This window comes from Odocoileus virginianus, chromosome 22, assembly GCF_023699985.2.
Source record: "Odocoileus virginianus isolate 20LAN1187 ecotype Illinois chromosome 22, Ovbor_1.2, whole genome shotgun sequence".
Classification (NCBI taxonomy): domain Eukaryota; kingdom Metazoa; phylum Chordata; class Mammalia; order Artiodactyla; family Cervidae; genus Odocoileus; species Odocoileus virginianus.
Window position 1 is genome coordinate 27,459,377 of NC_069695.1, and position 288,358 is coordinate 27,747,734.

The window sequence follows — 288,358 nt, forward strand, 5'->3', positions numbered from 1 at the left end:
ACACAAGAGGATCCCAGGATCCGGAAAGAGAATAAAACGGTGCTGTCGGCTGCTACGTTTCGGCACGATTTGCTCTGGGAGTTGACTGGAATGGGTAAACTCACAAGAAAGGTTCATCTTGCTCACCAATGCAGAAGCACGGGACCCAAACCTTACTAATGGGAACAGAACCATTCAGAACAAGTGTCAACATCCTTATTCTTGAATGGGCTTTGATCTCGACACTGGCTTCAGTTTTTAGGTCTCTTTTTGACACTCCACACAGAAAATTTTAAAATAGAAAAATTTCATTTGACTACAGCCTCACCCCAACACGTGTGTCTCACACAGACCTTATTTTTTAAACAGAGTTTATTGTATTTAATACATTATAAAATTTGAAAAATTGTAGGAAAGCAGCAGACTCAAACTGGAGCAACTCTAACAAGGAATAATTCTGGCCCCTTTGCAAAACTGATCAGTTTAAAAACAAAGTAATGTTCACATCGGTGAGGCGGACAAAAAAGTGTGACTTCTGTACAAACTACATTTAAAATTTCATGTCTCGCGTCTTTCAAATGCGGTGTGCTCATGAGAGTTTTTTGTTTTTTTTTTGAAGTTCTGCTCGGTCCCCCATCTAAAGAGAGACATGAAACTTCCATATGCAAAGAAATGCGATTCTAGGTGTTTTTCTTTTCAAAGGAAAAAGAAAGACAAAGGAAAAAGAAACAATGGATGGCTGTTGGCAATGGAAACCGTAAGGAGATTCATCCTCATTGCTCATGGCTTGTTTATTGGTCAGAGGCCTTGGGAGGCCCAGGACACTTCACGCCCATCACAGCACCAACTGTAGCTACCACCTTTTTTCTTTTTTTTTGCGTTTCCTACCTTTTGACATATATATATATATATTTATATATTTTTTACACCTTGAGGATATCACTATTCCAATTGTTCCCATATGAATACAGGTGTGGTCTCTATTGGATATAAATGTGTCTTTTATTCAACTTTAGGTCCAGGACTCGGTTTGCTGTCCCAACTGCACATAAATGTCCCTTTTTGTGTTTGCGTTATTTGTGGTGTATGTTTTTCTCCTTTTGGCAGAAGAAATATGTCCATCTAGTCCAGAGGCTCTTGCTTTATCCGGATGACAGAGGGTCCACGGGGCGTCCGCCTCAGTTCCCGCCGCAGGACGTATTCGCTGAACTGAGATGAATCCACGCCTCCCCCACAGGAGCCCACGACTTCAAATCCTCTTTGCTGCAACCTTTCGAGGACCTGTGAGGGGCCGAGACAAGCATCTGGTTAGAGGCCAGCTAGGTCCTTTGGCCACGTAAACAGCCCAAAGACTGTCCCACAGTTTGACATCATGTACAGCTTGAATCCATCTTATCCAAGCCCTAAGTCTCTCTGAGATTCTGTTTTCGAAGACTCTGGATTCAAAGGCAGGAGGGAGCGAGCAAATGTTTCTAATACCTACAATGTGCCTTCATAAGCTAGCTCCACATGTGCCAGGTTATTCACTCATTACAACCAGCTGGCGTAACGGGTGGAGTTGGTCCACTTGACAGATGAGAAAACTGAGGCTTACACCTAGTAAGTGATGGAACTGGGTTTCCAACTCAGTTGGCCTCAAATCTCATGTTTTTTGTAATGCCATTTGTCTGCAGAAAGAGAGGGTTCACATTTCAAAGCTCATTTACCACTAACATAATTGATGAGATGATAAAGACTATGGAGAGACAGTGATATTATCTAAATTTACTTCATCGGTGATTCAGCCTCAACTCATTCACTCTTGATTCAGCCACTGTTCTGATTGCCTGATACTGAGCTAATATATTTCAGCCTGGAAGACTGATGCAATTTCAACAGCAGAAGAAATGGACTATTAAAAGACAGTCAAGGTTTATTTACAGCGTTTCAAGTTGTGGCATTTGAAATTTATTGCCTACTGTGCATCCAGAGAGGCAAGAATAAATGCAATGGTTATTTATATATGCCCTATATTAGAAAATATCTAAAAATTTCTCATATAATTAATAGATATTTATAATGTAATCTATTTTTGAAACCAAATACCTAACGCCAGAAAGGTCCCTGGTCATTACTTGCCTGACACTCTTGAATGCAGGGAAGAGTTTTTGCAACTCTTACATACACAAAAATACAGGAAACTGATCTACCGCAGTATGTTTCTTTAGGAATCCAACAAGTATTAGACTTGCAAATGTTCCCTGCCAGAATTCTGGATATAGTTAAATTATTTCTACACTACTCTAAAAGCAAGATGGTTCAATCATAACTTTTAAAAATGCCTGGCTCAATTTTTTTTTTTTTTAATTTTTGGAGTTAAGTGAAATACTATCAAATAACTTACAAAATGTGATATACAGTGGATCCCTTACTATGTCTTTTTTTTTTTAAACTATTATTTTTGGGGTGCCTACTTTTACATGGAATATAATCTGCTGTTTTGCAAAACAGCTAATTAGATGAGATTGGAAAGTAAGAATATACTTTCTAAAAATTAAAACTTCAAATGCTGGCAAATTTAAAAAAACCCAAGCAAGTCCTTATGAGAACAAAATGAACACTTCTCTGCATCATCTACTTCTGTACATAAATCTACAATGCATATGCACATCAGGCAGCCATAGGGCACAGTAAAGAAAACAATCTCTAAAAAAAAAAAAAGAAAGAAAAGAAAACAATCTCTAAGTTGAAAAGTAAGCACATTAAGATGTGTTTTGGTGGCAGGTGAATAAAAAGGTGAGGAACAGCTCACTCTAAGATCTCCCCAGTAAAGGCAGGAATGTAGTTTGTCAGCAAGAAACACACTAGTTTGCTCGGCCAAACCACCGCCCTGGAGAGGATTCACCTTGATAAGGAGAGGAATTACGAAAGTAGAGGAAGCTGCGCAATAAAGAACTTAACTCTGATATCATTTGTCTCTCAGTGTTGTTAGGTTGTTGAATTGCTCTTATAAGCACATCCCTAAGCTGCCTCCCCAGAGGATCTAATATGCATAATATGATAATTATTCAGTATGATTGATCCAAGGTTACCTTGAAGGTGGTAAAACTTATTCCCATGTCATGCAGACAGTTTATGCTTCTTGGCCATTCTTCAAGTATCAACTTGTTAATAGCAAAGTTCCTTAAAGTCAGTGATCATTTGGGAATACTGAAATCACTCCAGTAGATACACTGCTCCTGTGCCTTAGCCCGAAGCCTCTGAACACCTAGCGGACCGGGCCTGTCCTCTAGACGGGGCAGGAGCTAGTATGGTCATGTCGTATGATGATGTTATCCCAGATGAAAACCCACCTCTGATCAGACTCGAATGACAGGGCAACATGGCAGGCTTGTGAATGTCTGATAGTTATTCAGGGGCGGGGCCCTAGAGAAGTGATGAAACGCTGCCCGGAGAGAGCCGGGGGCAGGGCGTGGGTGGGGGAGATTTCCGGGCTCTGAGGCCCGCTCGGAGCTGCAGAGGGCGGCTCAGGTGTGCCTCTGCACCTGTGCAGCCCAGGGCTGCCCCTCTGGGGGGCGTGTCTTCCTCCAGCACACCCGGGCTCAGTGTCAGCCAGTTTCCTGCTGCCCTGCTCTCAGCCATCTATTCACAAAATTCAACAATTACAAACAGCTGGGAAACCATCCTCAAGAGGCAGAATGGTAGAGTGGGTGCTTCTAGTCTTGGAGTCTGGGGGGGGGTTTGTTGGCTCAATACTGAATAAAGTCACGGGTCCATTCTAATGAAATCACTCCATGGATTTCCACTGAGTCACACAGACAAGCTTTGGCCCACGGCTGGCACACATCAGTTACGATGGTGATCACACCCACCAGCGTCTAAGGCACGTGGTCCCTCACATCGTGTAAGCCCAGCTTCTGAATTCTGCCCTTAAGTCTTCTTCTCCCATAAACATCTCTACCTCAAAAGATGCTAATTCCATTCATCCCGTTTCTCCATCAAAAATCTTAGTCATCCTTGGCTTCGATCCTGTAGCTCACAGCCATTATCAGAAAACCTTGCCAGCTCTACGTTCAAGACATTCAGGGCAGTCCAGTGCTCAGGACTGCGCTCTCTCAGTGCTGAGGGCTTGGGTTCAAGTCCTAGTCAGGGAACTAAGATCCCCCTAAGCCGTGGGGCAAGGCCAAAACAAAACAAATAAACAAAAACTATTTTGGGAATTCCCTGTCAGTCCAGTGGTTAAGACTCTGGGCTTACATTGAATGGGGGCAGGGTTCAGTCCCAGGTTGGGACACAGATCCCACAAGCCTACAGCGAGGCCAAAAACATTTTAAAAATAAAAATGAAAACAGAAGCTGAAATTTGTTCAAGGCCATGAGACAATTTTTTAAAAAATATTTATTCATTGATTTGGCTGCATCTCGTCTTAGTTGCCCTGCCACATGTGGGATCTTAGTTTCCTGACCAGAGATCGAACCTGAGTCCCCCACATTGCAAAGCAAATTCCTAAATGCTGGACCATCAGGAAAGCCCCCCCCACACAACAATTTTAAGACGTCATTCAGTACTCTGTTCATCAAGCCATAATGGCATTCGTGAACATGTACGTGGTATGACAAATGTGTGCCTGCTTGATTTTGTTAAAGAGTGGACTAGTTTGAGAATGGGCATTGGAACACCTGCATGGCACAGCTAAAGAAAAAAAAAAGATATTCAGAGTCGGACACTGCTCGGTTATTGCTCGGATCCACTTTCTAACTGGTCCTATTGTTCACCCTGGTTTCTACCTGCTGCTGGAGTGTTCACCTTCAAATACAAGTTATAACATGTCGACCTGCTCAAATCCTCAAATGGCTTTCCATTTGACTCACACACGCGAGGGAATCAAGCCCCAAAGAAACCAACACGAAGAATCCCAGAGCGCTTCCCACCTTCTGTGAGGCCCTCCACCGTCTGTACTGGGGGGTCTCGGCACTCCCCACCCACCTTCACTGCCTTCAAGCCTCACTGGCTTTCCCGATGTTCCTCAATACATCAAGCAAGTGCTCCTCCCTGGGAAGCCTCAGGACTAGATTCCCCCCAACCCCTCCAGGACACTCAACCCCAGGCATCCTCTTCTCACTACCAGTCAACACTTAGGTGGGTGACTGTTTGCCCGGCCACCCCACTCCATTCTCGTAATGTAAGCTCCATGGAAAGCCCGCTGTGGTCTGTTTTCTTCCTTCTGTATCTCCAGTGCTCACTCCAGCCCCCGGCACATAGCAGGCGCTCAGTAAATGTTTGTGGAATAACAGATTGAATGCCGTAGGGCAGCGGTCCCCAACCTTTTCGGCACCAGGGACTGCTTTTGCGGGAGAGAGTTTTCCCCCACACCGGGGGAGCCGATGGTTTCGGGAGGATTCAAGTGCATTACGTTTCCTGGGCACTTTATTTCTACTATTATTACACCTGCTCCGCCTCAGATCATCAGGCGTTAGATCCTGGAGGTTGGGGACCCCTGCTGTAGAGGGGTGAAGGGCTTTTACCCGCCCAGCAGGTATGTTACCACGTGAGGGCTCTCCAGCACCTTGGAGGGAAGGCACCCATGAGGACAAGGGTGAGGACACCTCGTCCCTAACAGGGACACTGGCAGCCCCAGCGCGTGACGACGCTGTACCTGGACTGAGTTGAGGTGACAGTAGCCATTCAGTGGGAACCTGATGACGTGCGTCGAGTCGTGATTCCAGCCCGCGTTGACGGAGTTGCACATCACGTCGCCGATCTCTGGGAACACTTCTTCTATCAAGGATTTGTCTCCGCTGAGCGTGATCCTCTCTCCGAGGTCTGGGGCCACACGCACCACGAGGCACTCGCAGGGCCTTGAAAAGCGACCACTTTCTCTGTCCTGCTTCCATCTTTCCATCTCCAACAGCATGGGCTGAAGCTGAAAATATTTTGCCTCTTCATATAACAAAGTGTAGTCCTTAAAAGAAAAAAAAAAAGGTATTTCATACTTAAAAATGCAAACATAAGGTACTGAATATGTCCACATAGAGGAGGGTGAATTTCTTACCTTTGTTACTTTGATATTCAAATCTGGGTGTAAATTTTTTATTTGTAGAGACAATTTGCATTCACTCATTCTTTCAGTGATTATAATAGGAGCTAAGAGTAATAACTGGGCTTCCTAGGTGGCACCAGTGGTAAAGAACCCGCCTGCCAACGCAGGAGACATAAGAGACAGGGGTTCGATCCCGGTGTGTTGGAGGAGGGAATAGCAACCCACTCCAGTAGTCATGACAGGAGAATCCCATGGACAGAGGAGCCTGGTGGGCTGCAGTCCATAGGGTCGCAAAGAGCTGGACACGACTGAGTGACTTAGCATGCAACAGTAATAAGGGGTAGGTGGGACACTTCCCATGAATTAAGTCCTACCATCCCCGTAGTTACCCAGTGATTTGGGAATCATTTTTATTCCCATTGTGCAGATGAGAAAACTAGTGTGTGAAAGGAATCACCAAGACTATTGTCTTTTTGTAGGAAAATGCCTTTGAATATTTAAAGCTTGACTGTGTTGTTGAGAACCCATGTTATAACCTCTGGATGGAACACGTGTATGCGGCGAGGTGACAGAGGCACAGCTGTGCCCTATTCACCCTGGGTCTACGCTCCTGGTCACCTGCCGTGGCAGCTCTAGAACTTCTCCAGGAGGGGAGGAGGGGGCCTCCTCCAGGGGGCTCCCCCCTCCAGGAGGGCCACAGTGGAAGCGGGGGTGGAGAGCCAGGGAACGGGCGCCTGGAGGGCACGCATGCTGCTTTAACTTATGGATGGGTGAGGGTTTGAGAGAGGCTGACGGGGGATGCACTGACCCCTGCCAGCTCTCGGTGTCCCCATCGCAAAGTGAGAGAGAAAAACCACCTCAGGCCCGGGCTCCTGCAAGGCAGTGGTGCAGGCCCCAGTGTTCGCTGCAGCGCTGTTTACAACAGCCGAGACATGAAAGCAACCTCAACGTCCATCGACAGGGAACGGATAAAGGAGATGTGGTACATATATGCAACGGAGCATTACTCAGCCATAAAAAGAATGAAGTAATGCCATCTGCAGCAATGTGGATGGACCTAGAGAGTGGCATACTGAGTGAAGTTAAGTCAGACCGAGAAATATCAAAGGACATCCGTTATGGGAGGAAATCTAAAAAAGAAATGACACAAATGAACTTATTTATAAAATAGACTCACAGACTTAAGAGAATGAACTTACAGTTGCTGGGGGGGGAGAATGGGGTGCAGGGATAGTTAGAGAGTTTGGGATGGACATGTACACACTGCTATGTTTAAAACAGATAACCAACAAGGACCAACTGTATAGCACAGGGAACTCTGCTTAGTGTTATGTTGCAGCCTGAATGGGAGGGGCGTTTGGGGGAGAATGTGCATGCTCATTCGTGTCCAACTCTTTGCAACCCCATGGACTGTAACCCACCAGGCTCCTCTCTCTGGGATTCACCAGGCAAGAATACTGGAGTGGGTTGCCATTCCCTTCTCAAGGGGATCTTCCTGACCCAGGGATCGAACCTGAGTCTCTTAAGTCTCCTGCACTGGCGGGTGGCTTCTTTACCACTAAGGCCACCTGGGAAGCCCTGGGGGGAGAAGGGATACATGTCTGGGCATGGCTGAATCCCTTTGCTCTCCACCTGACACTACGACAGTGCCGTTAATAGACTATACTCCAGAATAAAGTAAAAAGTTTAAAAAAAGAAAAAAGATAGCAGTGCGGGAAAGGAAACTAATCTACTTCTGAAAGCACAGGCACCCAGTCTTTGGGAGTGGTTTCTTTTTCTCTTGTTTTAAAAAACTCTATTAAAACACACACAAGCCATGGAACGGGAGGAAAGGAGAGGCGGAGCGGGAGGCAGAAGCTTAGGAACAATGTTATCAAGCAGGTCAATATTATGTCTAAACGTAACTATGGCCACAATCATTTCTGGCTGTGAGATACGTGGATGCTTGTCCAGACACGCTGGCTGAGAACATTTTAATCACTGACAGGCATGCTGCCTTCCTTCCAACAGGCTGGAGCTGGCAGGCGGTGCCCGGGGCCCGCAGGAGGGCCAATGCCTGAGCCCAAGGCCCAAGTGCCACCAGAGGCCTCGAGACGGGACGGGGCAGGAGGGAGGGTAACCACAGGGGACTGCTTTATTTGGCACTTAACTCTTTTTTTTTGCAAATAGACAGCAGCGGTGACATTATTCAAGCCTTCCAGAGAAAACAGTTTGGAGGGGCAGGGAAAGAACAAGTGAGCCTCTGCTGGATCACTGCCTTCCGAACAGAGAAACTCGGGCCGGGTAGAAGACACGACCGTGGACGCAGGTCAGCAGAAGGGGCTGCTGCTCTACTCCGTCGTCTCCTAGCAACCCCATCACTACGGGAGCCACCGTTTTCTCCCATCATCTCATTGCACCTGCTCTGCCTCCTGACTCATAGGAGATGCTGTTTAGTTTGGTGTTGAGAACCAAGCTGAGGCGTGGCTACTCTTAGGGCAGAACCGAGCCCCTCAGCCCAGCGCAGCCTGAGGGTAGGGGTGGGGTCTGCAGGTTCCTTCCAGTCCACCCCAGGTTTCCACTCCTGTGCCCTGGCCGTCTTTCAAGGCCACCAACTGTGAGATACCGACCTTAGTACTTTACTTACTCATCAAGATGACGGCTCTCAAGGAAATTTAAGAACATTATTGAGAGTTAGTTACACAAGCGATAGAAGCGAGAACTTCTGCTACTGCTTTTTATTTCCCTGTGAGATTTAATTACAAATTTTAACACAAGAAAGAATCTGGACTTCTGTGAAAGGATGCCATCAAGTCTTCAAATCTTTTTTTTTTTTTCTTTAAATACTTCTATTTATTTTTGGCTGTGGTGGGTCTTCACTGCTGCGTGGGCTTTCCTGTAGTTGGTGGTGAGCAGGGGGGCTTACTCTAGTTGCGGTGCACGGGCTTCTCATTGCAGTGGCTTCTCTTGTTGCAGAGCATGGGCTCTAGGGTACAAAGGCTTCAGCAATCATGGTGCATGGGCTTATTAGCTGTGGGTCTCGGACTCTAGAGTACAGACTCAATAGCTGTGGTGCACAGACACATAACTTGTTGCTCTGTGGCAAGTGAGAGCTTCCCGGATCAAAGATCGAACCCATGTCTCCTGAACTGGAAGGCGGATTCTTTACCACTGAACCACCAGGGAAGGCCAAGTCTTCAAATCTTAAAGGTGCTCACAGCAGTCTTCTTGAGCAGCCTTGACCCTGTGCAGGAATCCTTTGTAATATCACTGAGTCATGACCACTCAACCCCTGGTTGAATGTTTGATGCTTATCACCTAATAAGGCACAGTATATACTTTGTTTGCAGCTCTGATTGTTGTAAATGTCTTTGTTAGAATGACCTGAATTGCCTGTTAACTTCAACTTACTTGTTCTTAATTCCACCCTCTGGAGTTTCAGCCATCTTCATCTTTGACAAGTTAACCCTTCAAACATTCGAAGACAACTGTTATGTCTTAATATTATTCAGGCTGAAAATACCCAATTGTTTCAGCTCCTAATCATTTGTTAGGAATTCAAAGTTCTTCAACATCTGGTAGCTACAACTGGCCCTTCAACAACACAGCTTTGAACTACATGGGGCCCACTTATAGATGGGATTGTCCCACTAAGTACATACCGTGATGCTACATGATCTGCAGTTTGGTTGAATTTGTGGATGCGAAATTACAAACACAGAGGGCCAGCTGCATGTAGGGTTGGCGCTCCTAATCCCCACATTGTTCAAGGCTCAATTGTACCTGAACTTGTCAACAGCCTTCCTAAAACCCAAACCAGAAGGGAATTTAACATTTCAGACATGCTTTAATGAGTGCGTCACACAACCTTGGTACAACCTGGCTGGTTGGACACTGAAGCCACCTTGAATTCAGTCTGCGTTAGTTCCTGGTTGCTGCGGTAATAATCACCACCTGTTTCGCAGCTTAAAGCAGCGCTTGTTTATTCTCCTACCGTGCCGGAAGTCAAAAGTCCAAGTTGGGTCCCCACAGCTGTGTTTATCCTGGAGGCTCTAGAGGAGAATCCATTTCCTTGGCTTTTCCGGCTTCCAGAGGCGGCCTGCACCCCTCGGCTTCTGGTCCCGCACCACCGCCCCCTCTGCTTCCACTGTCCCATCTCCTCCTCTTACTCTGACCCTTCACCTCCTCTTTCACTTGTCAGGACCTTTGAGAACGTTGACTTCACCTGGATTATCCAAGATAATCTTCCCGTCTCAAGGTCCTTAATCTAATCACACCTGCATAGGCTCTATTACCATGTGACGTGACATCCTCATAGCTTCCAGGAATTGGGACATGGATGTCTTTTTTAAAAAAAAATCTTTTTAAAAGATTTTTTTGATGTGCGCCATTTAAAAAGTCTTTACTGAATTTGTTACAGTACTGCTTCTGTTTTATGTTTTGGTTTCTTGGCCCCGGGGCATGTGGAATCTTAGCTTCCCGACCAATCTTAGCTTCCCATACCCCCTGCATTGGAAGGTGAAGTTGGTTAAGACTGGACCACTGGGAGGTCCCCATGGATGCCTCTGGGAGGCATTGTTCTGCCCTCCACACAGCATGAGGTCCTATTAGCTTTCCTGGCAGCCCCAAAGTCCCATTACTCTATTCACATTCCCTCAGAGTGAAATTCCTACACCTTTTTCACCCAGCTGTTATGGAGCTAGGCCTCCCTCATTCACCATTTGTGAACAATTTTAAATCCTCTATTACTTATCTCTCTTTAAATTACATACTGGAGGTTCTGGACTTGTTCCAATGTAACGAGAAAATTCAGATTCTTTTGCCCAGCGTTCTTGGTCTCCTCATTTTTTGGTGTCATTTGGAACTGGGTGTTCTGTTTCTGTGTGTGAATCATTTTTGAAAGTACTGAGAGGACAGGGCTACTGACAGGCCTTTGATCAGGCTGACTCTTGGGTCATAAATTTAGTCTCTGGATTTGGAATGCCAAGTGGTTATACAACCTGTAATCCAGCTCATAACTGTGGCGTCTGTTAGACATCTTGTTGAAATACTGTGCATTTGGGTGGGACTTCGTGGGAAGGCTGGAGGTGTGCAAGGGGCTCCAAGCCACCATGTTGCCAGAGACTCTCCATAATTGTTTAGGGCTCCCCCAAATGAGGGGGATCAATTGCATTCAAGTTGCTTCTGGCCCTGCTAATCTATGAGTCTGTGTCTGTGACAAAGCCCAGACCTACAAGTTTGTCTACCATAACCCCAAAGTAATGAGACTAAAGGACTTGGGTTACAAATCCCCCCACACTGATGCAGACCGCCTCTTTTTTTTTCCTCTCTCTCTCTGAGTTCACAAGCCAGGTGTGTAATAGTCCATTCTGAAATCTGCCCATGGACTGACAGCCCCTTCCTACCTAAGCTGCGCACAGTTCTCATTATCTGCTCTGGGAAAATTAAGGAAACACTGGCCTTTATCAGGTTTTTGGCCCTGCTCAGTGATGTCTCAAGGATCCTGCTTGGGTCATTCAAGTGAAGGATTAAAAGCGTTCCTCTGGAGGTCAAACGGCAGACGGGACGTCATCTCACGGACCTCGCCTTGAACCACCTCAAGCTGCCGGGTGTTCTTTTAGTCTCTCGACTACCTTGAATCCATGTCTTCCCTTTCCGCTGGTCTGCAGGGCGGAGCACCTTTCTTGCTGGGGGAGCGAAGGCTGGAGAAGGGCCGAGCACATGCCCTTGGTGCAGCCATCGGCTTCCCATGCCAGCTCGCCTCCCAAAATGGTCCTCCGTCAGCCCTAGGACCAAAAAGGTGGCTCCTGTTGTTACCATCTCCCGCTCGGCTAAGCTCACGCTGGCCATCCTTTTCTAGGCAGGCTCCTTTGTATCAGTCCTTCTCTGCTTCCTGGGTTTCCCTTGTGGCTCAGCTGGTAAAGAATCCGCCTGCAGTGTGGGAGACCTGGGTTCAAAAGATCCCCTGGAAAAGGGAAAAGCCACCCATTCTAGTATTCTGGCCTGGAGAATTCCATGAACGCTACAGTCCATGGGGTTGCAAACGTACACAGCTGAGCGACTTTCACTTTCACTTTTCTTTGCTTCCTAACACCGCCTCCCCTCTCATCGGAGAACTCCCTGCAGAACAGCCTGCCTCCACCACCTCTTTCCTTTCTTTCCTCAATAGTGATCACACAATTATACTGTCTCAATTTCACATTTTTTAGAGATTATCCTGTTTCCTTTTAGGCTTTCTGGCCTTGTGGCTATCTCTTTGGTCTCTCAGTCTCTTTTGAAGTAATTTTCCCTGAAGCCTCAGTTCCTATCTGATGATGCCTGCCTTCCTTTTGTCAATTTTTGCAAACTCTGGACGACTCAGCCTCCTGGAGACGGGCAGGTGTTTATGGAACCACCTGCCCCAGTTTGGCCCCAGTTCCTCTTATGAAGGAAGCAAATCCAAAGCATCACCTCTGCTTTCAGCAAAGTGAGTCCAGAATGTTCTAGATGCCGTCACCTTCTCCACTCCCAGGCCGATGTTACCTTCTCTCATTAAGACAGCATCAACCACATCTCTCAGCCTCATAACCAGTAAAGGAGAGGTTATTCACAGAACTTTTCATGCTGAAATAATTTTAAGGTCCTAGAACACATATTTTTAAAATTAAAATTCTGAGATTTGCAATAGTTTTGAGAGGCAGAAAGATCAAGGTCTCATTTTACAGGTGAATCCACTGAGCTTCCCTGAGACCCTGGAGAGAGGTACACAGAACAGGAAAGTAAACGTGAGCAGACTCTAAGAGGCATATGGGCCATGTTTCAAAAGTTTACTTCTTGATTAAATATTTTAATTCAGAAGACATTTTCCCTACAGGGAGGAAAGTGACAGACGTAGCGTACTGCTTTCCTACTGCTGTTGTCAGAGATTACCACAAATCTGGTGGTTGAAAACAGCACAGATTTATTCTCTTAAGAGTTCTGGAGGTCACAAGTCTGAAATGGGTCTCCTGGGGCTAAAGTCGGGGTGTTGGCAGGGCCACCTTCCTTCCAGAGGCGAGGGGAGAATATTTTCCAGCTTCCAGAGGCGGCCCCGTCCCCCTGGCTCCTGTCCAGCCATCACACCACTTCCTTCCTCACATCTTCTCTGACTCTGACCTCCTGCCTTCCTCATTCACTTCTGGAAACTCCTGTGGTTCCACTGGGCCCGCCTGGATTATCATGGATAATCTCCCCAGCTCACGGCTCTTACACTTAATCACATCTGCATGGTCTCTTTATGCCAGTAAGGTGACACTGGCAGGTTCTGGGGATTAGAATGCAGACGCCTTTGGGGGCCATTACTCAGCCTCAACACGCAGCTTCCAAGTTCACAAAAAAGTTCAAAGGCTTATTTCACTCCTAAGGCACCTGAAGTTATACAGGTCCTTCCACTCAAAAAGCAACTCGGCCCCTCATTCATGCATTTTAAGACTTGTTTATGTGCAGCTGCCAAGCCAGGCACCATGGGCACAGAGAAGGCTTTTTGGTGGCAAATGTGCCCAGCTCCCCCGACAGAGATCTAGAAGCCCTCCTCCTACACACGCTCGGGACATAGGATCCTGCTACTGGGCCATGGGATCCTGCTCCTGGGCCATGGGATCCCTTGGCTTGCTCCCCAAGATGGCAGGCCACGTATGTATCATGGACTTGCCACGAGAAGGTGCCAAGAAAATGAGGGGAAATGAAAGTATTTTTTATATATTACATTTCATCAAGAGCATTCATGTAGTAATTATCATAAACAAAAACAGATCCCCATAAAACTTTCCTTAAAAAAAAGTTTTTTTGAGAGGGTGGGCCACCACAGTTTTTTCAGTGTTGGAGGTTTGGGACTTCTAAAATTCTTAATTTCCCTGGCTCTGCAACCCTGCTCCCCTTCCTTCCCATAGTAATTTTTTAGAGCAGTTTTGTTCAGGGCAAAATTGAGCACAAAGTATAGAGGTTCCCTGTATGTCCCCTTAACCCTACACATGAACAGCCTCCCCCAACTTCAACATCCCTCACGGAGGGACCATGTATCACAATCTATGAACCTACACTGACCCACCATACCCACTCCAAGTCATTAGGGTTCACTCTTGCTGTTGGCCATTGTGTGAGTTTGAACACATGTCTGATGACATGTATTCACCATTATAATATCATACAAGGTGCTTTCACTGCCCTAAACACCCCTCTGTGCCTCGCCTATTCCCCTCCCCACCCCCACACGCCTTTCTTTTCCTCCAAGCCTGGAAAGGCTGGTCCACTTACTCCATTTCCCTTGCTACCACTTGGGACTTCTCGATAGGAGGCTTCCTCCCTGTTCAGTGCCACTGGCTTCTGGCTCCTCCTGACCACTCTTGTTTTCCTGGGGCAAGGATGCCCAGCCTACGATTTAAATGGTGGCCACTATAGGAAACACAGGCAGTGGCAAAGTCCCTTCTCTCCCAGCCACTGTCTCCACTCTCAACTCTAACTTTCCAAGAGAAAGCCTAAAGTATACACTTAAACCTATCAAGTCTTTAGATATAGTTGCAGTTTATGAGAAATGAGAGGCTAGAGTAATGAGCTCCCATAATCAGGGAACCAGGCAAATTCAGAAGGTGGGACATTCCGTAGGGCAACTGGCCGGTCTCTTTAGCTAAAAATGGAACTATATGTGTGCATGCTCAATAGCTTATCTGTGTCCGACTCGGCAACCCGTGGACTGTAGCCCACCAGGCTCCTCTGTCCACGGGATTCTCCAGGCAAGAATACTGCAGTGGGTTGCCATTTCCTCCTTAGGGGATCTTCCCGACCCAGGGACTGAACCCGTGTATCCTGCTTGGCAGGTGGATTCTTTACTGCTGAGCCACCTGGGAAGCCCCCCAAATGGTGTTATACGAGAAAATAAAAAGGTACGGACATAACTAGATTTAGTGAAGTCTTGGATGAGATATCAACTCAGGAAAACCAAATAGAAAGGACATTTTGGGGTCTACCATGGAAATGTGAATATGGTTGCAAACTGAGAGGAAATAAAATTTATTAAAATGGAAAGATAGAGATATTGTCTGAAATAAGCATAGAAAAAGACCCAGAAGTCTATGCACTCAGGTTTTATCAGTAACATCAGCAATCTCGGAGTGGGATATACTGTTTAAACTTTTTTTTTTGCTTATCTATATTTTCAAATTGTCTACAATGTACATTTTTTTTTTTACAATATTAAAAAGCTATTAGAAAGAACTAATAGACTTTTGAACTTAAGCCAGGAAGAGGCAAGTTGGGGACTATCTGCAGGCAAATTTTTCTTTATCTAAGAAGGCTAGACATTCATCAGATACCACAAGAGATGTCAGGAACGTGGCAGACACTTACCAAAGATGTTCGAAATAGAAGCCGAGAAGAGGGGTAATTTTGTGGTTTTCCATTAAAAAAAGGAACTAAAGCTCTGGACTCCCGATGAAGTGGGAATCACAAGTGTCTGCTTATGCACATGCATGCATGTGTGCACCCACACACACCTATGTATGCATGGGTGTGAGCAGAAAAGAGAGCAACGATGAATGAGTCAATGTAATGGAGGTGGGGAGGGAAATGAAGGGAAGACGAACACACAGTCTTCTCCACAATAAAACCCAGCAGAGAGTTCTACAATCACTTATCTAGAGGAGAGATTCCAACATCTTTCAGTGGGAGCAGGGCACAAACAGCTGCCACTTAAGTGGTGTTCTGAAGTATGAAATTATCTAAATTGTTAAATGGGTATCTGGCTCAGACAGCACATTTGCAGAATGAGATTTTCAAGGGCGGAGGATCCTAAGATTGCGAGATCGCAGGCATGTGCTCAACCCAGCATCAAACAGCTGGAGACGGAGGGCAGGTAATCAAGGAATGTGTTCCCTGCAAAACCAGGAAGAGAGATGCTCTCCACATGCCGGATGCCGTGCCCCTTTCCCAAGGTCAGGAAATAAACTCTGCCGAGGAAGAAAGCACTATTGTACTGCTCAGGAAGAGGCAGGCTGAGCCCGGCTGCATGCTCCCGCGCTTGTGATTCACACAATCTGTGGTACACACGCTCCCATCATCAGCCAGTACAGCTCCCAATCTCCCGCTGCTCCACCAGGTTCCCAGCTCCCTGTATTTTACAGCCTGTCAGCCAGAGGTTCCACGGGAAACATTTCAGAGCTCTGGGACACATGAGGTTCATCTGAAGTACTTTTTGTCTTCCCCCAAGCATGGGCTACAATTGAATCCGTAGGCAATTAAAGGGTGTGTTCTGTGCTTAGCCTTGATGAACGGCAGGTCTTCTAAGGCTCTGGAATCCCCAGGGAGCACCAAGGTGCAGAGAAGCACCCATCCCATCCTCACCAGGGGGATGACTGGTTGAGTCCTCACAGGACTGTCCTCTGGAATAGGTCATAGCTTAACTCCCATGCAGTCTTTCTGTCCATCAAACTTGAATGTTCTTGGATGAAAAATAATGCCTGCAACATTTAAATGTGTTTAAAATGCCTAGCTCTGTTTCTGGAACAGAGCAACTAGAAACTAATGGCTATTACCAGGTTCTCACTGTAATTCACCATAAATTGCTTTATATTCCCTGGCATCTGTATCTCTTTTAATCATGGAAATTATAAATTAATATATTAGCCACACAAGTAGCTTAGGATGATGTTATATATGTATATGCTTTATGTTTTCCATTTAGTCCTATAAGGTTTTAAAATAATTTTATTTATTTTATTTTTGGCTGCATTGGGTCTTAATTGCAGCACACAGGATCTCTGGTTGAGGTGACTGGGCTCAGAAGTTGTGGCATGAGGGCCTAGCCAACCCGAGGCACACTGGCTTGCCTGGGAAATCCCATGGACAGAGGAGCCTGGTGGGCTGCAGCCCATAGGGTCACAAAGAGTCACAAAGAGTCGAACACGACTGAAGTGACTGAGCATGCACGCATGCACACAACTGTCATGTTAAATATCAGCCACAAGTGTTGAAACAGCCAGCCAACAGCACCTCAAACTAATGGAGATTTGTCTTTCTCACAGGAGAAGTCAGAGGTCCCTGGCTATTGCCTAGTGATGTCACCAAGGACAGGACGCTTCTTTTCGTTTTGTCATCTTCAGTGTTGACGTTCTGGCCTCCTGCTTGTCACCTCAGGGTCACAAGGGACTGCTACAGCACTCACATCTCTTTAAGTCTCCTGCATTGGTAAGTGAGTTCTTTACCACTAGCACCGCCTGGAAAGCCCACACAGCTGGGTACGTAGTGCTAAACAAGAGAGAAAAATAATTACAAATACACTGTGCGTGACCATGGAAAATCAGGATACAGGCAAATCAAAGCTAGACTAAGCACAGGATGGCTTACTCAGACAGTAAATGCCTCTGCCTACAGTGCAGGAGACCTGGGTTCAATCCCTGGGTCGGGAAAATCCCCTGGAGAAGGAAATGGCAACCCACTCCAGTACTCTTGCCTGAAAAATCTCATGGACGGAGGAGCCTGATAGGGTCTCAAAGAGTCAGACACGACTAAGCGACTTCACTTCAAGTGATAAATAGGGCTTCCTAGGTGGCTCACTGATAAAGAGATGGTTACAAAATATTATAGAATATTCATACTATGAATTAGTTGATGTGTGGGGAAAAAAAAATCTCTTGCCAAGCAAGAGATGTGGGTTTGATCCCTGGGTCGGGAAAATCCCCTGGAGAAGGAAATGTTAAGCCCGCTCCAGTATTCTTGCCTGGGAAATCCCATGGACAGAGGCGCCTGGCGGGCTGCAGTCAATGGGGTCGCAAGACTCAGACAAGACTTAGGGACTAAAGAATCAGAAGTGATACATCAAGGTCAGGGAAGACGCATCAGACAGATGGAGCGGTCTGCTCTGAAGGGGACAAGAAGATGGTGGGGCACAGGTCTAAGAGCCAAATGGACAGGGGCCTCGTCGGCTCTGGCAGGGATGTGCTGCTTTGCTCCATTAACAATGAACGGGAAGCCCCTGCAGAATGAGTCTGAAGCAGGAGCAAGTCACAGTCCGGTTGGTTTTTTCTAAGTGTCCCTAGGTGAGAGATGGGGCTGGAGATACAGGGAAGGAACAGGGATGAAGGCATGGCTATAGAAGGGCAACAACAGGAGGGGACCTGGCCACGATGGAAGTGTTTTGACCTCGACCAAATCAGGGTCAACATCCCATTGTGAGGCTGTGGTATGATTCAGCAAGGAGTTACGCCAGGGGGAACTGGAATCCCTCTACTGTTTCTGACAACTGCATGAGAATCTATAATGACCCCAGAAAGTTTAATGAAAAGAAGTGTCTCCTGGTTTCAACACAGAGAGTGGAGGAGAAGGAGTAAGGGTGGAAGAGACCAATGATGAGTCATTTGAGAGCTTCCGGGCCTTGGACCAGGGAGTGGGGATAAGAGGTGTGGATTGATTCCCGAAGTATCTAGAGCGTTGTATGGGCCAATGGATGGATGGATGGTGGGAGGGGCAAGACCGGAGCAGATAGGCGGATTCTGGCATTTTCCTGAGATAGGACACAAAGGAAGAGGAGCTGATTTGGTAGTGGGGATAAGGAGGTGGGCATGGCCAGCTCCTGGGTGGGCTGCTCAGGTTAAGGAGGCCATGAACGATCCAGGTAAAGGTTCTGAGTGGAGTGACATTTCTCCTCCACCCCATTCCCAAGTCCCAGGGCCTTCCTTCTAGGAAAACATCAGAGAGTAAGGCACCTTTGGTCCGATGGATGCTCGGGTATCCCACTTGACGCCCTTTCTCTACTGGCCTAACCTGCTCTCCCAGCCCTAACGACTGCCACCCGGGGCTCTGGGTCTGCAGAGAGGCTGGGGTCACACCCAAAGCCCCCCGCCCTTGCGCAGCAGCCTCTCCCCTCCCTTCGCTTCTGTGCGTCTCCACGGGGGGCCTCTGCTTGCTTTCTAGCAGCAGCCCTCACCTTCTTCCTCTTTCTTTCACCTTCTTCCAGGGCATCTGGTGTGGGAAGCAGGTGGCGATGCTCAACTCTGCAGCCGGTGGGCCCGGAAGCGTGGGGCCTGCTGTCTACCATCCACCGGCTGGCTCTGCTCGATCTGAGCAGAGGTGTCCCCAGCTCTAGGCTGAGGGCTGGAGACAGGAGACTTGCCCTCTGGGGACCTCCCTGGTGGTCCAGTGGTTAAGACTTCACCTTCCAATGCAGGGGCTGTGGGTTCGATCTCTGGTTGGGGAGGTAAGATCCCACAGGACTCATGGCCAACTCTCCCCCACCCCCCCCGAAAAAAAAAAGAAGACTCACGGGCTGGGAGGAAAGGGCAGGCGGAGAGAAGCATGTATACAGTGAAGAGCACCCTTGAAAAACGCCTAGGAAGGCACCATATTAGAGACCTGCAATACAGTTTCCTTTCTGAGTTGAAAGAGACCATCACTGATAAAGCTGCCAACTTTCATTTAGGAGCAACGTTGCACAAACCAACTTCCCACATCTGTAAATGCTGGAATTGGGCTCAGCACCAAGAGAGGCCGGCTCTGGAAGGTTCCCCAGGAACGGCCACTGCCTGAGGAGCAGCAGGGCCAGGAGAATGCCTCCAATTCATTCCAGGGCTGCAAAGAGCTCCACATGCTCACTGCAGTTATTACTCTTAGTTTTCTGCCAAGTGTATATTGTTCTCATGGAAGCGACATGTGTACATGACACGACTCTTCTATACTCTTCTCCATATGGCTAATCATGCTTGGCACAGGCCCCACTGTTCAAAGTCCTGAAGCAGAGGGTGGATGAGAGGCCCTTCGGATCCCTGTTAGTTTTAAGATCTATTCTTCTCTCGGTGCAGTGGTAAAGAACTCCTGCCAGTGCAGGAGATGAAAGAGACCCAGGTTCGATCCCTGGATCAGAAAGATGCCCTGAGGAGGAAATGGCAACCCACTCCAGTATTCTTGCCTGAAGAATCCCATGAACAGAGGAGCCTGGAGGGCTACAGTCCATGGGGATGCAGAGAGTTGGACATGACTTGGCACTTCTAGATATTTCTCTAGCTATTTATACATATATATGCATAATTTTTACATGAATAGAAACATACTATACATATTCTACTACTTAATATTTTCATTGAATAAAATCTTGTTTTTTCCCCCACACATCAACTAATTCATAGTATGAATATTCTATAATATTTTGTAACCATCTGCCATTGTTAAACATTTTTAATTGTGTCCACTTTTGCTATAACAAGTATAACTACAGTAAACATTCTATGTACATGTATCTTTGAATATTTATATGTTATTTCTAGAAATAAATGAATAGACATGGAATTATTAAACATTCTAAGTACATATATCTGAATATTTATGTTACTTCTAGAAATGAATAGACATGAAATTTCTATAATTTAAAAAATTTGAAACTAGCACTAAATTGTCCTCCAAAAATATTTAATAGTTTTCACTCCCAACCACACTGTTCCTCAATACTTTATCTTGGGCTTCCCTGGATTGCAAGAATCCACCTGCAATGAGATAGACCTGGGTTTGATCTCTGCATTGGGAATATTCCCCTGGAAGAGGGCATGGCAACCCCCTCCAGTATTCTTGCCTGGAGAATCACCATGAACAGAGGAGCTTGGCAGGCTACAGTCCATGGGGTTGTAAAGAGTCAGATACGACTGAGTGACTAAGCACACAGCACTACCACTAAATAGTCTTCCAAAAATATTGAACAGTTTTCACTCCCAACCACACTGTTCCTCAATACTACATATTATCAACGTTTTAAATTTTGCCAACCTGATATAAAGTTTTTCCAGATTTGCCAATCTGATATATATTCAAGTTCTGCTTCTTTGATACTAAAGAGATTGAATATATTTTCAAACATTTAGTGGCAATTTCTATTCTTTTGAGAAACTTGTTTATATTTTTAAATGTTTTCCATTGGGTTGTTTCCATGTTTCTTGCAGATGTTTCGGTTCAGTTCACTTGCTCAGTCGTGTCTGACTCTTTGTGACCCCATGGACTACAGGACTCCCTGTCCATCACCAACTCCCAGAGTTGGCTCAAACTCATGTCTTTCGAGTTGGTGATGCCATCCAACCATCCCATCCTCTGTTGTCCCCTTCTCCTGCCTTCAATCTTTCCCAGCATCAGGGTCTTCTCCAATGAGTCAGTTCTTCACATCAGGTGGCCAGAATGATGTTTAGGAGCTCTTTTATGATGGATATTAATTTTTCATTGTAAATATTTCTCCTCATCTGACACTTGTGTTTTATTTGTATATAGTGTCTTTAATTTAGCAATTTTTTTTCTTTTGTTAAGGATGCCTTCTGGGTAGTTAAGTTTTGCTCAAGTAGGTCTTCTCTGCCTAACAATTATATTTTTGTGGAATTTCTTCTTATTTTCTTCTAATACTTCTATAGCTTTACTTTTTATGTTTATCCCTGGAATTTTTATGAACTTATGATACAGACAGGGCTCTGGCTTTGCATTTTTTCCAAAGGTCTTGGTTTTAGCTGTCTCAGTGCCAATTACTGACTATTCTTTTCTTTTCCTACTAATTTGAAATACCACATTGATAATATATCAAATTCCAACATACACACACATCTCTCTCCTAATCCTGTTTTTCTCCATTGATCTACGTGTGTATTTTACCATCTATTAGCATCATACTTTCTTCTCACTGTAGAACTGTAGTATGTTGTGATGGCTGATAGGACACATCCACCATTGCTCACCATTTCTATCTATCAAATATTTTTTAGCTATTCTTTTTTTTAAATTGGAGGATAACTGCTTTAAAATGTTGTGTTGGTTTCTGCTGTATAATATCACTTTTAAAGCTATTCTTAAGCCTTTTTTGTCTTCTATACAAATTTTATAAATGGGTCAAATTTCATTGAAAAAATCTGACTTAAGTGGGTTTGCACTGAATGTATAAAGTAGTCTGAGCATAGCTGACATCTCAACAATACTGAGGCTCCCCATCCAAGAACACGAATGTCCCTTCATTTATTCAGTTCTTGTTTTAAACTTGCATGTAGTGATTTATAGTTTTCTTAATGAGATTTTGCATATTTCTTAAGTTTATTCCTGGGTGTTATAATTTTTGTTGTTATTGTAAGTGTTATATTTTCCTATTATGTTTTATGATTGGCTTTGGTATTCTATCAGTAAGCTATTAATTGCAGTATATTGGGACCTTGAATATGGATGCTTTAACGAGTTCTATATTAGTTTTAATGATATTTAGTTGATTCTTTAGAATCTTCTATTCAGAGAAGTATTAAGGAGCTGCAAAGATAACATTTTTATATATTCCCTTCTAATATTAACCCTTTCTATTTCTTTTTGTTGTCTAATTTCACTGCTTAGAGTTTCCAGCACCTTGTAGGACTAAGTCTAACACTTGTTAGTAATTTTGAAAGGGAACGACTCTAAAATTTTACTGGCAAGCAGAATGCTTGCTTTAAATTTCCGAGAGAAAAACTCTTTATTAAGCTAGAGAGGTTTCCTTTTATTCTCTACCTAAGACTTATCATAGATAAGCTTTGAATATAATCAATTCATTTTCAATGTATTAAAATGAATTGTAATTCTATTCTTCACATAAAAGCCACCCTCTTTTGGCCGTAAACGTCAATGATCATATACTTTATTTCACAAAGACAGTATAACCATGTCAGAAACCTCTGATGCCATTAAAGTTGGTGTATGTTAAAAATGTAGAGCTAGAAATATTTTTGGGAGCACATTTTTTAAAAAAAGCACATATTTACGCTGTTGTTAATTTAATATGAATCCCTCACCTTGAAATCATCAGGAATGAGGAGTTTTGATGTTCGTAGAAAATTCAAGATATATCTGAACATCTGTCCATCTCTGTCAATGAAATAGTGCTGTTTGAGACTGTCCAAAACAATGGGCTCTGTACCATCAAAAAGTCTTCCGATTCTGTGATAGGAAAGAGGGAACAGTGAAGACAATTAGAATCAATCGTTCGGCCACTAAGACTGAAAGCTACTGTTCTGTGTCACCGTCAAAGGCAGCACTTCTGAAGATGGCAGTCAGGGAAAATCACCCACTAAGTAGGCATGGTTCCCTGAGAAGTACTGGCCCCTGCTTGATAGATATCTCAAGACCAGACAATTCAAAATAGTCGCAGGCTTTCTCAAGTAAATTCTATTATTCAATGTCTTTTACCTGTAAAGAAGATGTTCCTGACATGGTGATTATGGCTAAGTGCTGTCACTGTAATGGAAGATCATGTCTTTCCCTCTGTGTTACTTAAAACAACCTTCTCTGCCATTAAAAAAAAAAAAGCGTGATTGCTCCCAAGTGTCTTTTAAAGAGTCTACCAAAAAAAAGCATCTTTGTTTTTAAGAAATCTGTTTTCTGAGCTTGCCCTACCCATAAGTCCCATATTTTCTAAAAGTAAAGCAATGTCTATATGCTAACATCCAGATTTAATTATAAAAATGAATCACTGAGAATATCACTCATCTAGGAGAATATGTTTTTCATTAACAATATGCAGTCCAGTTTCCTAGGTCTCAGCAAAAATCATTTGTAACAGCCAGGAATCATTATAAAATATAAACATCTGACCACCCAAAAAATATGACCTAGTTCTGGAACATAAGTGGCAGTGGGTAATTTTTAAAAACAGGAATCCATAATATGTGTTTCCTGTTTACAGTTAACATTTGAAAAGTGTGTTATAGTTAAAGCCTTTTGTATCCACTATCATTCACCTCTTTAAGGCAGGCTAAACCTATATACTTTAGTATACATCCAGTTAATAGAAAGTGGCCACAGCTATACTATGAACAACTAGAGGGTTGGCTAATGAAAAATAAATATCCTGTATCAGAAAACAGAATTTACACACTTGAAATCTCTTCCTTTGCCAAGAGGTACATTTGACTTTCATTAAAAGTGTAGGTAGGAGAATGGTTCCATTTTTAAAGAAAAGATTTTTGTGGAACTCATGACTAGTCTCTCTCTGATGAACACCATTTTATTGCTCTGATGATGATTTTGAAATCATACATTTCCTAGTCTTATTTTTGAAATGTGACAGATGTAATGCTAAATTGATAATTCCATCTCTCTTAAAATACAGCAAACAAACCAACAAACAGGAAAGCTGCCCCCCTCTCTCCCAAGAATGACTTGTGAATGTGCTTCAATAACAACCTTTTAAAGATAATTAGAGAACTCCTGTCCTACCTGAAGGTAGTAGGTGCAAAGAAGAAAGCAACTAATTAGTCAGATCGTATCTTTAAAACTCAATATATTTTTCTCAAGTACTGTTTTCATCCAACTTTCCATGAATTGAGGGTGATCATGTAGGGTGTAAATTACAATCATCCAAGGATTCTACCTTGCATGCTACCTTGTCATTCATTTCTCATTAACATATCAATCAAATGGTAGACTATGTAAAGAAGAGGCAGTAAAACTAAAACACCCTTAGTCACTTATTTATAGTGTTTCCAGGACAGTTTGGTGCACGATGGGAAAGAATGAGACTTGTTTGCCTGTTATTCAAACATTCTACTCTTTACTGCTACTGATAAATTTACAGTTGATAGTGGAAGAAAAGGGAGCTATATTTATTAACTGCTTTCTATATACCTTGCACTCATCTAAGCACTTTATGTAACAAATCCATTATCCTCCTTTTAAAGATGAAGAAAGAGGCTCAAAATGATGAGTAACTTGCCCAACTAGTTAAGTAGCACTGGGGGAGTTGGGTACAGTCTGTTTGATCTTGAAGGGGCCTCCCTACAATGATTGGAATGAAAAGAATTACCACTACTGAATGAACACTTTAGGTCTAGAGATTTCGTGTCTATCTTAGATTTGTTTGGCAAGAGTTTTATAATGAAATCCAAACGTGTACACTGATTATTTTCGTGGCCTGAGATAAATTAACATCGATGATTACAAGTCACTTTACTAATGAGATGAAAAGTAAATATTTTATTCTTAAATAAACCCCAAGCTTTTAATTTTTAAAAGCTCATTTTCAAAATCTAGGCTTGGAAGTGAGCCAGCACAGAAAGTGATCAAATAAATCTTCACGAAGTGAATGAGTAAAGGATGACTGAACGAGGAGAGGAATGAGGCTTGGCCAGTTATTAGCTGTAATCTGAGCGAATCAACTTTTCTACATCTCTATTCTTTTATAAAATTACCCCTTTTCTCCGGGTTGATGAAAAAATCAAAAGGGGTCATGGCATGCTCAAAAAGACAGCAAAAGAAGGTACCCCAAAATAGCAAATAAAAATTTCTAGGAAAACAGCTCTTTGAAGCCTGAGGGCAGTTTAGGGTGCAGGGTTTAAAGGAGTAGAAGGAACAATCATGGCTGAGGTGTATTGTTACAGACCTTTCCGAGAAAGGAGAAAAGTGTCATGTTAAGCAGTTTTTAGGATACTGTCAAAACAAAAACCCCACCACCAGCAGATAACAAGAAACTGCACAGCCGCAGTAAGAAGCACCTTTACATCTGATTTAGCTGAAATAGCAAAAGATGCAAAGGCAAGAGGAGGGAAGTCTGAAAGAAGACTCAGCAAGGGGACAGGAAGGTGGCTGTGGCCCCTGGGCGAGGCAGTGGGAGAAGAGAAGCTGGGAGGAAGGACAGGATTCTACTCGGCAGAGTAGAAACCCCACCATGGAGCTGTCTCGAGTGTGGGTCAGCAAGGCCTGGAACCTGCACGGCCCGGAACCTTCGCTTCCAGCTTGCTCCAGGCGAGGGAGGGCGCACTCTGCGGACCGAAGGCGGGGAGGGCGTGGCCTGAAATTGGTGGGAAAACCCTCCCGGCCTCCAACACCAAGGCGGAAGCAGCGTGGTTGACGCGGGAGCCGAGAGGCGGGAGAGGGGAGGCTCGGAAGGAAGAGCCCGTGGCCGCGTCAATGCATGCATATTCCTGGCTGCAGTGAAAGGCCCCTCGGAAAAGAAAGAGTCCCTGCGTTTGAGTCAACAAATGTTACAAGTAATACAAGGAGACACTGGGCTGATTTTTGCTACCTTTAAAAGGAGGAAGGTTTTGAATTTGTGAAAACAATGCGGAAGGGCAGGGTGGTGACAGCGATCGTAAACTGGGGTCCTGGGTCGGGTTCGAGGTTGAATGTGCTGTGGAAAAGCACTGTTTGGCTAAGCAAATAAAGGGGGACATCGACACAGGCTGTATTTCTTGTGGACACATGAATGGAGTTACAAATCAACTGTTGTGACTTGTAAACTCTGGTGCCTGAAAACTATGTGGGCCTGATTACAGTTTACTAACCTTGGAGAACATTCCTGTTTTTCAACTGACCAAGACCTGGCTGACTCCAGATGATGTATGACTGCCTTTAAAAAAAAAAAACCACCACTCACTGAACCAAGTGGCAGTACTGAGAAAAACTTCCTCCCACAATTTTATTCTTTTGACATTTATTTTTTAACATTCTATTTTGGACAGTTTCAAGTTGTATGCCAAAGCAGGGAAAATAGGATAATGAACTCCCATGTGTCCATCCAGCTTCTAAAGCTATCAACGCTTGTTCAGTCTTACTTCACCTGTACCTCTCTGCGTCCCTCTCCCCGCTCTGGGATTTTTAAAATAAATTGTAAGCATCCTATCATTTTTATGTGCAAATAATTCATTAACTAGAGGACTGGGCTTCCCTGGTGGCTCAGATGGTAAAGAATCTGCCCGCAATGCGGGAGGCCCCGGTTCGATTCCTGGATCAGGAAGATCCCCTGGAGGAGGAAATAGCAACCCACTCCAGTATACTGGTCTGGAGAATTCCATGGACAGAGGTTACAGGTTGCAAGGAGTAGAGGATTAATATCAATCAATAAAATATGCATTAATAGACATTCAAATGTGCTCCTCTTTATTAGAGTTAGAAGTCTGTTGATTACTCTATGCAGCAAATAATGCAGCCCAACCACTAAGGAAATTAAGTTCCTCTTGGTGAAAAGTTAGTCTGCTTCCTCACTGTGGCTCCCCCTCTCCCTGGCATTAAAGAATGCTCTTAAATGAAAGAGACCTGGCTTAGTGTGAATATTAGTCATTAAGAATTTATTTTTTCTTGTATATTCAATCATTTATAGGACTTAGGTTCTCTAATTTAACTGTGACTCAGTTCCTTAAGAATTTTGCTTTCCTGGGAATTCCCTGGAGGTACAGTAAGTTAAGACTTCCCACTTCCACTGTAGGCAGCATGGGTTCAATCCTTGGTTAAGAAACTATATATCCCACATGCCATACCACACAGTAAAAAAAAAAAAGAGAGAGAATTTCTCTTCCTTTTTTTTTTTAAATTGTATAGTCACTCAGTTATTTGTTCATTCTTTCCACCAATACTCACTCAACCTGATCATGTGAACTATAGGGAATGCAGTGGTGAATAAACCACACTCTTGACTTTCATGGAATTTAACAGTCTGTGGGGCTGGAAATGCAGATCAAGTGGTGTGACTGAGTGTGCAGTGGGTATGCAGAGTGAGCTGTGGGAGTACTCAGGGAAGAAAAAGAAAGTTCACAGGAGAGCCTGAATGATAAGCAGAAGTTGGTATAGAGGTGGGAGCTAAGGTTAGATAAGAAAAGACAGGTGTAGGGAAGATACAAAGGCTTGAAGCTGGGAAAAAAAAAAAAACAACCCACTGCCATATGATTACTCTCCACTAGGGCATAGAGACAGGCCAACTGAAAAATGAGACAGGCAGCAGAAGTCAGACCACGAAGAGCTGTGTAAGCAGGTCAAGGAGTTTGGGTTTGGTTTGGAGGGCGATGGGGACTGATGTCAGGCTATGCTCTCAGCGATGTTTAGGAAAAGAGCAAATTTAGAAGTGAGAAAATCAAAACACTACCTCTGAGATCACATCTCCTCACAGAGGCAGCTTGCAGCTTATCCAGGTCCTATCTCCCTTCCCTTGTTTTTGACTATGTCATGTGTATAGAGCAATGCTTCTTAACCCTGGTTGCACAGTGGAATCACCTAGGGACCTTTTAAAAAATACAGATGCCCAGTGCCAGATATTCTGATGTAATTATTGCTCAGGGTTTAGACCCCAAGCATCTGCAGCTCTTAAAATGCTCCCTGAGGAAGTTTAATGAACTGCTGAGTTGGGAACCAGTGCAAAAGCAGATGAGCAGAGAGACTAAAGAGGAGCAAGTCAATGTTGTTAATTTGAAATAATCTCAAGTTGGTCATTCTGTCACCCTGAACCATCACAGCATGTTTTCTTAAATAGCCAGCCACATTTTTAGAGGTGAAGAATCACCAGTATGACCTAGATCAACCTCCCATTTTACAAATGGAGAAATGACTCAAGGATGCACAGTTGGCTAGACAGTAAGTTGGCAGTAAACCCACCACGCTGCCCCTGGGGTGGGGGGGAGGAATGGGCAGAGGATGGTCACATTCAAGCCTATGAGGACACCTGCTCTAATACTGGTTACTGTTGATTGAATATTATTACATGCCAAAGAAAGCTGCCTGCTTTGGGCTTTATTTCATTTCATTCTTATAATGATCCTATAAGGTGACCATATTATTCCCATTTCACAGATGAGAACACTGAGCCCAGAATGGCCATCACTTGGCTCAGGCTCCAGCCTAGGTCTCATTCTAAAGCCCATGTACTTGACCACTAAATAGTACCTCCTTTTCATTTCTAATTAAAAAAAAAAAAAAAAACACCCTAAAACAAGAAGACAACAAATGAACAACATCCCTTGGGAAATGCACAGTTTTTATATAGTTCAATAAGACTTTGCTAGTGTTGCATGTTATCTCAAGAAAGCTTGATTATTACCCAGCTTTGTGGGGGAGCTATCATTTACTTAACAGTTGAGAAAAAGTTGAAGCTCAGGGAAACTGAACCAAACCAAACCGAACCGAACCGAACCAAAACACCCTAAGACTTCAGAGGTTACTTTCAAACTGTTGGTACAACTATGACATAATAGGGGCATAAGAATAGATGGGAAAGTCAAGATTCTTAGGACAAAAACTTCTTCTGGGTTGAGGCGTATACCTGAAATGGCGTGTTTCAACTCCATTTACCTTGAGTTCTTGTGTCCCATTAGGTGCGGTGCCCCTACATTTAATTCTGCCAATCTCCCTGTGGAAACGGTCACTTTACAGCTAAGGAAATTTAGCTTGGAGATGCTTCCAACTCTTCTGAGCTCCATCCACCCAGTGGTCCTTGTGCTGTCTGGTGAACCCCATGCCACATGAAGCACCATGGCAGGCAACACAGCACCTGGCCCGACTTTACCAGAGGCAAGCAGGTTAATCCTTTCAACTCTTGGAGGAGCTAGTGCACACATGTTAATTACAGGGGAGGGAGGCTAGGACAAGGGCCTGTGGGCAGTGCCCATGCTAGGATTAACTTGCTCAGGGAGGGTGGAGAAGACCCTGCCCAGGGGTGGGGTTGAGAGCTAAGTGCCAAAGACACACGGAGGGATAAAGATGGTGAGAAAAGGCAGGACTTGGGTTGTGGAACCTTTCACCCACTCAGCTCTCCTTTGCCAAGAAAAGCCCTTTCTTCTCCACCTCTGGGCTTCCAAGCCATGGAATATATGGTTTGAACTTTAGGAAAAGGTTTTCTTTAGTTTTCGCTCCAGATTTATTTTGCTGGTGAGCCATTTCAGAGGCAATATCCAAATGACCTCTTGAGCATTACTTTGAGCATTACTTTGGTGGATATTTTTAAAGTATAAAAGCAATAACTACTCATTGTTAAAAACTAGAAAAGCACAGAGGATGAAGCAGCAAAAAAGAAAAACAATCTGTGACGAGTCCACCAATCAGTAGGATATTACTTTTTAAAAAAAATCTGACTTACAGCCTTTTTCTATTGAATAAGTTTGTTTTCAGAAGCACTGTGGCTTCATACTTTTTCGAGCCTACTAACCCAAGGTCCCTGATAGCTCATTTGGTAAGGAATCTGCCTGCAATGCAGGAGACCGTGTTTCGATACCTGGGTCAGGAAGATCTGCTGGAGAAGGGATAGGCTACCCACTTCAGTATTCCTGGGCTTCCCTTGTGGCTCAGCTGGTAAAGAATCGACCAGGAGTGCAGGAGACCTGGGTTCAACCAAATTTCTGTCCTAATATTTGATACCTAAGGAAGACAGCAAATGAGATAGAGGGCTGGGGGAAGGTGTGTGTTTGTGCAGATGTGTAAATGTGTGGGTGGGAGTGAGTGTGTTTGTAGGTGTGGGTACATGAACGAGAGGTATATAGGAAGCTATCCCTGCAGTGGAACCAAGATTTGGAACAGCAGGGAAGGAAAGAAAAGCAGAGAGAAAAATTAGCACTGGGACTTCCCTGGTGGTCCAGTGGTTAAGTCTCTGAGCTCCCAGTGCAGGGGGCCCAGGTTCAATCCCTGGTCAGAGAACTAGATCCCACATATAGCAACTAAAAGTTCCCATTCCACAGCAAATATTGAAGATCCTGCATGCCAAAACTTAAGACCCTGCGGAGCCAAATAAACTTTAAAAGTTTTCTTGTTTTTTTTTTTTAAAGAAAAATCAGCACTGCAACCAAAGGGTCCCGTTCCCTCTTGTCCACTGGGATGGGAGAGGAGGGAAACAGAACAGGTGGAGGGGAAGAGAAATGCTGGGTTGATACTGGAAACCTTTTGAAATGCAGGGGTCTTCATTTTATATTCTATTTTTGCATATTTTAAAAATTAGTTTTTATTGTAGTATAGTTGCTTTGCATATATTTTTAAATGTCCATAATAGGGAATTTCCTGGCAATCCAGTGGACTCTGCTGTCTCACTACCAAGGACCTCGATTCAATCCTTGGTTGGGGAATTAAAGTCCCACAAGTCATGTGGCCAAAAAAAAGAATAATATCTATAATAAAAAATTTTTCTTAGAAAGGGGAGAGGCAACGCTATGCTAGGTATTATTATAATGTAAAAAATCCTAAAAAACAAAAAACACCAGTCAACTCACTGTTAGAGAATCCTTACTTTCGAACAGCATTTAATTTGCATATAATTGTTTACAAAATTTGAGAAATAGCTGTGTAGAGTTTCCACACTTGGGAAGTTTCATCGATATTTCAGGAACACAGATAAAAATGAATTCAGATCTTGTTACAGAAATGGACAGAAAAGTAATTTAAGAGAAGAGAAAAAATACCTTCTAAGGAAAAGCAAACAAAACAAATTATATCTACTTATGAGGAAGTAATGTTTTCAGTACCTGTTCCCTGTGGCAGCATCATTTTCTTAAATGATTCACAGAACTGAAGAAAGCAAGCAAGAGAGAAAAGAAAGGCAAGTTTAAAATTTAAAAAAATGTATGAGAGCGCCAGCAATTCTGGCACTCGTCATTTTGGAGAATTGCTCAGTTCAGTTCAGTTTAGTCGCTCAGTCGTGTCCGACTCTTTGTGACCCCATGAATCGCAGCACGCCAGGCCTCCCTGTCCATCACAGACTCCCAGAGTTTACTCAAACTCATGTCCATCGAGTCGGTGATGCCATCCAGCCTTCTCACCCTCTGTCATGCCCTTTTCCTCCTGCCCCCCAATCCCTCCCAGCAGCAGGGTCTTTTCCAATGAGTCAACTCTTCACATGAGGTGGCCAAAGTATTGGAGTTTCAGCTTCAGCATCAGTCCTTCCAATGAACACCCAGGACTGATCTCCTTCAGGATGGACTGGTTGGATCTCCTTGCAGTCCAAGGGACTCTCAAGAGTCTTCTCCAACACCACAGTTCAAAAGCATCAATTTTTTGGTGCTCAGCTTTCTTCACAGTCCAACTCTCACATCCATACATGACCACTGGAAAAACCATAGCCTTGACCAGACAGACCTTTGTTGGCAAAGTAATGTCTCTGCTTTTTAATATGCTATCTAGGTTGGTCATAACTTTCCTTCCAAGCAGTAAGCGTCTTTTAATTTCATGGCTGTAGTCACCATCCACAGTGATTTTGGAGCCCCCAAAAATAAAGTCTGACACTGTTTCCACTGTCTCCCCATCTATTTACCATGAGGTGATGGGACCAGATGCCATGACCTTAGTTTTCTGAATGTTAAGCTTTAAGCCAACTTTTTCACTCTCCTCTTTCACTTTCATCAAGAGGCTTTTTAGTTCCTCTTCACTTTCTGCCATAAGGGTGGTGTCATCTGCATATCTGAGGTTATTGATTTTTCTCCTGGCAATCTTGATTCCAGCTTGTGCTTCCTCCAGCCAGCGTTTCTCATGATGTACTCTGCATATAAGTTAAATAAGCAGGGTGACAATATACAGCCTTGACGTACTCCTTTTCCTATTTGGAACCAGTCTGTTGTTCCATGTTCAGTTCTAACTGTTGCTTCCTGACCTGCATACAGGTTTCTCAAGAGGCACGTCAGGTGGTCTGGTATTCCCATCTCTTTCAGAATTTTCCACAGTTTATTGTGATTCACACAGTCGAAGGCTTTGGCGTAGTCAATAAAGCAGAAATAGATGTTTTTCTGGAACTCTCTTGCTTTTTCGATGATCCAGCGGATGTTGGCAATTTGATCTCTGGTTCCTCTGCCTTTTCTAAAACCAGCTTGAACATCTGGAAGTTCTCGGTTCATGTATTGCTGAAGCCTGGCTTGGAGAATTTTGAGCATTACTTTACTGGCATGTGAGATGAGTGCAATTGAGCGGTAGTTTGAGCTAGTTGACAGCAATACTGATGGCTTCGGGGGACCCCATGGCCACCGGGGTTGGAGGGAACCAGTCCTTCTCATGACGCATAGGGAAAATTTTTTAAATTAGAGAGTTACTTTAATTGCTTACTATAAAAAATGTATTATAATTAACTTGATTGTTTTGAAAAAACACCACCGGAATTTACCAAAGTAGGCTTTCTATTCCTATATTTATTGAATGCTTGTCATGTTCCTGGGTACTCTGCCAGACCTCGTATTTTTTAATTTATTTTTTTTTAAAGTGGAACCCTTTTAAAGTCTTTATTGGATTTGTTATAAGACTGCTTCTGTTTTGTGTTTTGGTTTTTTGGCCCCTAGACATTCAGGATCTTAGCTCCCCGACCAGGGATGGAACCTACACCCCTTGCATTGGAGGGTGAAGTCTTACCCCTGGACCACCAGGGAAGTCCTAGGGCCTACTCAGATGAGCATGATTTGGGCCAGCGGGGTGCTACAGAAGGACAGAGGACAGGGACTGGCCAGCCTGGGGCAGGCAGGGAAGGCTTCCTGTACGAAGCAATGCTAGTACTGGGTCTTCAGGACCGCCAGGCATAAGGAGAAGGGCACAAGGGCTTGGAGGAGGGGTTTAAGGAGAGAAAGAGCGTGATGGGTGAGGTGGAGACTCAACAAATGAACAGCACCTCTCTCAGTGTCGGCCTGAGTGGAACAAGTGAGGGCACGAGAGCTTGGGCGCTGTGCTTTCAGTCATCTCTCAGGAGCCCCTGGAAGTTCAGCTCTGACTCAGCAGACCTGCTGGAATCCTGGCTTTACCATCTTCAAGACCAAATTGGTTTGAGTTTCAATTTCTTCATCTGAGGAAGGGGATAAGAGCCCATCCAAATAATTCTTATGAGGAAGAAACGGATGTCTGACATGAGCTACATTTACTGAGTGTCCACTACCTGCAGGCCTGCAGGCTCTGAGTCTTGACAACAGCTCTGCTAGGTAGATACCATCACTTGCATCTTACAAGTGAGGACACTGCAGTCAGTTAACCAGTGTGGAGGCAGCAGGACCGCAGAGCCTCGCTCAGGGCAGCTCTCTTACTTGCCCAGTGATTCCTCTGCTCCTCTGTCAAGGCTGGGCTCAGTCAATGCTGACAGATTTTCATACCTTGGAGAAGATGTGCAATGCCTAAACAGAATCCAGCTGCACAGACAATCCTGTTGAACGTCTTGATTTGGAAGGCAATGTTTTAGATCACCTGCTCTTTGGTTTGAACAAGTGTCTGTTTTCAAATGGTTTCTGGGGTTTACCACTACTTTTTAAGACTAGGCCTGGATTAGAGCATCACTGTGTCTCATGGGAGCCCACTTTGGTATTTTCGGCTCCAGCGGTTTCTGCTTCGCCTTCCTCTTGCTTTCTCTGGGGGGTGCAGGCAAGCCGGCACGTGTGCAGAGGTCTCTCCCCAGCCCACCCCCACCCTCCTCCCCACCGGCTAGTCTATATTTGGAGGCATTTCTGACACACTCCTCTTTCTCTTGATTTAAGACTAGAATATGTTTTTCAGTTTATAATATAATTACTATTGAGAGAAAAAAATGTTATAATAGCTAACATTATTTGAGTTTCTGTTAAATGTGAAAGTGTCAGCCACTCTGTCATGTCCGACTCTTTGCAACACCATGGACCAGATTATAACCCACCAGGCTCCTCTGTCCATGGAATTCTCCAGACAAGAATACTGGAGTGGGTTGCCATTCCCTTCTCCAGGGGATCTTCCTGACCCAGAGATCAAATCTGGGTGCCTCCTGCATCGCAGGCAGATTCTTTACTCTCTGAGCCACCGGGGAAGCCCAAATTTGTGTTAGGACCACTGCCAACAACTCTGTGGATTAGCTGATTTAATCCTCACCACAACTCGAGAGTGTGTACAGGGGATACTGTGACGTGAGTGGTGGAGACGCTGAGGCATGGAGCCACCAGATCGCTCGCTGAGGCCGGCTGAGCTGTGCAGCCTCCCATCTCAGAAGATGGGAGCCAGCCCACGCTCGTCGCTGTCCCCAGCTCTCAGGGTCCGACTGTCCCAGAACTCTAGCTCCGGCACCTGCCAACGTGCCTGCATCTTGCTTCACTCCAGTTTTCCCATTTCTGGTTTCTCATCACATAAGCAAATCCTTGCATATGTTCCTGCTGAACTTAACCTACTTTTTAAACATTTATTTTTAAATAATAATAATTATTATCATTTTTGGCTGTGCCAAACAGCATGCAGGATCTTAGTTCCCCGACCAGGGATCCCCCCCCGCATGCTCTGCAGTGGAAGCATGGAGTCTTAACCACTGGACCATCATGGACATTCCTAACCTATTTTTGAGTGATCTTATCCCCAGGATTCTGAGTATTGGCAGCCCCAACTATTGAAGGAGTGCCTTCCTCTGTGATGAAATGTTCCCGACTCCTCCATCTGTGTCATCAGTCTCCCTCATATGGGGAAGGGACCCAGCCTAGCTCCCTGTGACTGTGGTCCCCCAGTGGCCCCCCACTCTCTCCACCATACTTGGAGACTATCAGCAACAAGAGGATGTGGACTGGAGCCTCTTCCCATTTCCTCTGCTGTCTTACTAGCCCAGCCTGTTGGAATTGGCTCACAGTACACCACAGCAGTCCTTTCAAATAAAAGCATCCTATTAATTATAGACACTATGAGAGGGCTATGGTGAAGCCAGCTGTTTCTTTTTTCAATTTAACAGTGTTTTCCTACTTGTAGTGGGGCCAGCAAAACAGCAGTTTACAACAAAGTACTTACATATTTTGCATAGTACCTGAACGTGAAAAACCAGAGGCTTCACACAGTGCTTGATAAAACAAAAAAGAAAGAAGAAAAATACAATTTACCTAAAGACTATGTAAATGCTTTGTGACAACTTAAAAGAAGATGTATGGAAGAAAGTAAGTGAATCTATACTGACTCCTTTTTATCCCGTTCCTGCTCACACACACACACACACACACACATGCGCGCGCGTACACACATAGAGCCATTACTGACACTGTTAAAGGTCTTGTTACAGAGTATCATTCAAAAACTCAGGAGGATTGAAAGGTGGTTAGATGAATGAAAATGAATTATTCTGTCACTGTATGACTTCAGAGTGACTAGGAGGCTAAAAACACTTTCACAAACTAGGCTTCGAGCTGACAAAGCCAGAAGGGAGGAGATTTAGCCCCAGGACTGTGAGTTATACCACCTCAGAAGCTAAGAAGGAAAGAAAGCTGCTAATCGGACAAGAGTCATATTTACACAGCTTCAAAAGCATCTAAACGTTTTAAAGAATATATAAAATATCCATACCACCCCTTTGTTGAAAACACCGTTCAATTATCTCTTCAAATCGTGAAGGATGATGTGCCTGGTTAGCTTTGTACTCTGAGAGGCTTAAGATTTTGAATATATGTCGCAAGATTATTTACACAGTCACCAAATCAAAAGTGACATGTGAAAAATATGAAGTTTTTTATCAGCTCATGATTCAAAGACAACATTCTCGGGTGTGGGGGGTTGAGAAATAAGGAGGGTGCTTACTGACAGCTCCTGCCTTTGGCTGCACCAGGATCAACAATGCGTTGTTATAGGTGTGTGTGTCTTGTGCAACCATCCACACCCTTCTGGGACTCAGGCTTGGTTTATCACGGTTTAAGAATTTACCCAAAGGCACCAAGCCGGTCCATAGACTCGCTGGGCAGTGGGTGTATCTACCGATGTTTCTCCTCATCCCTTCCAACAAAAACCAGAACCAAGCCCTGACCTACAACACATTTAAAGAAAAAAGTCTCCCTGCTAATGACAAGATTTTCTCATGTTTCCTCTTCCTTACGGTGATCATATAAATGGGACAAACTGCAGAAGTCACTTGATACCACTGTTTCCCATATCTGTTGCTCCCATAACTTTTTACTTTCCAGTCTTGAGGGAAAGTGCACTAAAACCAAAGCTTCTTTTTACAAATAACGACTTTCTTGAAGTTTTAAAAATCTACATGAAGTGTTACAAATGTGTTCTTTAAGAGCCTGGCAGGATGTGTACTTGGAAATACAAACTGTATCATGACTGCTGGGTTTTTGTAATCATCATAGATTGGCTGAAAGAGTAGAGACCAGAGCGCCAGTAGCACTGCTCACGGCTCCCTAAATTCACTAGGCTGTTATAACCTTATTCTAGTCCATTTTAACATGGATTAGACAGTAAAGAATCTGCCTGTCATGCAGTAGACCTGGGTTCCATCCCTGAATGGGGAAGATCCCCTGGAGAAGGAAATGGCTATCCATTCCAGTATTCTTGCCTGGGAAAGTACATGGGCAGAGGAGCCTGGTGGGCTACACTTCATGGGGTCTCAAAGAGTCAGATATGACTGAGTGACTAACACTTTCACTAAACATGTCCAGCAATCTTCTTCAAATTCCATCCTTCATGCCACCTTATTCCTTTTGCAGTGTATCATCAAAATGATTATGTTGTGATGAAGTACCTTCCTCAGGGTCCCTAAGATTATGGGTTAGCAAGATACACTTAAATGTATATCCTTCCTTTTCTTTTCCCCCCTAGGAGGTTAAAAAAAGAGAAAATGAGAAAAGGAAAAAATCTGAAGGTGAAGAGAATCTGTAGAAGTTTTATAGAAAAAAAAAACCCTTGATAAAGGAGGTTTATATGTGGTCAGAACTGGTTAAGAGTGGAACGCATTTTAATATGTAAGGTGGTACAAAGTTAGAATTTGGTTTTCTCTCTGTCAAGAGGACAAACTTTTCTTGGACTATTGATCTGAATTTTTCCCCTTTTTACTGAAGTATAGTTGATTTACAATGTCGTATTAGTGATCTGCTTTTTATAACAGATTATAAAATTTCTTTACCTTTTAAGTAGTCTGCATTTGCCTTTGAAATCTTTTATTGTCACTAGACTAAATGAATAAGTATTATTTCACAGTGAATAGAAAAAAAAAAAATCCTTCTTTTTTTCTTTGACTTTGACTGCTTTGTACCACTTCGAGACTGTAAGTTTCATTTCTGAGGCAAGGTCTGAAGCCCTTAGGGCCTCCTAAGCTGTGTTTTTTTAAAGTCAATTTTCAGAGGGGTGGCTGGGGCCTAGCCAAGCCCTCACGAGGCCAGGTGGGGGCTCTGAAGCACGTTTGGTTCAAAGCGTCGAGACAGGTTTGGACGAGTTGAGATTCACCTCTCAGTTACAGAGCCCTATGAGCCGGGCGAGGTAGGCCACTGTTTGAAAGTGGCGGTTAGCTGATGTGCACAGTTGTCATTTACCTTCTGAATATGGGGAACACAATAAGAGAAGCTGCACAGGAGTAAAAATAATCATTACCACAGAAAAAGATAAACAGTGAGGTCATTACTAAGCAAACCGACACAGGGCGTTTATGTGGTAGCAGGAGAACGTCCATCACCATCCGAGTGATGGTGTCATTTCCACTGATGCTGTGTCTTGATTAGATTCAGACAGTCCAGCAAAAACCTGTTACATCTGTGGGATCAAATTTTTTTTTTTTTGGCAAACGGAATTGCCGCCCAGTTGGAACTTCTGGGTGTGTGCCTTGGGAATAAGACTACATGAAAAGCATAGGCCCATAAGAGCACAGCTGACTTCTCATCCCCCGCCACCTCTCACATCCTTCATCCTCCCACCAGGACCACCCTGGGCACATTCGGAAGCCACAGGTAAAGACTTATGTACCCGCTCAGCTTGCTGCTTTGGAGACAGACTGTCACCACCTTCTGTCTCCAGGCACCTCGAGAGTTATCATTTGGAAGCAGAATATTGATAATTCATCAATTTGAGACAATGAATCCTGCATTTCTAATGAAAAGAAATGGCATTTTAATATCGGTTATTTATATACCAATAATAGAATTGCCAGACATGGAAACGGACACATCTAGCACCACAGCTCAGGCTTCGGCCGAGGGCATGTGGGTGTCCAGTAGACCCATAAGGGATCCTACAGTGTGACTTTCAAATTTTATTTTTAAGTCCTCAGAGTTTACATGCAAATTGTAACACCATGTGTTCTTGCTTTGAATAAATGCTTCTCTTTGGAAGGGGGGAGAAGTTTAGTTTCTGCATTGGCTTCATAAAAAAAGATCCTTCAACTTTAGAATGACTTATACATTGTTTATTCCTGCTAAGAATACACATAGCATACACATCTTGCTGTGTTCTGATACACGGAGATACAGAGAGGTTTCAACTCTCTGTAGACCACAGCAATTTGGGAAGATGGTATCAAGACCGATATGGTAGACACAAGCTGTGGGGTGTAATATTCTACTCACAAAGCTCTCTATGGAGCCAAAATGTAGTCTGTCTTTTGGAAATTCACCTAAAATTAATGTTGGTTCTCCTCTGCCATGAAAAAGGTCTCAAAGCACTGAACCAGAATCAGAATTATGTAACCAACAGAAACTACGGGGTTTGGGGAACCAAAGTCGTGGAAGATTTGTGAGATGGGTTGTATAAAATAACATTGGTAATTTAAAGCCCTTTTAATGGAATTGTTCTCAAGAACACCGTAAAGTGGAGCATGTTTTTCACGTTAGCCTTGGACAAGATGACTGGACTCTCTGTGAAATACCTACTAATTAACTGTTTCAAATAAGTAAATAGAATATATAGTTTATTATAAAAGTACTTTCTTCAGGAAATATGAAAATATGATTATAAACAGAGTAAAAATGACATTGGTGTTGCTTAACGACACTATTCACTGTGACCGATCAAAGTGAGCCCAGTCCGTATTATAATCCAAAGCGCTGAGAATCAAGAACGAATCAATAAGAAAAGCCTCGCACTAACAATGTGTCCCTGGCCATGTCACCACCATTTCCACGGGGCTGCAGGTGGATGCATTCATGTTTTATAGTCCTTCTCTGCAGATCTGGGGCTCAAACTCTGAGATGTAGGTGGATCACCTGGATGTCAATGGAAACTGCTCATTTCCCTCACATCCTGGGATACAGATGGGCGGAGCTGAGGAAACTGCACCATTTTTTTTTCCAAGCATCTGGAGATGACCCTGATCTGAGAGGGTCAGGGAGGAAGTTATCAGTTGGAGGGAAACATTCTGAAGGTAGGTGTCACCCTTCTGTTCATCTGGTTCACAGGTGTCTGGGTTATGACCAGACTGATGGATTCCCTTCTCCTTCCTTTTTTGATTCAGGGTAATTAGACTAGAAAATCCCTTTCTAGGCTCTGCTTTGAAAAGAATGGGATGTTAATTTTTGCTACCCAGGTTGAACTAGGCCTGCCGCTAAGATCTGACATCACTGTAGCATCTGATGATTCAAAATGTGGTTGAGCTGAAGCAGCCCTGAGATGGTTAAGCTGCTCCAGGTCAGAGCAAAACTCATGCCACTCAACAAAGCAAAACTCATTCAACAAACATTTACCCAGCATTGCCAGGCACAGTGCAAGTTGCTGAAGACTACTGGTAGACCTGGCTTAAAACCTGAACTGTAAGCTTAGGGGGCATGTTTTAGAAACACATTTTAAAAATCTTTAAAATGATGTTTCTGATGGGTGCATGCACGTGTGTTTTGCACAGGGGTATGAACGTGAGATAGTCTGTAGCTTTTTGCACTCGGGTTCACTGCTTTATCAGCAACAGAAAAGGAGGAACGCAGCAGAGAGGTGGTGAGTAATGCATCAGTGGGCTTAGAGACCCCTAACCTGATGAGCAGCCTTACCTGTCCGGGCATCCCCTAGACCATTCCTCCCCCTGAGCACAGCATGCTGGGGCCAAAGCTGATCCCTGAAAGTTTTGCTAATGAATTTATCTTCACAGGTGCAACCCAGCAGCCATCAGCAGGTGGCAAGGTCACTGGTCCAAGGCCAACTTTGTCCCTTGCTGTGGGAGGGTGTGTGTGCTGAACATGGGGCATGGAAAAAAAGAACCTCCTGAAACCCAGCGGCAAAGAAGAACAAGACTCATTTATCCCTCTATCCCATCTAAGGTGGTGCTTTTCAGACTTTTTCAAGTCATGACACACAGAAATGGATGGCACGGTATTTGGACAACCCTGGGCCACATGCTCAGGGCAGGAGACCCAATGGGAGCTCCGGCACCCAGGGGTCCCACATGCCCCAGGACTGACCCAGCTAATGCTGGGTGAAGGCCACTTGAGAATAAAGGAGCTTGAGATATTGTAGACGACCTGCTCCCTTGGCCAAAGCCCACCTTTAGAACACAGTCTCAGAAGGTGGAAAGATGCACTGCATGGCTGAAGGTGGGAAATATTAGCAAATCCCAAGCCCAGGCCCTGCTCAAGGCCAATGCAATCAGAATCTTTGTGGGCAGGACGAGGTTTTCTTTTTCAAGTCTCAGTTGATTCTAACATGCCACCAAGGTTGAGAAGCATGGCTCTGTTGTGTGTTATTGTTATTCAGTCGCTAAGTCGTGTCCAACTCTTTGTGACCCCATGGCCTACAGCACTCCAGGCTTATTCAGCCTGGGTCTTGGGTCTTTTCCAGAGAGTCAGCTCTTCGCATCAGGTGGCCAAAGTATTGGAGCTTCAGCATCAGTCCTTCTAATGAACATTCAGGGCAGATTTCCTTTAGGATTGTCTGGTTTGAACTCCTTGCAGTCCAAGGGACTCTCAAGAGTCTTCTCCAGCACCGCAATTCAAAATCATCAATTCTTCAGCGCATGACTTTAAAAGAATAAAAAACCAAGGTCCTGGAGCCAGAGGGAGCTGGAATCCTGGTCCTTCCGCCATTTGCTGAATAAGGGTGAACACACTGCTGAGCCTTGTGGAGCTGCGTGTTCTTATCTGTTAAATGAAGTCAATAACAGGCCCTCCTATAATGTTATGGCGGCACATGGAATGGTGGAGGTAACGAACCCAGGCCAGCTTTAAATGTAATTTTCTATTTTGAAAAGCTTCACTTGATTATTCGACCTTCATTGTTTTGAAGCTCTGGCCTCTGGGTACAGTTTTTTACCCAATAATTAATTCACATATTAAGCAAAGTCTTGAATGTCCACTGTGGCTGGCCTGATACTAGCGAGGCACCAAGGATTCAAGGGTGAGAACCAAGTTAGAAGGAGCTTTCCGAGGAGCTTTTTATCTAAGTCGAGGCTGAGTGCTTGGCAAGTGAGAAGTTAATAAAAACTGAGATGGGGCTTATAGCCCTGTCCTGAGTTGTTTCACTCTAAATACGCAGTGTTACTCCCCGCCCATTGTCACTGCTCTGCCATCAAGGGCTCTGGCTCCATCTGCGGGGGCGAGGCAGTGTGCCCCTTCTTCTGTGTCTAAGGATCAGGCTAAGGGAGCCTTGTTATTATTTGCCTCCAAGGGCCTTCTGCCCACGTTTATTTTGAACATCTGTTAACTCTCTACTTCGGTTAACACCAAATAAAACTTCAGTCACCACCAGATGCAAAAATATAGAAAATGTACCAGAAACAGCATTATGGTTAATATAACTAGCAAGGTAATCTGGACATGATGGACGGGGCTGGAGCTGTTCCGTACCCATGGCCCTGACAACAGACATGACCCTGAGCTTCCCCGACTGAGATGAAGCGTGAACGTGTGTATCTGCCACACATTAGATAATAGGAGGTGAATCACAGGATGCAGAACAGGCCACTAGGACTTCCCCGGTTGTCCAGTGGTAAAGAATCTGCCTGCTAATGCAGGGGACAGGGCTTCAATCCCTGGTCCGGGGAGATTCCACATGCCACGGGGCAGCTAAGCCCGAGTGCCACAACTACTGAAGTCCTGGAGCTCTAGAGCTGGTGCTTCACAGCAAGAGAAGACACCACAGTGAGATGCCCGTGCACCACAACTAGAGCGTAGGCCCTGCTCGCTGCAACTAGAGAAAGCTTGTGTGCAACAGTGAGGACTTAGTGCAGCCAAACAAATTAATAAATAGACAATAAAATTACTTAAACTTAAAAAAAAAAAAAAGGACAGGCTGTTGATCACAGATCAAGGGTGATCTGTGATACCAAAGTCACAACAATCTGCTTCTTCATCAACCCTGAAATGTAACCTAGATTTTCTCTTGAAAAATGTAGATGAACAAATGAAGATTTATCCTGAAGAAAGAGACCACAGGATAAAATTATCTGCAGACTTAGCATAGGAAGCAAACTATATCCCAAGGCTATTTACCCTGTTTTATTTTTCGTCCTACTTCATTATTACCATCTCAAACATTATTTGATTGTGTACGTGTTTACTGTCTGTCTTCCACCCCACTCCCATGTAAACGACAAGAGGGCAAGGACTTTTGCTGGCTAGTGTATGCCACAGTTGACAGAGAACACAGAATAAATCTGTGGAATGAATAAAAGAATATGACAGGGAAAACTACAGGCCAGTGCCTGTAATTTGGCTGCACTTTTCTTCGAATAATGCTCTAAGGTAAGACTTGATGAGCTAGATTACTTTAAAACTCGGGCCTATGTTGCTCCCAGTGGCAAAGCAACTTGGCTGAATCTGCTAGCCTAAGTTACTGAAGCTGGCTTTTCAGCCCTAAACATAAAATCCAGCTTCATTGTTTTTGAAAAACAAAAAACAAACAGTCTTTTGAAGCTGGTTTTATTTACTCTTTGCCTATATAACTGAGGAGCAGTTTTGGAAAAGCAATATTGAAAGATGAAAAAAAGAAACAGAGAAGAGAAAAATTTCCCTTATTATCCTGGAGAGACTTTCCATTGTTCATTGGCCAGGTGCTTTTCCTCCTTTTGAGTCACCCCATAAACTAAGCTCCTTTTCTTTTTTTTTTAAAGTATGTTTATTTATTTTTGACTGTATCAGGTCTTAGTTGCTGCACGTGGTCTCAGCAGTTGCCTAAGTATGAGGGTTTTTTCTCCATGGCAGGCAGGATCCTAGTTCCCCAACCAGGGATCAGACTCAAGTCGGCTGCATTGCAAGAAGGATTCTCAACCTCTGGACCACCGGGGAAGTCTCTTCTTTAAGATTTTTGGAAAGACCAACCAATCTTGCCAATCAGAAGTGCTCACCATTAGACTGTCCTCACTGTGTGAAGGTCCACAGGCATTTCCCCAGCAGCTGTCTCTTTCCATTTGAAGTGAAGTGAAGTGAGAGTCACTCAGTCGTGTCCGACTCTTTGCGACCAGTATTCTCCAGGCCAGAATACTGGAGTGGGTATCCTTTCCCTTCTCCAGGGGATCTTCCCCACCCAGGGATTGACTCTGGGTCTCCCACATTGCAGGAAGATTCTTTACCATCTGAGTTATATTCAGTGCCATGCAGTAATTCCAAATGAACGTTTAGGGAACAGTTTGTGAAACAGGGTGCATTAATTTGGGGGCATTTTTGTTGAGATCCTGAAGCGTGAGCCTGTGAGAAACTGGGAAGTGGGCTGATAGAACTGATTAACCAAACCTATCAGTTGGCAGTGAGGCAAGGCCTAGCTAGAAGAGCTGCTAACCTGGAAGTGAAAGACGAGATCTCATGTTACAATCCCCTGAGCTATCCTATCTGTGTGCTTCACAGAGCTTTTGTATCTTTTAAACCAAGTATATGAGTTAACTGGGGACCCACTGTGTGTCTAGGGACCGCAGTATGAACTGGGACTGTTGACGTCACGGGCAGAGCACAGAACCCCCAGCCCTGACACAGGATTACAGAAAACTCCCGAGGCTGGCACACAGAAGGTACTGGGAAATCCACACACGAGAATTCAGTTGTCCTGAAACTGCGGACCAAGCTCTTAATGACGCATGTGCCCAACTTTCCCTTCAGGGCTGCTGCTGTTGTTTCAGCCTCTCAGTCATGTCTGACTCTTTGCCACCCATGGACCATAGCCCGTCAGGCTCCTCTGGTCCATGGGATTCTCCAGGCAAGAATATTGGAGTGGGTAGCCACTTCCCTCTCTAGGGGATCTTCCCGACCAAGGGACTGAACCCAAGTCACCGGGAAGCCCTCCCGTCAGTGCAGCTCCAGGTGAAGTGCCTGGGAATGGCCAGCACGTTGAGGGTGAAGCCTGCCAGAGCCAGCTCTCTGCTGGCAAGGCACACACGCCTGGCACTGCCGTCCTAAAGCACCAGATACATACACCCCTTGGGTGGCCATGGGTGTCAACCGCAAGGCTGAAAGCTGAGTCTCTTGGGTTTTGCAATTAGCTACATACGCCAGTATGCTTAGTAACTGCGGCTATTCAGAAGAGACTGATTCAGCATAATCTCCTTATGTGGGAGTTAACTCATATACTTGGTTTAAAAGATACAAAAGCTCTGTGAAGCACACAGATAGGATAGCTCAGGGGATTGTAACATGAGATCTCGTCTTTCACTTCCAGGTTAGCAGCTCTTCTAGCTAGGCCTTGCCTCACTGCCAACTGATAGGTTTGGTTAATCAGTTCTATCAGCCCACTTCCCGGTTTTAAGAAGTCCACATCAGAATAGTCATCAATGTAACTGCTGTTAATATTATTTTTGTTCGAGGTGACCATTAAGGCTGAGATAGACCTAACTCTGAACTCAGATTTATGTGTTCATTTAAAGCAGGGATTCCAGCCTCCAGGATCTAATATCTGATGATCTGAGATGGAGCTGATGTAATAATAGAAATAAAGTGCACAATAAATGTAATGCATTTGAATCGTCCTGAAACCATCGTCCCCCATCCCTGGCCTGGTTCGTGGAAAAATTGTCTTCCATAAAATTGGTCCTTGGTGACAAAAAGATTGAGGATGACTGTTTTAAAGCATGGGCTTCTCTGGTGGCTCAGATGGTAAAGAATCTGCCTGCAATGCGGGAGACCTGGGTTTGATCCCTGGGCCAGGAAGATCCCCTGGGAAAGGAAATGGCAACCCACTCCACTATTCTTGCCTAGAACATTCATTTAGTTTCACAGACATGTGTGGCTAGGCAGATGTTTCAGTGTCAACATTAGGAGGTTTTAAAAAGGACATGTAATTTGTTACCAATATTACTTACTTAGGACAAATCAGATACCTAGATTTTTGTTACCAGTGATGTTAGTGGGGACCTTGGATTTTTGAGTTAGATATAATCAGGTCTGTTCTTAAACTGTGCAGGGCACAAGGCAAGAGTATAAGTGAGGTCCACCTCCCATATGTCTAGATATTTAAAACTTAGAAATCAAGCTAACAAACTGTTAAATGTGTTCTATCTCCTTTGTATATCTATTTAAAATATTTTCATGCTGATAATATTTTTTTTTGACTCTAAAGTTTTGGTTTCACTTATTTGATGTAAAATTCTTACAGATCCGAACTGAGTGGTTTTCCTGGCGATTCCAATTCCAAAAAGCAGCACAGAATTGGAGACTTGGAGGCTCCCACGAGGCTTTAGGTGGCTCAGACAATAAAGAATCCACCTGCAGTGCAGGAATCGCAGGGGATTCAGGTTCAATACCTGGGGTGGGAAGGTCCCTGGAGGAAGGCATAGGCAACCCATGCCAGTATTCTTGCCTGGAGAATCCCATGGACAGAGGAGCCTGGTGGGCTACAGTCCATAGAGTCCCAAAGAGTCAGACACAACTGAAATGACACACGCAAGGTGTCCCTGAAAGGGAACAGTGTTCGTCACTGAGGTGGTATGGATCAGCCTCTGTCTCATAAACACCTCCAAAGACCTGTTTTGCATCTTACATGAAACACTGGTAAAGACAGACCACATCACAGATATATGCAGCACTACAGTTAATTTGAACCCTTATGTCCAGTCCTGTTAGCTAAAAACCACCCAATAATAAAAGTGAATGACAATGTGAATAATTAACCTTGTTGTAAAATGTAAAAGTCAACTCTATTACTGAATCCTTACTTAGGGTTTGTAAGCCAAAAAAAAAAAAAAAAAATAGGACACATCAGTGCATACAGCGGAACCAGGGAACCTTGCTAATTAAAGAAATGAAGATGAAGGTGTATTTTCAATGGTGGAATGGCCATTATGATATAGCACCAAGTATCAAAATATTCATTGAGTAAGAGACCTATATTCACTTGGAAGGACCATATAGAGCCATATGGTGAAAAATCAGGATCTGTTAGGAAAATTGCAGAGATCCTTGTTTCACTGGTCTGGGGTCTTGGACGGTCTTTTAATGCTTTCCAGGTGCTTCTAATGTTTACCTGTGTCCAATTTACCACTTTCTGGGGACAATGTTCTAAAGAACGGGTCCTCAACCTCTGGGATCTAATGCCCGATGATCTGAGGTGGAGCAGATGTAATAACAATAGAAATAAAGTGCAGAATAAATGTAATGTGCTTGAATCACCCCAAAACCTCCCCACCTCGGTCTGTGTTTAAATTATTTTCCCTGATACCTGTCCTTGGTGCCAAAAAGGTTAGGGACCATGGTTCTAAAGGTAATCTTTAGTCCATAAGACAGTAAATAGAAATAGAATAAAAAATCACCTACAATATTTCAAAATGAAGTAAAGACTCTTGCAGGACCTTTGAATTTATAAAAAGCCATCATATCTTTTAAGATCACTTGTTACAAACAGCTTTCTAACACTCTGTAACACAAACAGCTTTTTACACTACAGGTCTCCTCCTGAAATCCTTGAAAAGAAAACCAAGGAAAAACCCCTTCCCCTCTGGGCTACACCAAGGAAAAAATGGATAAGAGAGGAACCAGGGGGCTGGGAATGGTCCCAAAGGCTGAGAAGGGGTCAAGACACCCTAGAATCTAGAGAACTTGGCTTGGAATTATTGTCATTCCATGGCCACGGCCAACCTAATATCCTAAAATGTATCCCCCAAACACTGACGATACAGATGAGATTTTCCTAGAATTTGGAAGGAGCATCTGACATCTATGGAAAAAAGCATGAAGAACTATTTCTTCCCTATATCTTTGGCTACTGAAGTTGTGGTCCTGTGTTCAGAAGTTCAGTCATGTATGACTCTTTCCAACCCCATGGACTGTAACTCTCCAGGCTCCTCTGTCCATGGGATTTCCCAGGCAGGAATACTGGAGTGGGTTGCCATTTCCTCTTCTAGGGGATCTTCCCAACCCAGGGACTGAACCAGAGTCTTTTACATCTCTTGCATTGTCAGGCGGATTCTTTACCACTAGCACCTCCTGGGATCAGTCCCATTAAACTGACTGCTGCTTTGAAATGACCATTTAATTGCTTTCCAAGCCCCTCTGCCCCAAATCCAAGAGGAAGGAAAGCAATACACAGTGACCAATTCAACATCCACACCATTGTCTTCTAACCAGTGTCATCTGGTTTAGGTGTATGCAACAGAAACAGAAGTTACTTGTAAGGCTTGTTTCCAAAAGTCTGGACATATGGTTAAAAATATCTCCTTGGAATGGCTCAGCAGTTCTGCAACAGGTGGGGACATTAAAGATGAAGGACCAGAAGATGCAGGCAAGGATGCCTTTGAGCCTGTAGGAATCCAGGCAAGAATCCAGAAGTGAGGCTGTTACTGTGGTCTAGGAAATGAAGGAATGGGATATATTTGGAATTTGGAAGGCAGTTTGAAAAGAAACAATTGCTGGGTTTGGCAGAGGATTAAGTATAAAGGCAATACTATGTGTTGGGCACAGGGCCATCGCATGCTTTCTGTAATCACATATAATCCTCCCAATAACCTTGGAAGAATATATATTTGTGTCTATTTCACAAGACAGAAGATAGGCGTTTAGAAATTGAACCTACCCATGGCCAAATAACTATTAAATGGGAGCGTCAACTTTCGAACCTGGGAATAATGAACCACAAATTGTTTTTGATGTTGCTCCCAGGATACTGTGGCTCACTGTATGGGACAAGGAAGAACAGAGAAAGAATGAGAAAAAAAGATGATCACTGTATCTTCTCTAATTAAGTTGGAGAAAGAGATATTCAATTTATGATAGATGTTAAGTATCAGGAGGTTTGGGGAGGGAGAGGTTTAATTATGTACATGCTTTTTGAATCTCTGAATATATAGTTCAGTGCTGTCCAACAGTAATAAAGAGCGAGACACATGTGTAATTTTGTATTTTCTGGTAGCCACATTAAGAGTAAAAAGGAACAGGTGAAATCAATTTTGATATATTTTATTTAACTCAATTATTAACTTTTGACTCAATATATTATCCTACTGGGGCTTCTCTGGTGACTCAGTGGTAATCCACCTACAATGCAGGAGACACAGGATACACAGGTTCGATCCCTGGGTCGGAAAGATCCCCTGGAGGAGGGCATGGCAACCCACTCCAGGATTCTTGCCTGGAGAATCCCATGGACAGAGGAGCCTGGTGGGCTGCAGTTCATAAGGTCACAAAGAGGCAGACACGACTGAAGCGACTTGGCACACACGCACATTCCTTCATAAAATATCAGACAGTGAAGTGAGATGAACAAAAAACAAAAGAGCCGTCTTCGTGCAGTTATGACGGTGATTTCATCAGTGCTCTCTCCTTAGGCTGTAAGTTGCCTGATCCCTGTCACACTGTAGGAGGTGCTCAAACCCTGCAATGAGTGCTCTTCTGAAGCCCAAGTGCTCTGTTTCCATTTCATCTGAGCAGAAACAGGGAGGGGAAGCTCTTTTTCCCAACATCAGCCCACATGAGCTCATGCCTCTTTCTCTACTCAACAGCCTAACCGCCTAAGATAAACTCCCTAAGAGGTTCTGCCACAGCCCCCAGATCCAGATGGGCTGAGGTGGAGGCGGGAGCACTGGGGTCCGGGGGTGCAAAGTACATTGTTGCCTTGGAACTCCTTTAGAAATGGGTGGACGGGGACTTAGGAGGGGAGCTGTCCTCAGAGTGGTGTACAGTGCCTGTCTGTACGACAGCCGCCCCCCTTCACATCCTTTTTATATTTGCTTATCTGCCTTGCGCTCTTAGTTCCACTGCCCTTCATTTTTTTTTCAAGCAAGATTATCTTTCTGGACTTTTGCCAGCTGTTCTAAATATACTGCCCTACTGATAAGAGTCTCGATTTTTTTTCCAGTTCACAAGTTGGTGGGCCAAATGATCCCTTATAAAATTCTAAGACTTGATAAGAAAGTGTGTTTTAGCAGAAGAGAACAGAAGAAAGGTCAGGGGGAGCAATCACCATCCTTTGTTTACTATGCTAAGAAAGGTGGAGATCTCAGAGGACTGAACTATCGCAGAACTCCATCCTCGGTGACACTCTCACGCGCACTCGGCTAAGCTCTGGATCAAACCCTGACTCACAGATTTACGTTCGTGTCCCAGGGCAGTGTTTGGGGCGGGGGGGGGGTGGGGTGGGGGGGTGGGTACATCCTACTCCTGGCCACGGTGAGGCCACGCTGCAAAGCTGGTCAAAGGAAGAACGGTTAGCTCATCAAACACATGCACTTTCGGATTACCTTGACTCGGGGTATTTGGTGAGGGTGGCCAGGCTGCTGGTGTACATGTGGCCGCCCACGTCGATGTGGACGGGTGCGTTGGATTTTGTGAGCTGTGCTGGAGTAGGAATGCCTTGATTGTTCAGTGGAGATGCAGGAGATCTAGTGATCAGAGGTCTTGACATATTGGGCCGACTGTCCTACAGAGAGAGAAGCAAGTTTAGACATGTTTGCTTTATTTAGTGGAGAGAAAGGAAATGCATACCTCCTACAGAATAAGCCAGTGACTAGCGCTGATATTCGTTCGCTAATAAAATCTGGAAAATCAGCAAGCTCTAGCTTTTACTGTCATGCATATAAAAAAACCTCGAGATATGTGACAAACAAAAGGAAAACTTCCCATGCTCAGAATCAAGGAGCTGAACTAATATTTATTTCACATCGAACCACGCACTGTGATGGCTTATTTTACTAATGAATTCTTACATTTAACAATTGGTTAATGGCTTGTGGAGAAGTACTATTCACTACAAATGAAAAGATAATCAATACTTGAAATGGTCTCCCCATCCAGATAAATTACATATGCGCTAGCCTTCTCTTGGAAAACTACCTTATCGCTACGGGCTGGGGATAAATACAGACCGTCGGCCCTTTGGTTCTGCAGAATGGTCTCTTTAATTTCTATTTTCCAAATCAGGAGAAAGGGGGCATGGGGCATGACTGGTCTAACCATCAGTTCACACACTCAAGGCAACCTTGTAAACAGGTACCAGAACTTCATCAGTCAACAGATGAAACAAACAAAAAAATAACCCACATCTACCCACTGGGCTCCTGCTTCTCTCACTAGAAGACTATGGAACTGGGGACACCTTGAAAAGCGTGTCCCCCCCCAGTGATTAGGTCTGTGCTTGGGAGCCACGAGCCAGCTGCTCTCATGCATGCTGAGCTCACAGAAGAGATACTTTTCCAAGGGGGGGCTGAGGCACATGGGGTGCAGTGTGCTGCCCCACAGGCAAAGGTACCCTGGAAACAAACGAAGCAGAAGGAGGACGTCACATGATGGCACGAGAACGTGCTGAAGAAACTGTACTCTTGAGAAAATAAAATCTGCCATCCTTTCCATGGATACAATACATATATTTCAAATACCATCCAAACATGGTTGATCGCTTTCAAATTCGAGCCCAAACCACAGACAAGTCAAGTCAGGTCTCTGGCACTCAAAGTAGGGGGTCAAATATTTAGAATCTACAATTAGGAAAAAGCTCAAACAGCACTTATGTCTGACTTCTGCCAGGCGATCGCCACGAGGGTGCTTGTAGATGTACAATTTAGCCAGAGATTGTTTGCAAACAATGTGCGGCAGAGTCAGTGATAAGGCATAATAAAGGGATTTTGAGAAATGCCTTTGATGGAGATTACAAATGGGAAGTCATCTAGTTTTTGTGCATAAAGCCCAGCATGATGAAATATAAATTTGCAAAACATCCGAGATTTTATGATCCAAAACAGCTTCAGGATTTACCTGGGGCACAACTGTTGGACTAGATAGCATTAACCACATGTCCAGGCAAGACTGGGAATGCACGTCCTTCTGAAACTCCACATCTACTGTGAATGGGGTGGTGATTGAGCTTTTACGCAAAATGTTGACCATCTGTGTGGTGCTTTTCTCCGTGCCGAATTAAACAGAGCCCTGGAACAGTCATAGAAAGAGTTCATGCTTTATTTCTTAAACTGGGGGAAGTGGGTTTGTAGATGGTCACTGTGTCATTCTTTGTATGTTCCGGTGTATTTTTAACAACTCAATATAGACATTAAAAAGCACAACGGATGATTGCAACACAGAGAGAAAAGTCAAAGAGGTACGGGATGGGGAAAAGAACTAAAAAAACAAGGATACACATCAGTAGGAAATGTAAAGCAGTGAAGGCTGGGAAATATTCAACAGCATTTTAAAATCTGGGTGTCAGAAAATGCATTTTTTCCTTTAAGAGTACAATCATGTAACCTCCACCTTTAAGAGCTACGTACTACCCGACTTCCTTTTAGATCTCTTGGCTAAAGACACACACACACACACACACACACACACCCAGTCTCCGTTACAATTCAGCCCATCACAGCACTGCAGCGTCTGTAATAGTTTTTCAATTGGACACATTCCATACCCTGCCTCAGGGTGCTGGGGTAAAAATGAACAGATTTGCAGGGTTAATACTGTAGTTAGACTGTGACCTCACTCAGCACAGCTCTAACACTGCCAGGTCTACGGAGGAGGAAAAAAGAAAGCATAACTGATCGGTTGAAGGAATCCAGATTTCTCAGAATATATACCATGTACACTGAAAATCATATATGTATGGACATTGCTAAATTTAAAATGAAACCAGTGTTTCCTTGTGGGAGGGGAGGATGGAAAGTGGGGGATTAACACTTTAGGACAAGGAGGAAGTTTCCTAATGGGTGGGCTCAGGCAGACTAGTAAGACTTATTTCTTTTTTTAAATTGATTTGTCTCTGCCAGATCTGGCAGCACATGGGATCTTCTATCTCTGTGGCGGCTTCAGCATCTAGTTCCCTGCTGTTGTTAGTCACTCGGTTGTGTCCCACTCTTTGCAACCCCGTGACTTTGTGACTGCAGCATACCAGGCTTCACTGTCCTTCACCACCTCCCAGATATGCTCAAACTCATGTCCATTGAGTGGTGATGCCATTCAACCATCTCGTCCTCAGTCATCCTCTTCTCCTAGTTTCCTGACCTAGGATCAAACCTGTGTCCCTGCATTGGGAGCACAGACTCTCAGCCACTGGACCATCAGAGAAGTCCCCCCCTTTTTTTAAATTGAAATATAGTGGATGTAACAATGTTGTGTTAAGTTTCAGGTTCCCAGCAAAAGGATTCAGCTATCCATAAATATATCTATATTTATACAGCTTCCCTGGTGGCTCCGAGAGTAAGGAATCTCTCTGCAACGCTGGAGACCGAGGTTCTATCCCTGGGTCTGGAAGATCCCCTAGAGAAGGGAATGGATACCCACTCCAGTGTTCCTGCCTGAAGAATCCCCTGGCGGGTTATAGTCCATGGGGTCACAAAAAGTTGGACACGACTGAGCAACTAACACTTTCATTTCACATATGCACACACACATACACATATACATGTATATGTGTATATATCTGGTCTTCTCAGGCGCCACAGTGATAAAGAATCTGCCTGCCAATGCACGAGACGCAGGAGACACCAGTTCGGTTCCTGGGTCTGGAAGATTCCCTTGGAGAAGGAGATGGCAACCGGTTCCAGTATTCTTGCCTAGAAAATTTCATGGACAGAGGCGCCTGGCAGGCTACAGTTCATGGGGTCACAAAGAGTGGGACAGGACTGGGCACACAAGCGTGCACACACACACACACACACACACACACCTATCTTTTCAGATCCTTTTTCCTTATAGGCTATTGTAAAATATTGAGTCTAATTTCCTGTGCTATACAGTAGGTTCCCGTTGCTTCCAGTAAGACTTGAAGCATTACAAGTAGTCTTTGGTGAGCTCTTCTCTGAGGCTCTCTTCTCATCCTGGGAGTTTTCTGTGTTCTGTGTTTATCCCCTTAGATCATTTCTAAGGTATAAACTGCTATTAGCTAATGGAATAGAGGGTTTTCACTCAGTACTTTCCACATTGGTGCAGGCTGAAAGGACTTTTTAAATTCATAGGCTGGGGGTAGGGGAGGGCGTGTTTGGGGCTGGGTGGTCTGAGCGCTTGTAGGAGACACTCAGATCTGTTGCACTGATTCCAGGTGCTTCGGCTGACTCAGTCGTGGCCACCTCCTCCCCTCGCCAGTGACCAGAACTGGCACTCTCTCTTCTTTAACTGGACACTGAGGTCTCAGATACGATGTCTACACCTGCCTGCAGCAGCCACTTCCCTACCAGCCTAAGAATGAAGCCAACATCCAGGCTGGCTGAGCTGGATCCTCCCTGGCACTGTTGAGACACCGAATCCACCAACTCTAAGTCTCCAATCTCTATGTTTCCTGATACTCGGGAAGATAAATTTATCTTTAAAGCTAGACTGAGCTCGGACTTCTGTTACTTACCCTGCTTCCTACCTTTCCTGGATACAGCCACCTTCCCATAGGTCATTTGGGTTGGTGAGATTTGGCCTGTGATACCCAGAACAGCTGCCTGCAGACAGACACAGCAAAAACTTTCTATCCTATTATCACCATGCTTCAGCTCCACTTTCCCATCTTTAATCACTTTCCCAGCATCATCTCATTAGTTTGTATGTGTCTTTCAACATCACTTCCGATGAGATGAAAACCATGAACTTTAACCAGAAGAGAGCACAAGTGTTTGGAATGTGCCAACATCACTGCTGGAGAAACAGCTCAGGGCACTGAGGGGTATTTGGAAAAGTGGCCAGACAAAAGGGTGGTGTTTCTGATAATTCCCCCTCTGGAACAGACTCCTTGCCTGGGCGGTGGGCTGGCGGAAGGAACCCCATCCTAATGTTAAGTTACTTGGTTACGGTCCCCTCCTCCTGTAGCCACTGTTCCTTCCTTCCACAGCCTCAGACAGTGTCCCTAAGGATGCACATACCCCGGGGAACAGGACAGGCTGGTCCCTGGCCTCAGCAAGCTGGTTCAATGGGAGAGAGGAGACAGGAAACAATCAACTACAATAAGCAGGCGGAAGCCAGGTTACTGTGGCCATTTTAACTACAAGGACCTGTAATCCAGGCTTGGGGGCTGGGAGGAGGGGTGGGGAAGACTCCCTGGAGACAGTCTAAACTGAAATCTGATGGATGAGAAGTCAGCTCACTGTGGGATGCAGGAAGGAGACCACGTGATACCTTCTAGAAATTAAAATTTCTAGTAAAATTGCAGTACGCTGTGAGAATTCTCCTACTTGTTTTCTTTCCAAGTATGGAGGGAAAGTGCAGGAAACGGAAGCTTGAAGATGATGGTCTGAGGACCACAGAATTACATGGCAATTTACAATGAAAATATAAATAAACCCACCATAATATTACTATAATGGGAAAAGGGGGAAGAAGAAGAGGAAGGAAACTCACAGCCAGTTTTCTAAGCAGCTGTCCAACAGAACTTTCTGCAAGAATGGAGACAATGTTCCATATCTTCACCATTTAGTAGGGTGGCCACGAGCCACATGTGGCCATTTGAGGACCTGAAATGTGGCTAGTGTGACTGAGGAACCGAATTTGTAATTTTAATGCATTTTAACTAGTTTAAATGTAATGTAGGTAGGTCAAGTGTTGCAGGCAACACTGGACGCAACCCACATCAGCATTCTTGTCTGGAGAATTCCACGGACAGAGGAGCCTGATGGGCTGCAGTCCATGGGGTCACAAAAGTAGGACACAACTGAGCAACTAACACTAGGTCAAGTGTGGCTAGTGGCTGTCATGTTGGACAGGACAGCGCAGTAAACCTTGTTTGAATTTTTCTTGATATATGGAGGGCCACATCATGATAAACTTGAACTTTAATCACTCGGGAGAAGCAGGGGCATTTTAAAGTGAATACAAATGGTTTATGACCCCATCCCCTCCAACACATTCATTTCCCTCTCTCCTTCTGACTGTACTTCTGCCTTCTTTACTGATTTTATGAAAATAAAAGAGATGAGTAACCACGCAGTGAGGATGCTCCACACACTACATCTCTGGGTTTCAGAGAAGCAGCTGAGACATAAAAGCACATCCCAAACGACTCCATTCCCAAGAGGTTACAGGCAGCAAAAGGAATCTGTGATGACAGTGCTCAGAATACTGGCCACCTTTTTTTTTTGGCAAGGCGGGTAGCTGGCTAGGAGGGGATAAGAATGAATCTTCTGGAGAGCTAGAAAAGTCCTGAATCTTGATCTGGGAAGTTAAACAGTTGCATACATACGTATGTGCATGTGTGTGTGCTCAGTCGTATCCGACTCTTTGAGACCCCATGGACTGTAGCCCGCCAAGCTCCTCTGTCCATGAGGATTCTCCAGGCAAGAATACTAGTGTGGGTTGCCATTTCCTTCTCCAGGGGATCTTCTCAACCCAGCGACTGAACCCCAATCTCCTGCACTGGCAGGTGGATTCTTTAACTGCTGGCTGAGCTACCTTGGAAGCCCTACGTGCACCTAAGATTTATTCACTTAACTTTTAAGTTCTACTTAAAAAGAAACCAAAAAATAATCTTGGAAGAAACTCCTCCAATCCAAACACTTTTCTGTTCAGATACTCATTTAAATTTCTGTGAAATACTTCTTTTAAAAGCCAAAAAGACATTTATTATTTTCTCCCATCCGATTCACCAAATCTGACTCTAATACCCAGACGTGAAACGGCAGCTGAAATTCTATTTCTAGTTCTCTATCCCCTCATTTCTATCCTGTATAGATTTTTCAGGCATGTTCATCGCTTTATCTTTAAAATTTCCATTTTTCAGCTGCTTTCAGTCTGTGGCTTCCTTGTACCTTAATCATCCATCTCACCTACCCAACAGAGCAGCAGTGATTCTGGGAGAGGAGAGTCCTTCAAGGGATTTGACTTCAGGCATTTTTTAAAAGAAGCTAAAGAAAAATGTGCCTCCTAAATCTAACCTTGCTATGTGCTGTTCAAACAGGAGCCCCAGGGGCACCGCCTGGAACAAATGAGCTGAAGTTTAAACTGAAAGTTTTAATGACTTTATTTGTTAAGAACGTATGCCCCTGTCTCATGTCACGTTCCACTATCAGGTTGGACTATGTTATCTCTTTCACTGGGAAAAGAAACAGGTTTCTCGGGGATACTTCCAGAAAAGCATGTCAATATAGTAAAGCATTTACCTGTATTATTTGATACTGTCATTCATAACACGCAATGGAGCAATGAAGGAACTTAACACAAACCTTAACTTTTCCACAAATTTCAGCCTGGGTTTAAAATACATGTATTTATATCACCTGCACTCTCACACACGTACCCAAGTATATCACACACACATATCCAGAAAATGAAAGTGTTCGTGGCTCAGTCATGTCCGACTCTTTGCGACCCCATGGATTCTAGTCTCTGTCCATGGAATTCTTCAAGGAAGAATACTGAGCGGGCAGTCATTCCCTTCTCCAGGGGCACCTTCCCAACCCAGAGATGGAACCCAGGTTTCCTGCACTGCAGGCAGCTTCTTTACTGTCTGGGATACTTCCAGGAAAGTATGTCAATAGTAAAATATTTACCTATATTATTTGATACATGCAATACAGCAGTGATGGACTTTAACACAAACCCTAACTTTTCCACAAAATTCAGCCTGGGTTTAAAATGCATGCATTTATATCACCCGCACTCTCACACGTACCCAAGTAGCACCTCAATCATATGGAATGCATGGAGAGTGGGGAGTTCTGATTAATTCTGTTTTCTGATACTGGGCCAACCATTTTGGCCATGTAGCTTGTAATCAAAGTGACTTAGACAAGGATCTTGCTTCTGAGGGTAGAAACCTGGCATTGCCTTGGGAAGGTTAGTTTAAAGCTGACACCATCTTGCTGGACTCACAGTAAAGGTTCTTATAGAGAAACATCCCCTAAGTTGTGTGCTGAGACTCTCAACCGTAAAACCAGCATATTTTGTAAGGGCCCTCATTGTTTCTTCATTCAAGTAATACTGACTGGGTTCTTGAGTGGGTAGCCAGGGCCTTCTTCTGAGGATCTTCCCCACCCAGGGATTGAACTCTGGTCTCTTACAGTGCAGGCAGAGTCTTTACCATCTGAGCCGCCAGGGAAGCCTGATTGAGCTCCTACCATGTGTCAAACGTTACTTTAATAGCAGAGTGACACTGGGCAGAGAGAGCAATAAATCGCTTCTTATAACTTCACATAGGTTAAACAAAAAACAAACAAAAAAACAAGTCCGAGCAATATTTCAAAATTGAAGACTGTTTTTGTCAATCTCTGAAGTCAGCGGAGAAGTAGGCTAAAAAGTCTTCTGAGCATCCAAATTTGTTATCAGATCTTCCATTCATTTTATTCACAGGCACTCCCTTCAAACTCACAGAACCTGCTTGCTCCTGACTCAGAGATTCATAACAAGTTGTGGTCATTGGTTTTCTAGCCTATACAAGAATCACTCCAAATTAATTCATCCCCAGATCAAGCCCCACATTAACTTAGATTGTTAAATATATAATAAAATGAAGAAAAACTTCTGCACAAATATGATTAAAAGAAAACTTCTTTTTAAGGTAAAACAATTTTGAAAACTTTATGGAGCTGGAAAAAATAAACCAAAAGAGAACACCTCAAGTGTGCAGGAGAAAGTACCCTGGTTTTTGGAATCTGAAGACCTGGTTTGAGTTCAGGCTCAGTCTTTGGGTCATCTTGGAGAAGTTACCAAACCTATGGGGCTCCAGCTTTCTCATCTCTAAGACAGGATGAATCTTCCCACTCTACAGAGAAGTAAAGCTGGCAGCCGGTGAGATGTTGGTAATGGCTTACAATATAGGATGTTGCACAGAGAAAAGACAAAGGAATTTCTGCAGAAGGAATTCTTTCCTTCTGCATATGAAAAGTGAAATTTAATACATCCGTACACTCCTTGTACAGAGGAGATGTCTATGGATCCAGCAAGACAAACAGAGAACGTTTAAAGCAGCTGAGGAGTAAAGACTCATAGATGAGAAAGACAGCATTTTACACCGATAAAATATTACATAATGGGGTATAGATAAAGAAAAACAGAATAAGACAGGGATCTCCCTGGTGGTCTAGTGGTTAGGACTTTGCCTTCCAATGCAGGGGCTGTAGGTTCTATCCCTGGTCCATGAGCTAAGATCCCACAGGGCTCACAGCAGAAACACCAAAACATAAAGCAGAAGCAAAATTGTAACAGAGTCAATAAAGATTTTAAAAATAACCATCTACATCAAGAAAAAAGATTTTAATTAAAAACAATAGGATGGAAAACCACAAGATGAGAGTCGGACAAAGCCTATGAAAAGAAGTAGAGAATGAGATCATCACAGTAGGTTCATAAAATGAAATCGCACGTGAGCTGTATTGATTTTGTTTTCAGATCAAATCTTAATTTCACAGATTAAAAAAAAGGAAATAAAAAACAAGAGGCTTCAAAGTTGTTTCAAAATGACTACCAACTGTGTTAAATTAATCTGTAATTACTTCCTAATCTGAAATAGCAAAATGTTACTCTTCTTGCCTTGGGCCAGGAGGATGGCTTATACTGTTTATCTATTTTAACGCACAATATTTACCAGATATGGAGTGTCCTCAATGTGCTGTCTTCCCTCCAATAGTGAAATATGTATCCAAGAAGTTCCCTTATTAGATTATCAAGCTGGGGCCATGAAAAGAAAACTATTTGCCAAGATTTCTCTGCCTTTTTTTCCCCTCAAAAATCAAAGTGAATTTATAAAAAGATAACATTTTGATAGAATTTTGCTGTGTTTGTTATAGCTGGATTAATTTTTAAATTAAATTTCTTGGGCAGTTTCAAATATACTTAAAAAATCACAGATTAGTATTTTTAAATAGACATTATAGCTCAACTATGGATATTACTGTTTTCTTAAAAATTAAAACATAGCTTTAAAGTGAAAGCAGGCTCTGTCACAGTTCTATAGGGAAAGGTAATTTTTTTTTTTGCAGAAATAGGTGTAAGTACAATGAAAATACCTGAAATTAAATGCACCCACATGTCAGTAGGGTGTAGGACTGGGTAATGATGTTACAGGCAAATTTTGTTTTTATTTTTTCTCTTGTACTTTATGATGTTGAACGCTGAATTTAAAAAAAAAAATTCTATTAAAAAAAAGAACAGGAAAAAAACACCCAGCACTATATTGCCCAATTGAATCAATTAGTACATAGTCTTGGCATGCTGTTATATTTTACTTTCATCATCAGTATTTTGTGGACATTTTAAAATGAAGAACAGAATGAAGAAATACAGAAATGGAACAGAACTTAGAAGTGAAGCTTCCTTTCATTTTCTTGCCAGGGAGGAAATGTGCGGAACAAAAAATTAAATGGGCCTCAGGTCATAGTAAGCTCATATTTAGCTGACACGGAAGTCTATTTAGTTTGATCCTGAAAGAAAGGGGCAGAAGCCTATGGTTTCTACACTCCTGGGAACTATCTGGTCATCCGTCCCTGCCTTGGGGTCCCCTTGATTCCCAGATCTAAAACCCAGCAAGAGCAAGCTGATAAAAGCCACAAGTGAATACGGCCTGCTTTTCCAGAAGTCAGTCTGGCACCTGCTTTCTTGCAAGAAGATGCAGGTGGCAGCAAAAAGGTTGGCAGTGAAACACTCTGTCATGCTCAGAGAGGGCCTTCGAGTCTGAAACTAGAACCTCCTGCACAATGTTAAGTATTATCACCATTTCACACAGAAGGAAGTTGACTCTGAGGTCAAGTGGCTTAGGCTATAATTATCTAGTAATGAATTTACTGTGATATTTTACACATTCGCCATTGTGTACCAGTGTAAGGTTACCACTCTCCACTACTAGGTGATCCATAGCCTGGCTTTCACAAGAGAAAGGACAGATTTGCCTTGCTCCATCTATCTTCTTTCTCTCAGTCTGTTTTGGGATGAAGACAACAGGCTTGAGAGTTTGAAGGATGGATGGTCAGTGGTCATGCAGAAGAAAAGAGACAGCTGGTCCAGGAAGCAGACACCTCTCTCCAGTCCCCATCCCTTTGTTCCCCAAAATGAAACAAATGAACTGGCGTTTCATTTACTCCTCTAACTATTAGTCCTTGACACTAACTACAGGGCACATCTGCCTCTAAATAAACAATAAACTTGACTCACTGTTTTCTTGGATGTGGTCATAAAAACTCCTTGTCCAACAGTGTCAAAAGCTAAATAGGTTCCTTTCAAGGACTTAATTTTGAGTCCCTTGGAAGCTCCTCTTAAGATTCTTAGATGTCTTTCTGCTTACCTTTATGCACTTAAAAAAAATAAAAAATTAATATACACAAGTTTTTAAGTATACTGACTTACTCTCATTTACATAATAGGGGTGTTCAAAAGTTCATTCAGTGAGAAACAATGGCTCACTTCCCTGATAGTTCAGTTGGTAAAGAGGCCACCTGCAGTGCAGGAGACCCCGGTTCAATTCCTGGATTGGGAAGATCGCCTGGAGAAGCGATAGGCTACCCACTCCAGTATTCTGGCCTGAAGAATTCCATGGGGTCACAAAGAGTCAGACTGAGCAACTTTCACTTTTGCTTGGGGCACTGTGGATGTGAACAATTCAAAGAGAGTCTGCCTTGGGAAGAAGCCGTATACAGCGCAGGGAATTCCTGACGACAAGAGGGCCCCGTGGAAACAAAGAAAATGAATCAAATTATGCTTTACACGTCCTGAGAACTAGTTATGGACAATCTTAAGCAAACAATAATTTGGCACAGCCAGAAAACAATCACTCTTGGTTTTATGACTCGGGAGTACATTATTTTTAAATAAGACACGTCTGTATTCAGTAATTTCACATTACCAGGATCATACTCCTAATTTTTCCATTTACCTTTGCAGAGAATACCAGCAAGCAGTGTTTCTAACAGTGTCGACATCGATTTCAGTTTCTAAATTCAGAGACTTTTCCTGAGGATGTGACAGAGTGGAGGCCCAAGTTTCAGTCTGAGCCATGTCACTGATGAGTCATGTGGCCTTGGCAAACTATGTCATTTCTCACTTCATTTTTCCCATTTATAATAGATGCAGCTGACCCAGCTGATCTATAATGCTTTTCTCGGTCCTCATTTTTAAAAATAATTATGTGATTGTTTAAAAACATAAACCGTAAGAGATTCAAATGCTTTAAGACAGTTAGCATTTTAGAAGGTCAGAATTCAAAATTATTTCAAAAGAAAGAAGAACTGGTCATGAAATGAAAGGCATTTCATGCAAATCAAAACCACAATGAGGTACCATTATACGCCAGTCAGGATGGCCGCTATCCAAAAGTCTACAAGCAATAAATGCTAGAGAGGGTGTGGAGAAAAGGGAACCCCCTTACACTGTTGGTGGGAATGCAAATTAGTACAGCCACTATGGAAAACAGTGTGAAGATTTCTTAAAAAGCTGGAAATAGAACTGCCATATGACCCAGCAATCCCACTTCTGGGCATACACATCAAGGAAACCAGATCTGAAAGAGACACGTGCACCCGGATGTTCATCGCAGCACTGTGTATAATAGCCAGGACATGGAAGCAACCTAGATGTCCATCAGCAGACGAATGGATAAGGAAGCTGTGGTACATATACACCATGGAATATTACTCAGCCATTAAAAAGAATTCATTTGAATCAGTTCTAATGAGATGGATGAAACTGGAGCCCATTATACAGAGTGAAGTAAGCCAGAAAGATAAAGACCATTACAGTATACTAACACATATATATGGAATTTAGAAAGATGGTAATGATAACCCTATATGCAAAACAGAAAAAGAGACTCAGATGTATAGAACAGACTTGTGGACTCTGGGAGAAGGCGAGGGTGGGATGTTTCAAGGGAACAGCATCGAAAAAATGTATATTATCTAGGGTGAAACAGATCACCAGCCCAGGTTGGGTGCATGAGACAAGTGCTCGGGCCTGGTGCACTGGGAAGACCCAGATGGATCGGGTGGAGAGGGAGGTGGGGGGGGGACCGGGACGGGGAATACATGTAAATCCATGGCTAATTCATTTCAATGTATGACAAAAACCACTGCAATGATGTAAAGTAATTAGCCTCCAACTAATAAAAATAAATGAAAAAAAAAAAAAAAGAAAGGCATTTCAGAACGATGAACGCAAAAGCAGAAAAAAAAAAAAAAGAAGAAGAAGCCAACACAGAGAGATTTCTTAATAATCACAGCATTTTCTCTAGCTGATTAGGGAAGATTAAATTTTAATCGCTACTGCTTTTTATTTGCCTTCACAGACAGGGTGAAACAGCCAACAAAATATGGTGCTTAATGACGAGAATGCCTGCTTCAGAGATTTTTTTCCGTAGTGCTATTCCACTTGCACTATTCTACCATATAGAGTGGTCTGAAAGCAGCTTACTTGAGATTCCCTTACAGAATAGAGAACATTCATTCTGGTGATAGAAAACAAATGCTTTTTAATAAAGTAGGAATCTCTTGTAAGCCACATCAGTGTCATCTTTTCAGAAAGAAATATTGAGTAATAAAGAAGAAAAAAATCAGGGCAACTGAGAGTAACAATGTTTCCGCATTGAGACTGAGAGTCTCAGTGTTTCCACACCAGAACCAATGGGTGGTGGGCCGCATTGACAGGCATGCCAGAGGGCGAACGGCTTGCCAAAAATGCTTCTCCTAGGGGACATCCCTGATAGCTCAGTTGCTAAAGAATCCGCCTGCAAGGCAGGAGACCCCGATTTGGTTCCTGGGTCCGGAAGATACACTGGAGAAGGGATAGGCTACCCACTCCAGTATTCTTGGGCTTCCCTTGTGGCTCAGCTGGTAAAGAATCTGCCTGCAATGTGAGAGACCTGGGTTCGATCCCTGGGTTGGGAAGATTCCCCTGGAGAAGGGAAAGGCTACCCACTCCAGTATTCTGGCCTGGAGAATTCCATGGACTGTATAGTCCATGGGGTCGCAAAGATTCGGACACGACTGAGCGACTTTCACGCACTCACTCGCTCAGGGGACATCTCCCGCCAGGCAGAATCTTTGTTCTCAGAATATGGAGGCTGATTCTGGCTGTTTGGGTCATCCTGGTTTTTAGTTATGACATGGGTCCCATCTGAGCCGCTGGTGGTATGAAGCAAGAGTGGAGGTGAGTTTATGCTCTGGGTCGGCTTCCAATGATGTGGTGGAAGTCAGATCTGGCAGCAGCCAGTGAGCCCTGGAGAATGTATGTGACACTGCTTGTAGCTGAACTATTGGTCCCGGTATGAGACATGTTTCTTGGTAAATTTTAGAAGGGACATTGACTGATGAAACCTCCTGCTTAGGAGCAGATGGATGAGGAGGTAACACTGAAAGCACAGCTTAAAAAGAAAGCGAATGAGCAGTAAAGGCAGCATCGAGGCCGTCTCCCTCCTCCGGTTTTATTGCAACCAGCCATTCCTTACAGTCTTCATGCTGTAAAGGAGGAGACATCTGTGTTCTTGGAGAAGTATCTTAAAATAAATACCAACAAGAGTTTAAAAAAAAACAACAAACTAACTTTTTAAAGATCAACCTGACTGGCCAGAAAACTATGGTACAAAAAAGGAAACAAATTAGAAAAAAAAAAAAAAATCGTACCTGGAATTTACATAGTGCCTTATGTATATGAAGCAGTTAGTCTATGAAATCCCAGATCTTGTGAGTAATAACAACCCATAAGCCTTCTAAAAGGTCCAGAGAAGGAGGAGGGTAAGGGCAATACTGTCTTTTGCAAAGAAGGGAAACTGAAGCAGGAATATTCAAATTGTTCAATGGTAGCCCAAAGTCATCGAAAGTTAGTTGATTAAAAAAATCAGAAGCAAAATATCTTGGGATCTAAGCCTTCATTTTTCCTCCTGATATGTGCTGCCTTGGCCTGGGGCAATCTGGTAGCATCTAACCCACCAGGACTTAAGACTCTGAAAGCAGTCATTTGGTTTGCCTGCAACAGCAGACAGGACTTCACCGAGCATTTTCATTTAAGGCAGTGAACCGTGCAGGAAAGTGTCTTTGGTAGTCTTAAAAGTCCCGGTTTAATCTTACTAGATGGTTATTTAACCACTAGATTCAGTATATAACGCCACAACAAGGGCAGTGGTGGTATAGTGAGGAGGTGGATCGCAAAATTCCATCTAAGAGGAAAAATAGTTGCTGTCAGAACAGCGGCAGCAGAACAGAAAATAGCCCAAGAGCTGGGACTAAGAAGAAACGCGACAAGAAGGGATGCAAGAGAGGTTTAGGAAGGGAGAAAAGGCCAGTGATGTGGGAGGGAGACAGGAAGAGAAAGTGATGGAGAGGGAAAAGCAGAAGAGACAGGAAGAAACGCAGATGTGTTGGGAAAGTGGGGAGGATCAGGCTAGTCTCATCTTGTTTCCCAACCAACTTGTCTGCTCTTTTATTCAGGAAGTCAGTTTCTAATGCCTGGCTGCTGGCCCCCAGGTCCTCCTTTTATTCCAGGGTAGATCTCACTTGATCCCTCTGAGTCAGGGGTCCCCAACACCTGCTCCGTGAAATGTTAGGAACCGGGCCACACAGCAGGAGGTGCACACTGGTAGAAGCTTCATCTGTATTTACAGCCAATAAATGGAATGCACTTGAATCACCCCGAAACCATCCCCCTCCCTTCCATGATCTTTGGAAAAATCATCTTCCACAAAATCAGTCCCCGATGCCAAAAAATTGGGGGACCACTACTCTAAGTGGACAGTCAAGACAGGTTTGTGCGGAGTGTCTGAAGGGTTCTCTAGGTCCTACAATTTGCAAGGGTCTCCTTTATAACCAATCTGAAAGATCCCTCTAGGTACGGCTTCCTTCTGAAGATTATCAGGAGGAAGCCTAATTTTCAGAGAACCAGGTAGATAGATCCGTGACCCTCATGCAAAGCTGGCCCCATAAATGAGCTCACGGATCAATGACACCAGCCAGCAGGATGGAAGATCACAGGCATCCAGTGAAAGCTTACAGCCATCATCAGAGTGAAACCAGGGTGTGGCGAGCACTGCGGGGTTATTTTTCCTACCAGTTCCCCACAGTACTTAATGAAATACATTTTTATTTTTGCACACAGTGGAAAATGAATACACAGTACTGATGATGATAAAGCAAGTCTATAAGGCTCCATAATTGAGGGCTCTGATCGCCTTCCAGTAAACGACTTCAGCGATTTCTTCCTTCAGGCAATGGCCCTCAAACGCTTTTTGATTGTTATCTACCCATTCCATCCGTCAAGTGAAAAAGACAAGACAAAACCCACCAACTCCGGGTGTTAATAGGCACGAATGTCAATTAAGGAAAAATCAAATACTAATGAGGCAAAAGGGATTTTGTGGAAATAAAGAAAACACATACTTCCCATGACAATAGAAGCCTAATGCTGTCGGACTGCACAACAAAAAGACCAGCACTTGGGGGTTAGCAGTCCACATGCTGAGAAGCAGGGTGTGGGGCATCTTGGCACTGCTGAGGTTTTCCAGAAAATGACAAGGAGCCGGCTTGGTGGGGCTGACTCTCGGTCCCTGTAGATCTGAGGTGCAGACTCAGGGTGAGTGCTGGACAAGGGAGGAGAGTCTAACGCCACTTTACCCCAGGCTGGGGTGAAGTGTTTCATAAACGAGAGGTACTCAGAGTCACCCCAGTATTCTTGGCTGGAGAATCCCCATGGACAAAGGAGCCTGGCAAGCTACAGTCAATGGGGTCGCAACCACAGTCTAAGAGTCGGACACGACTGAGAGATTAAGTTCCCACACACACAGAGTCACTCCCGGAAATCAAGTCAGTGGCGCCTCTACAGGGACAGCAGCAATGCTTTGTTCAGTATCCAGCACAGAGCCTGGCACTTACCAGGCACTCATAACCAACTGAAAGTCAAAGTGTTAGTCACTCAGTTGTGTCCGACTCTTTGCCCCCCCATGGACTGTAGACTTTCAGGCTCCTCTGTCCATGGAATTCTCCAGGCAAGAATACTGGAATGGGTTGCCATTCCTTTCTCCAGGGGATCTTCCCCATCCAGGGATTGAACCCCGCTCTCCTGTATTGCAGGTGGATTCTTTACAACTGAGCCTCCAGGGAAGCCTAATAACCAGTTGATTGAATAACTTGATATTGAACTCAAGGAGGGGCTGTGAAAGGTGGGTGTACCACTAGCTGCTTTCTCGTCTCTGCACTAACCGCAGAAGGTGCTCAAAACCGCTTCAGTAGAGAGAGAGGAACAGAAGGGGAAACAAAAAAATGAACCTGAGGCTGGAACAGGCAGAATACTTCCAGCAACACAACAGAGCAACAGAGAGCAGCGTGTGACTTAAACACAGACACTATGAGAAACGTTAGGAATAACTTAGGTGGACATTTATTCGGTAATGAAAGTAATAACATTTTCAAATGAAGTAAAAGATTTTATGGTATAATCTGATGAATTGACAACTATTCTTTCTAAATTCTATTTGGAAAAATATCACTAACACATCAGCAGCGGTGCAGAGGCAGAATCGAACTGAGGGCTCCAGGGCCAGAGTGCTGGGCTTCCATATACTGGTTTCATCACAACCTTGCTGGGCTTGATTTAACAGCTCTCTGCCTCAGTTTCCCCATCTCTGCATGCTGCTGTGTGCTAAGTCACTTCAGTCATGTCCAACTCTTTGCAACCCCATGGACTGTAGCCCACCAGGCTCCTCTGTCCATGGGATTCTCCAGGCAAGAATACCAGAGTGGGTTGCCATGCCCTCCTCCAGCGGATCTTTCCAGCCCAGGGATCAAACCCTGGTCTCCTGCATTGCAGGCATATTCTTTATCATCTGAGCCACAAAGGAAGCCCATTCTTTAAACAAGGTCGAAATACTGCTTTTTTGTGATTATGGAGAAAAAGCAACAGTTCATGTTATGGAGTAGATAGTTATGAAAAGCAATAGATTACCTATAATCTTTAATAATAAGCTATTTTTTTCCTTCTTTTTTGGGCAGCACCTTGCAGCATGTGGGATCTTAGTTCCCCGACCAGGGATTGAACCCATGCCCCCTGCTGTGGAAGCTCGGAGTCTTAACTGCTGAACCACCAGGGAAGTCCCCAAATAAAGCTATTATTTTTAATGATGGTCTTAATTTTACAAATTATTATTTTATTTCTAAAGGACTTAATGATTATTTTAAGAGATACTTACAAAATACCTGTCTACACATATGTCACTCACACAACCTTTCTCATTCCCTCTGTTTTCCAGTGGTTCTGAACTTGTTGTGAAGTCCTAGCTTACATTATACTACACAAATACCCAGAAACTTAAACTTTACAAGTATTATTATTATTTTTTTGCTGACAAAAGACAATATATACTATCTGATACATATAGTATATATTGATGAACTTTTGATATTATACTGCCAAGAATAATAAGCAGTACATTAATTTTTTTCATGTTTTTAGTTTATTTTATTACTTTGGTCTCAAAAGTTTAAGGACAGTTTAAGGAAAGTTTTTAAGTCCTTAAAAGTTTAAGGACTGTTTAAGGACAACTTTTAGCTCAGTGAAGACATTTGGTGAATGAAAACTTGCCCGACTTTCACAATTATGTTAAATCCCACAAGGATTGCTTTTCAAGTGTCTTCAGAAACTGCTACTTCTGATGAGGGCTTCAGCCACTGCCTAGAGAATTCCCCTGAGACTAGAAGTGCCCACAGAAATAGAGAACATGTCTCCTTCTGTAACTCTTATGTCTGACAAATAAGCAAGATATGCAAGCTTGGTATGATATTAATGCACATATATGGAATCTAGAAAAATGGTACTGATAAACCAATTTGCAGGGCAGGCATAGAGACACAGACATAGGGAACAGACTTGTGGACATCGCAGGGGAATAAGAGGGTGGACAAACTGAGAAAGTGGCCTGACACACACACATTGCCGTATGTAAAACGGCCAGCCGGCAGGAAGCAGCTCCAGGGCACAGGGAGCTAGCCCAGTGCTCTGTGATGAAGAAGAGGGATGGGGTGGAAAGCGGGGCAGATGGGAGGCCCAGGAGGGACAGGATACGTGTATCCTTATGGCCGGTTTGAGTTGTTGTACAGCAAAAATCAACACAACACTGTAAAGCAATTATCCTCCAACTAAAAGTTAAAAAAATTTTTAAAAAACAGAGTGATGCTAAAATAGTGACTGCTTGTTTGTAAGTCAGTTTAGTTTTGTATGGGAAAGTGTTTTGTTGAAACAAATAAATATTCTAAATCTTTACATAAGATGTGCTGCCCTTCTAATAGAAATCTTAAACTAAAAGGTAATCAAATGAAGTTAGTAGTAATGGGGAGGGTGTCAGTATTAATCTCAGTATTAATATTCAGCCAAACATTTACATAAACTAAAGACTCGAAATAAATTTCATCACTGGAATTACTTTACCTGCTAATAATGTACTTGTTTCATGTAGTTGGGACTACGGAAATAAGAATGTTAAATTAAGCAGTGATTACCACATCTCTCTCTAAATCTATATTCAGTTGTGCTAATACATTTAGTTGGATAATAATAAAGAAGGATGTAGGAGGAGGTAAGAAATTAGCATACGGTACTTAAAAGGGAAAAGAATAACCATCGTGGAGACAGAATATGGCTGTTTTAGGTAAAAGTCTATACACTTAGAGCCAATCGCTGCCACTTGTTACTGTTAATTTAAAAATCTGTAAAAAAGCATCAAAATCAATTCAATTCAGTCTTAATGAGACAGCTCAAGTAGGAGCCTATTCACTGTACCTGTTCTAATTAGCATGAATATATCCTCACTGTCAACTCTGACAATACACTTAACTAAATTACTGTTAGTCCCATAACGTGGGCTCAAATTTGAGGTAGCAGGTCTAAAACAGAATTTGCACATTACTGTTTTGATAATAAATACCGAATGAACTCAGGGCTGGAAAAGAGCTGGCATATTTTGAGTGTTCTCCAAAAAGGGAAACTGAGACTCGAGGAGTCTTGCTCCCGGCCCACCGCTGAGAGGCGCCTGGTAAGCAGGCTCTAAGGCTAGCTCCTTTCACTCTGCCATCTCCCCAGAGAGAACTAGAGACCTTGGTAACCCTGTAAAACTAAATGGAAGTCACGTGCTATCCCACCTAAATTATTGATGACGAATAGTATTTGTTCAGATGCCACAACAGAAGATCTTGGGTATGCTGGTGGAGGTTATTAAGTGTAATTCTTTGCTTTTTAATTGCCACTTAAGCTGAAATTACTACCTCTTCAAGATGGATAGGAAGATAATTCGAAAATTTAGTTGGAGGTGGATGTCAACACACATGCTAATTGACCTTAATTCACACGTATTTCAAAAGTGATATGAAGGGATGACGAAGATATGACAAATTAGAGTTTAAAAAAAAAACAGGAAAATGACAACTAAAAAGATAGTGTCAGCCAATTCCACATTTTAGCTCTAAAAATGTCCCAAACTAATATGTCCCAAACTAGAAGCTGTAGGGTAACTTACAATGTCAGGTAACTTACAATTTCTATGCTTATCAATGTTTCTTCCAGCCTGACTGGCCCAGGAAATGCTGAGATGGGTAAGAACAGTCCCCATTATGAACCGGCACAGTTCCAATGTCGATGTGAGGCTGACATCGCCCCTGTTTTAATTTTCTAAAGGCTGGAAATTTGGAGAGCTGAGCTCCAGTGCTCCTGAGAAGGTGATAAACCTTCTCCTGCCATTAAACGAGGAGGCTGAACTTCAGGAGAGCGCCCACGTTTGTTCATGGGGAACCCTTACTTTTCAGAAGAAAATTTTTTTTTTAAGTTTTTTTTTCTTTTTTAATGTGGACCATTTTAAAAGTCTTTATTGAATGTGTTATAATAATGCTTCTGTTTCATGTTCTTGGCTTTTTGGCCATGAAGCATGTGGGATCTTAGCTCTCAGACCCATGGTGGAACCCACACCCCCATGCATTGGAAGGTGAAGTCTTAACCACTGGACAGCCAGGGAAGTCCCAGAAAGCTTATACTTGAGTCACCGTTGAAAAGCAAAATAAGGCTGCGCTGCTGGAAGGGGGTGGTGGGGGTGGGGGGGAGGAGGGGGCAGGGGAGACAGGCCCACCCTCCCTCCGCCACACCCATCCCTCCCCTCCAGGTCCCTGAAGGGCGAGAAGCTTGGGCCTGGATTATCACAGAGGGGCTCCAGCTGTGACCCCCGAGCCCACCAGTGACCGCAGTGACAAGGAGCACCTGGGGGCCCTCGCTGTGTGTGAGGCAACTATACACAACACTTGACACACACTATCTCATTTAATCTTTGGATCAACCTTGTGATACTTCACTCAAAATACCATTACAGCTATATTCTGATATTCTGATGTTCCACTTCCCTCAACTAAACACATTTACCAGTAGCAGTAATCAAAGACCGCGTCCCCTGCCCACCCCCCACCAAGTGTGCTAAGAAAACGCCTCTTTTATAAATGAAGAAAAGAACACTAACCTCACGAAGTTGATCTGAGGATTTAATGAGGGTATAAAGTATCTAATATGGAACCACTTTGATTAGGAAGTAATCAATTTTTAAAAAGATCTATCAAAATTGGGGTCCATCTAGCTATAGAATTCTAAGAGCTGGATCTATAGTTATTAAAAAATTCTGCACTAGATTCTTGTAGATCAATGGTTCACTTGAAAAGCAAACACACACAAAAAAGCCAGCAAGAAGGATATACACACTGTAAATTTTCATTTATATGAAAAGCTAGAAAAGATACAACTATAACTAAGTCACAGTGGCAGGGAGCAGATCAGTGATGGATTGCCAGCAGGCTGGGCAAGGGCAGGGGGCTGACTGAAGAAGGACCAGAGGAAACTTTCTAGAACGATGAAAATGATCTTTATGTTGACTGGGATGGTAGTCACATAGGTATATATGCTTGTCAAAACTCACTGAACTCACTGAACTGGACACATTTTGTTCTATGTAATCCCACCTTAGGGCTTCCCTCATGACTCAGTAGTAAAGAATCAGCCTGCCAATGCAGGAGATATGAGTTCGATCCCTGGATTCAGAAGATCGCCCTGGAGGAGGAAATGGCCACCTACTCCAGTATTCTTGCCTGGTAAATCCCATGGACAGAGGAGCCTGGCGGGCTATAGTCCATGGGGTTGCAAAGAGTCAGATTCGACTTGACGACTAAACAACAATCCCACCTTAATAAAAGTGATTGAAAAAAAGTAGTTCTAAGGGGGGGAAAAAAAGTAAGTACAAAATTTCACAACTAAATATGTAACCAGATCTCTCTCTCTCTTTAAATATTTATTTGGCTGTGCCAGGTCTTTGTTGCGACATTCGGGATCTAGTTTCCCGACCAGCGATCAAACCCGGGTCCCCTGCATTGGGAGCACAGAATCTTAACCACCAAGGAAGCCCCTGAACACATGATTTTAACTTTTCCCTTAGCAATGATTTGTTTTACTTATGTGAACCCCCAAATTCACTCATGCTCAGGAATCAGTATCCCAATGACATTATTCCACCTTCTTTCTATACTGTATGATTTTTTTCCCCAGACCTTGGAGTAGCTGCCTTACAGCCAAGTATTTAAGAAAACACTACCTTTCAAAACTCACAGGGGATGCAGACAATATTTTGAGTATGCATATTAAATGGCTGAATCCTAACAATTTGTAAGAAAATGTAACAGTGGCTATCTTTACTGGGGAACCAGAGGTCAGGAGAGGGCGGCAAAGTCATTTTTCATCGCATATTTTAAAAATTTACATGCATGTGTTAAATTACAAAACACTTTTTAAATTAACAAAAGGCTCTAAAGGCACAAAGCCACATATGTCCTTCCGGAGTTATTTGTTAGAGCCATGACTTTTACTCTTCGCCTAATAAAATGCCTTGATCTCCCTGTTTATATGTACTGCCTGAATAAATTCTGCCCAAAAAGGCTCACTGGAAAGAATGCTGAATATCAAAAGAGTTCATTTTCCTAAAAAAAAAAAAAAAAAAAACCCTCTCCTGAAAACACAGCCAATAGCAGCCACTAGTCTCAACAGTCTTCCTTTGATGAGGCTGGCAAAAAGCAGAATTACCCAAACAACTTTGCAAATCTTGGTTTATTTCTCACAATGCATCTCTTTCTATCAATAAAGACTTTCCAGAAGGCCTCAGGGGTTAACAGGAAGATTCGGCTAGCAAAACCTTCATCAGGTGCTTTAGCGTGCCAGGTCTTTTGCCAAATGATACCCCTGCAGGAGACAGAGACGCTAGTAAGGCTCCGTGACACATCAGATGTAGTTAAGAGGTGCAGTAACCTGATTTCCTGGTGGCTCAGTCAGTAAAGACTCTGCCTGAAATGCAGGAGATGGGGTTCTGATCCCTGGGTCAGGAAGATCTCCTGGAGGAGGAAATGGCAAACCACTCTAGTATTCTTGCCTAGGAAACTCCATGGACAGAGGAGCCTGGTGGGCTACGGTACATGAACGGTGTCGGACACAACTTAACAACTAAACCACCATGACGAACCTGCTTCAAGCTTCAGACAAACTACACTAACATGCACGCGCTGCGTTTAGCAATCTGCTTCTTGTTCAGTGTTCAATTCTAGGACATGATAACTGGGGTCCCTATCTCCCCATCGCCTCCAGGAAGATCCAACCAGCTGTTCCACTTCATTGCTTTTTTTTTGCAGCCCAGCATTAAACTGAACTAACTTGGCATTTCCCAAAGATTTTCCAAAACTTTTACACATATTGTTTCCTCTGCCTGAAACACTCTTCCCAGGGTGGGCCTCTTGGTGTCCCTTCTAAGCCGCCCCACATCCCCATAACCACCTGTCACATCCCTGGGATTTTCTCTTCCGTAGAACACAGCCTACTATATAGTATGGTGCTACTTTCTTGCTGTCACCGATTCCCCCTTTTGTCCCTTTAGAATATATAAGCTCAGGGGAGGCCCTTGTCATTCTGACAACAGTTGTCCTTTCCAGACCCCACACAGCACCTGCTGACAGGTGTTTAATAGTAACTGAGCGTGTTAGTCACTCAGTTGTGTCCGACTCACTGCCACTCCGTGGACTGTAACTCACCAGGCTCCTCTATCCATGGAATTCTCCAGGCAAGAATACTGGAGTTGGTAGCCCTTCCCTTCTCCAGGGGATCTTCCCGACCCAAGGATTGAACCCAGGTCTTCGCACTGCAGGCTGATTATTTACCATCTTAGCCACCAGGGAACCCCAACTGAGAAATATGGAAAGGATTTAAGTATCTCTAAGCTCCACACCCTTGGGTGGAGGCTACACAGTCACACAATCCTGGAGGCCCCAGACCAGTTTTTCCTTTTTTTTTTTAAGTGGACCATTTTTAAAGTCTGAAATGAATTTGTTACAATACTGCTTCTGTTTTGCACTTTGTTTTTCTGGCCGGGAGGGATGTGGGATCTTCGCTCCCAGACCAGGGGATCGAACCTACACGCCCTGCATTGGAAGACAAACAGCTCATCACTGGACTGCCCAGCAAGTCCCAAGAGACTGGTCTTTAAGAGCATTTTCCTCTGGGTGCGAAGAAAAAAAAAAAATCCAAGAATGTACAAAACTGTGAGTTAGCCGAGTGTGAGGAGAGATCAGCAAGGAAGCAGTCCTTCCTCGACACTTCTGGGGACCAGGGAGCAACTGGAGGAGAGAGACCGACCATGCCTCGTGTGCACGGAGAACCTCCTGGGGCCTTGATTCATGGGTTTCTGGCTATCAGGGGTCCTCCTCCTCTGGGAGACAATGGTCTAGACGGACATTCCCACACAGGGGACCAGAGCATCTTCTTGCTTTAATAAATTAATAAATAAATTAATAGTTCTCATTAATAAATAAATAGTTCTGTATGTTTTAGTAAGTAGTAGAAAATACAGCCAGGATATCAAAGCTACAATTTCCTGGCTACTGTCACTTGGGATGAGTGTGAAATAGTCACTGGAAAAATACTAGGCAAATATGAACCCCGGTGAAACGAGAAACATCAAAAATCACGACATCCTTGCAAAGTGACATCGGAGAAGTGATTCCCACTTTACCCCGTCTCCTCCGAGGCATCCACAGGGATGCTGGAAACCCAGGTGACCTGGGTAAAGCCTTGGTCATGGAAACACAACCCATAATCAAGAAGCTTGAACCCCCCCCCCCCCAAAAAAAAAGAAGCTTGAACCCTTGGAGGCTCTTCTCTGAACTGGTATTTGCAGTCCAATTCTCCCTGCATGTTTTGGGATTTTTTTTTCCCCAATGATTTTCAAGCCACAGAATTTACAATGACCAGTTTCCACAGGCTTTAAGGCAGCATCCTTTCTGTACAAAGTAGCTAGTAAAAAGCAGAGCCTTGAGCACTGATGCTTTAACCCCTTAAGCCCCAAATGACCATTCATCTTTTAAGGCCCCTGCAGTCAACACTGTTGCCTGTACCTTTAAGAAGCTTCTTTGATTCTCTGCTGGCCCTTTAGGAACAGAACTCTAGACTTTGGAGAGGCTCAGGATACTACCTTAGCGAGTAGCCCTGTGGTGGTTTAAGAGGGTCAAGAGCAAATCTCTCTGCCCTTCCGGCCACCCCCTCCCCAAAGGAGGAGGGGGAAAAGTCCTTCCTTGAAATGTTAATTGTTGTTGATTAGTTGCTCAGTCCTGTCTGACTCTTTTAGGACCCCAAGGACTTAGCCCGATAGGCTCCTCTGTCCATGGGATTTTCCAGGCAAGGTTATTGGAGTGGGTTGCCATTTCCTTCTCCAGGGGATCCTCCCGGCCTAGGGACTGGACCCGGGTCTTCTGCACTGCAGGCGCATTTCTTTACTGTTGCGCCACCATGGAAGCCCTGAAATGTTAAGTACAGGGGGCTTACAAAGCGGGGCAGGGAGACAAGGATAAAGACGGAATAATTACTATTATTGCTTTAAAGTCATAATTCCAGACCAGGGACTGGGTTTTTCTGTTACGTACCAAAGTACTCAAAACTCAAACAAAGCTGTTATTAAGGTTCTATCAAGATCTTCCAAAGGAGATACTGAAAAACTAATTTTTATGTTTACATAGAAGAAGATAACTGCCAAAAAAGCGAAGACACCCATAGAAGGAAACAGAGGGGAGGGAGGGGTGAACAGGCAGAGCACAGAGGACATTTCAGGGCAGTGAAAGTACTCTGGATGATGCTCCATCAGTGGATGCATATCACTGGTAATTTGTCAAATCCTACAGAACGTACGACATCAGGGATGAGCCCTAATGTACACTATGGAGTTTGGGTGCTTGGATATGTCAGTGGAGGGTGACCAACTGTAACAATGGACCACCGATAGTGGAGCAGGCTGTACTGTGTGTGTGCTAAGTCGCTTCAGTCATGTCTGACTCTTCGATCCTGTGGACTGTAGCCCCCAAAGCTCCTCTGTCCATCCATGGGATTCCCCAGGCAAGAATAGAGTGGGTTACCATGCTCTACTTTAGGGAATCTTCCTGACCCAGGGATTGAACCCACATCTGCATTGGCAGGCAGGTTCTTTACCACTGGTGCCACCTGGGAAGCCCCTACTGTTTGGGGACATGGTATCTATGGGCACTCTGAATTTTCTGCTCCGTTTTCCTGGGAACCTAAAACTGCTCTAAAATATAAAGTTTATCAATTGAGGAAAAAAATTTTAAAATCATACTTTTTACAAATTACAGCAATTTTTTTTTCCTCCCAGAAAAAGCCAGAAGCCTGAAAGTGAGAAACTGCTTCTCCGCACACCTGCACGATACTCAGCATCAGTTAAAGTGATGCCAACAAGCGTCCATCTTCATTCTAAGAAACTTGAGACCCAGCAGTTCTATAACTCGCTCATTTCCTTCCTGAGAAACAGTTTCAGACAGTGTTTCCCATTTTACTTAGCTTCCCTTTGGATTAAATGGGCCCCTACCTCGAAAGGGATCCTCCCCTGTCACTGACTCAATTAAAACACAATGGATGTTCTCCGGTTGAAAGAGGAAGGCACTGGAAGTGGGGATCTTTTACCAGCCGGATCCCAGCCTCCCTGGGGAGCACTGATGGAGGGGGATGGGATACTGAGGGCTGGCAGAGGAGGGGAGGTCTCTGTGACATCTGAGTCTAACCAGGGTCAGTGTTTTCCTTCCGCAATTTTTGAAAAGTACATCAAATGTGAACAAGACCGCCCCAAGCCAGCCACCCCATCTGTCCTTGGTATGCCCCCACTCTCACCCCCATTCCTTCCATCCTGCTGTCCATCAACTCCTGCCCATCAGCATGTAAACATGTTCATGTGTCTCCCATGTTAAAAATACATGAAATCCCCTGCCAACTCGTCTTGGCCCCAGCTCCCTCTAGCTCCTTCTCTCCTGGATGGTCAAACCTGGGAGTAGCTCAGCTGTTCCCGGGCCTTCATCTCTCTTCCCTCCATCGGCTCCCTCCCTAAGTCCCTGCCAGTTGCCTGCCAGTGCTCCGTGGAGAAGCCAGAGGGCATACCTCAAGGTCTTATCTTGCGGCAACCTCAGGCCCATTAAAAAAACCCACCACTCCCTCTGGTCCCGATACATTACACCCCCACCCCCCACTGCCCTCAGCATCCCCCACCCTGGCTGTATGCCAGGCCACCCTCTTCTCGGTCCTTCCACCCAATATTCAAGTTTCTTCAGCCTCTCTTTTATTCTCCAGCTAGGATTTCTTTCTAAGCAAAACAATCCACCCCAAGTGGCTTCCATTATCATTCACAAACTGTGAACTTCCAAGTTTTATCCTCCAGACAACTTCTGCCAGACCTGTTTATCTGCCTGCTTATCTGACATGCCCCTCCGGTGTCCCTGAGCCTCTCAAATCCCTAAGCAGAGTTCAACATCTGCCGCCAACATCTGTCCCCAGGGCTTTTCCCTGCCCCACCCCCCCGACCCCACCCCCAACCCCGGTGAGGGGCCGGGTTTCAATAACTAGCCTCACCCTTCATCTGTCTGTCCATCACCTGAACTCATGTCCCCACAACACCGACCTCCGTGCCCTGAGGAGTCCACCTCCCCAATATCTCTGGGAGCCATCTGCTACTATCTTAGTCCTTGAACACCATCACCTTTCCCTTGCTCCAATTCCTCTGCAATCCAAGGTCCACATCTCTCAACAAAACAGCACTTGTTAACAACAACAAAAGCACACACACACAAAGGCAAACAAGTTGAATCCTGTCCTCCTCTGCTTAGAGCCCATCCACAACAGACCAGACCAACAGTCATGTCCGACTCTTTGTGACCCCACGGACTATAGCCTGCCAGGCTCCTCTGTCTATGGATTTCTCCAGGCAAGAACACTGGAGTGGACAGCCACTCCCTTCTCCAGGGTATCTTCCCAACACCGGGATCCAACTCAGGTCTCCTGCATTGTAGGTGGATTCTCTACTGTCTGAGCTACCAGGGAAGCCCAAGAATACTGGAGTGGGCAGCCATACTCTTCTCCAGGGGATCTTCCCAACCTGGGGATGGGACTGGGGTCTCCTGCATTGCAGGCAGATTCTTTACCAGGCAGATTCTTTATCAGCTGAGCTGCCAGGGCTACCAGACGCCTCTTTGATTGTTGGCAGATAAAGATTTATCTATCTATCCAAAGATTAATCTGCCGACAATCAAAGAGGTGTCTGGAGTCTATGGTCAAACTTCATAAAAGAGAAATGGGAATAGTGACAACAGTCATTGATATACTAATACAGTATGCTACGTCCTAACTGATATACTAATACAGTATGCTACGTCCTAATATTGATAAAATTGACACAGGAGAGAAACAAGAGGCCAAATTACCACAAAAGTCCAATGCAGATACCTGGAGAGACAGACACAGACAGACAGACAAGCAAAAGGAACTCTTTCCCCTAAACCCACGTTATCTAACACTGACTTCTCTAAAGCTGGAGTTTCCTCCCTAAGAAATTCGTAGTTGTGCACTGACAACTCTGTAATTGGAGCAAACACTACATTCTGGATGATTCTATGAAATCAAACGGATTTCTTTGCAAAAGGGTTTCTCTTTGTTGTTATGAGGTTGGAGGTGGAGCCAGGAAAAGGAGAAGAAATGAGGGCTCTGGGGAAGGGAAAAAAGAAAGGAAAATCTGAGTAGGCTGGAGGTGGAGAGGTGAACACTGTCCAGATAGGAAGCACAGAACGGGCCGAAGTCCAGGTGTGGCGACCTTGAGGCAAGGCCACCCTCGTCCTGCCCACCTCATCCCTCATCCCTGGAGGGCACCACCACAGACCTGCATCTCTACTAGGCCAGCACGGCTACCATCACCATATTTAACCTGGCAGCTGGTTTATCTGAGTGTATGTGATCTCTGTCATGTGCTAGGAAATCAGCAGAAGAGAACAAATTACATTTGCAACATACGCAGGACAGAACTAGATTTAGTCTTCAGGGCACTGTCTTAATCGTCTGACCCTTTGGAGCAATGAATGGTGCCAGGTACACCATAGGTGTGCCACAGATATTTATGGAAAGGTGTGTTTTATTTTTTTCCCTTATATGCTGCTGCAGGAGCATTTTATTTCCAACCCTCAGAGCGAAAGAATTCATTTTCATTTTTTCAAATGAGAGTAAAATATTTAGATCCATTCTGCTCAAGGCTAGGAGGGCAGAGATTATACATTAACCTTTACTGTTATTACAAAATATTTTTATTTTCTTCTACAAATACTTTCGTGCACCTAAAATGTGCCCAATCACTGTGCCAGGCGCTGGGGATACAGAGGTGAGAAAAGGAAGCAACATTCCAGGAATGATCCTTATACAAAGGGGTCTGATGAAAATATCAACTGACTTTAAGAAACATTCAACCATTAGTTCTTGAAGGGCTACCCACTCGGCATACCGCAAATAAAGGAGAAAACAACCCTACATCAGTTAGAAATTTTCAACTACAGGTTGAGATCATTAAGTCAGACACACTGCTTTATACATCATATTAACTCAAATATTATGGGGGGAAAAAAAAGACATACATCCTTGAAACACAAACCCAACCCAAAATGGCAACAGACACTAGAAAGTATAGCAAGGTATCTTTAACATTAAATAGTCTGACCAGATACTGGAGTTCACATCAAGAAAAAAATGAGGATTCCAAACCAGAATTCCTTCATGTCTTTCAACTGTGATCTAATTTACAAACTTTTGTACAATTCTGATCTGTAGACATTTTTTTTTTGGTCCAGGATGAAATCATAGGTTCTTACGGCAGAAGGGATTCTCGAGGTCACCTGACCAGGTATTCCGGTAATGCCTGTCTCATCAAGAGTTTCTCATAAATTGGTTTAGGTGACTTGGCCTGATTAACACCCAGAGAGGTGAGGGCAGTAACCAGCAGCCATGCCGGGTGACCTCACTCTTAAACACTAATCCCACGATCCTCAGCATCACAAGTACGGAGGAACCAGTGCCCACCCATGTTGACAATTTTCTCTTGCTTCCAGCAATAATATCTTAATTGCTTTCTTGTACAGGAGTGGGAAGAAAAGCACAGATTTTCTGACAAATGTCCTCAGTGACACAGTTTGGGGAAGTGTGTCCCTGAGAGAAAGAAGACCCCAGTCCTTTGAAGGCATGGGAGGACCTTGCCCAGAATCAACTGGATAAACTCTGAAGTTATCACATCATAAGGGTTACACATAACCTAGCGAGAGAAGGCTTCTCTGGAGGCTCAGACAGTAAAAAATTCTGCCTGCAATGCAGGAGACCTGGGTTCAATCCCTGGGTTGGGAAGATCCTCTGCAGAAGGGAATGGCTACCCACTCCAGTATTCTTGCCTGGAGAATCCCACGGACAGAGGAGCCTGGCAGGCTGCAGTCCACAGGGTTGCAAGAATAGGACACGACTGAGACACTATCACTTTAGCAAATGAGGAGGTGGGGCTTTGTCACCCAGGAAGTAGATTCTGAGCCCTGAATCCAGATCATTTCCTGGGCTTCTGTATCTTCAATCTGCCCTCAAGCAGAGGTGGTCATATGTGTTGTCCACCCTGAGTTCTTAAGAAAGGAACAATGCTAACACCTGTTCTATGCAGGTTATGGTCCTTCCCCTAATATTTTTAAAAAATATTTATTTGGCTGTGCTGGGTCTTTGTTGCAGCATATGGGATCTTTGGTTACTTTATGTGGAATCTAGTGCCTGGACCAGGGATTGAACCCGGGCCCCCATCATAGGGAACACAGAGTTGGACCCACTGGAGTACCAGGGAAGTCCCCCCTATTAATTTAATTGGGGAAACTAAGTCCGATTTCAAAGCGCCCACGTGTACCTAGGGGAGTGGACGAGGCCAGTCACAGGTCCCTCTGCTCTGGGCTCACACAGAGCCTCCTCTGGGGCGAGATGAGCACACATGCTTAGTGGGGACCTGCTCCGGGGTGGGGGGACCCAAGTGATGGGGAGGCAGTAGTTGCCCGGTCACTTCGGTCTATTTGAGTGACCGTTTTGTTAGTTCTAATGTCTGTCTCTCCTATTTGAATGTCAAGTTTATGAGAAATGAGACCTTCCACCTCAGTCGTTACTGGATCATCAGTGACTGGCACACAGTAGGTGCTCAATTAATATTTGCTGAATGAAAGCTCAAGTGAGAGCCTTGGTTTTGCCATTTACTAACTGAACTTCCTGGGGCAGGCTACTTCATCTCTCTGGGCTACAAGATGGTTATGTGGATTGGAATCATGGAATCAAGACTGTTACGCAGATGGAATCACATAGGCTGAGTATTTACCATAACGTGTTACACACATATGTGTCAGCTACTGGATGGATCATGGGGATGAATATTTTAGGAATGAGATGTGCATCCTTGCTACCAGGCAGTGCACTGAAGACTAATAATCCAACGATAATTCATACCTCATGATACAGATAATATTACTGACTTCACTTCTAAACATGTTGGTATAAACTAAATTACAACTAAAATGTGAAATATTTGATGATTTATCTCAGTTAAGCGAGTACTTCATTTGGAAAAGAGTTAAAAGCATGACATAATCTCCCTCAAATTAGCACTTTGACACAAAGAGTGCCATTGTTCTATGAAATACATTGCCAAAAAGTTTCATATTCTTTAGTATTTGGATGAGATCTTTTCTGGTTGTAAAGTGGCTGTGAGACTGTTTTCAAAACTATTATTTAAAAAAAATGAAACTAATCATCTGGTCACTTGTACTGTTTTTAATGATAAAAGTTTAAAAGACCTTAATTCCATATTCTATATGATTAAGATATTTTATTTAGTCAAATAAATTTAGAATATATTTTACCAGACTCGCCACATTCTAATGAAAATTAGAGGTCAATTTCCATAAATTTATTGTTTATAATTAAAAGAAATCAAATTATTTTTAATGAAATGGATAATTGTATTGAACACTGTAGACATGTTGTCAATACTTGTAAGTCATTTCAACTTTTTAAAGATCTACTTAAAAGACAGTCCAAAATTAATCCTTTAATTATTAAATTATCCTCTTCGTGGTATAAAGGAGAGAATAAAAGCTTGTGGGTTTAATTTTCTTTTTATATTTTAATGAGTTACACACTGGCTCAACAGGGATATCTAGAATTTAACATGCACTTTTCTATATAAACTTTAAAGTTATTATTTGCCTTTTGTTTTTCATTATTTTGTCGTTACCACTGATGGGGGTTCTCCAGCTGGTTTATTTGCATATTTCCATTCTTTCACCTGTGTTTATAAATATTTTGTGGGTTTTTTAAGGGGGGGGGTATCCTCTGTTTTAGCTCGAAAAGAGAATACTGAGGATCAACTGGAAATTGTATACTGCCCCTCTACTTTTCCTGTACCCTGTCAGTAATCTCTCATCAACTGAAATTTTAAAAAGCTATTAGTTACTGAGCACTTACTATGGGCTTTTACCACTGGCAGCAGGAGTGCAGTCAACCCTCTGTATCTATGGGCACCCAGAGTTTCAATCAACTGCAGATCAAAAGTATTTAAAAATATTGCAAAAATCACTCCAGAAACTTCCAAATTAAAAACTTTTGAATTTGCTATGTATCAGCAACTGTTTAAGAACATTTACCTTGTATTTATAACTACTTACATGGCATTTACATGGCATCAGACATTGTAAGTAATCTAAAGATGATGTAATGTTTAGGGAGGACATTTACCAGTTATATGCAAATATTACACCACTTTATATAAGGGACCTGAGCATTCCAGGGGGTCCTGGAACCCATTCTCTGAGGATACCGAGAACAACTGGACTGACACCTAAGAGATGGGAAACTAAGTAACGTGTCCAGTGACAATTCAGGGTTATTATTGGCTTAACTTTAATTTGGTCTCTCCTTTGAGAGGTCTAATTAGAACTGATGGAGAATGTTGGTTTTGCTCCAAATGTCCAGTAAGATCAGAGGCACTTTAGCTGCTTGCGTTCCCTTAACTTTTCTGCTACTGTGCCTTTTCCCTTCTCACTAAAGTGTGCTGTAAACCTCGTGTTACCCACTGTCACAATTAAAAGGGCTACACGTCTGCAGTGGTCACTTCCCAGCGAGGTTCCTGCAGGAAGAAGCTGGGTGACTCCAGGACGGCAGTGCCCGGGCACTTCGCCTGTACCGTCTGGGCGGGAGCTGGCGGCCAAGGGCAGCGGCCAGGAAAAGCCTCCGTGGGAAGCCTGTCATCCCATGCCAAGAGGTAAAGCCTGGCCCCATAAAGTACCTCGGTATTATTAAACATTTTCTATTTGTCAGGCGCTTTATTGTCATTTTTATTGGCTCTTTTTACTAGTCGTAACTGCATCAGAACTGTGTACACTTTTTCTTTTAATTAAGTGCTCTGGCTCAAGTGGGAAAAGACAGAACTGTACAGCTCTCCGTGGGGGTCAGCCCTCAACCACTGCAGCGGGGTGGGGGGCTCCAGGAGCTGGGCTTCGCCGTGAGGAAAGACTCCTCCCCAGTCAGTCTGGCTGGAGCTGTCAGCCACTGACGTCTGGGGCACTGCTGAACCATTCTTCACCCTGATCCAGAATGTTCTCTTGGACTGTCCTAAAACACCAAAAGCACGAAAATCACATTAAGACTCCTTCAGTTTTTAAAAGGCACATCCATCCACATACTTGTGCTTCAGCGTACTTTTTTTTTTTTCCTTTCTTCAGTGCCTGACAGCAATGCTTTTATAACTTCAGCTAGGGGAATTCCCTGGTGGTCCAGTGCTTAGGACTCTGTGCTCTCACTGCCAAAGGCACAGGTTCAATCCCTGGTTGGGGGACTAAGATCCTGCAAGCCATGAGGTGTGGCCAAAAACCAAAACAACCTTCAGCTATACATGACAGCTGAAAAAAAAAAGAGCACTGTAAAGGGGCCTAAACCTAGACTTGGAACTTAATTCCTCGGGACCGAGGTGAACCTCTCTGAGGGTCAGTTTTCCTCATCTGGAAGATGGGTATAATTCCAGTTCCTACCCTTCCCCTTCAGCAGTATCACAGGAGTTACCACACGTCGGGTCACTTGTCTGCCTCCTCCACACAGCTGAGTCCTCCCAGGACAAGGAGTTTATCTGTGTCCCCAGAGTCTATCCAACCCAGTAACTGACACTAGGAAGGGCCCTGCAAAGCTTCCTTAGAATGAAATCACGTATAAAAAAGCCCTTTGCAACCTGTAAAGCACTACTCTCATGTACCTCAGACGTGGCAGCCTACTTCATGCTGGGAGAGCAGTGAACTAAGGCTTTCCCACAAAAGGTCACAGTAGTGAGAAGGCTTCCATTTTGACAAGGCAAGACTTTATTTCTTCTGAGATTTTACATTTTCTCCTCACATACTTTTAAGGTTTAAATGTTTAAGTCTTTCAGTTTGGTTAGGCCACCTTCAGTCCCATTTCTTAGAAAGTAATACACACACAGTTTACTCCCCAGGCTTTACTGGTGAACAGTCAATAGCTGGGGCAAGACCCTCACCCCCTGCATCACATCCTCCTCCTGACTTGCCCACCGTCGTTTACACTGTAGATATGCCCACTGTAGCTTCGCCTGCGTCTTCCTTAAACTATTTCTAAGCTATTTTTTACCTCCAAATTCCTGCCCTTACATACAGTAAGGGCTCAGTAAATGAATCCTACTTTCAGAGTTTTTTTGTACAACATCTTGACTTTTCCTAGATCACCATTCACATCCCAAGGGGGGGGGGGGGGGTTCTAAAATCTGTCACTCAAGATAGTAGTTAAGTGCACAAAAAGGATCTAGGATTCCACGATCCTCTTCATAAGTTAAAAAAAAAAACAAAACCAAACTTGAGAGACATACCTGGAAATTCACCAACCCTCCTCCTTAAAAAATAATCCTGAAACTACTGAAATCACCAGCACTATGAACATCCTACCATTAGTTTAAAAAAGGCAATGGGTGAGGGAACATCACGTCGAGAAGAAAAGAAAATGAAGCTAGCATAATCCATTTTCTAATATTCTTGTTACACTTCTATTTAGGTCCCCGTGTTTCTGCAGCAACATGTTTTCCACTGAAAAATAAATATACTGCCAGTTTCTCTTTTTTTTTCTGGAGTAAAAAACAGTGAAATATTTGTTCAAGATGGAAAGAAAATAGCTAAAGTCTATTTATATATAATTTTGTCAGGAAAAAGTCACACAAGATAGAAACCAACACTCCAGATGAGCTGGCTTAATGAAATTAATGGAATTATTAAAGCTATTAATAATTAATGTAATCCTAAAACCCACAAACTTATACTGTTGGGACTACAATACTGTGATGATTTGGAGAGTAAACTAGAGGTAACAGATCCCATGTCATCACAGCGATCCTTTCTATTTTATAACAGCGCTCACTCTGTCAAATTAAAACAAGGCAGAAGAGGTCACTAATTGGTCAGAAGTGCTGCATCCGAACACCAACCAATTACCCTGATTCTGCAGTCTCTTCAAAACATGTATTAGTGCTAGTACACATCAACTTTAAGTAAAATTTCTGTTGATTTTATATAGTCTCCAAGACCAAAATCAAGAATTAGAAAATGATAATCCAATTAGACCCGGAGAGAAACACAACTATAACAGAAGATGTAGGCAAATACAGGCCCTACTTCTAAAATACTGGAATTAAAATTTATTAAAGCTATTGCCAAAACAACCTTCATAATGTTTTAAGACTATGTATTATGACTGCTTCCCCTAATCCCAAACCATTCCAAATAAAATCTACCCTCTTGTGAAAAGCTGTCGATCTCCATCTAAGACAACTTTTGTGAATCCCCTGGAATCTGGGCGACAATTACACCTCCAGAGGGTGCCTCCTTCCCTCTCCAGCAATGGGAAGGGTCTGCAGAACAAACTCAGAAGAAAAGTGTAGAGTCTCAAAGAAAAATAGAAGGGAGAAAAAAAACCGGCTTTGGTGTAAAGTAGACCTGGATGGACAGCTGGAGGTGAGCGAGAGCGGGGGGGTCTGGGAGAGCCACAGCGCCAGAAGCCTCCAGGGACTGCCCACCTCCTAGGAGAGCAGAGGGTGTGCTACTGGCCCAGGGCAACAGACGCCTCGGAAGGAGGCAGAAGGGCCTGTGCGGCATCTGGATGAGCTATTCACAAGAGAAACTTGAAGACTGAGATTGGGACTTCATCAGCAAGATCAGCCATTTTTCATGTGTTCATCAAATGCTCCAGAGTTAAGCAATTTTCAAATAATAATTCCTTTAACACTGATGACCCAGGAGGTGAGGATGACCACTGTCCCCACGTGATTCAGTAGGGAACCAAAGCGCAGGTTGGTCCTGGGCAGAGCTGAGATTTACCACTGGCAGTCTGGCCCCAGAGTCTGCTCTTAACATGCTCCGTGATGGGGCGTCTCAAAGAGTCAGTCTGGCTGATACTGTCCCCAGATTTGGCAGAGGCTGGGACCACATGCAGCCAAATGGAAGCCTGGTAAGTACTGGAAATAGTCTGTGTTCCCACTTTTTTTTTTGCTGTATTTTAATAAGTTCTTATGTTGCTCTAGCAAAGCACCTAAGGCAGTGATATGAATCTAATGTTACATCATCTTCTCTTTACTGGATTCTTTTATATGAACAGCTAAGAGTTGTGGAATCAACAGCCCATGGATTTTAAAAGTAGACTCCGGAATCTGACAGTCCTGGATTCAAATCCCAGCATAGTCACTAATCAGTTTTTAGACCTTCAGGGATTCCTCCTTTGTTACGAGTAAACAATAACCACAGCTCCTTGAAGGACTGTGTGAGGATTAAATTAGACCAAGTAGCCCACTGCTCCCAAGTGACGCAGAGGCTGCAGGGAGGCCAGTTTGAAGCCCTGGGTTTATCTTGGTTCTTACTAATACTAATGATCACATTCCACCTCCTGACTACAGTCAGTCAGAGGTTGAGACAGTTGATATCAGACTCTGCAAGGAGGGAATCACATTTGTGTCTGGACTGCGGCCCAGTGACATGACAGCCTTGCCTCCTCAAGCCCCCTCGCTTCACTCCTGCCTGGATCTGGTTCAACTGTCCACCCAGAAGGGCAAAGAAGCCAGGATGGTGCACCAGTTCAATGTCCTTAACTTCCTTAAACGTTGTAACTTCCTTAAAAACTACATGGCAAAAAACCACAGCGAGCTTAGGCATCAGACGTAATCCACAAGCTCAAGAGCCCACGTGGGACCCAGCGCTATAAATCAAGAGTTTCCTTTGTCTTGTGTTAAGAGAGGAGGGATGGGGATGTATGGTGAGAGCCTGGACTGAACTAGGTAAGTTAAGCTGGACAGGGGACACGTAATAAAACTAGAAATCGATAATTATAAGCTTCCAAACTAGTCTTGACATTCAGGAACTGAATTATTCACAAAGGAAGCAATACTTATCTCTGCCATTCTCCCACATTCCTTTCCGAATTCCTCTCCTTTGCTCCCAGAAGCCTACAGCTGGATGGTCTCATGAATCTGTCAGCCCTTTGCAGGTGGCATATTTTTGCGTCCTTCCGTATGTGCCTAGAGCTTCCTTGGTGGCTCAGGTGGTAAAGAATGCAATGGGGAAGAACTGGGTTAGATCCCTGGGTTGGGAAGATCCCCTGGAGAAGGGAATGGCCACCCACTCCAGTATTCTTGCCTGGACAATTCCATGGACAGAAGAGCATGGAGGGCTGCAGTCCATGGGGTCATAAGGAACTGGACACAACTGAGTGACTAACACTTTCACGTCCACTTTCTTTCCTTACAGACTAGATTAAACCACCCGTCTGCCAGGGTTCACGGCCAGGTGATCAGGGGAAAGCGGTAATTCAGGGAGTGAAGGAGTCTAGATATTCCCCGGAAGGCTTGCCTTACCAAGATGATTTTCAAAGTCTATACTTGGGTGGAGATGGGCTTGTTGATGGGGAAAACTGAGAGGGCCTGGCAGGTGTCCAGGGCTCCCCTCAAGGTCTCCCCAGTTTTTGAGGATTCCAGAAATGGACTAGACATAGGAGATACTTACACCACCCCTGCCTTCACACCTTTGGGACCTCACTATACCCCCTCCCCCATATTACCAGACTCATTGCCTGGAAGGCCCACGGGAGCTGAACTGCTTCCAGCTGCTAAACACAAATCACAAATCTCAGAAAGCAGTGGGTTTCCAGAAAAAGGAAGTTCCCACTGGGGTTTGCAAAGCAGCACAAGAGCAAACTGCTGTGGCAAAACCTCCAATTAAAGCTCAGACACTCTGGCCTTCCAATACTGGAAGATGTTCCCCTCTCCCATTTGTTTCTGTGACCCGACTTGGACAAATTTAGGATATAATAGAAAAAAAATTATGATAAAAAAATTAATCAGTCTCTAAGAAAGAGTTTACTGTCAGATACAAATAGATCTTTTTTTAGGGGAAAAAGAAAAAAGGTTTCATCAGATTGTTAACACATAAGCCAAAAGGAATAAAGTCCGACTGTAAAGAAAGTCAAGCAGAATTACTGAAAACCTAAAACACACATAATTAGTAGTCCAAGGGGATTCAATGGGGTCTACTGTCTAGTTCATACAGTCATGGGTGCTAGGTAAACCCCCCTACATGCAGGCTCAGTTTCAGCCCATAGCCCCCTGCTCTAGTGGGGTATCTCAGAAAGTTAAAACGCCCACTTATTTTTAGACCACAAGCAGCTCATTCTCTTCTCGAAGGAGACCATCCTCTCTAGAAGGAGAATAGCCAAAGAGAAACTTTTTGCAACTCTGAAAACCCAAAGGGCCTACAACTTCACAAGTTCATCTGTTTCTCCTGCAACATTCGCGCATCAAGCAGAGAATCACTTCAGCTTGGAAGCTCGTCCCCTGCAACGCCCTCTGAATCCAGCTCCTCTTGGCAACCCTTAGCAGGTAGCAAGAGGTTCAGGTAACAGTGGCTGAGTGGAAGTCAGCATCTTTAGAAATAAAAACGTCTATCGGCACAATGTTTTAAATTCTAAAGCTATGTTTTCTTTCATTTCCCTTTATCAAAGGCAATCGATTTCCCTTCTTAGACCAATCACTTCCCACCTCTCTATCCCACATCTAAATTCTCCAAAGGATGACTTCCCTGGTGGTCCAGTGGTTAAGACTCTGAGTTTCCAATGCAGGGAGTGCAGGTTTGCTCCCTGGTCAGAGAACTAAGATCCCAGATCCCTCAGGGTAGGGGGTAGGGGTGAGGGCAGCAAAAAAATTCTCCAGAGAAGTCTTTCAAATGGCATCCTAACTAATTGGTACAATGCAGTGAATGACTGAATGATCAAAGAGAAGTCAAAAAAAAGAAAAGTTCTAGATACCTAGTCTATACGTCTGGTCCTAAGATTTTCAACATAGGTAACCACAAAGCAACTCTGTATTAGCTTTGCTTTTGAAATGGCAATGCAGAAACCAAATGATAACTTGAAAGTGAACTTTTCATAAATCACTGAAGTGGAGCTTTGGCCTAAATCAAGGTGAAAATGTAAGAGGTCTCATATACAACATGCAGTCCCATTTGAAGAAACTCTTCTTGCTCGAAATCTGTCTACAATGACGAGAGGATGGCCTTTTATGTAACATTTGTCAGGGGAGCCAGATTTTAAATCAAGGTGGTCCAAAGATTTACATTTAAATGACTGGCATCCACTTTCCCCTTTGGCAGCAAATACTTTTTTCTCCCTTTTCTGGATTAGATTTGATAGTGAGCTGACCCTCGGTCACTTGTCGTGTCTGACTCTTTGTGGCCCCATGGACTGTAGCCTGCCAGGATCCTCTGTCCTTATGATTGAGGTGCCCATGACATATATGTGAGTTTGCATCAATTTAAAATAATACAGCTGAGTACTCATGGCAATATTAATACGAAAGAGTAAAATTACAGATTTCTTTCCCAAACGACTTGCAAAAACAGTTTCAAAACATTGAGTGCTTTACCTTTTAACTGTCTTTATTTTAATCTCCTTTAATATTTAATGAGGCCAAAATCTTGCCAGTAAGACTACTTGCCAAGTGGAAAATGATTAATTTATAAATATTTCTGGTACCAAAGCCAAAATAGTAGGTGCTCAGCAATTGTTTCCTGAAAGAATGAAGAACTTCCATACTTAGGCTAATGCCACTTAGTTCCTTTACCAATCTGAACTTTCTATAAAGGAGAGCAAATGTTCCTGCATGAGAAAAGAATACAGCCACAAAGTATTATTAAAAATCAGGAAAACATCCATTTTACACAAGGTGGTTAATCCTAACTGCTCCAGATAACCTGCAGTTGACAGAACTGTTAAACGTACCCTTCTGTCTCAACTGAGGGGCTTCCCAGGTGGCTCAGTGGTCAAGAACATGCTTTGCAATTCAGGAGACGTGGGTTCGATCCCTGGGTCAGGAAGATCCTCTCCTGGAAGAGGAAATGACAACCCACTCCAGAATTCTTACCGGGATAATCCCACAGACAGAGGAACCTGGCAGGCTACAGTCCGTGGGGTTGCAAAGAGTTGGACATGACTGAGCATGAACGCAGCTGTCACATTTACAGAAGTTTGATTCCATCTTTAAGAAGAAAAAAAAAAAAAGAAAAGAGTATCCCGCCTGCCTAGTCTCCAAACTCAAAGTAAGACTTTGGTGATTATTTCAATGACACATAAAATGCATGTTTTTTTTTTCAAGTAAGTAGTTAGAACGAATATTCTTTCTCTCTTCCTGCATGACAGCACCTGAATGAAGACTGGATTTCCAAGTGCTGTCAGCATCCAGCTTCTTCAAAGGCAAGGTCATGAACCCCTGGGTGTGCCCCATGAGGAAGCTGCTCTAATTTGCAGCTTGGAGATTCGAAGGACAGACGCTGGTCCCCTAGTGAAGTCAATGAAACAGAAAACACTGGACGTGTACCACCAACCCCAGAATCTCGCCACTGACAGGTTTCCTACTTACAGAATTCCTTAAAAGTATTTCTGGAGGTAATCTGGGTTAGGGTCAAGTAACTTCAACTGAGGACACATTTCTCACAAGTTTACAAATGCTGCCAAGTATTGATGAGGCAAGCAAAATGCCACATTTTCATGCAAAGAGAACAGCTATGAAGAGGTCGAATAGGAGACATGCTAAGCCTTTAAGTATGTACCATGTAATCTCCACCTGGGAGTTAGGAAGTTGTACCAGTAAGGAAATCATCTTAGATACAACAGCCTTGGGGTGGAGGAGGGGAGGGAACTAAGACTATCTCTTACTTTGAACACAGACATTCAAGAGATTAAAGAGTGAATCAGTTAAGGTAAATCATCACAACCACCAACCCTCCCACCCCCTTCAAAATTAAATAAAGCCAGGAACTTCACATGAATGAAAGAATCACAAATTCCATAATCTTCATTAATCCCTAAGTGCATTCATTTGTCAACCAGTCCCATAAGTGATACACTTACAAACACCCTGAAGAAGTAAAAGAGTTATCGTTATAGGGTATGCAAAACAGAAAAAGAGACACAGATGTACAGAACAGACTTTTGGACTCTGTGGGAGAAGGTGAGGGTGGGATGTTTAGAGAGAACAGCATCGAAACATGTATATTATCAAGAGTGAAACAGATCACCAGCCCAGGCTGCATGCATGAGACAAGTGCTCGGGGCTGGTGCACTGGGAAGACCCAGAGGGATGGGATGGAGAGGGAGGTGGGAGGGGGGATCGGGATGGGGAATACATGTAACTCCATGGCTGATTCATGTCAATGTATAGCAAAAACCACTACAATATTGTAAAGTAATTAGCCTCCAGCTAATAAAAATAAATGGAAAAAAAAAAGTAAAAGTACATGCATTTACAGGAACAGGCTCTTCATTTGCTGAGAAACTTCTAATACAATTAAAGACTCAAACAGGGTATCAGTGTCATCAAGTAGTCCTTAGTGGAATTCAGTGTGACTCCACTTGATAAGGTCTAGCCTGTACTAAGGTTAGACAGCCTATGTTTATAATTAAGTAATAATGACTGAAGCTCGAGGTACACAGGGTATTTCCTGCAGATTAATGACCAGGCAGAGGAGGTGCCAACCTAAAGTGATGCCTTGGGCCAGTAACCCCAGCCAGTCATTAAACCCCAAGAAATGCCCTGAACCTCAATACTGATTTTAGTAAATACAGGAGGAAAAAGTTTAATATCAGCTTTGTACTTACATTGAACATGCGTTTCATACTTAGAATGCTCAGACTTCTGAAGGGAAGTCAACAGAAGTTACTAAATAGTTCCCTTAAACTTCTTAATGCTGATGAAAAAAATTTTTACTCTAACATTAGCGAAAGCAAAGAAACTTTTTGTAGTGTTTTAACTGCAAAGGACTTAGCTAAGATACTGTTTGAAAGGCATAGTGATAACATAACCAACATATGGACACTCAAACCTATATTTAACTTGGGAGTTACCTAACAAGAACTCAAGAATAAAAGCATCAGTGTCCAGGTTTGTAGAAATGACTGATCTCACTCAGTTAAAATAAAAGACTGTGACAGAGTGCTGTAATTCTTAGAACAAAACCAAACCAAGGAGACAAAGGTCCCTAATCTTTTGTGGATCTTAAGTCAGGATTCCACGTGACGCTAGAGTCAAAAAATCAGTAGACAGATGCCAGGGACCAACTGCTTCATTGTTATTTCAAGCAGATAGGTACTTTAATAAACTCTCTTAGGCTTTTAACTCTTAATTAATCAGGTGCTACTTGAAATCAGGACATTTTAAGGGTTTTACTTTATCAGAAGAATGTGATCATTTATTTCTGCTTTCAAAGAAAAAGCAAATCCAAATTCTCCATATAGGAGAAAGAACTCTCCACGCCATCCTTCCAACTCCCTAAACCACCTCGTGGTCTGTCAGAAACTACTGTGCACTACAAGCACAGAAAGACACATAGCCTCTGGGTCTTGTGTATTTTAGAGAACTCTGGTGTTTATAGTACCATTCACAAACCCTTTCTCAGTTGGCCTTGAGGCTTGCTGATTAGCCAGTAAACGTCTGAAAGGGTCAGTTTATCCAGAACAGGAATTTCCACTTTGGAAAAAGCACAGAGGGTACCTGACATCTGTGCCTTGAAAGGCCTGCCCTACACCCCTGAACTCAGGGCTGAAATTCCTACTTCTGCTTGATGGCAGGGAGGGCCAAGCTGTAAAATCCCAGGGGCTACTCCAGTCTGAAGAAGAGAGGAGGGTCCCCAAGGACCTCTGCTTTTTGGCTCCTACAGCACAGTATCCAAAAGATGAACCTAGCTTTAAAAGAATATGAATATATTCTTCTAGGAAAAACAGTTGACAAATATCCAATTGAACCTCTAATCTCAACCCAGAATTCTAACCACTTAGAATTAAATAACTTTAATGTTCAAACAGCCCCTTATCTTTGTTGAGGATCCTGGAGCCCAGAGAGATGAACTGATTTACTGGAGGTGGCTCAGCTTCTGAGCTAGCTTACTTCAGAGTTCTTTCCACTCTAATCTGCTGTTATCTCAACTGTCTATCTTGCCATCACTTAACTGCGCCCTAGATCAACAGCTCCATGGCGCTAGGAAAGACAGCAAAGTTCCAGTGCCCACACAGCCCAGCACATAAAGCATGCTCCAACTGGGAGGCTGACTGGCAGTACAGATACTATCTTTCCAAACCATCAAGTGACTTAGTTGATGAAAACGACATCCCAAACGGTTGCTTTACATTCAACTACACCTCACAGTATAAACTGGCAGTCACCCACCACTCTCCAAAACCCGCCCCTTACAGGAAGTGGGAATGGCATGTCTGAGTTATAAATAATCATTTATAACTGCGTTTCTACCTTCTTAAGTTAGTGTGAATATGTACTAGAGTATTTTAATGGTTGCTTTATTCAAAGATACTTTAAGTAACTGCTTCATTTAGAGGCACAGTATTCCTGCACGCTTTGCCGTCTAAAACCCACACATTCAACGGAGGGTTGAGCCGACTCTTTTGTTCTGCGAACTCTGAAGTTTTCAGCGTTAACTGCGCAGCAGGGAGTGTTAGGTAGCTGGCCCTGTCACAGGCTTTACGGTTAGGTGGAAACTTTCCTGAAAAGCGTCAAGAAAGTTAAGCTTCTAACAGTGAAATCAAATCCGATTCAGCTTATCTGCTACTTTGAAAAACTCCCCCCTGCCCCAACCCAGACCTGCGTGAGCCCAAGTTAGTCTCCAAGTGGTACCAGAGAAACACTTCATGCATAGACTTTGGTTTGGTTACCTGGGTGGGGGAAACAATAGCAGGTGAAACTATTGTGGGAGAATTGCTGCTTCTGTGCCCATTGGCTTCAGGAAGAAGAGGCAGGGGGTCGTGTTTCACCGAAACCACCACCACCGCGTCCACAGGCTCCGAGGGGCGAATACAAAGTCTTTTAGGGGAAGAGGGGCCGCACATCTCCCCCGACCCGAACACCGACTCGTACAGGGCGCGCTTGGGCGCAGCCTCCGATTTCACGTCGGGCCCGACCTGGCTGTCTCTGGGGAGGATATAGGTGTTCCCCAGCGAGGGCGGCTGGGGGCGGTGGTGGTGGGAGGGATGGGTGGGGGGATGGTGGGAGTGGTGGCGAGCCGCCCCGTTCAGAGCCTCGGCGTAGCAGCCCTGCGGGGCGGACGAGCCCAGTTTGGTACCGATGCCGGCGATGCTGTTGAGCGTGGCGATGGAGACGGCGCCGATGCAGTGGTTGGTGTAGGTCTTGGAGAGTTTGGCCGCCTTGGAGAGCATCTGCATCCTGGTGCCCAGCAAGTTCTTGCCGATGGCTTTGTTCTCGTACCAGGTCACATCGCCCTCGCTGCAGTGGTCCCGGGGCCGCTGGAAGAACGCCTTGCACAGAGGGTTGCGCTTCGACAGGTACTTGACGAAGCTGGCGTAGGGGCAGAACTCGGTGCCCGTCTCGTACATGCGCGGCAAGTTCTCCTCGTCGCTGCTCTCGGCGCGCTTCTTGCTCCACGACGACGAGCGCGACTTGTGGTAGGGCCCGAGGGACTTGAAGTAGACGAACTTGCGGCCGTCCTCGTCCATAGCCAGCCCGAAGGAGTCCTCCTCCAGCTCGCGCTGGTTCTCGCGGCCGCGCGTGCAGAAGTACATGCACGTCTCGAACCAGACCTTGTTGAGCAGCCCGAAGGGCGTGTTGGTGCTGAAGACGCTGGAAGTGTAGAGCTTGCGCAGGTCTGCACGCGTGATGGCTTGCTTCTGCACCACCGGCCCCGCGCCCTGCTCCTCGAGCTTGCGGATGACCGCGGCCAGCGTCAGGTTGGCGCTGCGCAGCTCCGGGTCCTTGGTGAGGTCGAGCGTACGGCAGTACGGGGGCTCGTTGAGGTAGCGGTTGAGGGAGCTGCGGATGCTGATGAGCGACGACTTGCTGTAGAGCTGGCCGCTCTTGGAGCGGGCCTCGGCGTAGAAGGAGCGCAGCACGCGGCACAGCGCCCCCTTGTCCATGGTCTCGAAGTCCGGGCTCTGCGCCTTCTCGCTCAGGTATTCCCGGAAGATGCGCACGGCGTAGCGGGTGGCCAGCCGGGTGTTCTCGCTCAGCCGGGCCCGCTCGGGGCGCTGCAGCACGTCGGGGTCCAGCTCGGCGCCGGCCCCGGGCGGCCCGCCGCGGGCCCGGGGCGCCAACAGTCGCGGCGGCGCCTCGGGCTCCAGCGCGGCGCTCTGGTCCATATTGATCCTATGGACCGGCTCGGGCTCCAGCTCCTCCCCGGCCGAGTCCTCGGGCTCCAGGGGCTCGTCCCAGTCCAGCCCCATCTCCTCCTCCTCCTCCTCGTCCTCCTCCAGCCCCCCACCTCCGTCCTCCTCCTCCTCGTCCCCCGTTATCTGCACCTCCTGGATCTCGTCCTCCTCCTCGTCCTCCTCCTCCTCCTCGCCCGCGCTGCAGTAGTGCGGGCGGCCGTGGCGGCGGCCGCGGCCCCCCACCCCGCGCTCGCCCTCGCCCCGCTCCCCATTGTTCTCGGCGGCGGCGGCGGCGGCGCTGCCGCCCGCGCTGGTGTTACAGTCCCCGCTGCCAGGCATTCTCGCCATATTGCCGTCTCTCTGCCAGTCCTCGGGCAGGGCGCATGCGCTATATTGGACCGCAGCGCTGAGAGCTTTTGTGTTTAATGACCTTCAGCTACCGGGAGGCAAAGCCGGGCTCTTAAAGGAGCCGCGCGCCAATTGTCAGTTCGGAGCGCGGCTCCGGAGGGGCAGCGGCGCGCGGGGGATGGAGGGGTAGGGAGGCGGGGGTACGTTAGACAGGCAGAGCGTAAGGACCGAGACTGGCTGGACCCTCTTCCTCCCCCACCCCTCTACCCACTCCGAAGAAAACTTCGGAGGGGGAAAAAAAAAAAAAGGAAGGGGAGGGAGAGCTGTCGGTGGGGGTGAAACACTCCCAACTTACCCTCTGGCTGAGTGGCGCTCGGGCCCGGGCGGGAGCGAGGGAGGGCCGGCTGGGAGGGCGGGGCGGTCTCGCTTCTCTAAGTAATGCCCGAGGAGCGGCGCCCCTTCCACCGCCCCCTCATTGCCCCCCGGAGCCGGGGGTTCGGGGAGGCGGCTGCACCGGGCGGGCCGCGGATGCTGCTTCGAGAAGCCCGTGTCTGGGGCCGCCTGGAGCGGAGCGGAGCAGGCAGGTTAATGAGCAGGGTGGAGGAGGCACGACGAGGCCCCGCACCCTCTCTGCGCCCGCGGCCAGGGCGCAGCGGGCGAGGCTTGGGAGCGGGATGGGGCTGGCGGCAGCGGCGGCTCCCCCACCTACTTGCTGGGGGCGAGGCGCGGGGGCCTGGGGCCAGCCGCAAGGCTCCCAGCTCTCTTTCCGACTCTTGCAAAGGAGCGAAACACGCCCCACGTCAGCCTCATCGCTTTCGACTTTTCCAACAGCCACTTTTAAGCTGTCATTAAAGACCTGGGGCGCTCCCCGTAGGTCTGGGGCAAGTCCGCGCCGGTCCAGCCAGCCTGGGGAAGGAGCGAAGGCAGAAAGACTGGGAGGGGCGGGTGGGAGGGGAGACGCGGGGGAGAGGCGCTCGGGACCCCAGGCACCCCTCCCCACCCGCCCAGGCCACCGCCTTCCTGCCTCGAAGCAAACTGACACAACTCCCGCCGGCGAGGCGCTCCACCAGGTCGGAGCGGGCAAGGCCGGTCCCTAAGACCCTGGGGGCAGGTAGGCGGGAAAAAAGTGAACTTGGGTCTCGGCCGCCCCCGCCGCCGCCACGATTCCGGCAATTCGGATCCTGGGCGCGCTCTGGTTCCAAGTTTGCCAACCGCCATTCGTTCGCCCTCGGGGCTGTGCTGCCTTCGGCGCGCGGGGGCGGGCACCTCCGAAACTGGAAAGGCGGCCAGAGAGCTCGCCGGGTCCCGCTTTCCCATCGGAGATACTGTCCCATTTCCAGCCAAACGCCCGCCCACGGCGCGCCCAGGCTCCGGGCACGTCCTTGTCACAGCCTCCAGGACTCCGGGCCCAGGGGCAGCACCCCCAGACCCACCGAGACCTCGGCTCATTTCTTTGGAGGCACAGCCCCGGCCGTCTCCAGATTTTGGAATGCCTTCTAACTTTCTCCTCTTCGGGGAGCCCGAGTGTGTCCCCCTAGCGCGCTGGTCAACTCCGAGTCCCAGGCCGGCCCGCGGGTGAGGCTGCCTCTCCAGCCCTTCGTGTGCGTCCTCGGATCTCAGTCCGAATTCTCAGCACTTGGGCTGCGAGGGTCTACTCAATTGCTAGTCCCCTGCGACAGCCCCCCCAACCCCCACACCAGGCCCTCTGTCTTGCTTTCAGGGCAGTGTATAATCTTGCGCATCAAAAGTAACCCATGCGTCAATTTGTAATTTTTTAAAAAAAGAAGAAAAGAGAAAGGAAGGAAGACTAGGTCTCTGGGCCGCATGGGCGTCTAAACTGGGAGTTGACAGTGTCTCCCCAGCGACCAGCCTCTCCCTCCGCGCGCCTCCTCGGCCCTGGACGCGGCCGCCGAGCTTTGGGGAAACCGCGCCAGGTGTGAACAAGTTAGAGCAAGTCACTGCCTCACGGGCCCCCTCCCGCTCCTCGGGGAAACACACACACACACACACACACACACACCCCACTCTCCGCTTCTCGGCGAAACACATACACACCACACTCTCATCAGCCCTCCTCTCCGCAGAGAACCGTCTGGGGAGTGGGGGGAGCGCTGGAATCCGGAGGTGGCACTCCTCGGGAATCTTCCCCGAGGTGCGGCCGGCTGTGTCCAAACCCCACTGTGCTGGGGATGTGTAGAAAGGAACTAAGGCAGCAGGCCGCGAAGCTAGTCGCACCCGCGGACCCGCGCACACGACCTGGCACACATCAGCCGCACCGGCTACTTCCGGAGGGCTGGCCCTTTGTCCCGGGATGCTCCCAGGTTTTGAGGCATCCGGAGCCCTCCGGCCGGGCATTTCAACCCTGCGGAGAATTCTGGTGGGCCCCGGGCAGGCTCCCCGCCAGGGGCTGCTCCCCGCCCGGCGGCCCTCACCGCCGTCTCAGTGAACCCAGGGGCCGCGTTGGCTCGGGGCTGCGCTCCGGGCTCGGCCCGGGGACTCGGACCCACACTCCAGGAGCCGAGCAGCTTCCCAAGGTCTCCCCACTTCTGCGGGCGGCAGGGGTGCCCCCCGCTCCCTCCGCCTCGGCTCCCCTCCCCGCTGGGCGAGCTGCTTTGAATTGCTCGCAGTTTGCCGAAGGCGGTGTGCTGAGTTGGACGCTCCGGGAAACAAAGCAACCAAAAACAGCTCCCAGTTGACGTCAACTTATTTCCAGAAAAGAAAATAGTTTTGTGCTCCCAGGACAAAATCCCCCCCAGGGCAGGTCTCTACTGGCAAAAGCCAGGGGGCGGGGGTGGGGAAGAGCAGAACTAAAAAAACCCCAAGCGCAAATAACTTTTTAACGGAGTTGGAAAAACAGCAGCTTTCGAGGCTGCCTGGATATTTTGCAAACAACGGGCAGGACCCCCGCTAATATTAGATACGAAAAAACGCACCTTGAAAAGTACGCCTTGGCCTGATTATCGGGCGACTGGGAATCGGCTTCGTGGCATCGGCTCCTGAAACGCTACCAAAATTCTTTGCCCATAGAGATACTTCAAATATTGAAAAAGACCTCTTCAGGATAATACTTAGAGTATTTCCCAGGACGAGCACCCAGGAAAACCACGCAGTTATAAACCTGTTCGCCAAGGACACCCTCCCCTGCCCACCCCAAACACATAAACACGGACACCTTCCCCAAATGTTGCTTAATTTTTAAAACCCAATAACACAGAATTACAGCTGAGTTCATAAAGGAGTTCAATTCTAGCTTTAATAAATGATTCCTTAAAAACATCCTGTGGTTCACACACACTCAATTCCAAATTGAGAGGATCAAAAGACCTTTCTTCTTATTATTTTGGTAGCGAAGCAATATTGGTTATCTTCTGCCTATGAGCCCAGCCTCCCTTCCTCCCCTTTGATTTTGCCCTACCATGAAGTCCATTTAGCTCACCACTTGAAACTGACAGCTGCCTCTCCTTCCTTGTAAAGATGGTTATTTCTTGTGCAGGATAGCTTCTACACATAGAAAACATACAACTTCTTCATGTAAAAGACAGTTCCAGCACTGTATAGAGCATTTATTGCAATTATTTAACTGTCAGCTACCCTAAGAGGTTTACAACTTCAACAGGATACTCCACATTTTCTGTCTCTTCATTATCATTATAAAGTATCACATATATATTTGTGCTTCTCCATTTCTTAGATTACTTGAAAGTAGTGGCATGGTTATTTTTGAAGGAAAAATTCCAAACGTTTTCCCTTCATTTTCTAACCCACCTACTTACTCCCATTCAGTCCATACTTTGTGAGTTTGTGCCATAAAGAAACATATTTAACTCTTTGATTGCAGTCTTCTGACCTTATCTGTTATATAATAATGTAGTTGGTTTTTACATGTTTTCTCTCCTATATCTATATACCTTTGTCATTTAGGCTGGTGCTCGGGACACAGTCAGCACTCCAGTTGTTTACAGTGAATGAATGAATAGGATCTGTGTTTAGTTAGCCTCTGTGTTAAGGAATAAACATTTTGGGGAAAAATCTGAAATATCATGAGTCTGAATTTCTATATTAAAAATTTTTTGTAGGATGAAAAATTACTATAAGACATCATTACTGTTTGCAGTAATATTTACAAGTTAAAGTGAACATAATGACTGCTTTGGTTTAATATTTCCTTGCAATTAATTCCCGCTCTAGTGGACCACATTATAGGAAGTTATTGCAGGAGTAAGGGACTGGGGAATGCAGGTAGCTATTTGTCAAGAGACATGAGCTGGGGAGGATTTAAATGGATAAATTCAAGAAATGTTGTGTTTTCTTGAGGGTGGAGGTCATAAAAAGAAATCAGTTCATCATCGATGGGAAAGATTGAAGGCAGGAGAAGAAGGGGACAACAGAGGATGAGATGGTTGGATGGCATCACCGACTCGATGGACTTGAGTTTGAGCAAGCTCCAGGAGTTGGTGATGGACAGGGAAGCCTGGCGGGCTACAGTCCATGGGGTTGCAAAGAGTTAGTGACTACTGAGCGACTGAACAGTCATTTTTTATTTCATCACTGTTTTTAGTTCCTCGTTTTAAAGTCATGCTTTCTTGATTTGATTACTAAAAGATTTATAAAGCAGTCTGGAGGTTAAATGTGAATTCAAATCAAAACTATTTTGACATATCTTTGTTTCAGAGTTTTACTACTGAATTCTGCTGAATTTAATTGAAGATCATCTTGAGTAATGTTTTTTCAAACTCAGATGAAAATAGAGTCCATGTAATCTAACTCTGTGAGGTGGAAGAAAACTCTGTAAGAGCAGAAACTGCGTCCTTTATCACCTCATCTCTGGTTCATTTCCAGTATAGTTCCTTAGTGTACTTTAGCAGAGTGGCTGGTACATAGTAGACACTCAATAAACATACAAACGTTTATGTGTGGGGTGAGAACTAACCACCACAAAAGTTCACAGAGCAGTTGTTTAATTGCTAAGCCATATCTGATTCTTTGTGACCCCATAGACTACGGCACACCAGGCTTCTCTGTCCTTCACCATCTCCCACAGTTTGCTCAAACTCAGGTCCATTGAGTCGGTGATGCCATCCAACCATCTCATCCTTTGTTGTCCCCTTCTCCTCCTGCCCTCAATCTTTCCCAGCATCAGGGTCTTTTCTGATGAGTTGGCCCTTCACATCAGGTGGCCAAAGTATTAGAACTTCAACATCAGTCCTTCCAATGAATATTCAGAGTTGATTTCCTTTAGGATTGTCTGGTGTGATCTCCTTGCAGTCCAAGGGACTCTCAAGAGTCTTCTCCAGCACCACAGTTCGAAAGCATCAGCTCTTTGGTGCTGAGCCTTCTTAATGGTCCAACTCTCACATCTGTACATGACTACTGGAAACACTATAGCTTTGATTATACAGACCATTGTCAGAAAAGTGATTCATTTTGAAATGAAAACATTCAACTGTTAGCTCTTAGATACTAAGACTCTAGTATTTCCAGGCTTGAATATAAACAAGAAAACCAGGGCCAGAAGGGCTCCCAAAGATTAAGCCACTTGCCCAAGCTCTCTGAGACCTCTGTAGGTCAGGAAACTTTGGCTCTGTAGCCCAATCTTAAGTGGCTTGCCACAATCAGCTTCTAGGAACCAAAGAATGAAAATACAAAATAAGTCTTCAAGGGAACAATTCCCTATCACTAAAATACTTCTCTGTGTCATCCGATTTGGGAATCTTGGAGAGTTAGAATAGGACTACACCAAGACATTGGACTGTGAGCACAGCAGAAATAGCCTAAAAAGCTGTTACCTTTATCACTTGGCACCTAAAACACTGGAATTATTTTCCAGGGCTGTTGGAAGTAGAGACCCATTTGTGTCTTAGAAGAAATAATGGTGAAGATTTTAGAGACAAAAGGAATGCCCACAAACCCAATCAGACTAGGATTAGGTGTTTTCTGTTGAAATCCTAGGTTGTCCTGCATTAATCTCTTAAGGAGTAAAAAGGATTTTACCTATTTTTATCTTTGATGTTTTGTCAAAAAAAGAAAAAAAAAATAGGTCAGAGTGAACTTACTACAGTGACTCACAGGAGTAGAATTTTTCGTTTCTAATTGCCACCTGGTAACTATAATTCTTGATCTTTCTACCTAATAATCACCTACCAGTCTCCTAGGCTGTTTGTAAAACAAGAATATCTTAAAGGAATGTAGCTTTCCATAAAAGAATTGTGTTTTTGTAGAGCCTGAAAGTGTGCTATTTCTCTGTTATAATATTCTGATAATGAAACTCCTCCTGGCTAATAATGAAGTCAAATGTAAAGGCTGTCAAAGTCAAACATAAAATTAATAATGATAGTAATTTCTTTTCTAGTCATTTATATTTAAAGAGCTTGTAGGATTGAAGTGGATGTTAGTCCTATTATTAAATAACATTTATTTCAATACCATTACAATACTAATTAAAGTGGAAAAGGAGATTAAGATATGTGTTAATGTCACATAACTAATATATATATCTTACATGTGCTAAGTCACTTCAGTTGCGTCGCGGTCTTTGTGACCTCATGGACTGTAGCCTGCCAGGCTCCTCTGTCTATGGGATTCTCCATGCAAGAATACTGGATTGCCATGGATTTCCATGCCTTCCTCCATGTCTTAGATAATGGAAAAGCTATTATAGTTGTCTCAGAAGATAAAATATTCATGAAACTATTAGCTATATGCCCAAAAAAGTAACTTATTAAATTAGTAAAAGCAAAACAAAACAAACAACAAAAATGTCATCACTTTATCCCCAAATGTTGCTATGAAAATGTTATTCTCGTATATTTTATTGTCAATATCAATTAAGATAGCCTTTTAAGAAAGCAAGTAGGCAACCTCTCAAATGCCACGAAAATGTTCATATTCTATGACCCAGAAATTGCTTCCAGAAATTCATCTTCATAAGAAATATCTAATTGTATTTGTGTTTTGGTAAAGTTTGGTTTATTTCATCTGAACCATTTGGAAAAATGAGTTTTGCAAGATATGTCATCAAGTGTGCTCTGGAACTACATTTCATTGTGTCTTGGATGCTTGAACTTTGTTTGCAGACATTTAGAGAATATTAGTTGAATGAAAGAAGGAAGAAGTTCAGTTAGGCTAGAATCCTGTCTTCTCATGTTCTACAGCAATGCCAAGCACCCTTTGACAAATATCAGTAATTTGTCAGAAGGTGAAGATAAAGTATATGAACTAACACGGCAAAGCAAGATACATTTTAAAACTGGTATTGCAATATCTTCAGGACTTGGAGAAAGTTTAAGGACCAGATTTTGAAGTTCTAGATAGTCTAGTATCTAGGTATGTGGTGGCAATTCACAGGACGTGCAGAGGAGTAGGTATGTGCCTGCCCCGTGGCTGTTTCTAAATGAACTAAAAAAGAAAGAAAAAAAAATCCCCTTTTAAATACCCAGAAGCACTAACCCACATTTTGAACTAATTGACTTACTTTTTCTTAGGAAAGCTTAATTTAACCGATAGGGGCACATGGGTTTATCTGAATATTTAAAGAAGCCCTGGGATGGGCTTGTTCTATTTCTTTAATTTGTTGCTGGAGATCCAGGCTTTTGCACTTGATGAAGAAGACTGCCTTGGAGAGGGGTGGGAAAGCTGGAAACAGTGTGACCTAACTCCTCTATTTTGGGATCTAAGTTTGTAGAGTCAGGGTACCTGGAGATACCAGTACAGAACTCATCATTCTACGTGTTTACTGTTCCTACAGTCTGTGGTTAGATTAGGGTACCCCAGGGGTTACACGTTGTTGTTACTTCAAATAAAAACAGGCTCCTCTAAAAACAGATGGCATCTGTTTGTTTCGCTATCTTTTCAAGTCATTTTTACTGTAAAGTAAAAAACAGCAACAAACCAAAACTGGTTTATCATTCTTTTCTGATTATAAAAGCAGTGTTTTTTCAGATTAAGAAAGTGTAGAAATCTGGAAAAACATATATGCACCATATTTCGTTCTTATTAAGGTTTAGAGAGTGCTTGCTGTGAGTCTTGTTTTTTATATTAACACTCTTAAGTCATTCTCACATAAAATATATGTGAGCATTGTTCCTAATTTCCAGATGAGTAGAAACTCAGAGAGCTTAAATAACTTGTCAACATCACCCAGTTAATGGGGGTGGAACTTGGGCACACACACACTTAATCCACCAAAACAGGTCCTTCGGTTCTGTTTTCCACAGCACCCCCCCCCCCCAAAAAAAAACCCACTCTTTGATTTGAGTATATTTCCATGAATTTGATCTCAGGTGATTTGCTATTTAAATACTATATATTTCAAAATCTATAATTCAAAATATGTAGTCAGTGGATTTTTGGCAAAGTGCCAAGTATATGCTAAGCAGCAGATAAAACAGAAGATTCTCTCTAGGAACACGACTGGCCTGACTCCAGGGAGGGGTGGACCTTCAGTAGGTTCATGTGGTCAGAAGTTTTCCTTCTGCCTTTGTCTTAATTATCTTATTTCCCTCTGACACAGGAAAACAGGTTAACTTAGTCTTTATCCAACTCTGGAAAGTTGAGTTGGACTATCAAAACTTGAGGATGAACTCATTTCAAATCTGTTTTTGCCATCCAGATGGTAATACACATAGGACCTAGCTTTATTTAAGTTTTATGTTTTTTAATGTCATTGATTTATTTTTGGCTGTGCTGGGTCTTCAGTGCTGCTCAGGCTTTTCTTTAGTTGCAGTGCACGGGCGTCTCATTGCGGTGGCTTCTCTGGTTTCAGGGCGTGGGCTCTGGGGCACATGGGCTTCAGTAGTTGCAGCTCATGGGCTCTCGAGCTCAGGTTCAGTAGTGGTGGTGGACCGGCTTAGCTGCCCTGTAGCTTGTGGGATCTTCCCAGCCTAGGGATTGAACCTGTGTCTCCCACATTGGCAGGTGGATTGCTTACAGATGGATACACCCGGGAAGCCCTGTTTTGTTTTTGTTTTTATTTCAGGTTTATTTATTTAAAAAATTTTACTTTATATTGGGGTGTAGTTGATTAACAATGTTGTGTTAGTTTCAGAGGTAGCAAAATGATTCACTTATACATGTACATGTATCTGTTCTTTTTCAAATTCTTTTCCCACTTAGGTGATAACAGAGTATTGAGCAGAATTCCCTGTGCTATAAAGTAGGTCTGTGTTAGTTATCCATTTTAAATATAGTAATGTGTATATGTCATTCCTGGGGCTTCCCAGGTAGTCCTAGTGGTAAAGAACCTGCCTGCCAATGCAGGAGACGTAACAGACCCAGGTTGGATCCCTGGGTTGGGAAGATCCCCTGGAGGAGAACATGGCAACCCACTCCAGTATTCTTGCTTGGAGAAACCCCTGGACAGAGGATCCTGGTGGGCTGTGATCCATGGGGTCACAAAGAGTGGGACAAAACTGAAGCAGCTTAGCATGCATGTGCACATATCATTATTAAACTCCCAAAAGAACCTAGCTTTAAATGATCACTGAACAGCCCAGGAAAATCTGTTCTCTGGCTATTGTTCCCAGTTCTGTGGTATCGTGGGCATCATAAGACTTTTTGTGCCTTAGCACCATGCTTTAATGACCCACATTCTTTCCAAACTCACAACTAATTTAGCTTTCCTAGAAGTATTGGCTTTTTGAATTTAAAGCCTGAAGCAGTTCATGAACCTCAGAATGCATCAGAATCAACCAGAATCACCTAGAAAACTTCTTTCAAAATGCAGATTCCTGGTGCCAACTGCAGAGATTCTGATTCACTAGGTCCAGGGTACAGCCTAAGAAGGTACATTTTCTAACACAGCTCAGATAAATTCTAATACTAGCCTGACCACGCTGTGAGAAACGCGGCCTCAAAAGCTAATATAATTTAGCAAGTAATACAATAATTTCCGTAGCAATGATCACTAAATCATTTGGAGGCCATAATTCATTTGAAAACTGAATAGAAGTTATGAAACCCACTTCCTCATAAGATGCACATTCACAATGAACTCTGCCTACCATTTCAGGGGGTGGGGTGCAGTTGGGGGCGTTCCTTCCCAGGTGGCACTAGAGGTAAAGAACCCTCATAAGAGAAGCAGGTTCGATCCCTGGGTTGGGAAGATCCCCTGGAGGAGGGCATGGTAGCCCACTCCAGTATTCTTGCCTGGAGAATCCAATAGACAGAGGAGGCTGGCAGGCTATAGCCCATAGAGTCACAAAGAGTCAGACAGGACTGAAGTGATTTAGCAGGCACACACATGAGGTTGGGGGCCACCTGCATTCTTAAAATGCTGTTCCATAGTTTCCAATATCATCTGGGAACTTTTACTCCCCTGGTCAAACGTCTTCATGGCTCCTTTCTTACTTCACTTTCAAGTCCAGACTCCCCATAGCCTTGCCCCAGGCTGATTTCTCAATGGTGTTTCCTTGTGTCTCCTACCATGAATCCAGCCCTCTGTGAGGAAGAACTCCAGACAGAACAGCTCTGGGGAGGGAGTAGACGGGCCTGGAAGTCCCCACGACATTAATCCTCACAGTTGAGTGCACTGGAATCCCCTGGAGGGCTGTCAAAACAGATGCTGGACTCACCCCCCATGTGTCTGAAGCAGCAGTCCAGGTACCCGGATGCTGCCAGCTCCCAGGCCCCACTTTGAGAACTGCTGGCCTAGGAGAAGGTAGATGAACATTTCTAAAGGGAAGAATCAGCACAGGAAGGGAGGAAAGATGAGGTTAGAGATGGCGGGGGTGTGGAGCCTGGAGAGCCTCCCTAAATTAATTCAGCAGGACCAGGGGGAAGGAAATCTCTCCTATGACTCCTGTGGTTGAGTCTATAATGGGAGGAACATTCAGAAGGCTTGAACCAGCCCTGACTACCAGCTTCCTTTCGGACTGGAAAATTAATTCCTCCTCCCCTCCCTTCTGCTGATCTAAATTGTCTGGATTCTTTAAGGCACAGCTCCAAATTCTACTTCCCCATGAAGGCTTCTTTCATCCTTGCAGCCTGAAAGTAGATTATCACTGCTCTTGACCTTCACAGCCAGGTCCTTTTATCAGGCTGCCCACTGGGGGCTTGCTCTGCTCATTGGTCTCAGTTGCAGGCTCTTGGGGTTGCATTTGGTTTTTCTTCCTTCTTCTTTTTAAAAAAGATTTATTTATATTTATTTGGCTGCATCACATCTTAGTTGTGACAAGTGCGATCTTCACTGTGGCACTCTCTGGTTGTGGCCTCCAGGCTTCAGTAGTTACAGCTCCAGGGCTTAGTTGCTCCTTGGCATGCGGGATCTTAGCTCCTCGACCCTGGTTGGAACCCAGGCAGATTCATAATCACTGGACCACCAGGGAATTCCCTGGCTTTTCTTCCTTCTACTCTCATTTCTCAGGGTTCCTTCTCTTTGGGAGGCTTCATAATGCACAGTGATCACCAGGGACAACTTTTTAAAAGTAACAGTGCCACTGAATTATTTGAGGGTGAAATCTCAGCTCTCACCCATTGCCCCTCTCACAAGAACAGAGCAAATGTGGCAAAAATTCTAAGTGTTGTGGCTTAGACGGTAAAGAATCTGCCTGCAATGCGGGTGACCCAGATTCGATCCCTGGGTTGAGAAGATCCCCTGGAGAAGAAATGGCAATCCACTCCAGTATTTTGCCTAGAAAATTCCATGGACAGAGAGAGGAGCCTGGAGGGCCACGGTTCATGGGGTCACAAGGAGTAGGATACGACTGAGCGACTACACTTTCACTTTTCTTATAGGTCATGTGGGTGCTCAGGTTCTCTACTTTTGTGTATGTGAAATGTTTTCTCAGTGAAAACATATGTATCAATGCCAGGTCCTCGTCCCTCCTGTCCACCCCCCAGTGACTCATGAAAATAAAAGTCTGAAGCCATGTCTGAGGTCCTTAGAGTCCCTTGTACACTCTGGCTTTCTGCCTTCAAATGACTTCTTTTTACCCTTCTCTAAGCCTCTCCTAAACTGAAGTGGTTCTTGCAAATGAATGTGTCTTAGAATCACGTGGAAAACTTGCAAAAAACATACTATTACCTGGATCTTTTTTGAGACAGTTGGATTGACTTGGTCTGGGCAGTGGCCTGGCCATGGGCCAGACCTTTTCAAGGTGATCCACTGTGCAGCTAAGGACTTCCCTGGTGGTCGTGGTTAAGAATCCATCTGCCAAGGCAGGGGACATCGGGTCCATTCCTGGTCCTAGAGGATCGTACATGCCATTGAGCAACTAAGCCCGTGCGCTGCAACTACTGCGCCCCCCAAGCCTAGAGCCTGTGCTCCACAACGAGAGAAGCCTTCTGCAATGAGAAATGCACCCACCACAGCGAAGAGTAGCCCCTGGTGACCGCAACTAGAGAAAGCCGCTGAGTAGCAATGAAGACCCAGCACAGCCAAACAAATGCACAAATAAATAACTGAATGCATAACAAACGCTCAGCTAGGGCTGAGATCCACTCTCCTAGATTGGGAGACCCATTCACACATGTCTATTTGGGGGACCCTTAATATGAAGTCTTGGGATTCTTGGGTGGTCTTTAGGTGATCTGTGAACTTGTAGAAATTATGTGGAAAATGTTCTATGTTTGTACATCTATTTTCCTACAACAAGGATTCATAGCTTTTAGCAGACTCTAAAGGGGTTTATGATTCAAAATAGTTGAAGAAACATTCATATGGATGTGCAGAAATAAGCACATGTATGCTCTGTTGCTAGAAGCATAAACTGGTACAGTGTTTTTTGAGGACAATTTGGCAGTAGCTATCAGCACGCAAAATGCACATCCCTTTCAACCCAGCAGTTCATTTCTAGGAATCTAGGAGCACACAAAGAAAAATGTACAAGGATGTTCTTGAAGCATTGTTTATAATAAAGGCTCATCAGATACAATCTAACTCTAGCAGTGGATGGTGAATAAATAAATTTTTATCCCATCTATTCAAAAGAATACTAGCTGTAGATATAATGAATATGGTAGATTTGTAGGCGATGAGTGGAAGGATTTCCAAGATGTTTTATTATTCGAGTGCATGTGTGTGTGCCAAGTCGCTTCAGTCGTGTCTGACTCTTTTCAACCCTGTGGACTGTAGCCCACCAGGCTCCTCTGCCCATGGGATTCTCCAGGCAAGAATACTGGAGTGGGTTGCTGTGCCCTCCTCCAGGGAATCTTCCTGACCCAGGGATCAAACCCTTATCTCTTAGGTCTCCAACATTGGCAGGCCGGTTCTTACCACTGCCACCACCACTTTAATGTAAAGTATAAGTTCATTTTCAGTCCCGTCCCCCCCCCCCCCCCCCCCCCCCCCCCGCCGTGGCTCAGTGGTAAAGAATATGCCTGCAATGCAGGAGACACAGAAGACGCGGGTTTGATTCCTGAGTTGGGAAGATCTCCTGGTGGAAGGCATAGCTACCCACTCCAGTATTCTTGCCTGGAGATTCCCATGGGCAGAGGAGCCTGGCGGGCTACAGTCCATGGGGTCGCAAAGAGTCAGACACAACTGAAGCAACTGAGCATGCGTGCACATGAGTTCATTTGATGAAAAAACTGAACCAAAATGATATATGCACATTTTGTGAATGTACCTAACAAGCCTAAAACCACACAAAAAAGATCTTACCAACCCCACTTTCCATTCTAGATATTTCAATGACACTGCTTGGCACACCCCAGACCTTTCTAGAGGATGCTGCCTTGCTCGCAGCCACTGCTGAAGGGACAGATTTGTCAAGCCAAGTAGTCATTCTATCACATGACCAACACCTTAATGGATTGGATCAAGGATAGATCCTTACACAACCAATCCCAAAGCTGCCTAGAAGCCTGTATCAAAACTCCTGAACCAAACAATCTCTCTCTCTAGGAATTACGATGAAAGTAAGTCAGCCAATAGGGAGAAGACAGGCCATCGAGGCAGCCCGGTCCTGCTCCTGGAGTGAGCATCTGCTGAAAGCCCTGGGTCTGCTCTGTGTCTGGACTCCAGAGAAATGACTCTACTGGAATCCTGACCTTGGGTTTCGGCGAGGTTTCATTTCCGTTACAATCCCACTGCCTCCGTACAGCTAATCACCCCAACTTAATTTCTCTTGCTTACAACCAAGAGCTTATTTACACATTCACCCTCTGCTCCGTCTGGCTCCGGAACCTCAGACTCAAGGCAAGTCACCACAGTTCATCCTGTACCCAAGACTGCAATCTGGACCGCATCCCTTCCTCCTGCTTCCTTCTTGCTCTTTCTCACCCTCCACTTCCACCAAACCATCAAGACCTGCCAATTCTAAGTCACCGTTTGCTTTAAATCCATCTTCATCCAAGCGTGGGTTAATTGTGTTTCCCTCTGTATTAGCCAGTTCTGGCTGCTGTGACAAAATACCACAGACCGGGTGTGGATTAGACAGAGATGCAGTCCCTCACAGTCCTGGAAGCTGGAAGTCTAAGATCAAGTTGCCATCAGGGCTGGTTTCTGGTGAGACCTCTCCTCCTGGCTTGAAGATGGCCACCTTCTCCCTGAGTCCTCACCTGCCTGCGTTTCTGTGCGTGTGTGGAGAGAGATGGAGGTGGACATCTCTGATATCTCTTCTAATAGGGACATCAGTCCTATTGGGTTAGGGCCCCCCCACCTTATTGACTTCATTCAACTTAACTACCTCCTTACGGCCCCTATCTCCAAATACAGCCACACTGGGAGTTAGGACTTCAGCATATGGATTTGGGGGCACAAACTCAGTCCATAACACCTTCCAAACCTGCTCTTCCTCATACCTCCTGTCTCTTCAGGGCACCCAAGCTAGGAACCTGGCAGACATCATCTGTTCCCCCCACGTTCACGTCAGGTCTATCTCATTCGGCTCGTGCTCTGCAGTTCCAATGCCACCACCCTAATCCAGGCATCCTCCGCTGTTCTGTGATTCAGGGCACAGAGAAGAAGCCAAGACTGAGGCTGTACCAAGGAAGGAGGGGGCAGCCTCCGCCCAAGTCCAGGCTGGGATTAGCGTCTTGTCCTTAGATGTCCACGGGACGCCTTTATAGCCTTTAGCTTGGCCCATCTGTGTAAGCTTTTCTTCCTTGAAAACCAACAAATGTGAGCCACCCACCACTTTCCAACACCCACCCCACCCTCCACCTGTTGTTGTTGCTGAATCACCAAATCGTGACTGACTCTTTGCGACCTCATGGACCGTAGCCTGCTAGGTTCCTCTGTTCATGAGATTTCCCAGGCAAGAATAACTGGGGTCGGTTGTCATTTCCTCCTCCATGGGATCTTCCTGACCCAGGGATCCAACCCGAGTGTCCTGCCTTGCAGGTGGATTCTTTACTACTGAGCCACCTGGGAATCCATCTCCATATTTGACATGTTCCCACTTATCTGTACTTATCTGACCCAACTCATGTCTTAGAGACTTTCATGAAGCCATCTCTGATCTTTGTCCTATGCTAATACTTCCATATTATTTTATTATAATGATAATATCTCCACTTAGAAGCTCCAATGTGCCTGTCTGTGTATTTTTTAAGGGTCATACAATATACAATATCAATTCAAAACAAGCCCAAAGGCAATATCACAGAACATCAAAAGGAAAAAGAGATACTTGTAACTGTATCCTAGAATGATAGGATAATGAGAGTCAGGTCTGCTAAGTTAGACCAACTTTTCTTGAAAGAGTAGTTATTTGGGGAGTAGATGAGAGGAAAGGAGGTGAAGAATTCATCAATATTCAAAGGTCTGATCCTTTGAAGATGAAGACTGCTAGGTGAGACTGTGAAGTATCGGATTACTTTGTAATTAGGTATCAGATTTGTTCCAGATCACCTCCATCTCTGGCAGACTCACTTTTTCCCTGCAAACAATTGAATTCTTTCATTCATATGGATATGATTGGTTGGTTCTAAGGGGACCCATCAAAGGGTTTGGAGATCATCCCTGAATCAACTTGCTTCTATGTATTGTATGATGGAAATGAAATCTTTATTCTCCATTCTGTTTTTAAAACAGGAGGAAGCAATTCCCTCTTTGAATATGGAGCAAGACTTCTCAGGATATACTCAGGACCTTAGATCCCTGAGAAATACAGAAAGCCCCACAAGAATGTGTAAGGTACTTTAAAGTTTGTCATTTCCATCTGTAAGAAATAAATGTACACTCCTTCTGTTGACTTTCATTTTGTGGGCATTGGTTTGATTCTTCTGAGTCCCAGCTTACTTTTTTGAATAAATTAGACTATCTTTAATTTGCTGCTCGATGCTTCTGTGGGGGTGAGCATAATTTGTTTTTCCAGAACTTCTTCCCTGTGGGATGTTAACTGTTAGTGCCAATTTTTTTCTTTTTTTTTTCCAAAAGAAGTTGGAAGAGTCAGGTTTAGCACTGAGGATTAACTCAGCAGTGGTTGCTAAACTCTTTGAAATCATTAGATGAAAGACAGAATTAGATCTGCACTAAGTATACATGTCATTGTTGTTTTTGTTATTATTGTGGGAACCTGCCATTCAAAGATTATTTTATTATTGAATAATTTTCTCTCTGGATTTCTGACATCTTCAGTTCTATTTAGGGAAAATATGTTTCTTTCAGAGTATTCTTAGCATTTTGTACCCCAAGTAGGTTTTTATCTTAGTAGAGTATGAATCCCATGGGATATAGTCTGTTTTCTTTCTGAATGCTTAACATAAAACCAAGCACACAGTAGGTGCACCTACGATCGTGTGTTGAACTGAACTGAATCTAATGACTTGCTGCTTTGAAATGTCATCAAACAGCTGTCATTAAATATTGTTTCCTCTTGCATTGAATCAACTCAGAATTTTGGCATTATACACCATTTTTCTTCCTGAAATTCCAACTTGCAGGCCTTCATAGTCTGTCCAAGGATTCCAGTGAGGTATCTGTGACCTGGGTAGGGAAGCAGGAAGCCAGATTCCACTGGGGCACCTGGGTCTGCCCGGGCAGCTGCCCTCTGTTTTCCCTGGCTGCACTTCCTACCCACCCCCAGGTTCACAGCTGCACCGCAGAGGCATCAGACCAGTTCCACCGAGCTCCTTCTGGCTGTCCTAAAACAAACCAACAAAAGCTTGCCACTCTAGGTTCACTGCCAGACTCGGAGTTGGTTAACAATTCACCGAGAAAGACAGCTCTGAAATTGCTCCTGCCTACAGAGGGTGAGAGTGGTATATATAGAGATTTCCAGCTTGACGAATCTGTTGGGGAGATCTGATTTTGCCTTTGGGGGAGGGAGCTTGTTCGTGGAGTGACTGTAGGAACGTTGTGCTGGAGCAGCCTGTGTGCTGGCACTTGGGGGTTGGACTTGACTCTACAGGCTCTGTGGTTTGATCCCAAAGTCACAGCCCACACACCTGGCATTTCCCCTGGTGGCTTGGAGAATCTTAGACGATAATACTCAAGCTCTGTTTTAGGGGCAAGGTTGAAGGGAAGATAGGAGGACTGTGATGAAGCTATGTTTTCCTTTCTGCCCAGGAATCTGTGCCCCTGTGTCCTCGGGCTAGTTAGGCATCATCTCTGAGGTTGATGCCACAAGTAGCCGCTTCCTGAGGCAATACAAGGGAACATTTTCCCGGCAGCAGGAGACCCTCTGGAATCCAGAGTCGAAGGGAAATGACTCTGAAGGTCTCCTGCAAACCCTCTCCCAGTAGAGTTGAAATGCTCCTGAGGTTTCCCTTGATAATAGTTGCCTAGTTGTCCACTATTTTTTTTTTTTTTAAAGATGCATCCAAACATCAGCTTCCCTGGCAGCTCAGTGGTAAAGAATCCACCTGCCAATGCAGGAGATACAGGTTCGATCCCTGCTCTGGGAAGATCCCCTGGAGGAAGACATGGAAACCCACTCCAGTATTCTTGTCTGGGAAAGCCTATGGACAGAGGAACCTGGCAGGCTACAGTCGATGGGGTCGCAAAGAGTCTAAACTGTTGTTTAGACTGAGCGACTAAACAACAACATCTAAACATCAGTGTCTCTAGAGTTGGAGGGTTTCTGCTAATCTTTATGTAAGGATAAGATATGTTCAGGCATTTCTCATTGTTTCAAGAAATGTGTTACTAATTCTAAAATGTTGAAATTGGAAAATTATTTACATACAAATTATATAACTACCACCCTGGAGTCTATTTGCAATTCCAACTTGCTTTCTTGAAAGTAAGGGGGTAGAGGAGTTGTCATAACTCCAAAGAAAGGCTCATCTTAGGGGTAATGAGAGGGAACTGCTGTTGTTATAGAGACACAGATCTAGTACTTCTTTTAAAATACCCGCCATATTGGGCAACATAGGGGAAGGGATTAAGAGGTACAAACCTCCAGTTATAAAATAAATGTCACGGGGATGTAATTGTATAGTGTAAGGAATATGTGGTCAATAATGTTGTAATAACTTTGTATGGTGACAGATGGTAACTCGACTTCTCATGGTGATCATTTTGTATGAAATGAAAATACCAAATCACTGTTGTACACCTGAAACAAATATAATATTGTCTGTCAATTGTAATTTTTTAAAATCCATAGCAAATTAGAATTGAATACACACTGAAGACGATGATTTTCTATGTAAAGAAATAGATGTCTTTGTATGTGTGTGTGTGTGTGGTGTGACCCCATGAGAAGAAAACCATCAGTGAAATGATATCTTTTCAGAAAAATAGTTTATGAAATTAGTATCAAGATAACCAAGGCCTTACTTTCTTAAACATCTGTAAGACTTTAAATTAGGACATTTTAGATTGTTTTCTTCTCTGGCCACTTGAAAATTCATTCCCTATCAATTTCCTCTCTACTTAATAATGCATGATTAACAGATTCCATAAGGTGATGTTAAATGAAAACCCCAAAACAGCAAAAGTAATATAAGTGGAATTATCAAGGGGGAAAGAGTGGAGAAGTTAACAATATAAATGGACTAGCTCATGCAATTTTAAATATTCTTTTTCTTCAACGTAAAAAAGAAAAAAAAGAGGTAGGTAGGGTGTAAACGCAGTTCATTTGTATGATTGCCTCTAAAACCATTACACCATAGTATAATAAGAGTAAAAAATAAGGTAATTAACAGGATTCATTGAGAGCTTAACCAAGGTCAGTGCTGGGCTTGCTCCGTGTTAATTTGTAACTAATTTGCTGCTACTGATAGACTTTTGAGACTTAGCTCAATAGAATGGAAGCTGAACCCTGAAAGCCCAGCAAATATCCCTCCTATCTTCTTGTGCTTTGTTGGTACTGTTGAAAAATCAGAAGTTACATTCAAAATGTTTCTTCTTTGTGACAATAAGCAGTGTTATTTTTCTTTTCTTCTTTTTTTCTTTTTGACATAAAAATTTGCTTTGGGTTGAGGGGAAGAGAGACGTATTACTATTTAACATTTTAAAAACTCAATTAGCCTGTTCATGGATCCTACCTCCAGCGCATTAACAGCTTTTTATTATTCGGACCAGACGGAGCAGGCACCTTTAATAATGTGTAATTGACCTTAGTCTGATGCGTTAGTGTCTACAAAGCACTTTCATATGTTTTATCTCATCTCAACTTCGCAACAAAGCATGAAGGAGTGCTATTGTTATTCCCCACTTGACACAGAAGAAAACAGAGGCAGAGAGCATTTAAACAGTTTGCACCCAATTATTTAACCCACGTATTAAGATGCAGTAACCCCAATACTTGGACCCAAATCGTGTATTCCTTCACTCCTAAAAAATTACAGTATCCCGAGGGTTCTGAGAAATAAGCTTAGTGCTTGGAACAGAGCTCCACTCAGTAACTGATAAAACCCACTCAAGATCTCTCCCTTCCTGACAATTCACAGCTCAAATGTCAGGGAAAAGAAACACTTCCTACCCCTCTCGCCTTTCTCCCGCCCCCGACAACACTCTTCTCTTCCATTCAGGCTGTCAGATTCCTCTTGCAAAGCATTTGGGACTCCAATCCGGGAGGAGAGGGCACTTGGCCTTGATTCTCATGGTAATGACAACTAAACTCTTAACATTCATTGTTGAGGGGGAAGTCGGCACACAGATTATTCACAAGGAACAGAAAATTCCCGACTCACCTCTGGTTATGAAATAATTCCTCTAACTTGATCTTAACCCTCTCCTGACTCAGATCCAATATCACAGATGGAAACTTAGTTTGGAATTTAGATCGGAACTTAGGAACTTAGATGGGAACTTAGTTTGGAACTTAGAAAGACACATTGCTTATAAAGTTATTCACTCACAGATAATTGAGTAATATACTGAGAAACTAAATTAATTAGACATTGGCAGTCAATTAACAAAAAGGTCACAGGGATCTGGCACCGAGGCCAGCCAAAGTCATGTGCAAGTTAAAATTCTGGGAGAAGCCAAGAGCCCATGAGTAAGAACAGATGATCTGTGTGCAGTAAGAATTTAACTTCTCTGAAACCAAATCTCCTTGACAACAATATCGAGGAAAGACGTATTAGTAAAATCATTGGCCCACAATACCTATCAGGCACTATTCATATGCTAAGGAGTAGAGCAACTAAGTTCCAAACAGAGTGAGCTAAATACACTTTGGAACAACCCAGGAGGGCTTCCAGGAGGTGGTGGAGGGAGCTTTGTGTACCCATTGGGAAGTGTTTGTTAAGGCCTTTGTAGATTTCATTGTTGTTGTTTAGTCACTCAGTTGTGTCCGACACTCTTTGTAACCCCAGGAACTGCAGCCCGCCAGGCTCCTCTGACCATGGGATTTCCCAGACAAGAATACTGGAGTGGGTTGTCATTTCCTACCCCTTGGGGGGATCTTCCCAAGTCAGGGACTGAACCTGCATTTTGTCCATTGGCAGGTGGATTCTTTACCACTTAGCCACCAGGGAAGGGGAGGGTGGGACAAATTGAGAGCGTAGCATTCACACACACACACACACACACACACACACACACATATATACTACAATGTATAAAACAGATAGCTAGGGGGAAGCTGTTGTATAGCACAGGAAACTCAGCCTGGTGCCGGGATGACCTAGAGGGGTGGGGGGTGGAGGGGTGGCGGGAGAAGGCTCAAGACGGAGGGGATATATGTATACATATAACTGATTCATGTCATTGTATAGCAGAAACACAACATTGTAATTATACTCCAATTAAAGTAAATGAATCATAAAAATACCCATATCTGAATGAAAAAGTTAGTGTTGTTATTTATTGGTATTCTGGAATCATTTATGGTGATTTTGCATATTAACTGGCAGTCATAATATAACCCATTTCAAACAGACATTTCTTAGGGGAGAAAACACAGAGTAGCAAATGTAAGCTTTGCTGAAACATCCCTACATATATAATGTTCCATATTGTTTTTTAAGGGCTTCTCTGGTGGCTCAGTGGTAAAGAATCCGCCTGCAATGCATGAGACTCAGGTTCAATCCCTGGGTTGAGAAGATCTCCTCGAGAAGGACATGGCAACCCACTCCAGTATTCTTGCCTGGAGAATTCCATGGACAGAGGAGCCTGGCAGGCTACAGTCCATGGGGTCACAAAGGAGTCAGACACAAATCAGACACAACTTAGTGACTAAACAACAATAAACCATTTTTTTTTTAATGGGCAGGAAGTGTTTGGTGCAGTCACCAAGAACAAATTAACTCAGTGAGTTTATACCAAATGCAAAATAGTAGATGGTACTTAATTCCGCAACCATTTAAAGAAATCGAACCTCATGCTAGTGGTAAGGTTTTTTTAATTCTTAGCTGGCACTATTAAAGAATGACAAATGAGATTTCTCTCCACGTGAGAAAATTACCAGAGATAATTCAAAGAGAGTGAAGTCACAGGCATGCTTCAAACCAGTGCATGAGTCAGATTACAAGTTCTTTTTATTGGTTCTCATGCTCAGTTGCTTCATTTCGTCCAACTCTTTGAGACCCCATGGACTCTAGCCCGCCAGAATCCTCTGTCCGTGGGATTTCCCAGGCAAGAATACTGGAGTGGGTTGCCATTTCCATCTCCAGAGGATCTTCCCGACCCTGGGATCAAACCTGTGTCTCCTGTGTGCCTCCTGAATTGCAGGCAGATTCTTTAGCACTGAGTCACCGGGTTCTGGGTGGTAATTTATTAGAGCCAGAGTTATCAGAGGGGCTAGTGGATTACTTTGCCAACAAAGGTCTGTCTAGTCAAGGCTATGGTTTTTCCAGTAGTCGTGTATGGATGTGAGAGTTGGACTATAAAGAAAGCTGAGCGCTGAAGAATTGATGCTTTTGAACTGTGGTGTTGGAGAAGACTCTTGAGAGTCCCTTGGACTGCAAGGAAATCCAACCAGTCCATCTTAAAGGAAATCAGTCCTGAATGTTCATTGGAAAGACTGATGTTGAAGCTGAAACTCCAATACTTTGGCCATCTGATGCGAAGAGCTGACTCATTTGAAAAGACCCTTATGCTGGGAAAGATTGAAGGTGGGAGGAGAAGGGGATGACAGAGGATAAGATTATTGGATGTCATCACCGACTCAACGAATATGAGTTTGAGTCAACTCTGGGAGTTGGTAATGGACAGGAAGGCCTGGCGTGCTGCGGTTCATGGGGTCGTAAAGAGTCGGACACGATTGAGCGACTGAACTGAACTGAGTGGATGTCACATCAGGATGACTGACAGTACAGTGCTCCTATTAAAACTGATCAGTGTGTGGGTGTCCCGAGACAGATGAGGAAAGTGGGACTTGTGAAGTGGGATATGGATGGATATCAATGAGCCTCTTGGGTTAGAGCTGCCAAATACTCCAGTTCGGGCTTCCCAAGTGGTGCTGGTGGTAACGAACTTGCCTGCCAATGCAGGAGACAAGACATACAGGGTCGATTCCTGGGTTGGGAAGATCCCCTGGAGGAGGGCATGGCAATCTACTCCAGTATTCTTGCCTGGAGAATCCCATGGACAGAGGGAGTCTGGTGGGCTACAGTCCAAAGGGTCAAAAAGAGTTGTACATGGCCAAAGTGACTTAGTATGCACGTATACTTCCCTTTAAAATGTCTTTCAATCAAACACACTGCAACTGTTTATTCAGGAATGGCCGGGCTTGCTGGGGAACCCAGAGATACTAAGTGAAGTAGACTACAGTCTATACAAGGAGCTCCTATTTTTGTGGATTAAATTCAATTTCAAGATGGTTGTCAGATCAGATCAAGCTAGTGTGGAAATTTAAACAATGCTGGAAAAGCTCAAGGAAACAAAGGCCCTCCTTTAAATGGCTTAGGTTCGCAGTAAATGGTAAACACGTTAAGTTAAAGGTTGATTTTCTAAGATACAGCCCATGCAAATGTACTGTTAGCTGATTCATAGATACGGTAGTTCTAACCCTATTAGTCTCAAGGCCTCCTTTTCATAACAAATATCTTATAACTCTCCCTTACTGTCCTGCAACACAAGTCATAGATACTGTAACTTATCTACACACAGACTCTCAAAAATCATTATATTGTTAGTAGAAGTAGTCAAATTTACAAAGGTAGAAAGTAGCATGGTAGTTACCAGTGGGTGGAGGAAGGAGGGAGAGTTATTTAATGGGTCTAGAGTTTCAGTTTTGCAAATGAAAGGAGTCATATGGATGGATGGTGGTGATGGTTGCCCAACAACATGAGTGTATCTGATATCACTGAACTGTTTACTTCCCCTGGTGGCTCAGACAGTAAAGAATCTGCCTGCAATGCAGGAGATCCAGGTTACACATCCCTAAATGTTAAATGTATTTACCGCAATTAAAAAAAAAAATCATTATATTGACCTATATGTAATGTAAAAGAGAAAGCAATTTATTTTGAAATAATACAATTAACAAAATGTTAATGCCTGGCCACAACTATGAAAACATAAGGAGTTGATTAGAAGCTGGTTATCGGAATTGCCTGATGGTCCAGTAGTTAGGACTCTGAACCCGGCAGCAGGCCCAGGTTCAATCCTTGGTGGGGGACCTAAGATCCCATAAGCCATGCAGTACAGCCAAAACAATAACAACAAAACCAAACAAAGCAGACCAAAAAGAAACTGGCTCTCCATGGAATCACCATGATGTGAGTGGTATAGACTCGGTCTAATATGTATGTGTCTAGAGCAGCGATGCTGAAGATGGCATTTACCAAGTGGTGAAGGACTCTTGGGAAGTTCACAAAACAAAGTACAATTTTCATTCTATGTACACAGTATTGCATTTGGGGTAAATTCAATATATTTTGAATCATGCAAAGGTATAGTATGTTTCTATGTAAAATAAGTTGGATCCTTAGGCAATTATGAGCAGATTTTTCACTTACATGCTGGGTTGTGAAGGACATAAGAAAAGTCTTTGTGCTATGAGATTGTTCCTAGCACTGCAGGGCCTCTTCCATCCCTGGCTCTTGCCCACCAAATACCTGTAGTATCCCACAGTCATTGTGACAACCAGAAGTCCCCCCAACAATTTCATCATGCCCTTTCCTGACAGCCATTGACAAATGCTGACCCTATTTAGTGCCCCAGATCCAGTCACTCTCTCACTGATGATCCATCAAGATTTCTCATTCCATGATTTCCTCCTTCTTGGAACTCATAGTTAGCTTATCTTTTATTGATCATACGTAATACAATGGCTTTTAACAGTGTTGCCCACTTAGCTGAAAACCAGATAACAAAGGATCTTAAATCAACATGCTCTCCTTTCTACTTTTATAAAATCTGACAAACAAGCTGATGTCAGATACTGGTTCTAAAAATTAATTCTTTGTGCATGCTGCCGAGGGACCCCTCACCACTGGCCTTCGAGGAAGTGCAGTGACCTGAAATACTTCCAGTCATTTAAAGAAGACTAACTGAAATTCAAAATGGATCCGAGTTAACACATACTTTTACTGTAGTCTCTTGACTAAAAAAAAAAAATCACAGACTTAGAGAAAAAACTTATGGTTGCCAGGGGGGCAGGATAGGGAAAGGGATAGTTAGGGAGTCTGGGATGCACATGTCCACACTTCTATATTTAAAATGGATAACCAATAAGGACCTATATTGTACAGCACATGGAACTCTGTCCAATGTCATGTCCAATGCCTGGACAGGAGAGGAGTTTGGGTGAGAATGAATACATGTATATGTATGGCTAAGTCACTTCACTGTTCACCTGAAACCATCACAGCATTGTTAATTGGCTATACCCCAAGACAAAGTAAAAAATTTAAAAAGAAAGAAAATCTTTATTTTCAAGAACGCAAATACCCTGAGAGCAGACCTTCTCCATTTTCTTGTTTCTCAGTGTCTCCCCTGTGGCCTTGAACCTAGAAAGCACTCAATAAATATTCATGAAAATGATTCAGATTTGCGCATGTAAGATATTTATGACTTCCCTGGTGGCTCAGCAGTAAAGAATCTGCCTGGAGTGCAGAAGATGCAGGTTCGATCCCTGGGTTGGGAAGATCCCCTGGAGGAGGAAATGGCAACCCACTCCAGTATTCTTGCTTGGAGAATCCCATGGACAGAGGAGCCTGGTGGGCCACAGTCCATGGGGTCTCAAGGAGTTGGACATGGCTGAGCAACTGAACAAGATATTTATAGTCATTATCAATATTAAATAAATCAAAACACCCTAGCTTCAATCCCTCTTGACAGATGAAACCTTAATGTACGATTCACTTTCAAGTATGCCATCATCTCACGATCAGTGAAAACAAACATGAGTCAGTCGTGATGGAGATCAAAACTCTTCACGAAGGTATTCTTCCAGTGATTTCATTGCAGATAAAATGAACTAACCTGAAATCTGCAGAGCAATTATGTCAGATAGCCTCACATCATCACTTTTTCATTCCCAGGATAAAACTATTTCTCCTGGTCCCTACAAGAAATAAGTTTGGCTAAGGCAAGCAACTCCCAATTATAGTGATATCTTCACTGTGGAAAAAAAAATAAACGTGTAATTAAATTTTGCAGGTGCAACAATCCTGCTACCGCGAACCATAGAGGAAACCTGTGAAATTATCCTGAGCAATTTTCTCTAGTGTAATTTGGAAATTAGCCCACCTGGAGACATAAACCCACAATTTCCTCCGCCACTGTCTTATCACGTTTATCTGGTCTTAAATGCTGAAACTCCTATTGCAAAAAGAAACAGGTTTGAACACTGAAATCTCAGCAACAGAGTCAAAGATTCCAGAAGTTTGAGTTCCAGGCCCACTGACTTTCTTGGTGGCTTTAAAGACCATAAAAACAAACCAAAAAAACTGCAGGGCATAACTAACCTGCCAGAAAACCCTTGCCGATCGTGGCAACCTGGATATGCGTGCAGACTTGAAATGCTGAGTATTTTGCCAAGGCCTGCCTTCCTCAGAAACCACACGCAGCGTTTCCTGAAGAACTAGGTGTGCTTGCGAACCGGGCTTAGGCAACAGTGCCAGTTAACACCAAATTTGGCAACCCCCCTGAGCAGAACCACTTGTAACTTTTTGTGTCTTCCTTGGTGGGAAGAGAGGCTTGATCTCAACAGCAGAACCAAGAGGGAAGCCAGAAATGGTGTGGTCTGTTTCTCCAGTTGCCTGTCGGTGTGACTTGGGGAAATGACTTTCTTAGCCTCAGGCTCACCAGATAGCGAGGAGAGTCTTTGTTTGCAAAAGTGCTTCAGGATCTTCAAAGGGAAGATAAACCATTAGGCAAATATTTGTTGGTTTTTTAGGTTATGCTGGTCATACCTCATTGTACCCCCTGGATTTCTCGGGGAGTTTGGATCACTTGGAAACTTGAGAATTTATCTTCTCTCCTTTCGACTCTCCCCCAAGCCTGACGTAACACAATATTTGGGGCAGGGGACACTGGAGCTACTGAAACAGAGCAAGGGTGGAGGCTGTAATGTCAGTCACGGCGAGGTATGATATGGCTCTGTTGTTGGCATGGCTTGCTCGCTTTCACTTCATACAAACACTGATGCATAAAATACATACAGAAGTGCAACCACCAGGTGTGCTTGACACTGACTTAGCTGTGTTCCCTTGGGATGTCACCATTTCAGGAAGCCTTATTAACACTGCCCCCCTCCCCACCTATCATTCAGCTCAGTTCAGTTCAGTCGCTCAGTCGTGTCTGACTCTTTGTGACTCCATGGACTGTAGCACGCCAGGCTATCCTGTCCATCACCAGCTCCTGGAGCTTGCTCAAACTCATGTCCATCGAGTCAGTGATGACATCCAACCATCTCATCCTCTGTCATCCTCCTTTCCTCCTGTCTTCAGCCTTTTCCAGCATCAGGGTCTTTTCCAGTGAGTCAGTTCTTCACATCAGGTGGCCAAAGTATTGGAGTTTCAGCTTCAGCATCAGTACTTCCAATGAATATTCAGGACTGATTTCCTTGAGGATTGACTGGTTGGATCTCCTTGCAGACCAAAGGACTCTCAAGAGTCCTCCAACACCACAGTTCAAAAGCATCGATTCTTTGGTGCTCAGCTTTCTTTATAGTCCAACACTCACATCCATACATGACTACTGGAAAAACCATAGCTTTAACTAAATGGACCTTTGTTGGCAAAGTAATGCCTCTGCTTTTTAATATGATGTTGAGGTTGCTCATAACTTTCCTTCCAAGGAGTAAGCCTGTTTTAATTTCATGGCTACAGTCACCATCTGCAGTGATTTTGGAGCCCAAGAAAATATAGCCTCTCACTGTTTCCATTGTTTCCCCATCTATTTGCCATGAAGTGACAGGAGCAGATGCCATGATCTTAGTTTTCTGAATATTGTTTTAAGCCAGCTTTTCCAGTCTCCTCTTTCACTTTCATCAAGAGGCTCTTTAGTGCTGTTTCACTTTGTGCCATAAGGGTGGTATCATCTCGGTATCTAAGGTTATTGATATTTCTCCCAGCAATCTTGATTCCAACTTGTGCTTCACCCAGCCTGGCATTTCACATGATATATTCTGCATATGGGCTTCCTAGGTGGCTCAGATGGTAAAGTATCTGGCTGCAATGCGGGACACCTGAGTTCGATCTCTGGTTCAGGAAGATTCCCTGCAGAAGGAAATGGCAACCCACTCCAGTACTCTTGCCTGGAAAATTCCATGGATAGAAGAGCCTGATAGGTTCAGTCCATGGAGTTGCAAAGAGTTGGACATGACTAAGAGACTTTACTTTCACTCTGAGCATAAGTTAAAAAGCAAGGTGACAATATAAGCCTTGACGTACTCCCTAATTTGGAACCAGTCTGTTGTTCCAATGTCTGGTTCTAACTGTTGCTTCTTGACCTGCATACAGATTTCTCAGGATGCAGGTAAGGTGGTCTGGAATTCCCATCTCTTGAAAAATTTTCCACAGTTTGTTGTGGAAAGCAGTCAAAGGCTTTGGCGTAATCAACAAATTAGGGTAGATAAACTTTTCTTGAGCATTCTGCCTATATAAATCAAAGCACTTATCACCATGTATTGTAATTGTGTATTTGTTGTCCTTTGAGCTATGACCAGTACGTTCTCTTGGCAGAACTCAATTAGCCTTCGCCCTGCTTCATTCTGTACCCCAAGGCCAAATTTGCCTGTTACTCCAGGTGTTTCTTGACTTTCAACTTTTGCATTCCAGTCACCTATAATGAAAAGAACATCTTTTGTGGGGGGGTGTTAGTTCTAGAAGGTCTTGTAGGTCTTCATAGAACTGTTCAACCTCAGCTTCTTCAGTGTTACTGGTCGGGGCATAGACTTGGATTACCGTGTTATTGAATGGTTTGCCTTGGAAATGAACAGAGATCATTCTGTCATTTTTGAGAATAAATCCAAGTACTGCATTTCAGACTCTTCTGTTGACTATGATGGCTACTCCATTTCTTCTAAGGGATTCCTGCCCACAGTAGTAGATATAGTGGTCATCTGAGTTAAATTCACCCATTCCAGTCCATCTTAGTTTGCTGATTCCTAGAATGTCGATGTTCACTCTTGTCATCTCCTGTTTGACCACTTCCAATTTGCCTTGATTCATGGACCTAACATTCCAGGTTCCTATGCAATATTGCTCTTTACAGCATCGAACCTTGCTTCTATCACCAGTCCCATCCACAACTGGGTTATTGTTTTTGCCTTGGCTCCATCCCTTCATTCTTTCTGGAGTTATTTCTCCACCTATCTCCAGTAGTATAATGGGCACCTACCGACCTGGGGAGTTCATCTTTCAGTGTCCTATCTTTTTGCCTTTTCATACTGTTCCTGGGGTTCTCAAGGCAAGAATACTGAAGTGGTTTACCATTCCCTTCTCCAGTGGACCACATTCTGTCAGACCTCTCCACCATGGCCCGTCCGTCTTGGGTGGCCCCACATGGCATGGCTTAGTTTCATTGAGTTAGACAAGGATGTGGTCCATGTGGTCAGATTGGCTAGCTGTCTGTGATTGTAGTGTCAGTCTGTCTGCCCTCTGATGCCCTCTCTCAGTGCCTACCATCGTACTTGGTTTTCTCTTACCTTGGATGTAGGGTATCTCTTCACGGCTTCTCCAGCACAGCCTCTTCCAACAACACAAGAGAAGACTCTACACATGGACATCACCAGATGGTCGACATCAAAATCAGATTGATTATATTCTTTGCAGCCAAAGATGGAGAAGCTCTATACAGTCAGCAAAAACAAGACCAGGAGCTGACTGTGGCTCAGATCATGAACTCCTTATTGCCAAATTCAGACTGAAATTGAAGAAAGTGGAGAAAACCACTAGACAACTCAGGTATGACCTAAATCAAATCCCTTATGACTATACAGTGGAAGTGAGAAATAGATTTAAGGGACTAGATCTGATAGGCAGAGTGCCTGATGGACTATGGACAGAGGTTCATGACATTGTACAGGAGTCAGGAATCAAGACCATCCCCCAAAAAAGGAAATGCAAAAAAGCAAAATGGCTGTCTGAGGAGGCCTTACAAATAGCTGTGAAAAAGAAGGGAAGTGAAAAGCAAAGGGGAAAAGGAAAGATATTCCCATTTGAATGCAGAGTTCCAAAGAACAGCAAGGAGAGAGAAAGTATTCCTCAGTCATCAATGCAAAGAAATAGCGGAAAACAATAGAATGGGAAAGACTAGAGAACTCTTCAAGAAAATTAGAGATACCAAGGGAACATTTCATGCAAAGATGGGCTCAATAAAGGACAGAAATGGTAGAGACCTAACAGAAGCAAAAGATATTAAGAAGAGGTGGCAAGAATACACAAGAACTGTACGAAAAAGATCTTCATGACCCAGATAATCATGATAGTATGATCACTCACCTAGAGTCAGACATCTTGGAATGTGTAGTCAAGTGGGCTTTAGGAAGCATCACTACAAACTAAGTTAGTACAGGTGATGGAATTCCAGTTGAGCTATTTCAAATCCTGAAAGATGATGCTGTGAAAGTGCTGCACTCAATATGCCAGAAAATTTGGAAAACTCAGCTGTGGCCACAGGACTGGAAAAGGTCAGTTTTCATTCCAATCGCAAAGAAAGGCAATGCCAAAGAATGCTCAAACTACTGCACAATTGCACTCATCTCACACGCTAGTAAAGTAATGCTCAAAATTCTCCAAGCCAGGCTTCAGCAATACATGAACCAAGAACTTCCAGATGTTCAGGCTGGTTTTAGAAAAGGCAGAGGAACCAGAGATCAAATTGCCAACATCTGCTGGATCATCAATAAAGCAAGAGAGTTCCAGAACTCTATTTCTGCTTTATTGACTATGCCAAAGCCTTTGACTGTGTAGATCACAATAAACTGTGGAAAATTCTTAAAGAGATGGGAATACCAGACCACCTGACCTGCCTCTTGAGAAACCTGTATGCAGGTTAGGAAGCAACAGTTAGAAATGGACATGGAACAACAGATTGGTTATAAATAGGAAAAGGAGTATGTCAAGGCTGTATATTGTCACCCTGCTTATTTAACTTATATGCAGAGTACATCATGAGAAATGCTGGGCTGGAGGAAGCACAAGCTGGAATCAAGATTGCCGGGAGAAATATCAATAACCTCAGACATGAAGATGACAGCACCGTTATGGCAGAAAGTGAAGAAGAACTAAAGAGCCTCTTGATGAAAGTGAAAGAGGAGAGTGAAAAGTTGGCTTAAAGCTCAACATTCAGAAAACTAAGATCATGGCATCTGGTCCCATCACTTCATGGGAAATAGATGGGGAAACAGTGGAAACAGTGTCAGACTTTATTTTTGGGGGCTCCAAAATCACTGCAGATGGTGATTGCAGCCATGAAATTAAAAGATGCTTACTGCTTGGAAGGAAAGTTATGACCAACCTAGACATCATATTAAAAAGCAGAGACATTACTTTGCCAACAAAAGTCCATCTAGTCAAGGCTATGGTTTTTCCAGTACTCATATATGGATGTGAGAGTTGGACTATAAAGAAAGCTGAGCACCAAAGAATTGATGCTTTTGAACTGTGGTGTTGGAGAAGACTCTTGAGAGTCCCTTGGACTGCAAGGAGATTCAACCAGTTCATCCTAAAGGAGATCAGTCCTGGGTGTTCATTGGCAGGACTGATGTTGAAGCTGAAACTCCAATACTTTGGCCACCTGATGTGAAGAGCTGACTCATTGGAAAAGACCCTGATGCTGGGAAAGATTGAGGGCAGGAGGAGCAGATGACAGAGGATGAGATGGTTGAATGGCATCACCGACAAAATGGACATGGGTTTGGGTGGACTCCGGGAGTTGGTGATGGACAGGGAGGCCAGGCGTGCTGCGGTTCATGGGGTCACAAAGAGTCGGACATGACTGAGCGACTGAACTGAACTGTCCTTTGAGCCACGTGACTACGGATTCCTTGAAGCCAAGAGATAATATGATCTGTTTCCTTTCACCTGTGATTAGTACAATGCATAGCCCATGGTGGGAATTCAGTCTACAATTGTTAAATGGATGAATGGACACACCTGTGTGCAGATTTTAATGTATTTTTGCCATTTTCCTAGTTAATGTATTCATTTTGCTTTTTTGTATAAATAAACATAGTTCTTCAACATTTTTCCACTAAAAGTATTGAGTTTGTGTAAACCAACGATTGGTTCATAAATATGAAGCCATTCAGTTTTGTCTCTGCTGTCCTGCTAGAATATATGTCACTGAGCAAAGGGGAAACATGAGCATTGAGGAAACAGGGAGAGATTATTTGATGGTGTTTTACTTTTGTTTGTTTCTTTGTTTTGTTTTTTTTGTGGAACAATGAGAGAACAGAAGGAGGTGGAAATGGGGAGCGAAAAGTTCAGTGCAGTGTAGAATTGTGGTATTTACTGATTACAGCAGAAAACCTAAGTCCTTCTGCCTATTATTTAAAAATAGATATCTGAATGCATCTCTCACATTTCTGTGATAAATAGCAGCCACTCTAGTGTTCCATAGAAAATCCTGAATGTATTCATTTTAATAAATTGTTTTTATAAGCTTTCAAGAGTTATAGAAGCTCCTTGGAACCATTTCAAATAATTCAGAACTACATTAAGAGGCAAAAATGATTCTCCTTTCATCTCTTCTCATCAGTCCCACTCCATTATTTGATGGGAAATCATTGGTAAAGTCTTTTCTTTGCATTTATAAACATAGACTTAATATATCAACAAAAATTTTTAAGAAACACAACAGGATTATATTTTAGGCGTTGTTCTGTGTATAGTTTCTACCTAATATATAGAATATCTCATTCTTGTTTATTTTTAAACTCAGAATATTTCTTTGTGCAAGTATCTATCTTCTTATTCATTCATTATAAAAAAGTTCAATACACTTGCTTGAAAAATCCAACAGTCCAGAAAGTAAGACATGTAAAGTAAAATTGTCTTTGTCCATTGATCCTCTTTTGGACACACCATAAGTTACTGTGTTTGGTCTTGCCTGACTTTTTGCAGCCTCATGGATGGATAGCCCACCAGGCTCCTGTGTCCATGGAATTCTCCAGGCAAGAATACTGGCGTGAGTAGCCATTCCCTTCTCTAGCAGATCTTCCCAAACCAGGGATTGAACCTGGGTCTCCTGCACTGCGGCAGATTCTTCACTGTCTAAATCACCAGGGAAGCTGTATACCTTAGAGCAAACACTTGCAATCACATCTAGTTTTACCACGTTCGGTAGATATCCCAACAATTGCAAGTACTTCTTGATTTCTCAACATCAGATAGCATCTATCTATCCTTGATAGATAGTTGAGGAATTTAGGGCTTTCTTTCCATCCCACCCCCCTTCTACTTCCTGATTTTCTTTCTGTCATTGTGTTTAGTTATTTTAGTGGTTCTATTGATTACCTCATATAGAGTCCTGGAAATTCTGTCTTCTGCTTGAACTTTAACCAGAAAGTGCCAGTATTTTGCTGATGCTTTGCAGAGGTTAGAGCCTCTGCACATTCCTCTCCCACCAACTCCTTCAAATCTGTTTCCCCTGCACCATTGTTGTCAAGGTCTATATGATGCTTATATCCAGTCTTTAACGTTTCCATTTCTCCTGTGCTCTGCTTTTGGCATCCAGAAATTATATGAGAATTCTTGTCTGTTAATAACACCTATCTCGTTGTTAGAGATGTTATAAACCAATTCTTTTTAGGATATCTTTTATTATTAGTATGATTTAATGAGGCTTAGGGAGGTAGTAGAGGTAAATACTTAGCCTGCCATCTTGAACTGGGCTCTTCTGCTGAATGTCATTATTTCTTTCAGATAAATTCATTAGCATCTCTTAACTCTAATTGCCCACAAGTACAACTGTGTATGTGACTTGAATTGTGTTAGAAAGAATTAAAGGATTTGGAGAGATGTCCATAAACATTATTATTTATATGCCATCACTGTGCTCACCACAGTTTTTTCTGTTGATCTATCTCTGCTTTCTGCGTGCATGCTAAGTCACTTCAGTTGTGTCCGACTCTGCAATCCTATGGAGCCCATCAGGCTCCTCTGTTCAAGTAATTCTCCAGGCAAGAATACTGGAGTGGGTTGCCATGTTCTCCTCCAGGGAATCTTCCCGATCCAGGGGTGGAATCTATGTCTCTTATGTCTCCTGTATTAGCAGGTGGGTTTTTTTCCTACTACCACCACCTAGGAATCCCCACTTTGCTTCCTAATAAGCAATAGTAGCAAAGTTCTTCTACAATGAAAGTATAGTTACACTAAAATTAAAACTCTATGGAGGGGTGGAATGGGGTGGGAGATGGGAGAGAGTTTCAAGACGGAGGGGACATATGTACACCTATGGCTGATTCATGTCAATGTATGGTAGAAAGCAGTACAATTAAAAAAAAACAAAACAAAAAACTCTACTGAGAATTTCTGGACTGTCCAATGGTTAAGACTCCAGTCTTCCACTGCATGGGGCACAGGTTCAATCCCTGGTTGGGGAATTAAGATCCCACATTCCACCTGACACAGCCAAAAAACAAACAAACAAACAAACCCAGAAAACAAGTTCTATCAAAGAATTGAAATGGCTTGTATCATAAACTATTGTCACCTTTTGTTATGGCCTATCTTCCCAAGTAGAGAGTAAACTCTTTGAAGAATCACAAACAACTTTTTTTTACTGTTGTTGCTTTATTTATTTTTTATTTTTTAATTGAAGCATAGTTGATGTGCTGTTGTGTTAGTTTCAAGTGTACATCACAGTGATTCAGTTATACAACATATGTGTGTGGGTGTACCTCTTTTCAGATTCTTTTCCCTCATAAGTTACTGTAAAATACTGAGAATAGTTCCCTGTGCTATACAGTAGGTCCTTGTTGGTTATCTATTTGATCTATGCGTGCTAAGTCACTTCAGTCGTGTCCGACTCTTTGTGAACCTATGGACTGCAGCTCGCCAGGCTCCTCTGTCCGTGGGATTCTCCAGGAAAGAATACTGGAGTGGGTTGCCATTCCCTTCCCCAGGGGATCTTCCGGACCCAGGGATCAAACCTGAGTCTCCTGAGTCTGCTGCATTGCAGGCAGATTCTTTACTGCTGAGCCACCACGGAAGCCCATCTGATACATAGTAGTGTGTATATCTTGATCTCAGCTTCCTAATTTCTCTCTCCTCCAATCCCTTCAAAAACTTCTGAAGCTGCATGTTATTAATTTTTTGGGGGGTGGGGGGCTATGTCACAGGACTTGCAGGATCTTAGCTCTCCAACCAGGGATAAAACCTGGGCCCCAGCAGTGAAAATCCTCATCACTGAATTGCCACGGAATTCCCAATTTTTTCTTTTTTTAAATGTGAACACAGCAAAGTGCATGTCATAGAGTTGATGTTCAACTAAGTCTGTGGAACTTAATTGGACCAATGCAGTAGATTCCCTGTGCCCCACCCCCGGCCCCCAGAGACTTCTGGACTCTATATCAGACAAATAGCAAGACTTCACCCATTTGTTCCTTAGGTCACAGCACGAAGGAGCCCTTGAAATGCCTGAGAAATTCGCTTTTAATCATAATTATACATGACTTCTCTTCCCCTTCTTAGTACACCAACATTAAATGCAACAGGGAAACTGATTTCAATTATAGTGGATGCCTTACCCTTCCAGTTCATCAAATTATACACACACCACTTCCGTGGAGGTTATCCAGTGTAATTCTTAGTACTGGGGAGCATGAACAGGGTGCCAATTACTCAAGAAGTGCTCATTAGGAATTAGAAAGCAAATATAATTACCACATGCCAATTGCATAGGAAATAAGAATGCTTTTCAACAAAGCTAGGCTTATTTTATGTGTCCCATATAGCTACCACAGGATCTGTTCTTACCTGCTTTTTTTTTTAAATTCCACTAAATACTGAATACATATAGAAGACAAAGGCTTAAGAAATAGGAAACAAACTAGACCACAAACTCCTTGTGTGTGTTGTTCCAATACATCTCCAGCACCAAGCTATGTATGCTATAAGTGCTTTGAATGTACTATTGGAGCTCTTATTTTTTTTCATGTGGACCATTTAAAGTCTTTATTGAATTTGTTACAATAGTATTTCTGTTTTATGTTTTTTTGGCCACGAGGCACGTGGGATCTTTGCTCCCCAACCAGGGATCAAACCTGCACCCCCTGTATTGCAAGGCGAAGTCTTAACCACTGGACCACCAGGGAAGTCCCTGGAGTTTTTAAATACTTATGGTAAGAAGGAAGTTAATTTTTTACAGTGTGAGCTTTTTCTTGCCATCACACATACGCACACAAAAACTTCCAAAGGCTTGAATGTGCCAGTTCAGTTCAGTCACTCAGTCATGTCTGATTCTTTGTGACCCCATGGACTGCAGCACGCCAGGCCTCCCTGTCCATTACCAACTCTCAGAGTTTACTCAAACTCATGTCCATTGAGTCGGTGATGCCATCCAACAATCTCATCCTCTGTCGTCCCCTTCTCCTCCTGCCTTCAATCTTTCCCAGCATCAGGGTCTTTTCAAATTAGTCAGTTCTTTGCATCAGGTTGCTAAGTACTGGAGTTTCAGCTTTAGCATCAGTCCTTCCAATGAATATTCAGGACTGATTTCCTTGAGGATTGACTGGTTGGATCTCCTTGCAGTCCAAGGGACTCTCAAGAGTCTTCTCCAACACTACAGTTCAAAACCATTAATTCTTTGGCACTCAGCTTTCTTTATAGTCCAACTCTCACATCCATACATGACTACTGGAAAAACCATAGCTTTGACTAGACAGACCTTTGTCGGCAAAGTAATGTCTTTGCTCTTTAATATGCTATCTAGGTTGGTCATAGCTTTACTTCCAAGGAGCAAGCGTCTTTTAATTTCACGGCTGCAGTCACCATCTGCAGTGACTCTGGAACCCCCCAAAATAAAGTCTGTCACTGTTTTCACTGTTTGCCCATCTATTTGCCGTGAAGTGATGGGACCAGATACCATGATCTTAGTTTTCTGAATGTTGAGTTGCCAGAGTGGCATTTAAATTTATAAAAAGTTTTACAGCTGGAAATTAGTGATTAACAATCTATTCCCCCCTCTCCCTCCACACATCAGTTGTACAGTGGATACAGATAAGGCTAAATTTGATGATGTGACCACAAGGCCAAAAAGCCCCTTTTGTGGTTTATGCTATATCTCCAATTGGCTATAATCACCCTGTAGGCAAAGAGCTCATCAGATATTACCCTTGTATCTGCCCTGAACCTCTCCCCAGTTCCCTGGTGGCTTAGATGGTAAAGAATCTGCCTGCAGTGCAGGAGACCTGGGTTCAAGTCTGATCAATCAGGAAGATCCCCTGGAGAAGGTAATGGCTACCCACTCCGGTATTCTTGCCTGGAGAATCCCATGGACAGAGGAGCCTGGCAGGCTACAGTCAGACACAAGTCCCGACAAAGCGTTAGATACAACTGAGGGACTAACAGTATCTGAAGATGGCTTACACATTTGGCAGTCACAAGCTATTTGATAATTGTTAATTGTTTTACTTATTTATTCATTTTTTGGCATGACCTTAGGAACTAATTAAATTGGACAACCATTTTCAAATGACTATAGAGAAAACCAAACCCTACATTTGTTTTCAATAACTGTTGTGTGGAGTGTTCAACCTGATTTACATAAATTTTACTTAGAGTTTTCTGTACTTCTTCCTCTAGGAGGCTAAATTTTCTTCTTTAAATTTAGTTGTGTTCTACTTTAAAAAAAATATATATATATATGTAATAGAAATACTTTGGGAAAAAAGTCTGATTTTCCCATAGATTACTTGCAAAAAACAGAAATTATTGCCCATCACCAAAATTTCATATTCTCAATGATACAAATGAACTTATTTACACACAGAAGCAGACCCACAGACAGAGAAAACAAACTTCTGGTTAGCAAGGGGAAATGGCAGCGGGAAGAGGGATAAACTAGGAGTTTGACATGAACAGATACACACCGTGTCGTGCTGAGTCACTCAGTCATGTCCAGCTCTTACTACTATATACAAAATAAACAGGCAGCACCTACTGCATAGCACAGAGAAGTGAAAGCATTAGTTGCTTTAGTGAAAGCATTGGTTGTGTCTGACTCTTTGCGACTCCCTGGACTGTAGCCCAGAAGGCTCCTCTGTCCATGGAATTCTCCAGGCAAGAATACTGGAGTGGGTAAGCCATTCCCTTCTCCAGGAGATCTTCCTCACCCAGGGATCGAACCTGAGTCTCCTGTGTCTCCTGCATTGGCAGGAGGATTCTTTATCACTGTGCCAGCTGGGAAGTCCATATATATATACACACACACACATATATATAATAATTCCGGTATTGTTATAAGCAAGTTTCCAACCAGGGAAATTCTTTTGATCTTCTCCTTCCAGCTTAAGAGTCAAAAACAAAGCACTTAGGTGCCTGTCTATTGTTCTCAGGCTCTCGTTTGGCCATTTCTGGACTACTTCATCATTGGTGCTTAGGTTTGGGACAAGCAAAGGAGCATTGTTTATCCTCTGATTCACAGAGGAAGTATAGGACAATGAAGAAAACCTGAGCTGCCGGTATTTTCCTCCTCTATCCGACTGTCTGGAGACACAGGCCAACTGTAACTTGATCTGCACCGATTCTCTCTGAAGCAGTTAAGTTCCATTTTTAGTAAGACTTTCCATTGTTTATGAGAGTTCAGGCTCCTGGTCGAGGCTAAGAAGGTGACTGCAGGGAGAGGTGATTCATTTACTCAACAAATTAGTATTGAGCACCCACCCTATGCCAAGCCGGGTTCGAGGTACTTGGAATCAACAGTGAGTAGGGCAAAGTTCTGCGCCCTTTCTGGTGGGGGAGAGGAACAAGAAACACATGGAAGTATAACGTATCATCAGGTATCAATTGTAGTCAGCACACCCAGGGAAAAACAAAGCATGTTTGGCGGACAGAAATAAGGGAACCTGCTGGGGTGGACGGGGCTTGCTGCTGTAAAAGGCGGAGACTGGGACGCCCAGTGGCCCCAGGTCACTGAGCAGTGATTACAGAATGAACCTGGCACACTGATCCTTTACCCAGATCTACATGGTCCTGGTGGCTCAGTGGTAAAGAATCTGTCTCCCAGTGCAGGAGACATGGGTTCAATCCCTGGGCGGGGAAGATCCGTGGGGAAGGAAATGGCAGCCCACTCCAGTATTCTTGCCTGGAAAATCCCATGGACAGAGGAGCCTGGTGGTTAAGGCTACAGTCCACGAGGTTGCAAAGAGTCTGTCACAACTTGGCAACTAAACAACATTTTAGTAAGGACTCTACACACTGTGGTTACGAACACTGCAGCACATGTGGTCGCAGGGAACAGGCCTTTTGTTTTCCACAGTTGAGGATGTGATTTATTACTATTTTATTATTACAGTGATTGTTCCTGTGTGTGTGTTAGTAGCTCAGTCATGCCTGACTCTTTGCGACCCTATGGACTAGAGACTGCCAGGCGCCTCTGTCCATGGGATTATCAAGGGAAGAATACTGGAGTGGGTCGCAATTTCCTCCTCTAGGGGATCTTCCCGACCCAGGGATTGAACCTGCATCTCCTGCATGGGAATTGGATTCTTTACCACTGTGCCACCTGGGAAGTCCCTGGATAGAATGATACCATGTGTTTTAAAAAAAAAAAAAAAAAGGATTTATATGGAGTTCCTTGCATAGACTATTTTTAGGAAAATACAGAAGTGGTTAACAGTGGTTGTCTTTGAAAAGGGGAACTGTTTGGCTGGGAAACAGGAAGGAAGGAAGCCTTACTTCTTTTACATCATATTTAATGAACACAATTAACATTGGAATATGAACTGTATGAACTTAGTTTTGAAAAAAAAAACAAACAGGAGAATCTGAAAGAATATATATAATTAACATCATATGGAACTTTCATTCTTGAATTATGTATTTCTATAATGTTTAATAGTGGATAGATAGTAATTTTAGAAGTCATAATGAAGATACAAGAAAGCAAAAGTGAGCATAAGCTTCTATTTATTTAATCAGAGAATAGGACTTACTATGACAGCTACTACAACCACCAAGTCACCTAAAAAATGTATTTTAGCTCCATGTGACTTTATTCTATGCAAGTAGGTGCTATCTAATGCAGTTTACCTTATAGGAATGCACAAGAACTCAGCTGTAGAAAAACTGAATTAAAATGGATAACAGTTTCTTTCATCTGATCCTGTTACCATCTCAATCTTTGGCACAACAAAGATACAGTGAGGTCACTTGTCATTCATGTCAGTTATTGTTTTGATTACATGACATTTTCTTAACAGTTGTTTTAGAAAGTTTAGAAATATCTTTTCTGCTTAAGAAAAGCTGTCAGACTTTTCAGTCTAAAATACAAAATCAGCCCCTTGGGACTCTGGGGGAAGATGACAATAATCTCAGTAATGGTATCTATTTTCTCACAGCCAGCCACTCAGTTTCCCTCCAAATGAACGCCAGGCTTTACTCACTGTTGAGTTTAGCTTGTTGTCTTACATCCTCTAATACATCAATCCAAAGGTCAAAGGACAAATCCTACACAGTGACCTCTGTGACAGATGCCAGATGGGTTTGGTGCTGATCCAAAATGTTGAGATCATTCCAGGATTCCAAAGCAATATTGGGATTGGTGTGAGAGCTGTGAGGGGCCATCAGTATCTTGGCAATAAGTTTCTTGGAGTTTATTGGATCTACCTATGTTGTTCAATAAAGTAGCCACTAGCTTTGAAATATGGCTAGCAGAGATGGAATTGTGCTGTAACTCTAAAATGCACATGGGATTTTGAAGACCTAAGGCCCCCCAATTTTTTAAAAACAGAGCCCCAGCACCCATATGGGAGGGCTTCCCTGGTAATACAGATGGTAAAGAATCCACCTGCAGTGAACGAGACCTGGGATAGGTCCCTGGGTTGGGAAGCTAGGACTCTTCCCATGGTGTCTGCGTGGAGTCCTGAAGTTGGGAAAGAACTTGGTGAGGGTGCACAGTGTGTGTGTGTGTGTGTGTGTGTGTGTGTGTGTGTGTTCATTAATAACCAGTGAGGAACAAGTTTGTGTTCATCAGCTCTCTTGGTATTTGCAGAGTCACCATTTTTTACCCACCACTCAGTTAGTTTGAAAAGAAACCTGGGGTGGGGCGGGATGGGGTGGTGGTGGTGAAGAGGGCATCCTCTTTCCTTATCCGCCTGGAATTCTTTCCTTTAATATACTCATCTTTGTGAAATTCGAAGCCGACACAGACATTGGGATGGGCCAATCATGGTACCCTACCCACAGGGACTGGTTTAGGGATGGGCATGGGACCCAAGTCCAACCAATCGGGAGTCTTCTCCAGGATGTTTCTGCAGAAGCTGAAGAAACCCTTATCACTTCTCACTTGTTAGGAGCAATTGTGACTTGGAAGCAGCCAGCAGTCATGTTCCCACCAAAACAGGGAAATGTGAAGGCATAAAGTTAAGCCTGACTGTGTATGAGTGACCAGTCCATCCTGGGCACATTCATCCATGAGGTCAGCTTCACTGTTACTGTGATTCGGTTACTGGAGCCAGAGCTTCACTTTTCACCTTTTGAGTTAATTCACTTTGTGTTTCTGTCACTCGCAATGAAAAGAAAATTGACAAGTATAGACAAATTTATGAAAAAATAAGACATGGGTGCTGTCCTTAGAAAACTTATGATTCATATGGAAAGATAAGGACAATTACAGAAGAAAATACAAAATATACTTAGGTGTTACCTTGTACTCACTGCATGTCTATGGTGACCACAGCCATCAAATTAAAAGACACTTGTTCCTTAGATGAAAAGCTATAACAAACCTAGACAGTATAGTAAAAAAGCAGAGACATCACTTTGCTGACAAAGGTCCACATAGTCAAAGCTATGGTTTTTCCAGTAGTTATGTATGAATATGAAAATTGGACCATTAAGAAGGTTGAGTGCCAAAGAATTGATGCTTTTGAACTGTGGTTCTGGAGAAGACTCTTGAGAATCCCTTGGATAGCAAGATCAAACAAGGCAATCCTGAAGGAAATCAATCCTGAATATTCATTGGAAGAACTGGTGCTGAAGCTGAAGTTCCAATACTTTGGCCACCTGATGAGAAGAACTGACTTATTGGAAAAGATCCTGATACTGGGAAAAACTGAAGGCAGGAGGAGAAGGGGACGACAGAGGATGAGATAGTTGGATGGCATCATTGACTCATGAGTTTGAGCAAACTCTGGGAGATAGTGAAGGACAGGGAAGCCTGGCGTGCTGCAGTTCATGAGGTCACAAAGAGTCGGACACAACTTAGTGACTGAACAACAACAACCTATGCAGTGGCTAAATCTACTGTTAAATGTATGAAGAATATGCTAGAGTAGACAGTTGAGTGGTTTAGAACAATGGCCATTGGCTGGTTCCTGACAGGACTCAGAAGTTTCTAGCTCTTGTTTTTCACTGTTTCAAATTCTGAAAGTTAGTGGAATAAAATGGAAAGAAGCCAGGCTTCAGAGCCAGACCTGGGATGAAATCTGGGTTTCAGAGAGTAAAGAATCCTCCTGCAATGCTTGAGAGCCAGGTTCAATCCCTGGGTCAGGAAAGATCTCCTGGAGAAGGGAATGGCTACTCACTCTAGTGTTCTTGCCTAGAGAATCCCATGGACAGAGGAGCCTGGCAGGCTACAGTCCATGGGGTCACAAAGAGTTGGACACAACTAAGTAAGTAAGCACACAAGTCTGGAGGTAGGTTAACTCTGAGGTGAGTGATTTCAGGGTCTCAGTCGTGAACTCACCAGCCCTGGTTCTTCAGTCTGTCCATCTTGTTTCAGTCACAGAATGATGCAGTTTTTCCAGGCACCACACCCAGGAAACATCAAATCCAGAGATTCTGTTTTCTCCAGCGTCCCTTTAGGAGCTCAAATGAAGGCTTTCTCAGAACATTCAACTCCAGCTCTTCCTCAACTCATTAGCCAGAACAGAGTCACTTGTCAACCCGCAAACTAATCACTGACAAAGGGAATAACTCTGATTGTTTTAAATTCATCAGGACTTAAAAACTTGAAAGGTGGGCTAGGATTGTCTTCCTCTGAAGCATGTAAGGAGCGGGGCGAGGAGGTGTGTTATATGCTCAACACAGTTGAGGCTTCTGTCTAACTGCAAACCATCAGCAGAACCAGTAAACACACTGTCCAAGGCTTCCCTCGCCTGAGCCCAAGCATAGTGGGATAGACAGGGACAGGAAAGCTTGGAAAGGAGGCACATCTATAGGAGGCTATGTCACAATGAAAGGCTCTGACTAGAACCCTGGCTGTGGGATTAGAGACGGGAGAGGATTGGAACAGAGCAGCAGGGCTCAGCATTTGAGTCTTGCATCCTAGGCCAACCAACTGGCCACATAAGGACATTGTGAAGAGTGAAGGGTTAATAACAGTTAGCACTGAAAGTAGTCCTATATATCAGGCATTTAAAAATATATCCTGTATTTATTAGGCTAGGCTAGGTCTTAGCTGCTGCGTGTGGGATCTAGCTCCCTGACCAGGGATCAAACCTGGACCCCCTGCTTTGGGAGCGTGGAGTCTTAGCCACTGAACCACCAGGAAAGTACCATACCAGGCATTGTGTTAACACTTTTCAAGAATGATTTTGTTTAACCCTCACAAAACCTCCATAAGGTTTTGCTACCTTCTACACTTTATAGAAACTGAAGCTTGAAAGAAATAACTGGCACAAAGGGGGCACAGGTGTGAGCCGTGGAGCCAGGCTTCAACATTGGATATGTGATCCTGGAGCCCTTGTCCTTTAAACTGAAGTTGTCCTGGTTTAAGAAGAACAGTGATAAGCTCGCTGTTTCTACCGTTCATCCAACCACCCATTCAACAATAATTTATGGGCTTCCCTGGTGGCTCAGTGGTGAGAGTCCGCCTGCCCGGGCGGGGGACACGGGTTTGATCCCCGGTCTGGGAAGATGCCACATGCCGCTGAGCACCTAAGCCCGTGCACCGCCCCTACTGAGGCTCTGCTCTGGAGCCTGGGAATCGCATCTACTGAGGCCGCGCCCCACAGCGACTGAAGCCCGAGAGCCTAGAACCTGTGCTCCGCAGCAAGAAGCCACCGCAATGAGAAGCCTGCGCACCACAACCAGAGAGCGGCCCCCACTCCCTGCAACCAGAGAAAAGACCACGCGGCAATGAAGACCCAACACAGCCAAGATTAAAATAAAAAAATAAAGCAGCAATTTGCGAAGCGCCTGCTGACACCTTGCAGGAGACAGAGCAGTGAACACGGCCCCTGTCCTCAGGGAGCTTAGTTCTCAACATCTGATCTTCAGTGTTTACAGGGCCTCTCCCTGGAGGCATCCTGAGTCAGAACTCACAGCAGGATAGAGTCTGAGCTGGAGAGACGGCTTTGGAAATGTAGCGAGGCTGTAGCCAAGACAAGAGAAGATGATTTTAAAACAACTGCCTGGTACACGAGCGCACACACACACACACACACACACACACACACACACACATCATTTATATGCGGAATCTAAAAAAGTCAAGCTCATAGAAACAAAGAGTAGAAAAGTGGCTGTCAAGTGCCAGGGCGCTGGAAAAATAGGAAGAGGTTGGTAAAAGAGGACAAACTTCCAGCTCTAAGATCTAATAAGGTCTGAGCATCTAATTTACAACATGATGATATAGTTGATAACACTGTATCGTACTATTGAAATGTGTTGAGAAAAACGTTCTCACCAAAATAAAAATTAAAAAACAGGCAAATATGTGACGTGACAGATGTGTTAATTAACTTGACAGCAGAGATTCTTTCATAACGTTTATGTGCATCAAAATATCAAATTGTCACGTCAATCACGCTTTAAATATGTAACAATTTTATGTCAATTATACCTCAATAAAGCTGAAAAAAATTGTGATTAAAAAAAATTCTGGTGATGAGTAATTAAAGAAAGCCCTAGGAAAGCCATTTAAGTGTTGTCCTTATTTTACATTCTTAATCAATACTCATGTATTATTAACACCAAGTTTCTAAAATCCTTAAGGAAAACTAGTCATATAAAGTCTGAAAGACTTTAAATAAACTTGGAACAGGTTATCAAGGACATGCAACAATGCTTTAAAAGTACTTTAGTCACTGCAGTAGTCACTATTAATGGGTTGCCTTTTGACCATTTCCTTTATTTCTTGCTAACAAAACTCCAATTTTATTCCTATATCTGGTGGCCCCGTGAATCAAGGGACTATAAAGGGCCAATCTTAACAGGTTTAAGCAGAGCAGAATGATTCCATCCACTTGATAGTTCAGACACTGGTGGACAAGGCAATTCTGAACAGTGAGATATGGTAAGTTTTGTGGGCGACTGTTATATGCTCCTGCTGATAAAGAGTTGCATGGGGAGAAACAGCCGTTTTTTCCCATTCCGTGTAGTCACTCTACATGTGATAACTGGGATCTGTGGCAACCATCTTGTGACCATGAGGAGAGCTGATCTGAGGTGGCAGAACTGAAAGAAAGCAGAGCTTTTTATTTCTATTTTATTTTTTATTGCATCAGGTCTCAGTTGCAGCACAAGGGATCTTTAGATACTGCATGTGGGATCTAGTTCCCTAATCAGGAATCGAACCTGGGTCCCGAGCTTTGGGAGCAGGGAGTCTTAGGCACTGGACCACCAGGGAAGTCCCAAAGCTTTTGTTATTGAGCTGCTGAATTTTCGAACCCTGGAACAACCCAACCTCTGTCCTTAAGTGATGATACATTTTTCTTACTTAGAAGTTTAAATCATTTTTGAGTCTTTTATTATTTGCCTCTCAAAGCATCCTAAATGACATTGTCACTTATATTGCCCTATTTATATAGAAAGGTAGCTGATCAAGCAATATCTTTAAAATAGCTTAAAAACAATCCTTTTGTTTTTAGCAAGGCTTCTCTTAGAAAATATAAACTCAATTAGGCTTTCTTTTCTGCTTATCTCGTACCCTTGTACCTGCTGAAAAATGTACAGCTATTTGCAGATCTATGTTAAAAGGTTACATGATGTAGCTGCAAATATTCAGTTATTTAGTTACTATTTATGTTTCTTAATAGGTGAAAAGTGCCTTTATGCATTTTTGGTAGTTCTAACTTCAGAAATCTGGATCTATTACATACATCAAGCATAGCATTTTATCATGTGTTCAACAGATTTTGACCATGGCTCACACTGTCCCTTTTACAGAGACTAATTTTAAAAGAAAACCATCTAATTAATGATTGAAAGTTTTTTGTTTTTGTTTTTTACATCTAACTGTCCTGATGGTAAACTCCAGGTCATTGCTGGTTTATTTGAAAGACCAAGAAAGTTAACTGTTGATATCTATGCTAAGGGAATATAAAAATCAAGTATTCTGGTACTTCCCTGGTGGTTCAGATTTCCCAGGCAAGAATACTGGAGTGGGTTGTCATCCCTTCTCCAGGGGATCCTCCCAACCCAGGGATCAAACCCGGGTCTCCAGCACTGCAGGCACATTCTTTACCGTCTGAACTACCAGGGAAGTTACACTTACATCTTATCAAAAGCAACTGAAGATCCTGGGACAGTGGATTATTTTTAACATGAGAGCCTAAAATCACACACTTACACAGTAACCATAACTACTGATTACTCTGTTACTTGAGTAGTGAAGGATTAAGCTCTCAGTTTCGATCTATTAAGAGTGGAGTTATCTTCATTAGTATACCATCTTTTAAAAAAAGCACGAGCTGGAATCAAGATTGCAAGGAGAAATAACAATAACCTCAGATATGCAGATGACACCACCCTTATGGCAGAAAGCAAAAAAGAACTAAAGAGCCACTTGATGAAAGTGAAAGAGGAGAGTGAAAAAGCTGGCTTAAAACTCAACATTCAGAAAACTAAGATCATGGCATCTGGTCCCATCACTTCATGGCAAATAGATGGGGAAACAATAGAAACAGTGAGAGACTTTATTTTTTGGGGTTCCCAAATCATTGCAGATGGTGACTGCAGCCATGAAATTAAAAGATGCTTGCTCCTCAGAAGAAAAGCCATGACCAATCTAGAAAGCATACTAAAAAGCAGAGACATTACTTTGCCAACAAAGGTCTGTCTAGTCAAAGTTATGGTTTTTCCAATAGTCATGTATAGATGTTGAGTTAGACCATAATGAAAGCTGAGTCCTGAAGAATAGATGCATTTGAACTGTAGTGTTGGAGAAGACTCTCGAGAGTCCCTTGGACTGCAAGGAGATCCAACCAGTCCATCCTAAAGGAAATCAGTCCTAAATATTCATTGGAAGGACTGATGTTGAAGCTGAAACTCCAATAGTTTGGCCAACTGACGTGAAGAACTGACAAATTTGAAAAAACCCTGATGCTGGGAAAGATTGAAGGCAGAAGGAGAAGGGGATGACAGAGGATGAGATGGTTGGATGGTATCACCGACATAAGTTTGAGCAAGCTCCAGGAGTTGGTAATGGACAGGGAAGCCTGGAGTGTTGCAGTCCACAGGGTCACAAAAAGTTGGACATGACTGAGAGACTGAACTGAACTGAAAAAATTCTCATATAACAAACACTTGGAAACAGGGTTCCCCCCATCTTGGTTGGAAAAATAAATAATTCTTCAAAACTACCTAGCTCTTCTGCCATGGATGAAATGAAGATGTCCATGGTCCCGTGAGACTGAAACAAGTCCTTTTCAGAGAAAACCATGAAAAGGATAAAAACTCAGAATTCCATGTTTACCTCAGGAGTGTTCACTTACAGTCCCACGGCTACCATGTCACCAAGCTGTAACAGTTTTGTTCACATAATTCTACGCTTCTTGTTGTTTAGTCGCCAAGTTATGTCCGACTCTTTGTGACCTCGTGGACTGCAGCCCACCAGGCTCCTCTGTCCATGGGATTCTCCAGGCAAGAATGCTGGAGTGGGTTGCCATTTCCTTCTCAAGGGGGTCTTCGGGATCCAGGGATCAAACCGGCATCTCCCGCATTGGCAGGCGGATTCTTTACTACTGAGCCACCAGGGAAGTCCCATTTCCTGTTTACCAATCTGGGACAAACCTCCTAGTTTGATTTACAACAGCCCATTCAACAGAAGCCCTCGTGGTGACCTTCTCTACTCCAAGGCACTTGACCTTGACCTCCAGTCCACTTCAGCAACCTACCCCAAGGCCATTCCCTTGAATTGGTCTTCACTCAGAACTACTCCAGTTCTGGGAGCGTAAACATTCTAACCGTCTTTCTCTGCAACTTTCTACTCTCTAGTTGTCTCCGTCCCTGGAGGCAGCTGATATAATGGGCAAATAAAACACGGGTTTGGGAACCAGAGAGAACTGGGTTTAAGTATTGGTTCTACCACTTGCTGGCTGTGCAGCCTCAGGCGAATGACTTTTTATTTCTGAGCCTCACATTCCTCATGTATGAAAGGGGGAAAATCCGATTTTGCAGGATGGTAATGTAGGTTATGAGCCTGGGACTAAAAGCCCCTTGCAAGACGCTGAGCTGATGCTCAGAAAAGCTGGTTTCTCCCCTCTCCTGCATTCCCTTTAGCACTCACACCGACAACTGTGTTCTTAGAGCTCAAAGAGAAGGCAGGTCCAGGAACCTTTCCAGGCTCTCATTCCTCACTGGGCTTCCAAGTCCTTTTATTAACTCCTCCCTCTGACATCTCACCAGCTGGTCCCGGTGAGCACTCACTCCTGGGGAAACGCCACACTTCCGTGGTTCATTCCTGCTTCCAGGCTGCTGAGGGCTTTCAGATTGACCAGGAAGTCCTAGGCATTTCTGTTTTTGAAGCTTCTAGTGTATTTATGAAGGAAGCGGAGAGGGGGCGCGGGGGGGAAAGGAGGGGAAGGGGACCTGGAGAAGGAAATGGCAACCCACTCCAGTATTCTTGCCTGGGAAATCCCATGGACAGAGGAGCCTTGTGGGCTACAGTCCACGGGGTCGCAAAGAGTCAGACACGACTGAGCGACTTCACTTCACTTAAGGTTGTGGCTGGTTCGATCTTCTATCCAGATCCCTAAAACTTTCTCCCTATAATCAATAAAGGTTTTTTTAAAAAAAGAAGGGGAAGGGAAGGAGAAAAGGGGAATAGGAGGAGACGGAAAAGTTCAAAGATTGTAGACTATTTAAATGTTTGCATTTGGGGGAAATACTTCCTCTAGAAACCATTAACATAACAAGTGGTCAGTTACCACCTAGGAGAGTCTGGAAGCATTTCCTCCGGTCTTCCAGGCATTTCCCTCGGCTCTCACACAGAACAGTTTTAAAGGGGTGGCTTCTACTTCCAACTAGGAGGCCTAGGTCAAGTGATGCCAGTGACAGCGCAGGTAAATTTGTCTAAAAGACTTCAGGAGGAATTCCCTGATAGAAGCTTTTGGTGGTTTAGTTGCTAAGTCCTGTCCGAGTGATAGTTGTCACCCTAACTGACAGAGGAAGGAGGCAAGGCTGGACTGTAGCCTGCCAGGCTCCTCTGTCTATGGGATTTTCCAGATGAGAATACTGGAGTGGGTTGCCATTTCCTTCTGCAGAGGATCTTCCACACCCAGGAATCAAACCCGGGTCTCCTCCATTGCAGGCAGACTCTTTACCGACTGAGCTATGAGGGAAGACCCTACAGAAGCTTATTTAGCAGTAAAGGTATCATTTTAGCATCCATATGCTCACTCATTTCTTAATTGATGCTTAGACAGCAGATAAAGTCTTCTCGGTTCCCTTAAAACTTCTAAAGTTTGTATTTATTATAAGAAATTAAGTTTTTAATGGTACAAACAGTGCATTATGTGCTGATCATTTTGTAATGTATAGAAATAGCAAATCACTATGTTGTGCAGTAGGAACTAGCATAGCATTGTATATCAATTATATGTCAAAACAAACTTATAGAAAAGGGGGTGGGGGAATTAGATGAAGGTACATACAACCTTCCAGTTACACAATAAACAAGTACTATACAACATGACTAATATAATTGAGACTGGGAAGTGGCAACCCATTCCAGTGTTCTTGCCTGGGAGCCTGGCGAGCTCGTCCATGGGGTCACCAAGAGTCGGACACTGCTGAGCAGTTAAGCACACAGCCATACGCCATAGGTTATGTATCAAAGTGGTTAAGAGAGTAAATCCCAGGATTTCTCAGTTCAGTTCAGTCGCTCAGTCATGTCCGACTCTTTGCGACCCCACGGACTGCAGCACATCAGGCCTCCCTGTCCATCACCCACTCCTGAAGCTTGCCCAAACTCATGTCCACTGAGTCAGTGATACCATCCAACCATCTCATCCTCTCTTGTCCTCTTCTCCTCCTGCCCTCAGTCTTTCCCACCATCAGGGTCTTTTCACATGAGTCTGTTCTTCGCGTCAGGTGGCCAAACTATTGGAGCTTCAGCTTCAGCATCAGTCCTTCCAATGAACACCCAGGACTGATTTCCTTTAGGATTGGTTGGATCTCCTTGAAGTCCAAGGGACTCTCAAGAGTCTTCTCCAACACCACAGTTCAAAAGCATCAATTCTTTGGTGCTCAGCTTTCTTTGCAGTCGAACTCTCACATCCATACATGATTGCTTTCCAGGATTTCTCATCTCAAGAAAAAACATTTTTTCTTTCTTTTTTTTTTAAGTTTGTATCTATATGAGATGGTGGATGTTCCCCAAGCTTTAGGAAATCATTTCATGATACATATTAGTCAGATATTGTGCTGAATGTCAATTGTTGTTAAGTCACTCAGTCATGTCTGACTCTCTTGTGACTGCATGGACTGTAGCCCATCAGACTCCTCTGTCCATGGGATTCTCCAGGCAAGAATGGGGTGGGTTGCCATTCCCTTCTCCAGGGGATCTTCCCGATCCAGGGATTGAACCTGCGTCTCCCACATTGGGAGGTGGATTCTTTACTGCTGAGCCAATTTTATCTCAATAAAACTGGAAGGGAAAAAAACAAAACAAAACACTGGCACCCTCTCAAATATATATATATATATATATATATATATATATATATATATATAGTGCATTATGACTGTGCTATCCATGTGCTAAAGAAATTGAAACAAAAATTGCTGTGTACTCTAGGTTCTCTAGGTAGCCTGATCTTGAAGACTGCAGCGCAAAACACTGTCCAGTGAGTATTTTAATCCTGTCAGGGTAACCTTTTGATCTGGGGATGATTCATTGTTTTGGTCACTTGGTTGGGCTGTGGGGCTCACCTGTTTGGTCAAACACTAATCTAGATGCTGTGAAGGTATTTTTTAGATGTGATTAACATTTAAATCAGTGAACTTTCAGTAAAGCTGCTTATCCTCCATAACATGGGTGAGTCTTCAATTAGTTCCTTAAATGTAAAGACTAGAAGGAGGCATTCTACCTCCAGATTGCCTTTGGACTCAAGACTGCAACGTCAGTTCCTGTTAGAAATTCCAGTCTGTCTGCCAGACCCTCATGATCACATGAGCCAATTTCTCACCCTCTCTTTCTCCCTCTTTCTCACTTTCTCCATCCTTCTTTTTCCACCCAGGTCCTTTCTTCTGTGCTTTCCCCAAATTTCAGTCATTTATCACAGGCTGGCTGGTGTGTTTAACCTTTTTTCCTGTCCACGTGTGGCTTTAAAGTCTATGCAGTGCCATATTTTCCTTGATTGGTGATTTCCTATATTGGACAGTCATGTTACTTGAAATACTCAAATACTGAAAATGTCAAATCCTTGGTGGTGGTGGTTTAGTTGCTCAGTCGAGTCCAACTCTTGCAACCCCATGGACTGTAGTCTACCAGGCTTCTCTGTCCATGGACTTCTCCAGGCAAGAATACTGGAGTGGGTTGCCATTCCCTTCTCCAGAGGATCTTCCCAACCCAGGGATGGAACCTGGGTCTCCTGCATTGCCGGTGGATTCAAATCCTTAAAGTCTCTCAATTATTTGATTCAACTGTCAATCATATGCACCACAATCCTCATAAACAGACTAAAAATGTGTGCATGTACTAATAACGCGCTATCGTGAGCCTTTTCAAAAAAGTGATTAAAAGTCCCCCTATGTGCTTTGTCATCTTTTTTGCCTCATTAATTTTCTGTTTCTAAGGGAGAGTAGAGATAACTGAGTAAATTGTTCTAGCCACAGGTTTACAGGCAAGGAGATAGGATTTTGTGACCTGTGGTTTTTAGTTCTTTAGATTTCACCCCATTCATTCAGAGCTTCACTTGTTATATGCCAGTTGGATATGACTCAGTTGTCAGTCGTCAATGCAAAATGCTCAAGCTGTGACAGGATGGACCTGAAGAAAGGCATGACAATGATCCTGCTCATCTCTGTCACCTTCCTGGAAGGAGCCTGGGAGAAGATACCAGTCCACGCTCAAGAAAGACTTTCCTGGGCTCTTCTGCATCCTCTGTACTGCCAGTCCAAACAACGGCCCCCTTCATGATTCTTGACTCTATTTTATGTGTCAGTCCCCAGATGTCTGAAAGTATAATTAATTTCACTCTATGTCTTATTAGCGCTTCCCCAGTGACTCAGGTGGTAAAGACTCCACCTACAATGTGGGAAACATGGGTTCCATCCCTGGGTAGGGAAGATCCTCTGGAGAAGGGAATGCCAACCCACTCCAGTATCCTTTCCCAGGAAATCCCAGGACAGAGGAGCCCGGTGGGCTGCAGTCCATAGGACTGCCAAGTGTTGGACACAACTGAGCAACTTAACACTTTCACCATGTCTTATTATGCAGAAATGCCTCATGGACTTTATACTGAATGCAGTATATTTAATTATTTCGAAGAAGGCAATCTACTGGCCAGAAGTGTGCTGTTGCCTTTCGTAAGATCTGATTTCACCAGAAAGCTTTGCTGTCATAGCCAATTGTTTCCGATGTCAAAGTTAATGCTCATTTACATAATAATACAACAATAGCATTTAACGCCTTTCATCAAACCAGATTGTAAACACTAATTAGTTATACTCTTTTGCATTCTGGTGGGGCACAGTAATGATGCTTGTTTTATTGATACTTAAGCACAGACAAGAAACAAAAACAAGTGCCTTGCCCAAGGCTGAGAAGACAATGTCAAAATCGAGGTGATGACCCTTGTGCCCTGTCCACTAGACCTCTCTGGACTCATAGGATAAATGTTTAAAATAGTACCAAGATCTCATATAATGCAATGAAAAAGTGCTGCCATATCAGCTGTTGCATTTTTGTCTGATACATTTAAATAAAAATTTCTAAGCATTAAATATTTAAGAAGAAAAAAATTTAATGAAAAGAGGAAGCATCTTAAGTGCCTGACACTAGTACATCATGGCCTAATTCTCTCTAAAGAGCTGTGATTTCAAAATGAATTCAGCTCTTGTATCCCTGGCACAGAACATCACCATGCTGGGCAGACCAAGTCAACTACATTGAGGCAAAAGGAGTCTTGCTCAAGAACAAGTTCTGCCCTCAGAAGGTTGTTGTTCAGTCGCTAAGTCGTGTCTGACTCTTTGGGATCCCATGGACTACGGCATGCCAGGCTCCTCTGTCCTCCACAATCTCCTAGAGTTTGCTCAAATTCATGTCCATTATGTCAGTGATGCTATCTAACCATCTCATCCTCTGCCACTTCCTTCTCCTTTTGCCATCAATCTTTCTCAGTATCAGGGTCTTTTCCAATGAGTCGGCTCTTCCAATCAGGTGGCTAAAGTATTGGAGCTTCAACTTCAGCAACAATCCTTTCAATGAATATTCAGGGTTGATTTCCTTTAGGATTGACTGGTTTGATCTCCTTGCAGTCCAAAGGACTCTCAAGGGTCTTCTCCAGCACCATAGTTTGAAAGCATCATTTCTCCATCTCTCAGCCTTTTTATGATCCAACTCTCACATCTGTACATGACTACTGGAAAAACCATAGCTTTGACTATATGGACCTTTGTTGGCAAAGTGCTATCTCTGCTTCTGAATTGCTGTCTAGGTTTATAATATTAAAAGCTTTCCCTCCAAGGAGCAAGAGTCTTTCAATAAAGAATCTGTCTGCAATGTGGGAGACTTGGGTTCGATCCCTGGGTTGGGAAGATTCCCTGGAGAAGGGAAAGGCTACCCACTCCAGTATTCTGGCCTGGAGAATTCCATGGGGTCGCAAAGAGTCAGACATGACTGAGCAACTTTCACTTTCACTCAAGAGGTTGTGTTAGTCATTCAGCCATGTCAGACTCTTTGCTACCCTGTGGACTGAAGCCAGCCAGGCTCCTCTGTCCATGGGATTCTCCAGGCAAGAACTGGAGTGGGTTGCCATTCCCTTCTCCAGGGGATCTTCCTGACCCAGGGATCGAACCTGGATCTCCCGCATTGCAGGCAGATTCTTTACCGTCTGAGCCATCAGAGAAACCCATCCTCAGGAGGTTACTGGGGCCATATTTCCTGGTGATAGACTGCCTGATCTAAACATGTGATCTCACCAACAGTTGAAGGGAATGGTGATGCCTCACTGTACATAAAATTCTTGGCTCTTTAAAATTCTGGATACAATTTACTTTTAAAATCATGGACTGATTTTCTTTCTTTTCCTAAAAGAGGCTTCCCCAGTGGCTCAGATGTAAAGAATCTGCCTGCAGTGCAGGAGACCCAGCTTCCATCCCTGGATCAGAAAGATCCCCTGGAGAAGGGAATGGCAACCGACTTCAGTATTCTTGCCTGGAGAATATCATGGACAGAGAAGCCTGGTGGGCAGTCCCATGGGATCACAAAGAGTTTGACATGACTGAGCGACTTTTCAAAAACATTTTTATTATTTATTTTGGCTGCACTGGATTTTAGTTGTGGCAGGCTGGTTCTTTTTAGTTGCGGCATGTGGGATCTAGTTCCCTGGCCTGGGATCAAACCCAGGCCCCCTGCATTCAGAGCTTAGAGTCTCAGCCACGAGACCACCAGAGGAGTCCCCATGGACTGATTTTCTTCACATTAAGATTATTTCTAAGAATGGTATGGAAGCCTTGCTTTTGAACTGTAAATGGGGTAGTTTGGATCAACTCCAGGGCTTAAACTTGGCATGCCTACCAATCTAACCACCAATAGGAGTTTCTGTTCTCTCAGTGGTTGAAATAAAAATGTTCACATTCTAAAAAAAAAAAAAAAAAGAAAGAAAAATGTTCAAATTCTAGGAAAAAAAAAGTCTTCAAAATGTGACTTTTACCAGCATAAAACCAGTTGTATTTCATTTGGGATAATTCATTCACATTCCAGAAGCTCCAATGATAGAAACTTATAAAATAATAAAATGGTAAAATGATAAAACTTATAAAATGGTGTTGCCAAAAGTGAGTTAAATTTCCTCACTAAAATACATATAGTGGGTCAACTTGCTGACTTTGGTCTGTAATCTGCAAAATGGGGATATTTGCATTATGCCCAGCTCATGAATATTTTATCTATAATATTAAATGTCAAACAACTCATTAAAAGTGCTTCACTGAAAAATGTATTTTGAGAAGCCAAGTGAATGAGGCATGGCATAAGTTGTGTATGGTCCCTGTCTATATTTGCCTTGTAACCCTATGTATTGTTGTTGTATTGTTGTTGTTTAGTCACTCAGTTGTGTCCATCTCTTTTGTGACCCCATGGATGGTACTCTGTCCATGGAATTTCCCAGGCAGGAATGATGGAGTGGGTTGCCATTTCCTTATAAATAAATATAAATGCACATGGGCAAGTGTATAGTGGGAAGGGAGGGTGTAGTGGATCAGAGATGACGAGGAGTTCTGAGTATTCTTACCAGTGAGAGGTGGGATCTGTTTTCCCTCCTTTGAAGCTGGTCTTAGCCTCCAACCTGCTTCCGCCAAAAGTATGCTGCTGCAGAAACTGCAAGACTTCCGAAGCTAGATCAAGAAGTCTTACTGTTTCCTCCTGCGTTCTTGATTTTTTTTTTTTTTTTTTTTGATATGCTCCCTCTCAGAACTCAGCTGCCATGCTGTGAGACGCTCACGCCAGCAGCCAGCCCTAGCTGGGCTTTCTGCCATGCGAGGGAGCCGTCTTGGATGCTCCTTACAACCTTCAGGAGAACCAACCCTGCCTCATGACTTCTCGCCCTTAGAACAGAGGCGCATACGTTTCTGTGGGTGAAGGCAGCAGTCTGTGACACTTTGCTAAGGCAGCTGTTCTCCCTGCACTCTGCTTTCGGAACTCTTTCAAGTCAAGATGCTGAAACAATCACAGGGTAAATTTCCCATCTCAGGGATCACAGTCCTTGGTGGTCTGATAGCCAGTGCCTTCAAAACTAGCATCTGTGATTTTTGTTTCAAATGGAAGGGGAACTCTGGTCCCTGCTATTGCTTCATGGAAAGCAGAAGTCCTCAGTCATTTGATTCTTCTTTTTTTTTTTTTTGGCCATTCTACAGGGCATGCCGGATCTTAGTTCTCTGACCAGGGATCAAACCCGTGCCCACTGTAGCGGAAGAATGGATTCTTAACCACTAGCCCACCAGGGATGTCCCTTATTAGATTCTTGATTGCATGGTACCCACTATTACTTTTAATATTCTTGTGATCCTATCCCTGCCAATGGGATTATAACCCTTGAGAGGAGAGGTCACCTCTAATACTTCTTTGTACTGACCACAATGCCTGGGCTAGTATTGTGCACACAGTTAAGAGTGCAACACACCTCTGCGTTGACCATCACATTTTCAGTTCCTGGAACTCAGCATACTGAGGATTGACTCATGATGGAAAACCAATGAATGTGACATTTCTTATTCAACTTGCTACTTTTAGCATGTGAAAACATAGCCTAAAACGAAAACATCTTTGTTCCTATCTTGTTTTCAAAGAACTGACGCTTTGACTATTTCTTTTAAAAATTAACAGCCACATACATTACAGCATAGAGCTGTGGGAGAAATTCTTGGGCCCAAACCACACAGACTGTGAAGTAAAATGAACAGCCTGTCACTGCTCATCTGGATTTCCAGTCTGTCATTTCTGTTTGTCTCTCAGCTCTTTTCAAAGAAGGATAGAACACTATTTCCTATCCAGGCTTTCACTGACAAAGCCATGAAAGGAAGAACAGAGAATTAGATTTTTTAGTTTCATCCTGGAGATTCAAAATAACTGTTTTTGTTGTAATGCTAAAAGAAGGGGTCCACTGAGAGCTAAAGATACAAAAGGAAATCCAGTCTAAGATTTTCCAAGTATAAGCTGTTTGAATCACATAGCTTTAGATTCATGGCTTTAATAGATCTACAAGGCAGGCAGGAATTTTTGTTCCACTTTTAACAAAGAGAAAAGAGCCACTTTTACATGACTGGACTGCTGACAGAATGTGCTAATGACATCATTTTATACATTTAGTGTTCTGTGGTAGCTCAGATGGTAAAGAATCTGCCTGTAATGTGGGTGACTTGGGTTCGACCTGGGTAGAGAATATCCCCTGAAGAGGACATGGCAACCCACTCCAGTATTCTTGCCTGGAGAATCCCATGGACAGAGGAGCCTGGGAGACTACAGTCCATGGGGTCACAAAAGAGTCCGACATGACTGAGTGACTTTCACTTTATACACTTATTTAAGAGTCAGCAATCAGGTCCCAAACTCAGGGCCTTTGCACTTACTATTCCCTCTGGATTGCTCTTCTCCCAGGTATCTTATCTGCAAGGCTCCCTCCTCCACTTCATTTTAGCCTGTGTTCTCAGCAAGCCCTTCCTTGATGACTCTATCTAAAAGAGCATTTCAGGGACATTCTTGGTGGTCCAGTGGTTGAGAATCCATCTGTCCACGCAGGGGACATGGGTTCCCTGGTCCAGGAAGATCCCACGTGCTGCAAAGCAACGGAACCTGCCTGCCACAACTGCTGAGCCCATGTGCCGACTATGGAAGCTCTCATAACCTAGAGCCTGTGCTCTGCAACCAGAGGAGCCACCACAATGAGAAGCCCATGCACCACATCTAGAGAGTAGCCCCTGCTTGCTGCAACTGGAGAAAGCCCGAGAGGAGCAACGAAGACTCACTGCAGCCAAAAAATAATTAATTAATAGAAAATTTTTTTCAAAAAGAGCATTTCACCCCCTCACTCCTATGCCATGTGACGTTCTCCCCTGCCCTACCCTGCTTTATTTTCTTCATTACATTTATCACTCACCATCTGACAGGCAAAAGTATCTATGAATACACATATATGTTTATTCCACCATATGCATCTGTTTATTGACTACCCCCTCCCTGGCTAAGACTACAGACTCCATAAGAATAGAAGTTTCTTCTGCTATTGTCTTAGCGTTTAGAACAGTGTCCTGCGCACAGTATGCAATCGATAAATATTTGTTGAATAAATGAACAAATATTTGCTGCTTTCCTACTCTGAACTCCCCATGTGGCTCAGACAGTACAGAATCCGCCTGCTGATGCAGGAGACCTGGGTTTGATCTCTGGGTCGGAAAGATCCCCTGGAGAAGGGCATGGCAACCCACTCCAGTATTCTTGCCTGGAGAATCCCATGGACAGAGGAGCCTGGTGGGCTATGGTCCAGGGAGTTGCAAAGAGTCAGACACGACTGAGAGACTCACACACACATACTTTGTGAGAAAGCGCTGGAGGGCCTATGGTATGAATCGCCCCAACCCCTATTTTTGGAGACTTCATTTTCCAAAAGGAAGACAAGCACAAAAATCCAGGACTATGCTACAAAGCAGGAAAACGGATTAAATAACATATTTTGGAAGCACAAAGGAAGGAGGAAAAGTGGCTTTTGAGATGACCCTTCAGCACAGCAGTGTGATGGGCAGCGGGGAGGGTTGAGAAGTCCACCCTGAAGTCACAGAGCGAGTGGCATCTGGAGTCCTGGCCATGGCAGGCCTGTTTTGGTTGAGTTTGGGAAGATGTAGCAGGAGACGAGGTGAGAATGGAGGTTTGGGGGCCTGATCACAGAAAGCCAGCAAAGGCTTTTGAATTTTATCTTAAAGGCATCATTAAGTAGGGTAGGATTTTAAAACTATCTTTAACTGGTCTATCTCTTGTCCAGGAAACATGGGTGTTTATCTGGGTACCACTGATGTGGTGACTATGCTTATCTTGACCCCCTAAACTTATAGATTTTCCCATAGCAACAATGTACCATGAAAATGTAGCCCCATTGTAAGCATAATTAAAGGCTTTCATGTCACTTTGCTCTTTATTTACTTTTTTTTTTTTAGATAATAGACTTACCTTACATGGGCTCTTCATTTATGTTTTAGTATAAAAATGGACCCAGCATTTTCTTGAAGAACCCACTGGATCTGGTTGCATGTGCCCAGTGAATTCAAGGCAATCAGTGTAGGAAGGACAGAACAGTGAAGGGGGACCTAAATCATAATATTCTCCCCACCTGAGCAGGGAAGGATTACGGGCTGATGGAAAACTTAGAGACTATCAGAGCTTTGTAAACAACTTCCCAGCCCTTCCCACTCCATCCAGCTCAAACCAATCCCACCAAGGACCTAAGCCTCAGCCAGTCGGAATGGCAGGGCCAATGGCTCCCAGCTGCTCAGCATCTGAATCAAACCTGAGTCAGGTCAGAACTCTTTCTACTCTCATCTCTGTGGCTAAAGCGGGTTATGTCAGGGATACTGGAAACCATGGCATCAATGCGACCACTTTTCTAGTCTGTCAGCTTTACAGTTTTAGGGAAGGGGTAGTTAGAGGAGGGGGAGAGAGAAGAGTTAAAAAAAATTTCAGAAATTAGTAGTATTGCACATTTTAATGTTCAAATGAGGACCTGTTTGATTAGGAGTGCAAAATCTACTTAGATTTTAAATCTGAAACATGAAATGTCACAGAAAAGTGCATTCAGTTCAGTTCAGTTGCTCACCTGTGTCCGACTCTTTGTGACCCCATGAACTGCAGCACGCTAGGCCTCCCTGTCCATCACCAACTCCCGGAGTCCACCCAAACCCATGTCCTTTGAGTCGGTGATGCCATCCAACCATCTCATCCTCTGTTGTCCCCTTCTCCTCCTGCCCTCAATCTTTCCCAGCATCAGGGTCTTTTCAAATGAGTCAGCTCTTCGCATCAGGTGGCCAAAGTATTGGAGTTTCAGCTTCAGCATCAGTCCTTCCAATGAACACCCAGGACTGATCTCCTTTAGGATGGACTGGTTGGATCTCCTTGCAGTCCAAGGGACTCTCAAGAGTCTTCTCCAACACCACAGTTCAAAAGCATCAATTCTTTGGTGCTCAGCTTTCTTTATAGTCCAACTCTCACATCCATACATGACTATTGGAAAAACCATAGCCTTGACTAGACGGACCTTTGTTGACAAAGTAATGTCTCTGCTTTTTAATATGCGGTCTAGGTTGGTTACAACTTTCCTTCCAAGGAGCAAGCGTCTTTTAATTTCATGGCTGCAATCACCATCTGCAGTGATTTTGGAGCCCAGAAAAATTAAGTCAGCCACTGTTTCCACATCTTTTTGCCATGAAAGTGCATTAAGTGGGTTTTCTCAGGCTTATTACTCTGTCCCCTGGTACTGGTGCTAGCCACTGAAAAAGTTTGAGATACAGTATCCTACCCCACTGTGACTGGAATTGAGTACTCATTTTCCTGTTTTTATTCATCTATTTTTTAACACCGAAAACCTTTTGTATTGGGGGTATAGCTTATTAACAATGTTGTGCTAGTTTCAGGTGAACAATGCAGGGACTCAGCCTTACATATACATGCATCCATTCTCCCCCGAACCCCGCTCCCATCCAGGCTGGCACATAACATTGAGCAGAGTCCCCTGTGCTATAGAATAGGTTTTTGTTGGTTATCCATTTTAAACATAACCAGTGTGTCCATGATGTTCCCAAAGTCCTAAACTGTCCCTTCCCCCCTCACATCCATTCATCTTCCTATTTTCAAATGGAAGTGTTTTTGTTGGATGGAAACAAAAGGAAATTCCAAGGATATCCCCTGGACTCTAAAGAAAACAGGGGACTTTCCTGGCAGCCCAGAGGTTAGGATTCCATGCTTTCACTGCCGGAGGCCTGGATTCGATCCCTGGTTAGGGAACTAAGATCCCTCAAGCCAAGCACCAGTGCCAAAAAGGGGAAGAAAACATTGTAGCATAGCCTATAGCAGTAGAAACTGAAATCATCCATGAGTTGGACACTACTGAAGCGACTCAGCACATGTTTTTAATTGTCATGGAAGACAATAATTTCAATTTTTTTTCTTTCTTTCTTCCTCTTCTTCTCCTAGTTGGACCCCAGGGGCTGAGTTGAAGTTGCTCACGCTCTTCTGCTCTTGGCTCATCCTCATAGGTCTGTGCCAGGCCCTCTTTCAATTGAGTGATCAAGCAGTTTTATCTCCATCCTCCCACTTCATCCCTCCTCCCACCACACACCACCTTCCCCAGGGGGTTTAGGATGAGTTTTTGTTGTTGCTATTGTGGTACACCTCTTGCCAGATGTCTACCTCTAACCCATTACTTCTAAAACAACCTAGAACTCCACCGAGTTTTCCTTATCCATTCTCCCAGTCATGAGCTAGAGATTGCCTGGCGAGAGAACTCAATCCAATCCAGCAGGATTTTAGAGAAATTCAATTCTTTGTATTTCACCAATGTGGAGAACAACCAAAACTTGTCCTGCTATTATTAGACTGTTATGTATACCCTGTCTGACCTTGACTTGGTGCAGGAAGGAAAGAAGATGGGAATTGCTGAGTTTGTCTTTCTCTGCTCACTTAACACCTTTGAGTGGTAGATCCATGCATTTTAAACAAACTGGTCATTCCATGGTAATCTTTCAAGGTCATTTCTCCAGGCTGAGTCCATTCAAAACCACTGCTCAAGAAATAGATTATGTCTGGAGTACTGTTAATTCAGGGTCAAGGAACAGGAATTGTGATAACCCACAGAGCTAGTTATATCAGCCAGGAGGAATGTACGTTGTCAACCACTGTAGAGAGATGCCTATCATAGCTGAAGCTTCTCAACATAATTCTCTCCGATGCTTTGTCCAGGGAGGAAAGTGTTGCAATAGTTAGGGTAACTGACAATTTAGCTTTTGAAATACAATATGGGAAATTCAGGATAAATAAGTAAGTGTCTTTTGGTCCACTGGATACTTACAGAGCTAAAAATATGAGAAACCAAAGGGGATAATGTTTTATAAATGATGAGAGGTATTTTAAGGAACCAACAATATAATTTTAATGCATTTAATTTTTCAAACTATGCCACAGTCTCCGTGTGGTAGAGAATGGTTTTGGCCATTAGAATGTGGTGTCCAAGTCTCCCATGTGTTGGTTGTAATTGAATCAAAAGTTGGATGATGTGGCCTTCCCTGGTGGTTCAGTGGTTAAGAATCCACCAGTTAATGCAGGAGACATGGGTTCGATCTCTGGTTCTGGAAGATCCCACATGCCTCGGAGCAACTAAGCCTGTGTGCCACAACTACTGAGCCTGTGCTCTAGAGCCCAGGAGCTGCAACTACTGAAGCCTGTGTGGCCTACAGCCCATGTTCTGCAATAAGAGAATCCACTGCATCGCAACTACAGAGCAGCCCCCACTTGCTGCAACTAGAGAAAAGCCCGTGTAGCACTGAAGACCCAGAGCAGCCAAAAACAAATAAATAGATAAAAAGAAAAGAAAAATAGGCTCTGCTCTCAAAGCCATGTGATGCTGAGCAAATTATTTTTTCTCTCTAAGTCGTATTTTTTTTTCTCATTGGTATAATCGGTGGGACAGCTATCTTACAAGGGATTGTGCAGACCAAGTGGGTACGCTGGGAAATTTTTAAGTGTTATACCAGTGTGAGGGATTCTCCCATACCTGCAAGGAAGTTAACTGAATGGGGGAGATGAAGCGCCTACTTGGTCAGTACTCCTTTATGATAAATTATGATGTCTATGTGATTTCAGAGAACACTGCCTGGTGGACTGGAGTTCATGCTCCAGGGACTGCGTTCGTTCCACCTGCCACCTCTCACTCCATCTTGGCTGTTGCTATTTAGTTGCTAAGTCTTGTCTGACTCTTTGCAACCCCCTGGACTCCATGGGGTAGTCGATCAGGCTCCTCTGTCCATGGGATTTCTCAGGCAAGAATACTGGACTGGGTTGCCATTTCTGTCTCCAGGGCATCCTCCTGACCTGGGGATCAAACCAGCATCTCCTGCATTGGCAGGCAGGCTCTATACTGAGCCATCTGGGAAAGCCCTCCTTTTAAAGTCAACTGATGACCTGGTGAGTATAATGCTTATCCAAGTTCTGTGAGCCACTCTAGCAGATTACTCCAACCCCAGGAGGAGGCTGACAACCTGGATTATTACTGGTGTCTGAACAGGGGTGGAGGGTGGGGGACAACCTTGCAGGATGGAGCCTGTCACCTATGGGATCTGATGCTCTGTCCTAGTAGAGCTGAGTTGAATTACAGGACACTCAGCTGGTGCCTGAGATGCTTGCTGGTGTCAGGAAGCCCCCAAACTCCCTATATTGGACTTGAGTGCAGAAACTTCTAGCTGTTTACAAACAACCACATTCCTTTAGGATAAGAAATATATCCTATGCTCCTTGTGTCCCTACTCCATTCTTCCTGTTAAGACTGTTTCCTTTAACACTTGTCCCAAGGTATTTCTTATTTCTTTACTTGACTTTTAAAATAGATTATACTTCTGGTTATTAAAAAAAAGTATATGCTTGCTTTTGGAAATTTATAAATAGGAAAGGAAAAAAGAAAATGAAAAGCTGCCAGAGTAATAACCTTCCAGCGTGCCTCTGATAACATTTTGGTTCATGCCGTCTGCCTGTTGGTCGGGGTGATGCAGGTGTGTTGTGGTTGACGTTACAGGCTGTCCAAAGACAGCCATTTCTCCCCATTTTCACTGATTTTGGAACCTAATTGTGTTCAGTTTTTCAGAGCCACATGCTTGAGGGAGGCTGGCTGGAGTCACTCTAAGGTCTCCTGTTCCTGGGCCAACGATGCCTTAAGATGAGAGGAGACGGCAGGGGATGCGTGGGGGCTTTGAAAATGGAAGCATGGGAGGGATGCCCCTTCTGCACTGACCCGGGCACTCTCTGCATCTTTGGATCATTAGGGAAGACAATGCCAGCCCTGCCAATGGCATAGTGGAGGAAGGAAGGACACCTCCCTTCTTGATGGGCCACCGAATTCACGGGCTCCAGGATGACATCGCTGGACTTCCTGTTTTGTGAGATAACAAGTGGCTGCCTTGTTTAAGTCCCTTTCAGTTGTGCTTCTGTTACTTATAGCCGAAGCAATCCTATTCATCATGCATTCACTCTCTCAATAGTGTATTGTGTGCACTTTCCTTGTCGTAAAATAGCCTTCAAAAGCAGATACTGCAAAACTGGAATGATTGGGTTGGCTTCTTTTTCACGGGATTTTGAGCTCTTTGAGTGCAAAGATTGGGGGTTTTGTTGTTTTTTTGTTTTGTGAGATTTTTGTTTTTTGCCCTCATGCATGCATGCTAACTCGCTTCAGTCGTGTCTGACTCTTTGAGACTGCATGGACTGTAGGTGGCCAGGCTCCTCTGTCCCTGGGATTCTCCAGGCAAGCATCCTGGAGTGGGATGCCATTTCCTACTCCATTTGCCCTCAGACTCAGACCCTAGTACAAGATCTGGCACAATGCAGGCACTGAAACTGGTGAAATTGGTGGAATGAGGAAACTGATGACCAAAAAGCCACCAGACCGTAGGTGACAATTATTGAGCATGAACATACAGTACTCAGTCGTTCTATAGAAAGCTGGGCTTACCAAAGTCATGCTGAGCCTGCGTTTGCTGGAGGTAAATCTTAGGGAAAAACGATAACATTTTAACCTGAAACTGACGATTGGGGTCAAAACTGAAAATGGGATATTTAGCAATATTAAAAGAAGAGAAAAAGGCTGTGGTGTTACCCTGGGTTGGATAGCACTCATCCGAATACCCATGCTTCACGAAAAAAAAATCTTCACAAAGCTGCAACTAAGAATTCACTGTTTAAAAAAATATAAGGGTGCTGACTACTAGTTTGGATGAATGTGGAAGGGCCCCCTAATAACCCTTCTCCTTGCCCTTTGTCCTTTTCCTCTCAGAGCAGCAATGTGACCTTGCCAGCGACCTCTTACCCTATGCATGTTTTCCCTGTAAGACTGACTGCACGTTCTGTGCAGTCAGGGACCGTGTTTGCCCTCAACCCCTGAACTCAGCACTTCAAGTTTTTCCCACCTTGTTGAATGATGGCTAAAAAGTGAGGCGGGAAGTCAGGGTCACACAGAAATCCAAGTTTTCCATAAACTGATTCTGTAATTCAGACTGTAGATGGAGAAACAGGAGTTGGAGGGATGCTGGGAGGGAAGAGGGGGACCTCTAGGCAAAGAAAGAATCCCACTTTCACCCCCACCCACTCAGCTGTTGTAATGAAATGCGCTAGTATGAGATATGCACAAGGGGGCAGCTCCGAGCTGTGGTGAAGGCCAACCTGTTGAACAGTATGTTCCCTGGTAATGTTACTTTTTAATAATATCTGTTAATATGCAGGTGGTTGCAAATACACCTTCTTTTATTAAAAGGCAGTGGAACAGCTAAATCTTTCTTTAATAGTGTCATCATGCATTCCAGAAAGCACATTTAATCTAGGTTAAATAGGAACAAAATATGCATTTAGGGTTTCTCATTTGCTTTCTGTGGCTCATTGCAGGAGAAATAAATTAGTTCCAGAAAGGAACCAAGAAGTTCATGGATTTTTTTCAGGCAATCAGTTACCAAGTCTTGACCTGAACTTCTGTACTGAGCGTGGGCTAATGACAGGGCAGTGAACTGTAATTAAAAAAAAAAAAAGGATTCTAGTCCAGGTTTCTCTCTAACTAGCTGTGTGGCTTTGTGTAAGGCATCTAGCATTTCTGGGACATATTTTTCTTATTCGCAAAATAGAAGGACTCACTAGAGCCAACAATTCTCAATCCAATAAAACTGTGGGTTGCAAGCTATCTAAATTCTTTACCAAGACCACAAAAGTAAGGAGAAAAAGGTGAGGAAGCGAAGAGGAACCAAGTCATGATGAGCTATGGGGAAGGGCCGAGGAGATGAGCGGGCTTGGGCTGAGAAAGCTGTGCATTTGGGGAAAACCTTGGACAAGTTCTCTTCAAGCTCTCATTCTGACGTTCTACTACTTCCTACTTTATACTTTCACTTAAATCTCTGCTAGAGACTCAACTGCCTCATGTCAAAGCTGCCATCTTCTCCCATAAACCATCTGTCATTCCCATCACCCTTGCTTGGCAATAAGCTCTCTAAGCTCCCTCCTCCTCTAGACCCAAACCCAGGCATCCTTGCCAGCTACTAATCCTAGAACTAAAGTCTGGTGAGGGAGGACATGGAGTTAAGAAATACGTGGCGGAGGTGGTGATTTAGTCACTAAGTCGTGTCCGACCCTTGCGACCTCATGGACTGTAGCCCCTGCCAGGCTCCTCTGTCCAAGGAATTTCCCAGGCAAGAATACTGGAGTGGGTTTCTATTTCCTTCTCCACACAAATACACAGGCCATTCTAAAGGGTCGTAAGTTTTATTTAAAAAAGATTCTTAATTGAAAACAATGCCAGCATGTGTGTCTGTCTGTGTGCCTGTGAGAGAGAGGCACCACCTTTGGATGGCTAGGAGAGGTTTCTCTGAGAAGATGACATTTAATATGAGACCTGAAGCAGGTGGACGAGGGCTGCATGGGCCCTGGGGCTAGAGAGGGGACGCACGAGGAGCATTCAGAGTCAGAAGAAGGCCTGGGTGACATGGGGTAGTGAGTGAGCAAGAAAGGGGTGAGAAATAGGTGGAAGAGGCCCCGCAGAACCCGTCAGGCCAACCAGGCACAGCTTTGTTCTAAAGGACATGGCAGGTCATCTTTCATTTAATCCTCTTATTCATCATCTATGTCCAATCAGTCATCAAATCTGGTTAATCTATGTTTTTTACATCTTTCCTGTCTCTTACATCCTTTCACATTTAATCCTAGACCTGACTTTGATTGTAATTCTCTGTGAGACCTCTCCACGAAGTTTCTTTTAAAGAGTGGAAATAAATCATATATATTTTTTGAACACCTTCATCACACACTGATTCAGTTTATTTTTAGCAAATACTCTTTGGTCGACCAGTAACGTTTTATTGGTTAAGTGTGAATGCACCTGTTTTACACACACACACACACACACACACACACACACACACACACAGAGTTTTATTCACAGACCTGGTTTGAATTATAATTCCCCATGGAGCATCTCCTTGCAAATTTCTTTCAAAGAGCGGAAATAAATCTTCATATGAGCAACACACGTTCTGTGAACAACTTCATTACAGATCAACCAAATTTCTTCAAACATGCCAAAGGCACAAAGGGCAACTTAAAAGTTCTAAAGGAAGCAGTTTTCATTTGGGGGAAAAAAAATCATAAAAAAGTATCAGAGTGATTTCTTAAGTGGTAAAATCTTCCTTTTTGCCCATTTTTCTTGAGTTTTAAAAACAGTCTAAATGGAATCTTACTCAACTTTCTACAAGAAAACATACCTTTAGGCTGAGAGACAGCATAAGAAATTTCATCCTAAAGAATTATTTTTTTTTTGGAGGGGGGAGGGAAAGGGTGAAGTTATAAGAGCCTCAAGATAGAGGCTTCTAATTAAATTGCCCTCTCAACCAGAACTGCAGAGTATACGCTATAATCACCGCAATTCAGTTTAAATCTGGGACGGAATGATAATTTTGTTAGTTCAGAGGTTTTTTAAAACTATGGTTCATAACTGCTGGAGAGTTTCCGATGACTTTCCAAGGTTCTGCAAAGCATGTGTATTTGCTGGGGGACCAGGGGACTTGCAGCAAATGAATAAATAAGGTAGATTTCACAGTCTCAGGAAGTTTAAGTAGGTCTCAGATGAGATGAGATCAGGAAGATGATCGGGAAGTGCTGTCCTTGTCTTTCTGGCTTTGCAGATGACAACAAATCCACAGCACATTATTAGTGAGGAAGTTTTGAGTCCTTTTTCTACTAATGGTGATGGATTTGCCCTTCTTCACCTGCGTCCTTCATCCCAGTTCATTTGCAGTGTGGGCTTCGGAAATAAAAGCTGATTACTAGAGAGGTAAAGGGGGAAAGAATAAGGTAGGTTCAGCCCACAACACTGGCCTCAGCCTTTCAGGTTAACCCACTGAGCTGACCAGTCACCAGCAAAAAAATGTCATTCATTCAACTATCTTGATTGATTGTAACTAGATGAAGGGGGTACTGAGGCAAAAAAGGTACACAGGATCAAAAGGCTTAGATTCTTGGCAAGCAGACATTAATGGATAAACATACAAGTAATAGGACTTCCCTGGTGGCTCAGTAGGTAAAGAATTCACCTGCAATACAGGATCTCCTGGAGAAGGAAATAGCATCCCACTCCAGTATTCTTGCTGGAGAATTCCATGGACCAAGGAGCATGGCAGGCTACAGTTCATGGGTTGCAAAGAGTCCGACACAAATGACCAACTAAACTTTCAGTTCAGTTCAGTTGCTCAGTCGTGTCCGACTCTTTGCAACCCCATGGACTGCAGCACGCCAGGCTTCCCTGTCCATCATCAACTCCTGGAGCTTGCTCAAACTCATGTCCATCGAGTCGGTGATGACATCCAACCATCTCATCCTTTGTCATCCCCTTCTCCTCCTGCCTTCAATCTTTCCCAGCATCAGGCTCTTTTCAAATGAGTCAGTTCTTCACATCAGGTGGCCAAAGTATTGGAGTTTCAACTTCAACATCAGTCTTTCCAATGAATATTCAGGACTGATTTCCTTGAGGATTGACTGGTTGGATCTCCTTGCAGTCCAAGGGACTCTCAAGAGTCTTCTCCAACACCACAGTTCAAAAGCTCCAAATCTTCAGCACTCAGCTTCCTTTACAGTCCAACTCTCACATCCACACATAACCACTGGAAAAACCATGGCTTTGCCTAGACAGACCTATGTCGGCAAAGTAAAGTCTCTACTTTTTAATATGCTGTCTAGGTTGGTCATAGCTTTTCTTCCAAGGAGCAAGCGTCTTTTAATTTCATGGCTGCAGTCAACATCTGCAGTGATTTTGAAGCCCAAAAAATAAAGTCTCTCACTGTTTCCATTGTTTCCCCATCTATTTGCCATGAAGTGATGGGACCAGATGCCATGATCTTAGTTTTCGAAATGTTGAGTTTGAAGCCAACTTTTTCACTCTCCTCTTTTGCTTTCATCAAGAGGCTCTTTAGTTCTTCTTCATTTTCTGCCATAAGGGTGGTGTCATCTGCGTTTCTGAGGTTATTGATATTTCTCCTGGCAATCTTGATTCCATCTTGTGCTTCATCCAGTCCAGCATTTTACATGATGTACTCTGCATATAAGTTAAATAAGCGGGGTGACAATATACAGCCTTGACGTACTCCTTTCCCAATTCGGAACCAGTCTCTTGTTCCATGTCTGATTCTAACTGTTGCTTCTTAACCTGCATAGATTTCTCAGGAGGCAGGTAAAGTGATCTGGTATTCCCATCTCTTGAGGAATTTTCCACTGTTTGTTGTGATCCACACAATCAAAGGCTTTGGCATAATCAATAAAGCAGAAGTAGATGTTTTCCTGGAACTTTCTTGCTTTTCCAATGATCCAGTGGATGCTGGCAATTTGATCTCTGGTTCCTGTGCCTCTTCTAAAACCAGCTTGAACATCTGGAAGTTCACGGTTCACGTACTGTTGAAGCCTGGCTTGGAGAATTTTCAGCATTACTTTACTAGCGTGTGAGATGAGTGCAATTGTGCGGTAGTTTGAACATTCTTTGGGATTGCCTTTCTTTGCGATTGGAATGAAAACTGACCTTTTCCAGTCCTGTGGCCACTGCTGAGTCTTCCAAATTTGCTGGCATATTGAGTACAGCACTTTCAGTTACCAATAATAAAGGGCACCAGTTCAGTTCAGTTCAGTTCAGTCACTCAGTCATGTCCGACTCTTTGTGACCCCATGAATCGCAGCACGCCAGGTCTACCTGTCCATCACAAACTCCTGGAGTTTACTCAAACTCATGCCCATTGAGTTGGTGATGCCATCCAGCCATCTCATCTTCTCCTCCTGCCCTCAATCCCTCCCAGCATCAGGGCCTTTTCCAATGAGTCAGCTCTTCACATGAGGTGGCCAAAGTATTGGAGTTTCAGCTTCAGCATCAGTCCTTCCAATGAACACCCAGGACTTATGTCCTTCAGGATGGACTGGCTGGATCTCCTTGCAGTCTAAGGGACTCTCAAGAGTCTTCTCCAACACCACAGTTCAAAAGCATCAATTTTTTGGCACTCAGCTTTCTTCATAGTCCAACTCTCACATCCACACATGACCACTGGAAAAACCATAGCCTTGACCAGACGAACCTTTGTTGACAAAGTAACATCTCTGCTTTTTAATGTGCTATCAAGGTTGGTCATAACTTTCCTTCCAAGGAGCAAGTGCATTTTAATTTCATGGCTGCAGTCACCATCTGCAGTGATTTTGGAGCCCCCAAAAATAAAGTCTGACACTGTTTCCACTGTCTCCCCATCTATTTTCCATGAGACCAGATGGGACCAGATGCCATGACCTTAGTTTTCTCAATGTTGAGCTTTAAGCCAACTTTTTCACTCTCCTCTTTCACCAAACAGTATCCATAGTCATTGTTTTTCATTGCCATAGACTCGGTTTAAAAAAATGCCTGTTTGCTTAATAATGCCCTTGATGAGGCAATAAAAATCATTAGTTGCATTAAATTTTGACCCTTGAGTAGAAATCTTTCTACTATTACAAGTAATATGTTAATTAAAACTGTAGTAAGAACTATGATAGAAATCTCAAGGTTTCCTGAGAGAACGGAATGTGGGGACTGAGTCTAGCTGAGCAGTCTAGCTGGGTCCAAGGAAACCTGTCCTTTGAAAGAGTAATTTTAAACAGACATCTCAAGGAGGAGGAGGAAAGTTGACCAGGCGAAGTGTCATGAGATTAGCATTCCAATCAGAGGGAACAGCATGGTGTAGGCAGAGTTCCTGAGGTGAGGAAGAGCTTGACCCTTCCAAGGAACCAAAATGAGCCCATGGTGCCTAAGAGCTGTGGTTCCCAAAAGGTGGTCCATGGGGTTCCTGAGAAGCATCAAGAAGTTGACAAAGTCAAAACTATGTTCATTATGACAGTGAGATATTTGCTATTTGTTTTCTTTCACTGTGTTGACATTTACAGGAATGATGCAAAAGCAAAGGTGGGTCAAATTACTGGTGCCTTACCAGTTACAGGGCTTCCCTGGTGGCTCAGATGGTAGAGAATCTGCCTGCAACGCAGGAGACCCAGGTTCGATCCCTGGGTTGGGAAGATAACCTGGAGAAGGAAATGGCTAGCCATTTCAGTATTCTTGCCTAGAGAATTCCATGGACAGAGAAGCCTGGTGGGCTACAGTCCATGACGTTGCAAAGAGTCAGACACGACTGAGGGACTAACACTCCCTTACCAATAATAAAGGACAGCAAACAGTATCCACAATCACTGTGTTTCACTGTCACACATTCAGTTTAAAAAAAACGCCTGCTTGCTCAAGAATGTCCTTGGTGCAGCAATAAAAATCATTAGTTGTATTAAATCTTGACCCTTGAAGACAAATCTTTTTATTATTCTGTGTTGTCAACTGGAAAAGACACGGAGAGCACTCTCGCTGAAGACCCAAGTATGAAGGTTGTCTCAAGACAAAGCATCTGTGCAATCGAGCTGTGAGATGCACTTGCGGCTTTTTCAAGGAAAAGTATTTTCACTTGAAAAAACAATTGGCAGGCAAACCATGGTATGGTAAGACATGGGAACCGGCAGCCATTTGCTTAAAAGTGAATGAAGGATGCCTGTCACTTCACGGAAAGAATTGTAGAATTTGGGAAGACTCCCATGTGCTACCGTGATCTTGATATCTTCCCAATACTTACAATTACTTTCTTTTCTTATTTTTTCTATTTTTTGGCTGTGTTGTGGCATGTGGGATCTTAGTTCTTCCAACAGGGACAGAACCCTTGCTCTTTGAAGTGGAAGCGTGAAATCCCAACCACTGAGAATTCCCCATAATTACTTTCTGGTAAGATGGATGGTGATAATATTCCAGGTAGGTCTCACACAATATAATCTTTAATTCTTCCTAGGATTTATTAAAACCTTCTCTGTGGAAAACTGTATTATGTTTATAAACACAGACACGAAAATTCTAATTAGAATAGAAGCAAGCACTATGTCAAGAAATCAATTAGCATTTACTTCAGGAATGGAAAAAGTATTTTAATATCACAAAATTGGTTAACATATCTTTCCTTAAAAAAATCAACGGAAAATTTAATATAACTTTCTCAACATATACTTAAGAGGCATTTGATTCAACATAGCAGATAGTCCTAATAAAATTCTAACTAAAATATAATTACAGGAAACTGCTTAACTACAATAAAAAAATATCTCCAAAAAACTCTCCTCCAAATATCTTAATGGTAATATTAAAATTATTTCATTTAAAATCAAGATCTAGACAGGAAAGTCTGTTATGAGAGTTTGTCTTGGGAGATCTAGTGAACGAAATTCTTAAAAATGAATTACAAGTAAATACTTGAAAGGAAATGAATACTAGATATTTTTGCTGACAATATGAATTTCCAACAGATCCTATTTTTTTAAAGCTCTAAAGTTAACAAGAGGATTTAAGAAATAGAGGATATTAAATAAATACACACAAAATATTAGCTTTTATTTATTCTAACAATAAACATGTGAAGATGGAAAAGGGAAAATATTTTATTCATTAAATAGTAAGTAAAAATATCAAGGAATACAGTTAATAATAAAAGTACTAATCTCATTAAGGGTCACAAAATAAAGCTGAACAAATGGAAAGATATACTGCCTTCTTAATGAGAAGGTGAAATATCACAAAATTATTAATTCTCCCCCATGTATATAAATATAATGTCATTATCATTACAGTTGCATGGGTTTTTTGTTTGTTTGAGTTGAGGAAGACAGGATAAACAGTTTTAAACTTTGTATGAAAGAATAAATGTTCAAGTGTATAAACAAGAACAGTGACAAGGGAATTGCCTTACCAGACATCAGAGTATATTATTAAGTTATTATGAAATAAACATGGTATTGGTGTGAAATAGTTCAGTGGAAAAGAGAATCCAGAAATAATCTTGTATATGAGAATTTAATATATATTATACATCAAATATGGTAGCTCAATTTATTGGGAAAATAAATTATTTTTAAAAGGATACCACTATAACTGTTGTCTATCAGAAATAAATTCTTACTTTACACCATATACTAAAATACATTCCCCAGAGATTAATCTTCATAGTAAATAGCAAAACAGAGCAAAATATTGCCTTAATATCTAGGAGGCTTTGTGTGCAATCTAGGGAGAAGGAAACTGTAAGAAGATTGGAAAACCAAGAGACCATAAAAGAAAAGATATATCTGACCACATTAAAAATGTTTACGGTAAAAGCCATAGACAAACTCAAAACTCAAATGATTGATTTGTGAAAAAAATACTTGTAATGACAAATCAATTTATATTTTATTACTTCATATAGTATTGAAACTAATTGTGTGGAAATTAATGACAAATTATATAAGGATTAATTTAATTTATATAATATGGAGAGATTTTATAATTGGCAACTCAATAGAAAACTGGTCAAAAAATATGAAAAAGCAGTTTATGGAAGCACAAATCCAAATAGGTAACAAATGTACAAAAAGCTGCTTGAATTTACCATAATTGTGTATGTGTGCTCAGTTGTGTCTGACTATCTGCGACCCCACGGACAGTAGCAAGCCAGACTCTTCGGTCCATGGGATTTCCCAGGCAAGATTACCGGAGTGCATTGCCATGTTTTTCTCCAGGGGATCTTCCTGACCCAAGGATCGAACCTGAGTCTCCTACAGTGCAAGTGGATTCTTTACCGCTGAGTCACCAGGGAAGCTAATGATATGTCTAAAGTTGTGCACATGCGTATTTAAAATTTATATTCATAGAGGACTACTCAAAGAAAATGCTGCCCGTATTGTACATACTGATGTTTTAAATTTGATCACTGGATTGAACTAGACCTTTGGAACTATATATTTGAACTACATCATACTGGTCCTTCTTTATTTTCACTTGAAAATAAAGTAAATTGAACTTTAGTCCTCTCTATTTTATAGGGAAGAAAATAAAGCTGTAAAGCTTCACTGACTTGCCCAAATGAACACAGGGAGGAAGTGGCAACAATGGGTTTGAACCCAGGCAGACTAACTCCACAAGCCACACACACAGTTCTCAGCATGTTTTCTGAGAGTTTAGCAGAAGTGAGTGAGGCACACATCTTGGGGAACAATTTAAAGAGATGCTGAGAAATTCTGAAAGCAGGAGAAATAATATTTGAAAAATAATTCAAACTGAACAAAAATATCAAAATTTTCTGTAAAGACAGGATCCCACCCTGCACTTGCCTCTCACAGCTTTGCTCACTTCACCCTAATCCCAGCTCCATGGGATCTTGCTTATCATAGATATTCTTACAGTAATTTGGACCAATTACATTAATATTGCATTCAGTTCAGTTCAGCTTAGTCGCCCAGTCATGTCCAACTCTTTGCGACCACATGGACTGCAGCACACCAGGCCTCCCTGTCCATCACCAACTCCTGGAGTTTACTCAAACTCATGTCCATTGAGTCAGAGATGCCATCCATCTCTTCCTCTGTCGTCTCCTTTTCCTCCTGCCTTCAACATTTCCCAGCATCAGGGGCTTTTCAAATGAGTCAGTTCTTCGCATCAGGTGGCCAAAGTATTGAAGTTTCAGCTTCAGCATCAGTCCTTCCAATGAATATTCAGGACTGATTCCCTTGAGGATTGACTGATTGGATCTCCTTGCAGTCCAAGGGACTCTCAAGAGTTTTCAACACCACAGACCAAAAGCATCAAATCTTTAGCACTCAGCTTTCTTTATAGTCCAACTCTCACATCCATAACATGACTACTGGAAAAACCACAGCTTTGCCTAGATGGACCTTTGTCAGCAAAGTAATGTCTCTGCTTTTTAACAAGCTGTGTAGGTTGGTCATAACTTTTCTTCCAAGGAGCAAGCATCTTTTAATTTCATGGCTGCAGTAATCATCTGCAGTGATTTTGGAGCCCCCAAAAATAAAGTCTCTCACTGTTTCCACTGTTATCCCATCTATTTGCCATGAAGTGATGGGACCAGATGCCATGGTCTTAGTTTCCTGAATGTTGAGCTTTAAGACAATTTTTTCACTCTTCTCTTTCAGTTTCATCAAGAGGCTCTGTAGTTCTTCACTTTCTGCCATAAGGGTGGTGTCATCTGCATATCTGAAGTTATTGGTATTTCTCCCAACAATCTTGATTCCAGCTTGTGCTTCCTCCAGCCCAGCGTTTCTCATGATGTACTCTGCATATAAGTTAAATAAGCAGGGTGACAACATACAGCCTTGACTACTCCTTTCCCAATTCGGAACCAGTCTCTTGTTCCACGTCCAGTTCTAACAGTTGCTTCCTGACATGAATACAGATTTCTCAAGAGGCAGGTCAGATGATCTGGTATTCCCATCTCTTGAAGAATTTTCCAGAGTTTGTTGTGGTCCAGACAGTCAAAGGTTTTGGCATAGTCAATAAAGCAGAAGTAGATGTTTTCCTGGAACTTTTCTTGCTTTTCCAATGATCCAATGGATGCTGGCAATTTGATCTCTGGTTCCTGTGCCTCTTCTAAATCCAGCTTGAACATCTGGAAGTTCACTGTTCATGAATTATTGAAGCCTGGCTTGAAGAATTTTGAGCATTACTTTGCTAGTGTGTGAAAGTGAAAGTTAAGTCGCTCAGTCGTGTCTGACTCTTTGCGACCCCGTGGACTGTAGCCCACCAGGCTCCTCCGTCCATGGGATTCTCCAGGCAAGAGTACTGGAGTGGGTTGCCATTTCCTTCTCTAGGGGATCTTCCTGACCCAGGGATCGAACTCAGGTCTCCCGCATTGCAGGCAGATGCTTTGAGATGAGTGCAATTGTGCAGTAGTTTGAGCATTCTTTGGCATTGCCTTTCTTAGGGATTGGAATGAAAACTGACCTTTTCCAGTCCTGTGGCCACTGCTGAGTTTCCCAAATTTGCTGGCATATTGAGTGCAGCACTTTCACAGCATCATCTTTTAGGATTTGCAATAGCTCAACTGGAATTCCATCACCTCCACTAGCTTAGTTCGTAGTGATGCCTCCTAAGGCCCACTTGACTTCACATTCCAGGATGTCTGGCCCTAGGTGAGTGATCACACCATCATGATTATCTGGGTCGTGAAGATCTTTTTTGTACAGTTCCACTGTGTATTCTTGCCACCTCTTCTTAATACCATTTCTGTCCTTTATTGAGCCCATCTTTGCATGAAATGTTCCCTTGGTATCTCTAATTTTCTTGAAGAGATCTCTAGGCTTTCCCATTCTATTGTTTTCCTCTATTTATTTGCATCGATTGCTGAGAAAGATCAATCTTAACAATCTTATCTCTCCTTGCTATTCTTTGGAACTCTGCATTCAAATAGGTATATCTTTCCTTTTCTACTTTGCCTTTCACTTCTTTTCTGTTCACAGCTATTTGCAAGGCCTCCTCACACAACCATTTTGCCTTTTTGCATTTCTTTTCCTTGGAGATGGCCTTGATCCCTGCCTCTTATACAATATCACAAACCTCTGTCCGTAGTTCTTCAGGCACTCTGTCTATCAGATCTAATCCCTTGAATCTATTTGTCACTTCCACTGTACAATCGTAAGGGATTTGATTTAGGTCATACCTGAATGGTCTAGTGGTTTTCCCTACCTTCTTCAATTTAAGTCTGAATTTGGCAATAAGGAGTTCATGGTCTGTACCATAGTCAGCTCCTGTTTTTGTTTTTTTTTTTTTTTTTTTTTGCTGACTGTATAGAACTTTTCCATCTTTGGCTACAAAGAATATAATCAACCTGATTGACCATCTGGTGATGTCCATGTGTAGAGTCTTATCTTGTAATATTGCATTAGGATATTATTTATCTTGATTATTAGGGTTTCAAAAAAATATTTATTTATTTGGTAGCTCTGGGTCTTAGCTGTACCATGCAGAATCTTGAGTTGCAGTATTTGAGATCTAGTTCCCTGACCAGGGAACAAACCTAGGCCTCCTGCATTGGGAGGAGCCACTGGACCACCAGGAAAATCTCAATTATTGAGGGTTTTCTTAGTATTGGTTAATTATTTTTTAAAACTTTTAAAATATTTATTATTTTTTCAATTTTTAATTTTGGGTTTCCCTGGTGGCTCAGACGGTAAAGAATCTGCCTGTAATGCAGGAGACCTAGGTCAATCCCTGGGTCAGGAAGATACCCTGGAGAACGGAATGGCAACCCACTCCAGTATTCTTGCCTAGAGAATCCTTGCCTGTCAGGCTTCTCTGTCCATAGGGTTGCAAAGAGTTGGACATGACTGAGCGATTATATTGGGGTAGAGTTGACTTACAATGTTGTGTTAGTTTCTGGTGCCTGAAAGGTTCTTGGTGACTCCTTAAATGTTATACCAGAGGCAAGTGTCTCTATCAATCATGCTGCCCCCAGTCTGCATATGTATCTTTTAAGTTGGAGCAGCACTTTCCTAACTTGTTCAAAACCACATTTGGACTCCGGTCAGTCTCGGGTGGGGCACAAGAGGCTGAATTTTTAATGAGCTCCCAGGTGATGCCTGTGTTACTGGTACGTGTCTCTTACCTGCTGGGTGTAAGGAGATGTCGGTCAGGGCACGTGGTGAGTGGGTCAGAAAGATGAAAATGCACCAAAATAATGAGAGTTGGACCATAAAGACGGCTGAGCACCAAAGAATTGATGCTTTTGAACTGTGGTGCTGGAGAAGACTCTTGACAGTCCCTTGGAGAGCAAGATCAAGCCAGTCAATCCTAAAGGAAATCAACTATAAATATTCATTGACTGATGCTGAAGCTGAAGCTCCAATACCTTGGCCACCTGATGTGAAGAGCCGACTCATTGGAAAAGACCCCGATGCTGGGAAAGACTGAGGGCAGGAGGAGAAGGGGGCGACAGAGGATGAGATGGTTGAATGGCATCATTGACTCAATGGACATGCGTTTGAACAAATTCCGGGAGGTGGTGAAGGACAAAGAAGCCTGGTATGCTGCAGTCCGCGGGGTCACAGAGTCCAACACGACTAAGTGATTGAACAACAATAAATGAAAGGGCACCACACATTGGCATCGTTGTAAACATTTTAGTCCTCACGACAGCCCTGTGAACTAGATTCTGTTATGTTGACACCCACCAGCCAAAGACCACCACAAACACACTGCTAGTTGCACAAAGATTTATTCAGCTTGCTGCAGGCTGGACACACCCCCAGGGACCGGACAAGGGAATTGGAGGGGTCTATTATGGGATTTGGTGTTGAGCTGGGGGAGTCTTGGGAGAGTTAAGGGCTGGGGGGCCAGTTCTGGCTTGGGTGCCCCCCAGGCACAGGGCAGCTTGACCACTGGGCTCCTTATAAGTTTTTTTTTGGCCCAGGAAGATGGAGGGTTAACTTGGGTAGAACTGCCACTAGAGAGGAGCTGTTGGTCAGAAGTGGCGGATGTTAATTCTGTTTGTGGCTGCAGACTGTCTTTCTCTTTGTCTCACAAATGACCTTGCTGCTGGCCGTTCCAACATAGCCATGGAGTGACCTGTTGTGATTATTGTGTCTCTTCCGAGTGATGTTTATGTTTCTTTAGGAACACTGCGGCTACTGCTGTCCAGACCTATCTGAGCTGGGTCAGTGACTCAGGCTCCAAGCCCCAGAGGACACTTCACATGCGGGCCACCTCCTTGAGATTTTTCTGAGTCCCCCATGGTGCCTGACACCAGCCAGGGCTGCAGTGCCATCATGCCGGGCTGCCCTCAGCCTGGCCTGGCACTTATGTCTCTCTCCTTCAGAGGACTACCCTGTGAATGGACCTTGCTCAGGGGTCATCCCGAGGCCCTGAGATGCCCGAGAATGCGTGCCCACCTGTCTCAGGAGGGCAGCCTGGCGAGCAGATGATCCCCAGGGTCTAAACAGAGCATTCCTTCCACAGAAATGTGTGGCGCTAAACTGGGCTTCCCAGGTGGCACTAGTGGTAAAGAACCCGCCTGCCAATTCAGGAGATATAAGAGACGCGGGTTTGATCCCTGAGTCAGGAAGACTCCCTGGAGGAGGGCATGGCAATCCACTCCAGTGTTCTAGCCTGGTGAATCCCATGGACAGAGGAGACTGGTGGGCTGCAGCCTACAGGGTCGAAAAGAGTCAGACAGGACCGCACATGAAACTGAACTGTCAGATTGGTGCTGATTTGAAGTAACTTTTTTAACACTCTATTTTCTTTATTCTTAATGCATATTTTAATTATTTTAAATTTTTTCAGTTCTACTCAGGTAAAACTGACAAAAGATACTTAAAACATACATTGCAATGATTTGACACATGTAGCCATTGTGAAAAGGTATCCCCACTTAGTTAATTAACACATTTATCACCTCACATATTTATCTCTTTGTGTGTGTGCGTGTGTGAGAACATTTAAGTTCTACTCTCTCAGCAAATGTCATCACACAGTAAGTATTATCAATGACAGTCACCATGATAAACATCAGATCTTCAGATCTGATTTATCTTTATCTTGTAGCTGGAATTTTATGCCCCTTTGCAAAACTTTCGGTATTTTCCGCACCCTACCCCCCTACCCCTGCCACCTCCAAAACCACTTTCCTACTCTATTTCTCTGAGTTTGACATTTTTAAAGATTCCACTCAAATTGCTTATACAGACAGGATCCCACAAAATATATTTGCCTGGGGTCCCACACATCTAAGTGTTGGACCCATCACAGTCTAGCTGGCAGTTGCCTAAGGCCATTTTTCACTGTCTCAATTGTTATCATCTCCATTACAAAGAGGAAGAAGCTGAGGTTCACAGAGGTTAAGCAACTCCCTGGTGAACCCCCAGCTGGTGATGGGGCAGCGACTCTGGTGAGCCTGCTCTTGGCAGGTGCTCGAACCCACACTCTCCCTTGCCCACCCATCAACTAACTAAGGACGCCTCGGATATGTTCCGCCCCAGTGACTGTGCTGACGTATAGAACACTCCCACGCACCTGTGGTCACCTAATCTGTGACACAAGAGGCAAGAAATATACAGTGGAGAAAAGACACTTTAATAAGTGGTGCTGGGAAAACTGGACAGCTCCATGGAGAAGAATGAAAATGAGAACACTCCAATACCATACACAAAAACAAACTCAAAAAGGGATTAAAGACCTAAATGTAAGACTAGATACTATAAAACTCAGAGGAAAACAGGCAGAACATTCTCTGAAATAAATCACAGCAAGATCTTTTTGGATCCACCTGTGAGAGTGATGAAAATAAAAACAAAAATAAACAGATCCAGGGGCACTCGTTACATAGTAGCCACATGGACACGATGAGAGAAAGAGTGAGAAGTAAATACAATAATGTTATTAATGTTTATCATGGAATTTTTATTATCTAATTTTTACTTTTCTATATTTTCTTTGTTTTTCCAACTCTCTATGATAACCATGAAATCCTTTTTAGACCATTAATCTGATCTTTCCTTTGGAAATTACACAATGTAATTGTAATTTCTGCTTTTAAAAAAATTGCTTCAACGGCTTACAAAAATTTTTTTCTTCCGCGTGGTACTTGGAAATCTCCTTGCATCCTCAATATTTGGTTCTTTTGCTCCTTTCTCCTCCCTACCCCACATCTTCGGACTGAAGCTGTTAGGGGCCCCACGTGCTCCTTCTGAGCCCTAGTCCAGGTTCGTCCCAGGATGACAGAAACACTTAAGAGCGTTAACTTGGGCTTCCTGTGAACACCAGAGACTGTGAAAAACTCAGGATGTTCCCGCAAATGGCACCGGGACTATCCAGATTGCTGGGGGTGGTGCTGAGGTTGGCTGTGAGGAGGAGGTGCCCGCGAGTGGGCAGGAAAGAGAGGCGCGTTGTCTTCTATTATGGGGTTCAGCCCATCTAGGGTGGTCACACTCCCCTCTGCTGGTTTCAACAACCAGAAACAGAGGGGAGGTGATGCATGACTAAGAGGCTCTGTATTCTTCCAGCAGAAGGAGGGAGTCCTGTCGCTTCTGTGGGGTCAGGCTTATTTTCTGCCGTGAGAAGATTCCAGAACACAAAAATATTAGGAAGGCTCCTCTGGAACGCCAGCTTTGCTAGTACACCTGCTGTGTGACCCTGTGAAGTTACACAGACCTTCTGTGCCTCAGTCTTCTTATCTGAAAAGTGGGGATAAAATTCCGTTGTCAAATGGTTGTTGTGAGGATTAAGTAAGATGATGCTGGGGGCTTCCCTTGTGGCTCAGCTGGTAAAGAATCCGCCTGCAAAGCAAGAGACCTGGGTTCGATCCCTGAGTTGGGAAGATCCCCTGGAGAAGGGAAAGGTTACCCATTCCAGCATTCTGGCCTGGAGAATTCCCTGGACTGTATAGTCCATGGGGTCGCAAAAAGTCGGACACGACTGAGCAACTTTTAAAAAAAAAAAAAGATGATGCTGGGACACTGTCTAGTACAGGGGACACTGAGACTATTATTGTTGTTGAGTTGTTTTATCTTAGATGGTCTTTGTTTTTATTCTTTTTTAATTAAAAATTATTTAAAAGATAGCCATCAACACTTTATTTTTATTTTCTTTCATTTATTTAATGTGGCTGCACTGAGTCTTCCCTGTAGTGTGCTGGCTTAGCTACCCTTCAATATGTGGGATCTTAGTTCCCCAACCAGGGATTGAACTCACACTCCCTGCATTGGAAGCTTGGACTCTTAGCCACTGAACCACTTGGGAAGTCCAGTCTTACGTGGTCTCAAAGAGGACAGTCTGAGATCATGGACTGGTTCTCCATGGTGTCATTTCAAAAAGCTGGGGGAATACCTCCCATGTATATGCAGTCAGTTTTGAAAAACCAGTTGCAAATCAATCATCCATTGATAGAGCCAAACCTTTTGCACGCACTTTCCATTTCCAGTCTTTATCACCTCTGTGGTGATGAGGTTTAAAAGCTCTGCAGCCTGCCGTGTAAAACAGAGGCTTGTTTTACTTCCCAAAAGCTCTCACTCTTACAGCTCAGTGGTGAATGGGTCCAAGTTCACTGTCTTTCTGCTAAGCTGCTTCAATCATGTCTGACTCTTCGGGATCCTATGGACTGTAGCCCGCCAGGCTCCTCTGTCCATGGAATGCTCCAGGCAAAAATACTGGAGTGGATTGCCATGCCCTCCTCCAGGGCACCTTCCTGACCCAGGGATGGAACTCATGTCTCCTGCATTAGCAGGCAGGTTCTTTACCACTAGCGCCATCTGGGAAGCCCCTGTTTTCCTAACTGTCATCATTTCCTAGACACTTCAACCTCTTCTTTTCCCTCTTTAAATATTTTATTTATCTCTCACTTCAGTTGCTCTGGTGACTTTAAGACTTCCTTAAATACACCTGAAAGAATATTCTGGGGCTGAGCACACCTTCCAATTTTCTTTCTCACTCTTGGTGTTTCTGTTCTGAAGGTGTTTTGTGGGCTGCTTAGTTAGTAGAAGCTTAGTTAGTAGCCCTCATTTGAGGATCAGATGAATCATATTTCTCCTGCTTAGCTGTCAGCCTCGTGACCACATCCCATTCGTAAGGTGGGTTGATGTTAGTACCTGCCCCAGGCTGGGGGGGTCCGTGTGCCCGTAGGAGGAAGGGCAGGGCTGGGAGTGCCCACGGCAGGAGCCCAGGACCAGGAACCGCATTAACAGTCTACTTGAGAGCAAAGCCTCATCTTCCTGGCTGCCCCACGAAACCCACTTTGCATACTACTGCCAACTTCTTTTCCTCAAATGGGACTTTTAGCATGATGTCCTTTGACTCAAAAAATCTTCAAAAATTCCCCCTTGATTAGTCTTCCATGGAGAGTCCTGCCTGGAATCGCCTCACAATTGCCTCCCTCCAGCTGTCTTCCAACATCTGGGGATTCTGCAAAAAAATCTAGAGGTACCAACAGAACTGAGACCCAGTCCTTAGACTTAAGGAGCACTCCGTTCAGGAGACAGGGTGTGAGGCTGGCCAAGGGGAGCCCAGAGAGAGGGACGGACACCCCCAGGTGAGCTGAGGTCTGCAGTGGGTCTCTGCCTGTGAACAGGGGGCTAGTTGGTCGTGCCTGAGTCAGAGAGGAGAGTCCCTGGGAAGAGAGGACAATAAAAAGAGAGGCTGATGGCAGGACACCACGTTTGGAGGCACAGAAGCCTGGAGAAGCTAAAGTCTGGGTGATGGGGTCGGTGGGAGGTGATGCTAGTAAATGGAGTCAAGACAGGTGGCACAGGCTCGAGGCTAGCTGGGGGCCTTGGGTTGTAACCTGTGGGAGGTGGGAGGATATTGAACAATCTTAAGCAAGGGTATAACATTGTGTAATTACCAAAGAAAAGATCAGATTAACGGTCATAAAAGGATTTCATGGTTATCATAGAATTGGAAAAATATAGAAAAGTAAAAATTAATTAGATAATAAAAATCCAATGATAAACATTGATAACATTATCATCTTCTTGCTATTCCTTTCTTTTGTTGTGGCTACTATGTAAGGAGTGCTTACGATGTACCAGGTATTTTTACCAGGCATTATGTAATTCTCATAAAAACTCTATTCCTTAGGAAAACTTATTAACTCAGTAAGTAGCAGACTTGGGTTTCAGACCAATAATGGGGCTCCAGTCTCTGAGTTCTGAACCCCTAGGCTTTTTGGCGATTACACAATCAATACATATACACATACATAATATACATAGAGAGATGTAACGTTTTCTTTAAAACACAGCTTGGCACCCTAATTTTCTGGATTGGGGTTTTAAAAAGAATTTTGATGAGAGCCTGAAGGAGCTGTGTAGGTGGGGAGCGGTTCAGAAAGTGTGGTGTGGGAGGGCGATGGTTGGATGGCGCTGCAAAGGTCATGTGAAAGATGACGAAGGGATTGGTGATGCAGCCAGGGTGGGGGCGGGGGAGAGGATGCACCTGGAGACCGTATTTTCTTTTGCTTATTTTTGGCTGCGCTGGGTCTTGTTGCTGCACGTGGGTTTTCTCTAGGTGTGGCGAGCTGGGGCTCCTCTCTAGTTGCGCTGTGCTGCCTTCTCTTCCTGCAGAGCACCAGCTCTAGGGTGCAAGATCTTCAGTGGTTGCAGCACATGCGCTCAGGAGTTGCAGTTGGCAGGCTCTAGAGCATAGCCTAAATAGCTGCGGCATTGGGCTTAGCTGCCCCACAGCATGTGGAATCCTCCCCGACCAGGGATCAAGCCTGTGTCCCCTGCCTTGGCAGGCAGATTCCTAACCGCTGGACCATGAAGGAAGTCCATGGAGACTTCAAGATTAGAAATAACAGAACTGGATGATTCAGGGTGTGTGTGTCTGTAGGTGTGTCTAAGCGGGAGTTGAGGGAAAGGAAGACATGAAGGAAAATCATGAAGATTCTTTACTGAGCACCTGAGTGAGAGGGAGAAGTGTTTGGGAGACCAGGAAGCTGATGAGTCCCGTGAGAGCCCGAGAGGGCTCTGGGCACCAGGCGGATGTGTTCAGGGCTTCCCTGGTGGCTCAGATGGGAAAGAATCCACCTGCCAATGCGAGAGACCTGGGTTCAACCCCTGGGTCGGGAAGACCCCCTGGAGGAAGGCATAGCAACCCACTCCAGTATTCTTGCCTGGAGAATCCCATGGACAGAGGAGCCTGGTGGGCTACAGGCTTTGCATGGGGTTGCAAAGAGTTGGACACGCCCGAGCGACTAACACACACAGAGACCTACATGTGGCAAAACTGAGGGCAGTCGCCGCACTTTTGCACCGAAGTCAAGGGACGTGAGGATCCCTGGGAAGAACAGACAGAATATAAAGGAGGCATCTGTAGAGGAAGCTTGTGGACAGGGGCAGAGAGGACAGCGGAGTCGGAGGCTCAGATCCCAGAGTGGCCAACACGCAGACCACAGAGCGGGGTGGGAAGGTAACAGGAAGAGGCTGATGGAGTCACCAATTTCCTCCTCAAATCCCAGCTTTGGGTTCATCCCTCCTTAGCTTTCAAAATGATTTTTGTATATCCATCTCCGGTTTACTTTACTGTCCCGGCTTGCCCTGCCATGCCTCTGCATCTCTAAGGCGTACTTACACTCTCACCTCCTCCAGCAAGCCCTCCCAGCCTGCGCCAGAGCCTCCAGCTCTCGGTTCACATGCCCTCCCACAACATCCCCTCTCACTGTCATAGATCCTGCTTACCCCCAGATTCTAAGCAGCTGGGGCAGGAGCTCTTCCTTCCTCAGCATCCCATGTTGCCTGACAACAAGGTGCTGATTAGCTGGATGTTTATAATCCACAGCGGAGAACATATTGTTTTACTTGTATAGCTTTGGATTTTTTGAAAATACACTTTCTCTACACCAGAAGCTCCTCTGCCCTTTTTAGCTCAGTCCCAGCTCTGTGGATTCTTCCCATGGCATATTCTCCCCTGCTGGTTTGGCATTTTGCTAGTCAGACACTCACAGGCAGTCTTGGAGCTGGGATAACTTAAAAAAAAAAAAAAACATTTTGTATTGGGGTACAGCCGATGAACAATGTTGTGATAGTTTCAGATGAACAGTGAAGGGACTCAGCCACACATACACATGTATCCATTCTCCTCCAAACCCCCTTCCCATCCAGGCTGGCACATAACATTGGGCAGAGTTCCCTGGGCTATACAGTAGGTTTTTGTTGCTTATCCATTTTAAACAGGGTAGTGTCTACATGACCTTGAGATCATTTCTGTTCACGGCCCTTTTCCCACTCCCCCACTGATCTGTGTCACAGTCACACCTCAAACTTCCTCACCCCCAATTGCTGACATTCCCCTCATCTTAGAACTCACAGTGCTTTCTTTCCCGTGAGCCATGTTTGCCTAACCCCTGGACTCTTTGTAACCTCATCATTCTCATGAGGTTAAGAAGGGGACTATCTGTTCTGTGCCCCTTCTTCTGGCACTGAACTGTGATACTTCACCTGTCCTCTAAACAACTATAATGGGTGGCAGGTAACAGATCTCCACCAAGCCCTTCAAACTTCATCGTGAGTTCCTTCAAGACTTCTGGGTTCCCAAGGAGCTCTGCTAAATGCTCTGTGGTGGCCTGCCGGGGAAGGAAGTCCAAAAAGGGAGAGGATATATGTATGTATGTGTATGGCTGATTCTTTTTGTTGTGCAGTAGAAACCAACACCACATTCTAAAGTGATTATACTCCAATAAAAATTAATTTTAAAGAAAGGCTTGTAGGTTCCATGTGAAGCCAGCCAGACTCCTCACTCACATACACGCGTGTGTATGTCTATGGGTGTGCATGTGTGTATGATGAGCAGCAGTGATACTGAGGAAGACAATGGCGTTGATAATAGTAACTACCATTTTCTGAGCACTTACCACATGCCGGGCACTGTGCAAAGTGACTTATAGAAATTGTTTCACTTAATCCTCCTTCCCTGCTGCTCTTCCATGCTCTGTGGAATCTCGGGGGTGGCTCTTAATCACTGCAATGTGAGATACGAATTTTTGGCTTTCCCTTTGGGGGTGTGATGGGAGAAGACCAGTGCGGAGGCTTTGGAAGAAATCCATGGCAGCTGCGAAGTAAGATAACCTGATCCTGCCTCATCTCTACGTCTTATCACCCCTCCCTCGGCGACAGTGACCAGGGCCTAGAAGCCACAGATCGACTTGGGTAAGCAGCAACATTTGACCTTCCCCCAGAGACCCAGTGCCTGTGGGGCATGTGATGGTGACAGTATTCCACTAGATAAGCAATGCATGATGGAATTCTAATTAAATTTAAAAGAGAAGACGGCGTTCAGGGAAAGTTTCCTTGAAAAGAAGAAACCATCTTCCCAATCTTGACTTTTAAACTTCCAGTCTTGCTTAGGGCTATTACCATTTCAGTTGGAAAGTGGCAGAAAACCAATAGTATTGATGTAGAAAAACACAAAGTCGAGCAATAACAACTCCCTATTTCCTTAAATTGTGACAACGTTCAGGTGAAGAAATTCTAAAAAGGGAACTTCACCGAGAAATACGATTGGATCTGGAAGACAAGCAGAGATTAAATCTGGTGTTAGTTAAGTGGTGGTACTTCCCCGGTAGTCCGGTGGCTAAAACTCTGTGCTCCCAAATGTAGGAGACCTGGGTTTGATCCCTGGTCAGAGAACTAGATCCCACATGCCACAACTAAGACCTGGGACAGACAAATAAATAAATATATATCTTTTAAAAAGATGTGATTCTTAAGGGAAAAAAAAAGTGGCAAGAAACACTGGAAGACTACAGAGGTTCTGATCTCAAGAGAGGTTAAAAATAAAGTCTTTGAGAACAGCGTAAGCTTTGCAACGCTGTTCCATTTTGCAAAGACACAGGAGCACACACTAAAATAAAAGGTGGTTTGAAAAGTACAACCTGCGAGGGAGGAGAGGAAGGAAGGAAGTGTGAGCAGCCAGATTGTGGTGGGCGGGGTGTGCGCAGAAGAGGCTGTGTGCTGGCTGTGAGGGGAGGCGAGGGAAGGACAGCAAAGCTGGGAGGTCTCTGTTTCGTGATGAAGGGTGGTGTCTTAGCTCAGGCTGCTACAACAAAACACTGTATAGACAGGGTGGCTTAAACGGCAAGCATTTATTTCTCTTCGTTCTGGAGGTTGGAAGTCCAAGATCAAGGTGTTGACTGATGCAGCTTCTGAAGAGGGCTCTCTTACTGGCTGGTAGACGGCCACCTTCTAGCTGTTGCTCACGAGACTTCTTTGCGCTCTAGAGGAAATAGGGAGCTCTCCGGTGTCTCTTCTTATAAGGAAACTAATCTTTTTTCTTTTACATTTATTTGGCTGCACCAGGTCTGAGTCATACGGGATCTTTCATGGAGGCACAGATTCTCTAGTCGTGGTGCAGTTGTGCCTGTGGGCCTTGTTGCTCTGTGGCATGTGGGATCTTAGTTCCCGGCCCAGGGATGGAACCCATGTCTCCTGCATCGATAGGCAGATTCTTAACCACTGGACCACCAGGAAGTCCCAGGAAACTAATCTTATCAGTCAGGGACCTACCTTCTGATCTCCTTAACCCTTAATTACTTCCAGGATAGCCCTACCTCCAAATACAGTCACACTGGGAGTTAGGCTTGAACATGTGAATTTTGAGGCGGACACAGATGTTTAATGATTAAAGGCTAAGGGGAAGGGGCCAATGGAGAGAGGAAAAATCAAACACCGAGGAAAGGACAGCAGGAATGGAAGAGAGGTCTCATGCAGCCATGGATGAGGTTTGTGGTGTCAGGGAATGGGCAACTTCTCAGTAAATCATGAGGCGAGTTTACCTGATAAGTAGGGATGCGTTTGTAATTTAAAAAGAGTAAAAAAGACCCAGAAGAGCCTCCATGGGAAATGAGATAAGAAGTGAATTGGAAGGGACTTCCTTGGTGGTCCAGTGGATAAGAATCTGCCTTCCAACACAGGGGACACAGGTTTGATCCCTGGTTGGGGAGCTAAGATTCCACATGTCGAAGAGCAACTAAGCTGTTGGGCTGAAACTAGAGAAAGTCCGGGCACTGCAAGGAAGACCCAGCATCGTCCCTCCCTGCCAAAAAAGTGAACTGGGGACCATCATGCAATATCAAAGGGCCAGCCATACTGCAATAACATGATTGTCATCAGATATCAGCTCTAATTTCACCCGTTATGGAGGTCTCCCCTGACCACCCTGTTTTATTAGTAATTTTATGCATAGCACTTAGTGGTATCTGATTCAGTTCTTACTCCACCCTAATAGGATGTGAACTCCATAAGACCCTGAAACTTTCAGTTTTGTCTGTTGCTTCATTTTTAAAACTTAGGGTAGTGCCTGGCACAGAAAAACCCAAAGAAGCCTCTGCAGGCTGAATGATTTTGGAAACACTGAGAAGAATTATTTGCCATCCTATCATTGTCACTCAAGCTCCCAGGGTCAAAAGTGTGGGAAAAGAAAGGTTTTCCAGGACTGAGTATGCCAATACTCAGGCAGGAAGGACAGAAGAGGGCAAGACAAGGGAGAAATCAAGGGTGTCACTGAGCCTTGGCTGGATAAGGAGGGTGAGATGACGAGGAAGACAGGCAGGGCTGATCAGACAGAGAGAGATCAGACAGGCAGAGAAAAAGGAGGAAGCAGGGGGAGCATCATGAAGCGGGTTGAGTGGGTGTGAGTAGGAGGATGAGATGCTGTGGTCAAAAGAAGAAAGCTGAGTGGGAGACTGCCAAGCTGAAGAGGTGCCGAGTGGTGAAATTGTCCGGTCTGTGTCCGAGGCAGGCGGTCGCCAACAGGAAGTGTAAGGTGGGAGGTGCCGAAGTTTACCCATCAAGGCACCAGGAGGAAGGGTAGCGTCTTCTACCATGCTCCGGGATAGTAAATCTGAGTTGTTGGTACCCATAGAAGGAAAGGTTCTACAGTCAAAGCAGAGACATCACTTTGCCGACAAAGGTCCATACAATTAAAGCTATGGTTTTTCCAGTAGTCATGTATGGATGTGAGAGCTGGACCATAAAGAAGGCTGAGTGCAGAAGAATTGATGCTTTCGAACTGTGGTCCTGAGAGTCTCTTGGGCGGCAAGGAGATTAGATCATCAAGAGTGTGGTCCCTAGAACAGCAGCATCAACATCCTTTGGGAACATGTTAGAAATGCAACTATGCAGGTTCCACATCACCTGCCTAATCAGTAACTCAGGGTGGAGCCAGGAATTTGTGTGTTAACAAGTTCTCCAGGCACTTCTAATGCAAACTAAAGTCCAGAACCACGACCTAGAAAATACTTCAGAAAAGACTGATTCACGTTCATAGTTGGGGAACACTCCTTGTTCAGGGGTGCCTTCAGTCATCTACATTAGTGCTGAAATTATATAATAAGAATGCAGAAGTTGGAATGGAGAAGAAAACGTGATACAAAGATTGCAAAATTTAATCCCAGCCTAATTACTAAGTCACAACAAAACAGTAATAAAAATGACTTTGAATCACCAATTCCTTTGAATTATTTGTTCTGTTACATCTCTGTTACCAGGAATCAAGAGCCAATTCCTCTCCAACACACTTTGTCAAGCTGCCAGTCGGTGAGGGGGCAGAGGGAAAGAAAGGGAAACAAATTTGAAATTTATTTCCCTTTTCCCCTCTTCGCCAGAGATACTGAAAAAAGTAATTATGAGGCCAAAAGGTAGACAGCAATGGAAAGGAAAAAGAGAAGATAGATCATATGGAAACTAGGTCATCAACTATTAAATCACTCCAAAAGTGAGCTCAAGTATCTGTGTTGTATGTGTGGCTATATAAACTCATTTTAAAACTTATTTTAGTAGAGAGCAGACTTGTGGACACAGCGGGGGAAGAAGAGGGGGGGACAAATTAAGAGTACCATTGACGTATGTACCTTACTATGTATAAAACAGATAGCTAGTGGGAAGCTGCTATATAACACAGGGAACTCAGCCCGGAGCTCTGTGACAACCTAGAGGGGTAGGATGAGGCATGGAGTGGGAAGGAGGCTCAAGAAGGAGATAATATACATACACTTATGGCTAATTCACGTTGTTATATGACAGAAACCAATACAACATTGTAAAGCAATTATCCTTCAATTAAAAACTTTTTTAAATTGAAAAAAAAGAAAACTAATTTTAAAAGCAATTATTTGCAAAGAGCTTTAGAAAATCAATCAGCTCAGAAGCACTATGCTCTTCCATAATAAATGGTTATTGCATTAACACAGAAATTTATCAAAAGGTATAATTTTCAAGTGATTAAAAAATGTATCTGCCCTATTCCTTAGCAGAATAATTTGGAAATGTGTTTACCATACACTTAAAGCTTGCAGAAGGGCTGTCAAAAATAACTGTGATTTATGAATGCGTAACCATACAATGAAAAAAAAACTTTGACTCTAAAAGGAATTTGGGTGTATCTATTCAAAAGAAAAATTTGAAAAGTCTAAAAGTGCATCTGACTTGATTTTTTAAGTGAGAAAAAGGAACAAAGAAGACCCCTTGAACAATTATGCAGACTTGAATGACAGCTTTTAAGAATGCTTTAGCTGGAAATATTCTTATTTCTGATGCATTTAGACATAAAGACAAATCAGAAATGAAAGGATAAACTGTGCAAAGATTTGCATGAGCACAAAGGCTTATTTGGAAGAAAAAAGTGATAAGAAATGTCCCTGATTTCTTAAGGTGGAAGTTTGTAGAACTCCTATTCTGTCTCTCAGTTACTCAGCCCTGGTTCATTGCCTTGGACTGCAAGACCAAACCAGTCAACCCTAAAGGAAATCGATCCTGAATACATTCACTGGAAGGACTGATGCTGAAGCTCTAATACTTTGCCCATCCGATGCGAAGAGCCAATTCATTAGAAACGACTCCGATACTGGGGCAGACTGAAGGCAGGGGGAGAAGTGGGTGACAGAGAATGAGATGGTTGGATGACTCAATGGACACGAGTTTGAGCAAACTCTGGGAGAGGGAGAAGGATAGAGAAACCTGGCATGCTGCAACGTGTGGGGTTGCAGTGTCAGACATGTCTTAGCAAATGAACAACAAGAAGTCCATCACTGGTGGGGTCCCTGTGACTCCAGTGATAATGAACTCTGTGAGTATTTTTACGGATGATCGCCCCTGGAGGCAGGTCTGGAACCTGTAATAATTCTCCTTTTTTTAAACATGTATTTATTTGGCTGTGTCCAGTCTTAGTTGCGGCATTTGGGATCTTCGCTGCTTCATGCAGGACCTTCCATTGCAGCGGCATGGGCTTAGTTGCTCCGAGGTGTGTGGGATCTTAGCTCCCTGACCAGAGATCTAACCCACTTCCCTTGCACTGAACGGTGGATTCTTAAGTCCCCTGGCAGTTCTTATATAGCTGATTTGACTTGTGCAAACTTAGAATGGTCCACTTCTCAGGTATTTCGGATTTGTGAAACACAGTTCATAGCACAGGTGATTTTCTTTCACTGTTGTGAGTTCTTGGAACTCACTGGCAAAAGAGCTGTGCTAAGAGCTGGCCCTCGTGTATGAGAGGAAGGCGATGGTCATTTAGCAAAGCACCTGGATCTTCCTGGATGTGCGTGTGTGTGTTCTGTTGCTCAGTTGTGTCCAACTCTTTGAGACTCCTTGGGCTATGGCCCACCAGGCTCCTCTGTCCATGGGATTTTCCAGGCAAGAATACTGGAGCTTAGTGGCCTTTTGGGAAAAAATGGTGTTCAGGTCCCTAATGAATTCTGACACCCAATTTAACCACTTAGACACTGAACACTTGGGCCCTTAAATTCATAAAGCTTTAGTCCAAATGTGCATTGTACAATTCATAACTCCATTGACAAACTTAGAAGTAAGAGTTGTCATTTTCTACTCCAGGGGATCTACCTACTCCCTCATGAAATAATGAGCCATGTCTTTCATGAGTGGGACAAACTCCAATCTTCACTGGCCACCCACCATTTCTGCAAATGGTTCCGAGGCTATAAATATCTAAGGATCCTAATGGAAAATTTAAAGGATAAGGCATTTAACATTTTTTCCACCTGCCTCATCTTATACAATAAGAACATAACCCCATATATTTTCATTGTTAATTTCTCTTATCTCTAAATCACTGTGACAGTTAAAATGGGACTCACCATTTAGTGCTTTAATATGTTAAAGTCTCTCCATTAATTTGTCTTCCTGTGTCTTACAGAGCAGGGAACATTTTTCCTTCATGTGGTAAGATAAAGAAAACAATAGAATAGCATCCACCTTCTAGGGTGGCTGAGAAGAGTTAATATACATGACGTTCCTAGCACAAGGAAATGTCTTAATAATTATTAGCCAATAGGAGACAGTAGCGCAGGGGAGCGAAGAGTAGAGACCCTGAACCCTGAGTGCCTCATTCAAATTCCAGCTCTTCTACTCACCAATATGTCACCCTGCGCAAGTTAATCTCTCTGGGCCTTGATTTTCTCATCTCAAAAATGGGGATACTGAGAGTATCCCTTCTTGAATGATGGATGAGGATCCGACGGGATAATACATTGTAAAGTCCTTGGAAAGAAGACTGTCACATAGAAGCATTATACTAGTATCACATATTTAATTCTTACAATCCTCTGAGGTGGTTGTCAGCATCCTTATTTGTACCCATAATAAAAACAAGGTTTAGGGTCACACAGCTAAGAGTGGGTCCACAGTTTTAAGTGACTTGGAGACCAAAGCTCATCTCATGACCCTTCACAAGAGGGTTACAGGTGGGTCTTGACTTGCATACAACCCTTCCATTCCCTGGAGGCACAAGCCTACCTAAAATGGATTATCATCTTTACTAGTATTCCAGATTACTAACAGGCATCCCAGAAGTTCTCAACCTACAGCATGTGGTAGCATCATAGACGCTGGAGGTTGACAGCACTTTCTTCTATTGATTTGCTTTAAGCAAACAAAACAGACTCCCTACTTATGTCCGGGAGTGAGTGGATTCTAAAAGCCTGCTTGCTCCCCGCTGCCTGGCCCACAGCACAGGAGGAAATGGGTGACTCCGAGGTGCAAATTCTTCCAGCTCCCTCTTGAGCCTCAGTTATTCCTGCAAAGGAGTCAAGGGAGGTTTTCAGAGTAGGTTCAGACCTCCTTTTCCACTGAGGGTGGGGCAACGGTGAGAAACTAGAAGACCAGAGGCTATTCTGAGAAATGGCTTGTGAATGCGTAGCAATGCCATCTGCTGGATGGAATGGGTATCAGACCAGTTCTGATGTTTCTTTGCTGCGTAATAAATGAAGTCACTGATACCTTTTGTGGGTTCAGAACTTAGTGGTTTCATTATTTCATAGAGTCATTCCATAGCATCATTCCTAAATGTCTGCATATTGTGGAAATCGCATGACAACTGCACACAGAAGAACCTTCACGTGAGTCATTAAAAGGTAAATGACAGCATCTTTGAAGCAACCTCCTATTTAGCATAAATACTTCTCCAGGTCAAATTTGATCTGTTCCCAAATGGTTGATCTAATTAGTTAGGAAAAGCCCATAATTCTGAGGCAAGGGTATCTGGCAGAACATGGACCCTCTTGTCCAGGGCAAAAAGTACTTACAGGGAAGTGAAATTACAGCTGACTTTATTCTTGTATTCTCTGAAATTCTGTGTTTATGTACCCAACAATCATTTATTGAGCACTTACCCTGTGTGCCAGGCACTGTATCAGGATTAAGGAAACAACGACAAATAAACATAGTTCCTACTGTTAACAATATGATATGGATATTTTCTGAGTGTTTACTATGTGCCAGGCATGTACGTCCCACAAAACCACATTCAACCCTCAGAACAACCTTAGAATCTATTATTATCTCACTTGTAACCATCTCATATTATTGTCTCATTGATAGTGACTACTGATGTCTCAGTTACCATTCAAGAAACTGAAACTTAGAGAGATTTAAATAGTTTGCTCAAGGCAACAGAGTTGGGAAGAGTTGGAGTGGAATTTGAATATTGCAGCACAGTCCATGGGGTCTCAGAGAGTCGGACACGACTGAAGTGACTAAGCACGCAAGCATGCACGCATGTAGGTAGAGACAAATGTTGATAACATGGACCAGTTTGGATCTTTAGTTCACACACATTTTCTGTTCTATTAGCTACAGATTTCCAGCGAAGTGAAAGTGCTACAAAACATAAGTGATGATAGCAATAGATGCTTTGGGAAAATTTATCAGGAAGAATATCCCTTCCTCTAGCAAGCATTTGAAATCTATCTAGTTAACATTCTTTTCAGTTCATAACTCTTCTTAATAGCAGCCTTGGTCTTGGCAGTAAGACGTGCATTGTTGTCAGTTCTCATTGGATGGAAAACAAATCTGTATTTTGGTCAGCATGACAGAGGATGTGAGAGTGCTGGATTTGCTCTGTGTGAGCTAGGGAGCAATTCAGGGGTCTGACCGCACCAATCTCAAACTGCTTTTTACTTTTTTCTCTCTTGGTGTAAGAAGAGGGGTGCTGTTGGGGAGATGAGAGCAGGGTGGATGGTGATGAATAGAAGCTGATGGCAGAAAAGAAAGTGCCTGTGACAGTACTCAGATGCCATTTACTGGACAGAAAGAACCAGAAGTGGAAGAGGGGCCAGAAAAGTGCCTAATGGCAGGTTAGAGGTTTGTAGTCGGCATGCTGGACTAGAATCTCTGCTCTTTGCCACCAGCCTAGACTTTGATCAGGCTTCCCAGGTGGTGCTAGTGGTAAAGAACCCTCCTGCTAATGCAGAAGGCAAGAGACGTGGGTTCAATCCCTGGGTTGGGAAGATCCCTTGGAGGAAGGCATGGCAACCCACCCCAGTATTCTTGCCCGGACAATCGAAAGGACCCAGAAGAGCCTGGCGGGCTACAGCCCATAGGGTCGCAAAGAGTCAGATACCCCTGAGGCAACTTAACACACACAGACTTTGACCTCAGGCAAGCCAAGTCATGTGGTCTTTCGAATCCTTAGTTCTTTCACCTGTGAGATGCGGTTACCCCACAATGTTGTTTCAGGGGTTCAGTGGGGTGGTCCAGACTGACCTTTGCTACTTGCAGCAAGGGGCCAGAATTTGGGGGACCAAGGTGGGAGGGTACTGCAGGAAAAACTGCCTTTTAGGGTTGCTTGAGGTTCTTTATTGCATATCAGTTTGCCATACCTACCCACTTTTTTAAAAAGAATGAATGAACCTGAATGCATTGTTCTATGCAGTATCTTTTTTTTTTCATATTTACTTACTTATTTGGCCACGCCAAGGGGTCTTAGTTGTGGCAAGTGGGATCTTTTCCTTGCGGAAAGGAAAATCTTAGTTGAGGCATATGGGATTCTGTTCCCCAACCAAGAATCGAACATGGGTCCCCTGCATTGGGAGCATGAAGTCTTAGCCGTTGGACCACCAGGGAAATCCCACCATACATACTCATTTTTCCTCTAGGAAAACAATCCTATATGGCAGGTTGGCGAAGTATTAATCATTCCTGTGTACACAGAAGAAACGGATCCCCAGGTGACTTGGCTAAAATGAGGATGTGTTTCCAACCAGAGCCCACCCTCCAAGCCACCCACACGATAGACAACCACCAAGAAAAGTATCTTATGGAACTGCAGGTGTATCTCAGGCCCCAATGAACAGAGTGATTAATTCAAATTGTTTCCTGGAAATTACTAAGTACCAAATCTCTTGGAAGGAGTTTCTACCTGGACTTGCCTAGAAGGAGGACAGCCAGAAGGGAAAAACGATTATAAAACATTCATGGCAGACTTTTTTCCCCCTGAAATTCTCTAATAAGTTTTGATGTTGAAAGAAAAACTGAATGCCTCATTTTAGATTATTTTAAAATTAATTGTTCATCAACTCTTTTAGTGTTGAATAACCACCCAAAGACCTCTTCCCTGTTGTTATGCATGCTTGCGAAGCCAGATGTGAGGGAGTTTTAGAGAAGTAAGAACAAATGGAAAGGATGGATAGGATATTAGAAATGCCAAAATCAGTGTTCACTTAAGTATGAAAATGTTGCATTGAAACAAGATTAGCCAAGGATCAGTACAAAAAGTCAGAGACACAGGGAAGTCAAACATACTAGAATCAAACTGGGAGAAAGCAGAGCTGAGTAAACTTAAATCAGACCAAACAAATTTTACCATGTTAATAAGGTCTTTAAAAGTTTTTTTCAATGAGTGATTCACAGGAATTGTGCCAGTTATTTGTATGTAAATGGCCTTTTAGAAAGCATGATCGAGCAGCTCATTTTTATAGTCATTTAATTCAAGTTCATAATATTTTTAAGCACAATTAATTTGTACTATAAGGCACAGGCTTGATTTTTGTTTCAGAAGGTTAAACACAGGCCTATTCAAATGACGAATTCCAACTGGAGTTGGAGGAAAGAAACTTCGAAGTGCAGTTTATAAAGGAAAAGACATCTTGGATAAAAGACAAGGGCAGAGAGATCAGTGCCTGACACACGAGGTACTCCATGAGATTGGGAAACAAATTTCTGTGTGAATTCACTTACACAGGACGTGAATGAGGCTTGTCATTGCTCCTCATTCTGGCTACTACAAATGAAGTGAAAAGCACAAAATCTACAGTCTTCAGAATCCCAGTGTCCACTTAGTGTCTGAAACCTAGGCATCCACTTGACATCCCTTTCTGTCCTTGATTACCCATCACCAATCCTTTACTACATTCTGTCAATTTCACCATGTGACTAGATCTTCGATCCTTCTGTGTCCCCTGCCACTGCCCTAACTCCACTGCATCTTCTCCTGCTTGGATGACTTTAATAGCCTTCCCAGGGTTCTACTTCATCTACTCTGGGCTCCTCTATTCACTGCCCACAGTGACATCAGAATCATCCTTGCAAAACACGAACCTGATTATGTTACTGCTGCCCTCCTCCCAATCCTCTGGGCCAAGCCCCTTCACTCTGCTCTTAGAGTTAAGACTAGAGGCCTGTCCCCACAACCTGCTCTCTCATCATTGCCTCCTCCCTCTCTCAGCTCCAGTTCGTGCATCCTTGAGTTCCTCTCCCTTGGCCATGCCCTCCCCTGCTTGGCAAATGCCATTCCCTCTTCCCTCTGCCTGGAACTTATTTCCTATTCTCACTCTGCTTCTCCTGTCTCTTCATTACTTGCTTAGATCTCAATTTGTAACACTTCCTCCAAAACCCAGTCTTGGCCACTTTGCCCTTTTGGTTAGTTTCTTTTCCTTCAAAAGCACTATTCTCTGTCCATTGTCCAACTGTTTGATTAACATCTATCTATCTGAATCACAAATTCCAGGGGACTGGAGACTCTGCATAATTTTTCTGACCATCATGTCTCTAGCATCTAGCACAGGGTACAGAAGCCACAAATAAATATTTGTTGAATGAATGAACTTTAATGAATGAATCCTGGCTTGTTGTTCTTAAAGAATAATCTCTGTTTCACTCTTTGCAGTGAATGATCTCAAACAAAAATCAAGCAAAATGCAATTAACATTTAGGATGTTTCTAAGAAAAACCAGAGCACTATTACAGTGCCTAGAAAAACTGAAGTATTTCACACTTCTGTATTTTTTAAAACATTTTTCTCACTTCTGCACGAGCTATTAAAATAAGCATATATGCTTTCATCCAAAAATTTCCTTTTCTCCCCCAAGATGGTTTATCCTAAAGATAAAGAAAATAAAAGTTTCACTTGTTTGGGAAATTACAAATTGCACTCCCAAAGAAAGTTCAGAAATGCAGTTTCAGATCCAACTAAATAAAAGCTCTGGTGAACTGACAATTCACAAACATCCTTTGAATGACTCAAAAGCAATGTAAATGGGAAAATATCTTAGCAGAAAACATCACATTTCAGGATTAGAAAATAATCATTCTGATTTTAGAAATAGCAAGACAAGAAAGCATTTATGCAATCAACTTTAGTGCTGAACTTAGACATAAATCAAAGTTTAATTTTCAGAAAGTTCTCTGATATTATACATCTTTCATTAATTACTTTTACATTTTAAAACCAAATTGCTCTGGATAAATAATTGTCTGCCAAAAGGTCCATAATGCTATTCAACAAATTGAATAATCTGTTTTCATCACCATGTAGTAGAAGTCTTTTACAGTTTCTTTCTTAGTAGTTAGGTAGCATAATCTGTACAATAATTACTGAATATTCTCCAAAATAAATACTTCACATCAGAGTAATATAAATGGCCAATAAATCGCTATTACTAAATAAGTCTGAACCAATTTCCCACTCCAGGATGCACGCCCTGGCAAAGAATTACAAACACGAAAATCTTACAGCTAGAAGAGAGACCTCTAGTGTGTGTTGGAGAACTTTATATTGGGCTTCAGGCATAATTAATACAGCAAAATCACTGCAGTCATTTTGAATACTGTGGTGGGAGATTTTTTGCCAACTCTCATTCATGCTCGATTCATTTCAAAATTTCTTCCCAGCCAATGTATGACATTTTTGTCTGAGTGGCTTTCTTTTCATAAACACATTGCCTAAACCTGTGAAGTTTTCTCTGGGATGCAAAGTTTTAAAATTCAATGATCACCTTTGCAACCTAATTAGTAAACACGAAACCTACTGTCATTGAAACAATTGCTAACAATTCTTTCCAATGAGCAGCAGCAGGACTCCTGAGCCAAATTGTTGTAGTCAGTGGGCAGTCTTCTGAACACCAGCCCCTCATGGTAAGCCAACTGCCACACAAATATAAACACGAGGAAGAGATCAGCACATTGCCCATTATCCGGGAGACAAATGGACCCACTTCTATTTCAAATTCACCAAGTAGATTAGCGATTAGTTTCCACGGATTCCCATCTAAGCAGGTAAATTCCTTTATGTAAAAGCAGATTCAATGCATCATTCGATGGCATCAGCCTCAGCCTTTCAAACTTTTATTTCCCCCCGTTTCCACATTAAAAACACATTTGTGAGACACACAGAAAATGTTTCTCTAAAACACACACACAAAACAGGAGGTCTCTTAAGGAGTCTACTGCTGAGAAGGTAAAAGCATTTTGCTCATTTTTAATTTGCTAAAACAATCCAAGCATGCTTGGTACCCAGAGGGTATTCTCAAATAAACTTGTATCTCTAGCTGCCAGCTTCGCTGATTGAAAACAGAAGGCAAACGTTTCTTAAAGAATGAGTATGTTAAACTGTTAAGTCTCCCCCAGCTCCACCACGGGGACACACACACACACACACACACACACACACACACACACACACACACACGAACACACAAACATCCATCAAGGATTTGCTTGAAAGCAGCCAGTTCTACGATCAGAGAGGTACGCAGCATTTGTACCAAATTACTTCTGCCCACTGCGGTGCACCTCTTAGCGAGGAAGCCGGTGGCGCGGGGACAGCGGGTCGTTCCCGCGTGCCTCTCTCCACGCACAAAGCCGACATTCAACTTTGCTAACTTAGTCGGCTCCCGCCCAGCTGGCCCCCGCAGCACCGTCACGGTGAAAGCATGTTGATGCCAGAAACTCAGTTTCCAAGGCGGTGCAAGGGTTCAAAATCACAAAGGCAGACACACGGCCGACCCGCGCGCTAGCTAGCAAGTTGCGGTACTCCGGGGCGGCGGCGCGCAGCCGGCGTCCAGGTAAGGGATTCCTGCACCGCGGCTCCCGTCTCCCCTTCCTGGATGTTCTGCGAGTCCGACCTCACTTTTCACGCGAATTCACCAGGATGCGCCCCCCACCCTGGCTCTTTTTTTCTCCAGGAGGCGCGGACTCTTATTTTCCAGCCCAGTCCCTCTGCGGGGCGGGAGAGGAAGCACACATCATATTTCCATAAAGAGGGGCGGCGGTGAGGGGGCGGGGGGAGAAATGGAAAGAGGTCAAAAAGGAGCCAAACTGCATCCCTCCCCCCGCCCCCCACCTCGGGGCCCCCAGCGCCGGTTCCGACGGCGGAGGCGGCCGGGAAACCCTGTCCCTTTAAGGGCGCCCGGGCCGCCAGCAGGGGAGGGAAGGATGCGGGGCTTCGACCGCAGGCGCCGAGGGTCGCGGCGGGCGCCGCAGAGCCCCAGCCATTACCTGCCGCGCTCCCGTCCTTCCCCCACCCGGCGCCCCCTCCCCGGTCCCCGCCTCCCGGGGAGACTTCTAATCCGGAGCACGTGCCGTGCTCTTTATCAGGGGAGGCGGTGGGGAGGAAGAGGAATGAGAGCTTTTTAAAAATAAATGAAACGTTTGCATCCAAAGCGCGGGGTGGGATGGGGGGAGGTGGGGAGGCTGGGGGGGCTGGAAAAGGGAGGGGGTGGTGGTGGTGGGAGGGGGCTTTAAAGGCACCCGGGTGGGCGGAGGCGGCGGATCCGGATCAGCCCGGCCCGAGACGGACGGCGGACAGAGCTGGGCACCGGGCGCCGCTCACAAAGGGGAGCGGGGCGGTCCGGCCCGGGCACCGGGGTGGGGAAGGAGAAAAACCGCCCCGGGGCCCTCTCCGCTCGGCCGCCACTATGGCGTCTTTCGCGGGGCGTCCTGGGGGCGCCGCCGAGGCTGCTGCGGGCAGAGGGGGCGGCGGTACTCCCCCCCCCCCCTCCAGGCGGGAGCGGAGCCCCGGGCGCCGTCGCCCCCTCGCGCCCCGCGGCGCCGTTCTCTGGGCCGAGGGCGCTCCTGTTGGCGGCGGCGGTGGCGGCGAGTGGGGGCCCGCGGCGCTGGGAGGCTCTCGGCGAGGCCGGTTCGCGGAGCTCGGCGCCCGGGAAGAAAGGGACGCGCGCGGTTCGCCGAGGAGGGCGGGGGAAGGAGGGCGGGGGCAGCGCGGCGGCCGAGCAGCCGCCGGGGAAGCTGGCGCGCGAGCGGCCGGCGGGCGGGCGGGCGGGCAGGCGGGCTGCGCTGGCACCGGCTCCGAGAGCCGCGGCCGCTCCGCTCCAAGAGCCGGAACCGGGCCCCCAGATCCGGAAGCCCGGCCCTGGCGCGCCGGCCCCCGGCCGCCCCGGCCCCCGCGGCCGCGCCCGCTCCGCCCCGCTCTGCTCCCTCTCGGGGAGGCACGCCGAGGAGCGGCGAGAGCAGCCCCGGAGGAGGGGGCGGCCGCTGCCCCGCAGCCGGTCCGAGCGGCTCCCGAGCCGCCGCGGCGGGCTGTGTGTGTGCGAGTGTGCCGCGCTCTCGCCCCATGCCTGGCACATGCGTAAAAGCGAGTTGCGCCCAAAGTCCCAGCCATACCCTCCTTAGCAAATAATAACAAACCCAAACCGTCAGATCTTACCTGAAACATTGAAGCACAAAGTCTCTCTCCAAGTCCCCTTTTCCTTTTCCTCTCCCCCCTTTTCCGATTTCTCTCCCAGCGATCTGCTCGGCTCGCCACACCAGAGAGAAATGCAATAGCTTGGCTAAGGTAGACAGAACAAAATACAGAGAAGAGTTGCTCCAGGGCTTTGAAACCCCTCAAGGCAAGGATCAGGATACAATTAGCTCATGCCTCTACCTCCAGTCTAAATCAATCTCCAAAATAAAACTTAAATCAAATTAACTGATCACAGGGCAGACAATTGATCTCCTTCAAAAAATAAAGCTCTACATAGACATATAGAAAAATATACATATAGGAAAATTTTTTTCCAGATTTTTTTTTTTTTGGTGGAAAAACAGTCTTATTCCAGCCTCCAACTTGCTTTTTACCCTCCTCTTGCACAGAAAAGCTGATTTTAATCGTTGTGATTAGTTTTGATGTAACGTTTCCGCGGGCGATTTCTGCAAATGGATGGAGTGTTTCTTTGCCAAAAGAGGGAAAAGCAGCAGATGATGATAATTATAAGGATTGTTGCTTGTTTCTTTTTATTTGTGTTTAGGGCTCTCTCTTCACTTTCTCAAGTTGACCTGACACTGCTGTTACACTAAGGTCGCGCAACTTGTTGATGACGATCACCGCCCTGTCTGATCAAAGGATAGGTGATAATTTGGCAATGGAGCAGCGCATTTTTGGTTCCTTTGGCGACAAAACGTCCCAAATGACGTGGATAAAAATAAGCACATGCAGTGTGCTTTGCCCCAATCAAGTCTGAATCAGCGCCTGGGGGTGATACACAAACTCATTTCAAATGTTCAACCATGCAGAATTGCAAAAAGATTGAAGGAGTTACACCGCATTTTTTTTTTTTTTTTAAATAGCAAAATTAAAAGAAAACAAAACCTACGTTAGGTGTAGCCAGGGACCTACCATTAAGGTTTATTTGATCAACCTTATAAACATACCTCCCCTGCTCCCCTCTTCCCTCCTTGCTGCCCTCCACCTGGTCTCTTTTATAGGGGGGTTTGTATAATTCCATTATTTGCTCACCAGAGCTAAAGAGACTCTAATATAAACACATTTCCCCAGATTGCTACTCTGATTCTGACCTCCCCCACTCCCCATCACTTCTCCTTCCTCTCTGAGTCTTTGTTCAAAGAGACTGTGCTCAAGCCCTTCCTTCCCTTAATTCTTTTTAGTTAGCATGGGATATTTGGTTGTAACTGAAGCATCGATCACCTCCCATTAGTGTTAGAACCTTGCAGGATACTTTTTGAAATGTTTTTTTTTTTTTTGAGCACTTCACAGTTCATTAATTCAAAGACTTTGCTGACATTTCTTATGAAAAAGACCAGGCTGTAAGGCCAAGGATACTAAAAAAAGAAAGGGGGGGGGGGGCACTAAATGGAACCAGACATGTGGGCTGAATACCTGCAATTGGCAGCATTTCACGGGAAATATTTTTTCACAGTCATTTTACCTAGAAGGTAAGCAACCCTCTCCTGAAACAGCAGCAAAAAAGGGAAGGTCCAAGCTTTAAAAATATATATAGTTGATTAGATCGGTTCTGCTGTGACATGAGATGAATGTCATCATGAGCATCAGGGATGTTGGTAGATTTTTTGGAAGACATAAGTTCCTATGACATAGAAATCTGGTTTGAGAATATCAGTACCCTATAAAAAGAAAAGAGTAGCTTCCAAAACAACTCAAAACAAAATTATGTTGTTCTGTGCATATTCTCTTTCAATCTCCCCCCCACACACACACACACACACACAAGGTAGATATAGTCTCTGATCTGCTATAAAAAAAATTTAATGTCTACAAAACCCCAAATACAATTGAGTAAACACTTTGCTCTTGTCCCCATGTGTGTGTGTGTGCTGAGTCACTTCAGTTGTATCTGACTGTGCAACCCCATGGACTGTAGCTTGCCAGGCTCTTCTGCCCATGGGGATTCTCCAGGCAAGAATACTGGAGTGGCTTGCCCTTTCCTTCTCCAGGGTATCTTCCGTACTCAGAGATTGATCCCGCATCTCTTACGTCCCCTGCATTGGCAGATGGGTTCTTTACCAGTAGCGCCACCTGGGAAGTCCCATTCTTGCCCCCAAATGGCACTAAATGTTAATATAGGGGAACAGGAGCAGAAAAGACACCATGGAAGAACCAGCCTCAATTCACTGAAATGACTTAATACATTAAAGGTGTGGCCTTAAAATGACTTCATCCAAGTCTGGAGAGCTGTGTATCATCATCTTGGAATGTGAGAGCCAGGAAGACCATTTGTGGGAGAGCATCTGGTACTTCTCATTATTTTCCGGATGAGGCGAAAGCCACTTGCCCAAGGTCGTAAGCCAGCCGCTGACAGGGCCGAGGCTAGGCCACAGAGGCAGGCCAAAGGAAAGGTGAATGGTGCCGCCTCACTCCCCAAAGGCACCCACCTCGAGAAACCGTACAGCATTCCAAACTCTGCTGACATGGCCTAAACTGTATTTTTGGAATTCCCTTTCTGGAATTGTCCTAAAAGCCTGTTGAGCTTAGTCGCTTCAGTCGTGTTGGACTCTCTGTGACGCTGTGGACTGTAGCCCATCAAGCTCCTCTGTTCATGGGATTTTCCAGATAAGAATACTGGAGTGGGTTGCCATTTCTTCCTCCAGGGGATCTTCCCCACCCAGGGATCCAACCCACGTCTCCTGTATCTCCTGCATTGCAGGCGGATTCTTCACTGGCTGAGCCGTAGGGGAAACCCAAAAGCCTATTAGCACATTCTTTTTAATATCTCTGAGGTCAACAAATCTTTGTCCTTTGATGTTTAACTTTTGGAAACAATCCCCCTCTCTTCCCCGCACCCCACCAACAAAAAAAAGAAAAATTAGTACCAGGTCTGGGGAATAAGTGAATGACGGAAGACGGTTTATGCTATTTAGTCAAAAAAGAATGACCGAAAACAGTAAACAATGAGGCCAGTTTTCTTATTAGCACTTAAATGGATTAAAGACAATTCTCAAAATGTTTTCAGCAGTGGAATTACTGGGGCTTTGTTTTCCAGGATAGCTACTTGGAAAGGAATAATATTCATCTGTGCAAATTAAGTTCTGAATCTTTCATTTTTAAGATGTTTTCTTACTTTAGAATGACATCACTTACAAAAAGATGGACTTCTTGGACATAAGGTCAGTGAGATTTTTAAGTGACCCAACCTATTCAGTTGATCCCTGAGTTTGTGGTAATCCAATGGCAAATAGACTGCAGAATAAGGCCTTATTTTACTGTGGTGAGGACCTTAATGTTCTCATATTTTGAAGGAGACTCAAAATTCAGATGGTGGGTATTGAGATTGAAAAGTTATTTTGTCCTGTGCAATTTAAAGAGATGAACTAATGTCACAACCTTCAAATCTAGGACAAGGTAAACTTATTTCAAATTTTAAAATAGATATTTAATGAAATGGCATGTGAAAAGCAGGGTCCATGTCTTGCTAAGTATAAGATATGAACTTACTGATTTTATTTCATTCAATCTTGTAATCATAACTAAAGTACTTTTTATCTAATTAATATCTGCACAAGTGAATTTCTGTATTTTGTGATTTCTGCAGTGCTTCCCCCCCATCCCCAATCATTAAGGAACTAGGAAAAAGTATATTAAAAATCCTTCCAACCTTCTTTTTCAATAAATAGTTGAATTGAGACCAGCAGCTTAAAAACTATCAGCAACACGGAAAATGATGGCAATAAAATTGTCAGCAAGAAAACAATCAAAAAGAATACACAGGCCTCTGTTTCCATCTTCTGGTGTCTCTCTCCAAATGAGTTCCACCAGTTTTTAAAGGAAGAAAAACAATGATAGAATTTTTTGAGTTGAAGCCAGCAGCTTTGTGGGGAAAAGTTTAGCACTGGCACCTTTGAGGAAGAGAAAAAGATCTTCTTTAAGGGGAGCAGCAGCCCCTTCTAATATGAATGTGGAGACAGCTCATTTGGCCGTCTCTGAGTCACCGAACCCTCAAATCACAAGTTTGCACAGAAACCGTGGCTTTGTCCAGGCGAAGCCCTGCGGGACAGTCTTGGTGGCGATTTGACAAGACGTGGACATTAGTTGCTGAGATGAAATGTGAAATTGAAGAGCCCTCCACTGAAGCAGCCAGACACCCAGACCAAAGCTAAAAATTCCATTGCACTTTCCATTAAGAAGAAGGAAGGAGCCTCAGTGCTTGGGTTCAGCCTGAACAGGCCTGGGTATCATCACCCTTTTCTTTATGTAATGAAATGATGATATTTCCATCGTTGCTCCAAAGAGGTCTACCTAAAACTACACTGACAGGCCCTTTAACCCAGGAAGCAAGTTAGGTTGTTTTATTTTTATCTTCCAGTCAGTTTGGGGGAGGAAACCACCTGTTTTTTATCAGCCAACCTGAAACTCCCCATAACTCTGCGGAATGTGTACATTTTCCTAGAGTTGAATAGAAGCATTAATGAGCTCAAACAGAATGGGTTTGTGATTCCTGGAGCTTTGGCTCCACCACCACCTGTTTATAATTAGCCTCTGGAAAATAGACTAGTTTTCTGTAATGCTGTCCATGTTAAGAGTTTGTATATCTCACTTTCCAAAAAGGTAGACCTTATAGCAGTGGCAGACCTGCTAATGGGCATCAATTTCATCTCAACCATGATTTTGAATAGAAACAGGTACCGAATCCTTGTACTGAGGCCCTTAAATCAGGTTGATCTTTTATCAAAGCTTATTGCTTATACTTGCACATTATGAAGCAATACAGAAGATGAATGCAGAAATAAAACTGTGTCATGGAATACCCTTCAGTTCAGTTCAGTCGCTCAGTTGTGTCTGACTCTTTGCAACCCCATGAATCGCAGTATCCCAGGCCTCCCTGTCCATCACCAACTCCCAGAGTTAACTCAAACTCATGTCCATCGAGTCGGTGATGCCATCCAGCCATCTCATCCTCTGTCGTCCCCTTCTCCTTCTGCCCCCAATGCCTCCCAGCATCAGGGTCTTTTCCAGTGAGTCAACTCTTCACATGAGGTAGCCAAAGTATTGGAGTTTCAGCTTCAACATCAGTCCTTCCAATGAATATTCAGGACTGATCTCCTTTAGGATGGACTGGTTGGATCTCCTTGCAATCCAAGGGACTCTCAAGAGTCTTCTCCAACACCACAGTTCAAAAACATCAATTCTTTGGCACTCAGCTTTCTTTATAGTCCAACTCTCACATCCATATATGAGTACTGGAAAAACCATAGCTTTGACTAGATGGACTTTTGTTGGCAAAGTAATGTCTCTGCTTTTTAATATGCTGTCTAGGTTGGTCATAACTTTCCTTCCAAGCAGTAAGCGTCTTTTAATTTCATGGCTGCAATCACCATCTGCAGTGATTTTGGAGCCCAAAAAAATAAAGTCTGACACTATTTCCACTGTTTCCCCATCTATTTCCCATGAAGTGATGGGACCAGATGCCATGATCTTAGTTTTCTGAATGTTAAGCTTTAAGTTAACTTTTTCACTCTCCTCTTTCACTTTCATCAAGAGGCTTTTTAGTTCCTCTTTGCTTTCTGCCATAAGGGTGGTGTCATCTGCATATCTGAGGTTATTGATATTTCTCCCGGCAATCTTGATTCCAGCTTGTGCTTCTTCCAGCCCAGCGTTTCTCATGATGTACTCTGCATATGAGTTAAATAAGCAGGGTGACAATATACAGCCTTGACGTACTCCTTTTCCTATTTGGAACCAGTCTGTTGTTCCATGTCCAGTTCTAACTATTGCTTCCTGACCTGCATATAAGTTTCTCAAGAGGCAGGTCAGGTGGTCTGGTATGCCCATCTCTTTCAGAATTTTCCACAGTTTATTGTGATCTACACAGTCAAAGGCTTTGGCATAGTCAATAAAGCAGAAATAGATGTTTTTCTGGAACTCTCTTGCTTTTTTGATGATCCAGTAGATGTTGGCAATTTGATCTCTGGTTCCTCTGCCTTTTCTAAAACCAGCTTGAACATCTGGAAGTTCTTGGTTCACGTATTGCTGTAGCCTGGCTTGGAGAATTTTGAGCATTACTTTACTAGTGTGTGAGATGAGTGCAATTGTGCGGTAGTTTGAGCATTCTTTGGCATTGCCTTTCTTTGGAATTGGAATGAAAACTGACCTTTTCCAGTCCTGTGGCCACTGCTAAGTTTTCCAAATTTGCTGGCATATTGTGTATAGCACTTTCACAGCATCATCTTCAGGATTTGAAATAGCTCAACTGGAATTCCATCACCTCCACTAGCTTTATTCATAGTGATGCTTTCTAAGGCCCACTTGACTTCACATTCCAGGATGTCTGGCTCTAGGTGAGTGATCACACCATCGTGATTATCTGGGTCATGAAGATCTTTTTTGTACAGTTCTGTGAATTCTTGCCACCTCTTCTTAATATCTTCTGCTTCTGTTAGGTCCATACCATTTCTGTCCTTTATCGAACTCATCTTTGCATGAAATGTTCCCTTGGTATCTCTAATTTTCTTGAAGAGATCTCTAGTCTTTCCCATTCTGTTGTTTTCCTCTATTTCTTTGCGTTGATCCTGAGAAAGGCTTTCTTATCTCCCCTTGCTATTCTTTGGAACTCTGCATTCAAATGGGAATATCTTTCCCTTTCTTCTTTGCTTTTTGCTACCCTTACCACCCTTTAAATAGTCTTACTTGATAGAGAAACACCTTCGTTGGCAAGGAAGTTGATGTGTAAAAACAGACTTGGGTAGCACCTATATTTCTTCCTGGAATTTAAAATCCTTTGCTGGACCATCACATTCTATATTTCAAATAAATAAATGCTACTAAGTGATACCAACCTAATTAATTGAGTTACACTCGCAGCTCTGCAACTTAACCTGATCCTTAGTTTCTTTAGGCATAAAATTCAAGCGAACATTCCCAACTTGAAGCCTTATGTTGAGGTTGAATGGGCTAATACATAGGAAGCATTTATAACTGTGCCTGGAGAACAGTGAGTTCTCAAGTGATAGCAATTATGATCACTATGGTTTATAGTAGTGTTTGTTGAATATGTAGTATTATTGTTGAATAAATAACATATTCCATGAGTAGCTCAGGAAGAACAATATTTTTGCAATGAGAGGTATCTCATTTATTGGAATTTCAGTGGCTGATCTTCTTTAAAGATTATTAAATTTCATTTTGTTATTTCATCTAGAAACCACACAGACACCTTCCTCTTTCATGTAAAATAATGGGGGAAATGAGATTGTCTCCAGGGGAAATTAGCAAGGAAACATCCTATATGAATGGTGCTCCTCACAAGGGAAGACTCTTGTTCCTTGGAGGATCCTTGATTTTGACAAGACTGTCTCATGCATAGAAAACAATTAATTAAGCATTTTGTATAATTGCTTGTATTCATATAAAAAACGAGACTCAACTAGAATTCTGCCTCTTTCTTCCTAATTATTTGCTTTTTCGCCTTTCAGGAATTACAGGATCAGCACAAACAAGTGCTTTAAAAACAAAAGTTTAAGAAAAGAAAATAGCATTTGAAAAATCAGAAGAGATGAACTTCAGGGCCTGATTCACATCTTTAAGAAATAGTCCAGTCAGGCAATCCCATCATATTAACCCAATTTTCTACACTTTCCAGTTTATGTATATTATTCTTTCCCAAGCTTTAAACAGTATCATTTCCAGACTGTTCCATAGTCTGTACAAAGCTATGCAGTGGTTCTTTTAAGGAAACATTTTAAAGAAGATAAACCTTTCATTAGCTATTTTGTTCCATTTCATATTTTAGCGTCCCATGGTAAACTAGCTGGCATTGAAAGGTACCTCTATTTGCAGCATGATACGTCTCATGCAGAGCTCATCCGGTAGCGGACTACTTAGCTCTGCTTCACTGTTCTTCTGTCTGAACCAAGACTGTTCATGAGAAACCCCATAATACAACTGAGGCCCCTCGGGGGCACCATATACATTTATGTAAAGTTACCTTTTCATGCATCCTCTGGGTGTCAGAACCTCTCAGCTTTGCTAACCATAAAAAATCTGCCTTAAGCACATTACTAACTTTAAAACTATAATGATATGGATGTCATATTTCAATTTTTAAAAAACCTTTCCCTGGGACTTGCCTGGTGGTCCAGTGGCTAAAACTCCATTCTCCCAATGCAGGGGGCCAGGGTTCGATCCCTGGTGAGGTAACTAGATCCTGCATGTTGCAGCCAAGACCTGGCACAGCCAAATAAATATTTTCTTTAAAAAAGCCCAAACAAATGCTCAAGCTATGTCCTATTTCAAGACAATGAGAACCTAGTTAAGAAGGTCTACTCAAATGATTGGTTCTAGGAAATAAAATAAAACACTTTCCCTGTTCCACTCCTGAAAAGGACCCTATAAAAACTTATCCAATAGCCATCATCCTATGATTGAAAGTATAACATTTATTTAACAGAAAAAGAAAATCGTGAATAGGCTTTAGTTAAAAATAAACCCAAGAACAGCAACAAAAAGTATCTGGTGAAAAAAATAATAATTAAGCAAGAAACAAATGTATTACTGTTCAGTATGTACAGGAGCCACTATAAATAAATTGCTATGGGAAGCAAGAATTTTGTACTTTCTTTAAAGTTATCGAGAGAGAAAGCAGCTCTAGAGCCTTACTGAGCATAAGCCTGAACAGTTAAATTGGGTGCTGGGAGGTGGGGGAACAAGTTGACAGGACTATTCAGCATGGGGGTTTAAATGATTTCAATATTATTCTTAATAATAACATTAATGATAGTAGTGATAAGAAACAATTATGAATGATGGAAGGGAACTTCAATTGTGTAAAGACCATCTGGCTATGAGAGTCAGACATGAAATTCTAAAATCCTCAATCTGTCCCTCTAAGGTTGCTTTGTAGATAATGGATATCTTAATTTTTTAAAAAGAAAAAAAAAAAAAAAAAAACCCTCATATCCATTGTACCAAATGTACAGCAGCTCCTGCTGAGAAAACAAAGCCTCTGTGTCTCTTTCTTTCCTAATCGTCGTTGTCCCCAAAAAACAAAGGCTCTGTGAAAGACCTTAGAAGATAATGATAGTAACTCATCAGTCTTTTATGTTATTTGTCTGCCTCTGAAGATTTTCGATTGGTAATTGTTCTGATCATCCTGTGACTTTTCATTTCCCCAAAGTGGGGGGTGAGAATTACCCCAGGTTTTCCCCCTACAGTAAAAAGTTTTCAGAAAGAAATTTGAGGGGGGGATAGAGTGAGAAGGATGAGATTTTTGGTCTGCCACAAATACATAATTTAAAACATCATTATGTGGGAATGAGGAATAACAGGAAAGAGGAGGCATCTAACTAAGAACCTGGACCATTGTTGGAATTGTTAGTAATAGTATGGTAATATTAGTAGATCTTTTTCCTTTTATTTATTACACCTAGGGTTTAGTTGTTTAAAGGTTTTTTTTGATGCTCTGTCATGTCAAAATATTGTGGGAATCAAAGGACAAAATATTGTCTGATTTCACCTACATGGGGTACCTAGATAGAGTATCAAATTCATAGAGACAGGACTACATCAGTAGTTACTAGGAACTGGGAGAGAATGTGGGAGAGAATGTGGTTATTGTTTAATGGGTACAGAGCTTCAGTTTGGGAAGATGAAAAATATCTGAAGATGGACAGTGGTGAGAGTTAAACAACAACGTGAATATGCTTAATGCTAGTGAACTAGCTACACTTAAAAAAGACTAAAATGAGAACTTACTATGTTTTACCACCATCACCCCAACAAAAAAGAAAAAACTGCAAATGTCTCTTTACCAACTCACATGTGAGCTCAGACCACTTCTGTACTCAGCTCAAGTTTATTGCAGAGTCCTTCACTGTGTTATAAAAACTTGTATAATCTGAGTCAGGTCAAATCCCTGGAAATAGCTGAGCTTCCCCAGGTTTCTTCCCTTTGACAAATTCTAGTTAAAGAGATTTGGGGGAGGTAGAAAGGGCTCAGTCTTTGGTCTGCAACAAATACATAATTTAAAACTTATCTTTATGTGGTAAAGAGAAATATCAAAGAGAAGGCATCTGTGTCTAGACCCTTAGAATTACATAGGCAAAGCCATCTTCTGTTCAACAATATTTTACTTATTTATTTGGCTGTGCCAGATCTTAGTTGCAGCATATGGGATCTAGTCCCCCCACCAGGGATTGAACCAAGGTGCCCTGCATTGGGAGCATGGAGTCAGCCTCTGGGCCACCACGGAAATCCCTTGACAATATTTTAGATGTGTCCCGTATGTTTGTCATTCTGTAGACAGGACCTTGTACCTTGCCCCTTGAAAATACAAAATCTAAAGCAGTTTGTAGATTAATGAAATTAACGAAATGGAATCCTTTGCCTCGTGTTATGGATGTAACACTAGTTGAGGGAACTGGAACTGGATGATGCCTTGTTTTGTTTTGGGAAGTTATGAAACTAAAAGTCCATGTTTTTACTTTTTCATTTCTCTTGGGGTTTGGGTTGGTTTGGATCGACCACATAGGCTGCAGGCTTAGTCTTCTTGCTTCATTCTTTGTGGCCATCCACAGATGCTTGGATCCATCCACTTGGTTTAAACACCCACTTCCTTTAGCCTCATGGTTATTTGTTATAGTTTTATTGGTGCCCTTCTATTTCCCAGAAATGGATTTTTTTGTTTGTTTGTTTCTGGAAACAGCAGCAAGAGAAATCGTTAGATGTTGAAGAGTAAGAACACAGCTTTCTCCTGTTTTCTTCTTTTCCTTCTTCATATAGGTATGAAAAAACTCATACCTTCATATAGTTTAAAAAACTCACTGGTTTTTTAAATCTACTCAACACTCACTGGTTTTTAAAATATACTCAACCTAAAAACTGATCTTCATCTGTGGTTCATCTTTTCCTCTTTCCTATGGTTTTTTGGTAAGGAATGTTGCTGCTGATGGCAGACAGGGCCTATCAAAATCACATTTAGAGAAGTGCCTTTTTGACATATTGATATTATTCAACTCTTTCTCCCAGAGCTGTGTTGTGAGTTTCCCAGAAAAATTTCTTCCAGAAGCAAAAGGGAGACTCTTAACCAGAATAGAAGATTCTTCCTCATGTCTGATCCAAAAGGAATGAAGCCTATGGTAGAGATGCTAGAAAAAAAAATTTAATTGATAATGAATAAATTAAGGGGCAGACCCAACTCAAGGAGCCCACATCTCTGCAGATTTATGGGAGCAAGACTGGGGTTAGGTGGTGGAGAATGAATAAACCTACTTCTCCTTTCCCTTCTTTCATCTCTTACAAGTCACAAGTTCCCATTTTCATTCCCTGAAGAACTAGAAGGAGTAAATAAGGATGTTAATGTGAATCTCCAATACTTTAACCACATCATGCAAAGAGCTAACTCATTGGAAAAGACCCTGATGCTGAGAAAGATTGAGGGCAAAGGAGAAGAGGGTGGAAGAAGATGAGATAGATAGACTCACTGACTCAATGGACATGAGTTTGAGCAAACACAGGGAGATAGTGAAGGACAGGGAAGCCTGGCATGTTGCAGTCCATGGTGTCAAAAGAGTTGGACATAACTTAGTGACTGAATAACAATAAGAACAAATATGAATCTCCATTTTAAGACAACGTGTTGAATTTGAAAGCATCTTGACACAGATTTTAGTCTATATTTTAGTAATTTTTTTTTTGGAGGAAAATTGCTTTACAATGTTGTGTGGGTTTCTGCTATACAAGAAAGTGAAACAGTCATCATTTTATATACATATCTCCTCCCTCTTGAGCCTCCCTCCCCTCCCCCATCCCATCCCCTCTAGGGCATCACAGAGCACCAAGCCAGGCTCCCTGTGTTATATAGCAGCTTCCCTCTAGCTAGCTGTTTTACACATGATGGTGTATATATGTCAAGGCTACTTCTCAGTTTGTCCCACCCTTTCCTTCCTGCACTGTGTCCACAAGTCCATTCTCTACATCTTTATCTCCATTCCTTCCCTGCAACTAGGCACATCAGTACCATTTTTATAGATGACACATCTATGCATGAATAGATTTTGTTTTTCTCTTTCTGACTTTGAGTCTATGTTTTAATATACCACAAATTTAGCCTTATCTAACTCTGCCACTATTCCACTTAAGCCTGTTGGCTTCCCTTTAAGACTTTCCTTTCTTTCTAACCTTCTTCATTCAAACTGAGACAATAAGGTCTGTTTGTACAGTTAACCAAACACTTTCACCTCCATTACTTCATTTGGTCCTGTCAACCAGGAGTGTTAACCCAGTTGTACTGAAGATGAAGAAAGAGAAAGACATGTAGTAAGACTCTGACTCCAAGACCAGACTCTCCATCAGATGAGAACTCGCATTTATCTTAGTCATAACCAGGCGTTTTGCTCTCAATTTCATCTATTCTGTACTCATCTTTGGCTTCTTAGACCCCAAACTGGCTTTTGCAGGAAACATATATAAAGTGAAATAGTGAATGAGCCTTTCAAATAATTCATTCTATGCCACTGCTGCTGCTTAGTCGCTTCAGTCATGTCTGACTCTGTGCGACCCCATAGACGGCAGCCCACCAGGCTCCCCCATCCCTGGGATTCTCCAGGCAAGAACACTGGAGTGGGTTGCCATTTCCTTCTCCAATGCATGAAAGTGAAAAGTGAAAGTGAAGTTGCTCAGTCGTGTCCGACTCTTAGCGACCCCATGGACTGCAGTCTACCAGACTCCTCTGTCCATGGGATTTTCCAGGCAAGAGTACTGTAGTGGGGTGCCATTGCCTTCTCTGGTTCTATGCCACAGTATTCAGTAAACAAAACAAGAGAGAAAAGAAGTCAACCAATTTCTTTATCCTTAGGCTAAGCTCCTGGCTTGTGTGATGAAATAGGAAAGTGACTTCTTCCTCTTCTCCCTGCTCCTTTCTCTCTCTTTTCTATGAAGACTTTGGCTCTTGTAGTTACTCTGCTGTCATCACTCTCCTGAGGCCTCCTGAGGTTCTGTGATGATCTCTCTATAGGCAGAGCCTGCTTCCTGATGCGCTGGTGGGTGGGTAGTCAAACCCACAATTCAGAGACATTGAACGAGACGCAGCTGGCTGTGGAAACCTCAGTAAGACCTTCCTCTCCTGGGAGTGAGCAGGAAAGGGGTGGCTTTGTCTAGAGTAAAGAATAACTATTACCAGGGTGGTTGAGTCTTTGTAATGCCAAAATGAAAGTCGTTTAGTCGTATCCCATGGACTATAGCCTGCTAAGCGCCTCTGTTCATGGAATTCTCCAGGCAGTTCTACTGGAGTGGGTGGCTGTTCCCTTCTCCAGGGGGTCTTCCCCACCCAGGGATCAAACCCAGATTTCCTGCATTGCAGGCGGGTTTTTTTTTTAACCATCTGAGCCACCAGGGAATCCCTGTAATGCCAAGGCCACCCTCAATGTTGGAAACAAGAAAGGAGGCAGGCAAGCAAGTAGCAGAAAATCTCTTCCTCATGTTCCTAAGCTGATAAATACCCCTGCAACTCTGTGCCGGGCCATAATTCTTATAACTTGGCTTAGGCCACAGAGTTCAACTCAGGGATGCCTAGAAGCTAAATGGGCATAGATGGACTTGAAATGGTAGAACATAAGTTCTCCATTCTTGACCATAGCTCACCAGGCTCCTCTGTCCATGGAATTCTCCAGGCAAGAATACTGGAGTGGGTTTCCATTCCCTTCTCCAGGGGATCTTTCCGACCTAGGGATGGAACCTGTGTCTCCTGCATTGCAGGCGGATTCTATACCATCTGAGCCAGCAGGGAAGCCCACTCTCCAATCTTTAGGTGCGCCATTTGTATTCCACCTTCTTCGTTTCAATTTGCATCACATCTTTCTTCTTCTTGGCACCTTCCCTAGTCCTCCGTTGGTGACAAAAAAGGGAGGGGGGGGGGGAGGTGTTTTCCAACCAAAGCAAGTTCTAGAGGAACATCTTCACAGCCTAATTAGCTCTTAGGCTCTTAATTTTGGAGAAGCATGACTGTGTACGTTTCCTAATTAGGAAACCCAAATGGGAGCAGTGACACTGCCTCCCCCAGGCAAGCTGTGTACACAGAACAGCTACCATCGGAGGGAGCTATGCCTTTTTCTCTGTAATTACTTTACCCAACTTCAGTTGCAGTTAAACTTGAACCTTTCCTCAGATGAAGGCCTTGAACCCTCTGCCCAGCTATTACATTGTGTATCAAATCACAAAGCAGTCTTGCAGCCGTCCAAGTTTAACCCTTGAATGTTGTAAGATTCCTGCCGCTTTCTTTTCTTTGCTTGGACTGTGCCTCCATGTGAAGTTGCATTTGAATTATGGGTAGAGATTCTCACATTTCCTTTTGAAGGAGGAAAAGGAAATTGTTCCTGCTCATGAAAACAGATACCTTTTTTTTTTAATGAACCTAAAATTTTGCAAACTGAATAACTATAGTAGGAGTTGTCTGGACAGTAACAAGAGGAGTTTCAACACTGCGGTGTGGACAATAGATAGCTGGTGGGAAGCTGCTGTATCACGCAGGGAGCTCAGCTCGGTGCTCCGTGATGATCTAGAGGGGTGGGATGGGGCAGGGGTAGGGGGGATGGGAGAGAGATACAAGAGGGAGGGGATATATGCATACATATAGTAGATTCACTTTGTTGGACAGCAGAAATTCACACAGCATTTTAAAGCAATTATGTTGTTTTCAGTTGCCAAGTCGTGTCCGACTCTTTGTGACTCCATGGACTGTAGGCCGCCAGGCTCCTCTGTCCATGGAATTCTCCAGGCAAGAATACTGGAGTGGGTTGCCATTTCCTTCTCCAGGGAGTCTTCCTAACCCAGGGATCGAATGTGTCTCATACATTGGCAGGTGGATTCTTTACCTCTGAACCACCAGGGAAGCCCAAAGCAATTATACCCTAGTTAAAAAAAAAAAAAAAGAGTATGACCCCAAGCCACCAGTTCCTAAAACTGATAACCAGCCATTTAACCGCTGTCCCCACAGCCTTCATGTTAAGTAAAGGGGTGGGTTCCCCCTTCACATTTCAGAAAGATGCAGCCATAAGACAGAGACCCTCCTCTTCTTATGCTTTCTGTGTACAGGCTTCTTTTGTTGCTAGGACCCTAACCCTCAGGAGGCTGTCAGTATGCAGGCAGATCTTTTCAATGGTTTTTCCCTGCTCTCCAGATTTTATCAAGGCCCTGCTTGCTCTGGCCCACCTCCCTCTGCATCCACAGGAGGCTTCTCTCTCCTGAATCTGGATTGCCCTGAGTACTTTGGGTCCCATTTAGCTCCTTCCACCCAGCTCTCTGCCCCTGGACCTTTGCACAATTTGTTGCTGTTCAGTCACTAAGTTGTGTCTGACTCTTTGTGACCCCGTGGACTGCAGCACACCAGGCTTCCCTGTCCTTCACTATCTCCTGGAGTTTACTCTAACTCATGTCCATTGAGTTGACCATGTCATCCAACTATCTCATCCTCTGTCATCCCCCTTCTCCTGCCTTCAGTCTTTCCCAGCATCAGGGTCTTTGTCAATGAGTCGGCTCTTTGCATCAGGTGGCCAAAGTCTTGGAGCTTCAGCTTCAGCATCAGTCCTTCCAATGGATATTCAGGGTTGATTTCTTTCTTTTTTTTCTTTTTAAATTTTTATTAGTTGGAGGCTAATTACTTTACAATATTGTAGTCATTTTTGCCATACATTGACATGAATCAGCCATGGATTTACATGTGTTCCCTATCCCGATCCCTCCTCCCGCCTCCCCAGGGTTGAATTCTTTTAGGATTGACTGGTTTGATCTCCTTGCTGTCCAGGGGACTCTCAAGAGTCTTCTCAAGCACCATAGTTTGAGAGCGTCAAGTCTTCGGCACTCAGCCTTCTTTATGGTACAAGAGGCACCTCCTTTATGTAGGAGGCGCTTTCTCTTCTCTAGCCTAGGAACTCTTGCTCATCCATTAGCTCAAATATTTTCTCAGGGAAGCCTTCCCCTTAGAACAGCTCAGTCCTGAAGTTTGTTCCATTTAAACTTCAGTAGTTAGGGTGTTTTCAAACTGGGAAGCACTCATAGTTCATTGGCCTTTTCCTTTAGAATACTAACTAGTTTGCAATTTTGTGTTTGTTTATTATTTGATTACCATCTGCTTCTACAACATAAGAACTATATCTGCCTTTTCTTACTAGTGTCTTCAGGGCCTAATGTAAAGCTTGGCACACAATTTGTGCCCAATAATACTTGTTAATGAGTGAGCGAATGAATATAAAGGAAAGAACACATTAGAAAAACAATTGAAAGGAAAAAAAAGAAACCAAGATTGTTAAGAAGTAGGTAAGGGAAAATCCCATGGACAGAGTGGTCTGGCGGGTTACAATCTGTGGGGTTGCAAAAAGTCAAACAGGAGTTAGTGAGTAAATACACAAGGAGAGGAATTACTGCTCCCAGGATTTGGTGATTTTATCAGTTTGGCATTAACATTTTTTGACATAGGTGTCTGAAGTCCTAGAGAATTTTTCCTAAAAATCTAACACCCCTACCCAAAAGAAGTGAAAGTAGGGACTCAAGTATATGAATTCCAAAGGTTATGGCAGCATTATTCACAATAGCCAAAAGAAAGGAGGATACAACCCAAATGTCTATTGATGGATGAATAGATACAGTAAATGTGGTCTCTATACACAATGGAATATTGTTCCATCTTAAAAAGAAATGAAACTGTGACACATGCTGTAACAGGGATAAAGCTTGAAGATGCCAAGTGAGATAAACTGGAAACAAAAGGATACATATTGTATACTTCCACTTACATGAAGAATCTAGAGTTGTCAAATTCACAGAGAAAATAGGAAGTTAAATGGTGCTTTCCGCGGGCTGACGGGGGTGGGGTGGGAGAAGAATAAGGAAGGAATGAGGAGCTAATGTTTAAGGGGTGTGGAGTTTCAGTTTGGAAGATGAAGGTGTTCTAGAGATGGATGGTGGTGATGGGTGCACAGCAGTTTGAACATACTTCACACCACTGAACGGTATATAAGAAATGGTTAAAACCATTCTATGGTGTGTATTTCTTTTCTTTTTTGTTAGTCGCTCAGTCGTGTCCCACTCTGCGATCCTATGGACTGTGGCCCCCCAGGCTCCCCGGTCCATGGGATTCTCCAGGCAAGAACACTGGAGTGGGTAGCCCTTCCCTTCTCCAGGCGATCTTCCCGACCCAGGGATCCAACCCAGGACTCCTGCATTTCTGGCAGATTCTTTACCATTTGAGCCTATATCTATTTTACCACACCTAAAACAAAAAGCAACGAAATGTTGAAAACACAAACACATACCCCTGAGATTCCCTCAAGTTCAGAGTCCATTTGCTTAAAGTGACGGCTCATTGTAGGTATATAATTCTATTTAAAACACACCTGTTCATTACCCTTCATTCTGTACTTTCTGTTTTTAAAATTTCCATATCTCCCTCTTTGCCCTCATGTTGAGTGGCAGGTAGGAGTAGCAGTCATGCAGTGTGGACATCCATGCCTTTTTCTGCAGAGGTACCTGCTCCTCTGAGGGCAGAGTTACACAAAACGAGACTACCTTCACAACAAGACATCAGGCTTGAAGCTGGCACAGCGATAAAGAATCCACCTGCCAATGCAGGAGGAGATGCAAGAGACGCAGGTTTGGTCCCGGGGTTTGGAAGATCCCCTGGAGTTGGAGATGGCAGCCCACTCCAGTATTCTTGCCTGGAGAATTCCATGGACACAGGTAGGAGCCTGGCGGGCTACGGTTCATGGAATCCCAAAGAGTTGGACATGACTAAACATGCCCACATGCAAACTTTCATTTCACACTGTTTGCCAATTAGAAACATCTCTAGGAGAAACCAATACAGCCCTTAATTGTATCTTTTCTCTGAATTTGTAAGTTTGATTGGCTCTCAGATCCAATCCGTTATTTATCTATAGAGATAATCTGAAATCCGAGAGATGGAGAGTTTAAAGCCGAATCTAGGCTTTCATTAGGATCATGCACAAGAGTACAGCTAATATATTGATCTCTAACATTGTAATGAATGAAGAAAGATCCTCTCCAATGTGGATAAAACCCTCCTGTAGATTTCCAGAATCCCAGCCCTGAAAAGGCTTACCCAGAAAATTTGGCACGTAATGATGAAAATCTGTGTCCAAAACCATCATCTCTGGACATTTAGAAAATGAGTTATAATTATCAGACAATATTATATTTGTTTCAGGTGTACAACATATTCAATATTTTTTCAGCATTTTTATGCATTATGAAATGATCATGGCAGTAAGACCAGTCACCATACAAAGCTGTTACAATATAATTAAGTATATTTCCTATGGGAACATTATACCCTGTGACATATTTACTTGTCATCACACACGAGCATCACTGGTCTAACTCACCACCTTAGAGGAAAAACATTTAGAGAGCTCAGCTAAGGATGTGTTCTTTTTTTTTTTTTTTTTTTGCTTCATTGTATGTTTTGCAGGATCTTAGTTCTCCAACCAGGGATTGAACCCTTTTCACAGCTGTGGATGCACTGAGTCCTAACCACTGGACCACCAGGGAATGCCCTATCTAAATACTGTGTCTAAAACTATTTGTAAGCAGTAAGAAAAGGACTTTGAAGTTGCCCTCAACATGAATTCAGTCTTCTGGGGAAACAATTTTCTACAACCACTTTTGAACTCCAACCTACAACCAAGTAGTTGGCAGACATGAGAAGGTTACTGAGTCCATCGCGAATCTAGTGAAACCATGAATCCTCTCTCTTCCAAAGTGAACTCACAAAATAATCCACATTTCCTTTGAGGAGTTCTTGTCCCCTTGAAGCACATCTGTTGACTCCAGGTAAATTACCCTGTTCTCCATTCTCTTCCCCCCTACTCCCGAGAGGCCCTTCCTCATTATTAAAGAATCACATAATTTCATATTTAAAGACGACCTTCAGGATCATGTAATTCAATCTCTTTTTTAATAGTTGAAGAAACTTAAGCCCAGGGAGATTAAGTGATTAATGTCTCACTGGATTAAAACCAACCTATCTAGAATTAGTTGTAGGCTCTTTTCATGGTCCTCATTCACGTTTGTCTAGGAGATGTAACTCACAAGAACTTAATCAAGTGGACCCCATTTTAACATGTGGAGTTCACTATTTTTCTTTCAGATAACACTTTGGAATCCATTGAGGCTGGGCATGATGTGAACAGTTGAACATCAACCTTTCATCTAGTTGAAATCTAGTTGATTAATCTAGTCCCAGTGCATCATTTCAAAACCATAAGCCCCAGGTCCACAAACCCAAACTGCCCCTGCTTCTTGTCCTGGAATGTTTTTATGTAAATCTCTGGAGTTTGATGAGGATGTTTGGTTGTGCAGGGTGTAGGGATGGGAATCCAGACAAGATTACACTGAGCTGGACTGTGTGGGATAGGTTGTGGCAGCCACAGGATAGGTGCTGAAAGATGATGAGGGGACGAATTAGTGAAGCTCCGTGACCAAGCTACGTGCCTCCTGGAACATCTGAGAGAGGAGTGTGGTATGGTGAAAAGACCATCGGTTTAATGGTCCAAGTTGGTTCTGTCATCTACTAGCTGTGTAACCTTGGGCTTCCCAGGAGGCTCGGTAAATCCACTTGCCAAGCAAGAGATATGGGTTTGATCCCCATAGGGATCCAGGGGTAGGAAAGATCCCCTGGAGAAGGAAATGGCAACCCACTCCAGTATTCTTGCCTGGGAAGTCCCTTGAACAGAGGAGCTTGCCGGGCTACAGTCTGGGGTCGCAAAGAGTTGGGCATGTATTAGAGGCTAAACAACAGCAACCTTGGTCAAATGAACTTGCGTACATCAGTTTGCTTATGTATAAAATGAGAGTAATTAATACTTACCTTGTGGTTGTGTTAGATGGATAAAAGATGACATAAAGTTCCTGGTATGTACGACACATGCAAAAAAATGTTCACATGCAGGTACATATGATGTATGTGTGTGCATGTTATATTTGTATGTAGGGGGTGGGGTGAGTGTGTGTGTGTGTATGTGTGTGTGTGTTGGATTCCAAAGGAAAAGTTGGGGTTTTCTATGATAAAGTGTTGCTTTTTTTTTTTAAAAGATAACAGGTGATGCTCTCTATAACACACATTCTGCAGTTTCTAGCAGTGTGTGAGGTATGAGTGTGAGCATTGTCATGAACTATTCCTTCCTGCTTCACTCAGACATCATGGAAACAAGCTTAAAGGGAAACAGTATGACTTCAATGTATCCCCCACCTCTCAGAAAAAAAGAAAGCAAAGAAAAAAATTCTCAAAAAATTCTGTCAACTCATAGAGTGTTTATTAAACATTTTATTTCCCCAGCACAAAATGGAGGGAAAGTAATTCCAGCTAACAATGTTTACTGTCTAATTGGGAAAATAATATTTTATACAGCAGACAACCAGAGAACCATACAAGGTGGTATGCAAACCATTACCAACTTGCTCTGTGTTCAGAAGAATGGTCTCAGGGGCTGGAGTTGACTTGTAAAGGCATCTTGGGAGGCTATCTAGAGTTGTATTTGAAAGTGAGCTTTAGAGGCATGAGTCCTTGAACCACTACCATAGTTTTCTCTTGTCACTAAATTCTAATCCTTGATCACCTCATTTGCGAAAAGAAGAAAATATTTGCTTCTCAGGTATTTTGAAGATTCAGCAGATAAGATATATAGATCACTAAGCACAGACTCTGCCACATAGTGAGAAATATCAGCAAATTGGTCATATATATACATATATATATATATATTTCTCATTAAAGGTGAATCTCAAATAATCACAAGTATTGTCAAGGGTGTGGGGAAATTGGAGCCTTCATACACTGCTCACAAGTTGAGTGAAAGCCACTCAGTTGTGTGAAAGTCACTCAGTTGTGTATGACTCTTTGCAACCCCATAGACTATACAGTCCACGGAATTCTCCAGGCCAGAATACTAGAGTGGGTAGCCATTCCCTTCTCAACCCACAACCCAGGGATTGAACCCAGGTCTCCTGTGTTACAGGTGGATTCTTTACCAGCTGACCCACCAGGGAAGCCAAGAATACTGGAGTGGGTAGCCAATCCCCTTTCCAGCAGATGTTTCCGACTCAGGAATTGAACCGTGGTCTCCTGCATTGCAGGCTGATTCTTTACCAGCTGAGCTACCAGAGAAGCCCCATGGGGATGTAAAATAGTGCAGCCACTTTGGAAAATAGTCTGGCAGGTTTCCAAAATATTAAGCACAGAGTTACCATAGGACCAAGCCATTCCACTCCAAGAGAAATGAAAAGATATATACACACAAACACATACACAAATATTCAGAACAGCATTATTCTTAGCCTCAAATTAGAAACAACGAAATGTCCATCAATGATGAATGGATGAACATAACGTCATGTATCCACACAGTGAAATATTATTCAGTAACAGAAAAAAATGAAGTACTAATACACACTAAAATATGGGTGAACCTTGAAATCCAGATGAAAGAAGCCAGGTACAAAAGATCCATTTATGTGATTTATGATTTCATTTGTGTGAAATGTCCAGAACAGGTGGATCATCCATAGAAGTCAAAGTAGATTTGTAGCTACCAGGGCACAGTGTGGGTGGTGATGAAAAAAGAATAATTGCTAATGGATCTGAGTTTGCTTTTGGGGGTGATGAAAATACCCTGGAATTAGTGGTGGTGGTTGCCCAACATTGCAAATGTACCAAATGACTGTATGCTTTAAACTAGTGAGGCAGATGGTATGTGAACTAAATCTCAATAAAGCAGTTTAAAAAAAATTGATTTTTTTTTTTTTTTAATTTTTAACTTTTTATTTTGTATTGAGGTATAGCCAACTGGGGCTTCCCAGGTGATGCTGGTAGTAAAGAACCCGTCTGCCAGTGCAGCATTTGTAAGAGACATGGGTTTGATCCCTGGGTTGGGAAGATCCCTGAAGGAGGCGTGGCAACCCACTCCACTATTCTTGCTGGAGAATCCCCTGGACAGAGGAACCTGGCGGGCTGTGGTCTGTAGGGTCACAAAGAGTCGGACACTACTGAAGCAACTTAGCACACACACATACAGATAGCCGATTAACAGTGTTGTGATGGTCTAAAGTGGACAGCCAAGGGAGTCAGCCATACCTAGACATGTATCCATTCTCCCCCAGACTCCTCTCCCATCCAGGCTGCCACATGACATTGAGCAGAGTTAAAGGACATGAGGTATTAGGACAAGTGGAGAGAAGCAAGCCAGCAAAGCAGAGCAGACAGGGGCCCTGGGATCCCGGCAGCTGAAACGGGGATTTGGGCGAATTGTGGGAGGGGCTGGGGCGTCAAGGTAGGTCGGTGAAGATCACGTGTAATAGTTCAGCGTTAGCCTACGATGCAATCTGAGGCCACCATGGGGTGACAGGCAGGGTAGAAAACGTGGAATTTTTCAGATGTATCGGTATGTAGCAGGGACTGGAATGAGCAGGGGGGGAAATCAGAGAACTCTAGAGTAGCTTCTGACAAAAGAGGAGACGTGTGTGTGTGTGTGTGTGTGTATGCGCGCTGTGTGTGGGTCCTGGGTGCGTGTGTTAGTCTATGAGGGACCCGCGGGCATCAGGGCCGGGCCTCCTCGTGGTGCAGTGCGGGGTCCGGCCTCCGGGGGGCGCTGTGACCGCGAGCGGATCCGCCTGGTGGGGGTCGCACCACCACGTGGCGAGAACCCCCATCCTTGCTCACAGCCCCTCTCACTTTCTCTGAAAATTGTCCTTGAGGTAGGAAGAGCCTCATTTTCCGTACAGAACAAACACAAATACGATATTTCATATCTTCCCTGCCATTTTCGCCTTTGTCTGTAATTGGAAACTCTCGCCCCCAGTCTTACCTGTAGGATTCTGTCTTCAAACGTGCGATCCTCTTTCTCCCCTTGCCAGGCCCTCCCCGTCTGTCTTCTGTATTTCCCCTTCAAATTTTCACGACCTCTGATTTTATTCGTCAGTTCTTTTGATTAGGGATGGTAACGGAGGAGGGCAGGAGGGGTTGGGGGGTGGGGGGGGTGGGATTCTTCTGTTTCATTAGTTTCTGATGAAGCGCGCGGCTTGGCCAGGCTGCGTTCATAAATCCACACACTTTTCCGTCTGGCAGGCTCCCCTCTCCGTCTTTCTTGCAGACTCCGGTTTTGTGCTCAGAGACGCGGAGACCTTGAGCCTCGCTACTCGGCGTCTTAATTCGCCTCCAGCCGATTCTGAATGTTGAGCTTCTCTTTGCCCTTCAGCTTGCTATTCACCATTTTCTTCTTATTCCTGGATTTTGCCCTTTTCCCTCAAGTTCACCGTTTGAGACTTTCTCTTGGGAGTCACCCTCAATGACAGCATCAAACTTGTCTCTAGTGGGGATGCGGCTGTCCGCAGCCCGGCCTATTAGACAGCCTCTGGCCCTGTGCAGAGAAGAGTCGCTGTGCTGAGTTAGCATTTCTTATCATCTTGTATTGTGATCAGTGCCCCAAAGAGAACTGAACTAGCATCGTCTTCAACAATTTTAATTGTCAAACCCCCAGCTTCCCTGGTGGCCCAGATGGTAAAGAATCTGCCTGCCGATGCAGGAGAGGAGGGTGGGAAAGATCCCATGGAGAAGGGCATGGCAACCGGCTCCAGTATTCTTGCCTGGAAAATTCCATGGACAGAGGAGCCTGGCGGACTACAGTCATGGGGTCACAAACAGCCCCACACAAATGAGCAACTAACACACTTCCTCTGAGGGACACACCTGGATCCTGACTTTTAATTTGCTTCTGAGCCTTTGTTTTGTGAACTTTGGCCAGTCTTTCAGCTTTATCAGTGAGAATGCATTTCAGGAATCTCACACATCCACACCTTCTAGGTGAGAAGGAAGGCAAACAGCCCTCCAGGGCTGCCTTGATCTAGTCCCAACCCCTCAAGGCTGCCTTTGCCATCCAGCATACAGGAGAGTTAGCTTCCTACTGCAGCCTTCCTCCTGACAACACAAGAAAGTTTCCAGTCCTTGCAAAGTTTCATACTCTGGTCCCTATTGTTGGCATCAGTCTTCTGGATTGTGAAGGGCCTTTTGTATGAGACCTTTCAGTAGAAACCAGAGCTTCTCCACTCTTGTAATGAAGCAACACACCATGTTTCATAAAATCCAAACTGACATCAATTTTAAGACATATTTTATGTCCCCCACACAAAAATAGAATGTAGTCAATTAAACTATGACAATCGCTGATTGTAAGACCATCATGTGGAAAAAAATATACAACTTAGGATCATAAAATATGTAGCACAGTGGTTGCATGTTGAGGTCAACCAGCTAGGGTTTGAATCTCAGCTCTATTTAATGTCTGACCTTGGGCAAGCCACTTAACTTCTCCTTGCCTCAGTTTCCTCATCTGTCGGGATGATCATTATAGTATCTACTTAGAAGGATAGGTAAGGATTAAATAAGTGTCTATACACACAACACTTAGAAGCTGGGTATAATAAAGGCTCAATAAGTGTCAACACCTTCTATCTGAATGCTAATAAACAGTATGTGCGTGTGCATGCTCAGTCGCTAAGTCGTGTTTTACTCTTTGCCATCTCATGGCCTGTAGCCCACTGAGCTTGTCTGTCTGTCAGGTTTTCCAGGCAAGAATACTGAAGTGGGTAACCATTTCTTCCTTCAGGGGATCTTCCCCATCCAGGGATCGAACCCAGGTCTCTTGCACCTTCAATATTTGCAGGCAGATTCTTTACCGCTGGCGGAGGCAGGAGGAGAAGGGGACAACAGAGGATGAGATGGTTGGATGGCACCAATGACCCGACGGACATGAGTTTGAGCAAGCTCCGGAAGGTAGTGATGGACCGGGAAACCTGGCATGCTGCAGTCCATGGGGTCACAAAGAGTCGGACACAACTGAGCAATTGAACTGACTGAATCTTTACCACTCAGCCACCTGAGAAGCCCCTTTTTAAAGTATTATACACGCCATGCATCTTAGACTGCATTAACTGTTGCTGAGTTATCTTGACATGCTCTATTTTGATGTTTTTTTCTCTCTCAATAGCCACTTAACCATTTTAAAGTGCAAGTTGCACATTTGTTAAGGCTTAAATTGGCTAGTTTTTTTTTTTTGCCTCTATATTCTGACTCCACTAATGGTAGCCTCAACCAAGCAGAAAGCAGATAGCCACAGTATCATTTTGAGGATCTGGGCAGGAAAATATGAATAAGGAAAGAAAGAAAATAGTGGGGAAGCCAGTAGGTTCTCTGTTTATTCACTGACAAAGAAGTGGCTATTTAAAAATGGATTTTCAAGAAGGAAAAAAGAATCAAGTAAAAATAACAGTTAATTTTAGAAATTTTAGTTTCGATTGAAGATTGCTGATCTGCTTGTTACTTTTTTTTTGAGAGAGACATTTAGAATCAGAAAAATAACTGTTGCTCAGCTATTCAACTTAAAGATATTTAAGTGTTTTAGTTGGCTTATAATCTGATAGTCAAAGTTTAAAAAATTATTTTAGTGAAAAAACCTTAGAGCAATTTCCTCTACCCACCTTGGGCTTCCCAGGTAGCACAGTGGTAAAGAATCTGCCTGCCAAAGCAAGAGACCAGGGTTCAATGCCTGGGTCGGGAAAGATCCCCTGAAGAAAGAAAAGGCAACCCACTCCAGTATTCTTGCCGGGAAAATCCCATGGACAGAGGAGACTGGCGAATCCATGGGATCACAAAGAGTGAAAGGTGACCAAATAACTGAACACCTGAACACACACACAACCCACCTTGAGATTAGTGTATGTTTTTCTATTTTTTCTGGAGAGGCATTTAAAACAATTGGATTTCATGTTATAATCATTCTATCATTAAGACACTGAATCAGGTAATCATTTCATTTGCTTCACAGATGATCACCAAAAGATACTCTTGTCATCAAGGCTTTATTGATGTCTGTGGGGTTTTGTCCACATGGTACAGAGTTGACAAGCTAAATGAAAAAAGGAAAGCATGCTGGACTGAGCAAGTGACTTTGTTTGTGGTATTTGTATTGTGGCTGAAGCAGATAAATGGCTAGAGAGTAGTATCGCCATCGACTGGGGATAGACCGTGTGTCACATAGACCTCTGTGAGTTCATCTTGGGACCAACTACTGGGGTCAGCCTCCATCTCTCTTAGGACCTTTTTCAGAAGAGAGATGTGAAGTTCCAGGCTGTTAAGGAAACTGTTGTGTTTCAGTGACGTTCAGGTGTCATAGCTTGTAACACCAACTATGGTTTTATGTTCCACCAAGAAAACAAAAATTATTCCTACAACTGTAGCACCATGATTTTTTTTTTTATGCCTTAGAATTTTTATTGGAAAGGGGTTTTTTTGTTTTGTTTTGTTTTCTTTTACGTTTTCTTTGATGTGGACCATTTTTAAAGTCTTTAGTGAATTTGTTACAATACTGCTTCTATTTTATGTTTTGGTTTTTTTTGACCCCAAGGCATGAGGGATCTTAACTCCCCAACTAGGGATTGAGCCTGCATCCCCTGCATTGGAAGGTGAAGTCTTAACCACTGGACTGCCAGGGAAGTCCCTGGAAAGGTTCTTGTACTTATTTTGGCATTGATTTTGCCCCTGTGTGTCTCTTGTGCATATGTAAAAAGAAAACTAAAAATGAAATACACTGACTAAGGAATTCACAAAACTTCATTTTCAGAATGCGATTCTTATGAATCAGTTTCCGACTTGGAGTCTGTCATCTTCATGTTTTGCTGTGCAGGCTTGTGCTCTGTGCCATCAAAAGCATTGGTGATGGAGCATTTCCTAAAAGGTTCCTCTTCTACTGTCTCTAGGATTCCCTTCTGAGCCACTTCACATGTTTTATGCCAGTCTAAAGGCAGTGATAACTGTGGCCAACTACTGGTGGCTAACGGTGATGGCAAGATGCATTTTGATTTCAGAAATATTAAAATGTGGGTAAAGATGTGTCTCTTTAAAAAGTGATTTTATTTATTTAATTTTGGCTGTGCTGGGTCTTTGTTGCGTCACCGGCCTTCTCTAGTTGCGGCGAATGGCGGCTACTCTTCGCTGTGGTGAGCGGGCTTCTCATTGCAGTGGCTTCTCTTGTTGCTGAGCACAGGCTCTAGGGTGCCCTGGCTTCAGTAGTTCCACTTCCCAGGCTCTAGAGCACAGGTGCGGTAGTTGTGGCACACAGGCTTTGTTGCTCTGAGGTATATGGGATCTTCCCGGACCAGGGATTGAACACGTATCTGCTGCCTTGGCAGGTGGAGTCTCCACCACTGAGCCTCCAGGGAAGTCCCAAAATGTCTCTTTAGGTTCCTGAAGAGGTCTGTCTCTCTCTTACCCTGGACACAAAGGAGGCTTTTGTCCTCTGGTTCCAGAAGCTGACGTTTCACACCAAAGGGCAGTGGCAAGTGCTGGGTTGAATCGGTATTTAAATCGGTATTTCTATTAATTTATCGGTATTTATCGGTATTTATATTAATCGGTATTTTCAGCTCCTCACCTCCCACTCAATAGCTCAGATCTCCTGTGTTCCCTTTCAAACCTCTGATGAAGGCAACTGGGTGAACCTTTGGGGGAAAAGAAAAATCAAAACCCAGTACAGAACTTGTTTTGGACCTGTTCCCTCTCAACACTTCCTGGTGATGTCAGCGGAAGTTCTCTGGAGCCCATCACTCCGTAAACATGGGATGAAGATTCTGTTGCTCCATACTGTGCAAGGTGGTTGGCGAAGAAAATTGTGACATTTTCCAGGTATAGATGACAGTCACTCTGAGGAAAGCACTGTTCTGAGTCTTTTGGGTATATGCTTTCATTGGCGTTCGTAACCTAATGCTTATAGCTAAGTGGGGCTGAGAAGGCCACATCTGTTGGGAAGGAAAAGTCTCATGTCTGTGGGTTTTCGGGGACAACCTGCATTACCATAATCTTAACACATAATTCAATCTGCCTGGAGAGATGAGCTCTTTGCCTAACACCCAGCAGGACAGATCGCACTCAGGAAGGTCATCCAAGATGTTCGCTCTTTGTGCACGAAAATGCATCAGTCTGTCTTTTCCATTTTGCCATTTCCCGTTTTCTTTGAACACCGGAGTTTGTTTATTCGATTGTTTTGTATTTAGGTAGCTGGGGACTGAGATATTTCTTTTCTGTTTGTTTCTCCAGCTCTTTTTACAGTTTAACAAGTCAAATACAAAACTCAGGGGACTTCATAACCCTCATGATGGAGCTCTGAATAGCATCCCATTATTGATTGGAAATACTGCATTGGAATGCCGCGGAAGAGCCCCAAACCAAAACTTTTCAGATGCCTGAAGCTGTGAGCTTTCCAATTAGGCTGAAAGTTTCCCCTGATAACCAGTAGTGCTGAAGCTTTTAATATTGTTTTGGCCTATCAGTTCTTAGCACGATTTTCTAGTTATGAAGGCCAGCGGATCACTCGGAGTCAGCGAGATAGCTCGTACATCCCACTTGCACACTTTCTGATCAAATATGCTATCTGAAAAAAAAGGTATCTTCGGCTTCACGTAAACTGATCATAATTGGGAGCAGTTCGTCTTTCCCTTCTTCAATGCTATCTCCTCCTGTGCAGCCTATTTTGCATCCAGAGATACATTTGAAAGTCGAAATCCCTTCGAGCTAAATATTCTAAACTGACAGAAGAATTTCTAGTGGCACACCAGCCTGGAGCCATGTTTTTATGAGGACATCACTTTCTATTTCTGAGCTTCAGTGTGCACTCTGGCTTCCTTATTGCTGGGAGCCATGCCACATCAACTTGCCTCCTTCTCAGCTTTTAATGTTTTTTTAATGGAGTCCAGTTTTCCGCCTAAGTTATGGCTAGCCTTCTGACAAACCATCAGACACCTAAGCAACCGGAATGGAGGTGTCCAGATGTGACATGGTGTGGGGGTAAGCTTGCATGCCACTGAACAAAACCATATTCTAAGAATTCCTTTATACCTAGCCTCTGAATGTGCCATGAAGGCTAAAAGGGGCTTAAGAAAAACATTTTAAAAATTAATATGTGACCTGAAGTCTTTTCTTGTAAGCCACTAGCAAAGGCAATCATTTCTCAATCTGACTGGCATGGTGAGTGTGTTGCCTGAACAGTGAAATAGCAGCATAGCTGAATTTTTTTTTTTTTTTCTCAAGCTTAAAATTGCTCGTGGAGCTCTGAGGTTAGTTATCTAATGAAACAAAAGCAAGGGTGCTTTGCATGTACCTGGTCATTCAGAAGAACTTAAATAATTGTAAAGTACAAAATGATGAATCATTGCAGATGCAAATTCATCTAGGACAGTGGTATTTCTGTGATAAAGGAAGAAGTCTATGTTCTTGAAAGTCAGCAATCTATACAACTTGGAAGACATCAGCAGAACATTTGGTAATTAAATATGCCCTCAACTGAGAAATAATGCCTGGAGTTGTCCTGCTGGTAAGTAAAAGGTATGCCTTTATGCCTGGGTTTTACGATTTCTGCTTGGAATAATGTAGGTGTTCCAGTTGTGAGGGTACACAATCTATAGAATAATGTGAGTAAATGTTCTAAGAGACAGAATTCATCTTATCTTTTTAGATTCACAACAGCTGAGTCTTTCTTGGGATTCAGATTTCAGCTCAGTGTTTTCCGCTCCCCCAGGAAACCTTCCCATCCTTGTGAGCCCACTCTGTGTCATCATCTTACTTTATTTTTATTGTTGTTTGAAATGATTGTCTTCATTTGTTGACTGGTTTGTTGATGCCTCTGCCTGGTAGAAAATCAACTCATTGAGAGTGGGATGTTGTTAACTGTCTCCTTTACCACTTTACCCCAGCTCCTAGAAGCAGTGACTGGTACATTGCAGGTTTTCAATAAATAATGAATGAATGCATGTATGAAAGCAGAATTATGACTACAATATAATTCCAAAAAGAGTTATAAAACATTGGATGGCTCGTGAGCTGGGTGTAAGATATGGCTGTTTATGACATCTGAAATGTAGTCTAATGAGGTCAGGAATTTTCTTTTTTCCTTTTTTTCCCCCCACACCACATGGCTTGCAGGATCTTAGTTCTCAGACTAGGGACTGAACCTGGGTCACTACAGTGAAAGCACTGAGTCCTAACCACCCACTACCAGGGAATTCTTAGGAATTTTCTTTATACTTGAAAAGAATTCCTACAGCATCAGGCATGGCATCTGATATTTTAAGCAATTGGAGGTGGGTTGATGCAGAGGTGTTGGGGAGATGAGCTGGTGTTATATTCATTCCAGGGCTGTTATAGAGAATGTTCAGGGAGGGGGTTCTCTCAGAGTGCCCACTGACTTGCCCAGGAATAAGACCTGCAATACCAAATTACCATGATTGACGGGGACCATCCTTTCCAGTGTCAGAATTCCTTGAACAAAGTTTGAAATTCCTTGAACAAAACATTTTTCCTTGGACGAAGGATAGGAAAGTATTTTAGAATTGATTAATATTTGGGGTACTTTCTGTTAGTACATCTTGCAGTCTTTTACATCGGTAAAAACTGTTATTACCAACAAAGCAGTTTGGCTGATGGAGTCTGATATTCATTAGAAAGATTAGTAACTTAAAGAAAAGTACTTCTTTGAATTTGATGTATTTTACAGGAAGGGGCCTAGTTTGATGTTGCCCAGCTTAGCTTTTCGTACAAATTGCCCTTCAGGAGTGTTTTTTAATCTGATGCATTTTTATCCCTATCTTCTGAAGTGGCATTAAAAAAAAAAAATAGGTGGCTAGAGTAACATGGAAAGCAGCTTTTATTCACTCCAAGGACAACTAATGCATATACAACCAAGGGCAGAATTAGTCTCTAGGTGCATATATTAGCCTAAGGGTGTCATGGGTGTCTGTGTCTTACTTAGGAAACTCTTTAAAAAATAATTACCTTGTGATTAGTATCTGATGCTAGTGGTATATTTTCCCTTGAAATGTCTGAGGTCTTTATTTCCTTGAGACAATGAATGAACTTCTTTTCACCTTGTTCTTGGCTGTGTTTCTTCCTTGATCTTAATAAAGACTCACAAGCCTTCCTGGTGGCTTCCCTGGTGGCTCAGATGTAAAGAATCTGCCTGCAATGTAGGGGACCTGGGTTCAACCCCTGGGTCAGGCAGATCTCCTGGAGAAGGAAATGGCTACCCATTCCAGTATTCTTGGAGCTTTCCTGGTAGCTCAGACAGTAAAGAATCTGCAATACAGGAGACACAGTTTTTCAATCCTTGGGTCAGGAAGATCCCTTGGAGAAGGGAATGGCTACCCACTCCAGTATTCTTGCCTGGAGAGTTCCATGGACAGAGAAGCCTGATGGGGTATAGTCCATGGTGTCTCAAAAAGCAGGACACAACTAAGCAACTAACTCTTTCACTTTCACACACCAAGGCACTCTTGTTGGTCCGCTGTCCCTGTCAATGGTAGATTTCCCAGTAACAGTTTCTCTTCATACTATAATTCCAGTCTGGTCAAATCGCAAATACTTACTAATGCCTTTTTTCATATTTAAGATATATATTCTCTACCAGGTGGGATATAATCAGAAAAACAGAATTAGCATTTTCGTATGGATTCTATCGAATGCTTCTGTTGGGTCCAGCTACCAGTGGAAGCCATCAGAAGAATGAGTTTATAAGTTTGACTAAATGTGGGAAACAGAGGCACAACAGTGCTTGCTCTTCCCAGTTAAAACTCATTGATAAAATTTTTTTCATGTTCAAAGACTCTTCAAAAATGAGTTTGGGGGCAATTTAATCACAGCTTTTAATCACCAACCACTGCCTGACTCTTTCATCATTTCAGGGGTTTCAAGAGGACAGTGGATGGTGTATGGATGATGGCAATGACTAGATTGTGAACCACATGTGGGAAAGCCATAATCCGTGGCTTTGATGTCAAGAAGCCACAGCCCACCAATCCAATGATATCAGCATGATGGGTGAGGAATGGTCAGGCTGTTGTTACTGGCTTTTCAAAAATCAGGAGCTAGTAATGAGGGTTTCCTGGTGGCTCACTGGTAAAGAATCTGCCAGCCGATGCGGGAGACGGGTCCAGATCCCTGGTCTGGGAGAATCTCACAAGCTTCAGAGAAACTTCACAACTATTGTGCCTGTGCTCTAGAGCCCAGAGCTGCAACTACCGAAGCCTGCATGCCCCGGAGGCCGTGCTCTGCAACGAGAGAAGCCGTTCACTGAGAAGCTCACACAACACAACTAGGGAGTAGCCCCCGCTCTCCGCAACTGGGGAAAAGCCCTCTCAGCGATAACAGACCCAGCACAGCCAAAAAAAGCAAAATTATTTTTTAAAAAGGAGCTAATGAACTCTTCTTCTAGGGAGGGACATATATATGAACGGGCTCTTTTGGGGGGAAAAAAAAAAACCGAATGTAATTGCCCCATTGTTGGACTTATTTGAAGTATTTTGCACTTGAAAAATGTGTGTTTTTGGTCGCACAGCATGTGGGATCATAGTTCTCTGACCAGGGATCAGACCTGCACCCCCTACATTGGAAGCATGGAGTCTCAACCAGTGGACCACAAAGGAAGTCCCCTTATTTGAAGCATTTTGTTCATGTTTTCTTTTTTTTTTTTTGCCAGTTCATCAGATATTTTTTATTTTTATTTTTTTATTATTATTTTTTTCCATTTATTTTTATTAGTTGGAGGCTAATTACTTTACATCATTGCAGTGGTTTTTGTCATACACTGAAATGAATTAGCCATGGATTTACATGTATTCCCCATCCCGGTCCCTCCCTTGTTCATGTTTTCTAAAATAGAGATGTGCAGGAAGAAAGGGCATGTCTGTGAAGATGATGAGATCAGTAGTTGGGGTTCTTGGAGGATAGGGTATGGCCTTCTAGAATTTGTCATTAAAGTGTTTCATTATGTTTTTTTTCCAGAAAAAAAGGATGAGAGAAGAAAGAACCTGGAACAAGGGAGAAGGGATGAAGAAGGATGGAGATCAGGAACATGGCCAACCTGGATTCTCATTTGTAACTAGGGAGTAAGGGCTTGCCTTCAGAAGCTTGCATGTCATATTTAACTGGTGCCTTCCTATAACATCTTGACTTAATAAAGAGACTAGCAAAAGGAAAAGAAGAAAAATGAAAGAAAAAAATCCGCAGCAAGACAATAAAAAGTTTCCTCTTCACACCCACCGCCGTGAGGGTTTTTCCTTTGTGCCTCATGGCTTATCCCACTGAAACGCATCAATTTTTGCTTTTATGCTGGAAATGTCCAAAAAACATCTGAAGCTTCCCAGCCACCCCTTGGGGGTGAGAACGTTTCACGGTGTGTCTCCAGGGAAGGCTAGGGGGCCAGGGTCGGGTAGAGACAAGGCTTTCTCCCCTTCACAGGGGAACAAAGGACAGAACCTCAGAGTTCTTGACCCAACGTGTGACCTTGGGCCCAAGGCAAAACATTTTATCTCTGGGTCCTAGTGACATAAGCTCTCTGGGCTCTGTGATTGTGCTCTAGGATGTGATCAAAAACCTTTGATGGAATTACTGCCTCCTCTCTCTCTCTCTCTCTGCCCGGCCATTTATTATTCTGTATATTTTCGAGAGCTGTGGGAAACTTTCATAACCAAAGCCTAAGCCAGGCGAAAACTTGTTCTATTTGGAATTTGTAATGAAGTCAAAACATGGCCTGGATTTTCTGAAAGGCTCCTTTGGCTGCCTGCGACAGCCCCAGGGCACAATCAGACGGGGATGGAGCAGGCCTGGGAGCAGATTTCGTTACCAAGAATAGGACACAACAATATTTGCCTCCGAAACACCACGGCTGCTATTTACCTTCTCAGCTGGAAGAAGTGAGAGATAAATGCAGATTTCACATAAAGTGCAAATACCAATTCTTTCATTTCTAATTTGGGGGATTTTTTCCCCCCCTCTGAGCTCCCTCTAAACAAAAGGTTAGGGAGAGTTTTTAGCATATTTGATTTCCTGACCTAAGGGAAGAAATTCTTTATTTCAGAACTTTTGACCCCCAAAGAGCTCTTACTTTTGCCTGAAAGCCTGAATAAAAATGGTTAGACATGTGAAGCGATTGTGGGTTTTGCGAGTGCTTTCTTTTGCGCACTGTGCATGTTGGTGAGGTGTTGGTCTGCAGGGAAATACTATGAGAAAAACAAGTTTTCTCCTGGTTTGGATGGAAAACTTCGCCTGCTTTTCAGAAGCTCTCGCAAATTATTTACTGGCTTAAACCTGATTCCTCCAGAGGAGCCTCGGTCCCTCACAAAACTGCTAAGTGGTAAGATGTAGTTCCTAATTTTTATTTAAGTCAAAGGTTAATAGTATGAGGGGGTTTGGTCCTTCACTGTTTCAAGTTAATATTTATTTTTTTTACCGTCGTTTAAAGAATTTCCTACGGCCCTTATTTCACTGCTGAAAGCAGAGTAAGAGAACTCAGATTTCATGCCCCCAGGCTTGAATAAAGGAATAAAAACAGCACAACATTTGCATCTATTTAACAATCTCAGTTCTAAGAGCCCCCTCACTGGGAGAGGAGGGGGAAACCGTATCTCTAGGTGAAATGAGGCTCTTCAGAGATCTTTGCCGAAAACACAATTCAGAGAAAGATAATCATTGTCAAAAATGACCTAGGAATTCAAGGCCTTATGATTGAAAACACAAAGCTAAGAAAGGTGCATTCTCCTGCCTCCCTGCCTGCCCGGATATCAGTGAACATCAGCTAAAGGTGGCTGAAGAACCAATTTCATGCATCTACTGTACGAGGAAATGAACTGAGCCAAGGGCAAAAATAAAATTATACAAATGTTATTATAGACTAGCCTGCTTATGTCCTAGTTTAATTCAAATTTTAGTGCTGCAGGCTTGGCTGCAGGCAGTAGCCTTCCTGAATAAATCAACATTTGCTTACATCTAAATTATTAGGGGAGCATGTGACTTTGTTTATTGTATAAATTATACGCAAGGTTAAAGCATTAACTGTTCAACTGGTTTTGTTCAGTCACCTCACCAATTCTCCCCCCAACCCCAGTCAGCTGTCCCCCAAATAGGAAAGAAAAATCTGAATTCCTAAGTTTTTTTTTTCAGATGAACCCAATAACAGAGCTGCAAAGCCTTGTGAACCTGAGGTTGTGGGCAGGGGCCTGAAGGTAAGATGGAAGACATTCTCTTTGTTTTTGTGGGTTTTTTTTTTTTTTTTTACTTTTTATTTTGTATTGGAGTATAGCCAATTAGCAATGTTGCGAGAGTTTCAGGTGGACAGTGAAGGGACTCAGCCATACATACACATGTATCCATTCTCCCCCAAACCCCGATCCCATCCAGGTTGCCTCATAACATTGAGCAGAGTTCCATGTGCTATATGGTAGGTCCTTGTTGGTGATCCATTTTAAATATAGTGGGAGATGGTATTAATGTTTAGACAAAAATGAAATAGGAGCCCAAGAAATTGTTCACAAGAGTCCTGATGGGGTGTCTGCACTCTGAAATGGTGACCTGGTAAATAATCAGTTAAGTTGATTAAGAGAGCCAACAAATTAGATAATTTAATATAAAACTAAAGAAAGCCTTTTGGCTAGGGTTTCAATAGACAAGGAATTTCAAGTTATATGGCAATATTGGTCCCAAACATTTTTATTGCCTTTATTAGAAAAAAAAGTTTAAACAAGGACCCTTTGGAAAATACATTTAAGAACAGTGGAGTTTTTTTTTTTTTGAGAGGGGAGGGTTGTGGTTTTTGCTTTTTTTTTTTTTTTGTCTCTGCACATCACTGTGAATGCCCTCCTGAAAGCTCATTCATACATGTTTGGGAAATAAGGATAGAGCTTAATAATTAGACCATTAGGACTTTCTAAGCATTTAGACAAACCAGATTTCAGGTGTGTTCTGCTTTGAGAACATTCAATCTAAATGAATATCAAGGGTTCAGAGTAGACAAATTGGAGGCAATTTTTGCTTTACAGAAGGTTCTTCTTTGTGTTAAGATCATCCACAGTAGGCTTCTTGTGAATTTCAACCATTTCCTCAGTGAATTTATTTACAAAATTGTAAATTGAATTCAATTGAAAAGATTAAATTCAGTCTTTTCTAAGAATGTGTGTGTTTGCTTCTCAAAACTCCTTCTAGAAACACTGCAAGTCAGAAGATTTTCATACAGAAAGATCCTTTTCAATAAATGATTTGAATGAATGGTGTGTACAAGAGGAGAATCAATTTCACATTCAGCCAACTCCCAGTTCTTTCTATTTGCATCCTAACTGGGGCTTTGAGATCTTGGACTGTGGTTTTCCAAATATGGTCAGTGGGCTGTCATCTACATCCATAGAATCACCCAGCTGTGGAGCCCAAGAATCTGCTGCAGGAAGGGGACACTTCTAGGGCCTGAAACTGGCTCATGTCTAACACTCGGAGATGAATTGTCCGAAGACACACATATGCTGACAAAGCAAGAGATTTTATTGGGAAGGGCACCCCGGTGGAGAGCAGGAGGGTAAGGGAACCCAGGAGAACTGCTTCACTACTTGGCTCGAAGTCTCAGGTTTTATGGTGATGGAATTAGTTTCCTGGTTGTCTTTAGCCAATCATTCTGACTCAGAGTCCTTCCTAGTGGTGCACGCCTTGTTCAACCAAGATGGATGCCAGTGAGAAGGATTCTGGGAGGGGGTTGGACATGTAGTCTCTCCTTTTGACCTTTCCAGAACCCTTCCGGTTGGTGGTGGCTTATTAGTTCTGTGTTCCTTGCCAGGACCTCCTGTCGTAAAACAACTCATGCAAATGGTTACTATGGTGACTTGCCAGGGTGGGCGGTTTCAGTCAGTGTGCTTCCCCTAACAAATCTACTGTGTCATAAATGTCCGCATGATTGGCATGCACACAAGCTAATGTTTGAGAACTTCTTTTCCTGGGTCTGATGTGGAAGCCAACCATACTGCTTTGTCTACAGTTTTACTTCACATGCTTTCATCATCGACCTTTCATGGTGTCCTGGAGCTCAGCCCAAACTGAAGCACGCTCCCAGTCATAAGACCGCCTAGTCTCTGCCCTGCTTTGCTTGATCAAGGGCATCTTTGGAGCATACTTATTCACTCCATGGTAAATTCTGATTGGTATTGACACAGCAAGCCTATGAAAATCACAACTAACTATAATTCTATTTGAAATAATTTATTAGGTGTAAAACTAAATTGTTTTCCACTCAATTGGTATTTTTAAAAAATAGCTTTGAAAGTGAAAGTTAGTCACACAGTCATGTCCAACTCTGTGATTCCCATGGATTGTAGCCTGCCCAACTCCTCTGTCCATGGAATTCTCCAGGCAAGAGTACTGGAGTGGGTTGCCATTTTCTTCTCCAGGAGATCTTCCCGACCCAGGGACTGAACCCGGGGCTCCTGCATTGCAGGCAGATTCTTTACCAACTGAACCTCTAGGGAAGCCCCAAACATTAAAAAAAAATTTTAATACAATTTTTAAAGGTTGTACTCCATTACTGGCTATAGTCCCCATTTTGTACAATGCATCCGTGTAGCCTCTCTTACACCTAGCAGTTTGTTCCTCTTACTCTCCCACTCCTACATTACCCTTCCTGCCTCTCTACTTTGTTCTCTGATTTGTGAGTCTGTTGAAGAAATAGCTTTTTAATAGCAGCATGTCAGAGTGGAGAAAGCAGAGACTTTGGAATCAGGCAACTGTGGCTTCAAATCAGTTTCATGGCTCACCCTCATAGGATGTTTGGCAAAACTTGAATGTCTCTGAACTCTTTCTTTGCTTGTGATGTGGAAATCTTAAATTGTAAACAGTCCGGGTTGGAGAGAAAAATGAACAATATGCAAGAAGTGCTTGGGGTAGATAATAGTAATTATCATTCACCATTGACAAATAGCTGTTGATTTCACAAAAGGTGGACATGAAAAGGAGAAGCAGTGGAGAGATGGCATGAGGCTGCTGAGGAAATATTAGGGAATTCCTGGGGTGCACAGGAAACTGCTGAAAACGACTCACTTCCTGCCCAAACCTGGGCCCTATAAAGTCTCCTGCAGAGTTCCTTCCGGGTGAAGACAAAGAAAGAATGCATAGCCATTCCAGATGACTGCCACAGCTAGTACTGTCCTATAGACTCTGTGCTAGAAGACAGCAAATTACCTAGAAAGTCATGTGATGAAAATTTTGTAGACAAAAAGAGAACTTTGGGCCACTGAAGACAGAGGGGCTCATAATTCTCCCATATTTAGTATAAAGTCTCCATAAAAGAGATGTAGCAGAGTAGGATACAGGAAAGCCTCAGCAGATGTAATAGACCTTGAAGGATGAAGTCAGAGTAGAATACAGGGAAAGCTGAAAATCACTTGGTTTAAGGTTTCACCACTTCTCTTACTGAGCACCACTGAATACCAGTAACAATAATGATGATGACAACTTTCTAGTGGCCTAATCTGGCAGACCAGGTAATAAGCATGCTCACAAAATAGTATCTTTATTGCTGTTTAGAGATGTTATATTATATATTTTCAAGTGTGTTGTATCATTTAACTATCATATGCCGGTGGAGTTGGTTTTATTTTTAGCCTCGTGGCCTTAGAAATATCTTGAAAAATGTAAAAGTGTTTCTCTCAGCGATGTCTGACTCTGTGCAACCCCATGGACTGTAGCCCTACAAGCTCCTCTGTCCATGGAATTCTCCAGGCAAGAATACTGGAGTGGGTAGCCATTCCCTTCCCCAGGGGATCTTCCTGACCCAGGGATCGAATCCAGGTCTCCCACATTGCAGGCAGTTTCTTTATATCTTGATGCATGGACAACACCAGTTGAATGCTTCATTGTGTGTGAAATGAGTTTCCACAACAGAGATTTGTTGTTTGCGCAGTATCCATTTATTTTTTAAAAATTTATATTTTTTTATTTATTTCACTGTGCTAGGTCTTAGTTGCAGCATGTGAAATCTAGCCCCCTGACTAGGGATTGAAACTAGGCCCCCTACTTTGGGAGCTTGGAGTCTTAACCACTGGGCGACAGGGAAGTCCCTTCACTTAGTTTTCATGGCAAAATGATATCCCAAATTCCCTTTGGGAAACCACCATTCTCAGGTCACGTATTTTTGTTGTTCAGTCACTAAGTTGTGTCCTACTCTTTGCGACCTCATGGACTGCAGCAGCATGCCAGGCCTCCCTGTCCTTCACTATCTTCCAGAGTTTGCTCAAACTCATTTCCATTGAGTTGGTGATGCCATCCAACCATCTCATCCTTTGTCATCCTCTTCTCCTCCTGCCTTCAGTCTTTACCAGCATCAGGGTCTCTTCCAGTGAGTCAGTTCTTTGCACCAGGTGGCCAAATTATTGAAGCTTCAGCTTCAGCACCAGTCCTTCCAATGAATATTCAGGATTGATTGCCTTTAGGATTAACTGGTTTGATCTCCTTGTGGTCGAAGGGACCCTCAAGAGTCTTTTCTGGCACTACAGAGCATCAACTCTTTGGCACTCAGCCTTCTTTATGGTCCAACTCTCACATCCTTACACACTTTTAAAAGGTGTCAAATCCACCCCTAGCAGCAGAGGTGAGTGTTGATTGGTCTAAAGAGATCCACATGCTCCTTTCTCCTTGGTTACACAGATTGGTTCAGTCATTGTCTGTGTGATCCAGTCAGAACAATGCACAATGAGACTGTTGTTCTTTTCCAAGGGACTTGAACCTGGAAACATCTGGCCTGGTGCTATTGCTGCTACTTTTCTACCACTTGTAAACCAAGAATTAGTCCAGTGAAGTGGAAGAATGCAGAGTCCAGTTGAGAGATGGGCAAAAAAAAATCTTGATGACCTCAGCCTAAAGCAAAACATTCTGGAAGAGGGTCCCATTCTGGACTTCTTACTTAAGTGAACCTATAAATTCCCTTATCACTTAAGCCAGTTTTCATGGAGTGTTTTTTTTTCATTTCAACAGAAAAGCATCCTAATTAGGCAAAGATCTCTATCTACCCATCTATGCCAGGGGAATTATAGACAGAACTTGTCCATTAAGAGGTTTTTATGCAAAACAAGGACAAAAATTGAAAACTGGAACATTATGGGCCATTTTATACTTTGAAAAAATTTAAAGACTATCTCTCCAAGGAACACATTCTGGAGAAGTTGCTCGTCACCTACTCTGATATTTGTTCTTGCCTCTTAAAATCCTGACTGTAGCTGGCACATGACCAATTTTTTTAAGAGAGACTTTGTGAGATGCCTTTGGGATTCAGTGTGGCTGTGTTCCGGCCAATGGGGCTAAGTTCCGACCAATGGGTTTTAATTTCGGCAGCTCCTCCAGGTAATTTTCTTAAAAACTAGCTGGCAAGTATCCTCTGCCTTTCTTTCCTCTTTATTCATCCTAGTGCCTGGAATGTGGTGTGGTAACTGGAACTCTACCATCTTGTACCATGAGGTCAGGGCTCAAGTAGCAGAGCTATGAGCTGAAAAGAGCCTGAGTTCTTAATGACTTCAGGAAGCAAGTTATTTTACAGAACTCATTAGCCTACACCTGAGTTTTTACTTGAGAAAGAAGTAAACTTGTCATATTTGAGTTACCATTAGTGTCAAGCCGACTCTTAACTATTATTACCTGATGGTAGTTCTAAGAATGTGTTTTATAAGAAAGTAAATTATCTTTTCAGTTTTTTTTTGATTATCCATGAAACTGAAAATGAGTACAGTCAACGTATGAGAAGTTCACAAGATGTTGGTATAGTCTTTCAATACAGATTATGTAAATAATTATAATAATATTCAGGTTAAGTTCGATGCAAGCCGAAAGGATTCAATTCTTCCTGCCTGCCCAGTTCTGTGCTAGGTTAATGGGATTTGTCAATGACAAAGTTGTGAATGTAACACACACATTTAATCTAGAGTCACAAACCAATTAAATCGCGTGTTTGAAGATAAATTTTGGAGTATTTTAGGAAGGGAGTGAGAAGCAAAGTGTTATGCACGTTGTAGTTTGGATAAATGTTGTTTATAATGGTGTAAATACTGCCTGAGAACCCCTGTCTCATAATAGCTGTGATTCAGATTCCGCAGGTATTTGTAAGGGCTGAAATTAATAAATTACATGGAAATCAGTGGATTCAATTCTATTTGCCTCACAGAGGTACTTTACATTGCTGGGTGAATTTGAACAATGCTCTTGTTCAAATTCAAATTTGTTCAAAATTTGTTCAAAATTCAAATTCAAATTCAAATATTTTTTGGCTTTAAAATTGGGAAGCTTAATGGATGTCATGTAATCTATGAAGAATTTTGAAAAAATATTTTTTTTTAGTAATCTCTCCATAATAGGTACATAACATCTCAAGTCCCATGTTGAAGGATATTGAAGTAGAAAAGAAAATTGAAAAAGACCATGTGGGTTTGTGGTGGGAGAATTTGGAAATGCCATCTTTATCCTTTTAACTTGGAGACCACCATCTTGGTGACTACCACACCTTCAAGGAGGTCAAACCAGTCAACCTTAAGGAAAATCAACCCTGAATACTCTTTGGAAGGACTGAATCTGACATTGAAACTCCAGTATTTTGGTCATCTGATGAGCAAACAGCTGACTCATTGAAAAAGTCTCTGTTGCTGGGAAAGATTGAGGGCAGGAGGAGAAGAGGGTGTCAGAGGATGAGATGGCTGGATGGCATCACCAATGCAACAGACATGAACTTGGGCAACCTCTGGAAGATGGTGAGGGACAGGGAGGCCTAGAGTGCTGCAGTCCATGGGGTCTTGAAGAGTTGGACATGACTGGGTGATTGAACAATGAACAACAACAACACCTTCATAAATGGGAGTTAGTGGTGGGTAAGATTTGTTTGGTTGGTGAGTGTCATTTTCCAAGGTGTGCTGGAATTTCTGTAAGTGTTGGGTATATATACTGTCAGGTGTGAGTAATGCAGACACATAAGAGGAAAACAACATAATATAGATATATCCATTTGCCATTGCTGTATAACAAACCAGCCTTAAAGTCAGAGGCTTAAAACAATCACCATCTATTTAACATATGATTCTGAGAGCTGGTCATTTAGGCTGGGTTAAGTGTTCATTATGGATGATGGTGGTGATGGAAGCAAGGTCCGATGCTGTAAAAAACAATATTGCATAGGAACCTGAAATGTTAGGTCTGTTGGAAGTGGTCAAACAGGAGATGGCAAGAATGAACATTGACATTTTAGGAATCAGTGAACTAAAATGGACTGGAATGGGTGAATTTAACTCAGATGACCATTATATCTACTGTTGTGGGCAAGAATCCCTTAGAAGAAATGGAGTAGCCATCATAGTCCAAAACCAAGTCCGAAATGCAGTACTTGGATGCAATCTCAAAAACGACAGAATGATCTCTGTTCGTTTCCAAGGCAAACCATTCAATATCACGGTAATCCAAGTCTATGCCCCAACTAGTAATGTTGAAGAAGCTGAAGTTGAGCGGTTTTATGAAGAACTACAAGACCTTTTAGAACTAACACCCAAAAAACATGTCCTTTTCGTTACAGGGGACTAGAATGCAAAAATAGGAAGTCAAGAAACACCTGAAGTAATAGGCATATTTGGCCTCAGAGTACAGAATGTAGCAGGGAAAAGGCTAATAGAGTTTTGCCAAGAGAATGCACTGGTCATAACAAACACCCTCTTCCAACAACACAAGAGAAGACTTGGACATCACCAGATGGTCAACCCCGAAATCAGATTGATTATCTTCTTTGCAGCCGAAGATGGAGGAGCTTTATACAGTCAGCACAAACAAGACTGGGAGCTGACCATGCCTCAGATCATGAGCTCCTTTTGCCAAATTCAAACTTAAATTGGAGAAAGTAGGGAAAACCACTAGACCATTCAGTATGACCTAAATCAAATCCCTTACGATTACACAGTGGAAGTGAGAAATAGATTTAAGGGACTAGATCTGATAGAGTGCCTGATGAACTATGGACGGAGGTTCGTGACATTGTACAGGAGACAGGGATCAAGACCATCCCCAAGAAAAAGAAATGCAAAAAGGCAAAATGGCTGTCTGAGGAAGACTTACAAATAGTTGTGAAAAGAAGAGAAGCGAAAAGCAAAGGAGGAAAGGAAAGATGTACCCATTTGAATGCAGAGTTCCAAAGAATAGAAGGGCGGGATAAGAAAACCTTCCTCAGTGATCAGTGAAAAGAAATAAAGGAAAGCCATAGAACAGGAAAGAGTAGAGATCTTTTCAAGAAAATTAGAGATACCAAGGGAAAATTTCATACAAAGATGGGCTCAATAAAGGAAAGAAATGATTTGGACTTAACAGAAGCAGAAGATATTAAGAAGAGGTGGCAAAAATACACAGAAGAACTGTACCAAAAGTATCTTCATGACCCAGATAATCATGATGGTGTGATCACTCACCTAGAGTCAGACATCCTGGAATGCGAAGTCAAGTGGGCCTTAGGAAGCATTACTATGAACAAAGCTAGTGGAGGTGATGGAATTCCAGTTGAGCTATTTCAAATCCTGAAAGATGATGCTGTGAAAGTGCTGCACTCAATATGCAAGCAAATTTGGAAAACTCAGTAGTGGCCACAGGACTGGAAAAGGTCAGTTTTCATTCCAATCCCTAAGAAAGGCAATGCCAAAGAATGCTCAAACTACTGCACAATTGCAATCATCTCACATGCTAGTAAAATAATGCTCAAAATTCTCCAAGCCAGGCTTCAACAACATGTGAACCGTGAACTTCCAGATGTTCAGGCTGGTTTTAGAAAAGGCAGAGGAACCAGAGATCAAATCACCAACATCTGTTGGATCATCAAAAAAGCAAGAGAGTTCCAGGAAAACATCTATTTCTGCTTTATTGACTCCACCAAAGCCTTTGACTGTTGGATCACAATAAACTGGAAAATTCTAAAAGAGATGGGCATACCAGACCACCTGACCTGCCTCTTGAGAAATCTGTATGAAGGTCAGGAAGCAACATTTAGAACTGGACATGGAACAACAGACTGTTCCAAATAGGAAAAAGAGTACCTCAAGGCTGTATATTGTCACCCTGTTTATTTAACTTATATGCAGAGTACATCATGCAAAATGCTGTGCTGGATAAAGCACAAGCTGGAATCAAGATTGCCGGAGAAATATCAATAACCTCAGATATGCAGATGACACCACCCTTATGGGAGAAAGTGAAGAAGAACTAAAGAGCCTCTTGATAAAAGTGAAAGAGGAGAGTGAAAAAGTTGGCTTAACGCTCAACATTCAGAAAGTTAAGATCATGGCATCTGGTCCCATCACTTCATGGCAAATAGATGGAAAACAGTGGAAAAAATGGCTGACTTTATTTTTTGGGGCTCCAAAATCATAGCAGATGGTGACTGCAGCCATGAAATTTAAAAATGCTTACTCCTTGTCAGGAAAGTTATGACCAACCTAGATAACATATTAAAAAGCAGAGGCATTACTTTGCCAACAAAAGTCCATCTAGTCAAAGCTATGGTTTTTCCAGTAGTCATGTATGGATGTGAGAGTTGGACTATAAAGAAAGGTGACCACCAAAGAATTGATGCTTTTGAAATGTGGTGTTGGAGAAGACTCTTGAGAGTCCCTTGGACTGCAAGGAGATCCAACCAATTCATCCTAAAGGAGATCAATTCTGAGTATTCATTAAAAGGACTGATGTTGAAGCTGAAACTCCAATACTTCGGTCACCTGATGTGAAGAGCTGACTCATTTGAAAAGACCCTGATGCGGGGAAAGGTTTAAGGCAGGAAAAGAAGGGGACAACAGAGGATGAGATGTTTGGATGGCATCACTGACTCAATGGACATGAGTTTGGGTGGACTCAGGAAGAAAGTGATGGACAGGGAGGCCTGACGTGCTGCAGTCCATGGGGTCGCAAAGAGTCGGACACAACTGAGCGACTGAACTGAACTAAGTGTTCGTTGTCTTGATTTACTCTCCCTGTGTGTCTATTGAAACCCCTGGGTTGACCAGGCTGGTCTTCTGGAGGTTGGATGACTCTCCCTCCTCCACGTGGTCTCTCATCCTCTTGAAGGTTATTATGAGCTGATTCCCACAACAATGGCAGCGTCTCAGGAGCAAGTGGAAGCACACTGGGCCTCCTGAGGGTCCATCTTGGCCCTAGTTGCTGACAAGGCTAGCCTGTTTGATGTCAGAGGCTACAAGGTCACATTTCAGAATGCAAGGATACAGGGGAGGGATGAGCATGGCCCCTTCTCAATCAACTTACCAGAATGGAGTGTATTGAGGAGCTGAGGGAAGATAGACTCGATTTGTTGAGTGAGTGAGCAGAGAAGTAGGAAGAAATTCAAAAGGATACATGTAAGAAAGAAAGAAGGGCATCAAAGAACAATTGAGTGGTTAAAATGTGATACAAATAACAACAGGGAATGCTAGAAGAACTTTAAGCAAGACAGAAATGTAGATGATGCAAAGGGCATATCTTAACATCTGCAGAGTTATAGGGGTCTTCTGGCTGAGGGCCTAGCAAGGTAAGCAGAGCGTTTGTATCTCTGAATTTCTGAGTTAACAATGCCAGCAGTCTCTGGACCAGCCAAATTGTGGTGGATTTATTATTTACATTACAACTGAACTTAAAAATGAAAACATATGTCTACATTTTCAGTGCTTTGAAAATACCACTGAACATGCTGTAGAATTTTATATCCAGTAACAGGATGCAATTTCCCTATCAAATAAAATTGCTGTTTGTTTTCTGTACTCTCTGTTATTATGGAAATTTCACAGTTTATCGGCTACAGTGAAATGAGGAGGCCACTTACACTAGCTGCTTTCTCCCACCCCTAAAAATCCCAATCCTCCTGTTTACATATTTATGCTAATATTGTTTTATGCTAATGATGTGCTTTTGTTTGGTGCTGTTTCCATGCTACACAACCTGGTGACTTAGTGGTAAGGAATCTGCCTGCAATGCTGGAAACTCAGGTTCGATCCTGGGGTGGGGAAGATGCCCTGGAGAAGGAAATGGCAGCCCACTCCAGCATTCTTGCCTGGAAAGTCCCATGGACAGAGGACGCTGGTCGGCTGCAGTCCATAGGGTCGAAAAAGAATTAGAGGTGGCTGAGCGACTAAACAACCACCACCATCACCACCTGATTAAGAGGAGAAAGGCAAATGTTCTGAAAGCTCTTTGATGGAATTATCAGTGAATTGAAATAACTCCAGCAAGAGAACATTATGGTGGCATCCTACAGTCTTACTTTCTTCCTCTTGCCTCTGTTGATAATGTATTTCTGAAATGAACAAAGAAGCAGTTGCTTAGGGCCCAGTTAATTTTGCTGACTTCTGCAAAGCATGCCTAATTTTGTCCCTAGTGATTGTAAGAGTAATGGTTCTGTATGGTGCAACTGGGCAATTTTGTGAGATACCCTCTCTTCCAAGAGCAATTTAGAGATGCATCTTTTCTCCCCTTCAACCCCACTCCCCCCACCTTTTTTATTGCAGTGTGACAACAGCCAGTATCCAAATCTTGTTAGCCAATAATATGATTTCTGAACTTGGCTTCTGGACTAACAATGTTACAGTATATGTGCCACCAGAGATGAAGTTAATAGTTGCATGTTTTAAAAAATATCCAGTATTCAGGTCTAGTAGTTTCTTCTTTCTTTAAAAGTAGTCTTCAGTCTTGTCCTCATTTTCTTATTTGAATTTGTCATCTTGAACTTGAGCAGGAGCAGAAGCCAAGGCAAGGAGAAATATGGTGGGAGAGTTCTTCCCTGGTTAGGGACCTGGAGGTTGGTTATTTAAACCTATAAGTATAAGAGAGTATCTAGGGCTTCCTTGGTAGCTCAGCTGATAAAGAATCCACCTCTAATGCAGGAGACCCCAGTTCAAGTCCTGAGTTGGGAAGATCCCCTGAAGAAGGGATAGGCTACCCACTCCAGTATTCTTGGGCTTCGCTGGTGGTTCATAGGGTAAAGAATTGGCCTGCAATGTGGCAGACCTGGGTTCGATCCCCGGGTTAGGAAAATCCCCTGAAAGAGGGCATGGCAACCCACTCCAGTATTCTTGCCTAGAGAATCCCATGGACAAAGGCTCTAGTTCATGGGGTCCCAAAGAGTCGGACACAACTGAACAACCGAGCACACACTTGTCAATTAATTCTGTGACTCATGACGTAACCTTTGAGATTCATTTCTGCCTCTCTCTAGCTGGATGACTGTGGGCAGATATCTTATACCTCTATCAGGCTTAGTTTAATAGTATCTCATAACATTGTGGTAAAAATTAGACAATTACACCATACACAGTGCTTGGGACATAGAAAGTGCTTAGTGGTGTCATCATCATCATCATTGGGCGTCACCATTATTTTCATGAATCAGACTACTCTAGAAAGTGAAAGTGAAAGTTGCTCAGTTGAGTCCAACTCTTTGGGACCCCATGGACTATATAGTCCATGGAATTCTCCAGGCAAGAATACTGGAGTGGGTAGCCTCTCCCTTCTCCAGGGGATCTTCCTGACCCAGGGATCGAACTCAGGTCTCTGGCATTGCAGGGATTCTTTCCCAGCTGTGCCCCAAGGGAAGCCCAAGAATACTGGAGTGAGTAGCTATCCCTCTCCGGGGGATCTTCCAGACCCAGGAATCGAACCAGGGTTACCTGCATTGCAGACGATTCTTTACCAACTGAGCTACAAGGGAAGCCCCATAAGCCTCCTCATACCCGTGTCCTTATCCTTTCATTCCACTGATCTGGCTTCACCCCTTGCGTGATGTTGACTAGTCGTAGGTGCCAAGTACACAGTAGGTACTCAAGTTCTTGAGAAACAAGATAATAAATCCATCAGTGCCATCATAATTACAGTGTGAATTTTCTTAAAATAACTCAACCCCAATACATTGATAAGTACTTCTGATGACACACAAATGGCTGGTAATCAAAGATTTCTTCGCAGGGATTTATTTATGTGTTTGTTTGAAAATCCTAAATAGAAACCAGATAACAAGTGAATCAAAGCCTGGTTGCTCTCAGGCCCCCAGGCCCCCATTGCCTTATCTCTCTCTCACCTCCCAGGGCTGTCCTAGAGGGGGCCTCCCAGAGGAATCTGAGGACTCAGAGGAGCCAGGGTGAAAACAATTGCCCTAAAGAATCATCAAAATGAATGTCTTTATGCTTTTCAGTTTGATTGTTTTAATAATGCTTTTTTTTTTTTTTAAGGGCTGTGTTTACAGTTCTAAATGGAATCTCAGGTAAAGTGTTTATCACATCGTTTCAGAAATCTCAGCCACCGCAATGCAGTGATAATATCCCTGGTTTTCCAGGGAAAGAATCTACGGGAAAATTTAAAATGATGAAGTGCAGAAAGCACCAAGTTTGTGTTCAGCTGGATTGAAGTCTCTGACTTTCCACACTCTGGTCTCTAATCACTCTATCTCCCAGGACTTCCTGGGGTGTTATCTTACTCCTAATTGGTGCAGTCTCCTTAGCACCCCTAATTATACCATCTCTTCTTGCTGTTGGTGATCTCTCTCCTCTCCTTGTTTAAATCCTGGATATCTTTCAAGTCCTAAGACAAATTTTATCTCCTCTAAGATATAGTTTCCTACTACTCTCTCCCTTATTTAGATCCATGCAGTGTAGCATTTAATTGTTTTGTGTTAGCTTTTTCTTCCTAAATAGGTCATGATCTCCTTGAGGGTGGAGATTATGCTTTTGTCCTTCTTGTTTCTCACTCTGGAGCCTCTCTAAGTGATAGATACATAGTAGGTGCTGATTAAATATTTGTTGATTGATTTCCTGCAGAGGAGTAGATGCAAACTAACGTGAAAGCATAAACCAAAGCAGTGATCAGAATCTCCCTTTGGGAAGATGCTCTTATGGGAATGGAAAACATTCTTCCAAGAACCCTGTCAACCAATGCTCTTCCTTGCGCGCCTACTAATGTGGGGGGTGGAGTGGAGTGGGGCAGGGTTGCAGAAGGGGCCATTCTCTCCCAGAGGATATGGGGCTGGCTACTAAAGGCTTCACAGAGGCCTAGAGACTCTGGGGCTCCCGGCATTTGAGTAGGATGTAATAGAAAAAAGACTTGCATATTTATACCTGCACCCAGGTTTGGGGAAGGTACATCCCTCATCCACAAACCAGGATGAAGAAGGGTTTGATTCTGATGACTTGCAGCTAGAGCGGCAAAGGGAGGGGATGAGAGAGAGAGTGGGAGAGGGAGAGAGAGGGAGGAAGTGAGTCCTTCTTTGGGGTTGATAATGTTCTCTTCAGTGATTGAGCTTGGCCAGTGGTGAAAGGTGAAAAATGACGGAATTAGCTCCAATCCCCTATGCATGGCCTCTTCACAATTTATTGAAAGTTTAGAAGCTTAGAAGTTTAAAGGGGCAGACGCTGGGGAAGCTGTCCCTAAGCAATTTCTTGTAAGATTCAAGTTTCCTGGTTCTAAAGAAAAGGAAACAAATGAGAGACATTTGAGCAGGATTGGGATGAATGGGTGCAGGCGGGAAAAAGCCAATTCTTCCTCTTCTTTGGAGAGAGCAAGGGTGTGTGGGGCTGGAGGTCTAGGTGGGCAATATACTTCATAGTTTGATTGTGGTGAGAGGCTGCATCATTAAAACCACCACTACGGGCTGGTGCATATGTCCTTCTGCTGGTTCTACATCATATCAATACTATATAGGGAACTTGAGAGTTTGAGGCAGGGGCTGATTTCTTTGTTCAGTATATATGAACAAGTATCTTTTAGTCATTCAATAAAAGGGGAAATCAGGTATCTTCAGGTCTTTGGGGGCTTCCCTGGCAGCTCAGATGGTAAAGAGTCTGCTGGCAATGTGGGAGACTCTGGGTTTGATCCCTGGGTCAGGAAGATCCCCTGGAGAAGGGCATGGCAACCCATTCCAGTATTCTTGCCTGGAGAATCCCATGGACAGAGGAGCCTGGTGGGCTACAGTCCATGGGGTTGCAAAGAGTCAGACAAGACTAAGTGATTAACATACTTTCAGGTCTATGGAAATTAGCAATAACCTCCCACAGACATAGACACCCACTGTAGTGTTAGGAGATGCTGGTGAAACAGCCACATGACTTGGTTGTCCATTGGTTCACTTTTGGTAACTGTTATCTGGAAAGCAAATATAGATTGCTTATTTATAAGACGAAATGGCCCTTGCTGTGGAAAATATAATTCTTAAGTGGAATCTCCTTCCCATTCTGGGCCCAATATGTTTCCTTTTATAGAATTAATATTTTCAAAATAATTCCTTTGAAATTATAATGGAATACATGAAAAATTTACACACACACAAAGGCTTCTGTCCTTTTGGATCCTTGATTTTTGCCTCTGCTTAACATCTCTTAGGATGATTTCTGTATTTTTTTCTGGACCTCTTCAGATGAGTCTCCTCCAGGGGTTCTTAGATGTTGTAAAAATCACATGTTCCATGGGCACATCTAGGGAGACTGGTGGGTGATACTAAGAGGTGAAAAGCAAATGAGGAAAGAAATGATATTTTTCTTTTTAGCCCAACAGCTCAGCATATGGGATCAGGGGGATTGAACCAGGGATTGAACCCATGACCCTTGCAGTGGAAGTGCGTAGTCTTAACCACTGGACCACCAAGGAAGTCCTAGAAATGACATTTTTGGTGGAAAGACAAAGACTGTGAGTAGATATGCAATAAGCTGATGGCTGTTGTCCTTGGTTCCCAGGAGATGTTCAAGGCAGAGAAAATTTCAGGCAAAGTCCTGGTATAGTTTTCCCCATGCTCTGTTTGGCCAGTTCATCAGTGAGTGGGTTAGGAGGATCTCAAAGTGGAAAACACTGTCAGATGTGACTTTACATCATTACCTACATTTGAAAAGGAAGAAGGCAAAGCAGAAAAAGATGGAGCTCAAAGACTGTAGTGCAGAGGAGAGATAATGAGATAGAGAAAACCCTGCCTCAGTCCTCTCTTTCACGACTTCAAAAGTCCACTGGTTTCAGGGTTCTCAAGTGTGGTCTGGAGACTCTGAAGGTCCCCAAGACCCTTTTGGGGATCTATGAGGGACCTACCTTTTTCAGTGACCTGTGTGAGGATGGATTTTCTTCAAATACATTAATTAAAACAACATATTGCATCAAACTGGGGGCTTCCCAGGTGTTGCAGTGGTTTAAAAAAATCCACCACCAAGGGAGGAGATGCAAGTTCAACCCCCGGATTGGGAAGATCCCCTGGAGTAGGAAATGGTAACCTGTCCCAGTTATTCTTGCCTGGAATATCCCATGGACAGAGGAGCCTGGCAGGCTACAGTCCATAGGGTCACAAAGAGGTGAACATGGCTGGAAGACTGAATATACATGCAACAAATTGAATGCAGAAACAGATACCAGAATCTAGTTATCTTTTCTCCAGACAGACATTAAAGAGATTCGTAAAAATGTAAAACAAAAGTATTCTTATTAGTTTTTGTTTTGGAAAATATATCTTTAAAATAAAATTTTATTTAGTGTAGTTTATATTAACATGTTGTGGGCTTATTGTTTTTTAAAATAAGTGACTACATGAATATTTATAAATTTTCTGTCTTAATTTCTAATATAGTCTGAATAGCTGGATATCACTCACATAAGCCAAAGCTCTTTGGAATTCTTATTGTGAAGAATGGAAAGGAGCTCTAAGACCAAAGAGTTTGAGAACCACTTTTCCAGGAAGTGGGATTACTGCAGGGGCAGTGATCCTTAGAGAAGGCAAATACATGTCAGGGACATGTTAAGTCTATTAATAGAAAGATCAGTCCTTTTCTAAACCAACACCATGACTTTACTGCCAAACACAAGTGTCCCAGGTAAGTTGCAAGAGGTACATGTTACAGGTACCTCCAATACTTTTTTCAATACTGAAGCTCCAATACTTTGGCCAGCTGATGTGAAGAGCCAACTCATAAGAAAAGACCCTGATGCTGGGAAAGACTGAGGGCAGGAGGAGAAGGGGGTGACAGAGTATGAGATGGTTGGATGGCATCACCAACTCAATGGACATGAGTTTGAGCAAACTCTGGGAGATAGTGGAGGACAGGGAAGCCTGAAGTGCTGCAGTCCATGGGGGTTGCAAAGAGTCAGACACGACTTAGCGACTGAACAACAAAAACTTGTTATAGGTAGTTTACTTTCCAGGTTTTGCAGCCCTGTTTGATCCCATCACATTCTTCCTTATTGATTTGAACACAGTGGCCCTACCTTCCTCTTGTCTTCCTTCTCCTCTTGCCAACTACATGAAGCACTCCATTCCATTGTACTATATAAACAAGGAGGTCATGTGCTTGGTCCAGAGGCTTAATCAAGAAACAAAAGCCAACAGACTCATGTTTTGGTCTTGGACCTCCAACTGACTTTGGAAAGAACATAGCTAATGTAATTAGCAGATGAAGTCATCCCTTAAAAATGAATAATAGTAGTCATTCTGCCATGACGTTATTAATATAAAGAAAAAGAGCTCCCTTTTTATGTCTGTACATTCCTGGTCACTATTGTTTTCAGAGTGAAGCTGGTGAATTCCTCCTTCTCTTGACTGCTGAGTACGTTGGGATGCAGATGAAGCTTAGTTTGGAGGGCATGGCCTTACTCTGTGGGCAAATGGGCTTGCAAATCCTGAAACCCAGGGTTTTCCAAATGAACACACTCAGAATAGGTATCTCCGGAAGAAAGCAGGCCCTCCTTCCACGGGGATACCCTTTCACCAGATGGCAGACAATGAGGGGCTGAATCACCATCACCAAGTGATTTCCCCTGAGTTTCCCAGTGAGATGCTTTAGCCATTCTTCCCTAGTGAGGACGGGGACTTCCCTGGTGGCTCAGATGGTAAAGAATCTGCCTGCAATGCAGGAGGCCCGAGTTCGATCCCTGGGCTGGGAAGACCCCCTGGAAAAGGGAACGGCTGTCCACTCCAGTATTCTTGCCTGGAATGAGCCCTGGCGGGCCCCAGTCCATGGGGTCACAAAGAGTCAGACACGACAGAGTTACTCACATTTTCACTTTTCCTGGTGGGGATGAGATGAGCATGGACAAGCAGGAAGGTGAAGTGTGTTAGTGCCTGTGTAGCCCCCTCTGCACGGGTGGAAGCTCAGGAGACAGGTCTAAGTGTCACTCCCAAACACACGTTCCCTCCAGAGTTACGGAGTGCCTTCTCTAGGCGGCTAGTTGCTGTGCTAGTTGCGTGCTACTTGCTTTTCTGAGAGAATCAGCCATAATCAGGGAGTTTCTACTGGGCAGTGGAGGAGCTGAGAGATAAAGGGCCAGTTCATGTGCAGTCTAGAGAAATCAAAGGCCTGTTAAACAAGGATGACACACATGTGTGGGGGCTAAGCCGCTTCAGTCATGTCCTACTCTGCGTGACCTTATGGACTGTAGCCCGCCAGGTTCCTCTGTCCATGGGGTTCTCCAGGCAAGAATACTGGAGTGGGTTGCCATGCCCTCCTCCAAGGGATCTTTCCCACCCAGGGATCGAACCTGTGCCTCTTATACCAGCATTGGCAGGCTGGTTCTTTAGCGTTAGCGCCACCTGGGAAGCAGGAAGGGTGAGTGGTGACATCAAGATCCAGCTTACAGACCCGTGAGCTCAGATTCAGGTCAATAGATCAGCACCTCGGCGTTCTAGACACTGGTCCAAATATTGGTCTTGCCCCCTGGCTACATACTTGAAGGAACCAAGAGGTTAAGTAGCTTGTCTCAGTTTCCATAGCTGGTAAGTAGCAGTCAAGATTTGAACCTAGGAGCCCAGATTCTGTGCATGCAAACATGGTACCATCCTGCCTCCATCCTGCAGCCTTATCATTTCATCTAATCCACTTTTTTATCACAGGCATGCTGCGATTCATGGGGTCGCAAAGAGTTGGACACAACTGAGCGACTGAACTGAACTGAACTGAACTTCCAGGTGTTGGGAGGTGGGCTGACTACCGTAGAGTCAAGTACGATGTCTGCTGATGGTTCAGAAAGGATCACTCAGGCCCACCATTGAACTTGGCCTATGATATACAGGGTCTCCGCTAGAGAGGGCCAGTGACACCATCATTAACATGCAGCATTATATTCAGCCTGCAAGTCACCTATCTGGTTGGCAACCTCAAGCTACCTCATTCTCAGTTCTCAGACTCCCTTATTATGGACCGTCCTTTGAAACCATAATCAGAATCCTTCAATCAGAGGCAGTGGTCTTAAAGCAATGTGCACTATTTATGAAACTGCCAAGGGAATGTTCTTACCAGGCAAGGAGGATTAATCAGAGCTTGCTGGTGGCTTTATGTATGATTGCTCGTATACGACAGAATTTCTTGCTTGGTGGGGGTGGGGTGGAGGGGGAGGTGGGGCTCTGCAGAAGGATGGCAACAGGGTCTCCAGGGACAGCATTTTTCTCAATATAGTTCCTCAAAAAATGTAATATATATATGATGACTGTATACAATTTGGACTACCTTGATTATGGTTTCCTCCAAGAATTCATTATGTTGAAACACAGGCATTCAAGTAAAACGAGAAGAAGGTTTAACCTTGGCATGGTATAAAGGGCTTTTTTTTTTTTGGCAGGAGCACAGTAGTAAGAAACAGAGCACTTATTGTTTAGCAAGTCAGGGCCATGTGCCGGCCAAGGAAACGCTGATGAAGTAGTTACTCTGGAGGGGTGAGGGGTGGAGGTCTTCAGATGAAAAGAAGAGAGCGAAGGGATAACTGTGCTGTGCTCAGCCTGCCCTTCCAGACATCCTTCCAACAGTTGAAGGCAATGGTATGCATGTGCTTGTGTGTGTGCTTAAAATTGGAAACAATGCAAAACCAAAGAGGAACACTAGTGCCCCGACCGCTCCCGGCTTGATGGTATTGTTCTGTCTGCTTTGATCTCTATACTGTGGTGCTCTGTACAAGGCACACGGACACTCCTTCTCATCTGAGTCCCACACAGCCGCCCGGCTGCTGCACCTGGAACGCTCTGAAGGAAGATCAGATGTTTAAACCGTGTGCTTCCAAATAGGGTATTTCTCAAGCATAGTTCTTTCTACATGAAGATCTCTCTAGAATGTTTTTTAAAAATTAATTATTTTATTATTTTTGGGCTGTGCTGGGTCTTCACTGTGGCACCTGGTCTTTCTCTAGATGCAGTGCACAGGCTTCTCATTGTGGTGCCTTCTCATGTTGCAGAGCACGGGCTCTAGAGTGTGCAGCCTTCATTAGTTGTGGCACACAGGCTTAGCTGCCCCGTGCCGTGTGGAATCTTCACAGAGCAGGGATCAAACCTGTGCCCCCTGCATTGGCAGGCGGATTTCCAACCACTGGACCACCAGCAATGTCCTGTCTAATATGTTGAAGGTAATGGACTGGTTCCAAATTGGAAAAGGAGTATGACAAGGCTGTATACTGTCACCCTGCTTATTTAACTTATATGCAGAGTACATCGTGTGAAATGCTGGGCTGGATGAAGCACAAGCTGGAATCAAGATTGCTGGGAGAAATATCAATCACTTCAGATACACAGATGACACCACCCTTATGGCAGAAAGTGAAGAGGAACTAAAGAGCCTCTTAATGAAAGTGAAAGAGGAGACTAAAAAAGCTGGCTTAAAACTCAACATTCAAAAAATGAAGATCATGGCATCTGGTCCCATCACTTCATGGCAAATAGATAGGGGAACAATGGAAACAGTAGAGACTTTATTTTCTTGGGTTCTCAAATCACTGCAGATGGTGACTGCAGCCATGAAATTAAAAGACACTTGCTCCTTGGAAGAAAAGCTATGACCAACCTAGATAGCATATTAAGAAGCAGAGACATTACTTTGCCAACAAAGGTCCATCTAATCAAAGCTATAGTTTTTCCAGTAGACCTATATGGATGTGAGTGTTGGACCTTAAAGAAAGCTGAGCACCAAAGAATTGATGCTTTTGAACTCTGGTGTTGGAGAAGACTCTTGAGAGTCTCCTGGATGGCAAGGAGATCCAACCAGTCCATCCTAAAGGAAATCAGTCCTGGGTGTTCATTGGAAGGACTGATGCTGAAGCTGAAGTTCCAATACTTTGGCCACCTGATGTGAAGAACTGACTCATTGGAAAAGACTCTGATGCTGGGAAAGGTTGAAGGCAAGAGGAGAAGGGGATGACAGGATGAGATGGCTGGATGGTATCACTGACTCGATGGACATGAGTTTGAGCAAGCCCTGGGAGTTAGTGATGGACAGGGAAGCCTGGTGTGCTGCAGTCCATGGGGTCGCAAAGAGTCGGACACAACTGAGCGACTGAACTGAACTGAACTGAACCTGTCATCAAACTAACTTGAACATTGCTGGTAAGCAGCCAGCTACATGAGAGGTCCATATGCTGAGCACTTTGCAGGGGTCAGGGGCCGGTTGATGCTGTACATGGTCCTCTTTGACCCTCATCCCAACTTGCACAGCTGGGTGATGATGAGCCATTTTATAGATGATTTCTTCGAAGTAGTATTTCCAGTTCACAAGATCAAGTTGGTCAGACGGCACTACCCTGCTGTTGGGGCCACCCTACTTCCTCCTGTGCAAGCTCACAGGATCCTTGGAGTTCCAAATTAGTGACTTTTACCCCTGGGTTTGGAGAATCCTAGAACACAAGATACTTGTGTGTGTGTGAAAGGGAAGGCGAGATTTGCTAACACGGACTGGGCATTCTCAAAGGATTTGCCTCCCATATTTTATTATGAGGTTTTCTTTATTACAGGGAAGTTGAAAGAATTTTATAGCAATCACTTGTATACTTATCACCTACATACTGCCATTAATATTTTGTCATATTTGTTTTATTATCTATCTATCATCTATCCATCCTTCTGTTGTCTATGAGTGTCTGAATCTGAGGCATTTCAAAGTAAACTGTAGACCTCAGTATGCGCGCGTGTGTATGTGTGTGTGTGTGTGTGTGTGTGTGTGTGTGTGTGCAGTAAGTCCCTTCAGTCGTGTCTGACTGTGTGATTGTATGGGTTGTAACCCACCAGGCTCCTCTATCCATGGGATTCTCCAGGCAAGAATACTGGAGTGGGTTGCCATGCCCTCCTCTAGGGGATCTTCCCAACCCAGGGATTGAACCTGTGCCTCTTACATCTCTTGCATTGGTAGGCGGGTTCTTTACCACTAGCGCCACCCAGGAAGCCCAGACATCAGTATACTCCTCCCTAAATACTTCATAACACACACATTTAACTAAAGTTTAGTATTTGTTTACATCTCTTTCCTTTTGATGTAAGATATACATGCCATGAATTGCCTGGATCCTAAGTGTGCATTTGCTGCATTTTGATAAATAGGGATATCTGTGTGATTCAACCCCCCCTCAAGATAGGAAGTATTACCACCACCTCAAAAAGTTCCTTCATACCATTTCCTGTCCCCCTCAGCCCCGCCCCCAGAGACAACCTCTATTTAGATTTTCCCACCAGTGTACTCTTGTGTGAGGCTTCTTCCACTTAGTATAATCTATTTGAAAGTCATTCAACCATGTTGTCTTGGGGCTTTCCCAGTGGATCAGTGGTAAAGAATCTGCCTGCAATACAGGATCCGCAGGAGACACGGGTTCTATCCCTGGGTTGGGAAGGGAGGAGGGCATGACAACCCACTCCAGCATTCTTGCCTGGAGAATCTCATGGACAGAGGAGTCTGGCAGGCTACAATCCAAAATATTGCAAAGAGTTGGAAATGACTGAAATGACTTAGTACACATGCATGTTGTCATGCATGTCAGTAGTTTGTTCTTTTTTATAGCTGAGTGGTATTCCTTGTATGACTATTTTTCCATGGGTGGCTTTTTCTCAGTTTCCAGAGTTCATGAAGAAAGTTGCTCTGAAGATTCTTGTACAGGTCTTTTTATAAATGTTTTTGTTGCTCTCAGGTAAATGCTTGAGAGAGGTGTTCCTGGGCCACAGGGTAGATATACATCAGGTAGATATACATCAGGTCTTGCCCCTTTTTACCGTTTCACCAACAATGCGTGATGATTCTGGTCATTTCACCAACAGTGCGTGATAATTCTGGTTGCTCCATTTTCTCTCTAGTGTTTGACATTCTCTGTCTTCTTAAATGTAGCCATTCATTCTGGTGGGTGTTGGGGACAACAGTGACTTTGAAGCAAGGATGATGGATATGATGGAGTGATGGATCGCACTCTAGCACAGATAATGGTAGAATCTCCTTAGAGTTCACTTAAAAACTCATTGCTTCAGCTTTCTAAGTTCCTGCCAGCCTGTTTTCTGATTGACAGATGGAGGAGCTGGGGCAGTACTGATTTTTAGGGTCGTGCTCCCAGGACAATAAGCTCACTTAAGGCCTCTTTGTATAATCTGGATACTCAGCTTTAACCCTTGTGACATTTCTCAGCTTTATTTCTTTGTCAAACTTCTCAGGCTGGATTGCAATTTCTCTTCCTTTTCAGAGTTTTCACTCAGAGAAAGGTTGATGGTTTGAATGTCAAAAGAGGCAGGTTTCCAATAAAATGCAGAAAAAACAGTTTTGAAGACCTAGACCTCTCTTTTCTGTTATGGTTTCTTCTCCAACCCCTTCTGAATCCCTCCGAACAATACGGAAAAAAACAAACAAAAAAGCAAAAACAACAAAAAGAGCAAAAAACAAGCAGGGAGCGAGGACAGCTGCCCTTTGGGCTCAGCTTTGGGGCTGGGCTGTGGGGGGTCATTTCACTCATCTTGATTGGCTGCCTGGACTTCTGGGGGGGGGGCCCTTGATTTCCTGGACTTTTGGGGGAGGAGCTTGATTTCCTCCCATGTAGAACAACCTCGCTGAAACAAATGATGTTGGAGGTCTTGCTTCTTTTTGAAATTTCAGAAAAACAAATTGGTTCTGAACAAATTTCTCTTTTATTTAAACATTAAGAAGAGTTAAAGTTTTAAGGTAAAGATGCCACTTAAAATTTTTTTTAAGAGACCGTATACTATTTCCTACATCCCTTCCTGCACTGTAATGATACCCATATACACTCATGGAAGCAGGTCTCTCTTTTATATTTTGACTTAAAGATTTCCTTAACGATTCCCTGGACTCTTACCAGATGTAGCAGCTAACACTGCTAGAAGGATTCTGCCTAACACTATACAAGTGCAGGGTGAGCTGGTATTTATTTTATATTGGCTCTGGGACCTTTTACAACAGATGGGGTGTTTGAGGTGGATTCATTGCTTTTCCCCCAACTTTTGTTACTCTATACTGTTCAGTATTATCGTTTTTAAATTTTTTTTATTTTAATTTTCTGACTGTGCTGCATGTGGGATCTTAGTTCCCGGTCCAGGGATTAAACCCACACTCTCTGCATTGGAAGCACTGCACCACCAGGGAGGTCCCTGTCTAGTTATACTCTATTTTATCAAAGTATAATTGACATACAACATTATGTTAGTTTCAAGTGTACAACTTAATGATTCAATATATCTGTATGTGCATGCTAAGTTGCTCTAATTGTGTCCGACTCTGTGTGACTCCATGGACTGTAGCCTGCCTGCTAGACTCCTCTGTCCATGGGATTCTCCAGGCAAGAATTCTGAAGTGGGTTTCCATGCCCTCCTTCAGGGGAATCTTCCCAACCCAGGGATCGAACTTGTGTCTCTTGAGACTCCTGCATTGCAGGCAGATTCTTTACCGCTGAACTACCAGGGAAGCACTGCAAAATGATCACCATAATAAGTCTAGTTCCCACCTGTCTGTCACCAAAGTTATAAAAAATTTTTTCTTTTCTTGTGAGGAGGACTTTTAAGATTGACTCTTTCAGCAACTTTCTCAGTTGTATTTTGGAATTGGGTGGTGGTGGTGAAGAGAGTGTGAGGAGGATGTTTGGGTCATGTTCTGTCTGCAGGCAATCATTTTGGAACAGGAAGGAAGAGAGAGGAGAATATCTAGAGAGGATTGGCTTCAGGGGAAACTGGCAGCCTGAATTTCAGTTTAAACAAGATAAGGGTCGAAGAGATAGAATCTACCGATAAAGGTGTTTTTTCTTGGCTGCTGTTACTGCCTGAAAGGGCTGGGAGTTTTTCCTGGGTGTTCATTCCCTGGAGGCCCAGGAAAAGAAAGGATCCTGGTCACCGAGGGAAACTTCAGCTGCAGACACACCGCATCCCCCAATTCTCTCTTGTTGCAAGGTTTCAAAGCCCCCAATTCTTGAGCAAACATACCAGGTGTCTCTGTGCATTGGTTGAGATTTTTGGTACTGCAGCAGAGAGCCCCGCAGACGATGCTGAAGGTCAAATGAAGGTAGAGAAACCACAGAACAGCAGGACACACCACCCAACTGCAAGCTAATTGGGAAGGAAATGGTTTCAAACTGACAGACTGTGGCCAGATAACTGAAATCTCATCGGGACAAAAGGTTCATGTCATTTAAAGGGGTAGCTTTGCTGACTTAAATTGTGCAAACAAAAGAAATGAAAACCCCCGATGGGATGGGGAGTTCTATTAGCCAATATTACCATCCTTGCTTTTATGCCCTCCTGTGTCACAAACCCTGAACATGTGCTGCGTGTCCTCAGGCATCCATTGGTTAATTTCTTTATTCAAAGTAAGGCAACAAGAACAAAAAAGCAACAGCAAACCCCAAACAAATTACATACTGGGGCACAGACGGCATTAAGATGCAGTGCACAATTTTGATGTGTGGGTTTTTAGAAGAAATGTGTTTGGTCTGAAATTGTACATATGTTAAACTCTAGAGAAAGTAAGAAGATGACACTGGCTCTTCTGGGAACTAAAAAAAAAAAAAACAAACAAGAAAATTCTTTAAAGGCATCACCATATTGAGAAACAGGGACCCTTGATAAAATGTCAGGTAATGCTCTGTAGCCAACAATAGCCATTTGCGGCTCGACTTTAATCAATATCCCAATAAAGGTCACTGGAGGAGGCTAATTTTTCTATCCTATGGATGTGGTAAAAGTTAATTATATACTTAAGTATATCCTCTGGTTTTGAAGTCCTTATAGAGTGCCTACAAAAGTAACCATGTATATATTCCCTTATGTTTTAAAGCTGAATTGTAATGAGTGAAATAATATGAAATAATTAATACTTTCAACACTGTGTTTAGTTGGGTTTTCAAAAAAGAAGTCATTATAATACAACTCTGTGGTCGACCAAGACTTTTCTACATTTTCCAAGTTGCTAAGGGAAATAGTAAAGTCCAGAAACATTAAGAACTTACTCATGTCACAAAAGAAGTTGAGATAGAGTCCAAACCAACTGTTTTCTCTTGTCTTAAAAATCAGTTCATGCGTTCTTCTGTCATGAACTCTGAGAGTTCTGTGTGTTTTGTGGGTCATCAATGTATTTAGTTTAGTATCACTGATATCTTAATGTTTAATTCTGGTTTGATGACAAGCACCTATGTTTAAAAGAAACAAATGTGAGCTAGTATAAGAAAATTACAATCATAGTTACCTTCCATTTTATCTTCTGGATAAAACAGTCTTTTCAGAGAGATGTTACTACTATTACTTAAAAAAAAAAAACAGAAAGAAAAAAAAGTTAAAGTAAAAAACTTTTAGCTATTTATACATTTAATTATTGAAAAGATTTCTTTTGTGATTTATATTTATTACTTAGTCACTACTCCACAAGATTTCCCAAACTTAAGAGCATTTAGAATCAAGAACTTTCAAAGCAACGTGCTATACTTAAAGTGTTTTCAAGTAATTAAGAGACTTTCCCATCTTGTCAAACAAGGATGACCAGTGCATGGCACAAAGGACAATTCTGGCTGTTACAAAGTTTTCATTCATCCTATGGAACGTTAAGGAAAATACCAGGGGTTTGTGAGTGAACTCTACTTACAGAGCTATACTTCAGGTGCCTGGTACATGAACACCACTATTCCCATGAGAAATGTGACTTACCAGTCAAAGTGGATTTTATTAAACTCTAAATGCTGAAATGAGCACCCACTGTACATATAAAAGAGTGATTTGCAGGAAAATGACTCACCTGCCCTATATTTTCTTCCCTACCAATTCATCATAGCACCAGAAATGGCCAGTCTTTGTAGCCATTTCTCTGGTTTAAGGCCCTGTGTCCAGAAGGTCCTTATTAAAATGCAAATATGCAACTCATCAATCCATTTGTTCCTTAGCAAGGATTAGTTTATCAGATCAGAGGAAAGAGATTAGGGCCCCAAGGAATGGGAGATAGGAGGCCTAGTTTGATTGAAAAGGGGGCTAGAGAAAAGTATTTTCAATAGGCCCTCTGCTGTCTTGACCGTGTGACTTTGTGAAGGTATATTCTATTGCTTTAAATGTATCCTCACTACCATTGACATTCAACTCTATCTCACTGTCCACTTCAATTCTTACTTTTTTTCCTGCAGGACTTTCTGGGCTATCTGGGAAGAGGTGAACTCTTCCTATCTGAATTCCTAACATTCATGACCTGTATCATTTATTTATCAAGTCTTGTCTTTGTTGTAATTATTTTTTTTTCATTTATGCATATCTTTTTTTTCCTAGAATAAAACATTTTTAATTTATTTATGGCTGCAATGTGTCTTTGTTGCTTTCTCTAGCTGCAGCAAGCAGGAGCTACGCTCGTTGTGGTGTGTGGGCTTCTCACTGTGGCGGCTGCTCTTGTCACCAGAGCACAGGCTCTAGCTAGGCACGCAGGCTCAGTAGTTGCCCTGAGGCATGTGAGATCTTCCTGGACCAGGGTTTGAACCTGTGTCCCCTGCCTTAGCAGGCAGATTCTTAACCACTGGACCACCAGGGAAGTTTATTTATACACATTTCATGTACTGACTTTGGTGTCAGCTGTGCTCAGAAGCCAGGTAAGTGACCCAGAGGAAGAGAAAGGATATTTTGGCTGTGGGTGGGTGAGAAGCAGCTGGTGCTACTGGTCCATGCAGCACCCCAGCTTCTGTTGTGACACTTTGAGGCGGATTCTCTGGGTTTTGTCCTTTGCTTCTTCTCTTTAGTATGATGACTCCCTGGCTTTGGTTTTGGTTTTATTGTCCAGATAGTCTTCAATCTCTCGATTTGAGAGATAACAAGCCATATAACTTGTTATCCATCAAGCCCTGAATCATTGCTGGGCCATTCTGGCAGCTGGGGTCATTGTGCCTTTGTTCTGATAGGCAAGTCTGTGCAACGGATAAAGGTACCACTCTGGGAGTCACTATGGCTCTGCCTCCTTGGTCATAAAAAGATACGTTCTGGTTCTGTCAGAACACAAGGTGTCAGGTTCTGGCCTGATTGAGACTCTGAGAGAATCAGGTCAGTGGAGAATGAGCCAATTTGTGGATGGCAAGCCTAGCTACTCAACCAGTCCAAGACGTAGTCCCCAAAGAAACTGATGCAGGGTAGCCGAAAAAGTAACAGATGTCCAGCTCACCACATAAGTATGTTCACATGACGGGTATTCTTCCAATGTCTGTTGACTATGATGATGAAGTGTTTCCAGGAGACAGGATACATGGGCTCCAAGGAGGAGAATTCTGGGCATCCAGGGGGCAACATGGGGTCACTAGTTTGGGTATGGAATGGTCAAGGCTATTGAAAGGTGAGAAAATTTGCTCAAAAGGAGACTGGGATAAAAAGTGTTGCTAATAGTGAAGATCCCACTTCATTTTCCCTGGGGCTGACCCTGACTAACACGAACGTATTCGCTGAACCAAATGACTCTATAAAAATAATGTGTTTTCCAGCAATTTCCTCTTGTCGGGGGTGACACAGCACACTTTCTGGCTTTGATGAATCATCCAGATAGCAGGAGGCTTTAGTCTGCTTTCATACTAGATCAATTCCAAAGTCTCAAACTGTGTATTATAATTAGCAACGCAAATCTCCAGAGAATCATCTCCGAGTCTAAAGAAAATATTGCGTGGACCTTATAGAGGATTCTTGTGAGCTTCTTTTTCTCCTTGTTTCTTTAGTTTTTTGGTGTCCAAGGTGAATGAGGAAGTCACTCTTGAAAAGCTTCAGTCTGAAGAGTTATCGTTATTAACAAATATAGGCCAAATGGTAGCAGAATTCTCTTCCCTGTTTAATGGTCCTTTATTAATTAGTCTGCAGTATTACAGAGACAGGGCTTCCTTGATGGCTCAGACGGTAAAGAACTCTCCTGCCAGTGTAGGAGACGCAGGTTCGAGCTCTCTCATTGTATGAGAGGGAAGATCCCCTGGAGAAGGAAAACGGCAACCCACTTCAGTATTTCTGCCTGGAGAATCCCATGGACAGAAGAGCCTGGCAGGCTACAGTCCATGGGGCTGCCAAAGAGTTGGACATGACTCAGCTACTAAACAACAACAATCACAGAGAGAGAAAATAAGAATATTTCTATGGAAGCAGAAAAATAATCTTTTGGGCCATTTGGAGGCAGTGAAACTCAATTTGCTGGAGCTCTCAGGGAAATGAATGTTTACTCTTTCATACTGGTCTTGAATGTGGTGTGAATACCCTCCAGGGGATCTTCCCAACCCAGGGATCAAACCTGTGTCTCCTGCATTGCAGGTGAATTCTTTACCCACTGAGCCATAGGGGAAGCCCCACTAAGTAGACTGGTCTTGAACACAGAGTGAATAAGTTCTGGAATGGGATGAGTTTCTACGAGGATGGAGCCAATATGGAAGAAGGCAGTCAGGATCTAGAGAAAGGGATGTGGAATCTTTGGTGACATTTTGGAAGCCTGGATCAAACCTTGCCTAAAGGCTACGTCTGTGCACTAATACGTTTTCTTTTTTTCATAAGCAAGTTTGAGGTCGGTTTTTTTCACATTCAGTTAATTTCTAATAGTCATAGCATTTAAAAAAATATTTATTTATTTATTCAGCTGCACTGAGTCTTACTTGTGGCATGTGGGATCCTCAATCTTAGTTGCAGCATGCAGGATCTTTTTCGTGGCATGTGGGATCTAGTTTTCTGACCAGGGATCGAACCCGGGGCCCCCTGCATTGGGAGCACAGAGTCTTAGCCACTGGACCCCTAGGGAAGTCCCACTCACAGTATTTTTTTTTTTTTTTTAGAACAGGCTTAACCCATGAAACAGATGCTATGATGAGAGGAATACTTTGAAGGATTAAGACTCTCGAAATTAAGATTTTAGGGGCAGCATTTATTTTCTCTTAAGTGATGAGCCTTGCTTTTTCTTGACTTTCATATAATCAGAGTCCTACTCTGAACCTGCAAACAAGCTCTAAATGAATGCAATTTCATGTCTGGGCTACCACAGGTTGAGAGAGGGTTGGGTTTGATGCAGGTGTTAGGACAGATGTATTTTGGCCATCTTGGGCTCAGGATTTCTACAAATAAGAGATGACTCTAGAGAAGCAGTGTGCTGGGTAAGCAGAGCCCCAGGCAGAAGGCAGGATAGAATGGGGTTGTGCCTCTATTAGCTTGTGGCTTGGGGGTGAGGACTTGAAGTGCCCAAGGCTCAGCTTTCTCATTTATAAAATGAGGGGCCTAAACTAAATGATCTGGAAGGCCACGGCAGCTCAGAAGATCTATGACTTAATGAATTGAAGCACCCAACCGGCCCTTCTGGGCGGGTGTGAGTTTCTTCCAGGGGTACCCTGATGAAGATGTGTTTCCTTGGCAGGAGATTTCTAGGTCTGTGGCTGTCTTATCTTAGAACTGGCATGCTGAGTGCCAATGAAGTTTCATTCACATCCAGTGACTGCTTGATTTTTCAGTCTGAGCCAAGGTCACATTTGCAGCTGCCATTGTATGAGAGGAAAAAAACCATAGATAAAGATAATCCCTCTACTTTCCCATTCATTTATCTAAATAAAAAAATCAGAAGGATGAGCCAATTCAAATGGCCACTAAAACTTGTCTCAAGTCAAAAGCAAGTTGGTGGCTGGGCTGAGACCAGGGCCAGAGTCTGCTGACACGCAGTTGAGGGCCGGCTCAGGAAAAGGACAGCTGAGAGCCCGAGATACATATCGCTTGCTTTGGAATCTTGCCAGAGGCTGCCTCTCCCCGACCAGAGTCTCTGCATTAGGAATGGGGAGGTTCCCCTCCAAAGTGACTTCTGTCCCCCACTGTGAGCAGCTGAAACAGCAGCTGGCAGAGGGGCCTTTTAGCAAAGTTCTGGGCCAAGAGGGGAGGAGGAATTGGAATCCTCACCAGCATCTTGACTCCTTGCAGACTACTCTCTCTCTCTCTCTCTTCTGTCTCTTGCTTTCTTTCATCTGAGATGTCATTTAAAAGCCACCCTTTAAAAGTGTACAATTCAGTGACTTTCAGTGTATTCCTGAGATTGTGCAACCAAAGCCATGAATTGTAGAACACTCTCATCACCTCCAAAGAAACCCTATACCCAATGGCAGTCACTCTTCTCTGCTCCCTCCTCCTAGCCCCTGGGATCCAATAATCTACTTTCTGTCTTTACCAAAGATTTGCCCTACTCTGGATATTTCATGTAAATAAAATCATACATTACCTGGCTTTTTGTATCTGGCTTCTTTCACTCAGCACAGTGTTTTCAGTGCTCATCTTTCTTGCGGGATGTATCAATGCCTCATTCATTTTTTAAAAAATAGTTATTTATTTTTGGTTGCTCTGGGTCTTCATTGCTGAGAGGCTTTTCTCTAGATGCAGTAAGTGGGGGCTACTCTCTAGTTGCAGGACGCATGGGCTTATTGCAGTGGCTTCTCTCAGAGCATGGGCTCTAGGGTGCACAGGCTTCTGTAGATGCAGTGCACGGGCTTTAGTTGCCCATGGCATGTGGAATCTTTTTGAACCAGGGATCCAACCCTGCATCAGCAGGTGGATTCCTATCCACTGTACCATCAAGGAAGTCCCTTCATTCTTTTTTACGGATGAAAGATATTCCACTGGATAAACATATCACATTTTATATCTGTTCAGCATTCGATGAATGTTTGGGTTGTTTTTACTTTGGGGCTGTTATGAATAGTGCTGCTATGGACATTCACGGGCACTTCTTTATATAAAGAAATACATTCTGGACATACTTCTAGGAGTGGGGTTGCTGGGTCATTTGAGAATTATGTTTAACTTTTTGATAAATTGCCAAATCTTTTCCCACATAATTTATCACTTTGTAACCACATGTCATCTTTTTTTTTTTTGCTGGGTTTATCCTTCCCTTATATATATGTGTATGTGTGTAGGCATATATCATACACACATATTGACTTATTTTTAGTTTTATTGGAGTATAGTTGATTTACAATGCTGTCTTAGTGTCAAGTGTACAACAAAGTGATTCAGTTATACATATACACATATTCATCTTTTTCAGATTTTTCTCCATATAGATTATTACAGAATATTGAGTAGAATTCCCTGTGCTATCTAGTAGCTCCTTGTTGGTTATCTATTTTATCCATGGTAGTGTCTATCTGTTAATACCAAGCTCCTGATTTATCCCTCTTTGTCATGCCTCCCTTTTGTGTTTTTTATATCTGTGAGTCTGTTTATAAATAAGTTCATTTGTATCATTTTTTAGAGTTAGATTTCACATATGAATGATATCATGTGATAACCGCATGGAAAAGACAGTGCTATAATGCTTTTCTTTATATATCTCTCTTAGAGGATGCTCCTTTTCCTTTTGTGCTCTAGTCATTAGCGAGCTGGAAGGAATTTCAGCTTTGAAATTAGAAAGTCCACAGATGGTGCCTTCAATTTTCGGGGTCCTTAGTTTTCTCATCTGTAAAATGGGCCCAGGAGTGCTGTGAACCAGGAATGAAACATTGGTCATAGAACTTTTGGCAAAAGCTTGGCCCTGAGCAGACACTGGCTCTGCACTAAGGCCCTTGACCTTGTCTAGGAGAGGCGCAGTGTCTCTGCTCTCTGTACCCAGCACCTGGCAGGGTTCCTGATAGTAATATTTGTTCAGTACTTGGATGTTAGTCTTCCCAGGTGGTGCAGGGGTAATTTGCCTGCAGTGCAGAAAATTCGGGTTTGATCCCTGGGTCAGGAAGATCCCCTGGAGTAGAAAATGGCAAGCCATTCCAGTATTCTTGCCTGGGAAATCCCATGGACAGAGGAGCCTGGAGGGCTGCATTCCATGGTGTTGCAAAAGAGTAGGACATGGCTGAATGACTGAGTACACATACACTTGGTCATTAAATGAGTGAATGAGGGAGTAAGTAAAAGCACACAGGAGCACGATGATGCTTGCATATAGCATCATTGAATGTCACCTGACGTTCAATAGACGTCAGGTGATGGAATGAATGGATAAAAAAAGGAAAACAAAAAAAGAACGTTAAAAAGGCAGGAAAATTGCTATTCTTAAAAAAAATAGTTTCCAACAGAAATATTTTTCCTGGTATTTGGGAGGCTCTGCCTAAGATCACTCACAGGCAACATATGTGCAGCTGTCTCTTCCTTTTTGAAATTAATAGGTCTGTGCTCAGGCTGCTGTCTGTCTCTGTTTAGGGGCAAATAACCTTCTTATTTTTAGAGTAATGATCACGTGACCTTTGCCTGTCTGTCATCAGTGGGATCCCAGGAGTGGGAAAGCCAGAGAGTGCCTGCCTGTCTTGCTTGAATGCTCCCGTTTGCTGCTTCTATGCACTGGCATCCCAGGCCATGGCGGGATGCAGTTCCAGACATGCCAGGGACGGACTGGCACACAAGGAGATAAGACAGTTTAGCTGAACAGAAATTGAATGAGTCCCAATCAAAGAGATTTACTGTGTTTTTAAAAAGACACTGATGTTGACTTGACTCGTGGAAAGATGCATGGTGACTGTGCTGAGCGAGGGGCCTTCTGTGAACCATTAAATAAATGGGGTTTGGTATCTCCGTCATGATTGCCCAGGAATATGGATCAACCTTGTACTCCAAGATTAAGATAGGCTTTCTGGATAGCTGGCACTTTTAAAGAATGGTGCAAGTTTTTGTTGCAAGACTTTAAAATGAACAGAAGACAGAGAAGAATCCGAGGAGATGTCTGTTTATGAACAGGAATGATTTTTTTGGCTGCGTCCATGGAAGGTCAGGGAAAGTGCAATTATATAGATAACTGGGGCCTCAAAGTCCTGTTGCGGGAAGGGTAAGAAGGAATGGAGGCAGTAGATTCTTACAGATGGTCTGTCCGTGTTGATGGAGTTCCAACGCTTGCCTCCTCAACTTCTCTTCCTTAGGAAGCCACGTGTATGTGCTTAGCGGCTCAGTCATGTCTCACTCTTCTGCGACCGACCCCGTGAACTGCAGTCCGCCAGGCTCCTCTGTCTATGGGATTTTCCAGAAAGAATACTGGAGTGGGTTGCTATTTCCTCCTCCAGGGGATCTTTGATGCAGGAATCAAACCCAAGTCTCCCGCCTGTCCTGAATTGACTGGTGGATTTTTATCACTGAGCCACCAGGGAAGCCTTGGGAAGGCGACACCTGCTTATAAATTGGCCACAAAATTCACTGCACAGGCTGGGTGTGTGCCCTCTTGGTGGCTCACAGCTGGGAGGCTGGGCAGGTGGCAAGGTTACGGCGTCTTTCTGAGGGGCTGCGCAAGCTACGCTGGGTGGTGGGTATGTTGCATCCTCTCGATGGGGACCCCATTTTGTACGTATGAGAGAACTCAGGGCTGAGGATGAACTCAATCGCTCTCCGGCCGAGAAGGTCGCTGCTGTTTTGCTAGCAATCCTTCTGAGTCTGTGGCTCAGTACGGAGCACTGCCTGGCAGGAGAGGGAAATGGCATCACAGATCATGAGGTTTTTTGCTGGGACCCCATTTCCTGACTACAGTATGAGCATCTCTGATGAGTTTTCCAAATTGCGCTTTGAGCAGACCTGGGTTTTCCCTTGAGTGTTCTCCTGTTGCCTCCTAGGCCCTGGGCCCCAAACTCTCCTTCAAAAGCATTTTGCTTTTCCTCTTCTGTACATGGGCACTCACTCAAAGTTGTTATTCGCTAATGAATTGTGCTACCCAAAAACATTTGAAAAACTACTAGCCTGGTGCATCTCTTAAATTCTCTTCTCACTTTAGTTCCTGAAAAAAAAAAAAAAAAAAACAAAAAACCCACCTAAAAATAGAACTACCATATTGCCCAGCAGCTCCACTTCTGGGCATATATGGAGAAGAAAACCATAATTCAAAAAGATACATGCACCCCAATGTTCATTACAGCACTGTTTACAGTAGGCAGGATATGGAAGCGACCATCAACAGTGAAATGAATAAAGAAGATGTAGTTCATGTATACAATGGAACATTACTCAGCCATAAAGAGGAATGAAATAATGCCATTTTCACAGACATGGATGGACCTAGAGACTGTTATACAGTGTGAAGTAAGTCAGAAAGAGAAAAATATCATGTAGTATTGCTTATATGTAGAACCTGGAAAAATGGTACAAATGAACTTACTTGCAAAACAGAAATAGAGACACAGATGTAGAGAACAAATGTATGAATACCAGTGGAGAAGAGAAGGGTGGGATGAACTGGGAGGTTGGGATTGACATATACACAGTACTATGTATAAAATAGGTAACTATTGAGAACCCACTATTAGCTCGGGGAACTCCGTTCAATGCTCTGTGATGACCTAAATTGGAAGGAAATCCTGAAAAGGGAATGTATGTCTAATATAAATGATTCACTTTGCTGCACAGCAGAAAGATTGTGAAGCAACCATGAAAGTGAACGTGTTAGTCACTCAGTCCTGTCCGGCTCTTTATGACCCTATGGACTGTAGCCCACCAGGTTCTTCTGTCCATGAAATTCTCCAGGCAAGATTACTGGAGTAGGTTGACATTTCCTTCTCCAGGGGATCTTCCTGACACAGGGATTGTACCTGGGTCTCCTGTGTTTGCAGGTGGATTCTTTACCGCTGAGCCATCAGGTACTCCAGTTGGAAAAAAAAGAAAAAAAAAATTGGAGATCCAAGTCCCCCAGTTGTTCTGGAAACCCTGATTTTCCTTTTTTGTCCTGATGGGTTTTTGAAATGAATCTTAGCTCCCTGTTATAATGAAGGCCCATTTCTACAACTTCAGAATCTGCTATGCTTCACATGGTCTAAACCCATGGGACTGGGGCGAAGAAACCTACCTGCTCCCATGAGGAGTTTCATGCACGTGATGACCTCCTTTAGGAATGGGTGAGCCTCAGATTTGCATCTGACTCTGAAGTCACACAAATCCAGACACTTGTCATTATTCTGGGGTTTCCTGAAATGCCTCTGCCTGTCTCACGACATAAGCCTCCAGGGCGATGAGAGACATTTTTCTTTACTTAAAATATATTGCCTGAGAACTTGTGCAGGAGGAGGGGCTGGTAGGCGCAGCGACACCCTGTGACGGGCTGCCTGGCGTTTATGCGAATGAAGTGACCATCTGCACCGAATAATTAGAAGCCGTCTTCCCTGACTGCTCTCCATGTGCCGGCACAGAGGGAGGGGAGGCGCCCTTTTACGGCCGCTGCAGCCCGCGGAGGAGAGGCTGGGGTGGAATCACGCATCTTCCCCCACTTTAGGGCACATAACCTGCTGAGCGGACAGGTGCTGGCAGTGTGATGTCCCTGGGCATGGAAGCCGGCCTGTCCTCGGCGCTGACATCTATATCTCCGTCTCGCTGGATTTGAAAACTGACACAACATAAGGAATGTCACTCTCTATTAGTTGATCTTCGAGTGCGTCTCTACAGCATTGGCAGGCCTGTGAGCAAATGTCTTGGTCACAGCTGCCCTCTCGCTTCCGCTTGAGGGGCTCGCCCCCCGGAAGTGGGGCAGACCCGGAAGTGGGGCAGAGGTCTGAGTTGGTGACTGGGTTTTGTCTCCTGGTCGTGGGCGCTGTCCGTCATCTGCTGGCCTGTTGAAATGCTCCTGAATTGGTTTTTCGTGTTTGATAATTCCGGCCAAGTCCAACCTTCCCTTTGTTAGCAAAATAGGGTTGGCACTGAGACCTGATATTTGCATGTGTTTGTGCCTGAGGAGTTTATTTGTTAACATTTGCAATGGTTTGCGGCCCTTGGGGACCCAGACTTCCGCGCCCTGCAAGGGTGACTGGGGTCCGCCCACATGGTCACTCTTGTATCCAGGGTCTGACGTTGGCTCCCTGCCAGTCCTCTCCCCTCTGGTCCGGTTCTCTTGTCCTGAGAAAACCTCTGGCAGGGCAACTTCAGGCCTGACTGAGCAGACACCATCAGGTGAGTGTTCCTGGTGCAATTTTGTGTAGCTAGGAGCACAGCATCCACTTCTATTTGCTGAGAGAAGCCAAGAGAGCTTCTAAGAATTTTGAATGTGTGTTGTACGGTGGAGAAAAGATGACAGATGCATTTCCATTTGTGCTTTAAGGCAGAATTTTAGAAGGTCACTCAGGAAAAGGGGAAGGACTTCAGTTTTATCATTTAAAAATAATGACACATAAAAGTGTGTTTAATGCTTCTGTAAAAACATTGGGAAATATACAACTTTTTCTATCCATGCATCTATTTATCACCTGTCTCTGTCTATCTATCTGTCTATCATCTATCTCCATCATCTATCAATCTATCTGTCTATTTATCAGTCTGTCTTTCTAAAAATGCAGCACTAATTTGTCTTTCTGGGTCACTACCTTGTAGGATTTTCCTGGGAAAAGTGGGGGACCTCAAGCAGAACATACGTAGACAAGAAAAATTTATTAGGTAAAAAAGAGTTACATTCTTAACGGGAAATCTCAGGTTTGGCTTTCAACTCGCTCTAGAGAACACATTAGCTTTTTTTTTTCTTTTCTTTTTTTTCATTTATTTTTATTAGTTGGAGACTAATTACTTTACACTATTGTAGTGGTTTTTGTCATACATTGACATGAATCAGCCATGGATTTACATGCGTTCCCCATCCCGATCCCCCCCTCCCGCCTCCCTCCCCATCCCATCCCTCTGGGTCTTCCCAGTGCACCAGCCCTGAGCACTTGTCTCATGCATCCAACCTGGGCTGGTGATCTGTTTCACCCTAGATAATGTACATGTTTTGATGCTGTTCTCTCGAAACATCACACCCACGCCTTCTCCCACAGAGTCCAAAAGTCTGTTCTGTACATCTGTGTCTCTTTTTCTGTTTTGTATATAGGGTTATCGTTACCATCTTTCTGAATTCCATATATATGGAGAACACATTAGCTTTTATTATAAGCCTTTTGTTGGCTTTCTGTTTACACAGTTCTTTTACATCATTATGTTATTTGGTTCTTCCAACAAAGTTGAGAAGAGAAGACTATATTATAATTTTTAGGTCAGGAGACTGAGCTCTGAGAGATACAAGAAGGTAAACTAAACACACATCCTTCTTTTGCAGACCTCGAAAATATACACACATATTCAAAGACAAGAGTAGGAATCTTCTCAGTGACCATGAACTATGAGGAATCCTGGAAAGGTGGAAGAAGGAAAGTGGAAAAAGGAAACCCCAATGTAAAATGCTCACAGAGAGGCACCATGTGGAGGTAGGAGGTTCATGAAGCAGGGGTGCTGGGAGCAGTACCATACACCCGTCTGGTGGTAGGTGATAGTTCCAGAAACGAAATCAGGCCTTTTCTCTTGAATGCCTGTGTTTCTGTCACAACTTCTGAAACAAACTCAGGACACTTTGGGCTTGGCTCCGTCTACACAGCACAAACTGAATAGAGATTTGGCAGCCTTTTGTTAATTTGAGCACCGTGAATCAGTGAAGTGTGTGATTCAGGATTAATTACAATTTTTTTCCTGGTTGGTCCCAACTCTTTTCTTTCTTGCTTGAAAAATAAACATTATAGCATTGTAATTTACATAATTATAAATTATGTAATAAAACTGACCACACAAGTGTCCAATTTGATGAATTCTAACAGATGTATACAGTGTGATCATGACATAGATATAGTTCCTTAAAAAGTTAAACAGAGAGCTATCATAAAACCCAGCAATTCTACTCACAGGGACATACCCAAGAGAAATGAAAACATGTTCACACAAAAATTGTGATACAGGTGTCCGTAGTAGCATCACCCCAAAAGTTTCCTTTTAATCACCCCCCAAATTTCCCTTGTTTACTTTTGTAAGCATTCTTCTTTTCCTACCTTTTACATGACAATCACTAATTTGTTTTTTGTCTCTATAGTTTTGTCTTTTTTAGAGTTTCATATAGACAGAATCATACAGTATGCAGTCTATTGTGACTGGTTTCTTTTGTTTCTCATACACTTGAATTTTATCCATATTGTGTTTTGTATCACTAGTTTGTTCATTTTAGTAGTGAGTAGTATTCCATTAAATGAATATACTGCAATTTGTTTATCCATTTGACACTTGGTGGACATTTGTATTGTTTCTAGCTCCTGGTCATTATGAAAAAAACTGCTATCAACTTTTGAGTATGAGACTTTGTACAAATGTATATTTTCATTTCTTTTCAGTAAATATCTGAGGAGTTGTTGAGTGACATGGTAGAAATATCAACAACCTCAGATATGCAGATGATATGGCAGAAAGTGAAGGGGAACTAAAAAACCTCTTGATGAGGCTGAAAGAAGAGAGGGAAAAATCTGGCTTAAAACTCAACATTCAAAAAACGAAGATCATGGCATCCGGTTCCATCACTTCATGGCAAATAGAAGGGGAAAAAGTGGAAGCAATGATAGAATTTCTTTTCTTAGGCTCCAAAATCACTGTGGACAGCAACTGCAGTCATGAAATTAAAAGACACTTGCTCCTTGGAAGGAGAGCTATAATAAACCTAGACAGTGTATTTAAAAGCAGAGACATCATTTTGCCGACAAATCTTTGCATAGGCTATGCTTTTTCCAGTAGTCACTTATGGATGTGAGAGTTGGAACATAAGGAAGGCTGAGTGCCTAAGATTGGATGCTTTTGAATTGTGGCACTGGAGAAGACCTTTGAGAGTCCCTTGGACTGTAAGGAGATCAAACCAGTCACTCCTAAAGGAAATCAACCTTGAATATTCATTGGAAAGACTGATGCTGGAGCTCCAATACTTTGGCTATCTGAAGTGAAGAGCTGACTCATTGGAAAAGACTGGGGTGCTGGAAAGAGTGAAGGCAAAAGGAGAATGGGGCGACAGAGGATGAAATAGATAGAAGCATCAACTCAATGGACATGAATTTGTGCAAACTCTGGGAGGTAGTGGAGGACAGATGAGCCTGACTTGTTGCAGTCCATGGGTTGCAAAGAGTCAGACATGACTTAGAGACAACAACAACAGCAACAAATGGTATGTGTATTTTTAACTTTATAAAAAACTGTCAATCTGTTTTCCAACAGTGCTCTACCATTTTGCATCCCCATCAACAATGAATGAGGGCTTTGGTTTTTCCACATCCTTCTTGGCATCCTAGTCAGCGTATTTTAGCATTTTTAACCATTCTGTGGGCATGTAATGGTATCTCACTGTGGATTTAATGAGCATTTCCTTAAAGACTAATGATATTAAGCATCTTTTCCTGGGTTTATTTGCCATTTGTATATCTTCTTTTACTTAAGTGTCTAACAATTTTTTGTCCTGTTTCTTAGCTGGTTTGTTTTTCTTATTATTGAATTTCAAAAAACTCATTCAAAAACATTCAAAAAATGAAGGTCATGGCATCCGGTCCCATCACTTCCTGGCAAATAGATGGGGAAACAATGGAAACAGTGACAGACTTTATTTTCTTGGGCTCCCAAATCACTACAGATGGTGACTGCAGCCACGAAATTAAAAGACACGTTCTCTTTGGAAGAAAAGCTATGACAAACCTAGAAAACTTATTAAAAAGCAAAGACATTACTCTGCCAAACAAAGGTCTGTCTAGTCCAAACTATGGTTTTTCCAGTAGTCATGTATGGATGTGAGAGTTGGACCAGAAAGAAAGCTGAGTGCTGAAGAATTGATGCTTTTGAACTGTGGTGTTGGAGAAGACTCTTGAGAGTTCCTTGGACTGCAAGGAGATCCAACCAGTCAATCCTGAAGAAAATCAGTCCTGAATCTTCATTGGAAGGACTGATCCAGAAGCTCCAATACTTTGGCCACCTGATGTAAAGAACTGACTCATTGGAAAAGACCCTGATGCTGGGAAAGATTGAAAGCAGGAGGAGAAGGGGACAACAGAGGATGAGGTGGTTGGATGGCATCACTGACTCAATGGACAAGATTTTGAGCAATCTCTGGGAGATGATGAAGGACAGGGAAGCCTGGCATGCTACAGTCCATGGGGTCACAAAGAGTCAAACAGGACTGAGCAACTGAACAATAATTGAGTTTTAAAGATCCAAGGCTTTTTTCCAATATAGTTTTGCAAATATTTTCTTTCAGTATGTGTGAGAGAGAAGTTCACCTTATTCCTGATTCTAGGGTGAAAGCATTTAGTCTTTTGCCATTAAGCTTAATGTTTGCAATAGGGTTTTTGTAGCTGCTCTTTATTCAGTTGAGGAATTTTCTTTCTATTCCAAGTTTGCTGAGAGCTTTTATCATGAATGGATGTTGTATTATGTCAAATGCTCTTTCTGAATGCACTGAGATGAACTTGTGGTTTCTCTTTTTGAGTTTGTTAAGACAGTAAATTACATCAATTGGTCTTGAATATTGAATCAGTACTACATTCCTGGGATGAATTCTGCTTAGTCGTAAGGTATTATCTTTTTTATGTATTGTTGATTTGATTTTCTACAACTTGGTTAAAGATTTTAATGCTTATGTTTATAAGGGAAATTGATCTGTAATTATATTTTTATAATATCCTATCTCATTTTGGTATCAAGGTAATGTGGGCCTCATAAAATGGGATAGCAAGTGTTCACTTCTCTTTTGTTTTTATGAAAAACATTAGCATAAAATTTGTATTATTTATTAAATAATGTTTACATGTTTGAGAGAGTTCATTGATGAGTTTCTTGTGTCAAATTTTCTGGAGTTTTCTACATGTGGAGGTTTTAAACTATGGATTAGATTTCTTTATTGTAAGTAAGGCTGCTCAGTTTATCTATTTCTCAAATGAGTTTTGGTTGTTTGTGTCTTTTGAATAATTTTCCATTCCATTTCCATTCTTTTTCAATTCTATATGCATGTACAATTGTACACATACACAGACTTGTTTTTGTGGCCCACAGTATAGCCAGTCTTGGTGACTGTTCTGGGTACTATTGAGTGGAGTGTTCTATAAATGTCAGTTAGGTCAGGTTCATTGATAAGAGTGTTTAAATCTTCTGTATCTGTACAAATTTTCTGTCTACTTGTTCAGTCCATTACTTGAGAAGACAGTTGAGCTCTCCAACAGTAATTGTGGGTTTATTTATTTTTCTTTTGAACTTTGTTGATTTGGCTTCATGTATTTTGAAATTCTGTTATTGGGTACAGGTATTTAGGATTGTTATATTTTCTTGATGAGTTGATTGCTTTATCAACTCATCACTTTATCAATTTTTCCTTTATTTCAGGTGATATTCTATGTTCTAAAGTCTAATTTGTCTAATATAGTCACTACAGCTTTTTTGGGTAATATTTATTATCAAATACTTGATTAATACTTTTAATGTATATAATTTTTCATCCTTTTTATTTTTAACTTATCTAAGTAACATCAGCATATATACACTATCATATGTAAAATGGATAGCTGGTGAGAAGTTGCTGAATAACACAGGGAGCCCAATCTGGTGCTCAATGATGTCCTAGAGGGGTAGGAAGGGGAGAGGCTCAGGAGGGGGGGCATATGTGTATAATTACAACTGATTCACATTATTGTATGGCAGGAACCAACACTACATTGTAAAAATTAAAAAACAAAAAAGTAAAAAATATAGAAGAGGAAATGGAAAAAAATAAAGATTTCTTGTAGATGGCATATAATTGTATCTTGCTTTTTTAACTTAATCTCAGAATCTCTATTTGTTTAGACCTTTTATATTTAATGTAATTATTTGACTAAGTCTAAAACTTTCATCTTGCTAGTTGTTTTCTATTTATCTCATCCATTCTTTGTTCCTTTTATCTTATTTCCCTGCCTACTTTTAGATCAAATGTTTATGATTACTTTCATCTTTATTGTTTATGTATTAGCTATACTTTTTCATTTTATTATTATAGTTTATTGGTTTCAACATACTTATCTGCTTATCCCATCACCTCTGTTATTTCTTGGCTTATTTCCATTTTTCTTTTCTTATAGAACCTATTTTCTTGCTTCTTTTCTTGCCTTATAATTTTTCATTGGATACTCTACATTATGAGTTTATGTTGACACTTGTATTTTGTTGTATTTTAAAATATTGTTGATTTTGTTCTGGCTCACAGCTAAGCAACTTGAAATCAGTTGTCTTCTTGATTTGCTTATAAACTTTGTTATGGCAGGTCCAGAGCAGCTTTTAGTCTAGGTCTAATTTACAGCTCAAATGGTAAAGAATCTGCCTTCAGTGTGGGAGACCTGGGTTCAATCCCTGAGTCAGGAAGTCCCCCTGGAGGAGGGCATGACAACCCACTCCAGTATTCTTGTCTGGAGAATTCCACGGACAGAGGAGGCTGGTGGGTTGCAAAGAGTCAGACATGACTGAGCGACTATTACTTTCACTTTCAAGATAGTAATACCCTTTCATGAATTCTCTCTCATGCCCCATTTTACAGTATCTTTCCAAGTTGTCTGGAGTGGGAGGCACAGACTATTTTCAGCCCTGTGGGAACTTTAGAAATTGTTCTGTGTATTCATTTTTGGTGATGCTTTTTCTCAACTTTGATCATTTCTTCTCTTGCGTATGAAGACCGAAGAGTCCAGGAGTCAAGGAGACCCCCTCTTCAGAAACCTGGTGCTCTGTCACTCTGCAGTTCCCTTGCCCCTGGTTCTCTGTCTCTCAAGTTATAGCTGTCTTGGCTTCTCTAAACTCTGATCTCTGTCTTTCCAACTTAGTAGGACTGCTGGCCTCTATTCCCTCTGTGTCCTGCAGCCTGAACACTGCCTTCATCAATAGTCACCATCCTCTCAGAGATCATAGTCCCACACTGCCTATTGTTTAATGTCTGAAAACCAGTCATAAGTTTTGTCCTGCCTTTTGTTGTTATTGTTTAAGGTGGGAGGATAAATTCAATTTCTGTTGTTCTGTATATAAGCAGAAGTCCTGTCTTATGTGTTATTTCCTCTTATCAAAAGCCTTTTAAAGTTGGTAAATAACAAGTTCAGAGGCAAATCCTGTATCTTTCATCTCTTTACTTCCAAACAGAATCTCTAGTGTAACCCATTTGCCTGCCAGAACTCCAGGACTTTTTGAACTCAATTCTATTGACAAGTAGATTGAACATAAAAAAAGATGCATTGGGTATGTTCATTGCACATGAGTGCATCAAGGGTGTCTGCTGTCTCCACATAATGTGTTGTCTCCACATAACCCACTCTGATGCATCTGAGGACATCACCGAGGCTAGTAATATTCTTTGATTTGGCTTGCTTGCATTTGTTTCTCAGAAAAGTGAAGAACAGCATATTCTCCCAGTTCCTCCATGAGGACCCTCTGTTGAGACAGTTGGGTGACCAGTATCACTTGTGGTATCAGAAAAATTCAGGAAGTTAAGTTCTCAGAAATGTACACCAAAGAACCCCCAAGGGCAAAGGAAAGTTAACATGCCCCCTTGAGCAGGCTAAACTGAAGCTGCAAGCTATGAACATTTTGTTGAAATCTGTTATTTTACATTAAAAAAAAAAATCCATGAATTGTATGTTTTATGTTTTGAGACAACATATTATTCATAGTCAGGGTCTGGATGCACCACAGTGTTGAACTTTTCTATTGGCACACAATAAATTTTAAGACCCGGCCTAGGAAGAGCTTTCTCCACCCCTGTCAACCAGATGTGAGGTTAGGCATGGTGATTGTGCTCTTCTTCCTTAGCATCACTGCAGAACAGGAACAGACAATGTGCTACTTCATTTTCCAACAGTTGCCCACACCTGTTCTGCTGGCTTCATGAGTGTCTTCTGCATGACCAGATAATGAACAGATAACTGTGTCTGGAGGACCTCCTGCACTGCCTCCAGAGACCAGACCAATGCTGGAGACAGAAGAGGCACTGGGCATTTAGTGACTTATGGAATGACGTCAAGTTAGCCAGGGATTTTGAATTTTCTTGAAACTATTAAGAATTCACTGATTTCAGTTCACTACTTTTTCCAGCTGAGTCTTGCTGTACGATCACTGCCTCTCTCCTTGAGCTAGATGGGTTGGCAGGAGGAGGAGGGTGTTAGGGGATGGGGTGGGTAGTCAAGTCTATCTTCCTTGTGTGGCTAAGACCGAGGAATGAGTCAAACTCTTATTTTTGTAGCCATCTAAATGTCTTTGTGCGGTAGAGAAGAGCTGGAGTCATTACATTCAGTTTACTAATGGGAAAGACCCAGAGGGGTCAAGTGCTTAGTCCATGGTTATCTGGGGAGGATTCAGAGATAGAGAAGACCACAGTCCCCCAATCCCACTGCTTTGACCATTGTGCTTCCTGTGTGGTCCAGCGACTCAACTGAATGACATCTGCTCTTAAAAAAAAAAAATACAGATTTGCCTTTCTAAAGTGAATACATCTCATGAAGTGGATAAATCAATTTAGGATATTTAGTCAAATTAAAAAAATAGGGAGCCATAAAGTTAGTCCTCAGAGCAGAATACAACAGTAGTTCACAATAGCTTCCTCATTCTTCCCGTTCTTGAACTTTTCCTCTGTAGGGGAAAAATCTCAAAGTGCATTTATCCCAGGGTAGTAAATAATTCACGCCTTTGCAAGATTTGTTACCAGAAGTATGTATGGAAAGAGTTAACCTTTATTTTCTCAACATTTTGAAGGTGTCACTTTGAAAATTATATACAATCTTCAGTGCAAAATAAACTTCTGGGATTGTATAGAGTACAACCATTTCAGACTCAGAACTACTCTGCCAGTGGGGCCTTAGAAACCTGAGCAGCACACTGCTTGGTGTTTTATGATTTTGACAAGTCTTTTGTCATTTAATGAAAGGCAGGAAGAGCAGCTAAATCCTTAAAAAGATCCTTTGATTCAAGACTCCTCATGTGGTTAGTCTTTTCCATGTTATTTTGTTCCATACCCAATTTGCAATTAATCAAGTTGTATGCCTCTGAATTCTTCAATGGTTGAAATGCATCATCTGGTAACTAGTAGCAAAGGCAATATTAAGTTGCTTCCTCTTAGACTGTGCATCTGTCTGCTTTGTAAATCTACTAAGGAACAAACACTTCTCATTGACAGGCCAACGTCAAACTATTGAATAGAGGCCATGTTTAAATAAAGGTGATTGTAACCTAAGAAAATGTAGAGTTTGATTAGGATTAAGGGACAAGCTTGAGATTAGTCCTCTTGAAGAGGCTATATGTCTGTTATTTTGATGATTCACTCCAATTATTATATTCAAAGAAATACAGTACATATAATATATAGAATAATATATAATATAATATTATTGCTGTTATTGTTTAGTTGCTAAGACGTGTCTGACTCCTTGTGACCCCACGGACTGTAACCCACTAGGCTCCTCTGTCTATGGGATTCTCCAGGCAAGAACACTGGAGGGGGTTACCATTTCCTTCTCCAGGGGATTTTCCCCACCCAGGGATCAAACTCTTGTCTTCTGCATTGACAGGCAGATTCTTTACTGCTGAGCCACCAGGAAGCCACATAATATAATATAGTATAGGAATTATACTTTGCAGCTCATCTATGCCATACACTAGTCATTAGTCTAGTGACCACATGAATCTGTGGTCATTGATTACTGTCGATGTGGCTCATCTAGACTGAGAGACAGCAGTGCTTAGGGCTTCTTTTGGAGTGGTCGTTTACTTGTCATCATCAGAAATAGCAGGGATAGAAAGGGAGGGGTCAGCTGCACCAGAGGCAAAGCACTCTTGTTTCTTATTTTTTTAATTAAAATTTTTTTTTTGGCCATGATACACAGCATGTAGGATCTTAGTTCCCTGACCAGGGATTGAACCCATACCCCTTGCACGGGAAGCTAGGAGTCTTAACCACTGGACTACCAGAGAAGTCTCACAAAGCACTTTTGGGGATGTGTTGGTGCCACAGATGTTTGAAGCAAGTAAATATATGGGCCCTGAATTCTTTGAGTTTGTCCCTGAGGATGTTGGTGGGCTTGGTAAACAACTCACCTTTTGTGATCCTTCGAGTTATCTCTGGGTCTTTATCCTCTAGATAAACACTGTCCAATAGAAATATAAAGTGAAACACATATATAATTTAAAATTTTCCTGCGGCCACATTAAAAAGGGGGTAAAAAACACCCAGGTCTATTTTAATAATCTATTTTAACTCAACATAAAAAATATTATCATTTTAAAATATAATAAATACAGAAATTATTAAAGGTATTTTACAGGTTGAGGGGCATCAAGTGTCTGAAATATGATTTGTTTTTATACTTACAGCATCCCTCAAATTATACAAGCTATACTTACAGCATCCCTCAAATTATACAAGCTATTTTTCTTTAAAAAAAAGATTATTTACTTAGCTGCATTGGGTTTTAGTTGTGACATGCAGGATCTTCAGTCTTCATTGTTAGCATGCAGGTTCCTTAATTGTGGCATGAGAACTCTATTTTGGGGCATGTGAGAACTAGTTCCCAGACCAGGGATCAAACCCAGGCCCCCTGCATTGGGAGCACAAAGTCTTAGCCACTGGACCACCAGGGAAGTCCCCAAGCTACTTTTGAAGTGCTCAGTGGCTCAAGTGCTCGTGGCTACTGTCACGACGGTATGGACGTTTCGGCCTTGGTCCTCCAGTGAGCAAGAAGAAAGCGTAGATTGGCCTCTAGAGTAAAGAGAAACACTTTATAGTTATGTTCAAGTTTATTACAGATCATATTAAGATGTAAGGATGGACTTCCAAGAACTTTATAAACCTGGATTGATATATGTCTCTGGAGATCTAATGGGAGGTAAAAGGGAGAAAATCTAATATTATTGATCACCTAAAATGTACTAGAAACTGTGTTAGTTGCTTTACATGTATTATTCATTAAATCCTCTCAATAACCTATGAGTGTTATAATTGGCCCAGTGAAAATTAATGAAACAGAGATGCAGTGGGATTAGGAAGCCTGTCCAAAATTAACCCAGTGATAAATCAATAGTGGAGTTGGGGTTCTACCTGAGCCAGTTTAACATGATTTCATTCATCCCAAGATTTTAGATTACCCTGTACCCAAGTAGACTTAATATATCTCAGATGTGTCCAAAATATCTGACCACAAAGCCCTCTAATACAAATCAAGAAACCCTAGACATCATACAATTTCCAATCATAGTTCTTATCGTTTAAATTTTATGGCCTTTGTTATACATTGATGCTGAAGCGGAGCTCCAATACTTTGGCCACCTGATGGGGTGCAAAGAGCCAACTAGATGGAAAAGACCCTGATACTGGGAAAGATTGAAGGCAAAAGGAGAAGGGGATGGCAGAGGATGAGTTGGTTAGAGAGCATCACTGACTCAATGGATATGAATCTCAGCAAATTCTGGGAGATAGTGAAGGACAGGAGAGCCTGGAGTGCTGCAGTCCTTGGGGTTGCAAAGTGTTGGACCTGACCGAGCAACTGAACAATAACAACAAAACAACAAATACATTCAGGAAAATGTATTTGAAGAAAACCAGAGATATTCACCTTATAAATAACTAGATAGATAGATGTAGATAAATAAATCACATTTAATGGATGGGGGACGCTGCTGACACAAGCCAGTTCTTGTCCTTCAATGACATCAGGCAAGCCTGACATTTGTCTTCTGGTGTCTCCCTGCCCTTTATCAATTAATCTTCTTATCAAGCAGTTTTACAATTTCTTATATGTTTCTTGGTTTCTGAATCTCCTACCAACTATTTAACAGAGTCTAGAAAACACAGTTCTGACATTTGATCCAGGCTTGTTTGCCAGGACTCTGAACCTGGCTTTCTTTTCCAAATGGCTTGGTGTCTGGCACGCTAATCAGAGTTGTTTGCCTGGTTGGAAATACCTAGGTAAGATGCACAAAGGAGAACTGGTATGGCCGTGGCTCCTGAGAAGAAAGCACGATGACTGAGGACCTCTGGTCTTTGAAGGGCTTGGGGAGAGAGCAGAGCCTAACCGAGAGAGAAAAACCGTAAATCGAGCATATTCAAAATACCATGCAAATGAGCGCCAGGTCATTTTGCTATGGAAGGTCAGGTACTGTAAGTGGTGAGCAGACATGCCCTAATTAGTTCAAGATCTTCAAAGGACAGCACTGCGTACAGCCACAACCTCACCCGCAGGCGCTTTTACTAATTCAGAGAGCAGCTACCCAAAGCGCCTTCTCCACTACTTCCCTGAAAATTCAAAGGACACAAAGATTAAAAGCCCAGGTTGCATTTGAAAATTAAATGTAAAGGAATGCAAACTATTTTTTCTGGGTGACAGAAAGTGTGTCTCTGAATTATACTGGTCAGGCTGGACCCCTCACTTGTAGAGAGGCGAATAAACCCATTCTAGGGCTTCCCAGGTGGCGCCAGTGGTAAAGAACACACCTGCCAATGCAGGAGATGTAAGAACCATGGGTTTGATCCCTGGGTCAGGTAGATCCCCTGGAAAAGGGCATGGCAACCCACTCTAGTATTTTTGCCTGGAGAACCCCATGGACAGAGGAGCCTGGTGGGCTATAGTCCACGGGGTCGCAAAGAGTTGGGCACGGTTGAAGGGACTTAGCACGCCTGCATGCTCACAGAAACTTTCAAGACTACGTTAGTACAAAATGTGGTATGCTTTCTAAAGATAGTTAGCATGTCTAACTTTGAGACTAGTTTGAAAAGAAGATTACAAGGTGCCACATTTTTTAAATGTTTTCAAAATTGAGAGGGAATAATCAAAAGATGGCTGTGTGTGCTGTGTGCACAGTCGTGCCTAACTCTTTGAGACCCCATGGACTGTAGCCCAGCAGGCTCTTCTGTCCATGAGATTTCCCAGGCAAGAATACTGGAGTGGGCTGTCATTTCCTCCTCCAGGGGATCTTCTTAACCCAGGGATCGAACCCTTGTCTCTTGCATCTCAGGCATTGGTAGGCAGATTCGTTGCTACTCTGCCACCTGGGAAACCAGGATTGATATCTGCTTAGATAATCTGTTGAAAATCTAACCAGCAGGACATACATATTTGTTCTAGATATGGTTGTCTTTTTGTATGGTAAGCACTACTGCTGTTGTAATCTTTCATAAGGAAAAATCAAAACCCAGATAGAAAGACCCTCCCTGTTCAAACCAAATTGCCATGGTCTTTTGATGTGTAAATGGAATCACATTCTTTAAAGCAGTGATTTTTAGTCACGTGCACCAGGTTAGATTGATTGTCAAATTTGGGGAAGGAAAAGAATTTCCCTCTGGGGTCTCCTGGCAATTATTTTTCAGTTGTTTTTGCCCTGCCCTGGAGCATGAAGCCAATATCATTTTTAGGATCAGGTGAGTTTACCCAACATGATCAATTTCCTGTGACTGTCTGCTGCTGTCACTGCGGAGAGGGGAAAGCAGCTCTCCTTGATCACTTTGACACTAAAAGCTGTCATTTGGAAATTGACCAGGACGTAAAACTCTGAGCCTCTAATGACAACCACAAGGAGATCCAGAGACTAATGAAATCGTGGAGAGGGTGGGGGTTGTACATAGCGAGTTACTACTGGCTTAAATGGCCTCTGTTCCCTCTAATGAGCCAGGGCGCTAGGTACCTGGTGTCAAGCATTGTGTATCATGCATCTAGAGTGTTCTGTCAGGACCTGAAGAGTAACACACCAGGACAGACACAGTGAGGATGATGAGTCAATTCTCCCTGGTGCAGAACATCGCCTGATAGGGATGGAGGCGCAGAAGAAGGCTGCATGTTTACTGTTTGGAGGAGCTATGCATGTGCTCGATGGGCAGGTTCAGACAGAGGTCCTTAGTTGAGAATTTCTTGGGTTTGCAGGGAACTGGGCCCAATCTCATGGGTGAAATTGTCTTCTTGCTAATTCCTAAGCGCTCCTTATCTGTTCCTTGGTTTTATTTCTGTCCTCCAGACGTGTCTGTTTACTGGTGTCTTCCTTCCTTCTTCCTGATTTAATGTGAGACAACAAACACTTATTTGGAATTTATGAGATTTTTAATTGTCGTTCAAAATCCTGCTCTCATGCCTATGCAATGTACTTTCCACCGACAGCCGGTGTGACCTGTAAAAACTTAAGTTATGAGCATGTTGATTAAAATCCCCTACACATCTTCCAAATTCCTTCCTCTCTAGAAGATCTTACAAGATGCAGTGTCCCCCTCGGCATTCCAACTTCAGGTCATCTTCTGCTGCTGTCAACTCAGTACACTCCAGCCACACTGGTTTTCTTTGAATCTTTCTCCTTGAATCCCTGCCCAGGTACATGAGGGTTTGGAATCGTGGAGGTTAAGAGAAGGGCATTTCAAGAAGGAGGACTCAGCCGGTTGTGCTGAGGTTATTGAGAGCATGAGTATGTTGTTTAAGAGAATCACACGCTAACTTCAGGAACAGGGAGGTCACTGGAGCCTCTGACAATAGCAGTTTCCCTGATGGGAGTGGAAGCTTCATTGTAGTGGGTGGAGGAGAGAAGGGGAGCAGAGGCAACTCTTTTGATGCATTTTGCTATGAAGGCAAGCAGAGAGATGGGGCAACAGCTGAAGGGGGATGTGTGGGAAAGAGCAGTGATATTATTTTACTTGCTATAGATGATGGATAACAGAGCACGTTTCTCTGCTGATGGGCTGCTTTGGCAGACAGTCTTTGAGATGCACAGGGATGTGGTGATTAAGAACAAACTCCTCTAGAAGTGGAGCTGGTGAAGGAGCTGTTTATGCACAAGAGCAGTCTCTGTGGGTAACAGGAGAGAGGGCAGAGATCAATGGCAGAGATGTGAGTGGGCTGCCATATTTGTTTGGGGGAGACAATGGAATCCCTTTCTGATGGCTTTCATTTTCCCAAAGAAGCCTGAAGCAAAGTCACTTGTTATGAGAGAAGGGAGGGGAAAGGGTTACTGAACATTAGAGGAGCAAGAAAAGAGAGTCAAGTCCTCTTTTTGGAAAGGGGGAGTGTAAACTACATACAGGAGTGTAGCAGCATTTCCCCGAAGAGTTGAGCACCTGCTGAGGATTTGCAGTCAGGAATTTAAAGTGGGAACAGGAATGTGAGCTCTTCCTGGTGACACTCAGCAGCTGGGTGTCACCAGAGTGTGACCTCAGTGGCTGTGGTTGCACAGGCTTAGTTGCTCCATGGCATGTGGGATCTTCCCAGATCAGGGATTGAACCCGTGTCCCCTGCATTGGCAGGTGGGTTCCTATCCACTGCCCCACCAGGGAGGTTTCCAAAGAAACAATTTTAATCATTATTATTATTATTTCCCTTCAGAGTGACTGAGGTTAGTCCTCTGAAACTTGCCTCTGGCATTTATTTTCCTTAATGAACTGTTGGTACCCCAGGGGAATTGGGAGGTAAGCTCTAGAAGAGCAGTGAAAGGTATGGTAATGTTCCTCAGTGTTTTGACCACTAGAGTTTGTAGAATTAATGTTTTGCTAGATGAACAGAAGACATTTTAGGGCTCTCTTAGGCTCTATGATGGTCAACGTTTTTTTTTTTTTTCCCCCAGTGTTGAAGACCAGTAACAAGTAATAAGTTCCTTAGAAACTGAAAAATAAACCAGTATTTTACTATTGCTCCAGGCCCCAAACAACATGTATAATTGACTTCCTTTCTAATTGCTGTCTAACTTAGTCCTCTTTACTCATATTCAATCTGATTCCCCATGAGTAGAAGAGGAGGATGTAAATCTGTGACAAGAAACCAATGAACACTCACTTAAAAGCAAGAGAATTTAGTATCTTAATTTGCAAAGAGATGGGAAGAGAGTTTTCTCAAGAAAAACACTGCTGAACAACAAGGCAAGTTAGGTATGACTCTCCAGTAATTTAAATACTTCAAACACAGGCAAAGCTAGACCAATTAGTACCATTAACATCTTATAGACTGATTGCCCAAATCCAACACCTGCTTCCTCCACTTGTGCAGCATTTTTAAGAAAATCACAGATATCATGTCATTTTATGGAAAAATACTTTTGTATAGTTTTCAAGAAGACAGTCTTTTTCAAAATACAACCAGAATATCATCATCATAGCAAGGAATTTAGCACTAATTCCTTAATATTATCAACTCTCCAGTGTTTTTATTTCTAATTGTCTCATAATTTTTTTTACAGCCTTTTTGTTTATACTAAATTTATACTGCTACTTCTAATTCAACTTTAGGCCAGGCAGGATTTCTAGTCCACCTGTTTGATCTAGTCCTTTCTTCTGTCATTCTTGATGATAGAAGTTTTCTTGGTAAGAGAGAAATGTTAAAATGGAATATGAGTAAGGACAGTTTACTCTGAATGCCATCTTTTGAGTGACACGAGGTTTCTGATGGTGCAGGGGCTTCATGAAATTAAAATTTTGATAACTGAAGCAAAGACTTTATGATTCATGGCATGATAAAACTAACCAACTAGAAACAGAGGTACACTGTTTTCACAAGGAAACAAAAATATATTTTAGGAGCCGTGGAAAATTGTGTTGTAACAAAATCATAGTTTGCACCATTCTGCGTTTTTGGTTAACAGGAGATCAATGTGTTTATAAAAACATAAGTTACCTCTGTCCTCATGAGAATGATCCCCTTGTCATTTGGGTGTTTGGTTTTGATCACTGAGGTCATTTGGTTTTAGTAATTAGTCTTTTGTATGGGCTTCTCTTGTGGGAATAATCTGTCTGCAATACAGGAGACCTGGTTTGATCTCCAGGAAGATCCCCTGGAGAAGGGAATGGTTACCCAATCCAGCATTCTTGCCTGGAGAATTCCATTGACCCAGGAGCCTAGTGGGCTACAGTCCATGGGCTCACAAAGAGTCAGACAGGACTGTATGACTAACACTCTCACTTTCCAAGGAGAGTTCAAATGAGTCAAAAAGTGTCTTAAGTAACATTTTAACCAGATCGAAATCAATAAAGGATATTTACAGGGGAAAAAATGGGTTTTTTGGAAATAATCTGCTTCTGATCTAAGTTGATTCCATTGCTAAGGTTATTCAAAAATTATCAGACTATCCCATCGGTCTTTATCAGACTTCAGGACTGAATGTGTGGTAATACATTTAGCTGTCAGTACTATGACTTGAATGAACAATTATATGGAAATTAAGAAATATGAGGAGTATTCATGGTAAGAAAGAAAAGTGTTCAGCTGATCTACCTTCTGTCCTTCGTATTCCTTCAATTTTTGTCTGCTGAACCCCCAAACTGCAGACTCAGCCTCAGTCTGACCTTTAGTACTCACACAGTGCTGAGTACTACGTGAGCTGTTAGTCAGTCCTCACACAACCTTAGGCTGGAAAGGGTCAGGAAATTGTTGTCCAGCACTCAGTATGATTCAGTATGAGGGAACCTGTATACGCACTCCACACCTACTGACTATGACCTTGAGCATACTATAATGCCAGGTCTTTGGCTTGAGACTAGATAACTGGAACCCACTGAACAGTCTGGGGAATGAGCCAGGTTGTGTGGGGGACATGATGGCACAGGATAAGGGGTTTCCTTTGCCTTTCAGGATTCAATTTTTTTAATTAAAAATATATGTCTTTATTTGAAAAACATATACGTTGATTTTCATAATGTATTTACTATAAATATTCAAGTCAGATCAAGCTTAAAAAGGACTTTTCATGTGACTTTTTTTACATTAAAAAAGCTTTAAATTGAAGTATAGTTAATTTACAATGTTTTAGGTGTATAGCAAAGTGATCCAGTGATTATATATGTACACACACACAGACACACACACACACACACACACACACACACACACATGTATGTACATATATATTTTTTTGGATTATTTTCCAGTATAGGTTATTACAAGATGTTGAATACAGTTCCTGTGATATATAGTAGGTCCTTGTTGTTTATTTACTTATATATAGTGTATATCTGTTAATCCCCAATTCTTTATTTATCCCTCCCCCTGTTCTCCCCCCAATCCCACCCACCCCAGGAGCCTATGATTTTGTGTTCTGTTCACTGCTCCTTATTTTCAATTTTTATAATCTGATGAAAAATCTGTTTTAGTGTTACTGTCTTGCTTTGTTTTCCCACTTCCTTCTTCAGGGATGCGATCTCTACCCTTGAACTCCAGCCTCATGTCTGAGTCTCTGCAACCCTCCAGTTTTCCCCTCAGCCTTTAATGAGAGCCAGCAGCCACTGCTGAGGTTTCCTTCTGCCCTGCTCCGGGAACCGTGGGCATCTCGAATGTTGATGGCCACCCACAGACCTCCTGCCTGCCTGGCCGCATGCCTGTCCTGGCTCCTGCGACTGGCGCTCTGCCCCTCAGGCTGTAGGTGAGGACACCAGGGTCTGAGCTAGGCCAGTAATGCGGGGAAGCAAAGTAGTGTGGGACCTTTCCAAGAACCTGACCTTCTTTTTAAAACTTTATTATTAATTTTTATTGACGTGAGTTTGTGCATGTGTGCTGAGTAGCTTCAGTCGTGTCCGACTCTGCGACCCCGTGGACTGTAGCCCACCAGGCTTCTCCGTCCATGGAATTCTCCAGGCAAGAATACTGGAGTGGGTTGCCATTTCTTTCTCTAGGGGATCTTTCTGACCCAGAGACTGAACCCAGGTTTCTTGCACTGCAGGCAAATTGTTTACCTTCTGAGCCACCAGGGAAACCCTGGATTATATGAAGCCCATGGTAAATGCTCAACAGTGTGAGATATTACTGTTGTAATCAGTCTTATTAGTTCATTTATTGGATGGATTCATTTTCCTTTAGCTGGTTGACATTCATTCAGAGGAACTGAACGTCTATAAAATGAAAACTTTTGGAAAAGAACATAAAAGATGAG

The 288,358-nt window shown here is 43.3% G+C and overlaps 1 protein-coding gene, 2 long non-coding RNA genes and 1 other non-coding gene across 10 annotated transcripts; 3 read left to right on the top strand and 1 right to left on the bottom strand.

Moving 5' to 3' along the window:
• Window positions 1-751: 751 nt before the first annotated feature.
• Window positions 752-197,712, bottom strand: KCTD1 (potassium channel tetramerization domain containing 1). 4 transcript variants are annotated; one of them, XM_070452773.1, is made up of 5 exons: window positions 197,604-197,712; window positions 49,938-50,116; window positions 22,756-22,900; window positions 5,615-5,920; window positions 752-1,260 (listed from the first exon to the last, which is right to left on the bottom strand). In XM_070452773.1, exons 1-5 carry the CDS (start codon window positions 197,610-197,612, stop codon window positions 1,102-1,104), a joined length of 798 nt encoding a protein of 265 aa, XP_070308874.1. In that variant the 5' UTR covers window positions 197,613-197,712; the 3' UTR covers window positions 752-1,101. The 4 variants fall into 4 exon arrangements, with proteins under 4 accessions (XP_070308874.1, XP_070308875.1, XP_070308872.1 ...); XM_070452774.1 differs by lacking the exon at window positions 197,604-197,712 and adding an exon at window positions 96,389-97,241; XM_070452771.1 differs by lacking the exon at window positions 197,604-197,712 and adding an exon at window positions 94,240-96,304.
• Window positions 167,039-167,110, top strand: TRNAC-GCA (transfer RNA cysteine (anticodon GCA)). Its single transcript has one exon. It is a non-coding gene; the product is annotated as a tRNA-Cys (tRNA).
• LOC110143910 (uncharacterized) lies at window positions 195,654-230,768 on the top strand. 4 transcript variants are annotated; one of them, XR_002315733.2, is made up of 6 exons: window positions 195,654-196,005; window positions 225,169-225,366; window positions 225,778-226,524; window positions 226,895-227,050; window positions 229,413-229,548; window positions 230,512-230,768. It is a non-coding gene; the product is annotated as an uncharacterized lncRNA (long non-coding RNA). The 4 variants fall into 4 exon arrangements; XR_011482748.1 differs by having other exon boundaries at window positions 225,778-227,061; XR_011482746.1 differs by having other exon boundaries at window positions 225,778-227,050.
• Window positions 230,769-269,228: 38,460 nt separating this feature from the next.
• On the top strand, window positions 269,229-272,287 carry LOC139030437 (uncharacterized). The gene is made up of 3 exons (XR_011482805.1): window positions 269,229-269,617; window positions 270,750-270,897; window positions 271,846-272,287. It is a non-coding gene; the product is annotated as an uncharacterized lncRNA (long non-coding RNA).
• Window positions 272,288-288,358: the final 16,071 nt, after the last annotated feature.

Excerpts from the sequence above, each read along its gene's own strand:
- KCTD1 (XM_070452771.1), bottom strand. The coding sequence starts at position 96,033 with ATGGCGAGAATGCCTGGCAGCGGGGACTGTAACACCAGCGCGGGCGGC. Across the intron at positions 50,117-94,239 it reads CTATTGTTTCCCCCACCCAG|GACAGTCGGCCCAATATGTC; the intron begins GTAACCAAACCA and ends CTCTCTCTGTAG. Across the intron at positions 22,901-49,937 it reads ACCAAATACCCCGAGTCAAG|AATCGGAAGACTTTTTGATG; the intron begins GTAATCCGAAAG and ends TTCCTATCACAG.